We start from the raw sequence: 288,358 nt of genomic DNA on the forward strand, positions 1-288,358 counted from the left end.
TCGTTTGTTTTTTTTTTTTTTTTTAATTGTTGGCACTATCTCCTGATATCACACCAACCGATTACAATATGCCTGTGTTAAGAAAACTGAAGTCTAAGAAACTACTGCTAAAATTCATTCCATCTCCCCCTCTTAAAAGCTTCTCTAAAGGCACCCAATTAATCTTGAAAAAATCTCTAAAGGAAAATCAAGTTTTTCTTCTCTGCAGTGAACTGAAATGGAATCTCATCTATTTTCTTTAGTGTCATTCTGGCCGATTAGCTTCTTTTTTGCACTCAGGTAAGACTTCAGTAGTCGACTGGGAACCCCTCCAAGCCTGCAAATCAAGATGCAGAAAGGAAAGGTGCTTGTCAATCCCTAAAATTACCATCTTAAAAAGCCCTGTGCTTACTTGGTTTCTCCTGTTTACATGAGTTCAGTACACAACACACACATTCCAGAAGGAGAAGCTGGGGCCCAGATGAGTTGAATAATCAAACAAGATCAAATGAGATTGTGGGGTGCTTTCTCAGGTGTTCCCTCATTGCTAGCAAGTTTTCCAGAGAACTCGCAACTCAATCCATCTGAATAAGCCACAACAGAAACGGTTGACTGGAAATCCTGCATCCAAGATTTAATAAAGCCTATACTTTCTCTAGGCCCAAGAAAAATAATCTGCTATTAGTATTTTCATGTTGTTCAATCCAAAAAAAGTAACTTTTTTTTAAGGTAATATTTTTGTCTACTTGAAAGAACTCTTAAGAACTGTGTTCTAAAATAACTTCATCAGCAGCCAGAACAATGACTGTAATGAGGGACTACAGTAAACTAAATTAAACAGGTACAGTAAGCAAAAAGCATTGACAAAGTTTCTTCTCAACAGAAGAGATTCTATTTTGCAAGACATATGGTATTTATTTTTAGACATCAGTCATACAATAATACTACAGATTTTATTTTTCTTGAAAATAGCAGAGTATTTTATGTTGAGGTGCTTTGTTGATATTAATTTTGTACAGCTTGACATTTATTTTTGCTGTTACAAAAGGTTTGGCTATTTTTCAATTCATTAACATACTGTACGTGGAAAGAGGGATTCAATATACATACAGGTATGCAGTGCACCTTTTAAAAAAAGAACAAATCTTCACAAAAAAAGGCAATACTGAATTCAAAAACAGAAGGGAAAAAAATGCCATATGCAAATACATGCCCTGTTTTTTGAGTATCTGTTATCTTTTCAATCAAATCTCCCAAAAAATCTCATTACACAGGAAACAGTAACATATAACTGGCTTTGGATTGTTGTAATGACTGTCAGGCCAGTACAGTGCATGCAAAAAGGCGTAAAATAATATCAGCAACAGATTCCATCTGGATTTCAATATATCCTTGTTGACTTCATCTAAGCAAAAAGCGTTCCAAGACCTTACAATTTTTAATATTCCAATTTTTTTATATGAGAAAACATATGAAGGAACATGTGCCCTACTGATTACTTCCCTCAGATTTCAGTTTATGCGGGTTTTGGTTCAAATCTACACATTACTCTTTCAGTCACTTCAAGGATATTTCAAAGTTTCTTTCTTAGAAATAGTATTAACTCTTAGTTAATGTAACAAATTCTTCAGCTGAGGTTGTTTAAGCATTGTCTAAGTAAATTTATATAATTGATTTTCATGTCTCCACCTTTGTTATTTCCTCTCCCTTTTCCTTAACATACTTTCCAATTAAAGTACTTCAGTGCTCTACTATATGAAAACTTCCATGTAGCATCAAAAATAACCCATAGGACTACATTATTTGTTCCTTTCAGGAAAAAAAAAAAAAAATCTCCACGTAAAAAGCCCTCATCCCGATCCAAAGAAGAAAATCTAACAAAAATTTATGAACCTTGCAGACACAGAAAACTGAGTTTGTTGGTTTGTAAAAGCAGTACTGGCAGGGGTCAGCCCGCTAAGAGAGAGATAACAGAAGCTGGCCAAGGCCTCACCAGTGAAAAAACAGTCCCTACCATGGTAAGCCTGGCATGTGTTTGAAAGAGTAAAACACCGTAATATTATTTTATGGTATTAAGCAGGGATTTGTTTTTCCTTAGGTAAGTGCCTGTACAGTACACTAGGCTGTTTTGTTTGAGTTTATAGGTCATAGAATTGAAAACCAAAACTGTTAAAAAAAAAAAGTATCCACAAATATTTGCGAAACATTAGTAAAACGTTTTAGCATACAATCAAATATTCAATTCTAGCTGCTACTGAGCCATATAAAATTGTCACCAAATCCAGGTCTCCATAGCTGATCACAAATCCCTGTTTCTACCACCTCTACCACTCAGGGCTTAAAGCGCAGTTTTCTAGTTTCAAGTTTTTGCACTAGTTTATTTTATTTGTTTCAAAATATGTACATATTTTTTTTTTAAATTATGGAAGAAATTCCCATACACTTATTAGGCTTTCTTTGAAACTAGACAGTATTTCCAAAAACGTTTGCAACAAACCTACTGTAATTTTTTTTTTAGTCCAGAGGATTTTACACAATGAAGATAGCAGATTTCCCCTCGCCCCCCACCCCCAAAGTTTTGCTCTCCTTTCAGGCCACCATCACAGCAGGCTCAAGGGGACACTCAGGAATAGCTTTGCCATCTGGATCTCACACATTGCCAGATTAATAACGCTCTTTCATATAACGACTCCAAGCAAAGAGACCAAAGCTTTTACAGAATCCTGCCACTGTTTTCTCTTGCCAGATGACAATCCCAGCCTCATGACAAAGACAATTCACCGATTAAGCTACCTAGAATACATGGATCCTCACACACCTCCTCTTAACTTAGGCTAGGTTAACATTTAATATTTCAACAAGAATAAATTCATTCAAGATTGTCTCTAACTCTGTAACAGAAGTGACTAAGTCTCCATTGTATCATTAACAGATTAGCAGCATGACAATTTTTTTAGTAGCATGACAATTGCAATGGTAAAAATCATACCTGTTCAAAAAAAATTGAATGTTTGTGTTCCAGTGCAACACTGATTAGCTTGAACAAAGATTGAGAAAGATTAAAGTACTTTTAAAAAAATCAGTAAATACACTTAGTTTTAACAGCTACAAGTGTGTTTGCCATGTCACATACTTAAATCTGGGTAGATCATTACCCTGTACTGTTTAATTCAATGCCTACAGGTACTAAATATAGATCATTAAGGTATAGTGACAAGGGAAATGGAGCAGGAAAAAGAAAGCATAACAACTGATCAGCATGCCCATAAATCTACACAAGAATACAGAATCACAGAATCAACCAGGTTGGAAGAGACCTTTGGGATCATCGAGTCCAACCATTGCCCTGGCACCACCCTGTCAACTAGACCATGGCACTAAGTGCCATGTCCAGTCTTTTCTTAAACACATCCAGAGATGGTGACTCCACCACCTCCCTGGGCAGCCCGTTCCAATGTCTAATAACCCTTTCTGTAAAGAAATTCTTCCTCATGTCCAACCTGAACCTCCCCTGGCGAAGCTTGAAGCTGTGTCCTCTTGTCCTATTGCTAGCTGCCCGGGAGAAGAGGCCGACTCCCACTTCACTACAACCTCCCTTCAGGGAGTTGTAAACTGCAATAAGGTCACCTCGGAGCCTCCTCTTCTCCAGGCTAAACAACCCCAGCTCCCTCAGCCGTTCCTCGTAGGTCAGACCCTCCAGACCCTTCACCAGCTTGGTCGCCCTCCTCTGGACTCGCTCCAACACCTCAACATCTTTCTTGAAGTGCGGGGCCCAGAACTGGACACAGTATTCAAGGTGCGGCCTCAGCAGTGCTGAGTACAGAGGGACGATCACTTCCCTAGACTGGCTGGCTACACTATTCCTAATAGAGGCCAGGATGCCATTGGCCTTCTTGGCCACCTGGGCACACTGCTGGCTCATGTTTAGCCGGCTGTCGATCAGCACCCCCAGGTCTCTTTCCGCCGGGCCGCTTTCTAACCACTCTTCCCCCAGCCTGTAGAGCTGCATGGGGTTGTGGTGGCCAAAGTGTAAGACCCAGCACTTGTTCTTGTTGAACCTCATGCCGTTGGTCTCGGCCCATCTATCTAACCTGTCCAGATCCCTCTGTAGGGCCTTCCTACCCTCCAGCAGATCGACACTGCCACCCAGCTTGGTGTCATCTGCAAATTTGCTGAGGGTGCACTCAATCCCTACGTCTAGATCTATAAAGATATTGAACAGCACCGGCCCCAGAACTGAGCCCTGGGGAACACCGCTAGTGACCGGCCGCCAGTTGGACTTTGCCCCATTCACCACCACCCTCTGGGCTTGGCCATCCAGCCAGTTGTTAACCCATTGAAGAGTCCACCCATCCAAGCCCCGGGCAGCCCGTTTGTCTAGGAGGATGCAATACATGTCTACAAGGTAACTATCATGAAGATGCAGTATCCATCCCTGCCTTCCTAGTGTAAGGTATAAGAATATTCTACTTTAAGTACTAGAATAATGTTAAGTTCAATATTTGAGACTCATAGGAGGATATAAATACACTGAAGCATTATGAATCATCCTGAGAAAATAGATACGTTTTCTTAAAAACCCTACAGCATTCAAAAAAGTGGAATTTTATTGTTTCTACATTTATGGCGAGTTATTTAAACATTTGAAAAACCTGTATTGGGAACCCCACCCATTCAGTTAAAAAAAAATAGTTACCCTAACAGAGGCAAGATATTATGGAAGAGCCAAATGTCCTGAAAAATCACCTAAGAAAAATTATCTTCTCCCTCCCACTAATTAACCATACCCTCTAATAAACAAAGCAAGCCAGCACAAATAAGCCAGTTACATGGCCAGGAATTTTCTGGAATTAGGTTCAACAAGCTCTAGTACATGACAAGTCAATAAATTTAATTATTTCCAAGTGGACTACATTGAAACTCCATAAAACAAATACTACCAAAAAAAACTGGACAGCATGGAAAAACTCATCTGTCATTCTTCCCTGGGTTCCCATCTTGATAGCTTAAGCAGGTTTTTCCAAGCATGTACAACACTCATGGCTGCAACTAATTTCAAGAAGAGTAAAAACAAAGTACTGAAGCACTAAGCAAAATGCTAAAAGCTAAGATATCTAAAATAAGATACTAAATACTAAAAAATATTTTAAACTTTGTGTCCACTCAAGTCTGGTCAAACGGGAGCACCCACCCTTCCAAGTGTTAACACAGAATCAGAGCATTGTACCAAGTGCTCATGCCATACAGTGATCAAGACACTCAGAGCCTATGAGAAAGCAAACAACTTTGCTTTCCCATCAGTGTTCAAACACTGTAAATACCATTTTCTTTACCATTTTGTTCACTCTGCACAATGTGCAATGCTTATTTAATAATCAGTTATTCAATATTTAATTTTTTAACTCCTATTCAGTGTGGGTATGCAATCATATGATTACTGAAAAGCAAATATAGTAAGGCCACAAATTAAGAAGCTACAGGCACCTTAATTCTTTCATTTCTTAACTGAATACTCTATTTTGCTACTCTAATAGTTTTAACAGTTTGCCTATGTGCACACATGCATACTTCTACGTAGGTTCTCCAGATGGATGCACAAACTTGAAGAGTAGATTAAGTCATTTTGCATGATGCTTATAGATAGTTCACAAGCTAGTCAGAGCCTCTGCCCCAGACGTATCATTGTCATTCAAGCAGTCATTGCTCCCACTGAAAAGTGAGCTTTCACAAGGAGCTTTTCTGTGGTGCCCAGCAGCAGGACCAGAGGCAATGGGCACAAACTGAAACACAGGAGGTGCCACATGAACATCAGGAAACACTTTTTCACTGAGGGTGACTGAGCCCTGGAACAGGTTGTCCAGGGAGGTTGTAGAGTCTCCATCCTCAGAGATATTCAAAAGGTGTCTGGGCAACTGACTCTAGGTGGCCCTGCTTGAGCAGAGGGTTTGGACCAGATCACCTCCAGAGTTCCCTTCCAACCTCAACCAGTCTGTGATTCTGTGAAGAAACAGCTCTAGAAAGGGATAAGAGACATACCTTGCCACCAGACTTCACAGCAGAGGGAGACTGAAGAGACAGCAGGCTCTAATTACTACTTTTTTCTCTCAGTTTTGTTCTCATCTATCCCATTCTTAATAATCTCTCTCTACATTGTCCTCAAATACATTCTTCTCCTGCCTCTCCCCACACACTCATCCTACACCTTAAGCCCTGTCTTCATATCAAGTTAGATCATTTTTCTGCTCTACTCAGGCTTTCCATCTTTGGATCCAGGTAACTACTAAATTCCAAGCAGCAATAAGCACATTCAAACAGGGTTTTTTTATATATATATTTTGTTTAAGTATATGAAACCTGGCCAGGTTTTTACCATTATTTGTGATAACTTGACCAAATGCATAACCATGAAAAGGTGACCCTTCCATTCCTTATTAAATACTGTAAAAGCACTGCAGTTGTTTAAAAGAAACCTTTTAATTTTTTCTTCTGAAGTAGTTTCTTTCTCAACAATTGACTGTTTTGGCTTGAATTAAATAAGAGTAAGAACCAAACCACATGCAAATCTAGAAAATAATCAGGCTGAGGCAGTCATCCAGTATAGGGAGAGTGGAGAGAAGAAAAAAAAATAGTCAGCCCAGACACAGCTGGCAAAAGCTATAAGCAATTTAAAAGCTGGGTCTTAAAGGGGAAGCTTTGGGAACCTTAATTATAGATAGTAATTCCAGACCTGTATAGTGAAAAAAAAAACAACCACCAAAAAAACTCCAAAAAACCTAGGAAGGCTAGATGTTTCAATTTCTTCTGTTTGTGCATTTGGTAAAGAAATATCAATTTTTTTTTAATAAGCTTAGAAACTCCTATATATATCAACATCTATTTTAAACTAATAGATCTCACATTTTATCTCCAAATCTGTATATATCACAGGAGATGAGTACTGTTACAGTACTCAATTAACAAATCTACAAATTTCAGGCTGACAACCATGATATTGATGAAGGCTTTGTTCCATTTAGAGCAGAGATCTGAGACAAAGAGAAAGGGATGGATTTGGTATGATGTATATAGTGTGGAACTGGTGGCAGACACTGCAAGATAAACAAAAGATTGCTTTAAACATATATGCTTTGATCTTTAAAATAAAATAAGTTCTTAAAATGAGCCTAAGGATTGCAAATCATAAAGAGAGCAGCCAGTGGTCTCAAAAAAACAAAGAACTAAAAAAACCCCACACCTTTGCACAAACGTTGACCCAGGATCTGGGTTTTTTGTTTGGGCTTTTTTTGTTGCTGTTTTTTAATTCCTTAAACCGTCTTCTGTTCTGCTGTAAGTCACCCAAGCATTTCTTTCCTGCGTAATACTGCTTCTTCAGAAGTTTCACTTAGTGAAATGAAGGAAAACAGAGGTTAAATCAAAAGAGCAGTTCCTACAAAACCATGGCTACACGAGACTACTACTAGATCTAATAAAGGGGAGAGACCTGCAATCAAGAACAGATGAGTTGCTGCTGGTGAAATAGGAAAGGCTGAAAAAGAACTGTAGCAAAACAAAAGCTCAATCCCATAGAAAAAAAAAAAGGAAAGATAATGGACTACAAAATGAAAAGCAATTACCCTAGGAAAGGGTTTCAAATCATACATAAGGGGTTGGGGAACCACACCCTCCTGAAGTACTGCAATTCATTAGATATTGCATGGGTATAATTTCTTTACCACAAAACTTAGATCAGCGAACTGATACAGACTTAAAATAGATGTGAATGTAATTTAAATTGAAGATTGCCAGTTGCTTACTCAGTAGGAAATTTTCAAGATTACCTGAAGGGAACAGAAGTTTCATTAGTAAAACTGGCATTTTCTACAATGCTAACTGGGATAAAACCCCTCAAACCCTAACCTTTTATATCCATTTTTATCACAGCTTCTTATTACTTGGGCTTTCTAAAATGTTTTACATTAATGTTTTTTTTCTGTCACAATGAGAAAAATAAAACTCTGCAGCTTGAGAAGAAACATATTAAGTGTTTAATACTGTTTTGTACTAAGTAGAGACTCGGCATACTCTCACCAGCGCCTTCAAAACTCATTTCTGGATGATGCTATTTTGTCATTTCACTGCCATGAAAAGCATTAACAAATTCTGCTTCCTGGATTAGTACTGCATATTAATACTGATAATTGGATTTATATATCTACCAAGAAAGTGTGATTCAATGTTCATTCACAATACTTCTTTTAAGGCTTAGCATCACTCACTGTATCTACATGGTCAGTAGGGACCCCATAATAGTATCATGACAGTAAATGAACAAGTTACAAAGAAATGCTTAATTGTGACATATTTTCCTAATAAAATTTAGAAATTCTACTTGTAATTATAAAACTTAAAGTTATCAGATTCAATTTTTTAATCTACCTTTGTGTTCCTGTGAAGAGGAAAATGTTACATAACCAATTAAAGAACGGTATTCAGGACCAGCATCCTCAGCAGTTAAATATTGTTTAAATATAGATCACGGAACCTGTTTTACAGCTTAGTTAAACCAAAACTAGAAATGGAAGCTTTGGAGAAAAACAAAAGACATTTGATCACATACACCAGTTAATTACTGGCAATACTGATTTCCATGAACCCAAATTTTGGCAAAATCCTGAGTTTTGTTTGTATATCAAATTGTACTGCAGTGGTATCTGTCAGTTCCTATCTCCTTGGGCCCCTACAATTTAGTAAGCAAATCAGCGTGCATCAGAGCACACAAGGAAAAGGGCACTAAGCCTGCATTCCACCCAGTTATTAGTTTTTGTAGAAGATCCTTCAGTATTCATATTTTTCTATACCGCTTTACCTTGGGGAAAAAAAGATTTCAGGGATCCCCAATAATCAGCTATCTTCTTCAAAAGAACTACAAATTGTCCCACTCTGTCATGATGTTCACCTTTAAAACTCATTTTATTAGAATAGTCAATCACCTAATTGATTTCAGTACCGTACATATTCATTTTACAGGCCAAACTATAAACTTCTCAGAGAAGACACTAAGATCTCATTAACTTGGATATCATTCATTGTAAGAAACCAAACCACTGTTAAAAAGCTTATGTCTCTAGCACAGGTGCTGAGCTTGTCTATACAGAGCAATTGACTTTATAATACAACAGTTCAATACAAATACTGTTGTGTACCACGTGTTTCACAAAAATCATACCCCCGCAGCAACTCTAGCAAAGCCTCACTTAAGTTCAATTTATTGCTTCTATGTATATTAAGCACTTTTGCTGTATTAAATCCACTTCTGTACGATCCAGTTCCATACATCTTTAACCCCTACTTCAGGGACTACACAGCAGAACATTGCAAGAATAAATGGACATCTAACAGATTCATAATGCAACGTAGCAATCAGATTACTAGGAGGTGCTTCTTTCTGTACCAACAGCAACAACTGATAAACAGAGTATTGTTTTAATCTATATTATCTCACTATAACAGTGATCATTGCAAACACACTGTGGTTTGCAGAGACAAACACAATGCCTTGCAAGTCAGCCTCGGTACCAAGAAGCAAATTGCAACAACAGCGTAAAAATTCTTGGACCAATTGCTGTAGCAATAGGAGGAGAGCATTAAAAAACTTTCAACTGAGCGTGAAGAATTTTTCTCATGTTACATTTATGCTACTTGGTTTGCATGCATTTAGGAGGTACAGTAGAAATGGCTGAGAAAATCAGCTCCTAAAAAAAGACTAGAAACCTCACAATTCCAGCAATGGCTGGAAAGTCCTATGATGAAAGACAAGTCGCTTGCAGAAGGCTACTGAGGTTACCTAGTCACTCAGCCATGCACCACCAGCACCTGCAAACTAAGGATACTCCATAAACTCAAATGCTAGCAAGCATTAGTTAGCCAATGTCACATTGGCAGAATAACAGTAGGGCTACTGTGCTCTGCCCCGTTCAGTTTTAACAACAGTAGAATGGTACCAGCAAGACAGGAAAATTCCTGACAGCTTCAGATTGACGAGGGTTCCCAAATTCCCCTTTTCTCCTAAGCTCATAAATTGAAAAAGGTATTTCTTCACTGTGCTCCACAACCTACCTGATCACCATGGTAATCTCACCAAAAATAACATTGCTTGTTCATGACTAGAATCTTTAGCAACTTACACCTCTAAGATGAAAAATCAGCATGAAGAGCATGCTGCCACGGAATAACCCATTCACTCTCATCATCGTGATCGTATAAAAAAAGATTGTGATGTTCCTCTTGTCATTTTGTTAATTGAGAAGCTTAATCCACAGGAACAGAAAATAAGCAGAGTTTACCAATGAATTAGAGAGGAACTGCTGAAGAGATAATTAACCAGCTGCAGGTTGAACATGTATTCCTGAGACTGAAAAGGATACGGTAGTGTCTTGTGATCAGATTACAAACTGCTGAGCAACATCGTTTAATGGCATAAGCAACATCTGTGAACCTCACTGATGGCTGAGAGAGAAAAAAAAATGCTCAAGACATTCTCCTCAGTCATTCAAAGCACTTTCAGAATACATGCAAAATTATCAGGGTTCATCTCAAGTTGAAGAACAAACTTTTATTCCTTCAAATTTTAAAATCAAATGAAGTATAGCAACCAGTTCAGTGACATATAGATGCAGATAACTTTTCAAGGTCATTTAGAGAGAGTTACGGGTTTTTGTGAAGTATTCATATGTTATTATCATAAATACGATTAAATGAATCTTGAAGTTTCACTTTTGAAAACACCTCTTCTTTGTAGAGATCCATAAACACAATAATGAGATTTTATTTATTTATTATTAAACAAAATTGCTCTAAGAATCAAAAAAAGTCAAAGTTTTGAATCAAAAACCTAAGAGGCAGTATGAATTGCAGCTACACAAGCCCTCAACTGGAGATGGTGGAACAGGAACTCCAGGAATGTTTGAGTCTTTGGGGTGGTTTTATGAGTCAACAGGCATTGCTACTCTCCATACCCTACACCAGGATGCCAAGGACTTTGGACAGGTGACCAGAGAGGGATCTTATCAATGTTTAAATGTCTAACAGGGGGGTGTAAAAAAGATGAAGCCAGATTCTTCTTGGAGGTGTCCCTGAAAGGACAAGCAGCAATGGACATGAACTGACACAAAGGAAGTTCTGTCTGAGCATAAGAAAACACCGTAACAGTGAGGAGGGCTGGACACTGGAGCAGGTTGCTCTGAGAGGTTACAGAGTCTCCATGCTGGATATACTCAAAACATGACTGGACGTAGTCCTTGGGCAACCTCCTCAAGGTGACCTGGCTTGAGAAGGGGATTTGGATTTCCAGAGGTGCCTTCCAGCCTCCACTATTCTGTGATTCTTCGACACTTTTGGAGTTACCTCAAACTACAGTGCATGATGTGTCTGAGGGTATTACATGACAACAGGCAGGCATTTCCCAAATCCAACGGGAGGAATGCAAAACTTCATGTTATCTCTTTCTTTTTCTATAGTGTCCTGGTCTGTGGCTAAATCCTATATTTTAATTTGCTATAATCCTCCTTAGCCTTGAGATATTCTTTTGCTCCTGCCCACACTTCAAGGAAGCTAGCAGTTTTCTAAACATTACATTATCTACGGTCCCTTCAGATGTGTCTAAATTAAGACAGTTCTTAAACTTGGTATCACTAATCTTGGCTGAGATGCCTATACTGCCAAAGGTAAATTGCCTGTTCTTTCAGTGCAAAGTGAAGTGTCTCCTGAATTTTCAGATGATGTCTTTATAGCTTCCTATTAAAAAAAAAAAAAGAAAAAGATATCTTTGCTTCTTTATTCTACATATCTTCCACATTAAATAAACCAATTTGCTATGTTGTGTAGTAGAGGGCAGTTGATACTGCTGTGCATACCACAACAGAAACAGTTACTTTGGTAAACAGAAAATCACAAATGCCTGTGAATTTCAGGGATGGATCAGCAATTGCAACTTTTGTTTTAAAATAGTTTTGATGATCCAGAGCCAAAATGCTAGTAAAACTAAGGCAATAGATTATTCACTTACAATCCCTATCAGAGGCCCCCAGGAATGGAATGATTTCACTGGGCTAACTTCCTATACTGGAAAAAGCAATAGGAGCTGTGCCATCTTCCTTCTGGACCATAAAATAAAACAGAGATATAAGATGAACTTAAACTTCCCTTGAACATGCTACACACAGCTTGAAATGATTCTTCAAGACATTCTGGGGTACCAGAGTTTGCCTCACCAGTGGATTATCCCCTCTTTGTGATTTTATTTGTATAGCAAATAACTTACTAGCTGCTTCAATTCTCTACTTCATATTACAAAGAGAAGACTGTCAAGTCTAAAAAGCCATGACAGAACACTGTGGAGTATAACTCAGAGAATACTATGTTATAATGCTATAAAACCTCAGACCTACAAGCAGGACATTGATCAAACCGTGAACTAAATATGTAAAAATGCATCACCATCTCAGGTTCTCCTTAGGATTTTAGTCTTTTAAATTTGCTGTGGAGATGCAGAACGATGGGGAAAAGTTTACTACTTAGAACACCACAGAGGAGAAAAGGTTTCAGTGAGAAGTTACTGAAAGGGACCAGACTATGTATTTTCATTCTCACAGGAACAACAGGTTTTTGCCTTTCCATTGCTTGCTTAACTCTAAGCGTACTTATGATTTCTCTGGAGTCTACCAGTGCTGACTAGGCAATAGTTGTTAGATTAGAAAGGATAGCCTCCTATAATCAAGGAAGGATAATTGGCTTCTATTCTCTCTCCTACTCGCCACACTGAGTAAGCTGGGAATCCAGAGAAAACTCTTCGCTTACAAGGTCCCGTCTCTCTAATATCCCTCTCCCATTTCACCATAAAGGGACAGACAGCCCGGCACTCGGCAAAAGACACAGCTCTAAGAAAACAGATCTGAAGTTTCATAACTCTGTTTTGAAACTGATGCCTGCACTATTTGCCTTTTACAACTAGACTGCCAAGGCACAATTCAAAGGCTACCAAATCACATCCATGTATCAAAGAACCGCTCAATGTCTCTTCCCCACAGTGGGGCACTAGGGGAAGAAAAAGCCTAAGTAAGCATGTCCATTCACAGACATCATATGCCTATTATAGCATTTAATACTACATCAAACAAAACAATATAAAGCAGGAGAGATACTATTTGTGGTCCTTTTCCCAGGCACATAGTATAACTGGCATTGAAACCACCACCTCTGACCTGCTTAAGGCTCTTTCATGACAATGATTTAATCCATTATAATAGATTAAAAAAATATCTTAGAGTTCCTGAAGTTTCCAGTGGCCTCAAATTCCTCCATCATCTTCATAATAAAATGTGATCCACTGATGACATCTTCTAAATGCTGACAGACAGGACAGCGATTGAGAAATTATTTTAGTGCACCCTGGTCCTGATACAACACAAAAATCATGCAAGAGCAAACAGAGGCACCAACAGAAACCTCCTCACGTGATCATCTGCCCACAATTTATTAATCTGTCCAAAATACATTGCTTTATTCCATGTTATAAATGCAGTTTATGCAGTTACACCTAATGCAAAAAAGCCTCATTCAAGAGCAAATCCACTTCAGTTAGTGAATTCCTTATCTAGAATTGTTTGAGGAATTTTTGTGAAGGCAGATACGCTACTTCACCATTAGAAAATGGAAAATGCCTTGCTATCACACTCAATCATTCAAGTATTTTGAAGATATGGGCACAAACACCCAGACCTTCCCACTTAAACCAGAACTGTCATAAAACCAGTAACTCACACAGTGAACAGCCAGGCATAAGACTCGCAGCTTAAGCAAAGGTTAAGATTGGTTCTTCCAAACATCTTAATGAAAAAATAAAATGCCTATTTACTGCCCACTTTCCAGTTAATGAGCAGGGAAGGATACCATTACATTTTCCTCTTCTATTTGCTTCTAGTACTGGTTCTTCCACCTTCCTTGAGAGTCACTTTCTGTTTTACACAAGTCAAAAGGTTTCCTCACAGTTACCAATTCATATTTTAAATGAAGAAAGTAAAAATCCTATTTGTAACACTAAAAAAGTACCCGCTAAATACAGAATCAGACTAGGGACCCAAGATCCAATCAATACATGTAGGTCACCAAATTTTCAGTATCTTTTAAAAATCCCTCCCCAGCCACTCCAATCCAGAAAGAATACAGGCAGCGTCTTCAAAAAGTGCTATGCATTTTTCATAAGCACAGCATCTGTGCCTTTAAAAGAAGGAGTGGAGGCTACTGAAACTTCTCTAGATATCTTTAGATGCTCCTACAGTTTATCTTTTTTTAAACCAAAAGTAGATCATTAACACTAGTAAGACCTGCAGACCACAATAGTATGAGTCTATATGAAGTATTATCATCTGCCTTAGTAAAGATCCAGTCTTCCAAGAACATTAACATAGATATACTTGTTTAACCACAGGTCTACCAAATCCAGCATCTGGTTTCTGACAACAGACAAAAGGGAATACAGAGTAGAGCATAAGAGCGCTACAAGCGTGTAAAGACAACCCTGAATGTTTACGCAAAGACTCTGCCCCATACAGACATCCCCTCCAAACATCTCATTGTCCTCATTGTGTTCAAGTCAGATAATCTCCTCCTCGGATCTAATTTCAGTACAGTCCTGTTTTGTGCACTTTGACAAAATAATACCTATTTGACAAAATAATACCTATTTAACAACACCACCCAAAAGCTAAAAAGGGCTTCATGCCATATTGACAATAAGACAGTTGTAACAAGAATAATTTAATACAAGAATAATTTACCAAATATGGATTAGCAAGCAAAGACTAGTTTAGCTCAAACTTGATGTTGTCATCCTCACACACAAATTACTGGATGGAGGTTATAAACTGGTTTGTAGCAGCCTAAGACAGTTGATTACAGTAGTTACTCCAGGACTTAAAACCTATTAGCCTTACCTTGTAGTAAAAAGAATTTAGCTGTAAGGAACCAAACTGCCTTTGCTAACCAAGAGTCACAATAGTCAAACCAAAAAGACTGAGTAATAATTCAGCCACATGTTCAAAATATTTTTTTCTAAAAATGTCACATTCATTATCAAAAGGCCACAAAGCACGTAGCTTGTTTGAGGAACCTAAATGGAGTTACACCCAAATGGCAACAAAAACGGTTAGGATCCCAGAGACACTAACAAAGGGCTATAGGATTCTTCACCTACAATAGCTCACATGAAGTGCTGAACAATTAAGAGCATTCCAGCTCTACAATGTCTTCAGATTGTTTTCACTGAATATTGAAAATAGTGCTAAGTGGCATCTGTCTGAAAGAACACAGGAACCTAGAAATTTCAAAAGTGTTTAAGTTATAGCTGTAGTCACAGTTTATCTGTGTTATAACCACATCTAGCCAGAAGTGATTATTCTCATTTTATCAGTCAGTGCCATGAAGTGTAGCAATTCAGCTGTACCAGTGAATTAGAACTTTTACTCCAAACGCGGAGCTGAACAGGGCAGAAGAAGGGAAAATAGCACACTTACTGCACACTTTTGTAGAATTGTGTTTCAAGTCAAAAAGAATTCCTTTTTTTCCTCTCAACTGTTCAAAAATTCAACAGATTTCAATATGGCGAAATTCTCATTCAAGTTTACTAACAGAAACAGAACATCCTTTATCTGCTTTTGCCTTCAAAGAATGCTTTTGCCCCTTTGTTTTTTGCAGATTTGTAATAATCAAACAATAGTAACTATCTTTTGACCTTTGTCCTTTGAAATACACTATTGTTATACTGATCTGACAGCTCTTAAGTGTAATATCCCATTTAAGTAAGGAACCCTGACCACTAACATCAAGTTAGTACACAGCAGCCGTCCTATTTGTTCTTCTTTGCCTCTCGATTTATTTTCTCAGTTTAAATGGAATTAGAATGGATATTGAATAGGGTGTGTTTTCAGTAGTTTTCAAGAAGTTTAGATCACTTGATTTCATTCATCTCTACACTTATTAAGAGTTGTAATAAATTGCTTTAATTTCAATTTTTAGAAACACAGTGTTTTACATTTAGAAAACATAAGCAAAACATATGAAAGTCTTCCTGAAGAGACACTTATTCTTCCTGGTTTAAAAGCAATTCTTTGTTTAACTGACACAAAACCATAGAACAATATGGAGTTATCACACTCAATATTTTCTGATCTCCTTCAATGTATTTCAATTAATTAGCACACAAACATGTGACGTTAACAACAGAATCCTATACTCACCACCAAATAAAATATCTATGCCTTGTAGAAACAGTTGATCCTAAACAATACACACATTTTCTTTACTATGTCTTGTATCTGCCATAAATATGCAGAGTGAACAAGTATTACACAGACCCAGCTGAGAAAAACAGTGATAAAGCACTAATATTGAAGACACTGTCACATAATATTATGCTATAAAGCAAACCCTATAGGCAGTAACAGTGAATTTTTATTCTCAGGCAAGTAATAGAAAGTAAGAGTTCATATGTGTATGAGTTCCAGTTATGAAATACAACTACCCGCATATTTTATAAAGAAGAGATACTCTAACTTAATTTGTTTTATTTTCTCATATACAATAGTACAACTGAACTGCAAAGCTAGAAATGTAGTGTATGTAATCATGACTTAATTACTACCAGGCCTTTAGTCTTCAAGAGAAAATCATCATCAATATCATAGTGGGGTTTTTGTGTCCTGATTAGAACAAAACTGTTAAATATATGACCAAAAAATGCATTATGCGGTTGAACAACTTGTACTAAATAATTGACTTTTTTCCTCCACTTGAATGAATTATATAAAGGATAGCTGAGATTTTGAGGTGCTCACAATAGCCCAAAACTAACCTCTTGCTTCTCACAGGAAACCATGTTAAGCAACTATGTTACTAAACAACACAGAGTCACAAAATTCTTTACCTTTTCAGAAGATGAGAGTATTGTAACCTAACCTCCAGATAAACAAACTTTCAAATGCTATATGGATTCAGGACTCCAATTTTATTTCATTATGGTGCTGGGGTTGTTATTCTCTTTTGCAAACCAGGAGAAGTTGGGTAATAAATCTCTTAATCTCTCTCTGCACAGAGAATTTGGATACAGAAGAGCCATGAGATCCAACTCCTAATGTTTGCTATATTTACTTATTAAACACCCACTGCAAATACAGTTGTTAGAGAAGAACTCCAAGTCCTGTGGTTAATATTCAATAAATATACATTACAATACCAAGGACAAAGTCTTACCAAAAAAATAAACCTTAGCCACATCCTACATGACCTGCTTATTCTCTAGAAAAAGGATTACTACCCACAAATTCCCTTCAGCAGCAATTCATCATAGTCTTAATAATTTCTAGAAGTTAAGGGTTAAGCTACCGGAAAGCACATAAAAATCCATAATGAACAAACCCAGAAAAATGTGGCAAGTAACACCTTCATTCTCACATTAAAATAATTGTTAATAGATAAAAACAATCCCCATGCACCTCCTAAACTTACTCTGTTCAATATCTGCCCTCCATGGCAGCAATCCTAAAATATAACCACGACACAAAAAAGGACAATTTCTACCACTGATCTTCATCATACCTTCTAGAGGTTCACTGGAAGACACATCAAGGTCCTAGAAAGAAGCAAATTTGTTCAAAGAAAACCACAGCATAAAATGGTAATCTTCATTAAAATGCATCACTAAGCAGTTAGCCATTCATAATTTCAGCGATATTTCCCAACATGAAACGACAGCCTGCAAGATTCCATGAAACTGCAACAGAGAACAAAAAAATACAAAACAATTTAAAACATACACTAATCACAAGCAAACCCGCTGAAGTACCATCCTAACGTTTCATCTCTTTAATACAAATGAACAAAACAGTGAAGGAACTTCTAGGGAGAAATTACAATTATCACTGAACAGAAGAGCTCAGCATACATCAGTATTCTATCTCAAAAGCAGTCTACAACCTAGGGAGTCTTTTTTCGTTTGGTTCCTATTCAGTAATCTCAAATGCTGAGCCAAGAACTCTACAATCTCTACAATTCAAAAGAAAATTAAGAAGTTCCAAACAACTTCCTATATACAGAGATAGGAGCAGTGACACTCTGAGGTCTGCTCAGAACACCCCACCTCAAGTCACTGACAAAGCTGCAAAATCTACCTAAAACGCTTTCTCAGTATAGCCACCAGCAAAACTCATTTCCACTTAAGTTCTACCTTCAGGTTTCTTAAGTAGAATAGATGAAAACTTTTGCTGTTCACATCCTCCAGCTCGGATTCAATTAAGTTGTGCCTCAACTGCCAGGAATACAATACAGGGATAGCTTATAGTATTACCATGTAATTAGAGAGTGGGAAATAACGTTTGTTATTTTACAAACGGGCTACTTGATGATTATACTCTTTAACTAGAAGAATCATTATGAATAAGCATCAAAGAAAACACTGACCACTTTTCTACCTTAAAATTGTATAAACAACAGCATACGAATAGCGGTGCATGAAAGAAAAACGTCACCACCCTGAACAGAGCTAAGCAACAAGGGTGAAAACCACACAGCAAGTTCAGATACTGCCCAGGACATTCACAGTTTCTACCAAAGGGCATAAGCATGCTATAGATTTCTGTTTTCTCAGATTCTGCTCCAATTTGTATTTCTCCAACTTGTTTCAAAAATCTCTTAAGACATACAAAACAAGACAATTAAATAGGTCCATTCACAGAACTCGAGATATTGTTTCAGGTCATGTGCAGCACAACTGCACGGATTTTTAAAACCATGTCTGTTTTTCTGCTCTTTCAAAATTTAATACATTTACTCCACTTAATATCTTTGAATAATTGTGTATAGTCATTTATACTATGGCACACAATGCTTTATTACCTAAACTCCTTGAAGGCACGGTGGCAATTTAAAAGCACGTATTTTATGCTTACTTGATGTCCCATAATTTTGGTAGAATTTTAAACAAAAAGCTCAGATTACTTCTTTGCAAAAACCGACTCTCAAAAGTGCTGACAGAAGAGGCACAGCTTTCAACATACAACAAATGCAGGTAAATAATTCTTAATTACCTGGCAATTTAACTAATCTGTTTCACGCTACCCAAGAACCAAGTCCTATTTTCACCTAATCCTCATGTTCTGTAAGGGAAGAGTCATAAGGACATATGTTTAATAGCGTTTAGATTTTAATTCAGGTATGATGTCTTCACAATATTTTAGAAGCACAGTAACTTGAACAAAAATAATTGTTAGCCAATGGCTGCATACTAGAACTCTTACTCATCTGGAATTTAGTCCAGTTGTTACCTTATATTCCTTATATATGTGACTTGTATTCCACTTTTTTTTAGCACTCCAATCACAGCTGTACCCTACATTGCTAGCACTGGCACATGCACAGTATTCTCTCACCCCACTACTGCCATCCTAACTCGAAATCAATCTGGAAACTTATTTTGCATGTTTCTCCTTCAAGAGGATTATATTTCTCTTAGGTACTGCAGTGCAATTGCTCAACACTTGCTTTCACCTTTTTTTAGATTAGTTTGAGCTATGTTTCTCCTCCTTCAATGATTTTTTTTTGCTATTAATTAAATGGCAGTATTATTTTACCCAGGTGGAATTATTAGATAGCATCTTAATGAGTTATAACAACTATAAAACTGACAAGCACAGCATACATTACTTATTATATATTGTTAAGGAACAATGTTCGAAAGAGAATGTCTACTTGTCTTCATTTAATCGGAGAAAATGGAAAAAGACTTATCAAACTGAAGAAGTTGGTAGAAAAAAAATAATATGGTATGCACATATTCCAGCAGAAGACTTCCTTGAAAATGATTGAAAAACACTTCCCTTCATATTGCATTATTCTATATACCTTTTTAGATAATTTCTCTTCAGTTCATGTATTTTGGAGGCATACTTAAAAGACAAAAATTTCAATACAATCTGTGGCCTTTGTACCAGCACTTTCAGTTTTCTAAAAACACAAATCAGCAGAAAATAAGCTGTTAGCATGGTATCATTTTCTCTGTTTCTTAAATATTCCACATCAAAGGCACAAAAGGTATAATCCTGGTATAAAAAAAAAATCCAGTATTTTCCTGATATCAATACATCACCATTGGCAGTCCCACATAAAGTATCATATATGACTAGAGATGTGGTCCATATGAGAATTGGTAGCATGCAATAACATTAGAAACACCAGCAAGACATCCCTAAGAACTACTTTTTCGCCAAGCTAGATTAAGTACAGTATGAAATTAGGCTTTTGTAATTTCAAATCTCATTTTGTAACAAATAATTTAACAGTTTGATTTATAATAAAACTGAAGAGCATTAACGGTACATTTTGTATGTGTTTGTACTCTTAGTACAATCTTAAAGCAAGCATCACAGGAAACTCTCTAGGCTACACACACTTAGGTGCCCAGCATTATTTGGTGTTCTACCACTAGCCCTACAGAACCTAAACATAAGAACATACTATGCTACAGTAATATACTTGTGCTTTTGCTTGCAAAATGTAACTAGACAAAAGTATTTTCATGTTATCACGTTAGAAACAATCTCGGCTTTTGATATTTTGCTTCTAGATTTAAACTCCAAGTTACTGCATACTAGAACGCCACTTCTGCTGTGGTATCATGAGAAAAACCTGTTCTATATAACTACCAGGCATTGGAAGACATTAAGCAGTTCACATCACATTCAAATTTATTTCTGGTTTTCAGCAGAGGAACTTCACCACCACGGTCTGCCATATGTAATGAATATGAAAGCCTACAATTTCTTTTAATCTGTCCCACAGTTTCTCAATAAAATAGTAAAGTCTATCAGACAAGGAAAAGGAAATTAGGGAAAATTCACCATCCATCTCACAAATGTAGTTGATTCTAGAGGTCCATTTTAATCCTCATCTATCATTGCACCTGAAATAAAACCCAATTATTTCAGCTTCACAGGTGGACTCAATTTTCATCTCAAGAGATATGAATGAGCCATGAAATGACAAAAAACACGCACAAATTAACATCGCACAAATATATATGCTACATACAGAGCTGTCAAATCCCACACTTTGAACATTAAACCAAATCCGCAGCTCCAGTTTAAACCTTTAGCGTGACGTATCCTCTCAAACATTAGCAGTGCAGCACAAAAGCTACTGTCCACTGAATAACACCATACTGGGGCAGTACAGCTTGCCCAGGCAGTGTTTTACCTCAAGCTAGAAGGCTCAAGGCTAGCGGGAGCCCTATCCACAGGGGCAACCCCTCACCAAAGCCTTACACGAGACCCTTCTCGATCACAGGGCCCAGCATGAGGCACATAGTCTTCCATCAGACCCAGCGCACAGGTTTCCCGTGTCAGGTCTCCACAGCAGATGAAAATTTGTAAATATGATCAAAAAGAGTCTCATTTTCACCCCTGCTGCCATTTCACTACTGCAACCTAGCTTCCACTATTTAATTCTCAGCATTGTATGCAAAACCAGCTTTAAGGATAGGAAAGATACCATATTTTCCTTTATAAGTATTAGCTACATTCAAAACAGGTGGAAGAAACTGCAAGCGGTCATTTATCCGTACAGCAACTTCCATAAGCACAAATTAGGATGGAGGTCCTATCATATAGCCCCTACCCTCAAGATTCGACAGTATAAAAACACACTCATTTTCATGCGTTACATGCCCTACACCATCACCCTTGTACATTTTATACTACAATTCATTCCCCAAATTCAGGGGTATGGATGTCTGTTGGATGGTAAAGGTGCATGGGGCTTGGCAGCTTGTGGATTTTGATGGGGACCGTTCTGTTGTAACTATTGCTGCACTTTACAAGGTAAAAAGAGATCAAAAATAAAACTAATGATGAAAATCAGGAAGTGAGCAGGAAGTTATATTAAACCCTAAGGAATGTATGAAAAATCCAGAAAATGGTTTGACAGTCACAAAGTGAAAGTTACAACCATTGTTGTTAAATTCTTTAAAAATCTGAGATACTAAAAAAGTGAGATATTAGTATTTAAAAAAAAGCCATTGATTTTAGAGTGGAAAAGTAAATTTACTAGAGTAAAACTGTTTACTCATATTTGCTATAATTGAACAATCTTTTTTCCCCTAGCACTGAAGCTTTATGTAGTCTCATTATTTAAAAGGACAGCATACTTCCTCTTTGTTAATTTCTTTGAAGAAGAGCAAGCTAACAAGCTTGATCTGCCATCCCATTTTCAGTGAAATAGCCAACAATAGCTCAAATGTTATTTTAAGTGAATATAACTGGAACAGTCAAACAAAAGGTCACCCATTTTACTGGTGTGGAAAAATACAGGATAGGCCTCCTAGCCTCCCAGGGCTGTTCGGTACTTTGTATGATCAAAGGCGAGCAGACTTTGGCCTCAATACAAATATCTTCCTATTTCCCCTCATCCATACATATTATTTGCAACACAATTTTAGTCACTGTCTTTTATGGTGACTTGTATAAACAAATCTGATTTATCCCACAAGGAAAAAAAAAAAGCAAACATCTAAACATAATTATCTAAACATAATTAAAACAATCTTAAGTTTCAAATACATTAATTATAAATATACAAGGATTTTTTCTGCAAGTTACATCACATAATTCGAGTCAGCAGTAGCAACTGAAAAACAACTAGGTTAACAGAAATAACGCCATGATTTTTTTCAAATATGCTGTTCACTCATAGAGCTTTAGGCAACTAAAATGTCAATGTGTATAGAATTTACTGAAACAGATTTAATGATCTCCAAATGACAGGAATAGCTATTTGGTTAGGAAAAGCAAAGTCAAGGTTCATCTTCTGAAAATATTGTTTTGTTACTATTACCGTGGGCATCCCACACTGTCACCTTCATATGGAAATCTGTTTTTATTTATAGCAGTAGTACAGTTTTTAAAGACAGTCAAGTAACCCATTTGTTGTGCTGAAGTTGCAGAATTCTTGAAATCCTAAACTGAACACAACATTTCATCCCTCCAAGTTTTTCAATAAATATTTCAGTGATTTTGATTCAGTTTGCTGTGCTACAGCACCTCTTTTCTCTCTAATCCCCCTCTGTTCTACATATGAGGTTCTATGTTTGAAGTTCCTCCTGGTAGGCTGCCACTCTTTTTCTTGCATCAAGTTCATATTTCTGTCACTGACTTTGTAGGATATGCACAACCTCTTACCCACGTACATCAGATGACGTTTCCTATTCCACCTACAATTCTCTCCTTTCTCCTTGCTCTTTATGATAGGTTTAAACTGAGCAGCTTTTCCTCCAATTCCTTTAAAGAGAGGAAATTCTTTAAAAACATAAGTTACACTTCTCCATAACCTACATCAGGCACTGTCAAACAGGTCTCCTACAATAACTCTGGGTCTGTCCACCCATGAAAGTACCCTTACTTCCCTCCTAGAATAACATCCCCAAATTATTGCCCCTGTGATATCCCTCCCATTATGCACAACGCAATAACCTATCAATCACATCAGCTTCATGCCTGTCAGTTTCCATACTACCTTTATTTTGCACACTAGCTTGGCAAAAGGCAGCAAATGCCATGACAGGTATCACTACAGGCTGACCACAGAGACACAGAACGGCATTCCCCCTGTTTCATGCCCAGTCTCTTCTCTAACTACCTGCCTGTTTCTGAAAGACCTGTATGCCTGCAACAGAGCCGGAGAACACTGTCCCTCTGCCAAAGCTGACTAGGAATCGAGCAAGTGGTTGAGAAGTTACTGGCAGGGTGGGAGGACGGGCTAGTGGACAGATGGATGGACAGATGGAACAATTGCATAAGCAACCTTCCCTCAAACCAAAATAAAACTCTGAAGTCCCACCTGTTCCACAAAGCATTTCATCAGCACTAGCCGCTCCTCACTTCAACGTTTTCTGTTTTATAAAAGGCTATACTGCATAAAGCAGTACCTTTAGTCTATAGAATTACCGGATCAACGTATTACTGACTGTACATCACGATGTACAGATACAGCGCTCCATAAATAACTGTCTTTAAACACAAGCTGTACCCAAACAAGATTTCACAGTTAAGTAGAAAAATAATGGTTGCATAAAAACATTATACTGGCATGTAATTTAAAACATCCTTCGGAATAATAATGTCAACAAAAAAAAAGAGAAAGAAAGCACAAGATTTTGGGATGGGGGTTTTCGTGTTGGGTTTTTTGTTGCTTTTTTTTTTTTTTAAAAAAACAAATACAAAAAGATGTAGAGAAGTAAAAATAAAGACTACTACCAATCAAAGGATCTGCAAAGGCGTCTTGCATTGCAACAGCCTAAGATTGTGTGAAGGAATAGAGAAGAAGCTGTGCTAGATGAACAGATGGATCAGGAAAGTGTGAAGAGGTCCATAAGGTAGACACAAGTTTTTAAAGCATGAAACTTCTGAAGCGAGCATAGACTCATTGTAGGTGTTTTCATATAAGGATTAGTTAAGGTGAGGGATTTGGGGGGTTTCTTTTGGGTTTTTTTAAAGCTTATAGAGGTAGGTAGATAACAGCATACTACATGCCCATCTGGAGTGGTGGATTTGGGGATACTGTAACTCCATCCTTGTCTGACAAGCAAAGCAAGGAAGACTGGAAACACTTTTGCAGAGGTTAAGCAAACAACCAGATGGCAACATTGTGGATGAGGCAGATTAAGAGCAGAAACAACAACAACAAAAAAAAAAAAAAAAAAGGGGTGGGGAGATCAGAGTCAAAAGGTGAAAAAACCCCTGCTTGCACCAAAGATCTTTGCTTCCTTTTAGCTGGAATTCTCTTTTCCAGTGCTCAAAAGAAGATAATGTGGCAGTGTCATTAAAATGAGTTGAGCATGGGGTGGGGAAACAAAAATGTGCCCTGGAAAGAGAAGAACAATTTAATTTTACACAATTTCTTCCTCATGACATTTTAGGAATAAATGTATTTTTAGGAAAATACTGCTTTTGAGCAGAAGGTCTAGCCAGACAACCTCCTGAGGTCCCTCTTCCATCCCTGATGTCAATTATCACTTCAAAATACCCTAAGCAATCCTATTAAAGACAGGAGCAGAAAGTTGGGGAGAAGGTAGTCTATATTTATTAATATTCGGGCTCACTTCAGTGAACATCCATCTTGCAATAAAAAAGGATATAATTTTTAAAAAGTGCATGTTCTGAGGTTCACAACTGAAAATTATTAACATCTATTTTCACTGCTATGACAATTGCCTACTCTTTGACTAATAAAGAGCTTTAACTTTTGGATGAGTAGTTCTATACATAAGCCACCCATAAGCAAATTAAACTTTCTTTGATCTCAAATGGTACATAACATAAAAAGCAAACTTGTTCTAAGTTATCGTAAATCTATGCTCATCCCCTATTTTTCATGCCCAAAGTATATTCTAACAACACAGAAAACATGAGCTGCCAGTATGTCTACCAACTATTTTGAACAACATGAATTTGAAATATCAGTTAAGACATGAGATTTAAAAGTTTCATATACTATATGAGGTGCTGTATGTTTTGACAGTTTTAAGATTTCTTCACCTCTGAAGGAGGTCACATAAAAACTAAAATCAGATGGGCCCCAATCCTACATACACTTCTGCATAAACAATACAACTGAAGTTGAACATACGTTTAACTTATTACACGTGCACAAATATTTGTAGAGAGGGCTTAAGTGACTCCAGGGAACAAACAAAACGCTGCCAAGTGTTCAAAATAAAAAACAGAAGAGGAAACTTTTCCTGCAATTTGTTTTCTGCTACTGTAAATTTTTTAGCGAAGACAGCACGTTAACAGGAATTTAGAACAAGCGTAATAGCTCTAACAAGAAGAGCTTTATCAAGAGTTGACTATGACATATCCCCACCTTCCATGCACCTCGGTTTTGCTATTACTATTTCAGATAACAGTCAAAAATGCAATCTATAAAAAACTCCACCATCTTGGAAGATACAGAACAATCAAACTACACTACATTTATTCACTCAAAACTGCTCTGATGAACCAGCAATTAACATGATATGCTGCAGCATACAAGATACTCTTACCAGACATACTGAGATTTGTCATAAGAGTCAGCATAGAGTAATATCCAAACCCTTCCAGCGAGCTTTTGAAGCTTATCCACCACAGGACTCACATCGGAACACAGTTTCCTCTTCATGATCATCTAGGAATGTTGTCCAGATGAAAAGGGAGAGGAGAGAAAAAGAGCAGTGCACATCACCAAGTGTCGCGAGTCTGCGACATTCAGGGCACGCTGGACCTTCTGCTCTACCAACACCAGCATAGCGCTGATGTATGCATAGGCAAACACAGGGAGTTTGAGATGTGAATTACACAAAAAATAAATATGACCTCCTTAAGATTAGGAAATCTAGCAACAAGTAGGAAGCTTATAAACACAAGTTTACTGTGCTCTCAAGTTTAATTCAAAAGTTTCTATGCTTAGATAGAATATAGATAAATATATAAGTACAAAGTCCCGCTTGCTGGTACAAAGCTTAAAAAAGTTACTAGCTGGCAGTTGTTTTGTGACCATGAAATCAGACTGTTCTGACAAGTTAAAATATCACCCAGTCTATCACATACAGGTCAAACAAAGATATACCTTCTCAAGGTCAGAAAGGGATGAGACTGTAAAGCACTGAACTGATGTACATTCAAGTAGCTATGCGGTTACTTCACATGTAAGTGGGACTTCACAACTGAGTAGCTGCTCACTTCATAAGCACTAAGCTCACTCAAAGTAAACCAAACATACTGAAGAACTCCCAAGTGATTCTATGCCAGTTACCCCAAATAATTATCAGTTCAGTAGGAACTTAAAAAAATCCTTTTCAAGATCACAACAACGACTTCCATGAGTTTGAAAATTAAAATTTGTTTCCCCATAAACACAAGGGCTTCACAATTAGTTGTTAGATGAGATCAACTAAAATATAGTTCTAAGGAAGTAAGCTAAATAAGAATTCTCCCCTGCAAATAAATCATTGTAAGTGTTAACCCCTTCTCTGAATGCACTAAGAAATGTAGAGTTCCTACAACACATGATGACTTTTAAACACTGACATCTAATTATGCAGCAGAGTGGAGGAAGGGGTAAAAAAAAAAAAGTTTTGTTTTCATATTCAAGCTCCAAGAATTATTACTTTTTTTAATACTTAATAGATGAATACATATTTGATTCTACTGAACCTTACAGCCACAGCCTCCCTTTCCTTCAGTTGAATGAAGGAGTGTGTTACCATTAACATCTGTACTTCTATAGTCATCTGTAAGAAAAGGTTACCAGAGACAGTGATACAATTCACCAAAATAATGGAGCTCTATGGGGCTGGCATAATGAGGATTCAGTTAAGAGCTGATTCACATTTTGTTTTCTTTCAGAGAATAAATTTGGGTTTTGGTTTGGGGGTTTTCCCACACCTCTTTTTTTTCCTTCAGACGAGAATTTCTCCTCAATGCAAGATTATCTTCTTTTTTCAAAATAAATGTCAGTGTTAAATTAAGTTATCCTGTTGTTAAAAATACACCAACAAAGACATTAACGGGCAATTCCAACACTAGAAGGTTCAACTAGCTTAGATCAGGAATACAAATTTGAAGCCAAACTGGAACACACTACCATCTCTTCTGAAGTAATGTTAGAAAAATAAATCTAACTGCACTAAAGCTAGAACTGAAAGCTGCTGGAGACCCAAACACTTCAGTATCACTGGTAAGTACTACAGAAAGTCCTCATAGATTAACTACAGCTATTTATTCCATACACATTCTCCTCATTTTAAGACACAGCAACAGATTATTTTGACTCCACAGCAATGAAACATAAATTAGGTATCAATCTTCATGCGAACAGAGAAGCAGAACACAACTCTAACTTGAGAGCCCATATGTTCATTCCTGAAAGTTATTTTGCCTAAAAAAACAGGCATGCAAGTTCTCTGAAGGCTAGCCTATTCCTATGAAATCCTCACCGTCACCTCAGAGAAGGGAGAAAAAAAAAAATATACAAAATATTTCTATAGCAACAGAGTTTAAGACATGCAGAACCTTTTAAATTTACTATGTTCTTTCATTGTGATTTCATCAAGATATTTAACATAATTATTTCTGCTATCCTAAAATATCATATTTAACACAGCGACAAAGAAATATATTATCACATCCTAAATAAAAAACCTTATTTTTAAAAGCTGAATACATTAGTATGGTGAACATTCAGAAGTTTAACATTTTTCTTTCATCCATATTTAATACTATGAAACTGCACAGACTTGGCAAGAGGACTGATGTTGTAACAGTGATTTCCTCAGTTTACGTATGTATTGTTTTAATGCTCATTTTAATTTATATAATGAAATTAATTCTTACTGCTTCTGATGCAGAAAGCTGATATTACCATTCACAAAAAAAATCTCCATGTAGGTACTAAAGTATTATAGTTAGAATACAGAATTTGCAACCAGGAAATAAACTCTATTACTCATTATATTACATACATTATTTAGTGACAGCAAGTCACTGATCATTCTCATGCCTTGATGTTCTGATGTAAAAATCTAGAGAAAAATCCAGAGTTGCTAGGTTTAGCTCATGGGTAGTGCTAAAATCCTTTAAAATTCTCAAATAGAAGTTATGACAAGCGTAAGCCATTCTTGTTCCTTTCACTTGAGGAGCACACAGTTCACAACAACTTCATTTATCCTCCATGTCAACAGGGTAGCTCCTTCTCATTACTGTTTCATGACCCGTGTTCATGCTTTGCTCAGAGTAAGCATATAAGCTCAAGAAAATTCTCATAAATAAGAATTCATATCTTATCCAGAGCTTAAATAATACCTAGGAAAACTGCTGGTTGGTTTTTCCTTTCCAGATTTCTACTGCTGAGCATTGTGTGTTTGAGAGAGAGAGAGAGAAAGCTAATGCTTATATGTGAACAGTTTTCAAGAGCATCCATATATAGTCAGTATTATAAATAGCTATTTTTATAACAGCACTGAACTGGCTTTTCGTTATAGATAGAGAGGGGGTGTTTTCTGCATACAGAAATTATTCTCTTATTCCACCTTGTACTTGCAGACCTAGCTCTCCTCCCACTCACATACTCCTGTTCCATACAACAACAGAAATAGCCACTGCTAGTGTCAAACCACACTGGCACTGTAGTTAACTATACCAGTGCTCCAGGAATAATTTCCAACAGACTAGCCCAAACCTCTCTACAAAAAGTAGTTCTCTCTATACTGACCATCCAATTTTTTACATTTTCCTGTAGCTATTTCACTAGTAAAAAAGGCTTACGAAACTGATACTCTCAAGGGTTTTGTTAGGAATATAGGGCTACAGTAAACATCTCAGTATTTGAATCTCAAAGTGTATTTTTTCCTCTTCATTACTAAACTAAACTGAAAGTATCTATGCGAACATTAAAATGGATCTGCAATTCCTTTGTTTCAACACTTCAAGTTTTGAAAACAAAGCCAGAGTAGATCAGCTACAACACTAACAGGTTACAACTCTCATTTTAAAGTCAGACAAAAGGAATCAGAACAAATTTCTAGTTTCAGCTTTCATAAAGTTTAAATATAAAACATAAAAAAAAATTATCAGAAAACAGCAATGGATTATATATCAGATTCATTAAAATCATCAACATTCAATTGAAGTTAAAAATCAGACGTAATGCAAGTATTTTTTACGTGTTTATATTTGAGTGATGATTACTGCTTTCAACTGCAGGTCTAAGCACTGGCTGAAATTAATTCAAAAGATCTAGCTGCAAAACATGGTATAGCACTTGCTCCTTGCAGCCCTTGATAGCTACAGCTTTAGATTTCTCCCCTTTCCTATAAACTATGGTCTTTCACCCATTGTAATATATCATCCAGTTTTTCCGCATGCCAGAAAAATCTAAGGTGCTAAAACATGGCGACAAAGATTTTGATACAAGTTTGATTTAAATCCCTAAATACTACAGTTTTAGGTAAATACTGACAACCAAGGCCATACTCCTGAGAGTTATTCAACGCAGAGGCTTCTTTAGGCAGAGCGCTGTCTCCTTGCAGAACATCTTGCCAGAAGTACAAAGGGGGAGATTTTCCTTCCTATTGCCAAATGAGCAAAATGAGCGAATCTTAAAACACCCACACAACTAGAGGTAGTATTTAAGTCTGTACAACAGAAAAAGCCAATACTTCTATTATTCAATCCACTTATTAAAATGGTGCTTTGTGTTTCTACTACAGGCAGGTATATTTTATAAAAAGCTTTCCTTTATTTTTTTTTTTTTTTTGAACTGCAGATCACCGCTGTTAAGTCAGCACACACACACAAAGACAAAAAAAAAATCTTAAAAGATCATGTTGTTTTAGGGAAACCCAACAGACTATGTGAAATGTTAGATTTGACAACCTTACACTGAGATCTAAGTGTCCTCATAGATAGTAAAATAAAGTTGGAATTGTAGATTGTACTAGCCAAGAAACCATTATCAACTGGCAATACACAACTTGATCACTCATTATACTGCAAGCTGGAGGTGCTCAACATCTCTCTGAAAAACAGCTGAGAGGCAAGAGGACAACAAAAGGAACTAACAGGACAATTTAGAACTTCTCTCCTGCAATACTGCAGAACCTGAAGGCCATTCTTGATCTGCATCTATCAGTATGCCAATAGATTTTCCGAGCCCTTCTCTTCTTTATAGTCTCTCACAGCCTATTTGAGACATTCCAAAGCTTTGCTAAATAATTATGTATTTGTAATAAATAAGAACTCTTCCAGATATGACTGTAGACTAACATATTACCATCTTGACAAAGCTACTGAGTAAAAGTCAGGTAATAGCTTCCCTCACCCAAGGCACAGCACACAGGAATTTGCATGATCACTACTAATTTCACTACGGCAGTTTCACGCTGTTGCTGTTTCAGACAGCTACCTGCCGCAGCAATGGTAGGCAGTACACGATGCAGATGGAAGGAGGATCCCCGAGAACGAGGCTGGAGTAGTTCAGCAACAGCACACAGAGCCCTCACATACACCAAAGAGAATGGAATAAGGAATAAGGAATAGAGCTTCTTGCTCTTCCAGCCCTGGAAGAGGCATTGCTGAAAACACACCAAACCCTGCTTGAAAAAAAAAAATCTTTTTCCCTTCCATACACTCAAGTCCAAGGCCAGCAACCGGGTTCTCCCTGCTCATGGACCAATATAGAAGATGAAACCTGAAGCAGAACCAAGGAATAGCCCAGCAACGGGAATCCCGGCATCCCTCTTCTTCCTAGCGGCTCAGACCGAGGAGCAGCCTTCTCTCCTGGGTGTTGTCCCCTCTGATGCTCTTCATCACCACCTACCTACCTGATAACAACTAGTGTATTTTTTTCACAACTGGCACAGAAAATGCACAAGCCCAGCAATAGTGCGATTGATTTAAAAATAAAAAAAGAAAAAAACACACACAAAAAAAAACAGAGAAATACTCCCTCCCCCAAATCATAATAATCTAAGGAGTATCTGTTTAGAAAAAGGCAGGAGCCCTTCCAGCCAGCCGGAAGAGGGTACCGGGGAGGAAGAGGGGAGAGCCAGACAAGGAACGCAGGCGGAATCCCACAGGCGGACGCCCCCCCCTCACCTCCCGGGGCACCTCGGTGAAACCACGACCAGCGGGGCCGAGGAGCGGCCGCGCCCGCGGGCTCTGCCCCCTCCCGACACCGCGCCGCCGCCAGACCCCGCTAGCCACCGGAGCCTCGCCCTCTCAGTCCCCCGCGGACCGGCCGCACCTGGGCTGCGGAGCGGGGCGCGGCGCGGCGCTGCCCGCCGGCAGGGACACCCACTGGCCCCGCGCCCGCCGCGGCAGCGCCAGGAAAGGGCTCCCGACGGGATGGGGGGCGGCGGCCGCCCAACGGCGGCAGGGGCGCAGGCGGCGGGGGTCGCGCGGCTGGCCGGCGGCGGGGGCGCAGGCGGCGGGGGTCGCGCGGCTGGCCGGCGGCGGGGGCGCAGGCGGCGGGGGTCGCGCGGCTGGCCGGCGGCGGGGGCGCAGGCGGCGGGGGTCGCGCGGCTGGCCGGCGGCGGGGGCGCAGGCGGCGGGGGTCGCGCGGCTGGCCGGCGGCGGGGGCGCAGGCGGCGGGGGTCGCGCGGCTGGCCGGCGGCGGGGGCGCAGGCGGCGGGGGTCGCGCGGCTGGCCGGCGGCGGGGGCGCAGGCGGCGGGGGTCGCGCGGCTGGCCGGCGGCGGGGGCGCAGGCGGCGGGGGTCGCGCGGCTGGCCGGCGGCGGGGGCGCAGGCGGCGGGGGTCGCGCGGCTGGCCGGCGGCGGGGGCGCAGGCGGCGGGGGTCGCGCGGCTGGCCGGCGGCGGGGGCGCAGGCGGCGGGGGTCGCGCGGCTGGCCGGCGGCGGGGGCGCAGGCGGCGGGGGTCGCGCGGCTGGCCGGCGGCGGGGGCGCAGGCGGCGGGGGTCGCGCGGCTGGCCGGCGGCGGGGGGGAAGGGACGGAGCCGAAGGAAGGGGGTGAGGCGTGGGGCTGCCCCGCCGCAGCAGCAGCACGAGCCCGGCGGCCGGGAGGTGACAGGTGAGGGCGGCGGAGGGCAAGGGGCGACCTCCCAGCACCGCGCGGCTGCCCTACCTCCGCTCCGGCGCTGCCGCTGCTCTCCTCACACCCGGCGGCGCGCACTCGCGCCGCCGCCCCCTCACTCCGCTCCCCCGCCCGCCGCGGTCCCTCCTTAGCGCGGCGCTCAACCGACCCCACTAGCCGCCCGGCCCCGCCCTCAAGCCCGCACTGACACCTCCTTCCACCAGTAGCATAGGAGAGAGCTGGCTTCAGGCCCCGCCCACACCCTCCTTGACCAATAGAAGCTATCTATGAGCCTTCCCCTCCGCCCCCCACTGGCACCGCCCCCAGCCTCGGTCCTGCCCGCCGCGGCGGCAGGCTCGGTTGGCTCGCAGATGCTGAGCAACGGGCGCGGGGCTGCGGGCGGCGCCGGGGCCGGGGCCCTGGGGGTCGTGTCGGGGGAGAGGCGGCGGCGGGCGGTAGCCGAGGGGAGGTCGGTCCGCAGGAGAGGCGACAGTAGTTACGAGTGACACCTCCGCTGCTGACAGCGCAGGCAGGTGGAGATGCGGGGGGTCAGCGTCCGGCGGCAGGGCAGGGCAGGGCAGGGCCGGGCCGTGAGGGACGCGGCCCTCCCTGGACAGGGAGCGGGGCAGGTGGCTTCTCGTTAGGGGGGAAATTCGCCTAACGGACGGGCTTTTTTTTTTTTGCTCTTTTTTTTTTTTTTTTTTTTTTGGCATGGGAACAGGTCCCCGCCCCCGGCACGCGGAGCCGTTAGTCACCCGTGTGCGGAACGGGGAGCAGGGAGGGGGGGAGAAGGGCTGTAGGAACTGGTGCTGCTTTTGCTGGGGGGATGGAGGGAAGGGCGGTGGGGATGTTAAAAATCGATACCTCCTTTTCCCTCAGATCAGCTCCTGAAACGGTGGAAATGTCTCCAGCACTCAAAGCATTTCTCCAGCCTTTACAAAACCGTAATCTCGGCTCGCAGATTCTGTTGCTGGCGCCTGTAAGGTTTGCACTTCCCAGCTTTGCTCACACAAATTAAAAATACAGTTAAAATCTGAAGCCACTTTAGCTGCCGCTTTCAGGCAAACGTCGAATATCAGATGCATCATGGCAAAATGCAGTTCTGCACGTTATGGGTGCGTGAACTCAGCTCCCATTTGCTTGGTGTGCTTCAGTGGTTATTTCGATTAGAAAAATGTTATGAAGCCCACTGGACATAATGTGCCGCAGGACATGGCGATGGTTGAGTATTGCTAATCTAACACTGACCAAAAGTATTTCTTTTTTAAGGATGTGAACCTTAAAAATATCTGTGCAGACAGATAACAGAACTTAAGGCATTGCAGTGCATAAAAATCAGGCTCCTCATTTTCATTTGTCATTCCACACAGACTGATTCATGAGCCTTGGGGCACTTAAGTGTTTTAGTTTGGATCAGGGATGCACTTTTGAAGGAAATGCTGTCATCATCTCTGCTTACAGTGCTTTGATTCACAGTGTGGAGTGGTGTTAGAGTGCATGAAGTAGATCCCTTTTGGATGAAGCTAAACTGGCTCCAGGAGTGCACCTAATGCATTCCAGCCACAAATGAGCACTCAGTGGGACTCAAACTGAACTAGTTGAACATTAAGAATCCCTGAAATGTGTATAGCTTGGAGATCAGGCCCTCAGCACCAACTGTTGCACTCTACAGGTCTTCTGTTAGGCCTTGGTGTTTGCCAGTGTAGCCAAAGACTTGGAGCTTTGTAGTTCAGAAGGAAGGTCCCAGAGGATTTCTAATGTGACATCTGAAAGACCTGATTCATGGTTCACAGCAGGCAGTCAAGCCGATCTTCTGAAACTTTGATGCTTAAAAGTCTGCCAAAACTCCTAGTTTGCATATGGATCTTCCCATATTGTGTCAGGATTACATCACGTCATCCATAGCTATAAGGATAACTTGAACTCAAGTTCAAGACGTGACACCGTTGCCTAAATGGTAGAAAATGTGCTACCAGTGTTGCTACTCCAGATGTTGTCAATGGCTTTTGTGGTCCTTATTATCCCCCTATGCCTGTAATGGATTCTAGGATAGAAGGCAGTGGTGCTACAAGTTAAAAATTAAGATAAATGACTGAGTAATGCTTTAGTGCTTAAAAATAACTAAATTAATTTCCAGTGACATATGCTAGCAATTAAAACAATTCTTTTTCTATCAGGGTATCTTGTCATTTTAATATGAGGCCAGATTGTAAGTGATGTAGTACATGTTGAATTTTTGTGAGAAGGCATAGACAGAACCACCGCTGTGGCAAAATCTGAGCAGAGAACTGTGGAATTTTCGTTATAACCTACACAAAATCAATTTCCTTTTCCTACATTGGTTCTCACAAGTAACCAGTTTCACACACTAACATGATGTAGTTACTCTTTTTACTGACATCTGCCTTCTTTTGGATGTTTCTGGTAATATGGTAAGTGATAGAAAAGATAGAACACTTTATAATAAACTTTAATCTTGAGCTGTGCTTCAATAAGGACAGCAGTCCATAATTTTACATGCCTGAAATGAAACATCATAGCTCACTTGTCTTCTGTGTTTCTTCAGTATTCATAATAATATTTTTCTCCCTCATCTTGTGGTTGTAACAGAAATGTTATAGTACAACAGATTTTTTTTTACTGCATCCAAAAGTTTAAGGCTAATTTCACTTGACTAAAAAGATGGAATTTTCTAATGTGAACCCTTGCAAATCAGGCATGGATGTGGACATCCCGGACCCTTTTTTTCGTACATGCACATCATGGTCTATAATAGAGATTTTTTGTTTTGAGAAGCTAGACTAGGCACCACCAAGTCACTAAAATAAAATACAGAAAAAAATATGATATACCAGGTGAAACAAGCATATATGACTCTGAATACAAATAAGCAGCAGGTCTCATTCATAACAAGATACCATTTTTAGACATTTTTCCCATAAAAAGGAGGGGAAACGCCCAAGTTTGGGCCACCTAAGTGTTTTTTTCCACGGTCTCCTAAGGCAGTTGTGGAATGATCCAGACCAGAGACAAACACTTAAAGGCAGCAGCCAGATTGTCTTGGCTTCCTTTTTTGGTCCCACAAACTAGCTGGCTCGGTGTCAGGCTGGCCCTCCAGCGCAGATCAGAGCAGTCTGATCTGTTCTGCTGGAAACGGCGTGAAGTGCCAAGTCCTACACGCGTCTTCTCTAGGAGTGCCTATGAGTCATGGCACCAGCTAGGCGTACAGGCAGCTACTGGTTTGATGGCTAACCAATGTAATACAGTCTCGGTAGGAAAGAGCCGCTTACTCACTGCATCCGTATCAAGACACTAAGAGCCAAGTAACAATAAATTTGATCTAAGAGTCAGTGGAAGTGGATGGCAAGAGGGTACTGAGTAAGCAGCATTATCCATACGGTTTAGGGAGGTATAAGTGTAAACACACGGAACAAGATACTACCACAGCATTTTAGAAGAGCCTTTAAGCAGGCGAAAATCAATGGGACTTTCGGCCAGCTAAAAAGTGCAGAAATTGGCACACGGATAGGAGCATTCATTTATTCTTTCTTGCAGTGACATTTCATTACGTACAGAAGAAACAAAACCCATGAAGAACTGAATAGATATTGTTTCTTTCCTAGGGTCTTGAGAGAAAACAATGCAACAAAAGGGAGTGATGCTGGGTTTATTATTATTCTTTACAAACTGGCTGTTGCTTTCCCAGGAACTCAGATGAGCAAGCAGTAATTTTAAAAGAATTTTACCATGAATTGCCTATACAGCATTGCATATTTAATATGTGCAATAAAGGCCAACAGTCACAATTCTCAGGTGGTAGAGTTTGCTATAACTGCGCTGACATCCTTTTACAAAGCTTTTCTTAAAACGTATATTTTAAAATGTGTAATTTGCAAGTATTGCTCTTGAATGGGATCGTTTCATTTTGAAGACTGGGCTCACGATCAAAGAGTTACGGCTTTATTCCTCCCTGGGCAATCATTTCCATGCAAAGGCTACAAACCCATTTTTTCTTCCTCCATTTGCTGGGTGCTTCAACCATCCTTCACCAAGATGGCAAGTGGTTCACTCCACAAGATTTGCCTGGTACAGGTGTTTGTAGGGATTCAATAGGGATGAGGGTTTTCTGCACATCCCCGCAGCAGAATTGCTAGCTGATCTGCCCAGCACTTCGGAGCCAAAGAGAGCCCTTCCAGGATAGGGGGAAGTAACAGAAGAAACAGTGCTTGGTCTGTAAGAAATAGTTTTACTGTCTTATTTAACAAGACTTGTTTAGGCTATGGAAAGTACCAGTGATCTAGTGCTTACCTACTCTCTGCCTCTTAGTTTAAAAATAGGTTTTCTGTGCTGCTTAGCCACCTGCTGTATTCTCCTCTTGTGCATTACCACTGCCCTTTCTTCTGGCTTTCCAAACATGTGTGGGTAGATTGCAAGATATACGTTCTGCTTTTACAGAGCCAGCACTCAGCCTAATTATAACCTGCAAGATCAGGATGTGACTGTTTTGACTTGCAGAAGCAAAGATGAATAATTGAGCTGTTGACATTTAATTTGTTTGGATATTCTGAACTTGGTCCACTTTTTTACTGTAATTTATTGTGTTTATGACAGTGCTGATACCTGATGAAAACGACTTATGTGTGCAAGCCATCATTCGCATTGTATTTTCCGATGAAGGAAATAATTGACTTTTAGCAAAGTAAAAACACTTTTGTTGTTCTTTTATTATTCTAAAGTCAGTGTGTTTTTATAACTTCTCCATGACAAGAAAATAGTACACAGAATAAAGTTAAATAATATTTCTTTCCAGACTACTGTAATTTAGACAATCTGACAATTCAAAGAACTATACATCTTTATTTCAATAATAATGGCCAGTTATAGTTAATGGATTTCATTCATCCTAATATGTCTTACTGTGTGCAATAGGCACCTTCAGTGTGCATGTAGGTAGCTTTGACCATGAGGTATTTCATCCTTGAGCATAATCCATAGTTTTATGTCCGCATTTGGTTGGAACAAGACAGGGGATAAGATGACATGATTGCAGGGTGGCTTTCTGTTGCAGTAGTCTGTGTCTTAAGCTCTGAGGGCAATTCCTGTATGTCTAGACCCATCAATGCTGCAGTCCTCAGCTCATCTCAGAATAAGGGTACTGACATACATCATTATAGTCTCACAGATCACATTGTCTTCCACCCCTTTTTTCCCCCATGGAGCTCTGGTGTCCCTAGCAATGATGTCAGAATGAAAACAGACTAGATAGCGTAGTTCACGTATTTTTCTGGTGATTATTTTCTTAAAATCGGTTTTGTTTTCAGAGCATTTGTAACTTTCCATAAACAGTTTCCCAAAGCATGCCCCTCTCATTATATTTAAATACTCTATTTTCCTTCTCTGCCTGCCTTCTCCCTCATACTCCTGTCTCTTTTGGTTGCATTTAAACTTTACTTATTTACTATTGTTTTCACCTATACCAGGAGTATCACCCACTTGGGGCTCTTTTGACCTATTTTTTAAGAGAATAGGTTTACATAGGGAGGAAGAATCACCTTTCTCCTCTAGAAGAATTAGAATTTAACTGTCTTACTAAGCCAAACCTAATGGAGAGCCCATGCCGCTACATTTAGCATATGTATACAGAATCCCAAAACTTTATGTATGAAACAGTAATATATGAAATATTGCATCTAGGCTGACATTGTCCCACTAAATGTATTCTTCAATTAAATCAAACACCTAACTTGGTTTTAATGTATTTTTAACAAGGGAAAAGATGTGTATGTTTTTTGTAGCCTAACATACAGAAGATTATGTTCTAAAATATGAATTTAAATATAGCAGAGAAACAGGGGTTGCACAACAATATCAACACAGTTGAGATGTTACAATTTCTATCTATTCTAACGTGTTATCATCACTATTGTACTTAAAGAGTCCTACTCTTGGATAGAATTCTTATTTAGATGGATCAGGTGTCATACAAACACAAAATAAGAAGATGATCCCTGCCCCAAAAACCTTATAATTCAAGAGGTAACAGGTGAGAGAGTATTGGGAAAGGATGAGGTAGTTCACACAGCATGACAGACACTTGGCTAGACTTATCTAAACCTGTAGCATTGTGGAAGAGATGAATATCAAATAGAGGTTTTTAAGGAAAATACTGAAGTGGCTTTGTTGATGTTTATAAGAAATCAGCAAGAGCACATGGGAACAGTATGGGAGATAAAGTGGATGTGCATACCTGGAATTTTAACAAGCAGATGATAACTATCACCCTGGTCAGGCTGGAAGCAAGAGCTTGAGAGATGATATGGCGGGGATAGATTGCAAATGGACTTGAAAATGAAGACCGCATACACTGATGCTGTAAAGATGGGGAGAACAAAGAAAGAATTGTGAGATAGTAAGATTTAGAACTTACCATCTCCCTGAATGATAATGAATTATTAAGGTAGTGCATGGCAAGGGTAAGGAAGCAGATGTTACAGCAATCAACGTGTGGCATGATGAAGATTCAGATGAGTTTTTTTGTATGCAGATGAATGCAAAAAGCCTTATACTAGAAATCTTAGAAGAAAGTCTTGTTAGGATTGAGGCATAATTTGGCTATGAGAAAAAAGATGGAGGTGGAAAGTGCAGATAAGTGGCAGGCTAGATATGATTTGTCATGGTGACTGAAAAGGAGATGCAACTGAAAGTGTTATTTTAAACATACTGTTCTTGGGGTCATGTCCCTGAAGAACAAATCTGAGCCAGATTTTTTCAGACTTTCCTTTGAATAAAAACAGGCAGATATGGAGTGAAGAGATGAATATTCAAAATAATAACTAAATCATCATAGGGTTAGATCATCATAAATGCTGGAGGTGGGTCTTGAAAGAATTCCAAATGGCATGAAGTGGTAATGGACAGACACACAGAGGGAAAACAAACAAAAAAAAGTGTCACGGAAACTTAAGGAGGACAAGGTTTCAATGAGGGATTATTATTTTTCAACTTTGGTTCAGTTCAAACCCAATGAGAGACATAGGTAAGAGCAGATTATGTTGTGTCTAAGGGGAGAAGGCTAGTTTACAGAGGTTCTGGGATGAAACTGGAGAAGAGGTATGTTTAATGAGCTTGGAGATGGGAAAAAGGAGCAGAGCAGTCTGTAGCTGGTGAGAAAAGGGGATCAGAAAAAGAAGGTTTTTGGTGGGAGTGTGAGAACTGAAGGAGGAGCAAACAACAGTTTGCTCAGGATGGAAGGACTGAGGCAAACAGGAGTTGGAAAAGAGAAATTCTTAATATGTGACATGGAAAAAGGAAAGGAGTTACAGAAAAGGAAGTGATGGAAAGCAGATGTCTTCATGTAGAAGACATTGGTGAGATCCCAATATGGAGAGCGAAGGAGATGCAGGAGCACGGTAAGAGGGAGGATGATTCAGGGTAGCAAAAAGCCTACTTGAGATGACAGATGTTCTCCAACTGGAGAATGGAGAATTACTTAACTAGGGAACTGGAAGAAGAATGGATAAAACAAACCTGTAGTTGGGAAAGACAGCTTGACTCAAAGCTAGCTGTTTTGGAGTAGGAGAAAGGCAGAAGAAAAGGGTGAAGAGTAAAGCAGGCAGAAAATGAACAACAATCCTTGAGATAGAAGGAAAAGGAAGGAAAAAATGTGGCAAAAGAGAGAGGAGACAAATACTGGTAAATACTGATGACCTGGAAGTTGTGGAAAGACTGAGTGACAAAGCATGAAGGAGAAGAAGACCTTAAGTATGAAACTGAAAGATACACAATCATTGTTTAAAAGGGAGCAACACAGCAACAGAGATCTGAGATTATGGCTGAGGAAAATCAATGCAAGACAGTAAGCTATGGTATAGGGTGAGCCGAAGGAGGAATGCTGACTGAACATGGAAGGGAGACATGGGACTCTTCAGCAAAGGGATTGGGTGGATCAGCAAAGACTTACATGGGATATGGCAAAAATAAAAGAATGCCTTGAGCTGACATAAAAGAACAAGGCTGAGAAGAACTGTTGCATGGTGAGCAGACAGCAAGAAAATGATAGGGGGAAGTGGAGAAGGGTCGTATTCAATGCTGCTGAAAATGTAGAAAGGGTATAAGGGATTTAGCCAGGGAGGAGCATAGGCAGGGAGAGAGCAGAAGCCCAGTGTGACTACCACAAAACAAAGCTGGGAAGAGAAATGCATGGAAGAGACAAACCTCTGAAAGAGAAGGAAGAGAAACAAAAGGATCCAGGACTTGGTGAGGCTGAAGGGAGTGACACATGAAGAAGTCATGGATGACAGGAGTTTTTGCAGAGACAAAGAGAGTGGGAGGAAAGAAGGGTGTGGGTGTGAAATTTGAAGCTGTGAAACAAGACAGGTAGAAGCAGCAAGAAAGGAAGATGTAGTGTAAGGCAAGACAAAATTTTCAAACATGGATGGTAAAAATAATGGTCCTAAATTCTGTTTATCTATCTCAGTAGAAAGTGGCTTTAAAGCATAGTCCTTCAAGACATTCTTCTCTTTTCTTTCCAGAGATCATCTGCAAATAGTTGCTCGGATGTGTGGGCTTTCCTCTGGGGAGGGCAGAGGGAAATGAATTACTGATTCCTACTCTCTCCTGTTCAATGTGTTCATTAGGCTGGTAGAAAGGTTGATAGAAACCATACTTAATAAAGTAGCAGGTGATTGATTTAGCTGAGAGAAGGCACAGATGTTAAAAGCGCCATTCCTAAATAAAATTAGATCTTTGTTTCATCACATTAGGCAAGTCTGGTTGGATGATATCCATACTAATGCTTAATATGGACTTGAGCTTGAATGCAACCTAAATGGCTGAGACCAAGTTTATTTCAGCAGTCTGCACTGGAGGGCTCTGCCGCTTGATAATGGTGTTGGTTTCTATCTTAGGGACTTTCCTGTTTCTCCAGCTGCTTCTGCAAATTAGCAGCATGCAAACTTCTTTCAGTGTGAGCTCTGCTTGGAAGTGGACACCTTTTTTTTTTCTGGACGTGGGCCTTGCCGCTTCTCTGTGCTTCTGTCAGCTGGAGTTTGGGTTTCTATAGAGAGCACTCCATAAAACCATGCCCAGAGATCAGAAGGGAGCTTCCCCACGTGAGCGTAGAACGCCCACGGGTTGAGTGAGTTCCTCCTAACGTTCCCAGCAGTCAGCCTTGGCTCCTGTGAAATTCAAAGCGTGTGTTTTTACATGCACTACAAAGCTTTGGGACAGGATCCGTCTCGCTCGAATACACTACTTGCTCCTTGTAATAACTCAGCAACTGGGGTTCTCCAGGTGAAGGGGTTCTGCTCTCTCCTATAATACTGGGGAAAGGCCTGTTGATCTCACATCTTGTGTGCTCAACAAGGTGCTCTCAACCAGCATTATTATTTCAGTCATTATGCTACAAAAAAGCCTGAAGCTACAAAGCCTGTTTCCAAGATAAGCTTTCTCCTTCCTGTTTTTGAAAAGGGATTTGGTTGTCAGGCTCGGGGAGCCGCGGCAGACTGCGGTTCTGGTTTGTTTTCTAGGAATGACTAAGAGAGGAGGAGCTTGTACAGTCTGACTAAATTCTGATGACTTTGTTAGCAACTGCATTTCTTTAACTGTACATGAGCTTGCTGAAAGCATGTTTTTAATCTTGTAAAACCCTCCTCAATTTCTGATGTTGCTTCTCACACACATCCTGTTATTTTCCCTTTTTAGCTTCAGTCCTTCCGTATTTGACATACAGGCATTTCAAGGAATATTTTAAAGTGGATTTTTTCAACTTAGTAAACATACTACTTTCAAATATTTTCATTGTTGGCTAACATCTGAAGATTTACTGTTTTAAGTAAAACCCCTCAGCCTGGGTTAAAACCAACATTTTGTTTTACTATATGAGCAGCCAAGCCATCTTAAAAGTTAAATACATTAAATCAGAAAAATGAAAAACTAATCTGGTAGACATTTTGCTTTCAAGTTATAGCAAGAAATGGAGAGAGAAGAGTCCAAATCTTGATCAGAATAATGCATACGTGGGATTAAGGACTTGATTGGAGGCTGCATCAGAAAGAAGGTCGTGATTTGGGTCCTCAGAAACAAAATTAAGTGCACGAAAGCTGTTTTTGGTTCAGAATGATGGTTTCCCCAGATTGGCTTCTCTGATGTGATTTCAACTGCAGCCAACCATGACAGCAAATAGTTTCTTGTGTTTGATGCCAACCAAGAAAAAAAAGCATAAGTAAAAATTTGGATGTGAGGACTGATACTCAGTGCTGCTGAAAATCTGAAGGCATAATGTTTCAGTTCTCCATTGCGGACCACTCCCTGGTGAAACTCATATTATCCTTTTCCCCCAAACTGTGTTGGAACTAGTTCTCCTGTACTGCAGTGACATCTACTGAAGGGAAGCGAAAAATGCCTTAGGAAAGCAGCACTGGCCTCTCTTAAACATAACGCAATCATCAAAGTTTGAATGTGTTTTTAAATACCGAGGGGTTTCATCTTTTTTCCTTTGAATACTTCAGAGCTATTATTATCTGCTTGTTACTCAGCACCCATCATCACAATGTTTCCAGACTTTAAACAGACATATACCTAACTAATGTGTTCTGCGACTTTTGTATGCACATATTTAAGTCCTGAAAGATTGTGCTTTAGTCTTAGTTCGTTCTCCATTTGAAAATTGAAGTGAAAGGATTTTTTCTCACTGAAAGAAGGGAGAGATTAGAATTTGGGGGGCTGGCAAATATACAAGGCATTCAGACAGAGTTGGCTGCGACCTGCGTGCCTCAGCGGGTGGGAAGAGGTAGAAAAGACAAGGAGAATTGTCACTCCTGCTATTAAAGTGAAATGCTTGTATTTGTATTACTTTTGTGATGTAGACCGTATTTGACAGTGTGGTTTCTTTATGCTCTTCTCTTGCCAGCAAGCAAGGGAAATGAAACTGATTATATATTTATATGGGAAATGAAATATATTTATATAGGAAATGAAACTGAGCCCTCGTTTTTATTGGCTAATGACCTGATTGTGTTACAACCAGGACTTTTGTAGGGGAAGGTCTGCTTTGTTTGCTGGTGAAGGTTTGTGGTCTGTAGTTGCCCCGCCTGGATCTTTCATCTCTTTCTTCCAGGGGACTGGATTGTGGGATCTAATCTTCCTGCCACTGGCAGCAGTGGTTGCAGGTCTCTGGATCAGGAAGAAAGTAGGATTCATGCCTGCACCTCCACCCTTCTGAAGCAGGTAGCATCTGTCCTTTTAGTTTCAAGACCCTCCTTCAAGGGATACCTCCAAGCAGAAGAAATTCCATCAGTGTATGCACATGCCAAACTACCAACGAACTAGGAAAAAGCATAATGGAGCTGAAAAATGTCGCTCAACTGAGATTACTGTTGTTTGAAAAAGACCTGAAAATACTAATGGGAAGGTTTTATGGTTCTGCTCTCTTCTGCATTTTTTTCTAGTCTCCCAGCATGCAACACTTACAGCCTATAATTAAAACAGCTTGCTGCTATTTGCATTTTCATGAAAGGAGCCTCTTCTAACATACCACTCTTAAATCTCCTATTTGGTATCAAGGGAAATTTAATTTCAAGGCTTTCTTCATTGCAGATCATTTAACCCTTAATGGCTTTTTAGCCTAAATCTATCTCTGCCTCTGTCTGAGCATGTGTATCTCTCTCCCCCTCTCTCTGTCTCTCTTCCTCATTATTTGTTCACCTTTAAGCCATTCCAAAGCTATTGGAAAGACATATTGCAAAGACAGAAGCCTGAATTTTGCTATTGTCCTCAACAAGGCTGGCATGAGTCCTACACTTTCCTTTAAAAAATATGTCTGTAGCTGAAAATCCAGTGAGGGAAAAATGGGCTTTGGGCTGCTTATTAGTTAAATAGTTCTGTGTGGCACTATCTGCACATGGGAGTCATATTTATGGATTTAGATGAACAGTGGAAGAATAGTGCTTGGCACAATAATCTTTAAAGTGCTGAATTCAAGGACATATATAAAATTAAAATATTGTGCATATGCTAAGTGCTAGGTACTTTGTGCAATACAACTGAGCAAGGCATCCCTTGGAAAAGTAATGGCTAGCAGGAAAGGGTGTCTAGCAAGTGGAATTTTCTGTTGATTCTCTCATTCCTCTTCCTATCTTTCCTTTTCCTGACAGAAACAGATGGAATTTTATTTTCTCACAATTACTATGAACTGAGACTAACAGCGCCTAAATTGGCAGTGAGGAGGTGGAAAGGTGTGGAAAAAAATAAAAACATGCAAACCCTCTGTAACAGTCTGAACAGTGAAATGTGGAAATAAACCTTGTCATATGAATTAACCATGACTGACCTGTGGCTTGTGGATTATACCCAATATATAATGATTCATCAGCTCTTCAAGTAATGTGTGTATATGAAACAATAACACAATTCTGTTTTCCTTCTACTGATGATTAGACCTCCCAAATTGTTATGAAAAAGAGAAGCACTGCCATGTTCTTTACCTAATGTTGAGGCTTGCAAAAGCTTTTTTTCAGCTTTAAAATTGGTATTTAAGCATGGTCTACATGGAAGCCATTGACTTTCTTAGAATATTTCCTTTAGGTTCCTCTTTGCCCAGTTACTTCTTTTCCCAAAATCTGTATTTTTGTTTTGTGACCATTATCTTGTTTTTTTAAATTGTGTTATTTAATCGAGGGGGAGGGCACAATGGTAGGAAACGCACTTTAAAATCTACTCCAGCTAGCATACGGACATCTTCTAAGAAAGGAGGAACTTGACTTTCTTGTAGGTTAGTTCTGGAGATGATAGTCTGGACATGCCCCAGGTACTGCCCATGATGTGATTGTCTGACACACACCTCAGGAGTCACACAAGGACTTTCTGTGCTACAGGTATCCTTAATTTTGAGAAAAAAAAAAGACTTTCTAAATTGAACAGGTTAAATATCTCATCCCCTAAGCAGGCTATATGTAAAGATGCAGAAATTAATATTCAGAGAAGTAGAAGCTGCTGAAATGCCATTTTATAAACCCTAGCTGAGGTGTGTTGGGGGGGAAGGCCTAATTCAACACTCAGTTTTGTTCCTGAGGGAGATCCCAGTGCAGATTTCCCCATTTGCGGGACCTGATCCCACAGCGGGGAATGCACACCGCCCAAGCCAGAGCGAGGGTTCCCCTTCAGCGTCAACAGGGTGAGGATGTCCTCTTGGGCGAAAAGCGGTAAAGGAACATATTTTGTGTGAGGGAGAGAAAACAGAAAATTACACAAAGAAGCATCACAAAAAGGGTCTAAATCTCAATTAATGGCATAGAGAGATCAAACAGCAGAAAGGACTGACTGAGGAAATATAAAGCATGGACTAATTTACCTGGTTATTATGAGAAGCCAAAAGTCACAACAGACTTCTTCCTTTTCCTGGGTTTTATTTGGTCTCTGATGAAGATGTTTTGGATATTCTGGATTTCCTAATTCCAACCCTGGCCTGTTACCACTGTGCCAGTAGGACAAGGCAGTAGTGCCAAGGCTGGTGCCCGCTGTCATGCCTTGTTCAAGGAAGACTGCCACCTTTACTGAAAAAAATGTGATGACCTTGAGGGCAGGGTCCTCACCAACTATCTTTCCCTCTCCACATGCTCATTTTTAGAAGGACTGGGGAGGGGAGGGCTCCTTTGTTCCTGAGGCGAAGCTGACCTCAGCTACAGTTGGGGTATATTTCAAGCTCAGTTTTGGCATTGCTACAGAACTAAGATCATGCTCATGCAGAGTACTGGCTGTGTGTTGCTCTAAGATCAGTAAATTCATTTGGGTATGATGGACTTTGTAATTGATACTGATATTACTGATCATGACCTGTTACTTCAAGAGCTGGAGGTCTCTGCATTCTTGGTAGAGCTTGTATTGATCATAACCCTCTCTAGAACTGATTATCAATGCCAAGCAATCAGGGCTGCTGCCTCTGGTCTGACATATGTGTGTCCCTTCCTCTTTGCACCCACACATGGATGATTCAGGCTATCTGACACTTAGCTTAGCCTGCAGTGTAAAGCAATAGTCCCAGAGGCTGTCAGTGGTTCCTTCTCATCACTGAGGAAGCTGAAATACAGAGGTTGCTGATGGTTACACACCTTAAGCTTAAGTAGAGCTTCCAGGAAGATGACTGTGAAGCATGGGATAAGAGATGTTGAGAACACGAAAATTATTCAGCTACAGATTTTCTGCCAAGCAGACCATGAAAGTTCTGGGAGGAATGCCAGAGTGGTGCTGGTAGATGAATGTTTCTGAGTCATCTTGTCCTTGACTGCAGGAAAACACAAGTATTGTCAGATCAGGATATTTTTTATAAGGCTACCCTCTCTTTGTTTTGCTTTTCTTCATACGGACTCACGTTAAATACTGGGTCAAAAATCTTAAGAGTCATTTTTGATGGTGCCCTTCTCATGGAAAACCATGTGTCAGATTAAGCTTTTAGCTATGCAGTTTGCATAGATCGCACCTTATTTATTTCATGGTTACCTCATACCAGTATCATATGCATCTTCCTGGGTTTTCTGGGTTTCCATTGTTTTGCTGATTCACTGCACACAGCACATTGAAAATGCTTAGTATCCTCGTGAACACAATTAGCTTGATTCACATTCTGCATACTGAGTGCTCATTTCATGGAAGATCCAGCTTCAGTCTGCTTTAAGTGTATGCAGCTGTGAAAGGTTTGGCCCAAGTCATATCTGAAACCTTCTCAAGCATTTGCTCAACAGGATTCTGCAGTATATGGTGTCTTGTATTTTGGACTTTTGCACCTGTGCCTAAAGATAGTGGCTATTGAAATTTGTGCCATGGTGACTCCTTTATGCAGAACTGGCCTCTGAAGTGTGGCTTGTTTTATTCTCCCAGCTATTTTTCTTTACCTAAAAAGTTAAAAATTACTGCCACAGTTGCATTATGATTGTTTGAATTACAATCTTTGTTTCTAGTAATTTTGATGAGGATATTTCTAGATAATGATGTATCTTTGCTAAGCCCTTTTCAGCACCTTAAGTCCCTACTGTTATTATTGTCCTTACTGTTATTACTATTACAGTTCTAGAGCCTTCTTTTCTGTTCAGCACAGCCAATGCAGAGAAATTTTCATTTTATGTCTGCCATTTTTTCCAACATTGTAACAGGATGAATTCTTTCTATTTGACTTCAATATCTTACACTGATCAATGTTTTTTATGCTCTCTTTCATGCCTTACTTCTAATAATTGTAACTACACCTTCAATAAAACACTCGATTCACATTAGCTTTTGCATTCTGGTGGGATTTTGCAGTGATGTAGAAAAATAGTCTAAAAGCTATTAAAGAAAGATTGTCCAAAATAAAAATTTTTAGTTCATTTTTGAAGCATTTTCTAAATTTTGATCCCTGTGAGAACGAAAGTAGCCAAATCAAGTATATGCTAAAATATTAAGCGTTTTTATTCTGTAATATATTGCTATGTGAATAGAGGGAAGAAAGTGTGCAGGAGGTGCTAAACACGTAAGAGTCAGTCGGCCTGTAGTAATAAATGTCCCACTTAATCTGCACAATGCTGGATTCGAAGTCATTATTAAGAATTCTGGGTTATATATTACATTAATAGTTCTAAACAGATGTATCTTTGTCTGGGGTTTGTAAATTTATTTGAATATGCTGGGTATGATGCTCTGAGTTGAAGGAAGCCCATTTCTGTAACAATAGCTTCAGAAATAGAGCTACCACTGAAGGACAGAGCCAAACTCAAGGTACCGTCTTCTGCTGAGACTCTGATGATGGCAGCTGAAAAGCCCGTGTAGAATTAGGGACAGCAAAAGAAACACTGCTATGTGATAGAGCCAGGAAGCTTTATTGGGTTGCTTTTGGGAAAGGAAAGCTTGGAACTGTGGAGGAGACAAGTTTCGTCCTGTTTTACTCCTCCTGTGTTCAGGGCAACAGGGCTGTGCGAAGGGTCTCTGTAAACTGCATCAAAGATAGCACCAAAGAAATACTCATGTAATCAATGACTGATGTAATTAGCAATTTCCCAGTGGAAATACCCCATAAAGTCCCTCATAGTGGCTAGCCATGTGATTTATGGGACAGTAAAATATTTTTTCAACCCTAAGAATGAGTGCAGCCCATCGTTGTACACAGAACATCTAAGGAAACCATGAACTGTCTTGATAAATACAGAAGTGTTGATATATATGAAAATCTACTGTGGCACATAAGCTTCAAATGCAGCTAAAGGAATAAAAACCCCATGTATAAATCTATTTTTTAATGGGTTTGCTTATACTCATACTGAAGGCAGACTGAAGGTGGGGTCACCAGGACCTGTAACATCATTTGTGTCAGGGCTGATATTACGTGGGAGCTGTTCAGAGCAATGTCATTCAGATTCAGTGTTATCTGAGGCCACGTTACCACAGTCCTGACTCACAGGAGAGAGAAAATTAATTTGGGCTGGATCCTATTATTCTCCCTGCGAATGCATCTTTGTTGGAATATGTGCCTCTTTTTGATCAAATTCAGTATCAGATTTTCAATGCAGTCCTAGTTTACTTTTTTTTTTTTTTGAGATGTGCTAGGCTAGAGTGGTGGCTTTCCAAAGTTGCAGAACAAAAGCAGCAATTCCTCTCAATTCTGTTCAGTCTACTGCTTTTTTTCTTCTGCTGAACATTCACCATCTCACAAGAGCTTGTAGCCCAGTCCTCAGGTTCAGTGTTTACTTTTCTGTTTCCTGGGTAACTACTTCAGCTTTTTGGAGCAAGGCAATTTTTATGTCCTCCTACTGTATTTCTCTAGGTCATTGTTTCCTTAAGCTACTGAAGCACTGAAAATGCACACAAAAAGGGTCTTTGATTTCATTAAAGGGCAGTACATGAGTTTAATTGTAAAAGAAGAGAAACACCATCACTTCTTTGTGTCATCTCTGTGCAGCAGTCGTTTCTCCAAATGCCTCAGGCATTTTGGAACATCGATTTATTAAACTTGCCTCAACAAAGCATTCTAGGGCACCATTTTGCAAAGGGTGTTTTATTACTGAGTTGACATCAAGAAACATCGAAAACAAAGGTTCCTGGCTTTGTATATTGAAATAAATTGAGTTTACAGTCTCTTCAGTAGTAAAAACTTTCTGTCTTCAAGAGGAGTTTTCTGTCACCAGGACTGGATGGAGTAGTGATACACGGATGGGGACAGCGCAGTGGCATTACTGTTTTCCCATCCCATGATCCCAGAAGCACTGCTTGGGTGTTACAGCTCTCTCTCTGTCCTTCAACATCTCTTCTTTAGGTATTTACATTGGAGCAGGTGAGAAAAGTCAACCAGATGAATCACAGCTATATGCTATTCTATGGTGGGCTCTTTTCAGCTGGAAGCATGAAAAACCCCCAAAAGTGGGCTCAGGTCCAAAAGAAAAATTTATCCCAGTCCCCATGATTTCTATGGGCTAATCTCCTGGTACACTTCCATTATGTGTGGGATTTTATACATGTATTTAAGGGACAGCTTTCAGCCAAACATTATGAATTAAGAGTGTACTGTAACTCCGCTACTGCTGTGGTGTGTCTGACCAGAGTATCACCACAGCTAGATGGCCATGGCCACAAGAGTGGCAGATGGCATGAATACAGCAACGGTGCCATGAACTGTAATGGTTCACTGTGAACACAAGTCAGAGGCACAGAAGGCCCTATTCCACACATGGAAACACGCCAGTTTCTAAATGAAAAACAAACAAAAGTGTGGGTTTTTTATCTTCAAATTATTAAGATGACCATACGCATTCACTAATTTTCACAGGGCTGGTGGCAGGTGGGTGGGGAGAAGTGGAGAGTTTTGTGAAATCTTTTGGAAATCCAAAATAACTAAATTTTTCATTGTGACAAAGTTGTTGTAAGTAGGACATTAGTACTTTTCTATATGTTTACAGGAGCAGTCTGGTAGAAAGATAATTTTCAGCCCAACTAAAGGAGCAAAAAAAAAAAAACCTCAAACAAAGTCTGTTCATGCAATGGTATGACATTAGCTAAGTAATCCGTATCTTGTCAGTGTATTACCCCAACTTGTTCTTCACTTGTCACAGTTAGTAAAAAAGGTCTTTGTCTTGTGCAAATAAAAAGACATTTGAGTACTTCTAAGTACAACTCAGAGAGAAAAAAATATTTGCTTGAGACAAACAACTGTTTTGTGACAGAACTATTTCAGGTGGAAAGAATGTAAAAATTTAAGCAATGTGTCTCTGGTGTATAAATAAATGCCCTATAATTGCCTTTGCTAAAAGTGGAGGTAATGGTGTTGGAACAATAGACTCCATTGAAAAATGAAATCCTGTAAAGTGATAAATGTGTAAGGTCAGCTGAACTATTTGAAGGCAAATAATTTTTCTTTCCTTAGCTATTGGCATCTTTAATTTCAGAAAGAAGACTTCCAGAAATTAACTCCATGTGTTCCACAGAGGTAGGAAAAGACCTATATCAGGTATAAGATCACACCTGCCACTTCACTTAGTGGGAACCCCTTCAGTATGCTGCCTCTTGACTGGATTAGACAATTCCTAGCACAAAAATGTCCAAACTGTGTTCAGACATGCTCAGCTCCCGCTAAGACAGTTTCACACAGATGGCTGGCAAGACTGATGAGACCGATGCATTTCTGACCAGCTTGTGGCCAAGGGGCTAATACTTCACATTCCTTCTAAGAGGCTGGGGTCCTTTAAACAGGTAATGGGCAAAACTCCCCTCGTATACACAAAGAAATGACAGGTCAGTGGGCCCAAATCCCAGCTGGAGCTCCCATGTGGAGAGAAGAGTGCTGACCAGTATGTAGTTACAGTTTAAGGGTGCTTTGGCTGGCTACTCGTACAGGTCATACAGATTGCCATAACAGACAAAAGTGGCTAACAGCCCCCAATGGGCTGCACACTCCAGGTAACGCCACCAGGAGTGGAGCACAGCTTTAGACCTGCAAAATCATATTGCATCCTATTTCATGTCAGCTTACATGGTCATATGGTGTACTCATGCCATACTTTCTCCATTTCTCACCTTCCAGCCATTCCCAATTCCGATCTCTCTCAGCTCCTGCCAATTTTATATATATTTTACATATATAAAATACTATATGTGTCATACTGTGTATGCATATATCTGATATGTACATATCTATATAGCACTGCTGCTGTCCCAGGCAGCAGCAGTGTCTTATTGTAAAGGATTCTCCACCTAAAAAGCCCGTAAGTCAGTAGCGGAGCTCAAGGATCCTTATTGCATGTATAGAAACACTCCACTTGTGATGGGAACACGAACCTCTGCACCAACAACCAGGTGCAAGTGTAGAGGGCTTCATTTGAAAATGTTTTGGCTCTGTCTCTGTGCTCATATTCTCCTTTACTTTGAACGCAAGAGAATTTTTCCATTAGAGCTTACTTTGTGAAGTTATTTTGGGAATAACTTCATAATCAATTGAACAAGAATAAAGACAGCACAAGAATAAAGACATAGACAGTGAAAGAATAAAGAAAAAGCTGTTAATGACAAGCGTGTAAGAACTCACACTCATGAAAAAGAACTACTGGAAAGAAAAACATTATGTTCTGATAATTCAGATATTTGATATCTTGCTTCTTATGCAACTCATTTTCTTTACATCTCTGGTGTTTCCATTAGAAATATGATTCTCCTTCCCTGCCTCCTGTTCAGCTGGTATTTTGGTCATGAATTTTTTCATCTTCAAGAACAAAGGAATTTTTGTACTTTATAAGATCAGAGGTTCATGCAGTCCCATGACTTTCCTCTGACAATGATAACCCAACTGACTGCAAAAAATAGTACAAGCAATTGTTACAGGCAAAAGAGGAATTTTATTTCTTACCCTCAGCAGCTGTCCACTGCAAAAGAAAAACCTGAAGGGGTGCTCCCTGTTTAAAATTATCCCTATTATTATCGTCATAAGATAGCCAGGCCTATTTTAACCTCTACAGGTCTATTCCTTTGTGATATCCTCTTAGCTCGTGATACCAATGTTATATTGTGGTAAGGGGTTTTATGGATTATTCTATTTTAACTCCTCACATTTCCTGATATTCAAGTTCAGTGTATGTTCTTATATTTGGAATAAAAGACTATATGTGTTTATATTCTTTGTGGTTTCTTTTTCCTTTTTTTTAATATTCATTTATTGCCCCTCATTCATCTCTACATTAAACAGCTCCATGTATATGGTCTCTCCTTGTATAAAAGTCTCGAGAGCATTTCTGATTTGTTTCATCATCTCTTTTTGAAATAATTTTATTTGCATTGTTTTGAGATGGAGAGAATAAAACTAAATACAATAGAAAATATACCTCTGATTTAAATAATGCTTATATGTTGTCAGTGTTATTTTTGATGTTGCTTATAGGCATTTCTTGATAATGATCCTTTTATGCAGACACTTCCAAAGTGCAGCAGGATTTGCCTTAGGGACCATTGGCATCTTTGACCCTTTGTTGTGAAATGTTTGAAAAAAATACCTTAGGCAGAGAAACTTTTTGCTAACAAGTTCCTGAGAAGTATCTCTTTGTTTGGCCTCAGAATGAATGCGCATTATTTTAGCAGTTCCACCATTTATTTCAAAACTCCTTGAATGTACCAGTTAACCCTGGGGACTTGTCCTTCACTTTATCCTGCTATTTCAACACCTCTCCCATTCCTCAATCTTCATCTTTACTACCTTGAGGTAGAACAGAAAAGGGGTAGGGCTGTTCCAACATTTTCTTACTGTTTCTACCCCTCTTCACACCTAAACTTTACTCATATTCTCTTATTTTTAGCAAAGAATATTTCGATAATCTTTTTTTTTAATATGTAACACAAGGGAAAATCTTGTTAAAATTGAAAGCTAGCTAAAATAGTTGAAACACTTCATTTTCTTCACCCAAATGCTGAAAGCTGAAGGCAAGGTGGTATATGTATGAGAACAGAAAAGCACATTATTTTTGTATCTTTGTAAGAAATGCTTTAACTGCCATAACATCATTTCTTATACAAACAAACTAAACTATGTACTGGTTCGAAGTATCTAATAGTAATGTTTTGACACAGAGAAAAGAAAACCCAGTCAGCTCTATGTACTGCTGATTTGGGCTTGTCTAATTAATTCAAACAGTTGCCTTGGGAAAAATAATCCTTACTTATGAATATTAATCAGGTGGCTACATTTGGCACTTTTCTTCTGCTCCACAGCTTGAGACATTCCCTGTCCCTCCCTTGCTTGGTCTCGTCACTGCGCAGATGAGGTGCAGCCCCAAAGGAGGACAGGGACGGGTGGCAGGAGGTGACCACTCTTGCCTTGCAGAAAGGGAAGAAGAAAAATAGAGGTGCTGGCAGCTGTTGCTTGTGTTCCTGGCCCTTGTCCTACCCCCTGTCCCCAGCCACTTGCCCTTTCGCTCTCCCTCCACGCTCTCCAGCAGCAAGGGTACACCCTGGGGTCTTTGCACTTGGAGGGGCTCCATCCCCAGAAAGTTGAGGAAGGCTGTGCCTGTCAGAGACCCCCACACGCCACTGGCACCCATGTCATTCTGAAGGTGGGTGTCAAGCACCCTCGTGGGCAGAAGCATCTATTCCTAATAAAGCTGAATAAACTAAACTATGAATAAATTAAGAAAGAAATGATTGAGAAACTGAATAAATGAAACAGCACTTTATGTATTCTATTTAAACCAATCTATTCTGTTTACAAAGAACAGTCTTTTAAGGAAAGCAGAAGTCACCAGCGTTTGTGAGCTTGCAAGCCGAGAGCTTCAAGCAAACTGCCTCTGTCATCATTTGAAAACACAATGCTGACAGATCTCTAACTTGACGGTAGCACTAGACAGGATTAACCCACTTTGGCATCTCAGATTTCATTGCACTGAAATGGAAATAAGGGCTGTTCGTGTGAAGAATGGCATTTTTCATATTATTCATGCCTGTGGTGGCCTCTCAGGGTGTACGTGGTCGGTCACGTCTTGCCAAACAATGTACGACTTGAAACCAAACTTTCAAGAGTGCTTTAATGGTATTATTATCAGTTAATTCTTTTGAAAGAGATAATTATAATTGAAAGAGGTAATTATAATTGAAAGAGATAATTATAATTGAAAGAGATAGAAACACGGCTCAAACACCCTGATATGCCCAGCTTCAAGAAAAGCACAATTTTGGGTTTATTCTTACGCAGCACATTTATTCAGCGGTTAGCCACTCACCCACCCACGGCACTCCCTACCACCTGCATTTCATCGGGGCATGGTCACCAAGGGGTATAGCATGAGCAGGACTTACACAGCCATAATTCAGAGGCCTGATTCATTTGAGAGTGAATTCAGGATCCCGTCGCCACTGGAGGGGCTCCTGTCCCTGGCTCCCCCAGGTCACAGCTGCCGCCCTGCCCCAAAGGCAGCCCAGGGGGTGGCCAGCTTGTGCTCCTGGCTCTCTCCCCCTCCCCGCTTGCCAGCTGGGCTCCCTCTCATTCCCTCGCCATCTTGGCCCCCTTCTGTGTTCCCCCATGCCAGCAGAGCCAAGGAGCCATGAGAAGCTGCTGGCAGGTGCCAGTGGGGCAATGAGATAAAAGAAAATGTCAGGGAGCTATTGACAGCAACTGGTAAACCCCGTGGCAGAAGTGCTCAGTTCGGTGGCATCACAGAAATCATGCTGGATTTGGAAGCAGTGGGATCATGAGGTCCAAAGGCTGCGTATCAGAGAAATTCACCCCTCACATGTACCTCTATGACTGTGCCAGATATTGCCTAAAAATATTGAGAGACAACAGTGTACTTGCTTAAATTTGTTCATTTTCTCAAAGCTTTCCCACAGCCAGAAGAGCTGGAATTTTATTTTTTGTTAACCATCCAGAGAGCTGTCAAACCTTGCCAGACAGACCTCCCCACCGCATACCTGGGACTGACAGTCCTGGGAGCTGGAAAAGCACGGGCGTTGGGCAGTGATCCCCCCCGGACATCTGGATAAGCCCCGGCAGCAGGGACTGATCCAAGCCAGAAACACGGCAGCGTTAGCACCAACCACTGAATTCAAATGCAGGGATTACTAGCACTTCATCTTGTTTGCTCTCACTCCTAGGGAACCGAGTGCTCTATTTCACTTGAATTTCCTTTTCAATTTTAAAGAGCATCCAAAGGAGAAATGTTAGCATATTAAAGAAACGGAGACTTTGCTTTTGTTTGCCAAAATGCGAACCTGGAGCCAGAATAGTTCTTCTGTGTAACCATTCATTGCCTTCTGTTGGATGACTCTTGCAGTACCCCTTGAAGGGATTCCTACCTAGACAAGCAGAGAAACCCAACTGCATTAAGAGAAAAAAGGGGTAAGTTATGCCACCTTCCATACTGTTTTGTGGAGCGCCTCAACTGAACAATTAATCATGAATTTTAACTGTTGCAAAATTAATCAGAATTTGGGTCAAGTGCATTGCTAAAATATTTGTTGATGCATCAGGACTGGTGACTTAGGATGTGTATTATAGCTTTTGCATTTGCCCCCTAATAAAAATCACTGATCTGGATTATTATGACCCAGAAGTAGAAGGTTCGTTTCCTGGTGCTGCTGCTTGATTTCAAATCCCCTCTTTATATCCATTCCATAAAATGTTTTCTTTCATTTTGTTCATATGTTTTAGACTAGTTGGACAGCTTCCTACTACATTTACACAAGTAGTTCTGCTTCACTGAAATTGTTTCCAGTAAAGGGATGATTTTGCTGCCATTCCTAGATCCAAATAAAAAAAAAAACACAAAGGTTGGATATTTAAATTCTCAAAATAGGATATTTTGAGCTAGAAGTTCTGAAAACATTTGATTCACAACATTTCAATTCAAATACAATGTAATTTATGTGAAAACAAAGAAAGAAAGGGTCAAAATGGGGTATTTAGAAACACTGAAACAAACCATTTCTATTTACTGAAACAGTTTTACTCAGTCAGCTCATGAACATGTTCAGGATTTTGATATTTCAGCTGTGGAAAAAATACCATTGAAATGTAAAATCCATAGGGAAGGAAAAACAATTTTCTGTCCAGCCCTGCATATTATTTATCCAACCAAGACACAGCTTGAAGCTCCAGAGAACTTGACAGATGTCAGAAAAAGAGCCCCCTCATCACTTCAATCTTTATCTTTTTTTTTGGTATTACAAATCTATAACAGGTTTTTGTCCCCAGCATTTTGGGAGTAAGCACTTTTTTCTCCTTTTTGCTTGTCACTGTGCAAGAAGCACGCACCTCAAGTAATACAAAACCAAAGAAAGCAAATTTGTTTTCACTTGCTGGCGCAATTTTAATCACTACCCTTCCAATGGTAAAAGATTACCCATAGCTTAAGTCTATCTTACCTGAAATCAGTTCCTCACTGCTTTTCACCTACAAATCAATAATTTCTAACTAATACAGCAAAATATTTTAACAGTTGTGTGGCCAATATTCTGTTCCCACTTGTTTCTGAGAGCTTCCTCTACCTCAGAGAAGTTATTTTCATGTTTGCAGCCATGCAAATGAAAATAACATAACTCCTTTTCTTTCAGTGTTACCAGTTCCTACTTGCATATCTAAACACCTTATGTATATACTGTAACATTATAGCATTAAAGGAAACTGCTTTAGAATGTCTGAATATTTTTACTTAATATAGTTGCAGTGAATGTTCTTTACACTTGTCATCTGTAATTATTCCTGTGCTTAATCTACACAGTTTAAAAATTGTGAAGGAGGTGATGGCATTGCCTACAAGCAAGCAGAAAAGAAAAAAAAAAAGAAAAAAAAAAAGATTATATTAAAAGAATATGTCATTGTCACACTTCAGGCCTTGAAAGACTTCTGAGGCTGTTCTGGAAAAGGTAAACTTCATTCTTGGGAAAAAATGAAATGTTACCTTGCCGTCAGATAAAAATCTACAATTTCTGTTGAATTCGCATAACCAAGAGTAGAAGGCAGACCTATTTATGTCTAAATTATGTCCCTCTTCAGGTAGCGAAACTGTATATCCTCTCATGAATCTATAATATCTGTATCAAAAGAAGCGTGGCCAGCAGGTCAAGGGAGGTGATTCTGCCCCTCTACTCCACTCTCGTGAGACTCCACCTGAAGTACTGGGTCCAGCTCTGGGGCCCCCAACATAAGAAGGACATGGAGCTGTTGGAGTGAGTCCAGGGGAGGGCCACGAAGATGGTCAGAGGGCTGAAGCACCTCTGCTATGAAGACATGCTGAGAGAGTTGGGGTTGTTCAGCCTGGAGAAGAGAAGGCTTCAGGGAGACCTTCTAGCAGCCTTCCAGTACATGAAGGGGGCCTGCACGAAAGCTGGAGAGGGACTTTTTATGAGGGCATGTAGTGATAGGATGAGGGGGAATGGTTTTAAAATGAAAGAGGGTAGATTTAGATTAGATACTAGGAAGAAATTCTTTCCTGTGAGGGTGATGAGACACTGGAACAGGTTGCCCAGAGAAGCTGTGGATGGCCATTCTCTGGAAGTGTTCAAGGCCAGGTTGGATGGGGCTTTGAGCAACCTGGTCTAGTGGAAAGGCGTCCCTGCCTGTGGCAGGGGATTGGAACTAGATGATCTTTAAGGTCCCTTCCAACCCAAACCATTCTATGATTCTATGATAATATACTTAGTTACATAGGACAATCATATTGTGACAGCTTGAAAGAAGGACTCAGAAAATATGAAGGCAGTTTAAAATTCTTATTGAAACTATTTATTTTTGGAAGCTAGCGGCATGCTTGTTCCAGAAACAATAAAATCCTTTCCCTGAGGAAGCTGATACTTTCCAATGGCTTTAAAGAACGCTTACATTCATTGAATCGTGTTGCTGGCAGGGACCATGGAACGTGATTGAGTCAACCCTCTGCCCGAGGGCCAGTCTACCTGTGCCAGCTCTGACTGATGGTGCCTATCTCTTCTTGAAGAGTCTGAGGTTGGAGGCTGCACAACCACCCAGCCAGTCTTCTTCTCTATTCTTATAATTTTTATTTTCGAATCTTTCTTGCTTTGTTTTAAATATATTCTCTTGACCCATCCACTATGGAACTGGAGAGCAAATTCTTCCTTTTCTCTTTACAGTAGTCTTTCATATATTTGATATACATTCATATCCGTATCTGTATATCCATGTATGTTATTTTTTCTTCTTTTGCTTCCCCCCCTTCAGCTGAATTGCCTGGGTTGTTTTTTTTTTTCCCCAGAATTTCCTTATAGGGCATATTTTATAGATATCTGATCATTCAAATTGTTCTTTTCTGTTCTATTCATGGGCTACATATTTACTGAAGCCAGACAGACCACTGCTACTGAGCTTTTCTAGGGCCGTGTAAGTTAGGCTGTTTCACAACAAGCCTGTGCTTCTCTTTCTGTATTGTTTTAAGTGGTTTGACCTTTTCACTGTAGCTCCCTGACATTGTCACCTTGTGTATAGATCGTGATTCACGTAACCACAGACCTTTTTCTTTTTCACATAATTACTGCTTTTCTTTCCAGCAGAACACCGAGTAGTTCCCTCTTTCCTATTAGTACAGCTGATCCTATCTGTCTCCGCCCAGTAGCGTGCACTTATCCCTGTTGAATAGTACCCTCCTTTTTTTTCAGACACGATCTCCAAAGTGTGAAAATCCTTCTAAATCCTACATCTGTCCTCCAGCATGCTAAAGCCTCCCAGTTTCGTATAATCTGCAGTTAATGTAAACGCATTTTCTGAACCATCACTGAGTTCATTAACATCCTTCTGACAATGAGTCACTGGTACCAGCTCCCTAAATATCTTCATCTACATTGTTTCCCTTGTTTGCTTAAAGAATCTCACATGAAATCATGTCAAAAATCTTACTAAAGAGACATACAATGTTTCTCCTCCACTGTTGATTCCTCTTACTTTGTTGCAAGAGAGATTAGATTTGTTCAACATCTTTTGTTTTTGACAAATCTGGGTTGGATGTTACTTGTGTTATAAGTGCCTAAAAATAGCTTGTTTACTTGCTCAAGTATCTTTTCTGGGTATTGAAATACATTAGAAATAAATATATTGGTATATAGATTAGAAATAAATAGATTTGTGTATAACTTCCTATCTATCTCCTTCTTTCCTTTCAGCAATACTGTTTGTCCTTTTCTGTCCTGTTAATATCCCTCCATGGTAAATTCTCAAAGATAACCACTAGCAAGTGAGATTTCATCAGCCAGTCTGTCTGAATAATTTCTCACTTGGTCCTCTGATAGCCAAGTCTGAAATCCATCTGTTTTCCCAAGTATCAATAATGCCTGATATTTTTTTAATCAAAATTAGGTGCAAAAATATTAAGAAGCTTGGCTTTTTCAGTGTTGTCTGTCAAAAACTTTCCAGTTCTGCTTGATACTGGAGTAATCATTTGCTTGATTCTTTTCTGTTTCTGGTAATGTACTTAAAATGATTTCACGTTGCTCCTGATATCCCTTGCTAGTTAGGTCTCATTTTCTGCCTGCCTTTCTGATTTCATCCCTGCATGATCGCGCTACACTTCTGTAGCTCTCCCAAGTAACCTGACCCAGCTTCTCTTTTCTGGATGCTTCATTCCCGTCTGAGGTTCAGGATGAGCTTGTGAGAGCCAGGCTGATCTTTTACTGTGCCCCTTACCTCTTCTGCATGGATAGTTCACTTACTTCAGTCTTAATGTTATTTCTTTGAGGAACTGTCAGCTCTCTTAAACACTTTTTTCGTCTGCATCAACCTCCCAGAACATCCTATTGATCAGTTGTATGAGTTCATTGGAGTCTGCCTCCATGAAACATCTTGTTTTTATTTTGATGTTGTTGCTTCTTTCTAAAATCACGGAATCTCCCTGTGAAAAACTGTGAAGCCACATATATGTATACACACATATATCTATAAATACAGACATATATATGCATATACATACACACATTTATCTCTCTCTTTGTGAAGAACACCGAGAACTTAAAAATTGCCTGGCTTTTCTGACCCAATAATTCAGTTTAATACCTATGAAAGGAAACGAAAGATGATGGGTGAGTGACCAGAAAACAAGCTCGTAGTTCTGCTGGAAAATGAAACCAGGTAGGACTTCTTAGTCCTTTTCTAGTAATCCTGTAAAGAAATTGTTTGCTTTATATCAGCTACAGCTTATAGGTGCAGGACACATGTGAAGGCATTACGGACCCATTTGGCTCCTGGATTAGAAGAAAGCATTAAAAGTTTTCTTCTATTCTGCTCTTTTTACTGGCGATATATCTGTGATCTTGTAGACATTTATTCTTACGTCTATTGTTTATTCTCAGTTTCACCACATCAGGGGTCTAAGAAGCAGGATTAATGCTGGCCGGGCTTCCTGATTTCAGCCTCCTGGGAAAATTATAAGAGGTAGAGGACTGGACCAGTTCATGTTTGACAGGCTCTGCAACAGCTGTAGAAACCGACAGTATGGTGTCCCACTGGCTCTCAGGGAATGAATTCCTCAGATGTTATCTGTCTCTAGCACTGGCTTGGGTTTAAAGCATATCTTTAAAATATGTTTTCTTTTCCTCCATGTCTCCCAAGGACTTTTCTGTGACACCTGGCACATTTCTATGTTCATCTCTATAATGCACATGATCTCTTGTTTGCTTGCAAAAGTTCAATATGACAGAAAGGGGAAAATATTTCAAATTAAGCAGCATCAATCTGCATTGGTCATAAGCACACCACACTTGGTTATGAAGATTTTCTGTAAGAATATTTCAGTATTTCTTTGTCTTTCTCTTGTATATTTTTAATCACTTGGATTAGCATATTTTTACTCGTTTTTCTTGTCTAAATACTAAATATTTATAATTTATGGCAAGGACTCGTTTTCCTTGTTTCTGAAGAACCATTTACTACTTATGAAAGTACTTAAAATAAATTGTTAGTAGTAACTTGCAAAGTATGCAGGATACTGAAGTGGGGTGTATGAATTTCACTTTCATATAGAAGACTTAGAGGGTTTTGAGTATATATTTGGATTTCCTTTTTCATTTTTTTTCCCCTTAAAAAACCTCCTAGAATCTCACTCTCATGACCTTAGTTTAGTTTTGAATTTAAAATTTCACTTTCAAGCGATGTAGGTAGTGAAGATGAAACTTGCGCATGGAAAGGCCCAATCGTTGGTAGTATTCAAGAGACGATTTCCCACCAGTTCGATATACTTACGCCTTCACAGCTCTTGGCGTATGAACTAAAACACCCAAGGTTCATAAAACGGGAACGTACCCTCCCAAAAAGCGCAGGGCGGACTTTTCAACTATTATGCAGCATTTATAAACGTGGATCTCTAATAACTGTATAATATTTCTCAAGTAGATGTGCACCGATTTTGACATGCGTTATACAGCTGTGACCGCGTGCGGATGCATAACATTATCCAACGCGGCTAATTCGATCCGTGTGGCCGCACCTTTACACTGACGGGGCACGTAGCACCGCCGGCAGGCACAGGGGCGGCTGCAGCGCCTTGCAACGCTTGCTTTACGTTTCCTAGCAGAAAACCTTGCCTTTAACTCCTCAGATGTTTTCCAGACGTTAACTCCTCACTCCGAAGTTTCCTACACAAACACCTGACACGGGGTAACTTTCCGCCCTCACAAGGCGGTCCCGCTCCCCGGGCGCAGGACCGCGGAGCCGCCGCCGACCCCAACCCTTCCCAGCCGCCGGCGCCACCAAGTCTCGCCCCCCCCCGCCGCAGCCAGGGCACGGAGACGTGCCGGTGCGGCGGCCGCTGCCATTCCCACCGAAGCACGCCCCCGGCCGCCGCTCTCCCCGCGCCACGGGAGGGAACGGGCAGCTGGGCAAGGGCTGCCTCCTGCCCTACCACAAGATGGCTCCGGGGCAGGGAGGCGACCCTCAAGGGGACGGCGCCAGGTTTGAACGCGGGCGGACCGCGGGGACGCAGCGGAGGGGAACGGCCAGGGCGACGCCGGCCGTGCCTGCGCTAAGGGCCGCCTCACGGCCCCCCTGGACGGGGCGGCTCGGTCCCTAACGTGCCTGCTCGGGCGGGGCCGCACCCCGCAGGTATGGGCGAGGTGTGGGGATGCCGGCGGCCCTGGGCCCCCCGGCGAGGGGTGCGGGACCCCGGGCCGCGCCTCCTCCTCCGCCGCCGGTTCCCCCGCGGCGGAGCGGAAGGGGGGCAGCGGGGGGCAGGCCCGCGCCCCCGGTGCCGCTGCCGGGCATGCGCGGTGCCCCCGGAACATGGCGGCGGCGTGAGGCGGGCGACGGGAGAAACCGCTTGACAGGAGCGGGAGCCGCCGCGGGACGCTGGGGACGCGCTTCCCGCCCGCCCGGTGAGTGGCAGCGGCGGGCAGGGGCAGGGAGGAGCGGGGAGAGAAAGGGACGCGAGGCGGGGGTCGCGCCCCTACTCCGGGCTCCCACTGCAACCTCTGCCCGCCGTGGCCGCGCCGGGCGCCGCGGGGGAGGTACAGCGGTGGCGGCGGCCCTGTCCCCTCGCCCGTCCCCTTCTGTCCTTTCCAGGGTGTCTCCAGGTGCCGTCCCCCGCCAGCTCCGCCGCGCTGGAGGCGGGAGCAGGTCCGGCCGAGGCAGCCCCGGGCTCGGGCGCCGCGTCCCGGCCTCTTGGAGCTGCCCGCTCCCTTCTGCAGGCTGGGTTCCCAGCGCGGCGGGTCCCGCCGCCCCCCGCCCGCGGGAACCCGCCGGTCGCCGGGGCAGGATCGGAGCTGCGAAGGCGGCGCGGCGGGAGCCGCTCCCCGGGCGGGAGGAGCGGGGCGGCTCTGCCTCCCGGCACCAACAAAGCTCCCCTGGGCGGGGGGCGGGTCGCTGCTCCGGGGCAGCGGGAGCCCCGGTGAGCAAGGGCGTCACGGGAGGTCGCCGTGCTGGGGGGGCGCTGCCCTGAACCGCCGCCCGCCCGCCCCGCCGGTGCCTCTGTGACGGGGCTGCGCCCGCGATGGGCCCCTCTCCCTGCGGCCCGCCGGAGCAGCGGGGCGGGCGGTGTTTGACAGGAGCGCGGGGAGGACACGCCTCCCCTGGCCGGGGCGACCCCGCTGCCTCCGCCGGCGGCGGTAGCTCAGCGCCTGGGCTGACCGCCGCGGCCTCCCGGCCGGGCGGCGGGAGTGTACCGCGGGGCTGCGGCTGCCCCGCTCGTCGCTGCCTGGCGGCCGGTGGGGCTGGCGAGGTCCTGGGAGACGGTTGTTAAGCTGCAAAGCTGGGTGCGCGTTAAAAATTCAGTAGTTCGGAGCGTGCCCTTGTGTTGGGTAAGGGGGCTGGGGGTGCTGCTTGGAGACAGCGCGGCGAAAGGGTGGCTAGTTGGGGGGCACTTGTCGGCTTGCGATGCGCTGCGGCACTGTTTGCGTGTTCTTTACGGTTAAACTGCGTATATGGCATACAGTGATTGCCGACTTAAAGGGGGTATCTTGCGTGGGGAATCGTATTTTCCATAGATGTGGCATGGTCCAAAGAAAGTAGTTAAGGTATGAAAAGTTCTGTTCTTATGTTGTGTGTCATCGCTGTCTTTAGCTGCTGGGACAAGCTGCAAAGCAGATTGCAGTGCTGTTCTAACTAAGTTAATATTCAAGTTAAATTTTACCCTCATTTATGTTATAGGAGTAGAGAGACACGCTAAGTGTTTTTAAAAATCTCTTACTAGTTAATTACTGCAATTTAAAGTTGAAGCCTTTCCCTACAGTTATCTGCTGTTTCTCGCTGATTAATTAGGCTATAGGAGATAGCCAAAAATAATCCTAAAGCATAAAAGGTGTAACGAAGAGGTGAATGCTGATGTCTTAGTGAGTTTTAATAATGTAAACCTCACTTGTGCCTCATGCGTATTCTAACTAATGTAGGCTTGGTGATTAAAACTTCAAAAACCATAGACTTTGTAGATTTGACGGTAGCTTTTCGGAGCGTCTTGTATCTGACTTGTAAACAGCTCTTCGGGTTTGATTGGTTATGAATTTTTTATTATTCACAGTAGCAGTCTGAAACCTTTGGGTTTTTAGAGCTTTCATACCGCACCTCACTCTTCGGAAGTGACAGAGAAAAGCAGTTGGTGAGGCAGTCACTCAGGGTCAGTAACAACTGCAACGCTTGTGCAGATAGGAAGAGTAATGGCAGGAAGGCAGTCACTGTCTTACAGTTATGTTTGAAGCTGTCATATCAACATCAGGTAATAAATAGGGGAGTGAACGCGTTGTGGCGTACCAGTTCTCCACGGGCTGCCATCAAGTGCTGCTCAGACCACAGCACCCCACAGCCCACATGAGCGGGCTCGCTGGCAGTGTGTCCAGGGAAATTACTTGTACAACCAGGCTGCGTGCTTGGGGGCAAGGGGAGATGGTTTTCTCCCTTACGGTATCATAAAAAGTAAGTACTATTTAAGTATGATACTAATTGAATTGAAGTAAATAAAAAGCACATTGAAGTCACTTCTTTGGCTACTTTATTTACGGGAAGTTTTGCAGTAATGCAAGTGGGAGGCAATGGGGAAGAGTATATGGTAAAACTGAAGTTGAGACCTGAAAGTACTTGTATGGGTTTTAAACTTTAACATGGTCTGGTTTTGAATATGAAAGTAATATTTACTGATTTTGTTCGAGACTCAGCTGATGGAGTTGATACTCTAGTTTTCTATTTGGTGTAAATATGTAGTAATATTTGTGTAATAATGTAGTGGTATTTGTGTAATATCTTTCGTGTTGCTTGGTATTATATATTTTCATAGTAATTGTCAGATTCAGAAAACACAAATGCTAGCTTCTGATTATGTGTTATAGTTGCAAGTATAAAGTACTTTCACAGTAATTGGAAGCCATGTAGATGCACAAATGTGACTGTCTCTAATTTGATTGTTCGTGAAATTTGGTCCTTTGTTAAGTGTTGATCTTAATCTAGGCAGGTTCAGGGAAGAAGCAATGACAGTCCTCTAAAATACGTTTCCTTAGACTTTGTATTTTCTTACTTTGAACGTGCAGATGCCTCTTTTTCTTTTCCTTTGCTGCGGCTGTCCTTGCTGTGTCCAGCTACCGTGCTCTCGTAAGGCGGAGGCATTGTTTTCTGGAGTAGCTGCCTCAGTTCGAAAGAGGCGTTGGAGAGTGTCTGCTTTACAAAACCAAGTGTCATTTTGTTTTTGCTAGAGTGAAGTTTGTAGTACTGAGAAAGTATTAATTCCAACATCTATCTACGAGTTGCATGTATAAAACAATGACACGGCTTTACTTAAGAAGAGAGAATGTGAAAAAGCCTGAAGCAAACGTACATAGCTCCTTCAGCCCTTTGTACTCGTCTGTCAGTCTCGTTATTTTGCCTCGTTGTTTTCTTACTATTCCAATGGGATCGAGAGCTGTGAGAGAGCCCTGTTTACTCCCTTTACTGTTGCAGTCGATCCATAATGAAGTGGATGTACAGGGAGAAATGAAGTCCTCAGTAATTATCCCTTGATATTAAATAACATCACTAACCGGAAACGATGTTTGTCATTAACTGTCCAGGACACTGCAGCTGGCTTTCCTGCTCGTCTGGGTACACTACTTCAAACAAGGATGGGTGAAATACAGAGTTATTCTTACATGTTTTAAGATAATCTTTGAAAATACCATTTGACAATCTATTGTAATATTTCTAAGTGTAAATATAGAAACTACAGGTAGAGACTGGGACACTGCTTCAAGGAGTCTGCACGGGGGAGGCTGTTAACCAGCTTCTTGACCTCCGCATCTGTGGGGCATTTAAAGTTCTGTTTGTTCCCATTTGAAAGAAATAGCCCTAGGCACCCAGCCTCACTGCTGATTGCTTCTTCCAGAGATTAAAATCTTAAATGTACAGGACTATGCCGTTTGTGTTCTTCAAAGTGTAAGACATGCAGCATAAATGGTCAAGAACCCCAAGATTTTTCTAGCACGTGGGAAAAGCCAGAAAATCCCATATAAAGTTGTTGAGGCTTAATAGAGCAGTTTGTAAATATGAAGCACAGAAATATTAAACAAAATTATTTGTGCTTGAATGTTACAGGTGTTTTCATTACATGTAGTGGTCCTGGTATTTTTGCAAATACTTCTGATGTGCAGGTTGGCTCAATGTAATTTGAAGTCCCAGAATATTCGTTAACATTCCAGTATGATTTGGTGAATGTTTTTTTTTTGCTGTGATTTGTGTTTTGATATATGACAGTGTTTTACTAATACGATTTGTATGGCTTCTTTGAAGACTTCTTTTAAGGTTCAAGGCTTCTGTAATTTCGTGATATCTTGATGTAGTGGTAGGAATATTAGTTATATGCAGTTAAGTTTATTTTTGCATTGTAGCGATGACTGATAGTGGTGAAGTACGTGCAGTGTGTGTGAACAGCTTTACTTACGATGTCTAAGTGGAGACATGATTCATTTGCTTCAGGTAAAGCCTCTAAAAAGTGAAACAATTAAGTCCTTAAATGAGTTGTAGTTTCTTTTAAGAGTATATTTCTGGCTGAATCCCATTTCATGTCTGTGTGCACTTCACGCACCTGCCAGCTGACTTGACCTGTGTGGGCAACGTGGGCTGAGGGTGTGCAGCCAGCAACTGCTGCCCCTCACTCCGGCAATGGCTGTGGAGCAGCAATGCTGCCTCTTGCTTCCGGGAGCAGCACGAGATGATTTGGTGAGTGACCAGCTCAGTCCACATGTGCACATGTGTGTGTATGTACAAACTCCTCACATTGCCTAAAACTTGTATCCCATATCTGTCGTCTCTTTGGGTATAGCTATTTATTGCCTTGCGGGATGGGCAAGGGGGCTTTGTGCCAGCCGCTGCTGGGGAAAGGGCTTGTGAGACAGCCTGTTCTCATACCAGCCAGCTGAGGCTGCAGCAGTGGAGCGGTGACTTCAGGTATCTGAGCCAACAGTGAGCAGGCTCCCCTTTTATCTGCAACAGGTGTATAGACGAAGAGGAACTGATGCATAAATCGTGATGATGACCCTCAAATGTACTCTTACTTGTTAGTCTTTCTGCTTGGTCAACAAACACATAGATCTAGAGGAAAGTCAGGAGCTGCATCACTGCCATTCAGAAAGCAGCAACTGTCTTTACAAGCTGCCTCATCTCTTTTATTTGGGCTTGTTCTTATACTTGTATACAGTGGGCATCGGGCACAGGTATATACAACTAGACCATTTGTAGTAGAGGGGGTATACTGGCTCCTACCCTTAGCAACTCTCCTTCCAAGATCCCAGTTACAAAAATAACAGCTTTAGTTTCTATGTGTTTGGAATAGGACCAAAAGATCCAGTAGTTTCTTATCTTAGATCTAAATGAATCGAAGTAGTATACACTTCCTTGTGATGGTAAGTTACATGTCTCTTATTGCAGCAGTGTAGAGTCAAGACTGATTCATAGTTCTGGACTTTAACAAAGGCACCTGCTTTATGGGTAGTGGTTGATCATTTTGGATCCAAATTGGTGCAATACTAAGTGTGTGCTTACTGTGCTTCTTCCATGTGCTCTCTTCCCACCTTTCAGAATTACTTGCAGAGTCTAACATCAAAGTCTTTCTGAAATACTGAAACGTGTAACAGAATTTTAGTGCTTTTCCATTTGTTTTAACAAGGGGGTAGCCTTTCTGCTACACAGGGAAGATGCTGTCTGGATATCTTATGTCCAAACTAATCCTAAAATACTTTTTATTTTTTGGATTTGTTAGAATGTTATATGCAGCTTAAGTATGAACAGTGTTTTGGATTGGTTTTTTTTTTTTTTTTTTTTTTACTTGTAAATGGTGTCTTTTCTGTGCAGCTTCCCATTTGTATCTTGTCACCTAAAACCAAACAAGATATTGCATTAAAGGTAGATGTCCTGGTTAAATAATTTGATTCTAGGCCTTCAGCTTCACAAATCAGGTCAAATTCTATTTAAGATACCAAGGGAATTCAGTCTTTCCGTGAACAGTTTGAACTTCTTTGATGGAAATCTAAGTCTGTTGTCTTCTCAAGGTAATACGATATCCCTTTTAGTGTAGGGCAAAGGGAAGGTTGAGCCTTTCATCATCTCTAGCATACATTAGTTCAGGGAGCATCTGAAGTTTATAAAACGTACAAGAGGGTAGCGCCATTTTAATGAGGTGCATACCTAAAATGAAGCATGTACCATTATTTATGTACTGTATGGAATATATCAGAGATTAACGCAGGAGGGTTCAGTGGAAGAAGTGCAATTCTTGGGGCACTTTTAAAAGCCCATTTAAAAAGCACAGTTTGTAAAAGTGAGTCTTGTACATGGAGGAATGTGAAAGGGTATCAGAGCTGCTAAATTTGGTGGAACTCCTTACTGTCACTATCATCTGTCAGGGACTCAGAGATTAAAAGAGCTGTAACATGTTTGATAGCAGTTCTCATACCAAATCTCTTGTATGTGTACCCTGCACTGGAGTGCTATAAAGAGACAGACATTGGTTTTCTGGAAAGGTCAGAAGATGTGGACTGGTTTTAATCACGAAATAAACACTGTTATAATTAGCCGGAAAACTTTGTATGCTGCGTTTAATATTTTTTTTTCAGCTTGTTGTAGGAAAATGCTACCTAGGTCCTTGTCTGAATATTCTCTGGTGCTCAATGGTGTAAGCACTTGGTGGAGGAGGGAGGGAGGATCGCCTCCAGAAAGGTGATCTCCAGAACTAGCAGAAAGGGAGATGCTTTGCCTCTGTCCTGGGCTGGAGCCACACACAAGCAGTGACAGCTGTGCAGCCATGCTGAGGAAGAGGTGGAGGAAGTTGCCCCGTTACACCCTGTTTCACCTCTTTTTTTTTTTTTTTTTTAATAATCAGAATGTTTTCCTGGGAAGTGAAGAAGAGAGATACGGACTTGCTGTGGATGTTCCTGATGCTTTGGGCTTTTCATCTTCTTCCATTTTTGAAGAGTGAGGCAAATACTACAGCTGAGCGTTTGCAGCTGTCTAGTCCTCCCAGCACTGAGGACTTGTCTTTTCTGACCTGTCAGCACTTTGTTAGCTGCAGAAACGTCTAGCAGCACTGAATGGTCATTATGAATGCTTGTCCAAAGAGATGGGCAAATATTTTTGGTGGTATCTGTGAGGAGGGTGATCTCCTTCCTTTGTGGAAGGGGTTTAAAGAAGGATTTTCCTTTTTAATTAGAGAAATAAGAAGCTGGGGAAACAGCACAGCCCTCAGTACCAGCAGCACAGGTGACCCCAGTGCAGGGATGTGGGTGTGCCTGGAGACTGCAAGCAGCTCTCTGGGGTCTTCTCCCTTCAGAAACATCCTCTGGAACGGGGAGATATCAGGAAATTGCTTAAGGGTTTATTTAGTTCTGGTTGGTTTGGTTTTGCGCTCTGATTAGACACCAGTACGTGGGACCAATGTAGTTGTTCCATTACATAAGCCAGGGTACACTGCGGTGTGTTGCAGCAGCAGATAGATGCAGTGAGGCAAGTTCTGTCTTTGTTAAGATACAGTAGCAGGGAGTCCCAGCCAGCTTTATGTTGTTTGGATTCTTAAGTGTGGAGAGTGAAACAGATACTTTAAGACTGGAAGAGGATGGTAGCCCAAGTATGTTGCTGCTGGCATTGAGTGCAAGCAAGGGGAGGCAGGTGTGTTGCCTTGAAACAAGTGGACTCCACCTGGGATGCTGGCAGCAGACTGATCCTATGCAGAAATGTCCCAAGACTGTTCTCCGTGCCTTCAATGAGAAAAATAAATAAATTGTGCCCTCTGTTTGACTTTCATAGATTTCTGCATCAGACTAAAGGTGCTTACGTTTCTCTGGATACTATGTCGGATGAATAAAGAATCTGGACCACAGGGATGAATTTGCTGGCTACGCAGTATGTGGATTGGGCTCTGTTAGATCATATCTGAACTGAGCTTCCACAGTCCTTTTCAAGTTTGGAGGTGGTGTAGATGGGAGGAAGCCAGAGTTGCCTAAGAGGTTGTAAAATCCCTTTTCTACCACCCCTCCTCTACTTGTCTTTCTCCCCCTCGTCCACTTATGTACACATACACTCTCTGACTGCTGCTTTTAAAGCTGGTGCTATTGCTTGTTGTCTGCCAAAGACAACCGCAGAAAAGCTCTATAGGGATCTCTAGCATCTGGACATCTCTTAACTGTGTTTGCAACAGCAATTTCTTTTCTCCCTTACCTGCTGTATTTACACTGCGCTCAAAGTATGCTCAGTGCCTCACAGAACAAATAGTTTGAGAGCTCTCTTCTGCGTCAAGGGAGGCTGAGCTGAAGGCAGAGGAGATGTATCTGGATGTAGAGAGAATTTCATGCAGGTATGTAGCTCTTAGCCAGTGCTAATCATACAAAATTGTTGGGGTTTTTTGGTGCATAATTTAATTAGTTCGCTTTATGGAAGAAATTTGAGTTAGGCATTTGAACAAAGCCAGGTTGAATAATGATGATGAATGTTTTCAGGAAGAGTACCCCAGGCTTGAAGGGGGAAGTGGAAAACAGCACAGAGGTTTCAGTGAGCTGAATTCACCAAAATATTTAAACAATTTGTCAAACTTGTACTACTGTAAATATGTACTAGTAAACTACTAAAACTGGCAGTTTCACTTAAGACAGAAATGTGAGCTCTGCGAGCTATATTTTTGATTTATTTGAATATAACATTAAAATATCCTTTCATGTGGGATGACTGGCATTTTAAGAATATTTAAAGCTGTTAATGGCCAGTCAGATGCTTTGCTGAACTGCTGACTTCACACATACCATTTCCTTTTTCAGGTTTTTACAACCCCACATCTTCTGACTTTTAAAGCAGGATGAGGAGGGGGGAAAGAGGAGAGAAGCTATTTTTATTTTCCATGGGTAGCCATAGGGCAGCTTTAAACTTTAATTTTTAAAATTACTGTCAAATTCACAAATGTTGAACCTACATGACATAAATTGTTTCTGTTGTGTGTTGATACAAGCTATGCTGTTTAATTTGGAGACCTCACTTTTCTGCTGTTCTCATTTATAAGTATTTGTTCCTTGTTTCAGGAACTTTTGGGACAAATCTTTAGTCTAAACCCTTGTTAGTGTTGCTTTTTAAAATACACAATGCCTTGCTCTGTACTGAATAATACACTTAATATGGTTTGAGAGTTTAGGGAGATTTTTGTAGTCTTGAAATGTATGACTTACTGTAATTACAGTTGCTCATATTCTAAAGCAGATCGTAAACTTACCTGGAGAGAGAGCAGAACATTTACAGGCAGTATTTTACTGCTGACAGCTTAAAAGTTTGTTTGTGCTAATCACTTCATAAATAGTGAGCAGTACACTGTTGGTGACTTTCTGAGGAATTCCGCAAGCGCAGAAAATTTCTTGTTGATGTTAAGGAAAGTGACATTACAAAACGATGTTTGTAAAGCACTAAGTACCCACTCTCTTCCTTTAACAATTTCAGAAATATTCAAACTTAGTTGTTGTAATAATACATATGGCTAGGTAATATTTGAATGAAAGCCCGTAAATTTGAGAAAAGCCTATCTCTCCTAGCTCTGCTTTTATCAACTAGAAGAAAAGGTGTTCAGATATATCAGCTCATTAGAAGTTCTGCCATATGAAAACATGGAAGTTTGATTTCCTTTCCTTGAAAGAATCTCACTTTTTTTTTTTTAACAAAAAATGTGAACTAAAAGAGAGTCCAGCCTGGATCAAATTTCTTGTCAGAACACTACCAACTGATTATATATTCGTGTGTATAAATGAAAGAAGGCCTGATCTTTGGGTTTTGTTTTGAAATCATAGAATCATAGAATGGTTTCGGTTGGAATGCTAAATAGTACTGATTTTATAACTACAAAGTTTGTGTTACATTTTGCAATCTTCTGATATATTCATGCAAGTGTAAGGTTTTTTTCTTTTAGCCTTTGAGGTCTTACTTTTCTATAACCATGCCACAGTATGCTCTAGAAGGTTTTCACTGATGCCATCTATTACAGAAATAAGGAAGTAGAAGCTGTTGTGTCTTGAAGTGTACTAAATGAGTCTACGCACTGGGTAACTCACGGGAAAGTAAATTTTCAAGGGGACTTGGAAGTATTGCATGTTACAGAAATACCCCTTTTAAGTCTTACTCTCTTTATTTGCCCCTTTTCAGCCCCTTAAAGACTTGTGAAAATGGTATGAAGTAGGGTTTTCATTTAAGAGATAACAGATGAATAGATGATTAGATTTTAGAAAAAGTATTCCAGATTCATGAAGAATAACTTTGAAGGAATGCCGCTCACTTTCAAAAAAAGTCACGCTTGTTTGGGAAGCAACTGGTGCCTGTAGGTGCACGTTACCTGTGCGTGGAAGCTGGAGTGGGAACCGCGGCTGCCCCGCTGTGTGTCGATCCACGGAGGGGGCTGTGCAGGTCCTTTTCGTGAAGGGCTCTCTCCAGTATTGGCTGTAACAAACAGGAAGAAGGAGGTGGGAAGCGGTAACAGCGATGGGAGTGTGGTGATACTGGCTAGCAGCTGCAACTGGTAACTCATAATTATGTTTCTAAAGCTAACAGCATGTGAATGCTGGTGGTGACAGCAAATGTAGGACTTGCACATACAAAAGACTTGGGGGGGAATACTTCTTTGCTTACATTGCACCTATTCTCTGTCTGTAACTGGTTTTGCTGTTCAAACTACGCGTAATTCTTTTCCCCTTTCGTGTATGGAAATTTGGTCTGGAAGCATTTGTAGAAGAAAAAAAATGAAGAAAGAGAGGGGCAAGTATAACTCCTTGTTCAGATTGAGCCTGAAAAATGTCTGCCTGTATTTCAAGCTAAAATTAAGAAGAACTTAATCGATGCTTCCAAGTGGATGTTTTCTGAGATTCCTCTTCTGTGCTGTGTATCTGTGTAAAAGAATAGCCTCAGTCCTTATCCAGCGGAGGCTGCCCATTGGCGACTGTCCCTTCTTCCCCTGAGGATATCAGTGACTGGGTCTGAGTTACTGCATTTATACCAGTGGGAAGGTCAAAAAGCCAAGTGGCTCTAAAATCGGTGTCTCTGTATTACCTCTGAGCCTGAGATGCAGAGTCACTAACACCAAAACCTTAATCTTTTTGGTGGGTACTAAGGCCACAATCTACTGGTTGCTTAGGCTTCTTTTAGATGTTATATTTATCTCCATAATTCTGTGCTGTGTATTTTTACGAGCGGGCATGCTGTCAAGATAAACTTGCACTGGGAAGCCCTAAATATGCAGGATTTTTTTTCAGGACATTCGGCTTACTTGAGTGCCTGGCTTACAGTGAGAAAGATAATGGATATGTGTAGCAGGCAAAACAGAATGATTTTGACATTTTCTGTAGAATACTAGCTTCTCTGAAATGTCCTTTGCTCTTCTCGCTTTGAGAGAACTCCAGGAATTAGACAGGAATTACAGAATTAGACAGGAAAAGTGTTTTCCATCCCGTTTTCTGATGCCTAGTATTATGTAGTAGCAGCACAGAGAGGGCGAAGGCTTCGGCTTGTCTACTAATATACTGCGTTCTGACAAAGGGCTCGCACAGTGGGAGGTGGCTAGTAGAAGTGATTTGGGGATTAACAATAAAAACTTCAGTAAGGAATTAAAGGCAGATGAATGCTTTCCATCTGATTTTTAAAAAAGTAACTGATGTAAAGGAACCTAATAAGCGAAAGAATAAAACTCAGTTTACAGGATGAATTGAGATGTAAGTGATGTAAATAATACAGTTTGTGAGTGTGGAGATCTTCCATGGCTCTTTAAATTGAAGATATTTTGATGATTAATCCAATGTTATTCCAGGTTCATGGATTTTTTTTTTCTCTTTTTTTTTTTTTTTTTAGTTTCCTTAATTTACAGCAAACAGTTTCTCTTTGGTGTGCGATACGGATTCTGTATTTCCATTCCCTAAATCAGTGGGTTTTGGGTGTTTTCTGTCTGTGACTGACAAGTGCTTAGCTTGGTTTTTGTAACTTTGGTTTTCACTCTGCTGCTTTGTGCATCCTAAAGCCATTACGCTTCAGCCTTGCCTTTGCATTTCTTTGTTTGCTTGTGTATTCCTGACCTTGTTTTGTTTCATTTTTTCCCCCTTCATTTCTAGAAGCTGCTAGATTCATTTCTTAACCCCAGCTTTCTGTATCACTGACTCGGCTTGCTTGCCAAGGTACACATACAAGAATGCCTTGAGCTCTGTCCTTTCTGCATACTTTTGCCAGAATGTCCCAGGAGGTTTCTCCCCTGTATTTGCTGGGGGGTTTCTTCTCTTCTGTGGCGAGTGTGCTGTGGGTTGAATAAGGCTGGCGATGGTGAGTGCAACGTAAGAGGACTCTGTCTTGGTTAGCGAAGGACATAACTGCCTTGCTTACGGTTTGCTGTTTAGTTACACGAAGTGATGGAAAGCTGTTCCAAAGTCTGCCCCTGCAAAAGAAGTTACACTTTGTTTCAGACTGACCTCTCTCTGTTTCGGATATAACTGGTTTTCATTTTGCTGTAATTTAGCAGCATGTAGGGGTTGTTAGACAGAGGCTCAGAAAGACCGTTCTTGAATGTTTTCTGTGACAAACAGCACTATCTACAAGCTAATTTAATAGCGGTTCTTAAATTGAATACTGTAGGTGTGACTGGGTTTGCAGTAGCTCCTCTTTGAAATAATAATATATTGTATACCTGCAGTTGTGTTTGCCCCATTTCAGACAGCACTTTCAGAACTTTCAGTTGTCTTATATTTTTAACAGGCTGGTGGGCATGCTGTAAAATAGCCTATCTGGTACAACACAAGCTAATGAAAAGCTGGAATCCTTTTTATGTTCTGACAGACGCTCCGGTTGTGCTAAACTTGATGACTATCACTGCAGGGTTGGAATCTTTATTACTGCACCAAGTGCAATCTGGTACTTGGAACAAAAAGATAAAAACCATGCACTGTTTTAAAGTAATCTGTAAAAACAGTTACTTTGACTCTGCATCACCTTTCACAATTTATTACTTGCAGCGGAAAAGCTTTGAATTTTTGGGGGAGTCTATGAAAGTATCAAGTATTTCAGATTTATTTGATGGCTTAAAAGGATTTCTGTTCTTAATCCTTATGATCACTTATGCTATGAATGCTATTGTGTAGCAAATCCTGCTTATTTTATGTTAGTATTCAGTTTTATTTATAACTGCTTTCAAGTCTCAATCTTGAGAGTTTTTTGTAATAATTGTCTAGCATGTTCGCACACAGCACACACACTAAATGAATTCTTCAGTCACTGGCATTTTTAAAACCATATGTAATTAGTTTTAGCCATGGGACTTGCACTGTATAAAGTTTTCATCATGCAGTCCATCACCATAGTGTGCAAGTTCCTTGGAATTTCACTGAAATGTCACAGTTTCAGGAAAATACTCAGCTGCATGACACCTCCCTTGTTATATGTCATATGTATGTATAATTTTTATTTTTAGCATGCAAGTATAAGATTCAAGAAATTCCAAGTAGATAACTTGCTCTTCAACTATTATTCCTTTTATGTAACACTGGAAAGTTGTAGCTTCTAAAAATGTTACCTTTGGCAAAATTAATCTTGGAAAAAGTATGCACATATTTAAATTAAAAAAAAAATCTCAAACTTTTGATGATGTCAGCTTTAACCTCATGGGAGTTCCTTGAAAGGAAATAATCAAAGAAGATAATTCAGAAATTTGAATGTATTTTTACCCATTATTACTTGAACAGTTAATGGAAAAGGATAATAAACTTGCTGGCTTTGTTGCTTCAAGGCTAAAAAGCTTCAAATGAGTGTGACTTGAATTGAATACAGTCAAAGTTCAAAAAACTAGGTGCTGGAGTAGAAAATCACAGTAACACAGACAAAAAATCAAGTTTGTTTTTGCTGTTTTACAATAGTTTAACTAATTTGGCCCTTCTAATTTCTAAACTCTACAAGAATGTGGCTCGCTGCTTTTATCTGCAGTTAGTGTTCCCCTAACAGGTTCTTTGTGCTCTGTTACAAGCAGTAGTGGGCAGGGGTATCAGTGAGCACTTGGGCCTTTGTGTAGATTTCTTATATCAGTGTTTTGTTCCCCCTTCCACTGTAGTTGTGCAAGATAATGTGTTTTACCCAAAGGTGTTTAATTGATGATTGTTTAACTGTGCAAGTGAGGCAGGACAAGTAGGTTATGTATAAAAGTCTTTCTTCCATTTTTCAGTAATGCTTGTTGGGGGAAAAGGAAACAAAGCACATTTTATGTCTGTCTTTGTATTAGAAATCCACAGAAAATGCAAATCATTATACAATGAACTGTCTAAAACAATGAAATAAGAGTTTGGGTTCTGTGCCCTTGCAACTTTGATATATCTGTTGTTTACACGCTGTTCTTCTACACATAGTTTGTTGAACATTTGCAAATTAAAACTATCAAGATAATGATACACCAATACAAAAAGAAATCCTCCTTCTCAAAAAAAGAAAACCCAAACCCCAACAACAACCTCCCCCCTAACTTGTTGTATTACTACTCCACAGGAAACTGTTGTGCTGAAAGGAAGAATTAACTGGTCTTTCAACTTCAGCCTTTTTATTGTGAGACAGAAGATCACAGAAGTGTTACCATGGGGAAAACAGCAGCTAAAGGTAAGGCCTGGCAGCTTTTATCCAAGAGGAAAGAAAATAGGGAACCTGCTAAATTCTCTTTTTGAAGGTGGTGGGATATTACTTGACAATTACTTTACTGTTAGGTTAAATAGGACAGTTTATGGTATGTACTGAATACAGGTAAGCTCAAACTTCACATTGTTTTAGAGTAAATATGCTAAATTTAGCTTATACTGGCATTCTGTAAGTGCAACCAAAGCGATTTTGTTCTGTGACAGCCTTGAAGCCATTATACTACTCTAAAATTGAAGAATGTGTCTAGGTGTGACATTAAATAAAATGCAGTGCTTTATTCTGTAACCGCATATAATTTAGCAGGATGATAACTGAGTAGTACAAGGAATCAAATTTTATCACAACGAATGGCATTAGCAGCTGTCTCTTGAAGATAAAATGAAAATTTTTAAAGAAATTCATCCATAGATGCACAGCATACTACGAAGGTGTGATTTTTGGTGTGTCATGTCTGCAGAAGTTAATTGTGAGTTAAGTGCTAAAATAGTGAGACTTAAGAAGAAACAAGGGTGTTTGGGTTGATGAAATAGAGAATGTGAAGAGAGAGAGACCCGCTGTCTGAAACCAGGTTGGTGCTGCTTTTCAAATGGCTAGTCCTCCCTCATAAAAGGCTGCTAACACTTTTGTACTTTTCTTGAGCTCTCCACTTTCAGCCCAAGCTGCTTTATGTTCTTGTGCACTCCCTTGGTAAATAATTGTCTTTTGCTGTAATAGATTTTCTGTAGTGGCAGGAGTCATCCATTTAATTGTTGCACCAAGAGTTTACGGAGGAAGTCTGTCCCCTTCTCTTGTAGGTTTTCTGCATGGGTGTTGTCTAAATATACTAAAAGAGACATCATGTTCCGAGCAGATAAGATAAGAATCCCACTAGGGAAGCACAAAAAGAAGGGAAACGAGACATTTCATATTCACTTTGTCTTGATATCGTCAACTGTGTGCACTGAGGCTTGGTGAAGGGTAGCTAAAAAGTGCTCACAACCCTGTGTGGTAGGGAGTGAAGAAGGCCCCTTCCTGAGCAATGCTAAGTCCTGGGCTTGTCTTAGTAAACTTCATCTGAAGGCAAGTAACTGCGTAGCATGGGAAGAGCAAATGTTTTTGTCACCTAAAAGTGTTTCACGTCTGTCGGGAAGAGACAAGGGATTTCTTTGAGAAAAGGGGTCTCCTGCTGTGTTTTGAACACCTTACAGAGTTTGAAGACGTTAAGGTGGTTAAGAAATAGCTGAAGAAATCTCAAAAGCATGACTGCAAATTACTTTTTCCCCACATTGGACAGCAAGCAAATAGCAAGTCTTAGAAGATGATGCATTGTGCTTCCTCATGTAGCACACCATTCTGTGGTAAAAACTAATACTGTTGACAGAGGTGATGCTTGCTAAGCACGCAGACAAAGCAGTCATCTTGTTTGTTGAAAGGTTAACTCTTCCCAGGGAGAAGTGTTGTGGATTTTTAAAGCATCTTAGACAAGAAGCTGGAGTTCAACTTGGGAGTTTATAAGAGGAACTATACATGGGTCACCAGGATTATCTTTACCAGACCTTATATTCTAAAGGTGCCTTTTCTGATTGTATTTTTTTTTTCTTATGTCGCATTCACAAACCAGTCAAGACAGCTTTGTCTGGTTTCTTCCTTGTCTCTAATTTCTTGCATGATAGATGTGGTTGCTCTTGCCTGTCTTCTGTTGAGTAATCTTATCAGCGGAAGAATTCTGTGATTACCGATATGGTGGGAGTAATGTAAACACATGCAGTTTTGAATCAGTAAGCAGAAAGCACTATGTTAAATAATCTACTCTAATCTTGTTTTGTATCTACTACTTTAGTTTATAAAGTGTGCTGTAGAAAAATTATTAGTTGAACAATAGAATACGCTGCTTTTGTAATTTTAGTATATGCTGTATTCTAATCTTGCTACTTAGAAGAAAGTATTTCACGGGATTTTGAAAAAAGTATTTAGCCTATATGTATTATAGGCTAAATGTGTATATATATTTACACAGTGAATATATAAGCTCTCTATATGCTTATATGTATTACTATATTTTTAGCACTTTCTTTGAAAATAATGTCCCATTCTTTCCTTTTTTTTTTTTTTTAAGGAGCTGAGTAGCATGTGATTAAGTCCACACTAGCAGCATTTCATTTTCATTTGTGTTTTGACAAAATGATCTGAAACATTGTGTTTTACAATGGAAAGTAAACTCAGACTTGTCTTTTTAAAAATGGACTTCATGAAGAGAGGAAGATAGATAATGAATTCAGCTGACCTATTTCTTTTCTTTTGTCACAGTGAGCTTCATTATTCTAGAACTAAGTCTCTTCTGTCTCTAACATAAAAATAAAGTTCCCATTTTCAAGTCCACTTTTCAGTTTTGCGGGAATTAGTCACTGAAGGTGGCTAAGTGAAGGAGATGAAAATAAATTACTTTTTATGCCTGCAGAAGTATTTCCCTCTTTTATAATGTAATTTTTGAGGTTTGTCCTGAAAGTTTGACCAAACTCAGTGTATGTGCTGAGGCAGTCATCTTCCTCAGCCCAGTGATTTGACATAATAGTCTTCCATGCCTTAATTTTGTTTTCAGTGATCATTTGAAACTAAATTTACTAGAATTTAGGATATCAAAATCTCAAGTGTATATTGGTGCACATTAAAAAACAAACAAACAAACAAAACACATACAAAAAACCCCAAACCCACACATGTATTTCATGTTTATAAAATTGGATTTTAATCTTATTTTCTTTAATGTTGCTTTCAAAAATAAAACGTAAATTCTTCTCTACCCTGACTACTGACATTGGAAGAGGCACACCAGACCAAGGCATCATAGCAACTGTGAAGTATGGACTGGGAGAAACTCTTCTGAGGTGGTAGTAGATACAGGGTATCTCATGTGAAAACAGGATAGTAATTCTTACTGCTAGTAGCTTTTCATCTGTTTAAACAAAACAGTCCAGCTTTGTAATAGTCTTCCCAACATGGAGGGCTGGAATGCATAAAAGCAAGGGGAGCCTTTGAAAAACAATCTTTATTTTATTCAGACTTATTTTTTTGGATGCTTCTGCATGCGCTGGATGAGTTTTACTTGGGCATTTTAAAGAACAGATTTCTGGCCATCAAAAACAAGTGATAGTGATGGTGCTTTGGGTTTATTATGAATGAAGATGCCTCCACCTCAAATGAAATAGATATTTAAGCTGCTATTGAGGAATCCATTTCCTCTTATTAATGTTTTTATATCTTCTTTTTCTCATAATTTTCTAATGGCTGATTATAAGAAAAATGTATCACTGAGAGTGCTCTGTTTCAGTGTTCGTATTTGCTGTGATATTTGTGAGATAGGCGCTAAACCTAACTGATACAGGAAATAAATAATTTGGGTCGTGGTTGTCAGCAAGAACTCATCTGGTGTCCAGGCTGTGGTTTTTTGCATTCTTTCACCTGTTCTTGATGTCTGTTATCATTAAAGGCTGTCATCTTGTTTGAAGTCTGGTACTGTTGGGCAGATACTCTTTCATGACTTTGTCCTTTCAAGCTTTGGGTGTTCGCAGGAAGCAGTTATTAGTTCTGTTCTTCAACGAGTCTCTTATGTGGGACTCGGTTGGATTTCCTCTTCGGAACTAAGCGGATTGGGAAGCTACCTACTCTGTAAGCTGTCTGCGCGATGCCTGAGACAGTCCCATGACTGTTTTTGGGAAAGCCTGACTAACTGAGCTTGTAGAACATGACAGAAGGCTCTGCTAGTGATTGCCACCGCCCAATAGAAAACTAGCTGGATTCAGTTCAGTCCCAAAGAGGCTGGATGGAATATACTTTGATCTGTAGGTGGCAGAAGGTGAATATTTTCCTTGTGTCTTTTCATTGTTGCTGTATTAGTTTTACCGCTGTCTCTTCTCAGGTTCACACTGGTAGCTGTTGTCAGGATGTAGGGTGGCCACTTGTGTGGGTTAAAGCCCTACTGCTGAGGAAGTACCGGGGTTAGAGCTCTGTGGGCACCATCCAGAAGCATTTCAGCAGGTCCCTCTGAAGTTGACCTCTGTAAGGACTTTTCTTTGGGAATCTGCCAAGTGCTTTCAGTGATGTAGAAAATATTTCAAAGCAAATTTTTTCCAAAAGGAGTGTGTAAGTCAAGAAAGAAGACGAAGTAAAGGAGTAAGCATAGCATTTTCTTCCCTTTTCAAAGGATCTTGATTACTCCCCATATCTGCTTTAGGAGAAACAGGTGATACATTTGCAGCATATTTAGAGCTGGTATGTAGCTGTAAGTATGTTTTCTGGGACTATGGAGTCTGGGTTATTCTTGGAAGGTGTCTCGGCCCTGGGTGCGCTAATAGGCTTTAATGGCTATGCACAACCTCACCTGGGGCCTCTCCTCACCCTGCCCACAGCCCAGGACCCCACGTCATCCCTCCTGGGCCATCAGCCCCTGCCCCAGCGAGGCCACAGCAGGGCCAGTCTCCAGCTCCCCACAGCCCTGCATGGCCATGGGTCCCGCTGGGCTGGGCCCACCTGTGGGCTCATGTCCCAGCCCGGCCTCAGCCCAGCCCTAGTGGAGTGCCCCGGGGCTGGGGCTGCTCCCAGTGCATCCCTTGTTGCTCCTGGCTGGGGTGGTGGGGTGGCCCTGGCTGGTGAGGCCCTGCTGGGCTGTCCCTGAAGGGTCCCTCACCTGTGCTATGCCCTGACCAATGGAGGACCACATCCTACCCTGTGCAGAGCCAGGTGGATGGCTTGTCCCCTCCTCACTGACCAGTGGAGGATTTGGGGATTGATGACAGAAGATTGTCATGATTCAGCTCCTGCTGTACATGGCAATTCCTCAATAAATAATGAAAGAAGTGAAGCGGAAATTATGAACATCACACATTGCTCGTCAATACTCTGTTTCAAGAAAAGCCTTACTTACAGAAAACACAGACGAGAAACACTATTAGGGCTTAATCTTTGCTGCAGAACAACTTACTGTATCTCAAATGTTTCTGATCACCAAATGCCTCTTGCTGTAGGTTAGGAGTGTTTTTATTTCAAATGCAAGCCAATCAATAGCTAAAGACTTAAGTGCAAGCAGATACAGTAATCGGCTACCAATAGAATCCTTCGGTACAAGTGAACCATCTCTTCACCTGTAACAGTTGAGGCTAACTAGGACGGCCAAAGGTGTGAGCTGAGGCACATGCTTTCCCAGAGGAGTTGCCCCGTTCCTGGTGCTGAGGCATTTGCAAACCAAGAGAGTTATTCAGCCATGCAGAGCTTTTTAAATCTGAAAATGTACTTGCATTTCATTTGCCAGCTTAGTGTCATATTTGAATTGTGCTTGAATTTCAGTCCACTAGTGTCAAAAGCAAGTCACCAAATGAACATATTTTAAAGACTATGCGGAGCAGGTGGAACTGGCTCCCTCTGTCTTCTCCATTCTAGCCTCCTGGTCCCCCTCTGTGCCTCTCATATGTGCAGAAATATGGCAAAAATTAAATATGACAAGCTCCTTTCTGTATGTATGTGGAGATGAATGGTAGAGAAGGTGGATTCTTCTGAATGATTTTTTTTTTTTAAATAACTGAAATGTGCACTGAGATAGCTGCTTGCATTTGATTATTCAAGAATTTAAATATAGAATGAAATCTTTAACTCAGAAATATGCTTCTAGGGTGGGTTGTTTTTTTCTTATTTCTCAGTTCATAATGGTCTAGACGAGATTTAAAAAGATATTCAGTGATCTTGAGGATCTCAAATTGTGTGTAGACTGAGTAAAGCTGTTAAAAATTAGGGCAGAGTTGCTCTTTGTGGAGCTAATACTACATTTTCTGCAACTAGATTTATTCTGATAATGTAATATAAAGTAGTCAAAAGTTCTGCTTTTTCATGCTGTACTCAATATATTTTGAAAGAAGAATAGCGCAGTGATTAAATTTGTGGTACAGATACCTTTGTGATTATGCACTGAAATGAATAAAAGAAAGTCAATCTTTGGAACGAGACATTCTGTATTGTTTGAAAGCATTCTGTGTTATGCTGGACATCGTTATGATGTGAATATTACATTTATTATGTAATGGAATCTTGTCTTTTAGATTCAAAGAATATTAAAAAAGAGAAAGATGGAAAGAATCAGCAGGCAAACAACCCGTCTTTAAAAAGTGGTAGGTATTGCAGCTGTCAGGTTGTTAGTTAAGGTACCCTAAAAGAAAAAGTGTGTATTTGGATTGTACTATCTCCTGAGGCTTTTTTGCAATCTCTTTGGCTATTACTGGTGGGTGGTTAAAAACATACCATTGCTTTTGTCTAACTATGTTGGGAAAGTATCTTTTGGTATAGAAAATGATGGTTGAAACTGCTTGACTCGAGCCTGATAGTTTTACTAGCTAAGACAAGTACTCATTGTATATATAATCAACAATCACAGAATCACAGAATGTTAGGGATTGGAAGGGACCTCGAAAGATCATCTAGTCCAATCCCCCTGCTGGAGCAGGATTACCTAGACCATATCACACAGGAACGCGTCCAGGCGAGTTTTGAATGTCTCCAGAGAAGGAGACTCCACAACCTCTCTGGGCAGCCTGTTCCAGTGTTCAGTCACCCTCACTGTAAAGAAGTTTTTCCTCATATTTATGCGGAACCTCCTGTGTTCCAGCTTGCACCCATTGCCCCTTGTCCTGTCAAGGGATGTCACTGAGAAGAGCCTGGCTCCATCCTCTTGACACTTGCCCTTTACATATTTATAAACATTAATGAGGTCACCCCTCAGTCTCCTCTTCTCTAAGCTAAAGAGACCCAGCTCCCTCAGCCTCTCCTCATAAGGGAGATGTTCCACTCCCTTAATCATCTTTGTGGCTCTGCGCTGGACTCTCTCTAGCAGTTCCCTGTCCTTCTTGAACTGAGGGGCCCAGAACTGGACACAATATTCCAGATGCGGCCTCACCAGGGCAGAGTAGAGGGGGAGGAGAACCTCTCTTGACCTGCTGACCACACCCCTTCTAATACACCCCAGGATGCCATTGGCCTTCTTGGCCACAAGGGCACACTGCTGGCTCATGGTCATCCTGTTGTCCACTAGGACCCCCAAGTCCCTTTCCCCTACGCTGCTCTCCAACAGGTCTGTCCCCAGCTTGTACTCATACATGGGGTTGTTCTTGCCCAGATGCAGGACTCTACACTTGCCCTTGTTATATTTCATTAAATTTCTCCCCGCCCAACTCTCCAGCCTGTCCAGGTCCCTCTGAATGGCTGCGCAGCCTTCCGGCATCTCAGCCACTCCTCCCAGTTTTGTGTCATCAGCGAACTTGCTGACAGTGCACTCTATTCCCTCATCCAAGTCATTAATGAATATATTGAATAGAACTGGTCCCAGTACCGACCCTTGAGGGACTCCGCTAGACACAGGCCTCCAACTGGACTCAGTTCCATTGACCACTACTCTCTGGCTTCTTTCCTTCAGCCAGTTCACAATCCACCTCACTACCCGATCATCCAGACCACACTTCCTCAGTTTAGCTGCGAGGATGCTGTGGGAGACCGTGTCAAACGCTTTACTGAAATCGAGATAGACCACATCCACAGCTTTACCATCATCTATCCACCGGGTTACATCCTCATAAAAGGCTATCAAGTTGGTTAAGCATGACTTCCCCTTGGTGAAGACATGCTGAGTGCCCCTAATGATCCCCTATCCTTGATGTGCCTAGAGACAGCACCAAGAACAAGTTGTTCCATCACCTTTCTGGGGATGGAGGTGAGGCTGACCGGTCTATAGTTACCCGGGTCCTCCTTCTTGCCCTTTTTGAAGACTGGAGTGACATTCGCTTTCCTCCAGTCTTCAGGCACCTCTCCCGTTGCCCACGACTTAGCAAAGATGATGGAGAGTGGCCTAGCAATGACTTCCGCCAGCTCCCTCAGCACCCGCGGGTGCATCCCATCAGGGCCCATGGATTTATGGACGTCCAGGTTGCTTAATTGGTCCCTGACCCAGCCCTCATCAACCAAGACAGATTCCTCCTCTATCCTGACTTCTTCTGGGGCCTCAGGGGTCCGGGGCTCCTCAGGACAGCCTCCAACAGTATAGACAGAGGCAAAGAAGGCATTCAGTAACTCCGCCTTCTTTTTATCCTCTGTCTCCAGGGCCCCCACCTCATTCATCAGTGGGCCTACATTGCCTCTAGTGTTGGTTTTACCTGCAGTGTATTTGAAGAAGCCCTTTCTGATGTCCTTGACCTCTCTTGCAAGGTTTAATTCCAAGGAGGCCTTAGCTTTCCTAGTTGCCTCCCTACATCCTCTGACAACAGACTTATATTCCTCCCAAGTGGCCAGCCCCTCCTTCCATGATCTGTACACCCTCTTCTTCCACTTGAGTTTGCCCAGCAGTTCCCTGTTTAACCATGCAGGTCTCCTGGTACCCTTCCTTGACTTCCTACTTGTTGGGATGCTCTGATCTTGAGCTCGGAAGAAGCAGTCCTTGAATGCTAACCAACTATCTTGGGCCCCCTTACCTTCTAGCTGTGTAAACATTTTTTTTAGATCATTTAGTGATTTGTCTGTTCTTCTAATACCTTTTCTGCCTCATTTATCTTCTCTTAATGTGTTTGCTGGTGCCAAAGAAGGGCTTTTCAGTTTAATAGCCTGAGTTTTTAGTATTGCTAACAGGATTAAATTGCCTGGAATTCTAATTTTACTTTAAAATTAATCTGTTTTCAAATCATTTTTGTGTTTATAATAAACTGAGGAAACTACACACTTGCCAGAAATGATCCAGCTTTTTATCAAACCTCTACTATCCACTAGACAGCCTCTACCATCCTCAACGGGTGCCATAGGGCAGCATATACATGGGTTTGCTGGCAATTTAGCCTTTGTGAGGTGCAGTGAGAGGGCAGCAGCATCCTTATATACACTTAATATGTTCATGTTGTTTGCTTGGATTTGGGGCAGTAAGAAATGTCATGAGTACTGTTGACTGAAGTAGAAAATCTCTTCAGGAGTCCTTAGTTAATTCTCGATAAAATAACACTGGGTTACTTAAACTCTCACTCTGCTTGCATTTCTGTGCCCTCTGACTCCTAATAGATGGTCTGGTTCAGAGCTTTTCTTGGGTACCAGTGGAGGAGTTCCTTACAAGTAGTGTAGGCACTGGGTGAATGTACTGAGATACTAACACGGTAGCTGGGTAGTTGAGGTGATGACTTTGCATACAAGATACAATACTCTGTTATCACCAGCCGTAGTACTGCTTTCTGCTGTTACCTTTGCCAGACTTAATTCTTCCATTTCTTGGGATCCTAGCAGTCATCATTGTTAGTCTTCCCTGTTACTTTGAGACAGGAGAGGAAGTATATTTGTATCTTTTTTCCCTCTTCTGTAGTGTAAGAGGAGCTCCAGTCAAATTGAACTCGGATAGCATGTCTGTGTTTTAAAATAATGTTGTCTGACATGACAGATGGAGCCCCATAAGACACCCCCCACCGGCAAAGTGCTTCTCATATGTGGATAAGATAACCATATTTCATGAGTCACTGGAAAACGTCCCTGCCTCCTTCTGCAGTAGAGAGCAAGGTGTTGAAAAAGCTTTGTGGAGAAGCAGTGCTAAGCAGGCAAGCCTTATTCTGTCATCTGTGTTCTTCCACGTGAGACTATGCTAGTGCCTGAGCACTGAATAGATTTATTCTGATAATGTAATATAAAGTAGTCAAAAGCTCTGCTTTTTCATGCTGTACTTCTCAATATATTTTGAAAGAAAAATAGTGCAGGGATTAAATTTGTAGTACAAATACCTTTTTGATCTAGTGTCTGAGCACTGAATTTACTCACGAAATACAGACTCAGCTCTGTGAAACACTCAGGAGGAGTGCCTTGCTCAGGATCATGCAAGATCTCTGATTTTCTATAGATGAGATGATCATTTTTATCCTGTGTTGTTGGTGTTGTTGTTGGTGGCAAGGAGGAAGAAAGAGCCTCTTGGTACTGGACGAAGAAAGATGCCTTACAATGCTTTGGGCTGACATCCAAGAAATCTCCAGAGTTTTCACGGGGATGTGTGATAGGAAAAATTGAAGAGGAGAGGAGATATAGAAGTGTGAGAAGAACAGGTGAAAAAATAGACTGAAGTAGGTAGGGAAAAACAGGAGGAGGAGAAAAATTCTAATTGAATGATCACAACATATGGAAGGAGGTACGAAGTATAAAGCAGGATATGAAATACCTTACACTTAAACTACTATGTTTGCAAGAGTATGTAAACCAAAATTAAGAAGAAACCTCATCTTTGACAAAGATAGGTGGTGGGATGAAGACTAGAAAATATACATCTCCGTGTCAAAATTCTCGGATGCATGCCAAGGGAACTTAGGGATGAGAAGACATGAGGTGCTCCATCTGCTTAAACAGTATTTAGGCTATGGTGATACTGTATTAAACTAGCCTAAATAAACCAGAACCTTAAACTCTACCCATATACAAGTGACACTTAAATCATAGTTTTAATCTTCAGTTTAAATTTTGTAAAATTTTGACTTAAACTACATTGAAGCATTATGTACAGTAGAAGAAGACCGGGAGCACGTCAACAAACTGGGCAGTCATGTATTCATGGGAGCAGATGGGACACCTCCAAGCGTGCTGAGGTAGTTGACTGGTGTCACTGTGAGGCTTCTTTCTCATTTTGGAGAGGTCATAGTGATTGGGGAAGTTTCATGATGACTGGAAAAAGGCAAACAGTATGCCCAATGTCAAGAAGGACAAGAAGGGAGCAGCTGGGGAATTACAGGCTGGCCTGCCTGACCTCAGTCTTCAGGAAGACTATGGAGAAAATCCTCCTGGAAGCCATTTCCAAGCAAACAAAGGACAAAGATGAGGTTAGGAACAGCTGAGATAGATTTGCTAAGTGTGAACCGTGTGTGACCGATTGCCTTTTTGATAAGTGATTCTGTAAACAAGGGGAGAGCAGTGGATGTTGTTCATCTCAACTTTAGCCAGGCTTTCTGTACGGTTTCTGTAGTGACATAGAATCATAGAATGTTAGGGGTTGGAAGGGACCTCTGGAGATCATCGAGTCCAACCCCCCTGCCAGAGCAGGACCAATCTAGGGCAGGTTACACAGGAACGCATCCAGACGGGTCTTGAAAGTCTCCAGAGAAGGAGACTCCACAGCTTCTCTGGGGAGCCTGTTCCAGTGCTCTGTAACCCTTACGGTAAAGAAGTTCTTCCTCATGTTGAGGTTGAACTTCCTGTCCTCTAGCTTGCATCCATTTCCCCTTGTCCTGTCGCAGGGCACAAGTGAAAAGAGGTTGCCCCTTTCCTCTTGACACCCAGCCCTCATATATTTATACACATTAATCAGATCCCCTCTCAGTCTTCTCTTCTCCAGACTAAAAAGCCCCAGGTCTCTCAACCTTTCCTCATAACGCAGGTGTTCCTGTCCCTTAATCATCCTTGTAGCCCTCCGTTGGACTCTCTCCAGTAGATCTCTGTCCTTCTTGAACTGGGGGGCCCAGAACTGAACGCAGTACTCCAGGTGAGGTCTCACCAGCGTAGAGTAGAGGGGGAGGATGATCTCCCTCGATCTGCTGGACACACTCTTCTTAATGCACCCCAGGATACCATTGGCCTTCTTGGCCACAAGGGCACATTGCTGTCCCATGGATAACTTGTTGTCCACCAGGACTCCAAGGTCCTTCTCCACAGAGCTGCTCTCTAGCAGATTGCCTCCTAACCTGTACTGGTGCATTTTATTACTTCTTCCCAGGTGCAGGACTCTGCACTTGTTCTTGTTGAACCTCATTAGGTTCCTCTTTGCCCAGCTCTCCAGTCTGTCCAAATCATGCTGAATGGCCGCACAGCCTTCAGGTGTATCAGCCAAACCTCCCAGCTTCATATCATCAGCAAACTTGCTGAGAAGACACTCTGTCCCTTCATCAAGGTAGTTGATGAAGATGTTGAACAGGACTGGACCCAGCACTGATCCTTGGGGGACTCCAGTAGTTACAGGTCTCCAGCTGGACTTGGGACCATTGATTACCACTCTTTGGGCTCTATTGTGTAGCCAGTTCTTAATCCATCTCACTGTCTGTTCTTCTACCTCACACTTCCTGAGCTTGCTCACGAGGATGTTATGGGAAACTGTGTCAAACACCTTGCTAAGGTCAAGGTAGACTACATCCGCTGGTCTCCCTGCATCTACCCATTCAGTCACGACATCATAGAATGCTATCAGGTTAGTCAAGCATGATTTCCCCTTGGTAAATCCATGCTGACTACTCCTGATAACCACCTTCTCTTTTATGTGCTTAGAGATGACCTCCAGAATGAGCCGCTCCATCGTTTTTCCAGGGATGGAGGTGAGGCTGACTGGTCTGTAGTTTGCTGGATCTTCCTTCTTGCCCTTTTTGAAGACTGGAGTGACACTGGCTTTCCTCCAGTCCTCAGGCACCTCTCCTGTTTGCCACGATCTTGTGAAAATGATGGAGAGCGGTAGAGCAACAACATCAGCCAGTTCTCTCAACAATCTTGGGTGCATCTCATCAGGGCCCATAGACTTGTGTGTATTCAATTTCCGTAACTGATCACTAACCCAGTCTTCACTGACTAGTGGAGAGTCTTCCCTCCTCCAGGCTTCCTCTCCTACATCCAGGGTCTGAAGATCACAAGGGCTGGTCTTAGGATTAAAGACCGAAGCAAAGAAGGTATTCAGCAACTCTACCTTCTCTGCATCCTCAGTTATCAGGGCTGCTGCCTCATTCAGCAGAGGGCCCACACTTTCCCTGTTCTTCCTTTTGCTACTGATATATTTGAAGAAACCCTTTTTGTTCTCTTTTACTTCCTTTGCCAGTTTTAGTTCTAAGAGAGCTTTGGCCTTTCTTGTTGCCTTCCTACACGTCCTGACAACTTCCCTGTAGTTCTCCCAACTGACAAGACCCTTCTTCCACGAAGTGTAAATTTCTTTCTTCCACGAGATTTCCTTCAGAAGCTCCTTGCTCATCCATGCAGGTCTCATAGCACATCTACCCGATTTTTTACTCAAGGGAACGCACCTATTTTGGGCTTGGAGGAAGTAGTATTTAAAAATTGACCAACTTTTTTGGGCTCCTTTGCCCTCCAGAGTCTTAGCCCATGGGATTCCTGCAAGTAGATCTTTGAAGAGTACAGAGTTGGCCCTGCGAAAGTACAGGGTTGTAATCCTACTTACTGCCCTACTTCTACCTTGTAAAATACTGAACTCCAACATGTTGTGATCACTGTCGCCAAGGCTGTTCCCAACCTTAATGTCCCCAACTAGTCCTTCTTTATGCATTAATACAAGGTCCAGCAGTGCACCTCTTCTCGTTGGTTCCTCCGCTACCTGCATTAAGAAGTTATCATCGATGCACTGCAAGAGCCTTTTTGACTGAACATGTCTAGCTGTGTGGACTTCACAACAAATATCAGGGTGATTGAAGTCACTCATGAGTACCAAGGAGTGTGTTCTAGAGGCTACCTCCAGTTGTCTGTAGAAGGCCGCATCAACATCTTCTTCTTGGTTTGGTGGTCTATAGTAGACCCCCACAACAGTTTCACTCCCCTTTGCATGTCCCTTAGTTCCTACCCACAAGCTTTCAACCTGTTCTACCTCCCCCCCTGGATAGAACTCAATACATTTCAGTTGCTCTTGCACATAAAGAGCAACACCAATGCCTCGCCTGGTTGGTCTGTGTTTCCTAAATAGTACGTAGCCATCCATGACAACATTCCAGTCATGGGAGTTGTCCCACCATTTTTCAGTGATCGCAACTATATCATAGTCATGCAATCTAAGGCAGATCTCCAACTCCTCCTGCTTATTTCCTATACTCCATGCATTGGTATATAAGCATTTCAGGGAGGGAGTGTACTTTCAGCCAGACTGGTGAGCTGTGGTTTGGATAGGTGGATGGAAAATTGACTCAGCTGCCAGGTGACAAGATTTTTGATCAGCAATACAAAGTTCACTTGGCAGCTGGTAGCTAGTGGTATTTCTCAGAGGTCAATACTAGGGCTGGTGCTATTTTATGCATTACTGATAGATGGGGATTGGACAGAACACACTGTCAGTGAGTTTGTGGGCAACATCTAACTAGGAGGAGTAGCTGGTACACTGGAAGGCAGGGCTGCTCTTCAGCTGGACCTTCCCATGCTGGGGAAATGGGCTGACAGGATCAGTGTCAGATTCAAAAGCAAATGGAGAGCCCCGCACCAGGGCAGACTGGAACCCTGCAGCAGCCCAGGCGGGAAGCTGGCTGCCTCGAAAGTGGTTTTGCAGGAAAGGCCCTGGAGTCCTGGCAGGCAGCAAGCTGAACGTGGGCCAGCGGTGTGCTCTTGTGGTGAAAGACGTCAACTGCATACCGAGACATATCAGCAAAAATGTAGGCAGCAGACTGAGAGAAGGAATTTGCTTCTTTTTCGTATTTGTGAGACCATATCTGGAGTGCTGCGTTCAGTTTTGAGCTCCTCAGTACAAGGAAGACACTCTTATACTGGAGTAAGCAAGCTGGCTGCCAGTCCACCAAAAAAATGAAGGTGCTAGAATGCAAGATGTAAGCAGAAAACTGGTACTGAAACCAGAAAAGTGATTTCTTCAGCTGAAATAAGAGAAAGATAATGGGAGATCATCTTGCAGTCTTCAATTACCTGACAGGCAGCTGTAGAGAAGACAGAGCCAGGCTCTTCGCAGAGGTGCAGTGGACAGATGAGAAGGAACAAACAGTGGTTGGAGCACGAGGAATTCCTGCTTGATGGAAGGAAAAAAATCTTCGTGTTGAGGGTGATCAAACTCTGGAAGAGCAGGGGGCTGAACAAGAGACCTCCTGGGGTCCCTTTTAGCTTGAGTCACTTTGTGATTGACAGGTTTGGTCAAGGAGTGATAGGGTATTGATACAGCATTGGAGGGAACATCAGGGGTCATTGACCTGTGGGTCATTGCCTGTAAACCTGTGCTATTTCAGGCAATTACGGCACAAACTGATTTCCTCCATTTTTAAATTAGTCAGACTGTTTGCCAATGCTGATTGTCTTAGATCATTGTTTTAGAGTCTCATTCCTCTGGTGTCTGCAAATTATTTAATTTATTATAAAAGGTGCAGTTATCTTCTCGTGCTGATTTGTTCTTCAGCATAAAAATCCCTTTCTCTCTCTAGTTTTCACCTTGCTGGTGGGTTTAAAAGTTGTGCTTGTTGCATACTAAGTTTTTCTTAAGCTGTTTAATTCAGCGTGCAGGTTTGAGTGGGAAGAGAAATTCATGTTAAATCATTTAGTGTGAGCTAATTTTCTTAAGGATTTCTATTTCTCAGAAGTTACATGTTTTCAAGGGCTTTAGAATTAGAAATACATATAACACAGCTGCTTCTTTACCTGTGCACACTGAGAATACAGAGAAGCTTTTTGTGTAGAGATCTTTTTTCATGTGATTATCTTCCTAGACATGCATCTTACATGTTGCAAACATACATTCATCTCCTCTTTCTATGATTCCAGTAATTAAATGATAATTAGCACCATCTCTGAGAGCTTGGCTTTAATTTAATGCAGTGTATCTTCACAAGTGGAGAGGTTCTGATTTAAACTTCAGATCATTTCTGCTTGATGAAAGAGATTTTGATAGGCAGCATTTAAAGCAAAGAGCCAGGCGATGTTGTTTTCCTCTTGGCTTTATCTGCATCTTGGCTGCTTGTGTTACCTTATGTGTCGTTCTAGTAAATGTTCCCTGGAAAAAAAAAATCCCCGTTTGTTTCCTTCTGTGCTTTTGGGTCATCCCACCAAATTTACATTCCTGTTATAATAATTGAGATCATTTGGGAAATGCTGGTATATGGAGATAATTTTTTTGAAGGAGGTGAACAAGGATTCCTCCTGGTGAAAGGTGCTGTTTCTGAAGTATCTACATTTATATGGTCCTTAACACAGCAAGGCTGTGATTCACCATTACAGCTTTTACATCATGTTAGATCTGAGACAGCTGGGATGTAGCTGACACTTTGTTTTTGCTGGTTTAAATTTTATTGAATTGGGTACTTTAAAAGTTTGCTAAGGTAAACTCTGATTAAAAAACATATTTTTTTTTGGCAACTTTATTATTAGACTCAAAGAAGAATTTTTATAAGATGAAATTTTGCTAGCAGTTCATCACAGTTAATTTTTGCAGCCTACTTGGCCTGTCAATGGAAAGAGCAGTGGATCTGGGGGCTACTTGCTGTGGAAAGCTCTGAAGAGCTTTTTTGTATTCCTGAAATACAAATATCTAACATACATTCAAGTTAATGTACCCTGCCTTTTGTGAGTAATATGAAATCAATGTAACTGTATGAATGTGTGAATAAAATTTTCACTCCAAAGTAGGCAGACTTCCAAGATGTCATATGGAAGTGTCTTTATTATTAGCCTATGTACAGTCCAGACCACCAAATTAACAGCTTCTGGGATTTTACTGGCTTGTTATGTAGAGAACAACCACATGCCCTCTGCAGAGCCGAGGACAAGTCACTCATACGAGTTTGTTATGCCAAAAAAAAAAAAAAAAAAGAAAGGATCTTAGCAGGCCAGGGGGGCAGTTTTCTTCTGCTTGAGGCACTGTGGGGATTGGCCTCTTCTCCCAGGCAACTAGCAACAGGACAAGAGGACACAGCCTCAAGCTGTGCCCGGGGAGGATCAGGTTAGACATTAGGAAAAATTTCTTCACAGAAAGTGTTACTAGGCATTGGAATGGGCTACCCAGGGAGGTGGTGGAGTCACCATCCTGGAAGGTGTTTTAAGAAAAGGCTAGATCTGGCGCTTAGTGCCATGGTCTAGTTGACACAGTGGTGTTAGGTCAAAGGTTGGACTCAAGGATCCCAGAGGTCTCTTCCAACCTGGTTGATTCTGTGATTCTCTATATTTTCAACTAAATGCCATGCCAGTGCAGGCAGGCTCTGGGTTCGAGCCACCACGCATCCTTCAGAGAAGCAGTGTGTGAGTGCTGGAAAATGCTGCATTTGCTGATTGTTTCTTTGCTTCTCCTCTCTCCTGAAAATTGCAGAGATGTTTTTAACTGTGCCCAGTGGCATTTTTGGAAAGATTACTGATAACCCTGATGCGGTCTCTCCATCATGGCCAACGATTCTGCTGTGGGCTGTGGGAACAGCCGTTGCTGAGCCGCTGGGTGGCATCGCTGCATCGTTTTGGGGTTCGTTGGTGCTTTACTCCTCAGGAACATCAGAACGATGCCAACGGCCCAAACAAGAAAAATAAGCAAAAGAGCTCACCCTAGATAATTTAGGAACAAAAATATTAGCTGTGCCATTGTGGTTTTTCTCTTGTGCTTTATCTTAAATTAAGTAACGCTTGCTTATGTCTTTGATGTTAGTACTTCATGCTGTTCCATTAATGCAAAAACTGATAACACTGATTAAATCAAATGCAGAATACACTCACCCATGCACACAAACAATGCCAATGTTAACACTGGAAAAAATACCATGATTCTGTTGCTGAACATTGCCATAATATTTACCCTACAAAGAGAAACCTTTATCAGACTTCAGATTAAAAGAGACACAGATGCAGATGGAAGGCTGTGCTAATCCTTTTGCTTTCTCGTGGACTGGGGATAGTATTCTCAACATACATTTCAACAGAATCTACATGTCTCTGTTTTTCAGCATATATCATCTCAGTACTCTTATGAGGTTATCATGTCAGTCCTGCTGTTAGGTGAACTAAAATACAGAAAGGCTAATGTGATTTGTGCAAGGATGCTTGGGAGATACTTATGCAGAGAATTGAATCTAGATATCCTGGCTTGTGTCTTTGTATGTGAACCACAACAAAAAAAAGAATTTGGGGAAGGTTTATATTGATTTTGCTTATTGTGTGATTGCCCCTATGAATGAATGGTATTCTTAAAGCTACTTCGAGGTAGCTTTTTCTTATGTGTTTTTTCAAAGGTGGAGTTTCTATTTTAGAGTAATTCTGTTCTTGAAAAAAAAATTTCTACAAGATAGTTGTTTTTTTTCCTGTCCCTCTCTTTCCCCACCCTTCCTTTTAATTTAAGTTTCCTTTAAAAACTGTCTGTATCATCTTTATTTTTTATGTCTTCCAGAACAGTTTAATTGGGATGATTATCTGAAAGAGACTGAATCAGTAGCTGCCCCTCTACATTGTTTCAGACAGGTATGCCAGATACTGTTTTGCAAGTGTGTGTGTATGTATACATGTTACAGGGTGATCCTAGAGCAACTTTTATGTTTAGACTGCTTGCAAACTTCCTGTTTTACTTATTTTGATCTCTAGTTATCAGTAGCTTACAGTTTTGGCAGATGCTAGCTGCTGAAATTTTATATTTTTGGTTTCTGCCTCAAGCCAGACTTTGAGGGTTTCATTAAAATTGCAGCTTTGGACTCTGTTTTCATTTGAAAGAAGACTAGTTAATGAAAACAGATAGTCTTATCAGAGTTCAAAAATATTTTCTACTTTTTTCAGTAATCTTAGAGGTACCGTGGTTTTAGTGACAATTAAAATTTGGCTGATCATCAGAGAAGCCCTTCTCCTGCCCCATTTCTGAAAGAATCCTTTCAGTTCTGGCTAGCTATGAGATGTACATGTATGAATTCATTCACCACTTATTTTCTGTGTCTCTCATATATGTTGAATTTTGTCTCTTTCTGAGCAGGGTGATTTTTACTAAGGAGTAACAGATACTGAAGTTAAAAAAAAACAAATCAAGGGGAATATATGGGAATTACAAAGGAAATACTGGATTTATAATGAAGGGTGATTAATGTAGTATTTTATGTTTTAAATTGTGCCCTACAACTTTGATTTCCCCCCTGCCTGATGGTTTGGTATGTATTTGCGGATGCAATTTAAATCTACCGTCTTATGTGAGCTAATGAGCTCCAGCTACTCAGCTGTCTGGGGACTGAGTCGACCTCTGCAGGCATCTTGCTCTCTGTAGATGGAGCTGGGGGCTGGTATTTTCCCAAGATGAGAAGTATCTTAGCTGCGTAAAGTTAAATAGGATGAGTTTTGGTCTGTATGCCTTCACTGTGTTAGGAAGATAGATGCTGAAGGAATTGGATAGTTCAGGTTGGTAATAGGTGTGACAGGTGGTGCATGTCTAGTTTAGTGGATTGGGCATGTTCAGAAACGTATCTTCTAGGGTTTGTTGGTAGTCTGATGGTACTGTAAATGACACTGGCCACCAGTGGGGACCAAACAAAAAGCAACATGAACAGAATAGTCTGAGGAGGAGAGGAACCATCACTCAGTGAATCTGAATTAGTTGCAGGAATGGAGAATAGGGAGAGAGAAAGGCAGGTGGTAGCATTTGCTTGTACTAGATCTTGACTCTCATCTCACTCTTGGGAGATGAGGATAAAGGACAAAGACCTCCTCGCATGCTGCTTTCAATGAGAGATGGCTAAGAATAGCAGTGTCCATACCTCTGCTTAGGTGGAGCTTCAGAAATTAATTCTACAGTGTGTGTTTTTCATAGTGGATGCTAGCTTATGGAAGAGACCTCAAATTCTGCTTGGGCAGTGGCAGAGGGCAGTAGCGTATCCCTTGGTCATTCTGAGGTTAATGCCATACTCATAGACCATAGACCACCATGACCAGAGTGTATGCTCCCAAGAGATGTAGCTACTAAAAGAAGTTGCTCAGAAGCCTTTCCTCATGCCTTTCTTTCCTCTTCCTCTTCCCTACTAATGCTCAGGAGGTCCAAACTGAACAACGGAGCAACACCTTAAATAAAGGCGCTTAAGTGACATGATGCATTGACTAAAATAGATAAATCTGAGTGTCCTGGGTTGCTTAAGGTCTGTGTGGGTTGGAAAGAAGAGCTTTAGTTCCTGTGCATAGCAAATATCAAAACAATTTACATACGCAGACTTTCATTTTTTGTAAGAGGTGACCTTTAAGTATAAAGTGATATGCTATGTTAATTAGCGCAGAGCTAGCTCCTCTCTCTACATAATATTTGCAGATTTTAGCAACTAAAGTGCTTGAGCTTTGTGTAGGACTAATTTGACTTTTATTGGGTTACATGTGAATAGTACGTGTCATTATCACTCTGTGTAATGCAAAGAAATACACTGCTGTGCCCAGCCAGAAAACAAATAGCAGAGAAGCATAATTCAAAAATGATATCCAGAATTTGTGACCTGTGGGAATTCTACAAAGTTTAAATTTTGTAGTAATTAAAAATGAACTGGGGAGCAATAAATTAAAGCCTCTACCATAAATTAAGATACAGGCACAGTCAGCTAATGGAAATTGATTAAAGTATTTGTCTTAATTTAGAAGATACTTTATCTGTTACTGTAATTTGTTTTTAATTACTACTTAAAATTTCAATGCCTTCCACATCACTTTCACCCTGAAACTTTTTTTTCAAGCAGTCAAACATTTTAAATAAAAAAGATCCATTGTGATTTGAACAGAGCTTAAAACAAGGCTGTTACTGAGCTGGTTTTGTTATTTTGCTGTAAGTAAGGACTGGCATGGAGGAGTTACTTTTTTAGTGGAATGCCTTGAGTTGTTGGTATTTAAACAAGCTCACCTTTTCTACAGAAAAAATAACAAACTCCCCAACTTCTCAATTTCGGTTGCTTTTCATGGTTGTAGAAAATAACAGCTTGACAAGCAATATCCTGAAATTGAACTGCCCTTTAAATTTAATATTCTCAGGCTCCCCTTTCAGGCAGCCTGCTGTCTAAATGCAGCATTGGCAGATGCTGCACGCAGCATTGGCTGAATATTGCTCTCCTCTTTGTTTTTTGGGCTCAGGCTCCTCCAGGGCTCCTGCTGTTGATGTAGCGTGTGTTGCAAATAGTGCACCTGAACACCATAGTAAGTGGAGTAAGATGTATTTTAAAAAATTAAATGTGGTGGAGACAAAATATCACTAGCGCTTGTTGCAGCAGCAGATTTCTTCAGCCTTTTTCTGTGTGCCCAGACAGATAAGTGCACCCTTACCTGCGTATTATGGGATCCCCACTTGACCTAGTTGGGTGGGCAGGAGAAGGGATGTAATAAGTCTTGTGAGCATGAGTGCCTATGGATTTGGTTTTTCTACCTGCCTTCTGTATTAGGATTCAGATTGTGTTAGTCTGTGTGGGGTAGCTACTGGGTTTAAATGTTGTAGGGAAGGCTGCCTGCAGTTCTTGGCATCTGTGTTCATCAGCAGCTTTGTACTGGAAGAGTTGCAGAAAAGGGCTTCCAGGGTGATAGGAGAATAGTCATCCTCTCCTGAGAAAACCTCAATGCTTGGCTTATTCAGCTTGTTGAAAGAGTACTGAGAAAGGGTCGAGTTGCCTTCTGTAAATCCACAGTAGATTTTGTTGTTATTTGCAAAGGTGCAAAAAGAACTTAAGTTAAACGATAGTGTTGGCAATAATTTCCATGAATAAGTTTAAGCTGGAAATGAGGAAACATTTAAACAGAATAGAGAGATTCTGCAATAATCTTTCTACATGACTAAGTGAAGCATTCAATCCCAGTTAGTGTTAATACAAAGTTTTGAACATCATTAGATGATGTTGTTGCCTACAGTACTACAGTAGGCAAGTAATCAGACTGTGATCCAGTCGGCCTCTGCTGGTAGCGTGTTGGTACATGAGTAAAAAATATTCTCCTTCTCTCCTGTTCGTCTTTACCTTCTGACAGAAAGCTCAGCTCAAAGATCAAGTTGCATTTGTCACATTTCTTTTCCCTGTGTCAGTGTCTTTTTAAAAAAAATCTGATGTTTGCTAATTAAATTGGCATTTTATTATATGTATATGAATGTGTCTGGTTCTCTACGAATAAGCACAAGCTGCAATTCCTGTCACAGAAGTTTTATGTGACTTTAGGACTGTCTGTTTTCTTTCTGTGAAATGCGGTTAACGCTAATTCCTTTTTCTGTCTTTCTTTGTGTTGTAAACTTCTTTTAATGCAGAAACTCTTTCTTGCCTTGAGCTTTCTTAGTGCCTAGTGCAGTAGGGTCCAAATTTTTTTTGAGTTTTCAAGACATTATTGTGATGAGAATAACTGTTTCTTGAAATTGAAAGCTAATAAATCTTGTGGGGTTTTTTTTTTTGACCTGAATGTCACGTTTCCTGATGTCCTTGTTTTCCCTTCACTTCAAGTATTAATCACTCCTCCCCCATCTTTATGTTCATATTTTCATCATGATTCCTTTGTTACCCTTCTTAGCAGTGCTTGTCTTTTTAGAAAGCAGCCATGTTTATGCAGTAGAAACATCAAGTATCTGAAATGGTGGCTGTTGGGAGGTTACCCAACCTCCTTTGCTCACTCTGCTAAACGCTCAAAGTTCAAAGGCTCCTTTATATTTACCAGTTATATGATAGATTTGAATGAATGAAAGCTGTATATTGAACTCTCTGGTAAATTTAGCAATACTAACAAGAATAAGAAAAAGTCTTTTACGTTTTATTGTAGTCTAGAATTCCACCTACGAACGATTTCAAAGTTGGTATGAAACTGGAAGCTCGTGATCCTCGCAACGTTACCTCGGTTTGTATAGCTACAGTAATCGGAACTACCGGTGCCAGGCTAAGGTTGCGGCTGGATGGAAGTGACAACAAAAATGATTTTTGGAGGCTTGTGGATTCCTCGGACATACAGCCCATTGGGACCTGTGAAAAGAAAGGGGGCATGCTACAGCCTCCGCTTGGTAAGAAACAAAGCTTCTGAACTGATGTGTATGGAGTATTGCTTTCATAAAGTTGTTTTTACCTTTTTGTCTTGGCAAATTCAATGGTACTAATATTTCACTAAATCATTATTTAATTGAAAAAGAGATAAGCAAACTAATTCAGGCTGAGTGAATTGTGGCTTTTTCTTCTTTTTGGGTTCTTTTGACCTAAGAATGAGCAGAATAATTAGTTTGAGTTCTGTTATTTTTTTAAATAGTCCCTTAATATTGAATTGAGAGTGTCTGACAGCTTTCTTAATGATGAGACACACTGTCACGTGCCAATTCTAGAAATGTTCCTCATACACACCCTGCCTTCTGAGTGTGTATGGATGCAATGTTTTCTTGCTTGATGCTGTGCATGGTCCTTTTAGTAAACCTTTGTCAGAGAGGAGCCGTGGGGAAAGCTGGCTTGCCTTTTTCCTTTCTCATTTCAGGAAATGAGAGCAGCCCACTGGAAGGCGCTCGCTGTTAACCCACCCGTGAGATGCTCGGCTGGGCTGCGGGAGGTGCATCAGTTCAGGGCAGTCTGAATGTTTTCTCGGGCACTGAGCAAATTGGTTGTGATCTGGGAAAGGCGGCGTAGTGGGGCTTAATGAAGGTATTGCAGCATTCTGCTCTGAGGCAGGAAAAACAGCACTCCAGGCTTTTAGCAAACTGCAAGCTTGTATTGCATGCGATTCTTATCTCCTCAAATCAACATGTATTGGGAGATGTTTGATCAGTTTGTCATGACTAGTGTGTGAGCATGAAGAATACTCATGAACAAGAGGTAGCTTTCCGGTGCTTAGAAATAGTATGCAGAATGTCTTTTGCCTTCCCTGAACAATGTGGGTGACAACATTATGTGTCTCCCCGAATTGAGAAATAGTGCTTGGCCTTAGTCTTACTGAGGAAGTTTATTAAATGGGGAACTGTACAAAGGAATTCCTTGCTACCCGATGAATAGTCAGAAGTAACTTTGACTGCTGGGGGTAATGTAAGTGTGATATCTTTGCTGTAATTAACCTGTATATTTAAATCTGCATTCTTGTACCATATTTGTCATAGCTTAAACTTCTAGGTGTGGAAATCTTTAAAGAAATACATTTTTCACATTGGTCTGAAAATAGTTCTGCTTTTAAAAAGGAGGAAAAATAATCACCAACATTTATCTCATCCACACCCCCCCAAAAAAAAAAATCAACCTACAACAGCAACACCCCTTTCCCCTTTTATCTTCCATATTTTTCAGAAGGTGCAAGAAATAATGCTCTTAATGTAAGAAATGAACTGTAAGCAGAAATTCGTTACTGCTGGTTTCCCATCTTATGGTTATAAACTACTTCTGCTTTGGTGTCATCAGTAACACTTGCAGATGAGAAGACAGTGGTGCAGTGAAGACAGGGATGCTTACTCTTAGGACCCTCTCAAAAAACTTGTCAACCCAACTTGTTAACAACTTTCAGATCTGTTTGAAAGGTGAAGTGAAAAGTATCGTTTCACTACAGTATGAAAACTGATTTTGCTTGTAGAGGGACAGACAGGTACAGCAGCAGTTGACATAACCATTAAGACACCACATAGGTTATAAGGGTAGATTTCTGTGCTGTTGCGCTGCTTTAGAAACACAAGAAAAGCAATGCAACCAGGGTGCAAGTCTGGAAGAATATTATTTGGGATAGATAGATACAGTTTGAGCCCAGAAGGGCTTTTTTCCTTCTTTCCTGTGGATGTATAGAGGTTTTGAATGAAAGCACTGGAAATTCTTGACACTTGCGGGAAAAATTACTCCATTTAACCTCTCTGAAGTTCTTGGTATAACCTTGTAGAATGAATGCAGTGATACCAGTATGAAACAGGGTTGTAACAGAGAAGAGTTTACCTGTTCCTTCAGCTACACATATGTACAGTGTTAAATAAGTGGCTTCAGGAGCATAGTGCTTTTTTAAATGTGTTTCTAAACTAGCCTGATGAATAAAACAACTCTAGTTATGTATAATGGGGGCAGTCAATCTGTTAAGAAGATAAACTTTCCACGATCGTTGGTAGAAAGGTTGATGCTTTCCCTTCGGATACTGTTTCTCACTCCTATTTGGTCCGGCTGCTTGTAGTGCAGCACCTAACAAGCAGCTGTTTCGCTGCACCCAGGCTCGTAAGTTTACCTGCCCTCCGAACAATTGCAGGTTATTCAGAAAAGAATGCGAGTGCCATTATTTTGTCCCTCCTGCCCTAGATTCTTCTAGAGATAGGCTAAATTCCAGCAATCAAACATTCTGGCATACCTAGATAAATTTTTGAAAAAGCTTTTTTGGCAGTTTTACAGCATCCTGTTCCTGGGCAAAGCTGGGAGCTAATTGGGTGTATAATTACCTCCTGTTAGATATTTAAGCGACTGATTATTTTTTTTTTCCCTCAGTAGTAGGGAACCTTCTGGATACTAATGTTCTGCTTCTCTCATAATAACTAGCGAAAATAGTCCCTCCTACCTGATTTTTACATATGTTTAATTATGCATGTTACTTAAGGGTTTTGAGAAAGTGATTAATGTAGCAAAGAGTTCCTGTTCCAGCCTCAGTTTTTCATAGGTGAGCTTTTTTGTTGTTGAGAACTTAGTGTTCTCAACAAATTACATTGAGGAAAACATTTTCTCTGGTTTTACCAGGACGACTTAAAGGCCAAATGAAGTTAATTGAAACTGTTGTTTAGTTGTCATTCCTCTGTCTTGTATACGTGTCTTTTCTTGGCTAGCTGGTTATGAATATTGTGTTTCAGTAACCACACATGTTTAGGTTGTATAAAGACTCTGGTATGAAACCAGGGCTGATAATCGGCTCAGCAGTCCTCAAATCATGACACCATTTATCAAATATGAGCTTTGTATTCATTTAGGTGTTGCATGGGTAGTTCCAACTTGAGAACTGTTTATTCAACTGAAGATAGCTTAAAGCTACTAGTTGAAGAACCATTATACCATATAATCAAATTTTAGACGACTTAATGATTTAACTGATCAAGAATTGCAAATATTTTCCACCTTTCTAGTTACATTTTTTTAAGAGAATCATCGGGGCTCAGTTATGAGGGAACTCATCAGTTCCTGGCAGATTCTGGTACTATTTGCTTTGTGGAAAATTTTCCAATTTGCTCTATCATGTCTGTTTTTCTGTAGAACTGTGCCAGACATATAACTGCTAAAGACACAGAAAAAATGTCCACTATGTCTGTTATCTTACTTATGACTTTGAAACATCCATTTGGAAAGCACAGAAAGCAAAAGGGATTTTTGTTTGTTTTGTTTTGTTTTTTTAACTGTAAAGTAGTTGATTCTGAGGGAAGATTATCTGGAATGAGAATGTTTTCAGCCAAACCTTTGTTCTGCTTGAATAAGGTAGTTCATCTAAACAAATTTGATTTTTGTTTGTGCTTTTTATTCACTTATTAATGAAGAATATTAAAGTAGAAACATCTTCCATTTTATGTTTTCCAATATGATACATGGATTTATTAAAATAATTATGTTTCTGTTCTTCTCTGTTATGTGTTCTTTGGTTTTAAGGCTATTTATTTATTTATTTTAATGGGGTAGGGAGAAGAAACTGATTGGGTTTTTTTGTCTGTGATCTGGTGAAAGAATTACAAGAGTCTTGAAAATAAAAAGGTATCTCCTCAATAAATGAGAGAAGCTGGAGCAGAGGACATTGTTTTAGAAAGAGAGCAAAAAGCAGCCCTGAAAAGTAAGCTAGGTGCTTGTGCTGGGGATGTTCCACTGGACCAGGGACTGTGTGAGACAACCTGATGATCTCCTGTACTAGAACTTACATGTCGTTAAGTCCTGGATGTTTATCTGTAAAATCACGAATTATGATGAGTGATTCTGCAGGCAACTCACTCAGAATGGGAAGGCATTGCACAGCTTTCTGTACCGACAGCAACCCTGTTTGCTCCTTCTTGGCTACTTTTATTTTGGGCAAGTCCAAAATAGAGGGAATGAGGCATTAGTAAAACAGACTTTATATCCTTCTCCTCCTATTTTATTTTACAAACTGAAAGCAGGGTTATTATATACAGATAACTTATTTGTTACTCAGGGTTCCAGATGAATGCGTCTTCTTGGCCAATGTTTCTCTTAAGAACTCTCAATGGAGCTGAAATGGCACCCGCAGCATTCTTTAAGAAGGTAAGAAGAAAGGGACGGCTAGTAAATGACTTTCTATCAATTGGTCCATGGTTACATTTTTTGATGAGAGTCCCAAGATATTACCCTGTTGTCTGCAGCACAGGAAAGGAAGACTATTATTTAAAATTACTTTGAACTGGATTGGCAAGCTACAAAGCTAGACAGGAAGCGATCTGCTTCTAGTCGAGTGGATGGGCATCTCTTTTCCTGAGTTGAGACTTTAAAATATGGTGTGTTATTTAGAAAAATTGTGTTAGTTAATTTTTTGTGTGTCATGGATTTAAGATACAATGCATATCACATTTCTTAACAGCACCATATTCATGTGATTATGCACATGAATAAAAAAATTTAATGGGGAATAAGAGCCATTGGAATGCAGTGGTGCTTGGAAAGGTTTTGTTAAGCATTTTCGTTGGGCACATACTCATCATTTAAAATGTAGTGAGAAAGTTGAAAATAGCAGAAAACACTGATCAGTTTTTTTAAACATGACTCGAGTAAGTTACTGTGAAACATGAAAAATTATATAAAAACAACAGTAATATTAAAATGACTTGTTGGTTTAATTTTTTGTCAAGGTGGTAAAACCCTGCTGTCACATTGAGTGACTTCATTTTTGATACTGAGTGACATTGACAGGTATGTCAGGAAATCAAACAGCTGAGTTCAGACCTGCAATCACATTGCTTGCGTGTTAACTTTATATAATTATATAACATTTTTATATAAAATCATATAAATTTTCTGAGGTGTGATAAGCCATGTTTCCCTGTACCAGCCTACCAGCACATCTGAGATGGCTTTTGGATAATGAGGTTACTGAGGCTGAGGTGGTAATTCAGGTTGCATCGGGTGACAACTCCTGCTGGGAGGGGGTGCACTTAATGCTGGTCACATTGGCTTGATTTTTGTTTTTCTTTTGTCCACTTGGAATTGGTCTAAGGACAACTGAGTTAACAGAGGCCTATAAATAATGTCCAATGCTAATGAATTTTTCATGGATTAATTGGGAGGTGAAGCTTTTACCAGACAGTTATCAGTCCCCAGAAATATCCATTCCCTGCAAACCTCCTCTTCTTTATTAGCGTGTAATAATTTCATTTTAATGTCTTCGCTGTCTTGCTGCCCAGACATAATGTATTGGGTGCAACCTATTGCTTATGTAAATACTTTTAGCAGGGTCTTTCTGTCATGGAGAATTTTGCTAATTATCCCAGCTTTGTTTGTGGGAACAGAATCTAAATTTTAATAATACAGAAGAGCAAAAAGCAAATTGAAATACAAGTAAGTTTCCTTGAATGTCTACTCTGACTTTTTGAGAGTAGTGACTATAAGAAGTAAGGATGTTAAAGAAAAATAGAGGGTTTTCGCTTTTTTTTATTTTTTAAGAGGCCGTAGAAATACAAATGCTCTACCATGTTTACGTTTGTAGGAACCACCAAAACCTGTGCCAAACTGCTTTAAAGTTGGAATGAAGCTTGAAGCTATAGATAGAAAAAACCCATACTTGATTTGCCCAGCAACCATTGGAGATGTGAAAGGAGACGAAGTTTTTGTTACATTTGATGGCTGGAGAGGAGCATTTGACTATTGGTGCAGATGTGATTCTCGAGATATTTTCCCAGTCGGATGGTGTAGCTTGACAGGAGATGCATTACAACCACCAGGGAACAATGGTAAGATGACTAATAATATTGCTTAATTATTTTTCCCCTCAATTACTGCAGAATTTTAAAAACCAGCTGGCTGTATGCAGATAAGACTGAAGATTTGATTTGTGAGTAGCTGATGAGGATAAAATGTTAAATTTTCTTTATGTGGTTTAAAGCTAATAGGGTAGTTTCTGGGAAACAATTTTTGTCTGTTTATAGTAACTCTGGGAACATGTTTTATTTAATACTGTTAGGAAGGCTTTTGATAATTTTAAATTTTTGTGTGCTTGTGAAGCATCTTGGACTTAAACTAGATTTGCTGTTTGTATTATAGATAGTTAAATGCTCCTGTTTAATGATACTAATGTATTTGACGCAGCAGCACTTTATATTAAGCTAACTGCTAAGAAAGTAAAGTATTTGCTTCTGTGACGATTGAAGGTTTAAACTACACATTCAGCGTTTCTTCCTTCATACTCACAAAATTCTGTCTTGAAGCTGCCTATTCTGAATGCCTTATCATCCTCCTACCTTTAAGGATGTTTGTGCATAGGATTATAGAGTCCCTTTAACTAATACCCACTGTGCTTTCTAATGTACAGCTGTCTACCTTAGAAAGAAAGGAAATGGAGTAGAGAGGGATATGCCTGAATGTAATCCCTCTGCTACTTTGTGGTCCTCTTGTTTCTGTAATGTAAGGCTTTTCTGTCAAACTGTTTGGGCTCTTCTATCCTCACTTTTTGTGACATTTTAGATTGCTGAGTCCAATTACATCTTCTCGAAGGAAGTATTATTAAATTGTTTAGTCTACTCCAGTTTCAGTGCTGGAAAATCAGCAATATTTTGAGATAATTTGGGAATTTTTCTTGCCTGATCAGTGCTTGATAGAGATCAAAGAGTTGTTTAACAATTAGTAAAGTTGATTATGTGTTCCAGTTTTTCAGATAAGAAAACAAACAAAATTCTTGAGTATGTTCAAATTTGCTGAAGGGTTGAAATACCTACCCAGGTATTTTTATGGATTCTGTTGCTTTGTTATGAAAAACAATAACACTTCAGGCATTAATAAAACCTGAAGCAAGGTTCCTACAGGCTTGTAGCCAAAACTGAGAATTTTGAATGTGATAGAAATTGGGGGCAGGGAGGCGCAGGCTGGGGATTTCGTTATTTTTAATTCTAAAAGTGAGCCCAAAGTTAACTGCAGTTTTATTAAAATTGTGTGTGCTCCTTTTTTCCCCTCTTCTGAGCATAAAGAATTTTTCTTTCAATTTTGCTTCATGTGCTTATTTTTGTATGTGGTATTTGTGCATGTTACACGCACTTGTCAAATTTACATCGCTAGATGAAATATTTTTTGCTCTCAGGTTATGTTTTTCACTGTTATTTGATCGCTTTTGAGCCATTAAAGAGCTGTAATGATAGTCCTTTATTAAGATGTAAATAATAGCTTCAAGGAGAGTGTAATCAAGTCATTTCAGTTTAGAAATATGATAATGTTGTCAGGATTCTTCATTAAGTCACATTAACATTGACTACTCCTGTTAAGGAAGAAAGCATGACAGATACTATATTGTAGTGATTCACTTGAAATATTATAGTATTTTTCTGGCCTGGACTTTTTTCCTGCAGGTTAGTTTAGTATTTCTGCCTTGCAATTACTGCATTAGAAATTGAAAATAATTGACTGAGCATGGCTTAGATTCCAGAGTGAGTATAATGGGAAATATTCTTGATTTTTTTTTTAATTACTTTTTTTCTGAAAGCATTTAAATGTCTTAAATCACTAGTTAAAGGACTGAAAAAAAAAAACAACACAGATTTTAGTAACCAGGCAAAACCAGTGTCCTGCAATCTAAGCATGAAAGCGATAAATGATGCTTTAAATTTCATCCATACCTAGGAGAACAATTTCCTGCCATGAGACTTGTATTTTAGCATCTAATTCAGCCCTTTTGAAAGAGAGATGAAATGCAGTAAAGCAGACAATATGAAAATTAGGAAAGATTTTATTTTCGCGGTTTACTGTCTTAGCCATTTAGGATGCTCAGAGAGAATGTAGGATCTCTGTCGTAGGAAGTTTTGAAGAACAGTTTAAACACAGGCTTCTTAGGTATGGGTGAGTTTATTCAGAACAGATTACGTGGTATATTTAGCCTTTATAGCCTTGTCTTCTCTAACTCACATTGGTTTTAGAAAGATAAGCTCAGGAACTAAGACACAATTAATAGAAGATAAAATGGAGAGGGCAGGTGAAAAGTTGTTTTGGACCAACTGTTTTTAACATTCAGGTCCTAATCTTTGTGTTGCTGTTTTGTCTTTAGTCCTTATCAGAAAATGTGAATTAGGTGGACCTGACTGGGTGTTAGGGTATGCATACAGTGGTATGAAATGTAGTGTTCAATATGTATACTAGCAGAAGCTGTGCTTAGCTAATATTGTAGTTTGTTTCCTTAGAAATGTCTCTGATAGTAGTAATTTATGTTATGTAGGGTTTGACAACAGTGCTTGATGTTGGCTTGGTCTGCTGGCCCAAGTTTAATATTTTAAGGGTACAGCAGATTGTTTTCTCTGTGTCTCTTGGTCATTTAAGTGCTTTTAGAGATGACTTGTCGCTCAGGAACAGCTAGTGAAAGAAGTTAGCATGATAGTCTCTATGCTGGATCAATCTGAAGGACCATCTGTTCTACCAGGCTTTCTCCAGCAGTGGCTGAAAGCAGATGTCTGAAGAAAAGCATAAGGCACATAGGAGAGAGGTTTGCAGAAGTATTCTTAATATCTGGCCATCTACAACCCAGCACCTCCCAAGCCCAGAGTAATGCTTTTATGCTGAGTACCTCCTGGAGGAGCTTGATCTGGTTTGCTCAATTATTTTGGAGCCATCTGAACTTTTAGCACCTACAACATCCTGTAGTAAGGAGTTCTTTGCTTGAGTATATGTTCTGTGGAAAAGGAGATACCATTTTTCTTGCTGGTAGTTTCATTTGTTGTCCTTGTATTTTTGTACTGAAATACCTTCTTGTACTTCCACTACTTGTACAGGAAGAGACAGTAAATAGTCATTCCCTAATTGCCTTCTTAATATCTGTCACAATTTTGTGGACCTATATTGTAGCTTCCCTCAGCTACCTGCATTCCAAACTTGTAAAATCCGGTTCTGTTTCATTTTTCCTTGTAATGGGATCAGTTTAATCCCTCTGATCACCCTTGTTCTTCTGTACTGTTTCCATTCCAGCTATGTCATTTTTGAGCCACTGGAACCAGAAGTGCACAAGGTATCTAAGACTTAGTGGCATGGTGGTAGTTTCTGTTTTTTTTTCTGTTCCTTCTATAATTATTCATGAATTGGTATTTGGGATTTTTGAACTACTACCAAGCAATGAACTAATACTGGTGTAGAAATATTTATTTTAATTCTAAGATGTCGTTTTTTGTATAGATCAACTAATAGCCCATCGTTGATCACGGAAGCTAGATTATTTTGAATTCCTTGACACGGAATTTCATCTGTTACTTCCTCTGCTGAGCAACTGCTCAGCTTTACAAGATCTTTTTCTACATCTTTACTGACTCAAATAATTGTTCAGCAGTTGTTGCCATCTCATGCTTTACTCTTGTCCTAGGTCATATGTGAATCAAATGGCACAAGCCCAAGCAGAGATCTCATCAGGATATCTCTAGAGTCCTCTCTTGACTGTGGAAACATGTCTGTTTATTCCTGGCCACTGTTTGGTATTTCCCAAGAAATTCTTTAGAAGGATCACGAGGATCTTCCCTTGTAGTCATTGCCAGCTAAGGATTTTTTTGAGATTGTTGTGTGCAATGTTGTCAAGTGCAAATCCACAGACTACATCAGTTGACTTTCTATTGTCTACTTTCTTACTGACTTCTTAAAAATATTAATAATAGATTTGCGAGGTGTGACTTTTCTCTACAAAAGCTGTGATTGATTCTCCCCTAATACATTGTATTTATCTTTGGGTTCACTGCCTCTGTTATGTACAAGAGTTTTTAGCAACTTGGCCAGTACAAATATCAGGTGTCCTGTCCATACGTTGCTGGCTAGAGTGTTGGCATCACATTAACCACCTTTAAGTCTCTGAACTTGAGGCAGTTTTAAGGACAAACTTGCACAGCATCACCAGTAGGTTGGACATCTGATCTTTTCATTTTCTTGAAACTCCTGAATGCTGTATGTCCTGCCAGCTCTCTACTGTTAGTTTTTGTCTCCATTTCCTGGTACTTCATGTCAGGGAACTTGTTTCCAGTCCCTGTGAAGAGGGGTTCTGATATGGGAGCTAATGTGAGGAGCTTCCTTGGAGTGAGTATGAACACAAAAAAACATTCAGTCTTGTTGCTTTAGTATTATCTTCCACGTTTGCTCATTCTGAAATTTGATCATCTGTTGGGTCCATATAACTTCTTTCAATACGCTTTAAAAAGGCTTTTTAAGTTTGATCTCTTTTGGATATTTTTCTATGAACTCTTTTTCTAAGCCAGACATATAACACTATTCTATTTAACCACCATAGACTGTAATTTTAATTTTACTCAATTGGGTAATAGAAAGCTGTTACTATGCCTAAGAATATTCTTGTATTGCACTGTAGCCAGTTGTATCTGAAGCTTATGATTGAAGTAGTCAGCAGATGACTGGAGATTGTCAGAGCAGTTTTGGTTTGCTGTTTTTATATAAATTCATTTTACTGTTTAGTCATTACATGTAAATGGCAGTTACTGCAGCAACCCACCTTTTTATTTATAATAGAAGTAAAACTTTTTCCGTAAAGAGAGAAAACAAAAGAACAACTGGGGACAAGACATGTGGGAAATGATAAGTAGTTTCACCTGCAAAGTATAAAGTAGTATCTATCATTTAGATGCGAACAGGATCTGGAGAGGTATCAGTTCCTATATATCCCTGATCCCCATAGTCTTATGAAGCCGGATCTTTGACAGATAAAAGTGATGCAAGAACTCGTGAAGGAGGAATTGCTCTCTGCAGTCTACACGAGAGAATTTGGGTGACCAAAGGAAGATGATGTAGTAATCTAAATAAAACCAGCAATATACTGTAGCTTTTCTCCTTAGTTCCCTTCCTTCCTTCCTTCTTTCCTTCTCCTCTGTCTCCCCTCCTTCCACATGGTGTGTCACCTCATTGCTTTTCTCCCAATTCAGTGCATTTATTGTCAGTGAGAGCAATCTTCTGTCATTACGCTAATCAGCCTGTGATGTTAAAGGTCTTCTTCAAAAGCTGTCTGCAGCAATAAGAGTAGTACAGACTCAAGCAGAGATTTAAAAGTATCTTATTTGTCTGTTTTATGATTTCTTAGTTTAGTTTTATTTAATTTTCAGATGTGTTCTCAATGCTTACTTTGTGCAGATTTTTCCAAGCTAGCTGCTGGAGATGCACTTCTCTGTTATTGATGATGAAATTACGTCAAAATAGCTGTGCTGTATTTTCAGCTGAGTTGTACACAAATGTGCAACATCAATATAAACTTAAGTACTACTTTATACTGTTTGCAGATGAAACAAAAGAAGCGTTGAAACTTTAGACAGAGCTACACTTAGACCTGTGAAAAGACTCTGCGTTGTTTAAAGTAGCCAAAAAAAATCAGATAAGCATGGTAATTCTTAAGTTTCATTAAAGAAAGAAACGAGTGCTGCAATGGTACAATTTCATACTGCTGGAGGTTTCATTTTTCTCTCAGTGCAGCCAGCTTCTTTTCATGAGCAGGTCACAGTAGTTAAATCAGGCACATACAGTAAGCAGATTTATGCTGTCTTTGGAACTGTACGTTAAAAACTTCTCAGTGCTTCAGGCTAAAATCTGATTTGCCACATTCTCTCACATGTTAAGCTTTTTTTATTTGGTATTAATGTTTCTTGGCATCTTGCAGCAAGGCCTGGATGGTGCTGCTACAGGGCAGTAATCACTTAAGAAAAAATGAACATTTTACCTTTCCCAAAGCCGTGACCTTACTGTAAGTCTGGTTTCCTTACCACCTTACCATGTTTATTTATAGGGTAGTTGTAATTTTCTTTTAAATTGGCAGTACTCCAACACAGGTATTTTTAACTGTTACATGGAAAATATTTTTTTTATTTGCTCTTGTTCAGGTTTTGTGGATACTAATGTCAACAGTGGTTGTGTTGCCCAACTAGTGGATGGGATTGAGTGGATTTTTTCCAAATCTGCATTAGTACGTATAAGCTATGTTAAGAATATCAGTGCTGTCATTCAGATGTTGAGACAAAACAAATTGTGGCATTGCACTAACCACGCTCTGTGTTTCTTTTTTTCTTCCGCTGAAGCTTGTTGCATTTTGTTGGTTCATTTTGGGCCCACCTTTCATCCTGCTGATGCTATTTGGGGAAAAATAATGGCAAAAACTGGGCAGAATCAGTAACAATGGGGTGAAGAATCAGGATGTTAAAACTCTCTACCAGATGTGTAGAGCTAGGCTTTGCCAGGCTTATTGATAAATTCATCATCAGCACACCTAAACTGTCTTCAGGTAACTCAAGTTTGTGCTTCTTTGATAGTTTATCAGGTATTTACTTGCTCTCTTCCTTCTCAGCTTATCAACAAAATATAGTTGTTTGCTTGTTTTTTTTTTTTTCTTTTGTTATACTGGTAGCAGAAACTAAAATCTAGAAAGAAGAAAATTGCAAGCCATGATGTCCATGTCTTGCCAAGGTGGATGTTGAAGTTTCCAAGTGCAGTGTTGCTTTTTAGATAGCAAACCCATGACTTATAACTCATTTTGTATCATAGCAACATATCAATTAGTATCTTGCAGATACCTCTTAACGAGAAGTAATCCAAACACAGATAGAAAGAGGTGGCATGTGCTACAGATACTTATGCTTTTGTATGGCTCTCTTGTTCAATTGAGATATAAGGACATAAATTTTTATAATCCTTGGCAGTAAGCTGTTTTGAAAAATTGTTAATCTTTTCCACCTCCTTTCCCAGTTGTCAAAACTATCATGATAATAACTTACTGTATTAAAGAAGGTTAATTTTATAGTTAAAATCCTGGGCTAGAACTCAGAGGGTATGTTTCCATTACTTCCGCTGTGAGATGCTCACATGGATTTAGGGTAAATTGCTAAATCTCTTTGCCTTATTTTTTTTATCCATAGATGAGAGAAGGGCCAGGTTCTTATATTCTCAGAAGAGCATTTGGCTTGCGTCTCAGTGGAGGTATAGGAACAATACTGACGTACAAATAGAATCATTTCTGTCTTGAAAGAAATGCTGATTTAAACACTGAATTGCTGTTTTAACTGTCCTAATTGGCACCTTCAGCTAAGGTAGCAATGCTACGTTCACTGAATGTACAGCAAAATGGGCCCCTACCTTGCTTCACGTAGTTTTACTTAAGCTTTTTAAAGTCTTGTCTTGTAATTGCTGCTCTGTGACACTGAATGGTAGATTTCTAATGTTTAAATATTACAAATCTGAACCTATTTTTCCCTTGCTTTCCATAAAAACATAAAGTGAAATCATCACTGTGGATTATCTGAGGGAATTTTACTGATTAGAATTGCATGAGAATTCAGGATTCAGAGCTGTCATCTGCCACATCCCCTTCCCAGGCACTGGAGGTTTCAGTAGCTTCAGATTTCACAGTTGTCTTAATCTGATTTATTCTGGGAAGAGATCTTGGGGATAACATTATGGGGTCAAATTTTGCAGTCCTGTGCGTGTTTGGGCAGTTTTTCTGCTTCTACAAGCAGAATTTGGCCCTCATCTAAAGTCTAATCTTTCATATCCTTCTCATGCAAATGAGCTCAGTTGACTCCAGTCGATCTGTTTGTGTGAATGAGGGCTGAGTCGTGGCAATGCATCTTTTGGGTGTGAGTTCCAAGATCCTGGATTTGGCGTTTCTCATACATACGTTGGATACAAAGTTTATAGGTGTTGGAGTCTCACAGAATGGTTTTGGGGAAAAAATGAGAATGTTTTGAATGAGCAGTAACTGAAAGTATGAAAGATGTTTGTGTGTTGCGTGAAGGTAGTCACCTATAGCCCTCACTAACATGACAGTATAACTAGAACTCTGTGAACTTTGAAAATGACGTTTAGTTGCTAACATTACTATGGTAAAGTATGTTTGTGTAGCATGATCTCTGCCCTTCACTTACTGAGGACATCGGTACAGTTTTTAAGTGTAAATAAGAGACTTGGGAAAGAATGCTGTGAAATGCATCCCACTCCTGAAACAGGAGCAGTGGATATTTGTGTAGAAGAGCAACACCACACAAATGCTTGATTTTGTTTGTGCAAATCAGAAGGCCTTTGTGATGCAAAGCAGAATCCTGAAAAGGCAAATGTGCTTTTTTTGGTTGTAAATATCCCAGCTAAACACTGCAGTAATTGCAAGCAGAGCTTGGCATTTTTCCTCTCTATTCTCTTCATCGTTATATTTTAACAAGTTCTCACGAGACTATTAAAATGTCTTAGTTTTTGGAACATGTGGCCTAGTGGGGATAACTCTGTCTACAGATGCAGTGGGTTGGCAGCTCGATTTTGCATGTCTTTTCATTTCCCTCCAGATCCTGTGACCCAGCATAACCTTTGGTCTCCCTCTGAAGGCCGGGGTGAAGGAAGTATGAGCAGGTGACTGATGATCACTGTCAATACAGCCTGCAGACAATATAGGAATGACTACAGCAGTCTCCCACTCCCTTGCACTCCCCCCATCCTCTCTTAAATCAACAAATGCAAATAGCAGCCTCCTCATTTGCTGCTATCTCCGGGAGGCTGCCCAGGCAGAATGGGCTTTGTTGCGGTCCTGCCTATTGAAAAAAGCAGCTTCAGCCCTAGGCAGAAGGAAGAATACAAAATGGGACCTCACCCTCCCCTTAATGGTTAATGCTGCTAATATTTGGTCCTCTGGCGTATACAGGTAGGAAGATGCTGAGATAAGGGTACTTGATGTGTGTGTTTCAAGAGGGCAGCCTGAAGTGGTTGGAGCTGTTTGCATTGTTACTTTCTGTCCGGTAAATGTCCTTCTGGAAGGGAGTAGGAATTGCCCAGTGTGCTGAAACTCATACCTGTGCTTCTAGAACCTGCTGACTTTGCAGTTAGCTGTGTATTTAACCTTAGCTGTGTTTTTACTCTGTGAGAATAGAAATGCATTTGCTAGATTTCAGCATAGGCAGAGGCACAAAGAATTTGCAATCCAACATTTCTTTATGAGTCCATGATTGTTTTGTTAAACGCATAGTTGTGTGGCACAAATAAATAAAAATACCTGCATTTTACATTGGTGTAAGCATAATACAGGACGCAATACGTAGTACTGTATTTTGTACAGCATACAGTTGATATTGTTTTGCTTTCCAGACATACAGCTTAATGTGAGTTGTCATTCAGCAATTCGGAGACATAAGAGTAATGTTATGCCAGCATTTGGGTAAAATTCTGTTCGTCTTATTTTAAGCTGTCATTGCATATGAAAATAAGTTTTGGCATACATAAATAAAAGGAAAGTGATCACTCTGCGTGTCCAGGTGTTCCTTCTCAGATACCTAGGGATATCATGTCTGTATTTGATATATTAGGATTGCAACCAGCCATAATGAAGAGATTTCTTCTGAACTATCATTTAGGAATACTGGATTAGTAACTGAATCAGACAAATAGAAATGTAGGTAAATGCTCCTACAGCTTTAAAAAATGTGTGTCAGTAGTACTTGTATTTTATAAGAAGTCTGTTTGCAGTGTGTATTTCACCTTACTGTGAGATTTTCTATTACAAACACTTAGTTAACTCCTGAATAAAAACTCAGAGTTAAAGTAACAGTTGTAAAGCTAGGTGCTGGACTCTTAAGGTGAATATCACTCATAGAGCTAGACATTAAAACTGTTACTCAGTCTTTAAGTATGTTCTTTTCTCAAGATCTCATTTCAAATGTATCTTTATTTTGTGTTTTATTTACTTACCAGAAAGCCTCAACATACTAATATTTTAGGAGAAGAAATATTCCAAACTCACAAAAATCCAGGAAATTAACTATTTAGTAGCCACCTGTGCTCCACTTTCAGTCTGCAGTAGCGCTTTGGATCAGGCACTGGTGATTGTTACAGTCAAAGCCCACTTGAACCCTAACTTGCAATACTTCCAAGTTGTGTCACATTAAGGTTAGGGTGAATCATGGAGATTCATCATCAGCGAGATGTGAAAGGCTGTGGTAAAGGCAGTGTGATACTAGAAAGCCATCTAATTTTAGTGTAAAGGCTTCAAATGATTTCAAGTAAGTTGTGTGTTCCTTTCCCACACCTCTCGCAACAAGGGTGGTTTGACGTCACAAAATCTCCGGTTTTCATCTTCTGCTCACCTCTTCTGCAACTTCTGCATCTGTCTGCCTGCTAGCAATCAGGCCAACAAAATAGAATATTTGTTGGACTACTGGACTTAGTAATTGCTTTTTGTTGGCCATAGGTGCTGCTGTAGCATGGTGTGGTACATCTTTTCATTGAGGATATGTCCTTATCCATAGGTTCTGTTTGGCATCCTTCTGGTGTTTTAATCGGTCCGTTGCAAACGGAATTGTTAAAATAAAATCATCTTTATTACTTTAGAGAGGAGTGAGTTGGGTGGAAAAGGTTGCTAATTAGGAAGTTCTATTCAATGAAATCTGATTACATCTTGCAGTTTCACACCAGATTATAATACAGTCACATCATATATATATATATTGGGTCAATTTTGTGTTGGGATGGGAGATTCAACAGAGAACCACTTCAGTGTTAAGAATGAATAAAAATGATACTTTGTGTTTGATTTTTGGAAGTCCATCTTCTAAATAAAATTTTAAGTCTGTATGGCTCCAGGTAGAAAAAACGGCATAGTTACATGAACTTAACTTTCTAAACTGGCATTTCTGACAAATGCTCATTAATGATACTTTTCCTATCATCAGTTTCTCCTCTTCAGTGGGATGGTTTTCTTCACTGCTCAAAAGGTTTGTAGCTCCCCAGAAGTAGTTGGCATGTCTTGTAATTGTGGCAACTGCTCTTAGAGGAGAGCAGATGTATTACAGGCTGTATAATTTGTGAAGTGTTTTGAAGGCCTTCTCGATGAATTGCACTTTACAAATATCTTGTCGTAAAGAAAATTATGGGAAGCATTTGTAAGGTGAGTGGATTCATTATTTTTTATTTTTATTTGAATGTTTTTCTCTTAGGAAAGCCCCTCTAAAATAGTGGATATAGAGAGTTCTCTCTTGGGCTTTAATGAGGTTATATAGTTCATGCCAACCACTTAAGTTCAAAATATCCAAGTATATTTATTTTACAATATAAATTGTGCAGTACATTTTTATTTTTTTTAAGCCTTTGTTAGAAAAGTTGCTTTCCATCGTTCATTTTGAGGTTTTCCTCCCCTCCCCTTTTGTTTTTTGTTTTTCCTCAGTTTCCATTACAAAGAGCAGTGCAAAAATCCAATCTTCCCCTTCCAAAGTGACCCGGCGTTCAATGCAGTCTCCACAGAAATCTGCTCCAGTACCAGCGCAACGGGGCAGGAAACCAGGTCGGGGCAAACCCCCTGGACAGTCTGCAGTTCCCAAGAAGGGCAGGTCTCCTAAAAATATTCCCTTGACAAAAAGCACCTCTCATACTGAAAATCTTAAAACAAGGAAAAAAAGTTTAAAACCTGGAAAAAAGGTTAGTCCTTATCTACTACTTTACTTTATGTTGCAAAATTTTGTAGTGAGACTTTTTTTATTATTATTATTAAATTTTCTGTCTTCTCTTCAGCCTTCAGGGCTTTACTGTTTTCAGCAATTGATTACAATAAAAAGTCTAGAACAGCTATTCTGGAATATTTCAGTATGTTCAGTATGAACATCTATGGATTATTTTATTCCAGAACAAGTTTACAGCTCTTACTTATGGGTGAGTTGTTGGTGTTGAAAAATACTATTCTGGAATACTATTCTGGAATAGCCATTTCCAGTACAATTCCAAGAGCCAGGGGGGCCTATAGGGTTTTTAGTCCGAGTTATTTTGTTACTGAACCATATACATAGTTTGTTTAAATTTTTTAATTATTATTCTTTTGGGGGTTTTGTCTTATATTTAGAAACAAAGGATTAGGAACAGTGAGGGTTTTGGTGCAAAATTTAGGCATCCTAAGCATACAGCTGGATTTGCCAAATGGATCTCTTAGATACCCTCTAACCCTGGAGATATTAGCATGAAGCAGGAAGCTTCTTTCCAGGCAATACATTTCTCCAGGTGTGGGCCTAATTCTGCCCTGATCGGAAACACGTGGTGTCTTCCTGCCTTTCTCCCTTCCAAGCTGAGTCAGACCTGGATGGTTGGCAGCTGCCTCCAACTTCAGCTCCTCTGGAGCTGTTTGACCAGGTGCAAACCAGCACTGCTGAAACCCTCCCCCCTTACCGCTCCCACTGATGCCAACGCTGGTGGGTCCATGATCCCAGAACGAGCTAGGTTAGGGAGTTAAACTGCTAGACAGCTAACCCAGCATCTCTCCCTCTTACTGCCTTCTTTGTCTGCTCCCCCCAAAAAAGGCACAAATGCTGCTGCTGCTGCAAGGAAGGATAGGATCACAGCAGGGCAGATTTAGACAAGTCTTGAATTGGCATGGAAGTACAATCTATTTTCTGAGGCTTGTTCACCCACTGCAGGCTGTCAAAGAGGAGTGGCAATCCTGCAGTCTGTTTCCCCAGACAGTTTGTGTCTGTCCCTGTACTGCTCCCTCCTTTGCATTAGCAGCAATGGGGGAGTGGGGAGACTGTTTTTTCTGCTTTTTTTCTTCCCCTCCCCTGCCCCTAAGTTTCAAAAAGTTGAAGTTTTGGGGTTTTTCTCCTTCAGTCTGGATCACTGTGGGCTATGGGATCTATTGCTAGTGATGTGTGGGAAGGGGTGGAGTAGTGGCACAGGTGGGACGTCTCCCTTCAGTGATAGTGCTGATCAGTGTAAAGTACTAGTGAAGTAACATTATGAGAGCATACCTAGAAGGCTCTAGCACGAAACTGGAACCAGGCACTTTGTTGAAATGATAACAAGGTAAGAAATTATTCTGGGGATGGAAATTGAATTGAAAGCTGAGCACTCTCTCCTCTGCTGCATGCCCCTTCCAGTCAGGCATCCAAACTGGTAGGCTACTGATGCAAGTGGTCTCCAGCTTGATCTCTTTCTTGGTGTATAAAAGTGCACAGAGACACAGATTAAAGAGGAGAAAGGTGCTCCCATCGAGACTCAGTTGGTGGATGGGGTGTTCTCTGTAAGTCTTGGGGGGCTTTAAAGGAGAGCATTGAACTCAGGACTTTCACACCTTAATGACATACTCTGGTATGGCAGGATGCATGCTTTCGTGTAAGAGTTTTGTCCTTCGTGTCTCATGAAAAGGAAATTGAGAAGCTTTGTGTATCCTTTGAAAGGATAGTTGGAGGCATCTTACCCTTAGAGGAGGCTTCTGGGCTCTAAATGCTGGGTGTCTGAAAGTGTCTGCTTAGAGCACTGCATTTGGCACCTGGTCTGTGTGAGGTACTTGGGGGGATTTGCGTGAGGAATGGGGGTTACTGCTGACACTCCTTATCTTGAGGCAGTGAATCTGAGGTACCTCTACATACTCCTGATTTCCTCTGTGGGACCAGGCAACTAAGAGTTAGGTTTTGCAGGATCTAAGTTTGCTATATCTAACTTGGGAGTTTTACTACATTAACTTTTCCATTAAAAATGAGCTCGTTTTGAGAATCCACGGAGGGTTCTGATTGCTTTGGTATGTGGTTAAATTGCCAAGATGTTACATATTTGTGCAAGCTCTTCTTTGGACTGTTACACCTGTTAGCATAAGGGTGAAGAGAGGAAATGGCTTTGTGGGAGTTCTGCGCAAAGAGGGTGTATCTGGCATGGAGTGCTGTACAGCCTGTGTACGTCTCAATACATACGCAAATATAATGCAAGTGATATGTGCCTAGAGAGTTGAAAGTGCTTTTTTTTTTTTCCCCCAAAAAAAAAAAAATAGAGCCAAAAAACCCCTCCAGCTTTTCAAGCTGAGTAATTGTGCTTCAAGTGCAGGCTGGCTGTGTGGTGCTTCAAAACCTGTGTATTTAGGGAGATTGATCTATGCGTGTTGTTTGACTTCCTTTGTCCTTTTAAGTGTGTTATGCTGCAATGTTTATCATGTGCAGTTATTAACATTTATTATACAGCTAGGAATGTTGAGCTGTTGTGTCATTTTTCTCCTTTATATAAAATTTTTCTAAGCCATAAGTATGAGATGCATGTCAGGTTTTGTTTTCCATTTGTCTCCCTCAGTTTGCACTGTACGGTTTTACTCTGTCATAATGAAGAAAAAATCTCTTTACACCTCTTTCATTATTACATCTCTTCCATTATTTTTAAAAGTACACTTTGCTTAGCAATGCGAAGAATTCCTTCCAGAATTTCTTGAGGTAGTGCCTTGCTCTCAGTGTGGATCACAGCCCCAAATTTGACCCCACAAGAAGAGCATTTTTAAGTGTCAGGGTAAAGCCTGTGAAGTTGGCCATGTGGTGTCAGACCATGAGCAGAGCTCTCTGCAAGCAAACGGAGCTGGCGTGCCCTCCCAGCTGGCAGGGGCCAGCCAGCGACACCCTGACCAAGCAAATGTGCTGAGTCCTGCTGGGAGCTTGGCCTGCCTCATGAAACAACATGGCTCTGAGATCGCAGTCTGCTGCTCGTCACTTTGGGGTTGCAAAATGAGAACCTCAGCTGAGCAAACATAATATGCTGTGTTTCCAAAACGCATGCTCTTTCCTCCTTCTGAAGGAGAAGGTAGGAAATGGCTGGCTGGCCTCACCACGCTAATGTGTTAGTGTGGAGGGCGGATAGTTCCTCTGTCTCACAGTTTAGCATTTGTATTTTGTTTTTGTGCCTACATTTCTTCCATTTCCTCCGCTTTCCCCTCAACTTGACCACCCATAATTTGCAGCGTGGTGACAGACAACTGGGCCCCAAAAGAGTCCCTGCTCCAGAGGAGCCTTCAGGAATGTCAGACTTCAGATCAAAAGCTCCAACTTCCCAAGTGCATTTTTGTTCTCTGTATTAAGGATGGCAAGAGACCTTTCTGTCACCCAGTGTTGAGATATGTAGGCAATTCCTGACAAGTAATACATCACTGCTTGGTTCAGTGTCTGACCTGAGCCACCTCGTCTCATTCACAATGCAATGCCAAGCCTTGGCAGTCTATTCCTTATGTTCATGGCGATTCTACCCAGTGCCATACTGTCAAGTAATTTCTCCAGCCAAACCTATCTTCTCTGAACTGTAAGGGGCACTGAACTTTCTTTTAATGTGCCCTGTATTTCAGAAGAAAGTGAATTTATTCTTTGTAGGTGTTATGAAGAAGTTAAGCACTGCTGCTCTTAGGAAGGTGTATGTTTTGATTGCTTTTTACATGATTTTTAGTGTATTATTGGGAAAATGTACTGCTTCTAAAAGTGTAAAGGATGAATACTGCTAAATGCAAGAGGGATTTACCTCCCTTAGCAACTTGACTGAATTTTTGGTTCACTATAGATCAATTTTAGCAGTAAATCCTTACCACATGAGTAGCCAGGTCTCTGCTGCCTTCAGCAGTGTCAAGTCCTTGAGTAATCTCTTATATTCCTAATTTTTTTGGTAGGTAAGAGAATGAGAACATAACCTGTTCTCATGCAAGAATAAATGGTGAAGGGAGAGGTGATGAACTTCTCTCCAATTCATTATTTTTTTCCATGTATCTTCATAGCATGTCAAAGCATATTAGAAATGCCTTCCTTGTGCATGTCTCTTTTCTAAACCCCAGTCCAAACCAAATTACAACAAAGTTCTCCCTCCCTCAATTGGAAGGATGCTGACTAATTTCTAAATCTTTGTACTGTGAACTGTGGTTGTCTGTCATATGATAAGCTGCAAATAAGTTTGGTTTGGGAAAGCAAAAGGTTTTGGCAACCCATGTGACTGGATTGTAGCTACTGGTTTATTTGATACCTTGCGTAAAGCTCCAATTCCTGAAAGTGATTTATTGAGAATTTCAGCCCCTTTGAAACAAGCTGAGGGAAAATCTAGCTGCACTGTAAAGGTGGCACCTCAACGTGACTCAAGTTTTATATGGGTATATATACACAGCCCGAATAACTGATTTGAGTTGTGATAAATTCAGATGATTGGAAGGGTATTGACGGGAAAATAATCCAAAACACCTTACCTGTGCTTCCTCAGATTTAGAAGGGTCATGAATTAGTATATAAAGCTCATTCTCTTCCCACTTTTCAGATAGAGGTGGGTTCCTTCTTAAGTCATTTGTCTTCCATTGCCTTACTTAAGTAGCTGTAAATGCAAACCGACAGTTTCTGGTCTTCCTTTCCTGGGCTTTTATCTTCTCTGCTGTGTGTAGTACTTCTGTAATAAGGAACCACACACATTTGGTAAGATGGTAACTGGTAGCAGAAAGATTTTGCAGACTCCGTAAAACATTAAACATTTTAACTTTGGATTTTTTCTCCAAACAGAAAAAAATCTTGCCAGAACATCTGACTCCTGCATCACCTTCTCCTCATTCTTCTCCTGAGAGGGACAGTGGCACTACGCAGATACTTAAAGATGGAATTAGTTTGTCTGGTGCAACTGCAGCAGTTATATCCACAGGTAAAAGACAAAGAAAAAAAATTAATGACATTTTTAGTGTGAAATGGCTTCCATTTCAAGCAAACTAGTAGTGTCATTTTATGGAAAATGTGTTGCAAACTTATCACTGTAAATCATTATCCGGCTACCTATTTTTTAAAGATATTTCTAGGTGCCAGTGTTACTTTGCAGAACTAGTATTTTGATGCCTGCATTATAGCAAGAAGTCCTGGAGCACAGAGGCTTTTGATAGATTGCTAGACCTGGCAGTTCGTTCCTGTCTGAAGAAGGAAACTATGCAGTTCTTTCATGTCTGTCCTGCTCCTTAATGTATGAAATGGGAGAAGATGTAGCTGAAAACCCATATGATGTTCTGATATCATGCAGGCTGTACTGTAATATAACAAAATGGAGATTTTATCTCTGTAGCCTTATGTGAAAAGAAACAACTCAGACTGTTTAAACCAAGTAAAGGCAATCAGAGGAAATACATTCCTCCTTCCTTTTGTTTGCTTGGTTTTGAAATATAATGAAATGTATCTTGAAAAGGGTTGGCAAAAGGGAAATAAGCTAGTTAATGAGCTAACTAATTGAGGCACTTGTAACCCTTTAGTGAAACAATTTGTATGTTGTCAACTGAAATCTCAGAACTTTCTAAAACCTCCATAAATTATGATAATTTTGTTTGGGTACTTTTTTACATTTAAAAACTGTTCTTACAATAGAAGTTGTCATGCTCTTCTCGCTCCCAACTTCGGTAATGGATGAGGGGAAAATATATGTGTGTTTCCTGGGAAAATAAACCTTTTAGGAGGCAGTTGTTGTTGAGCCCAGACAGAAGTTGCCATGAAAACTATTTTTGCTGATTTTTATCTTTGAATATTTGTACAAATAGGTTTCCTCCAATTTGCAGACATCAGAGAGTGAGCAAGTATGCATGAAGGCATACAATCATTAAAACACTTAGAGAAATATTTCATTTTTAAAAATCCAAGGTTTTAACTAAGCCCAAACTGCTACAGTTCAGAAAATATGGCAGTCTTTTGTATAACAGAACGCTTAAATTGTCTGATTAATCACCACAGAGGCATGTTTTTTCATTAAGCTGTAATAATCTCTTGGGTGCATTCCTGGTCATGGGATAGCCAAGGCCAAAAAGAAAAAAATTCTTCAGTTGCAGGCTTTTCCCCTGTTTTTCTGCCTTGTCATTCCTTTTGAAGGGCAGTTTTGCATAGTCTCCATAAAAAGTAATTTCAAAAGTCCTATTTGATTGTTTTGTGCTAAGCTTTAAACCACCTTACAGTGTTTCTAGAGAAGTTTGTTTATTTTATTTAGCAGAGAAGGCCAAGTTGCAGTGTGGAAATCATCCATGAGTGGTTCAGGGTTTCTGAAGGTACAGACCTTCAGTAGCCATTATACATGCACACGTTAATGTTATATGGTTGTGTCAGAATGAGCATCAATGATAGGTATATACTGTAGGGTTGTCTTTGTAGCAACTTCTCAAATAGGAGAAGAATTAGGGCAGTAACTTGGTAGGGCCAGCTTTTTAGAATTGCCTGTTTGTAGTTCAGAGTATCTGCCAGTAATTCTTACTTTATTGGAACTAGTGTATGAACAGAGATTAGTTAAAATAAAAGATAAGCACAGATGATGACAGGTTTGTTACATTAGTGGGGTAGAGAAGGGCTTTGGAGACCAGAAAGAAGTGGATTTAAAACTCAGTCAGGAGAACCTTGATAGACGATAGAGCGAGCACTTTTTGCATGCTCAGAAAGTATGTATGCATGTTCAGCTTCTTGAGTTGACCAGTACATCTTTTCCTCAAGATTAAAACCAAAAAGAAGGTTTGCAGTTCTAACTTGGAAACATGTCATAGTTCCTCAGCAGTAAATATGGCTTATTCTTTTTCAGTGTGTGTTTATGTCAACAAGCATGGAAATTCTGGGCCTCACCTGGATAAGAAGAAGGTTCAGCAGCTTCCAGATCACTTTGGACCAGGTCCTGTCAACGTAGTGCTTCAACAGGCTGTACAGGCTTGTGTAGATTGTGCCTATCAATCCAAAACAGTCTTTGGATTTCTGAAATCTGGCCATCACGGAGGGGAAGTGATAACTGGTAGGTGAAGGTGCTTTGTTTCTTCCATTTCTTCGCTTGGTTGTGAACTTGAGGTAGGGCAGAAGAACTGAAGTAGCTGCAGTGAGTTTATATCACTTTTTTAACTATTTAAGCACAATCAAGAACATATACTTCTGAACTCTTTTACTAAGAGAGTATTGGTGCTGTGTGATTTATCTCACTGAGTCCAAGATTATTTGAACAATTCTTTAAATTAGAATTTAGCAATAGCAGTGTTAAATTACATATACACAATACAGTTAGATTCTTATACTAGGTAGAGCTCATGCACCTCATTTAGCAGCTGTAGCCAAACATTTGTAAGGTAAACAGTACAAGTGAAATATCAGCTTTATTAATTCAAGTAATTTGCATAATCCTATCCATACATGGTGTTTGTGTTCTTACTGCCTTAACTGAGCAGGTAAAAAGTTTCAAGCCAATCTGTTTAGCTTCCAGGCAAATGATTCCACATGTTAAAGTTGCTGCTTCTTCCCTTCCCCCATTCCCCAGAATTGTAGCAGTATCTTAGGTCAGTGTTCATCCACCTATGTCCCCTATTATGGAATAGGTTTATTTCTGCTACGTATTAATGGCAGGACTACAGATAAATTATCTCCATATCTCAAATGGAATAGCTGCTGCTTGACATTTTTTTCATTCTAGGCTAGGAAATATTCTGTATAGCAGTTAGCACATCGATTCATAATTCCATCACTGGTGATAAAAAGACTTTATGTTACTTTAATCTCCTTATATTAACACCAGATGTGAAAGATGATTAGTGGAATGCAGGTTCAATTAAATCCTCATAAAGATGTTGCTCTCTAACAATATTGAAAAAGCAGCACCCCGACCTGCATATAGCAGAACTTCAGTAAGCCTTGCTTATGCATCCTCATTAGTTTGTTCACAAAATGGATGCTGCTGTGTAGTAAAGGTTTAATGGCATGGTATATGTGTGGTCTAGAAACATGTATTGCTTTATTTTTGCAAGAGATATGAAAGTTTAGCACATTATTAATACCTTGCTGTACCTAACTCAGAGAAGTCAGTTTTGCTTGAACAAAATGCACTGAGGTGGGCATTGCCAGTATTCTGTTTGTGATTATCACAAAGGACTAAATCGTAGGCCAGTGGCATATCTGGGCTGTGACTGAGTAGTTAAAAATAACTATTTCACAAAGGAGAGAGATATTTCAAAATCTTTATGTAGTTCTGGTTTGTTTACGTTCAAAAATTCTGTACGAAAAGGAACTACTGCTCTGCACCTGGCTTCGCCCCAAGGCCTGGATTCAGAGAAGCCAGCTCTGTAGCCCTGAACTTCAGGAGCATGGCAATGTGGACTGCTCCTGAAGCAGAGTCCTGGTTCAGGTGATAGCAAGCCCCAAGACCCCAGTGGGTTTCTGATGTTCTTGAGCTCTTGCCTTCTAATTGGCTTGTCAAACAGGTTGCTGAGAAGTGGGTGAGCAAATACTCCTTGTCATTTTATCAGAAATTTGTATGTGATGTATTTTGAGAAGCACAAAATGTGACTTAAGTTAATGTAGCACATCACAACCAGCTGTGCATGTGAACAGTAAGGAAGAAGAGAAAAGCTACATTAGAATAAAATGAGGAATTACAGAGCGAAATTGTGAGAGTGTTTTCTTGTAGAGCTTTTGTTTGAAAGTGGTTTTGGAGGGTGGTTTGTTTTTCGGGGGTTTGTTTTTTTTTAGACTGGCAAGAAAAAAAAATGTTGCAGCAGAGAATGAGTCAAGAAATCTAAATCTTTTGTGGACTAATAAGCTTTCATAATGAGTATTATACCTGCTGTAGGAGGAAACTGTATGCTGATGAGGATGTGGATAAAATAATCTTGCTAGAATACATGTGAATAATAATTTTCATATGTATTAGCGGGTTCTTCTGGTTCAGCTGCCAAAGAAAATAATTGTTTTGAATGGAATTGAATTTAGGATTTTTCCATCTTTTCATACTCAAACAAAAGCACAAACCATTTTATTTTTTGCTTGATGCATAAGGTTTCAATTCAGGCAAATATAACTGAAAGGAAATTAAAGGCTTGATTAGCAAAGCCTGCTAATGGTGGTGGTGGTGTCAGCCCCTTTTTTCTCCTTGTAGCACAGACTATGGCGTTTGGTGGGATGAAATAGACTGAGGCTCAGATAAATCTTCTCAAGCAGAGAATTAAAATCAGACTCTTGGGTGAGTTTCTTCATTATCAGACAAACACATTTCTCTGATAATTTAGCTCTCAGCCTTTCTCCAGATACCAGATTCTCTACCAGCTGGAATCTGGTATCTAAAACATACTTACACAATGGTAGGTGAAGAAAAGAGAATGACTCTTCATCCCAGGGGCTGAGATGGCACACGCAAGCTCTGGTCCCTGTTTATTTGTCATTAAAGGTTGAGGTTATTGTGCCTCAGAAGTACTGCTTTTTATTTTTTCCCCTAGCATTTATGTGGGAAGTAAGAGGCTTATGTTGTCCCCAAGCAGAGCCAGACAGTTGAGCCTATGGATCTGGATCCCACACCCTTGGTTGGAGTTCCTATGGTTTCCCTCAGGTGTTCAGAGTACAAGGGAGCTGTGTTTGCACTGAGTCTTTTATTTGTGGATTTTTCCCATGGTATGTCTTGCTGGGGCAGTCACATTGACTCAGCTGTTTCTTGCTTTACCCTCCTGACAACTCTAAGATAATATTGTTCTTCTCAATGCTTCTTTTCAAAATGAAAAATTAAGGCGTAGAGAATAAGTGATTTCCCCAAGGTCATATAAGAAGATATGTAAGGCTATTGTAAAGCATTTTAAACTTTTGCTGTAGCTGACTACTACCTTGCAGTAAATTTGTCAGGATATCAGGCTGTGCAAGGTCTCACAGCCCATTTGCTGTCTAGAACTGGTTGAGTTCCAAGCAAAAATTTGCCTTCGGAGACCCCTTCCCCAAACAGGAGGTAGAGGACCTTGTGTCTGAGCCACATGTGGGACTGTGAATCATAAGCATTTCATTCTCTAATCAGAAGCTTCCTTACATCAACAGTGTAAGTAACTGACAATTCTGATTTCCTAAGGAAGCCTAAAATATGCTAAACTTGGGCATTTTCTTTGGTTTTGTGTATATTATCTGTCTCTTTTATAACACAACATGGAAATGTTTCCTTAATTCCGATCTTTGAATAAAGGCTTTCTTGTCATTTCTGGTTTGCTTTTTTTTAAGAAAAAAAAAATGCATCTGCTACCAACGAAATGTTATCCTTTAAAGCTCTACTTATCATTTGGAAACTTATGTTAACAGCAGAAAGCTGCATGACAAGCTGAAAACCAAGAAGACAAATTGATGCATAAACCTGGTGTTTATGCCGCTTCTTTCTAGCCCTAAGTTTAAGTTACACGTTTATTCCTGCTTTGTTGTAATGTCTTTCTAGTCAGAAGTAACTAAAAGTTTCAGCTAATGTAATAGTAATTATTTATCTGTATATTGGTAGTATTGAGTTTTTTCAACATCTTATTAATTTTCACAAAAAAGGAAAATGCCATCAGCTGCAACACTGTTTGGGGGGGCAAGGAAGGAGGTCAACAAGTAAAAGACATAGGCACATGTCCAGGCTCTTTGTAATCACTCAGTTTAAAAGACGCCAGATCCATTTGTGGCTGTTGTGGTATCTCTGCCACCTAGCTCCTGTTGAAATAAATGGGAGCTTGACCACTGTAGTGTTGACAGCAGGATAGATTTCTCTAATGGTAAAACAGCAGATGGCAAAACAGTTTCTGTAGTCAGAATTTCAGTGGTAATAAATGCCAGCACATTACCGCAAGCATGCTCAGTTCAGTTAGAAACTGAGAAATAAAAATCTTAAACTTGTTTCCTGCCATTCTTTTTTTTATTCCTTTTTTTTTTTTTTTTAGCAAGTACTGTAAAGGGTCTTTTCTGTGTTATCTCCTGCAAATAGGTGGAGGAGAGGTTGCTGTTTTATAAGCAAACAATAGAAATAACATGTAAAGTTTTGGTGGTGAGGGAATAGTTGCAAGGTTTTTTTATGCTGGTGTGAATCTGAAGTTATCTTCTTAAAATAAGTTCCTATAGAGCAAATTTAAACTGGCATGGATCCAACAGAAGGTAAAATCAGTCCTTTGGATGTAAATGTGTTAAACTACCAGAATGATTGTTTATTCCTCTCATGTCTTGTGTGGTTTAAATCAAACCTGGATGTCTTCTCCTTTAAGTTAATGATGGTGTTTTACTATATTTCATGATGCTTGGGGGGTGTTTGACATCATCTTCTTATTCACAGCTTCCTTTGATGGGGAGAAACATGCCATCAATCTTCCTTCTGTAAACAGCGCATCGTTTGTCCTACGCTTCTTGGAGAAACTCTGCCACAGCCTGCAGTGTGATAATCTCTTTAGTAGCCAGCCTTTCAGCCCTTACGTGGGATGTGCACATAGTCCTACGGAGTATGATAGGAACAAACCAGGTACTGTTAAACAACTGTTCTTTTCAAGTTCTGATATTTTTGAGAAGTGTGGCAGCTTTACGAAATGTAACTTTTTAATCTATGATGTGAATTGATTGAAATGAATACACTTCAGTTCTTAGTGAATTGGTTCCAGTGCGGTAGTGCTTTGACAGAATGGGGTAGCTCATACCACATGTGCAGAAATCATTTTGTTCAGCAAACTCCTCCTTGTAGCCAAGTCAGGAAACATATGTATGGTACCACTGTGATACTGCTAAAAAGACAAGCTCAAAACTTCACATTTCATTTGTTAAATTTATGTTCAGATCATAAAATAAACTTACAAAAAGATACTTTACTGTCTTATGAGAAGGGGCTTGCTCTGAAAGGAAATTCAGTCTAGCCCTTCCCACATCAGTAAAAGGTCCTTTCTTCCCTCTTTATTCACCTTACTCAGTGGTGGCTCCAAAAATTTTACGTTCTACTATGTACAGTCCAGTCTTCTAGTAGAAAAGGTGGGTTTTGCAGATGGCTGCTTGTGATATTTCGTATGAGGCCAATATCTTTGTCTGCTGCACCAGGAGCATAGAGTGAGGGGGAAATGAAATTACTTGTGCAAGATCTCCCATCATGTTGTTTGTAGGGCCTGATGTTACAAGTCGCAGCCCAAGGATTACCAGGAGCCATAGTTGAGAAAACCTTGACGTCAGGGCAATTTCAGAAGATTCATATTGGATGTGAAACTTCCTCACAGCTGTCTGATAGCTGAGTCTGTCTTCCTGGTGATGCTTTAGAAAATAAAATATTATTCTTTCCCCCCCTGCCTGCTTTCCAATGGAGAAATTATGTTTATAATTGTGTCTGTCATATGACAGTCATTAGTTTTAACTCTTTTCAGAAAGGTAGCCAGGGTCAAGATAATTTGGCAGTATGAACAGTATAAACTTTAGTGAATATGACTAAACATTTAGTGGTGGTGACTTTCCTCTTCACAGCAAAGGAAGAAATGCCTGAAAACAGGAGTGCTAAACGATACTCTCAGGACTCTCCACCATATACTGCTCCTCTTTCCCCTAAGCTTCCCAGAAATGATGCTCATCCATCTGAAGGTAATTACATTATGTCGGTATTATATATGAGGATTATTTATGGTTTCAGTATTTCCAGTCAAAAAGGACCGAGTTCAACGTATGTGTCTGGTTTGTCTCTAGCCTTTGACAGGTAAGGGAGAAAGTATGTTAATTATTGATCACTGGCACAGATTTTGCACTTAAGGAAGGTCTACTGCAAGTTTCAGCAGTCCTTCTCCTAAACCTGTTAGCCTTTTTTGTGAAGGGGCTCAGGCAAATAGGTGACGGATGAAGCCTGCTGCTTCATATATGGCTATTTAGCAGAAAACCAATTGCCTCAAAATGGATTAGGAGATAAATTGGAAGCCCCTCTTAATAACTTTAGGCTGGGGCTGTTAAGTGAGTAAGGGTGTAGCTTGATGACACAATTAAGCTGAGTTTATGGCTAGCTGCCATGGAAAGTTGTGCTGCTCCTGCTTTCCTTACCTCCTTATCCCTGCAGTGGGTCCCAGGCCCCTGGCTGGGTGGTGAGCTGAACCAGTGAGCAAAAGCACAGAAAACATTTTGGTGAAGTAAAGAGTAGTTTGCAGTTTACTTCTCTGGACTGACTCACCATGGACTTGGATGAGCACATGGAAGGGTTCAATAAAATGCAGCCATGGCCAGGGGAGCAGCGAAGCCTCCCTCTGGCAGCTGGCTGTTAGATTGATTTAGCTTACTGATGAATAGCACCTTTTCCTGTGCTGCAGCTCAGCTGCAGTAACTGAGCGCTTGTCCAGTCTTAGTCTGTCTCAGATGTGAAATAAAGCATCTAGGTTTCAACCTCAGTGAGACTTAGGAAAATGTGTTTTTTTTACTCTGCATTTGCTACTTAACTGGTTAAGCCATGGTAACTTGTTGATGTTGACTGGTCCCATCTGATACATACTTTCTCTTGCTGCAAGATACTTGCACAGCATTTCCAAAGGCTTTTTTGAAATATGACAGGGATTAGTTACCTCTTCTTTAATATTATTTCTTTCTCTTCTTTTTGGAGATCCTGGGGTCATTTTCTGTCTATTAGCATCAGTGGGGGCAGAATGATCTCTTTTTCTGTGCAGATTAAAAAGTTATAGGACTACAGTTAAAGCAGAAAAGGATATAAAATTAAAATGTTCAAAATGATAGCTTCTTTAAAATGGTACATCTTATTATTTTGTATATATGTAGCATATTCACTTCTTTGTATGTAATAAGAGCAGCAGGAAATACAGTTCTGCATTGATTATTGATTTCTGCATCTTTCCAAAAGAAGTACTGGCTTAATTTCACAGATATATTGTACACCTAAGTCAGATATTTCTGGTAGGGAACTTAATAAGTGTAGAGCACTTAATTATACTCAAATGAAGTTGTTTCAGCTGGAGCAAAACAAATGTTTGAGTAGATCTGCATTATCTTGTAAGAAATCTTCCTCAAAGTAAACATGCATGCACATATACTGCTTCTTAATCCTTGTTTGCTAATGGATCCCTTTTACAGATGAAGTCAGTATACTCCTTAAAATACACTTTAAGATGAATGGTTCGTTATAAAGTGCAGTTACTTGGGATAAAAAATAATTAAAATAAGTGTTTTGCCATGGTTTCAGAGGTTTGAGTTTGTACTCTGTGCATTTCAAGAGGCAGAGTGTTCTCTAGTGTTGTGTGTTTCCCATTAGGGCAATGTCCTCTGCTCAAAATCTGGAGGTAATTTTATAGCGGTCAGTCATGGATTGGTTAGCAAGAAAGATCTGCCCCCAAAAGTTCTGGTTCCATTGAGACATAGTTGTCTTGAATAGTTGTTTTGAAATATCATTTGAAGGCAAAATGGAATAATTTTGGGAAAGGTTATCAGCTCATTTTCCTTCTGATCTGCTCAGGGATATGTTTTGCAGATTTTGCTGTCTTTCCTGCTTGCTAACAGTTTCTTCTTAAAGTTATGAGAGATAAAGGATGGGGGGGATGGGGAATAACTCAGTCTCCCTTTCCCTGAAAACAGAGTGTTCTTACTACTGCAGCTGATTACATCATTCCCATTATGTATGAGGCAGAACAACTGGCTTCTAATTCCCAGAGGAACTTCAAGAAAACAAAACATCCGATTCCTGCTAAGGCCTTCAGTGTTTAAACAGTCTGTCATCCTTACATTTGTAACATAAGTCCTTTTATTGGCCTTTTATTAATCTACCCAGAGATCAGGCATTCTGCAGTGGAACCTCCCGTCTCTTTCCATACCACTGTTATTCACAACTGCTCAAAATGTCGAGGTAGGAGAAGCATGTCATTTGTTGCTCCACATATTGCAAAGCTCCATTTTGTAGACACTGATTTTGAATCATCTGTCATCCCAGTTGACCACTTTTTCGACAAGATTGCAGCTGCATTTTGTTTGTAGAGAAGCTACATGGATGGAAAGGGAAGTGTATTGGACACTATAGTTGCTGAACAGAAACACCTTCTCTAAAAGATGGGAAATACGCCAGTTTTTTTCACCTAGTGTGTGTGAATTGAGAATTTACAGTAAGGTAAATTCAAATGCTGGTATCTTGGGGAAAAAAAGCAGAGTTGATCTTTCCCAGTCCTATTTACTATTGTTTATTTTAGGATATATAAGATCAGAGAGAAATCTGGGATATAATTGGAATAAATACAATTAAATTCTTCTGTAATACAGTCAATTTTAAAAATCTTTGTGTCTTCTGAAATCTTGACAAGGATTTATGTAGAACAATTATTTTTAAAAAAAACTATATTTGAGACCTCTGCTTCTTTACTATAACTACAAAAAGTTTTTTTCTTAAGACATTACATGCAGTTGGCTGATATATGCTTAAGTGCTCTAGTTGAAGCTTTCTGCTGGCGAGTATTGTCTCCATTGTTTCATCCGACCTTTCAAGACTTCTGAAATCCTAATCTACAGGTTCAGTCAGTTAAACCTTAGGCTCCTTCATACAGCTTTGCTGTAACTATTTAAAGTATCACTTCTGCCTTTTGGTCTTGGACTGAGATTTCTGTTAGTGGTTTCATTCTCTACAGTTCTCATTTTCCCTTGGTTGGCTATCCTTTAATTTTATACTGTGTATCATTGACTGCATTTTCAAGCTGACAAATGTAAAGAAGTTCGTTTTCCTGTTTGTTTGTTTTCTTTGAAAACCTGAGTAGCCGCTTCTTTGCTTTTGTGACTCAAATGTAACAAACTAGAAGCTTTTGCAGTGGTTGTTTTAAGGATTGTATACATGAAAGAGAAGGGCTTGTGTCCATAAAAGCTGCTTTATTCCACGACTATCAGGTTTAGTAAAAGATGTTAGTCTTGCAGGTCTTGCCTGACCAAATTCCCTAAGTAGGGACCTGGCTCTCTGAGTGCCTTTGTTCCCTTTCAAGATTATGCTCTCTGAAAACCAAAATACACTTAACAATTCTTCACTGCACTCCACTTTTAAACGTGTTTCAGCAAAGAACCTTAGACCTCATGAAGCACATTGAAAACATGCTTGAGAAGCTCACTGGGTTTTTTAGGAAAACACTCTTCCTTTAGTTTTAATTGGTTATTTGCCCAAGAAATTCTTGAAAGTTGCCATATAAGAAGAGTACTAAAGAGCTTATTTCAGGAACTTGTTTCGCAGAACATACCAGTTCTTATCCCAAAGAAATATGCTGCTTCACTAGCATATGTTTTGTAACTTCACTAGAGTAATTTTCAAGATGGCAGTGTGGGATTTACGCTTCCATGAACCTGTTAGCATTTGCTTCATACAGATTTGTACATCATGCTTCCAACTTCTTTCTCGGGCTAGATATTGGCCTGATGCAAACAGAGAAAAATATGTATGATTGCTAGAGAAGGGAGTGGTGTTCTCATTGATTTGTTTTTTTTTTTTCCCCTCACATAGAATGTTTCTCCCAGTCAGACCTGGATTCGGTTGACTGAGAGTGGAATTTTCAGTAATCAAGCAACCCTGGTTCCTGTCTCATGGCACAGGGAAAGGGACCCGCTGAACTCTGCTCATCTGGCTTAGAAACTATTGATAGGCTCTAAAAATTCATGGATCTTCTAAGTGGGCGTTGTTTGTGTTTTGCAGAGTAGAAATTAGCTGATAAGTGATAAGAACTAAAAAGAGGAATATTGTTGTACTCCCTGAGACCTGACTTGCTCAGTGGGTTCAGTAATTTACATGTATCTTTAACTTTCCAGAGCCTGTGGTTGTAGACCCTGCCCTGTGCAAAGAACTAACTGTATGTAGATACTGCATTGTGGTCAAAAAGTGTTACGGTAGCGTGCTGTACCTGGCACTCACAGCGTTCCCTGGCTTTGCCTGTAACCTGTTCAATTTTTAATTAAGGCCTCTATGTCTGAACGTATTGGGATCTATAGGTGATAATTGTCCACTTGTTTTGTTTATGAAGTTTGAGACTCCCTCTGCTGTTTAGAACAAATTAAACAATTGCGGTTAACATGAGAATTTTTATTAATATTAAAAATTTCTTGCAAGATAAATGTAACACACTCTTAATGGTTAGCTTTTTGAGAATACGTTTTAAAAAAGATAATGAAAATGCTTGACTAAGATTGTTTGATGTATCAATATTAACATCAGACAATTTTACCCAAAAAAAGTTTCCTCTGTCACTTCCCTGTTCATAATATTTAACAAATACAACTGAAATGGTTTATGGAAGACTGTCTCAAACTTGACATATTAAATCTTCTGCTACAAAAAATGTTTTAAAAATACAGTAAGAGCCCAATGATTACTCAAGGGAAATGGGCAAACATTCAGCAGCAGTGATTGCCTCACAGGAGGTTTGTTAACAGGCTTACAATCTGTCAGTATCTTCAAGAGAACATAGCAAGGAGTTAAATAACAAAGGTATGGTGTCCATCACTTTGAACATATTGATACTTGCTTTTTGTGTAGCAGAAACATTACCGATAGAGGAAAACAGCACTTCCAAAGAACACCGATTTTCTGAGGACTGTATGGATTCTGCACTTAATTCTGTAAATCCTTCAAGCCCGACCCGTCGAAATTCCACGGAATATCGTACTTCAGGGAGTGCAGCATATTACAGAAATTCCCTTCAGCCAGTGACTGCTACCTCAAATTCAGCCCCAGTCCTGCGCAGGCTGTCCTTGAGCTCTGCTGGGAGCAGCGGTTACTATGAAGTTAGTAGGAATCGAATACAGAGGCGGATTGAAGGTATGCTATATGACTAAACTTTCCAAAATATTTAACTGCTTTTATTAACATACTAAGTCAGTGAGTTATGAATAAAGAAGTTCTCTGCCATAGAAAAGCTTGCATATGGAGTGAAATGTTGTGCTGTTGCCAACATGTCAGGCTTGCTAATGTAACTGCAAATGCAGAACTTAAAGCCTGTTAGACCTAATACTGTGGTGCAAGCCAGGGGGATGTTTGCCTGCTGCACTTTCCTCTCACTGCTGTTATGGACCCTGCAGCAAGCCAGACTGGAGAGAGCTAGCTATATGCAGCTCACTTCCTGAGCATCTTATCAACTATTACCATGTTGTTGAGATATGGGGTTAGGGTTTCCTCCTGTCCCTCCCTATGTCCACAGCTTAACTTGCCTTTGCCACATTCCCAATTAATGGCATCTTGGGACGCAAGAGCCAAGTACAAGTCGAACTAATCCCTCTAGGTATGTTGTAGTGCTATGTTTATGCTGCTGTAAATATTCGCAGTTATATCAGGCATTTAAAGACAAATTGAACAATATTACTTGCAATTATTATACATTGCAAAGAATGCATAATAAAAGCTTCATGTTAACATTAAGAATGTCTTATGTAAAATGAAATGTGTTATCCCTGCATAGAATAGTGATACTTATTCCTTTCACAATATTTTTATACTAAAAGCTGCAAGTTCCACAACTGGACCAGATTTGAATTCACTAAAAAGGGAACCTTCAAGAATATTGAATAAGGATCCTTCCACCTGGTCAATAGAGGAAGTAATGCGTTTTGTGAAAGAAGCTGATCCACAGGCACTGGCTCCACATGCAGAACTCTTTAGGAGACATGTATGATGCATATCAATTCTGTTCTACTAGATTGTGTTAATCTCTTAAAACACAGTTTTCACATCTGTCGCTCTGTTTGCAATTGAAGGTAGGATAGACTCTACTCGTATATTAGAGGGAGGCTGAAAATTATTTTTCCACCTGAAAGTCCTCCTGCAGTATATTTTCTCTGTGTTCCAGTCTTGCTAGACTAAAGTAAATACCCACTGCTTTCCAGCTTATATGGAATAACGCCAATACTGTAAGTATCCAAATTCTAAAGGCCAGCATCCATGGTACCCCTGTCATCCCTGGTACCTCTAGAGAAGAAGGCATTCTCATGTACAGTATGGGGCATTTGACCGACACAGATGACACCTCTCTAAGACAGTGTGTTTTGGAGACTTGATTATCCCGACACCTCTCTAAGAGAATCTATTTTGGAGACTTGATTATCCCGAAGTAGAGATGCTGTTATGCTTTTTTAGCTTTACACTTCGTCATTAATACTAAAGTTCATAGAATCAATTGAAATGTTGAATTCATCTGTTTTGCAAAACAATGTGTAGGGTTTCATACAATCTAACTAGGTATTGTGTTTAGAGAGATGAACTGTGTCAGTTTCTCTGTACTGTTTTCGGTCTCCCCTCTTCCTTCTCACTGTGCTTTTCTATGGCAGGTTGCTTAGCAAAGAGCTGCTTTCTTATTTCATTCTATATATAGCCCTCCAAAAAGAGGATGGCTTTCTCTTTAGTAGTATTTAACCCTTGTTCTGCACCAGCTCCTACTAACAGTTAAATCTCAGAGCAAGCTGGATTGGAAGGAAAACTCAAAATAACTTTTTAACGGAGCTTCCTCTCTTATGCTTCATTCTTAGTTGTATAACAAGACTACATGACACTTGTTTTGTCAGGTTTATGTTTAAAAAAAATAAGAGTGGTTTTCTTTATGGTGTTTTAAGGAACTAATTGCCTGTCTACAGTATGTAATGCTACTAAGAGCTTAGGACTGTCACATTTCAGCATCTTCTCAACCAGGCAGTTGAAATCTGACTAAGTTGTCCTTGGTCTTGATCCTAACAATCTGTCTGGTTTAACCTGGATATAGATCTGTCTTATTTCACAGATTTAGATGGTCTGTAACCCCTTCCTCTGTGTGACTGTTTGCATGCGCATGCCAGAATCCTTCCCACAGCTGTGTTCAAGGTTCAGCGCAAGGCCTTAGTGCTTGGATCATTTAATCTCTAACTGCACAGACCTCCCTTTGCAGCTTCTTTTTTTTCCCTTGACCCATTCACTTTTTTTCCCAGCCGGTACCTAATTTTGAGGGCTGTTTGGTCAGTTTCTTTTACTTACTATAATTTTCTTTAACATCTCAAATACCTTAATCATACTTTAAAAAATACTAAAATAAATGCAATTTCAGTGGCCATCTGTAAATATCAAATTATATTAAGTTACTGTTTCATATTTAGTAGATAAATTTTTACTACAGTATAAACAAATATAATGTGCTTTCCAGTTTTACCATGCAGCTCGTTAAAGTAGTTGTATGTTGTTGTGTTTATTCTCTTCCTTCTGCAGGAAATTGATGGGAAGGCACTACTCTTACTGAGGAGCGATATGATAATGAAATATATGGGACTGAAGCTGGGGCCTGCGCTAAAGTTGTGCTACCACATTGAAAGACTTAAACAAGGAAAGTATTAGCCAGTGGGGATACCACAAATGTGTGTGTTCGTATCACACTAAGCTCTCAGGTTCATAGCCATTGCCTTTATTTGAAACTATTTTGCTGATATAAATCATGTTTATTTTTTGAAAGTGCTCTCAAAATGTAAAAAAGACATTCAGGATAAAGAGGGGGAAAAAAAATCAGTAGTACATTCCAGTACTTTGTGAACTATTTCAGAAAGTATGCAGGGAAGGACAGTTGATCATACTGGGGGCGGGCAGGTCGGGTAACAGTGCTTTCCGAATCCTGGAAGGTGCGTTCTCTGTTACAGACTTCAGCCAAACATGTTCATATTCAGAACCAAAACAGCTGAATCCCAAAGGAAAATAATAAAACATACCAGCATCAGGTGTTAATAATTTGTACAGGGGTGGCTGTAAACTTTTATATTGCAAGAAAAATTTAAAATAGAAGATCTCATCTCTGTAGTGAATACTGTGTCTGGTCCACCAGCAGAGTAATACTCTAGTATATTATTCTAGATTATTCCTCCTAGATTTCCATAAAGGGAATAGCCATACGAATTGGTCTTGGGGGATGGAGGTGTGGGGAGGGAAGGATTATGGAGGAGAGGGCTTAATACAAATACAAGCTTTTATAAAGTGTGATTATCAGTCCTTTGGTAAGTTATGAGGACAAATGTACGGTATATTGTCAATTTATGCAGGCAATAAACAGTTCTGCTTCATGGAAGGATATATTGGCTGTATAAACAGCCATTTCTGGGACAGAGTGATTTAACTGGAACAACACATCCACATTTTAAACATTGCATCTTTTTGCTAAGTTTAGCATGGATATGTGTGTTCGTGCTTTTTATATATACACGTGTATGTGTTGGGGAAATACATACTATATATATAAAAATATACATACACACTGTACATATGTATTCAGTTTTTTAATGTGTACTTTGCACTGTGCCAGAAAGAACTGTACAATTTCTTGTTGTTTTTTTTACCAGTAAATTTAGTTGTGTACTACTTTCATATTCATTAGCCCCCATTTAATTTGTTGTCCATTCTTGGAGTCACAAGGTGACAAACAATCAAAGGGTGGCTTTATTCTTACAGGCGAGATCCCTGTACTATGCAATACTCTTGGTTATTCATCCCTTAACTCTGAGCCATATATTCTGTTATATCTCTGGAAAGACGCATTTAGTTCCGATATTTTGGGCTTGTATTTCCTATAAGAAAGTGCTACTAAGTAACCGATAAGCCTTTTTTGGGTAAAATTGGTGCTGTTTGTATAAGCTGCAAGAATGAGTGGTGATAATAAAGCAGTTTGTTGTCACTGCCTATTGTAATATACATCAGGGACAAGAAAATATACTTTCTATGTAGGAAACTGAATGTACTGTATGTAATAGTGCGAGTGGTAAAAACTATTTGCTAGGGATGGTGTAGTCCTAAAATGGTAGGTTTTATTATATTTCTTACTGCCTTTTATATGAAAGCATATAGTATATTTTTTACAAATTCCTTTGCTGAAAATGCCTTGCTTTACCAATAGTCTGATACTCCTCAGGTTTCAGCAGAGATACTGCTGCAAAATAATAAATTTTGTGGCTCACAGGTGTCCGAGTCTTTTGTTAGTTTAAGTGACTGCAATGCAATTTTAATTTAGCAAGTCATTTGGACTTTAAGAATTGTTTTTATTATTACATCATTAGACATTTGACACTAAAGGTTATCTATATTGATTTGTTTTGCATATCTTTTGTGGTGCATGTATGCTTAGATGAATAATACAAGCATGTTCTTCATAGGAAGAAAAGGTCAGAGCATTAATTGGAGAAGCAGAATATTTTCTCTTTGTGTTAGGAAAATACTGACTTGATTGTTGGTGTGACCGTATGAAAGTTAGTTATATAGAGAGGAAAACATCATGCCCCACATGTTTGGTGTATTGTTTATACCTTTACTTCTTCCACTGAAGAACACTGAATTTCAGAGTTCTTTAGCGTAAAAAGATCTCATATGATTTCAGTGGACGTAATTGACTGAAAACAGTTTTCAGTTTTTACATTGCCATTGGCATAAGAAAAACAAAGATGTAAATTTTCTGTTTGGCCTTTCTGGAATGACATTTTTGTACATGTCACTATTATGGGTATAAATATTTGTTCAAGGCTTTCTGTGCACCCTTGTGCCCAGGGATTACTGTGATGTTGCAGTACCAGAATTTCACCGTATGCTATAGCGTGAGATTCAAGCGTTCCAAGTGTTATAGCAGAATATATTTCTTATTCTTTATTTTCAATGGGATGTTCTTATCTATCAGCAAAAATAAAATAGCTTGTTCATTGTTGTAACTGTCCATTTTGTTTGACATTGTGTGAGCACTGTTTGCGTAGGCAAGGGTAGCTATCTTATCTGGCATTTGGCAGTTCTTGACAGTTCATGTAAACGTCTGATGTAAGGAAGCTTTAATCAAAAGAGTAAAATCATTCCAACGCTGTTTATCTGAAGCAATTAATGTTTGAACTTGGATTGGTCTATGCTTTCAAATTAACAACTTAGGAATATATTCAACTGTTTAGTTTTGCATATAACATTTTGCCACTTAGAGCTTACAGAATTCTTCTATAACCACTGAAGGGAAGAGACTGCTAAAACTGTTTGTCCTGGGTTCAGATGAAGACCTGAAGTATTTTAAATCAAAGCAGTTAATGGCAATAGGTTTGAACTTCATATACTTCATGCTTTCTTATTTCTGTGACGCAGAAGTCCGTTGTTCTGGTGGCTGTTTGCAGTGATCAGCCTGTGCTTGAGAAGTAACTTAAATTGGGTTAACAGTAATCTCAAATCCTTTGGAGGCAAATTATGGAACTTGGAAGTTGGTATTAGCAATTTTGCATCTGATCTCTCTCAAAAGATAATGAATATCTTTTTGGTGCATATTTGATATAGAAGACAACATGATTTATTCTCTTTGTTTCTCTGAGTTGCTTTTCTGTCAACAGGGATTCATCTGCTTACCTGGTTCTGTATCTTTCAGTCATCTTGCAAGACAGTGCCATAACTACTCACTACATCTTAAGATCTCTTCTATTTGAAATTGAAATGCTACTGCCTGGAAGGACTAGCAGCTCTCACAATTCTTGTCACAGAAGACCTATACAGTATTGAAATTGAAGAGTGCTGTATGGCAGGGTGATTGCACTTTGTGGTTGACATGACTGCACTTCTAACAAGTTTGATGTGGCTGTAAACGTACTGTAGGGCTCTTTCAGGAATGATAGTGAAAGACAGCAACATCATGTTAACAATGTTGGCTCAAAGGATGGAGCATCTTCCCCTTTTTTGTTGCTTTTAATAAAGGCACACCAGTTTTTACTTCAGCTGGTAGACACAGGGGCAAAGATGTTCATCTGAATACTCACAGTATTTGTAGAATCTCTTCTTCCTTTCCAGTCACTCAGGGCTATAATTTGCTCAAAAGCAATGTTAACCTTCTCTGTAACTCTGATGACAGTTTTATGTGAGTCTGTGGATGTGATTGTCTATGTCCTGAATGTGATACAAAGATTCTACATTTGAGTATCTCAAGTATTCCTGTAAGGCAAAAATGAAGCCCTGAGTAAGGATGACTAAAATCTTGAAGTTTGAACCTGCTCAGATGAAACACCATGGTTTTTTGTGCTTGTCTTTACTTTAATTGGAGGGGAAATTCAGAGAACTGAAACATGGGTGCACTGTTGAATTAATAATCTTCCTGCTGAACTCAGAGGGCTCCAGTCACCTTTTCTTATTCATGTATTATTCCAATGGGCCAAGTTGGGATCATGTTTTCATTTTAATATGAGTAACTAATGAAAGCTTATTCATATATATGTATATGTGAATCTATAATGTAAATAATTCTTAATTTAAATGGCCTGACATCCAGAGCCAAGGAGTTAGAGCAGCCTATGTCCAGCCAACTTGAAGCAGAGGCTGCTAGTCACTCTTTTAAGATAATTTGTGTTATACTATTTATCTATTCTGTTTCCAGTTTGAGCTGATTTTTTTTTTTTTTTCTGTTCTGCATTATCAAAGATTATTTTAAGTCTGCTTGGTGTTCTTGTCTAGACCACTTACAAAGCTTTTATGCATGGTTCTCTGTGCCAGTTACTCTGAAACGATGTAATTTTTAAAAGCTTTTTCTATAATAGACTTAAAATAGTAACTGGAAGTAATGAGTATATAGAAAGCTGTATAGAAAGCAGTGATACAGCGAAAACCAAAAATACTGCTCAGCATAGACATGAGGGTTTTCAAATTAAATATAGCAGGTTTTGTATCTACAGCTTTTTGTGTTTTCTAGGTTTGTCTTGTATCTGCCCCGTTCTAGGTAGGAATTGAGGAGTGTATCACAGAATTGAGGACTAGTTGAGGTTGAAAGGGACCTCTGGAACTCATCTGATCCACCCCCTCTGCTCAAGCAGGGCCACCTAAAGACAGTTGCCCTGGACCATGGCCAGATGGCTTTTGAATATTTCCAAGGATTGAGACTGCACAACCTCCCTGGACAGTCTGTGCCAGGGGTCAATCACCATCACAGTGAAAAAGTGTTTCCTGATGTTCAGAGGGAACCTCCTGTGTTTCAGTTTGTGCCCATTGCCTCTGGTCCTGCCACTGCACAGAGCCTGGCTCTGCCCTCTTTGCACGCTCCCTTCAGGTATTTCTATACATTGATGACATCCCCCTTGGGCCTTCTCTTCTCCAGTCTGAACAGTCCCAGCTCTCTAAATCTTTCCTCATAGGAGAGATACTCCAGTCCCTTCATCATCTTTGTGGCCCTTGATTGGATTCTCTTCAGTATGTCCATGTCTCTCTTGTACTGGAGAGCCCAGAGATGACCATGGCACTCCAGGTGTGGCCTCGCCGGTGCTGAGGGGAGAGGAAGGATCACCTCCCTCAGCCTGCTGGCAACGCTCCTTCTCATGCAGCCCAGGTCACCATTAGCCGCCTTGCGGCAAGGGCACATTGCTGGCTCATGGTCAACTTGGTGTCCACCAGGACATCCCAGGTCCTATTCTGCCAAGGTGCTTTCCAACCGGGCAGCCCCCAGCACGTACTGGTGCCTGGGGTTGTTCTTCCACAGGTGCAGGACTTTGCGCTTCCTCTTGTTGAACTTCATGAGTTTCCTGTCCGTCTATTTCTGCTGCCTGTTGAGGTCACTCTGGATGGCAGCGTGACCCTCTGGTTTATCAGCCATTCCAGCTGGTCATAAGCAAACTTGCTGAGGGTACGCTCTGCCCCATCATCCAGATCACTAATGAAGATATCAGACAGGACTGGACCCAGTATTAACCCCTGGGATACAGCACTGGCCTCCAGCTAGACTTTATGCCACTGATCATTATCCTCTGGGCCTGGCGATTCAGCCAGTTTCCTATGCACCTCACTGCTCATCCAGCCCAGACATCAACAGCTTGTCTGTGAGGATCTTATGGGAGACAGTGTCAAAGGCCTTCAATCAAGACCAGGCCAGTCATTTCATCATGAAGGGTTATCAAACTGGTCAAGCATGACTTCCTCTTGGCGAAGCCACGCTGACTACTCCTGATGATCATCTCGTTCACGTGCCTGGAAATCGTTTCCAGCATTAGCTGCTCCATCACCTTCCCAGGGATTGAGGTGTGGCTGACTGGCTTGTAGTTCCCTGCGTCCTCCTCCTTGCCCTTCTTCAAAATAGGAGTGACATCTGCTTTCCTCCAGTCTTCAGTCACTTCTCCCATTCACCATGATAGATCTAACATTATGGAGAGTGGCCTTGCAATGTCATCTGCCAGCTCCCTTAGACTTATGCATGTCCAGTTTGCTTAAGTATTCCCTGACCTGACCCTTTTCCTCCAAGGGTCCATCTTTCTTGCTCCAGCCTTTTCCCCTGGTCTCTGTGACCTGGGGTTCCTTAAGGGCTGGTCTTGCTGAGGCTGAGGCAAAGCAGATATTCAGTACTTCAGCCTTTTCCACGTCCTGTGTAATGAGGTCCCCCATCTCACTGAGCAGTGGGCCCATGTTTTCTCCATTCTTCCTTTTGTTACCTATAGTGTATACCCTATTTTCATGCAGTATAATGTTACTAAACACATTTTAAAAGTGGGTAGCAGTATTTTTCTTGGATTGGCTAGCTAGTTACATAATAGAGTAAAATGAGCATTTAATTCCGACATTAGATGTGTGAACCTGTTCTAAAAGTTACAGGCATCTTCATCTTTCTGCTGCTGTTTCTGTTGAGTTGAAGCTACATAGAGTGAGGCTGGCTTGGTTTAAAAAAAAAAAAAGGAAAATAAAAAAGCCCCCCTTGAGATCAGTTTCAAAGGTCACATATTCCTCCTCATTTTTTTATTACATGTAAAATGATTGGAGTGAGTAAAAAGTGCTCGTTTGGAAGTGCCTAAGAGTGATGCAGAGAGGCAGAAGCTGATTTCACATCCATTTCTGTGGTGAAATGGTTTCTGCTTTTTTCTTCAGCCTTGATTATAATCTTTCACTCTGTAAAGCTTACTAACTAACCCGTAATCCTGGGTTCTTGTTCCTCAACTGTCAGTGCTCCTGTTGTTTCAAAGGTCACACAGAGCCATTTTGAGACTATCTTCTTAAAATCTGAACTGTCTGTTGTAAACTCGCTGTTTTGAGTCTGCAACTATGAGATTTTATATATTTTTTACATTTTATTTTACAGTGAGAACGTCAGAGTTTTTTTTTTAAAGTAGCAAAATACATATATTTAAAAACTTTCTCCTCTGACTGTTTGTCCTAAATAAATTCTCACTACTGTGGCTGTGTAGATGATGGGAGTCCTATGTGTACTTAAAATATGCAATTATAGTGGTCCAATAGACTTTTAAATCCCTCACTTAGATGAATCATCCATCGCTGTCCTAGCAGATCATTTTGATTAGCTGTAATTTGTCCCATTTGAATCAGAATTAGCTTCCACCAGCTCCAGAATCTCCCAGTCTTGCTGTACAAGCTGAGTCATCCTGCATGAGCTGCTTCTCCTCGTAGCTTTATGGACCACTGCTAGTTTTATTTCAGCTTTCATTGTCTGCAGGGGAACTGCTTAGTGCTGATAGCGAAGGATACACACCCCTACTGCTTTTCTTTTTAAAATACCTGAAGACATTTTCATCCACAGAAATTCACTTTTCAGCCTCTGAAATCAAAGCCCTTCCAGGACAAACAGTATGAGCAAACAGATGCTAGCACAAGAGCAAAGGGAGATCGCATCCCATGTTATGTGAACAGACAAACACGAACAGATGTACAGCTTGAAGCTGGCAGAAACCCTCTCTGCCAATGGTTCCTTTCTAGTTATGACAGCTGGAAGGAAATGAATACGCCACAAAACCACCATGATAATTGCTATTACCCTGCGTTGGCAGTCTCAGCGCTGAGGTCAAGAAATGGAAAGACAAAGACTCCTCTACCCTCCGAGGTGGAAGCTGAGGCAATTGGCAAGACACTGGGAAAAATCTTAATGAATGGTGGCGCACCTTAAAGTCTGGTGTTCAAATGCAAAAGGCCATAATTTTACTAGGCTTCTCCCTTTCTCGTGTTTAGTTTTTTTCAGTACTTGTCAGAGGCACACTCTTGCCCCAAGCAATTGCGCTAATACTGTCCAGATCCCTAAGAGTAGGGTTTTTAAACAGGTCTGAACTCTTCTTCTCTCAACTTCCATCTCTCCAAACCAGTGCTGCCAAGCAGGTCTTCTGCATATTGGAGACCCTCTATTTTGAAGGAAGGGTCTTTGCATGTGCTTTTTACTCATTTGCATGTGCTTACTCCTGCGTGTTTTGAAAAATAAGAAAAGGACTGTGCAGCTTGCTTGCTTGATCTGATGTACGTACTGACTGTTGCTACTGATTTCTCTCCTGGCCTGGGAATGTTAGTGGTACTTGGTTATGAACAGACGCCTCTCACCTGGGTGATGTTACTCAAGGTGTAGTCTACAAAGTGCTTTTCTGTCTGTCAGTCTGTCTCTCTTTTTTTAAGTCCCTGTGCTTGCATGAACAAAATAGTGGGGAGGGAGAAATTAAACAAATGCTCAGTTTTAGTCTGCCCTTGGTTTGTGCTTTTGCTTTAGGGGTGAGGTACTAGATGGGTCATCATAATATACCTGGGACGTATTGCTTATTAGGCTCAATGGGCAATGGTGTGAGGTTGGGGATTTTTTTCGTTGGTGACTTTTAGTTTTGGGGGGTTTTGTTGGGTTTGTTGTGTTTTTTTTTTTTTTTTTTTTTAACTGAATGCTGTTAACCAATCCCCAGCTCAGCCAAAGGGAGCATGTTACTTTCATACATCTTTGCATTCAGTGTAGTTTATTAATTGTAAACTGTCTTTGCCTGGGTGGTGTTTGGCTACAGGAAATGAACAGGTTGGGAAAAGTTTAAATGTTTTGAAAGAAAACAGAAATGGAGGCCTGGGATGAGTGATAGGGTTTGCGTGCAATAAACATGGGAAGGAAAATATATGAAGAATGAAGTAATGGAAAATCAGAAAAGAGAAAACCAGGTCGATACACTAGCTTAAACTTTCAGATTTGGATGTACTGACTGTTGAGTTCTAACTACTATCTTTGCATTGAGCTGAGATTTTAAAGAGGAAAGTTAGAGATGAACATTTTGAGCCACGTCAGGGATGTGAAGTATTTTATCTTGACATGATGTCATCTGAAAACATGGGCTGAGTCCTTGTAATTCCCTACCCAATTCTTGGGGCATCTTCTCTCTGTCCTTAAATTGTTTCTTCCTAACTGAATGAGCTGCTGCTACCAACTGCCTCTTGATGTAATTTCTTTTAAAGCTGGACCAATCGAAGAGCCAAAACCTAGGAATACAGGATTGGATTTAATTTCATATAACTTCATGTCTTTATATCATAGTTGTCTAGACTCTTTCTCATTGTAGTCCATGGAGGTCTAGCTGACTGAGTTGAGGGTATGAGTGATCTGACCAGATACCAACATCTGCTTTACAAAAAGATGAATAGGGCTTTTGATGCTATTGGTTTTATTGACTAGATTTCCAGTATCTATCATGGGAGCCTCGATACCCATCTCACTTAACGCACATGAGCTAATTCCCCACCTGAAGTGTTGTATGTTGCAAGTAAGATGGAACAATCCCCTTACTTGAGTCCTTCATTGAAAGACCTAGTTGGTGTTCAGAAGGAAACGTTCAGGTGCATGCTGTACTAACCAAGAAACGCTGGCCATATCCCATGGTCTACCACACAAGGGGTCTCACTCGAAAGTCCGGATGTCCAGAATATCTAGCCCAAAAAGTCTATCCATAGAGGATATTTCTGCTCTCTTAAATCCTTGTTGTTGCACAGTTAGAGCACTGTTGCATATCTCTTGTTTAAAGTGGCGAAAGGCAGACAAACAGCATTTAAATATTCTGTTGGTCTTTTTTAACCTCACTCTGACCCCCCTGTGCACGAATACAGGTGATGCTAGATGAGTGTGGCATATGCATCATCAGGCTTTAACATCACGTGTGGCAGCTTTGTGACATTGTGGTTGAGCTGTGGAGCATCTCTGAAGGGCAGGCATGCACCCTCTTATGCTGGACACTGCTCTGTAGACCAAGCTTTCAAGATACTTATTTTGAAACATTTGTTTAAAGAATGAAAAATCCACTTGGTACCTTTGTAACTGTGAATGCAGGTAGGGTGTTTTTTTTTCCTCAATAAACATGAAATGACTTGTGTATCAGAAGCCTCAAAAATTAATAGGTTTCCCATGCTTACTGATGGGACTTTTAGGGGTTTTCTTGCAGTATGTAAGCTCCAGAAAGAAGGACCTCTTTGTTTTGTGTCACAGTGATGCACCGTTAGTCTGCAAGATGCCAGACTAGGACAAAATGTTGCCTATCTTTGGTTCTTAAGCAAAGATAGATGGGAACTCCATCAATGAGGATGTGGTGGGAAAGATGATATTGAAATAATGCAGCAAATGTGACCATTTTGAGACAGCTGTGGGCTAAGAAGCGTTAGTAATCCCAGGAGCAAGGGAGAGGCCAGGCACAGGCTGATGTGGGTATGCCATGTGTCTGTTACCAGCACTTCACTGGAAACATGCGCTTCTTAACAGTGAAAACTAACGTTTTACCTGGGAAATAGCACTCCCTTCCAGATATCAGATTAGATTGTACCCTGCTGTTTGCTCTTTTAATTTTCCCCACTTAGTTTGAAAGTATCCTAATAATTTCAGTGCCAGGATATTATGCTATTATTCTAGGAGAGCTTGGGGTATATGGGCACAAAGCAGTGCTAAATATTTTAGTGATTAGTAATTTTTCTCCCCAAACATGAAGAAATGCTTCAGATGGTTCAACAACAGAACGGATTTTCCTAGCAGGGCTGCGATACCAGGATTTTAACAACTGTGGAAAATATGTTTTCCGCACTAAAATTAAGGGATTTGCTTGTGGGTGTAGGACTGCTCCAGAGTACTCTGAATTGCAAACTTCAGCATGAAGAGTACGTGGTATAGTCTAAGAGAAATGCAACTTTAAATAAGAGGAGGAGGAAACATTGGGGAAAAAGGTGAAAGGTGAGTGAAAAAAGCAAATTGCACAAATTAACGTCATTAATGTCACAGTGGCAGGCTGGCTGCATTTGGGAAGGCAGGAACCGATCCCAGCCAGAGGAAAACAAGGTCTTTGACTGAGCCCTTCAGCATGTTTTTATAAACTTGAGCAGAAAAAGAAACTAGAACATCTGGCACCAGGATATTATGCAATGTTGCTTTATGCTATTTGCATTGTCTAAGATTCTTCATGAGGACTCTGTTGAGTCGCTTATTGTTGTCGGATCACTGTGCTGAGGTGCCTCTGTGCAAGGGAAGGGGCATGGACTTCTCCGAATTGCTCCCTTCGGCACTTAGCAGCCACTTCTGTGCCAGCCAGTTTCCCCTGACAGCTTTTGCACGCAAGAAGTGCGTGAAGCTGCTGAGTGAGCCCCTGCGGGCCAAACCTCTGCAGGGATGCGCAAGGTGGTGTCATCATCCCGGTCCTCTGAGGGTCTGAGCAGAAAATGGGTAGAAGTGGTTAAAAAAGAACAGTTTTGCACTGATGGGGAGATGTATTTGCCTATCAATTTTACAGCGGAGAGGAGCGTGGGTGGTAGGAGGGCCTAGGTCATGCGCATTACTTCACGCCTGTGATATGCAGGAACGGATGCCTTTGCTGTCCTCCTTCCCCTCCCCTGCCCGTCGGGCTGGCTTTGCTGCTGCTCAGCCCTGTCACCTGCTGTGTCGGGGCAGAGCAGGAGGGCCACGCTGCCTCGCGTGCTCTGTGTGTGCATGGTTTGATGTACAGCCTCCCCCTGCTCTCGCTTCTCAGCTGCCTTCAGCCCAAGAAAGCCTTACCCTCCCAGCGCTCAGTGCTCACCTTCCTTCCCGCTCTCGCTAAGCCCAGTGGCCCCAGAGCCTTGTCTTTGAAGCTGACACTTTCCTTTTCTCTATCTGTCATCTGCTCATGGCCAAGGGCCACAGCCGTGCTTCTGCTTTTCATTCTCTGGCTGGCCGCTTCCTGACTTTAATAAAGGTGTGATGCTCACAGGCCTGGAGGTGGCTCTTATCTTGGCTTCCACTGCCAGCTTTCCTCTCCCCCTTCACCTTTTTCTTGTGCTCATAATTGACTGCATCTGACCTGACTGCTTGCCTGTTCTCTCAGCCTAAAAACCACCTGGTCCAGGTAAATTCTCTGACTGAGAAGCTGCTCATTCTTCTTTTGGATTCACTTCTATTGCTAACAGCTAACTTGGAGTGCCAAAGCCTTAGCTGTGCACCCCTGGTCCCGGAGCCATGCCTTGGGCAGCGCAGGGGAAGGGGACTGGCTGCCTGCGGGTGCTGAGTGCGGCAGCGGGGCTGCCCCAGCGGAGGAAAGTTCTAGGATGGTGCATCTGAGTTCTCCCACCCTTGAGGCTGCCATGCACCATGGCCTTTGAGACACGCAGCCCTACCCCCCTCCTCCGATTCAGTGTCTGGCTTCCTGTGAAGCCCCTGCCTGATGGGCGGAAGGTAACCCACCGCCCAAAACCCTTTCCCCTCTCATCCTACTCCCTAATAAAAGCCCACACCCCAAGTCCAAGTCAAAGAAAGCTTGGAGCCAACAAGGGTTGCCCTTGAGGGTCCGCACTGCTCCTCTCTCTCTCTACCTTGCGTATACCCATCATTGTAAAACATCTTCCTCCTACCATTATGGCTTAATGACTTTCCCTTCAACTTCACAAGAGGTATTAATGTCTCCATTAACAGCCACCAGAAATGGAAGCTCCATATATCACAAGTGCAGCTCCGCATCCTTCTCCTCATACAGAAGTTTCAGAAGCAGTTAAAATGTAGCCCTGTAGAAAATTAATGGCCCAATATACAAAATCTGTAATTGCTGCTAGTGGCGAGGAGGAGGAGGTGGAAGTGCTCAATCTTGGTGTAATTAAGTACCTTGTCTCGTGGCTGCTTCTCCCCCGTGCCGACGGGATGTAGGACTCGTGCTTCACACGTGAGTGATGGTGGGAGGCAAATGGTCCCTACTTTGTGTCGTTTGCCCAACGGAGTTAAGCATCAGGAGAGGTGCCGGTGCGTGGCTCTGCTTCCTGCGGCACAGCCTTGAGGGCTGGGGTTGCATGGGGTATCAGGGGAGGGAGCGGGAGCTGCCCCAGGTCCTCCCGGAGAAGATGCTGTTCAAAGTATCCCCCCTGCCATTGCATTTTAAGCAATGGAGAAGCCAGGTGGTGGGTGGGTGGGTGAGCCCTGTCTGCTCTGTCCATCCATTCCTAGTGGGGTGGCTCCAGCCTGTGTTGCCTTGTGGGGGACATTGATTGTGACCAGCAGTGCTGTGGAGCTTGGCCCTTCTGGAGACAGACCCGTAAAGCCGGGGGGGTGGTGGTCCTGGGGGGGCAGAGGGGGACACTAGGACACGTGGAGCCTGCTCTGGTTTTCCTCAGCCCTGTCTCAGAGAGAGGAGGTTGCAGCTACTCTTGTCACGGCCTGAGGGAAGATGCATCTGTGTGGCTGCTGGTCTGGTCTGCCTTTACAACCGGTACCAGTTGGCTTTAAACTGAATTAGTCACCCGTAGGCATCAGGCGTTTTGACAGTGCTTGCAGGGGTTTATAATGGCATAAAGCTGATTTAGCCTCATTTGTTGGCAGGGTTTCTGGGGCTTGTGGTCTAAATTCAGTTAAACCAGACCACTGTGTGCAGAGTGGGCCGGCAGGCAGTCTGGGCATTGAAGTTAAGCGGGGAGCACCAACAGCTGCCAGTAAAGGCCTGCGAAGGAGAGGAGGGAAAACCTCAGCACCTGCAGCTGGTGCCGCTGCCGGGTGCTGCTCTGCCTGTCGCAGGTGCCCCGTGGCCGGCCGGAGGGGTGCGCACTGGGTGGGTGCCCTCTGGCCCCCAGCTGAGGATGCTGTGGGGGATGACGCTCACACAAGCACAGTGGGGATCTGGGCGGGTGGTGCAGTAGATGTAACCACCAGTGTGAGAAACGCATACTTTTAAAAAAAAAATTAAAAAAAAAAATCCCACAAACTTCTTTTGAACTTGCTTCTGTCAACTGCGAAATAAAAATGACAGCAGCTAATGCTGTGATCTCCTTCTTTTTAAATAATCTGGTGTAGCCCTGGGGAAAACTACTTTTTCAGAAGATCTTTTGATGTTCTGGAGCGGGCCTAGCTGAAACAGAGCGCGGCAGTGACAACTGGGACAACCGTCCCAAGGGATGTCGAAATCCTGAGCCTCTGCACTGCAATAACTAGAGGACGACACATTTCATCAGCACAGTTTCTTGGAAGGAGCAAAACAAAGTAGCAGACTATTTTCAATTAAGAAAAAAAAATTTAAAAAAATACAGTCCAATGACTAAACGTTAATGAATCCATCAACACTTTACACTTTTCTGAACATTGTCAGTTCTGCCAGCTTGGAGAAAAATAAAAGGCTTTAAAAATACTTAAAAAGCAAGAGTTTGACAGAATTTGATGCTATGCTTATGTGAAAGTCCCCGATTTTCATATTAGGCAAGAGGGTAGCGATCCTTCAACCCAGTAAAAGAGCAGCAGCATGCCTTTCCTAACCTCCTAATGCATTTTCTTAATAGCAAATGGGTGTCTGCTGGCATCAAAAGTTTCAACAGATTTTGGCATGACACCGGTGCCTAAGGATGGGGTTAGACTTCTAACCCTAAAGCCACTGCTTTGGGCAACTTCTAATTGCATGAACGACTGCAAAAACCTTCCCAAAATTGTCCAAGAAAAGTCTTGGAAGTAGCTTGGCTGCAGCTAGGTAAAGGAAGGCACAGTTAGCGTGTGACTGCTTCCAGCTGCTGGGTTACAATGGCTTTTTTTATTTAGACTATGGGAATGTGTCATTTGAAGTAATAAAATATAGTTTTTCTGCTTAATGGGTATAGCCACAAAAAGGCAATGCCCACCGAAAATTGTTCTCTCGCTCTCACATTCGTCCTTCCGTCAGGATGGGTTTTTACAAGCGAGCTGTGTGAACTTAAAAGCCAACAGACAATAATGCATCTCCAGCTCATTTCCATACACAAGTGCAAAACTGTACCCTACCAGAACTTTTATTTTCATCGTACATTCATATTTCTCCATTGACGTGGGTGGCTTGTACACTGCCAAAGTTACACAGTTCTGCTCTTTCATGTGCATTGATTTCAGCCATCAAAGAAATTTATAAAACTAACAATACGCAACTTTACCATGTATCTGTAGTCAGGCTGGGAAAAATTATGTGACTTTTCCTTCCCCTTCTGCCCCCTGGCAACTGAATTCCCCTGACTTTTAGGCTTTTCTCTTTTAAATGAGTGCTAATACTACTTAATATTTTAAGATGGTTTCCTATGGGTCTCTCATAATGAAGCTGGTGTTAGGCTGTACCGCTCGCTCGCTCTTGCTCCTCCGGAAGCTCGTTTGGGCGCATCGTTAGTGGCTGTTGTGACGTGCTCTCCGACAGTGCTGCGGGACAATATAATTTTTCTTAGCCTGTTATTTTTTCTTAACATTTTAGGCTCACCAGAATTCAGTTGCGGTGCTTTACAGTTTACAGACTTTTTGCCAAACCTTCTCCGTACACTGAAAGCAATTCAGAAATGACAAAAAATGCCGCCACCAATTAGCACGTACAAACATTTATTTTGAAATTTCCATTCTGACAGTTATGAAGAATTACATCATCAAAGCACTTTATGGCAGTGAAAATAGCTCTTACCCCTCAGACTCATCCATTACTCCATTAAAGCTGCAAAATGTGCAATCTGCTTGAAAAATAGGTTGCTTTTTATTCAGTTTCCTGAAAAGTCAAAATTCGATAACAAAAAAAAAAACGAAAGAAAAACCCAGCTTATAAGGACTCTACATCCGATCCTCTCCCCCTTCCCCCAAAAATAACTTACAAAGATAGTTTAAAGTTTTAAATGAGTTTAAAACCAAGTGCATCTTCTTTATTATTTTCTTCTTCTTCTTCTCATAATAATCTTAAAATTCTAAAAAGCCATAATTTACTTTCTTGGAAAAAAGGCAGCGAGCCGTTGCTTCTTGATTGGAAGAATATGTATCTCCGGCGAGTTCATTTTCTTTAGCTTTACACTCCTGTTTTTGACGGGTTTCCTGAGGGCCTCGGCGCTGTCCCGGGGCTCGGGCGGGCTCTTCACGTCGTAGCACTGCAGCACCGAGTCCTGGGGCAGGTCCCTTTTGAAGGAAAAGTTTTTGGTGGAGACACCCGACAGGCCCTTGATCTTGCCGCAGAAGATGGTGGGCACGGCGTCCTTGACGGAGACTATGACTTTGGCTGTCTGCGAGGTGCTGACGATCTCGATGTTGTTGCCGGCCTTAGGCTCGCAGCCCGCCCTGCCCGCCTGCTCCACCAGCCACTTCTGCGGCTGCCGCAGCAGCTCGGCCGGCCCGCTGCCCACCCCCCTGCCCTCCACCTTGCCCAATGCCTCCTGGGGCTTGCAGGGGCCGAAGGGGGCAGCCAGGCCGGGGAGCTTGTCCGGCGCAGGGTGAACACCAGCCTCGGTGGGGCCAGTGCCGGCTGTCTCCCCGTGGGTCCCCCCTGGCTTGCGGCAGGAGGTGAGGGACAGGTCCAGGGCCCCGTCCTCGGGTGGCGGTAGTGGCGGTGGGGCGGCCTCGCTGGCCCGGGGCGCAGGTGGCCCTTTCATGGAGAGGTCCAGCGCCTCGTTCTCACCGCCCATCTTGATGACGGTGTGGCGGCTCAGCTGGGGAAACTCCCGTGGGTGGAGGAGGTCAAAGGGCTTTGTCTCCTCCTTCTCCAAGGGGGTCTGGGTCCCCTTGCAAGAGTGGGGGGTGAAGATTGGCGGCTTGGGTGGGTCGGGGGCCACCTTGGCCTCGGCACCGTGGGGCACGGGGATGGGGACGGGGATGGGGATGGGGACAGGGACAGGCAGGGGCACGATAACAGGGTAGGGCACCAGCAGCGTGGCAGGGGGCACCAGTGGGGAGAGGGGCGAGCTGAAGGCCTGGGGTGGGAGGGCAGCATAGTCAGGTGGAGGCTGGCAGGGGGTAGAGCCCAGGGCACCCTGCGAGGGAAACAGGTCTTGAAGGACGGCGGCGAACCCCGGTGTCTGAAAGACGGGGGGCAGGACAGGCTCCTGGGCTTGGTTGGAGGGCTTGGGGTCCAGGAGCTGGGGCTGCCCGACGGAGGCAGTGGCGCCGGGGAAGAGGCCGGCATGCAGGGGGCTGGCGGGGCAGGTGGCCCCCGGGGGCAGCACCAGGGGCGAGTTCAGGTGCTGGAAGACGTGCTGCTCCAGGAGGACGGGCAGCGGGACGGGGCCTTGGGTGGTCATGACGTAGGGGGTGGCAGCGTTGGTGGCCGACATCTGTGGGGCAGCGCTGCCAGCGACCTGCAGGTGGATGGGCAGGACGACGGGGCTGTCCCCCAGGCAGATGGGCTGCAGCACAGTGGCCGCCACCTTCAGGGCCACCCCACTCTGCGACTCGGCTGGTGGCGTCAGGATGGAGGGTGCGGGGACGGTCACCAGCGGGGACAGGGCCTTCTTCATCAGGTCGGCTGAGTTGATGTTCCAGGCCTCCGCTGTGATCAGCTGGGCCACCCCGTTCTCCAGCTTGTTGTTGGCCATGGCCGAGGGTGAGCTGGTGACGTCCATGGGCAGGTTTGGAGCGTCCTTGTACAGCTCCTCCATGTCGCAGGGCTTCTCGGGCTCTGCCGGCGCCGCTTCTACATCGCCATCAGCAGGACCCGCATCAGCTCCGGGCTGCCAGGAGCATTGGCACGAACATAATTTGGCCTGCAAACCAGAAACATATTTTAGGCACCGCATAAATCTCCTCCTTAAAATAATATTTGCAATTGCCTTTAAAGACCCCATTGCCAAAGAGAAGCTGTTAAACATTTCCACGCTTCAGGCTAATGGCTCCATAATACAGCGTAGTATATATACAGAGATGCTGGATATACATACATCCGCGAGTGTTGTACGAAGAGTTTTGAGGAACTTATATTTAGCCGTAAACACAGATAATTTAAAAGACCTCGAGGGCTGCCTGCAGCCACCCCCCCTAGTACGCAGCCTGACACAAGGACTGGATCCATCCGCCCCTTTCACGTTTTTAAACAAAGCTTCACATAATGACAGCGCACGGCAGAGACAAGCGACAGCGTGCTGTTTTAACTCAACAAAAGTCCCAAAACAAAACATTTCTAAAAATATTGTGTCTAAGAAATGTTCCGCCACAGGCAAAGGGTCCTCGCTTCCCCTAAAAATACTCGTCCCTTTTTCATCCCAGTGGGATTTACTAAAGGCAAGCAGGCAAGTGCCGCACGCTGCGTACAGCACCTCCGAAACTGCCGTGTGCAGAGTAAGAAAGGAGCAAATACAAACCAAACTCCGATGATCACCCTGCAACAAAGCTAGATAGAGATGGTCATGGGAACCAGGCACCCAAGTCATAAAAGACACAAAGAATTAAAAAAAAAAATCAAAGCAACTTCAAATTTGTTTTGACAGCACAACCCTTTTATTAACCAAGCACATGGCAATTTAAAAAAGGGCAGAGGCATTTTCCATGCATGATCCCAGTGAAATTCACAGCCTGTTTCCTAAAAAGATTAACTCCCCCTTCCCCTGAAAAGAAAAGCAGCAAACTAATGGCACTGCGCATCCATTTATTCCGAAGGTTAAATAATTTCCGTCCCGCGAGCTGCCGCTGGCAGACTTTGGCTGGGGGCTGGCCGCTCTGGCTGGCACTGCCCGTGCCTCTCCTGAGGTGCATGGTGCATCCTGCCGTAGTAATAATCACCATGGAAACTTGTCCGGTTTCAACTCCTTTACCATGGGAAAGCACCGGCGCACCCCAAATTTACATTTTTCACCTGCACGTGGCCGAGTCCTGCTCCCTACGAACTAAATGTGTGCCACCGCTGCCGCCTGGCTGGCCGGGCCGGTGGGAGCAAGACCCTTCCTCGCGTCCTGCAGGCACGCTGGCGTTGGGGTGATAGGGAAGGCAGCACCACTCCGAAATTGGATGGTTGAGGAATCCCAGCCTGGGGATGCATCTGTGTCTGAGAGCCCACGAATTGCTCCGCCGGCTCTGGTGCTTACAGAAATTATGTGCTCGCGTAGGTGTTTGTAAGGCTGGCAAACCTGCAAACTAAGAGGGGAGAGTGAAAAGGGAGAGGAGGGGAAGCAAACCCCACGAACAAAGGCTAAAAAATGGCCGAGGCAGGGAAGTGGGAAATCTCCCAAGCCTCTCCTGAGACCTGTAAATCCTTGGGTTTGGCAGCAAGATGCCACGGCGAGCACAAGACTACTGAAATGTCGGGAGTTAATAGTGGAGGCTGGTTGGGTAAAATGCTAATAATTTATCAGGCGTGTTTGAGTTCTTAAAAAGGATTTAAAAAGTAAACAGATGAGTCATTTCTTTTCCTCTCCTGCTGTTGGCTTAAGGAGAATAATTCCGGATTTTTCTCATCTTATGAAATGTTCTGCAGAAAACATTCTCAAATACAGGGTTGAGGATTTTGTTTGTTTGTTTGTTTCCTTTTCCAGCCTCGGCTGAGACAGATTATAGGCAGGCAGAGATGCCCAAGCACTGAAAAACAGGAGCAAAAATCAAATCCCTTGTTCAGAAAGTGACAAGTATCAGTACCAAAAAAAATTGGGCCAGTCTTGTTTTGGGAAAAAAAAAAAAAAAAAGAAGAGCAACCGTTTCTAAAATTAAAGACAATGAGGAGACTGCTCCGCAGATTCAAGCTGGAAAAAAATAGACATTGTTGTTTCTGTTCAGGAATTAAAAAGCCATTTTCTACTGCTCTTATATAATCTCTCCCTCCCTCTTTTTAAAATGACCGTTTTAAAACCCTGTGGTCTCTGCAGTGTACACCAGCATCTTTGCTCCTCCAGCTGCTGCAGCACAGCCTAGTATTTTGCACATGACGCTGGCTCTTCCGGATGTTTCTGTTTGCTTGAGAAGCATGAGATCGCGATGTTTTCACAGGGAATTAATGACCTGGCAGGGAGAGGAAATGACCCCGTTCCCCTGGCAAACCCATTTAACGTGGAGAAACAAAAAAATTAAGATTAAAATTATGCTGCATAAGAGACTTGAGGGACTAGCGTGCTGCATGGACCCATGGAGAGAGAGACAGATCACCACCGAAGATGAAAGTATAAAATATAATAAAATCCCCCCATTGGTGCTTTAAAAGGTGACAGGGCTGGAGGCAGAGGAAGTATCTATATGGGGGGAAGAACAGCTCATCTATCACCATCAGACACCTTGAAGAAATGCCTGTGGGGTTCGTTGGGGTTTTTCAAATGCATAGTCAAATACTGTTTTCCACACTGCATCCTATACATCTCTGGGATCTATAAATATATAGTGTTGAAAGGACTACCAGCACTGCTCGCAGTCCCACACTGACACCGGGAGAAGGAGAGAAAGGTGAGGTGCAGCCCTTGACCCAGGTTTATGGGTTTGGGGTGAGGTTTTTCCCCCTCGCCCTCACCTTTCCTAGGTGGAAGCGTGCCTTTCTGTACTTCCAGTGCACCTGCTTCTTGAGCATGTGAACACTACAGGGGAAAATAAAAAAATAATATATACAGACACTTAAAAATATTTCACAATCCTGCCTGCAGTCTGCAGCTTGGCAGTAGCTGGCTGCCAGGCACAGCCGAGTCACAGCGCAACTGCCCACTGCACCCTGTAAAGCAATTTTCGGTTTCACCCAGGGGCGATCCCAGGGCTGCTAAACATGTATTACACTAAACACCTATTATCAAGGTCAGTAAGCAGACAGAGTGCAAAGGATCCAAGTCCCCAAGCCTCAAAAGAGGAAACGTTTGAAGATCTGGGATCAAGAGACAGTTGGAAGTTGTCCAAAGAGGTGTTTTGTAGTTCCTGGTCTCCTTTTTATACTACATACACCGAGTACATGGTACAAAACCGTAAGTCAACATGGAGATGACTTAAACTAAAGTAAATTTTCAATGTTGGTATTAACAGCGATAGCTATATTGTATTTCTCCTGTAATAAAAATCAACCTGAAGTATGTGCTGGGTTTGGGTTTGCTTTTTTTTTTTTTAAAGATTGCTGCTTCACTGCACATAAAGTATTCAGAGTTACCCAGTTTTTAAAACAAGTTTCATGTACCAATTATACACAAATGAAGCTAATATAATTCAGTGAAATTGCTTAAGTTTCCTCTGTCTACCACACCTCCGTGCCGGAAAATCAATTAATTTCACTTACCCTACTTATCTATTTAATATTTAATTTGCTGTTTGTTTTAATTGAAAAGAAGCTTGCAGCACTGAAAAGGGCCCTATTGTAAATAACCCAGGCTTTCCCACCGGGGTGCTGATAAGAGTTAAGTTCATGGCACTATGCAATGATGTGTGTAACTGCACAGGAAATGGTATGTTAGCTATACAGAGCTGCCATGAAAGGGGTGCTGATAACTCTAGCTTATTTTTTTTATCTCCTGCTGATGGCTACGCAACAGACTTTTCTCAGGGCTGTGGCATGCCTTCCTGTGGGACCGCAGCACGGCACCGTACACAGCCATCCCCGCGCTCCGCTTGCTCGTCCATACCACGGCTCGTACCTCGCTGTATACACAGAATTCAAATTATACCATGCAAATTATGGGAAGAGTCCCAGATGCTCCCTTTGTGGGATGCCCTGCTTAGTATCTCCTGGAAAAATTGGGTTTCCTTTCAGTATAAATACACTATCAAAACCAAAACAAAATTGGAAATCTTGACTTAATGGAACAGCTTGGGGACAAAATTATGGATGGATTTGGACTTCAGTGTTTTGCCAAAATTCGCTACTTACTGTCACTGATCCTCCTGCCAGAAGCAACATGTTTGATTTTTGCTCTGCAGAAGCCCAGTAACAAGGGTGGTGGCAGCAGCACCCCCAGTGGGGTCGCCCCACCACCCTTTGGGTGGGGGGCAGGCCTGCCAAGCACCCTGGGCAGCACGCACCCAACCTGAGCACCACACCAGGTCCTGCACACCCCGGTCCCCATTGGGCTGGTCTTGCCACTGCATGGCAGCACGCCCCACGGCCCTTCATGCACCACGAAACCACGCACCCAACCTGCGCCCGACTGAGACGTGGGTTTCTGAAGAAGCTCAGGGTTGGGCCTGCCTGTCCTCAGCAGCCGAAGCCCGATCCACCTTTCTGCATCCTTCTGCAGCAAACACGCAATTGGGCAACAAGTACACATACTGACACAGACCAACAAACTATAAATCATCTTCCATCCTGCAACTTTTGTTTTGTATAGTTCGAGCCATGCACAGATAAAAGCTTTACCGTATTGTTATTGGTGTCTTGTTGCTAGAATAGAAAAAATGTATTTGAATAAAGTGAGCTTTCATATACCAAATACATGGAGCTATTAATACACAAATAACATCCAGGTTGGCTCTCCCATACATGCAAACCAGAGATTATTTCAGCAGTATTTGCCTCGCACATTTCTCACTGATTGACATATTCAGGCACTGGGGACTGACAATCCTGGCCATCCCAATTACCCTCTTAGTAGTGTAATCCCCAGGCACTGAAGGGCAAAGGAGTAACCAGCTCACAGCTAATGGTGAACTAGCCTTCTCCTCTGTGTTTCACCATTCATGGTGCTGCGTTTGATACCACCCCCCCACACACACACCCCTCAGCTGGGTGCAGAGGCACCAGGAGGGCCGTTGGGACCTGTCCCCTCTCTGCTCGCAGGAGAGGTGACAGTGAACCCCTCTGAGGTATGGGGCAGGCAGAGCAGAGGAGACCCACAGGACATCTGTTTAGAGAACCAGCCCTTCACCCTCCTGTCAGCTCACAGACAGACCCCAAACGCAGTCCCATCACCTCCTGAAAGGGGGCTCGATGCCCCCTTAGTGATCACCAAAGGGGAACTGCTGGGGATGCACTTCTCTGTCCCCTCCGAGGGGCACCAAGGAAGCATCCTGGTTTAGCTCTGCCCTCTCCCCCCTCACTCCCTTGGCTCAAATACCCAGCAACTCCCTGTTAAGGTTTAGGAGGCACCATTCAAAAGTGACCGAGGGCAAGGCGAGAAAAATATTGGAAAGACAGGCAGGATTCACTCTGGTACCAGCCAGAGAGAGGAGGGAAGGCTACACTGGGGTATCTCCACCGGTATGAAAGCTACAACCCGCAGCCTTTGCTCTCCATCCCTCTGCACAACGTCCCCAGCTCACCACGCACCCACGCGCTGCCCCGCATTACTTCTCACTCTATGGGAGCTATGTCATGGAGGATGAGCTGGACGCTGCTGAGGAGCAGTTAAAATAAGGGCATCTCATCAGACAACTTCAGAAGACGCCAGAGGAATAATAAGGCTCTGACGTAGCTCATGCAACAGGTACTCTTTTAGTTTCCACTGCTGCATTATGGATCCTTCTGGGAGGCGAACCTATTTGTGTCAAGGCTCCCATCCAGGCTGTTAAGCCCTGGGGGAACGAGAGGGAAAGGAAATCATTACAGCAGCGCAAAATGGCACGTTATAGATGGGACAGTGACAATACATATACACTGCTTCGGCACACAGCACGATCATTCGCAAAGGCAGCGGCTTGACGGGGTGATCATACTTCGGTCTTTTAAATAGTTCAGCTGAGAAATACCACGGCTGTCTGCCTATTGCACCAGCTCATCGCCTGCAAAGAGCCGCGTTAGGGTCATATATTTGCTAACTATATTGCTGTTGTCAACAGCCTGTAGTTAGCAATCCATTCCGGGAAGGGGAGAACTCACTTTCTGCTCATTTAAAAACAAATCAGACCAATTGAAAAAAAAAATCCTGTCACAGACCTGAAACCAGCGTCTTTACTCCCAAGGGCAATATATACAAGAGAGACAATAAATGCTGTGGGAGGAATAGAGCACTTGCCTGACAAATTTCAACCTGTAGTGAATTTTTATATCCAATTTGAAAGCCTCACCAAAAAACTCTATGTTTGCAGAGGAAACTGTGACATACCCCAAGCGTAAGGGAGACAGCGCATGCTGCTGTACTGCCAGATGCCTTTTCCGTTCCTCTGCTCCATTCACAACCTGTTCTGATAACTGGATATAACACTTAAGTGAAGGTCTCCTACTTTCAAAAGGACGACCGCTCGTGCAGTATATAGTATTGCATATAAGCAGGCACTATAAAAAGAGGGCTACTTTGAAATTATGAGATTGATCTTGCTATTCCCAAATGCTCAAGTTTCTCACACCCGCAGCACATCCCAGTTCCTGGCGTCTCTGAACAGTCACACTTGGAGGAACCTTGCAGCAAGTTTCTGAAAATAAAACCTTTCCAACAGTGGTTTATTTTTTTCCCTTGGCATACTACAGAAATGCCTAAACAGTGGCAGCTTGCGTAGCCTGCAGTAAGCTGAACATGCACTCCAAGGCAGAGACAGTGCACGGAAAACTGATGTATTAAACCTGACATGCGAAGGACAAATATAAATTTGCCAGCCATAATTACTGCTGAGTCTCGTGCCGCCCAGTTTGGTGACGTCCCTTTGACGCAGCAGGCTCTTCCGACTTGTTGCAGCTTCTGTGATCCAAATTTCTCTTCAAACAGGGAACATGAGTTACCATTTTTGCGACTGCAGAAGTATCTGTTTAAATCAGCTTTCCCTCGATGCTGCCAGCAGCATGTAGACGTCTCCTCCCGGAGCATGATGCAAGCCCTTGGGATGGGGATGTTGGTGGCTGCAGCGGTGTGTTGGGATAAGTGTGTTGTTGGGGACCCAGTAATCACACCCCTGCCTCAACCGCCTGCAGTGGGGAGGTGCTGCCTGCATGGCCCGGGGGAAGCATCCTCTCACTGGCAGCTCCCCAAAAGCCAAACTCAAGGGGTGCTTGCTCCTGGGAAAGTCCTGTTGTACTCCCATCCCTGCCTATCAGCCCCATCGTGCACCTCTGGTTGTTCTGAATCACTGAATCACAGACGGGTTCAGGTTGGAAGGGACCTCTGGAGGTCATGTGGTCCAACCGCCCTGCTCAAGCAAGGCCACCTAGGGCAGGTTGCCCAGGACCATGGCCAGACACCTTTTGAATATCTCCGAGGATGGAGGCTCTACAACCTCCTTGGACAACCTGTGCCAGGGCTCCGTCACTCTCACAGTGAAAAAGTGTTTCCTGATGTTCAGAGGGAACCTCCTGTGTTTCAGTTTGTGCCCATTGCCTCTGGTCCTATCACTGGGCATCACTGAAAAGAGCTTGGCTCTGCCCTCTTTGCACCCTCCCTTCAGGTATTTCTACACATCAGTGAGACCCCCCATCTTCTCCAGGCTGAACAATCCCAGCTCTCTCTGCCTGTCCTCACAGTAGAGATGCTCTAGTCCATCATCTTTGTGGCCCTTGATTGGACTCTCTTCAGTATGTCCATGTCTCGCTTGTACTGAGGAACCCAGAGCTGAACACAGCACTCCAGGTGTGGTCTCACCTCCCTCAGCCTGCTGGCAACATTCCTTCTCATGCAGCCCAGGGCACCATTAGCCTTCTTGCGGCAAGGGCACATTGCTGGCTCACGGTCAACTTGGTGTCCACCAGGACATCCCAGGTCCTTTTCTGCCAAGATGCTTTCCAGCAGGGCGGCCTCCAGCACGTACTGGTGGCTGGGGTTGTCTCCGGGTGCAGGACTTTGCACTTCTCATTCCTGAACTTCATGAGTTTTGGGTCCACCCATTTCTCCTGCCTGTTGAGGTCACTCTGGATGGCAGCATGACCCTTTGGTTTATCAGCCACTCCTGCTGGCCATAAGCAAACTTGCTAAGGGTACACTCTGCCCCATCATCCAGATCACTAATGAAGATATTAAACAGGACCGGACCCAGTATTGACTCCTGGGGTACACCACCAGTCACTGGGCTCCAACTAGACTTTATGCCACTGATCATCATCCTCTGGGCCTGGCCATTCAGCCAGTTTCCTAGGCATCTCACTGTCTGCTCATCCAGTCCACACTTCAACAGGTTGCCTGTGAGGAGCTTACAGGAGACACTGTCAAAGGCCTTCGTCAAGTCCAGGTAGACAATATCCACTGCTCTCCCCTCGTCTACCATGCTTGCTCCTCATACAGTAGGTCAGCTTCCCACAGGGGAGGTAAACCAGCAGTGGAGTGAGAGTCTAAGAAGGTCTAAATTAAAATGGTAAGTCCAGGAAAAACTGGAATTACTCTAGAGTTACCTCTTGCATCGGAGCTCCTGAGATTTACTGTATCTTGACCTCCTTGGTTTTCACACACGCAGTGCACCACATGCTTACTTTTGGGAGTGAAATTGTAGGAAGAATGCAGACTCACGCTAGCAATAAAAGACATCTTAGGCTTGAAAAGTGCATGACTTTCCTATGGGAAAAAAATATTTTAAACGATTTTTCCTGTCATTAAATATCCCATTTAACTGATTATTTAGTATCATTTTCAATCAAAACATTATACTTGCCAGCAAAGCAAAGAAAAATGAGCTGTTTTGAGAACACGGAGCTAAACAAAACAAACAAGAGAGCAGTTACTTTACAGTAAATTTTAAAAACCATGCATTTTATTTTCCCAGCAATTGATACACCAATGATAACAAGAGGAAAAGGATACCAATTAAATGTAATTGCCAGCCCCGCTCCCCCCAAAACCCAAAACAAAAAGCACTCAGTGTCAGCCTGATAAAATATTTGCTCCTTTCCCAGTCAAGTGCTTTATTAAACAGTCTTTAAAGCATCTCAGTTCTTACAAAGGATTTCCAAGTTTGATGTCAGTGAAACGTCTTCAAAGCCTCATTAGTTCCCCGGCAGAGGTTTGTTCTCTGCTCAGAGACACTCATCTCACTATTTCAGCCTGACTCTCTCCACCGATCCCAGGCTCAGATATTTTTACTACATTCATTTGACCTTTTCTGATATCCAGATGAGAACTGGTATCGGTGTAGCAAAGGCCACCATCCATTGCCCATCTCCTCTTGCTTATGTGAATCTGTGTCACTCCTGGCTACGAAGGATGGAGTCCCCTCATGAACCAGCTATCAAGTCTCAGCTGTCAGGTTAGCGAGGTAAAGTTAAAAATCAGTTTTTAAGCTGCTACGGCACTTTTGCAGGCAAAACATCTGACTTTGCCCCCTTGCACCAACACGGTTTTGAGCGCTTTGGCTGTCTCCCAACTAGCCACACAAGCAAAGCATGCCAAAGGACCCCTTGAGGTGTAAACCAGCTTCACCAGCTCAAAACCCATAAATGAAGTGAGGTGCCACCAGCACTACACATGCCCTGAAAGCGCCAGCCCCTCAGACGTGCTGCAGTTTCCCATCCCCTCCTTACAGCACACCAGCTCCGGTTAGAATCCACTTTTTTCTTGGTGCAGACAAGGCCAGAATAGGGCTAACCTTAGCACTGTTGAGGGGACTCCTCTTAAGCTTGTCTCGCTTCTAGACCTTCTTGAGACAGAGAGGAAGAAGAAGTAGAAGCCAGTCTGAATGTCTTCTAAAGCCATGGGGGTTAGAATAGCAAATCGTGACACTGCTGTAACTCATCTCAAATCAACTGAAAGCCAAAATTTCACATAACCTCTCATCGTCCTAATACACAGTATGGCTTAAGTAAATAAATAAGTAGAAGAAAAGCAAAACCAAGTTAAAAAAATGAACCTTCCAGCTTGCAGGTCCTTTATGGTGAGGTATGAATGCTCCTATCTAAGACCACAGGTAAGGACGTGTAGGTGATTAACTACACGCACTCGTGCCACTCAGCTTGCCATGGTGGGCCGAAAGGGCAAACCCCATCCCTCGCCTGTAGCTCTAATGGCTCTCAGTGGCACAGGTATTGTCCCAAATGACAAGATTTAGGGATGGGCAAAGACCTGGAGACCTAAAATGGGACAAGCAGCTTCTCTTCTCTTGTGGGACAGGGTCTCACATGAGACCACAAGCATATAAGAAGGCGCAGGAGTATTGGGGTGCTGCTTGGGGAGCAAAAGGGTAGAGGAGTCTTCCCTCCCCGGTGCAAAATGAGGATATTTCATACTTCATCCTTCCCCACTGGCATGAGTAACAAAATGGTCCTTCAGTTTGCCACTTCAAGATCAAGTTTTATGTTCATAGCTTCAGATTTATTAGACTGACTCTCCCTCTCCTCCACCCCATCACTTTGATAAACCAAGCCCAACATTTCATCAGCTATATGATGGTGCTAATCCTCAGCAGATTTCAAACTTGCTCTACTCTTGCACCACCCTATCTAAAAATGTGTGGATGGAAAAACTTTCAAGCAAAAATAGCCCCTTATTTTCATCCTTGCGAAATTTGTAAGCAACTGCAAGGATTTTGTTTAAAAGAGACAGAAAAATGTAGGACTCCTATGATGTGAGGAAAACTGCAGCATTTTTTCTTTGAATTTCACATCCTTTTACACACTCGCTTTCACCCCAGTGTCTGCACCATTTCCCGGTCTGACTTTGAGAGGCAGAGAAATGACCTCTTCTCTCCGTCATGCCATGATGCACAAGATGTCAGCCTCCTGACTGAATTCAAGATAACACCAGTGTGAGATGCAGCACCACGGTGCTGACAGATATAACCAGAACACCTCACAACCTTTCAATGTGTTTTCACCCTCAAAGACCAGTTCAGCCCTCCTAGAAGCCCCTGTGCTGAACTGTGTAACATAGATGCCTCTGACCACAAATAATATGTAAATAACAGAAAATGCTGAAAATCTGTCTTGTTGCATCTCAGTGCCACTGAAATTACTGCTGTTCAGTGAACCGGTCCAGGTTACCTGTAACACCTACAAACGCCCTGCATGCACATGCATACATGCAAGTACTTCTTCTCTAGTACATTTTGCCTCATCCATTTGACTGTGAGGTCTTCTGGGCAGAGATCGTTTTGGCACATGATTAGCACAAAGCACAGACCTCAGCTTGGATTCCAGTTATCACTGCAATCCAGATTATCCATTGCTCATGGGGACAGGTGGGCACGCACACATGCACACACTCACCGAGGTGGCACGGGGCTGCCTTCCCTCTCAGTCTAGCTGCTGGCCACTACTTGCGATTGTGTTCATGCAGCATGCCTTCTCTTCCCATTTCATCAAGGTCTACCACGTTTCTCTGCTGCTGGAGCACCTACAGTCTGCCTAAGTGTGAATGTTAACGTCCAAAATCTACTAATTGGATGCTATATGAACAGAGACCTTCCAGCCAGTTCAAAGGAGTCTTCTCCAGCCGGGTATTCCAGCTCTGACTGACACACTGCTCATACCTCACGGAGGTGAGACTATTCCAAACTGTGCCCAGACTACACAAAAAAAGTAATAAATGCTCTTTGTCATCAGGGATCCAGACTCCAATCACTCAGAAAAAAAGGGCAATAGCTCAGGAAATGCAAGCAGGGCAACTAGCGCTGTAAAAATAGCACTGCTATTGCAGGTAAAAGTAAATATAATTTTCCTGATACTATGAATCAGTCAACATGAACATATTTCGCAGACATGTATTGCAAGAGGAAACAAGGTTGGTCCTGCCCATACCTTTCCATCAAACCTTTGGACAGCACGTACATCATGATGAATGCAGTATACCAAATTTTGTTATTATCACCTCCCCTACCTTAACGAAGGTCGTGTGATTCCAGAAGAGAAGTGCACTGTCGTAGGATATAGAGCCCCTGACATATTTACTGCAGCATTTTTCACCAGCAATTTCTGCTGTGATGTGTGCTATTACATGTTCAGAAAAACTTAGGGAAACTGCAGGATGCAGAACAACAATTACATCTTTCCCAGATGAGACTACTACGATAATGGATAGGCATCATCCATCACCATAGATCGTAAGTCCTCTGGGGAACGTCACCAGGCCACTCCAATAAATCTGACCAGGAGATTTCGTATTTGGCTGTTCAGCTCAGCCCCAGGAAACTGTTTAGCAACATGCTCTGCAGCGTGACTATGGCTCAGCTCTCCCGGTGATGTGACGTTGCTCTATGGCCAGGAAGCTCTGGATGTAGGAGGTCCTGCACGCCAGTGTGGAAGGGCACACAGGGCTGCAGCCTGGCATTAATTCCTCACATGGTCAGTTCTTCAAAGAACTGAATTTCGGTACGCAGACCGTAGACTGTGAAGGAAGAAAGCTGACTGCGCAGCTTCGTTCCTTCACCAACATCAACAAACAGAAGGAAATAAAAAATAAAGAAGAACACAAAAAAAAATACCTGCCAGCAGACCAGTGCAGCGCTGAAGTAAATTTTTTTGCTGTCAGTCTTCTTGATTCTTCAGGCTACCTCAGCAGGCGGAGCAGACTGTCTGCCGTGAAAATGTAAGGTGATGCTCTATTAGGGAAGAACATACTTCTCACAGGCTCTTCCTTCGGGAAAGCCAAACAAATAACCCACAAATAAAAACCTCCATGGCTGTACCATGTCCTAGCTTATCCTTGTAATAACAGGAGAACAGGACCTGAGGCTGTCTCCCCTTGTCTCCCGTGCTAATGCAAATACAGGAGCAGTGTAAGAGCAGGCTGATGAGAAGGTCAGCCCCATCCAAGCCCTTTTGGGAGGCAGCTCTGAGCAAGGGGGTCCGAGGACACTTTTGTCTCTCCTGCTTTGTGTATATTCTGTTTCAGGCAACGATATATTTTCCTGACACGCTGCTCATGTAGCTGGAGTTAAGCATTTCCTCATACAGTACTGGGGGTGGGGATCTGCCACGGCATCGATGCTCCCAGGCTTAACCATTTCCAGTCCTCTCTTCCCTTAGGCACCAGCTTTCACCACCCACCCCACCCCGCTCCTGCTCCAACAGGCGATGCATGTGGTTCTTCTCCCACGTGCCCGCATTGCCCACAGGTGATACATGTGGTTCTTCTCCCTCACCCCTGGGTATCCAATGCAAGGGCTCTGTTCCCACTAATGCCTGTTCCCACTAGCATGGGGCCACCACCAGGCGTGCTCCCCAAAATGGGGACAATCTCAGGGTGCTGCCTGTGCCTGTCCAACCCTTCCCATCCCCACACTCCAGCCCTTAAACTCCTCATCCACGGGGTGGTCAAACCCCTCCCACTGGCTCCATATGGGTGCACCGGGTTTGGCCCAGAGAAGCAGGGATGGGGACAGACAGCTTGAACTACTGCAGCTCCTGCGGCAGTGAGTACCTGACGGTAACCAGAAGGGAGCACAACAGAGTTTGGGAGATGAGCAAAACAAGGAGGAAGTAGTTTTAACTACATAATAATTTCAGGGAATAAAAACTGCCTATAGCCTGTATAAGTCGTGACAAATGGCACATGCTCGTCTTGCCTCAGGCAAATCCATATGTTGGTAGACAAGCTCAGCCACAAAAAATATACCCTTTCTTGCAGATAGAAACAGCAAGAGCACCCAAGAAGTACAAAATATTCAGTATTTTCTTGGCAGGGTATTACAGAAAACAACCATGCTCATTTAAGAACTTGCTGTTGGCAAAGAGGGAGGGCAGATGCCCCAGCCCTTGCCTCCTGCACAAGCTCTCCACCATCCCCCTCGGTGGGGCAGTCACCATCAGGTCTCCGTGCTTGCCCCCTGCTCAGGGGGCTAAGCTGCTGCTGATTGGAGGGGCTGCTGCATCTTTTGGCTCCTCCTGTGTGCAAATTGTGTGTCTGCCCCACACCACCCCAAAACACTCCACAGCGCCAGCTGGGCTGCCCTGGCCAGGCACCCCACGTGTAGGGATGGGCAGCCTGCAAGATGCCAAAGCAGCATGTGCCAGGCCACTGAGCTCCTGGGGGCCACTTCTAGCCAGTCATTGCCCAGGATGGTGGCTGAGGGAAATCAGAAGAGTCTGCAGTATGAGCGGCACAGCAGGAACAAGCCGCACTGCAACAGGGGTTGCAAAAGAAGCCCAGAGAGCTAGCTCTCTGGCAATCAAAAAAAACCCTCTGGTTTTACAGCATGTTGGTGGACACGCTCATGTGCCAAACCACTGTCCGAGCTGGGTAAACATCTAAACAGCACAAACCAAACCAGAAGAGACAGCTGTCCCCTGGCGAGCACAAACCCTTTGCGACACCAACTGAATCTTCCCAAAAAAGGTGTCGTGACCCTTAGTTTGAGAAACCAAGTAGACAGCTGCTGGTCACAGCTGCACTAGGAAGGGGTGGCCATCAGGGCAGGTGTGAGTGACCACAAACCAGGAGCCAAGCTCTCTGCCTAGACGTGCCCCACACCGAGAGGCCACCGGAGCCGCCCAAAACTCAGCATCCACAATTTTGCAATGGAGAAGACAGGCTGGGCTGCAACGACCAACCTGCATTTCCTTGGCTGCCTCGCACAACTAATAGGGCCACCTCCCCGTGGTGCCTTTCCCAGAAAACACTTCATGCAGGTTAACTCCAGTAATCTCAAGGGATGGCAGCTAGCTGCCGGCTGCTGGGTGCAGCACTTGCCTCCGTTTGGGCAAGGGCCCTTGGCCGCACCCTGCTGGCAAAGTCAGTGCTGTTGCCCTCGGCTTCATGGGGCACACGGCTGACGGGAGCGGGGCCCCAGCACACACCCATCTTGCCACCCCCAGGTGTCCTCCACGTCCAGAGGATATGCTCCTGCAGCACGCCGCAAAAGCATGAAAAATCAATAGGCTCCATTGACTTTTTGTCTGACATTAGCAATTTTATAGCTTAATGCTAACCAGAGTAAGTAGGAGAACACGCTGCAACCAAAAATTAATTAAAGAAGGGTTGGATCGCCAAAGATCCCAAATTCACCCACTACGATGAACGTCTGGTGAACCCTGCCCTGTCCTTACAGTGATTAAGGACAATTTGGCCCCCGCTCTGGGACGAAGCTTTCGCCAGGGCCCAGTCGCCAGCAGGGGCTGGCAGAGGCCGAGAGGCGGAAAGGGGAGCAGCCAGGGTCAGCGGGCGCCCACCACCCCTCATGGCAGGCGGCACCAGAGCCACCCACGCAGCAGCAGCAGCAGCACGGGGCACAGTGCTGCGGGGCGCCGGAGGCCGGCTGTTTGTGTTTAGCTGTCTAAACAGGCACTGAGGGATGAGGTCCCTTTGCGTCTTCGGTGCTAATTAAAGGTTGTTTATTACTCGATTGTTCCCGATAGCGTATATTTCTTCTTTATGTAAACACAGCCGATGCCGACGCCTAAAAAACTCGCAAAACCAAAAGGAGTGGAAAGATCCATATTTGAGCAAGTTATGGGGTGCGAGGGACACTCCACAGCCCATCCCGCCAGCGCCCAACTCTCGCCGGCCAGCAGCCACAGCCATGCGCGCTCGTGGCTGCTTGATGACGGGACGAGAGCTGACTCCGGCCATTTCTTCCGCGCTGGCCGTGACTTGGGCAATAGTTACCAGGAAGAGAAGCTTTGGCCAAAGCATTCGCTCTCAGAGCAGCAGTAGTTACGTGTAATCAGAGCTTAACGAGGTAGCTGGGGTGAGCACGCTCCGACAGCAGAGCAAACTTATTACCTGAGCATCCCGGGCATTGCTTGTACACACAAAGACACCCAACGTGTGCACCTGGAACAACAGGCAGCATCCCCTTAACCATGATTTTTGGGGCCCCAGAAAGGGTTTACCTAAATATAGCGAAACAAGGCCCTTCTTCGGCAACGTCTGCGTCCTTGATAACAGCCAGTGGAGAAGGACGGGTGTCTCCTCCTGGCCTTGGCTTTAGGTGGGCCCTGGGCACTGAGTGGGTTTGGCTGGGACTAGAGACCAGCCTTTACATTAAAAAGCGACCAAAACGGCAAACTCAGGCACCAAGGAGAACAGAAATGCAACCTTCTCCTGGTTGTCTATATGCTCCTGACTCTGCATGGCTGCATTACAATGTGTTCTTAAATGCACAGTTATCCCTTCTTTTTCAAAAAGCCTTGTTATGCTGCAAAAGGACATATGCAAAAGGAAAAAGTAATTTTTTTCATAGGCCTCTCCGTAACTTTCAAGCATCTGACTCCAAACTAAGTAACACTTTTTTCACGCAGATTTGTACATGTAATCTAAAAAAAATAAATTGGTCTATGAATCTGCTTTTAATGATACAATGCTATGTGCTACCCTTGTAAATGTATAGAATTATTTTAGTCTTTCTCTTGCTGCGTCTTGCAAAGGCAACATACTGTAGTTTCAGTAGCTGGATTTTTAAACATATTTATCTGGGTCACTGCTACTTACAGCGTAAGAAGATTTAGTGAAGCCAGTTTAGCATCAGTCTAGTGCAAAGGAAAAAAATTTTTAATTAAAATCAAAATAATTATATTGTTTGGTGGGTAAAAATCAAATTATCAAATTAAAGTCTTTGGACTGATTCAAGATGAAAATAGACCTCTGGGCAATTTCATTCAAAAGGCGCTTGGGGTTTTTGGGTTTGTTTTTTTTTTTTTTGCTTGTCACAAATTGTTTTATGTAATTGGCAATGTCAGGTACAGAAAAGAGAACTGAGAGCATTACAACATCAGGATGAAATTTTCTTAAATGGTATGATGTAAAATCACGAATGACAGAACGTAATTCCAGATGAAGCCAGTCTATCTGATGCACATGGAGCAGCGCCGGTGTGCACACCAGCTTGTTCAGAGAGACTGCACTTTGTTGCCATGTAGTGCCCATCACGGAAGATGGGTGAGAAGGCAACCTGTTTTGATGGCACTGCTCCCAGATCCTTCCACTACGATACAAATAATCTGCAGACAGAAGAAAGCATGGGTGGACATTTAGAAGGAGAGGCACCTAATGTAGTTTCTGTGCGTTTCTACTGGTCCTAGCTTGCCTTTCCACTGTCTTGGAAAATGACAGAAGAAAGGAAGACGTTGTTCAGGAAAAGAGAAGCTGCCACTCACACGGGAAATGACGTGGGAGGCTGAATGGCTACCACGAGATGAAAGTCTAAGCGCGCCTGTGTGATGCGAGAACAACATCCCTCGGCACCACGCTGCCCATTGGGTGACAGGGAAGTGACTCAGAAGACAACCACACTTCAAAGGTTTGTGGAATACTGGTTTATTTTAGCTGAAGCCTGTCTGCGGCAGAGCAGGGAGGACTGCAAGCACAAAGCATCCGCTCTGCATCCTGCAGCCGCTGCCGGAGTGGTTCATTCCCCAGAAACAAAAGTCTTCCTCCTCATTTCTCTTTCTTCTGGTCAATGGAGGAGGGCAGGTGGGGAAATAGCTGTCATTGCTGCTGCCAAACCGCAGCCAGCGGAGGCCTGACGCCACAGTGGAGTGGGATGAGATGCTCAGTGCCCGCCCCGATGTGCCCCACAGTCTCTATGACAGGAAGCTCAACTGTCCACCCATCAGTAGGGTATCAGTGTGACGGAAACATTAGGTTACAGCAGCCGCATCACCGTGATCCGCAGTTAATTATTCCCCAGTTCCAAACAGCAGCAACATGGGGAGGAAAGGGACAAGTGTGTAGTCAGTAGTTTGATCCTGTTATTGATTGGATGCTAACAGAGGGAAATAACTAACTATAAAATATTTCCTGTCTCAGAAACAGGGAGGAAGGATGATGGGTTTTCTTCAGATTTTTGGAGGCAAGAAAAAGAAAGTCATAAATTCCCAAAGCTTCACAGTTTTTGCTTAGTTTTTTCAAACATAGCAGATTTTTTCCAGGGTTTTTTGGGTTGCTTTTTGTTTTTTTTTCAGTTCCCTCAATCTATTCCTTGCTGACAGACAGCGGACCAGCTGTTCACTCGATATGGTGATCTACAGCTTCAGTCTTTGGCATTCCCATTTGATTGTAAGAGGGCAGCTTCTGGAACTCCCAGTCCTGCTGCAGCAGAAGTCATCTCACAGTCAGTGGGGCCAGCTACAGATCAAGACCCTGAAGGAGTAAAAGGCTCAGTATCTGGCTCCTTAGTTAGAGAGAACTTAGTTTATCATACTGTTTTCAGAGATTTATCACTTCCTTTACCTTCCTCCATATGCACAGTGAAGAAAATCTGTTATAAACATGTGACAGGCACGGTTTCCATTAGAAAGTAAATTTTGGGCATAAATAAAGAAAAAAATGAGTTATTTTTAAGCCAGAAATGATTACCATGCTGATGAATGAGCACGAGTGTCTGAACACAAGTGTTGTTCAGCATATTTACAAGATCAGGTTGCCACATCATTTTTCAGGTCGTCTGAGATCACTGGAACCCCTTTCCTTAAAAATACAGCTATAAGAAGCAATTAAATGTCAGCTTGGGGTTTGTGCATGTAGGCATGACTGCTTGCTCCTCAAGCGCCTTTGAAGTCTGCCGCTGGTCCTTACAGAAAAATGCATTTAGCCCTAATATTAGGTCCCGAAGGTTGTGAAGCCCTGCATTCAACTTGGTGGGATTTTGGTGCAACAGCTTCAGAGAGCTGTATTGGATCAATGTCAGTAATGCAGATACCTCTGCAAGCAGCTCAGACTCCAATCCTATAGAGACCAGGAGCACACCCCAAAAAACTGAAGCAAGGGGCAAAAAGAGAGGGAAGGAGGGTAAGATGAAGAGCTCCTGACATCTGTACCACAGAACTGCAAAGACCTCTAGGTTGTCTCCAGATCAAAGAACCACTTGATAGCAGTCACCAAACACCTTCTAACAGAACACCACCATTCATCTCATCCTTTGCACATCCTCTCAAGAGGGGCCACTACGTTGAGAAGCTTCATGATTTATTTCCAGGAGTAGCTGCAATGGAAGGAAGTGACAGCACATGGAGATCTGGCACCGGCAGAGAGACTGGGAGATCCAGTTCTGGGGACACACATGGTACTGCTGTGAAAAGTGGAGATGGTGCAGGGTAGAAGACACAGAGAGCTCTGGGCATTTAAAAAAAAAAAATATCACTGCTGTAGGGAAGATGAAGAGGGAAATAAAGGAGAAAATCCTTGAGCTGCTGACACAAGGGGTAAGATGAAAGAAGCTGCAGAGAACACCTGAAATAGAAGGGGTGGAAAACTGAGTTTCTTAGGAAAGACACAGAAAACAGTGACAAATAAAAAGCTGCTGTGCAGTGCCCTTAGCTTGCAAAAATAAGACTCGTTGAGGGATGTCTACTGTCTTTCTAAAATACTTCCCAAAGACGGACAAAAAATTCGTCTGACCACAACGGAGGAAGTGATCTATTTCCCTAACTTTGAAAGCTGGAGAAGAATTGGGGTGTCTTGATCATACTGCAGAAAGCCAGGTCATGCACAAACAGGTGTCCTTGGGCAGACCCATACTTTCTTTTACAGACCTCCATGGGCTCCCCACGGTCCGGGTGTGAAGGTCTGATCTGGATGGAAGGCCCAAAGGAAGTGGCCGGCCAGCAGTGGAGTCCCAGGGCACCTCCACAGTATGATCTGCAAAACTGTTCTCAGCTAAAATTGCAGGAGCTGAGATTGCGCGGAGTGAAAATACATTGAGGACAATGTTTAAGGCTCTTGAAGAAAAATATTCTACTTTCTGTCTGCAGTCACTCCCATGTACAAATCCCCTTGCACTTTGTCTTCTAGAAGGAAAGAATATTACACTGAAGCCATTCTTAAGCAATAACATGAGATGACAGAAAACCAACTTTAAATGCATGTTGTCATTTACTAAGCCGTTAAGAAATTTCTTATCATTGCCTTGAAGCCACAAATTCTTGTGGCCTGCTTAGACCTACTTTGCGCTTCAAATTCTCAAATCAGCACAATAGCAAAGATGATTAGAAAATGTGTGTGTTAAGCTGCAGCCAGTAAACACCAAGGAGAACGTCCCAAGCTTTACAACAAAAGGTTACCGCAATTTAACAGACGGCCTCCTCTCTGAGAAATAAAGTAACTAAAGTAAATAAAATGGAGTCTGAAAACCAAACAAAATACATTCTCAGGCCAAAATGTAAAGGAACCTGAAAGAGCCAAAGAAGGGTCAATACAGATTTTCAATTTTACTACTTTGATTTAATAAAATTCTTTGGATACTGTTGCTTGCTCATTAGAACCATAGAAATTGGAATGGCAAATACTGTACTGTGATTTATGGATTGAAAGGTTGTCTGATTTCATTATGCTGGTAAATATAACAGTGCAGACACCTTCTCTTGGAAAGCGATTTCTAAATTGCTACATCAATATTCAGTTAATCAAAATTGATATTTACCTTCTACAGGAACCGCATATGTGTGTATGTCCACGTCCACACACAAACACACACACACTCTCTTATATTCTTAATATTTTGTCATCTTTCGGATCACAGAGAATACACGCTACTGGAACTGCTGCTTCATCCCAAACCAAGACCTATGCAGTTGCAAGGTGCCTAGCCCTTCACGTAGGACATTTCTGCTAATTGTACCCTCCTCTCTCACTGAAATAAATTCAAGAAGAACAGAGGCTCAGTTCAACCATTTGTTATTCCAGATCTATGCAGGTGTAACTTCACCTTCAGTTTACAATGACATAATTGATGGATAAATCATTGAAGCCCTAAAACTTGCAGTCCAGCACTGTTAACATGTTAACTCTATTTATATTTTTCAGTCAGAGTAGAGCACGGTAAATCATTTTTTAACTAAACTTTGATTTTCACTCACAGTTTTGGAACAGAAGTACAAGGCAGGGCGTGCGTTAAGGCAGACCTCAGGAACGAGAGATTCCTGAGGTGCCGCTACCTACAGCATCCATGGGGCAGAAGGCTGACAGGGATGCAAAGGATGCGAGATGCCACCAGCAAAGGAGAGAGATGCAGAAGTGAGGAGGCAACATGGCTAGAGAGGGGCGAGGAAGTCCCTCTGCAAGGTGGAGCCTGGTGTCTCTGCTGACCCCCTCTTGCACACCTTCAGCCACACATCCCTCCTGGCCGTCCCCAAAAGTCCTGCCCTGGTCATGCTTCCTTTCTTCCCCACAGCACTGAGGTTAGACTTCAGGGTGGCCACTTTAGGGGACCAAGAGAGTCAAGATCCCAGAGCAGGCATTTCACATGCTCTGCAGTGCCGGGGGAGCTGGGATCAAAGGGGACAGCCCTGCAGCATGCAGACCCACAAAGCCGGTGGGTGCTGCAGCCTGGGCGGCCACCAGCACTCCTCCATGGCACAGACTCGGCGTCGGGCTGGCCTGCGAGCCATGCCCCCGCAGCACATCCTCCACAGCCGGCTCACACAACCCATGACCCCCAAACCCTTGGGGCAGCGAGCCTCTGGGGGGATGTCTGAAAAGGGTCAGGAGAGGATTATGGAGATGGCAACAGAAGCTCCAAGGACATGCACCCATTCTCTGCGGCAGCCAGAAGAGCGAGGGCACGTCTGGCCATGATAAATAAACCAGGCCACATCCCCATTTCTGCACGCCGCCGCAGGAGCCCACAGGGTGATCCTTTGCCTCGTCCCCCTCGATCATTGTCGCTAGGAACAACAACCGGCTCTTATCACCAGAGACGTCTCTGGGAAGGAGTGACTTCAGGACACAGTGTCCTTCCCCGGTCCCTTGAACCCCCGAGACAATTTACAATGCTGTCACTTGTACACACTCCCGCCTCAGGTGCACAGTTTTTGCCTCTGAATTTAACATTTTGATTTCTAAATAAATGTCCTTTAGAGCGCTTACAAGACCTTGATGATAAGCCATTTTAAGGATATTCCGGATCACTTTTCAAAATATTTGCAGAGTATTGGATAAATAGTGTTTGCTTTTATCCCTTCTTCGGGAGATAACAGTTCAGTAACTACGTTGCCCAGATGAAAATTTATTGGTTAGCATTGGGGAAAGCAGATTCTTTCCAAAAATTAGCCTTTGACCCAGTTAGTCTTTCCTAAACAAGCAATGATTTAAAAAATCCTCAGCGGATGAGAGATGTCTGCAGTCCCAGCATCGACTTGCACGAAGTGTTAGAAGGTGTAAGGATAACAAAGCTACATCACTCATATTTCACAGCATCAAGACCAGGGATGAAAAACTACGGAAAACTTCCCTAATGAAATGTCAAAGCGAACTAGCTTCACTACAGCTAATCCACAAATCTTGATGACAGTGCAGATTACCCAGCCTGCTAAACTGGCACGTGCCCAAGGAAGCTCATCTCCCAGGGATTACACCTCCAGTTAAGTTTGCCTTCCTCTGAATTATTTGGAAGGGCCCCGGAGGAAACAAGTTTCAGCTCATCTGTTTCCTTCTCAGGGCATTCAGTATGCCACCCAGTCTTAAAGCATCAAGCAACAACAGCGCACATACACACACAGAGAGAGACAGAGCCCCAAATATTGACATTACTGTGCAATAGGCCAGTCACCCGCAGATACCATGCGGAAAGCTGCTGATGGATGCTGCAATAGAAACCTCCTACGAACCTTCAGGTTCAGCAAAGAAATCCCCTGTTCTCCATCTACGCTGCCCTGACACTTGGATCTGAAACACGCCCGAAATGAGAGATTATTTTTTTCTCACACTGGCTATCTATAGAAGGTCCTTTTTATAAGTCTCTGTTGTGCAGCTCCTGAATGTCAGGCCCAGCAAATCAAAACATTTTATTGTAATTTCATATTGTTTACTTTTGCAAGGCAGGATCTTGGCAGAGACAAGCGTTTCCTCCAGGGACGAGGAGGATGGGGCTGGCAGGGGGGAAGGATGGAGGGATGGAAGGAAGCATTTTCATGCAGACTTCCTCATTGTCTGCTTTAATGGGGTCCCTGGCTGAAATACAAAGGAAGAAGTAGCTAAAATGACCTTTGCTACAAATTCAGAGACGCCAGAGAATGGGTGTGAGGGTGCACCAGGGCCAGCCTATGCTGGCAGCAACAACAGATGAGGGATGCGGCACAGGAGCAGGAAGATGCCAGCAACCCTTGCCAGCCCCGCCCCAGCCCACCCGCCGCTGCCTCCCCAGCAGGTCAGCGAGGATCCTGGGGTCCTCTCTGGGCGGGTGCAGACCAAATGGCCGCGGCCAAGAAGGCGTGGGGAAGGACAGGACAGCCTTGTCCTGGCTGCTCCCACCATGCCCCTGCAGAGCCAACATGTCCTTCCCATCTGGGGATGCTCCTGGCTCCTTCCCCAGACCCTCCTCCTCCCTCCCCAGCCCCAAACCACGGGCCAGTTGCCCTCCGAGGAGGATGGCACCACCAGAGCATTTCTTTCCCCATCAGGACCCTCTCGCTGTCTTCCCCCAAAAGGCCCGTCTCCTGCAGCTCTCTTGCTGAGTGCCCATCGCATCTCTCCCAGAAAGGAGAAAGGGAGGGTCCTCTCATCCCGCCGGCTGGGAACTTGGGAAGGCACCAGTGATCCCACAGGCATCTATTTTTCACTGCATGCTTCCAGGGAGATCTGACTCACAACGTTCAAATGTTTGGGTGAGCAATATTTAAGCTGATGAAAGCATTTAAGAGCTCTAGGTTGGGGGGAATAAGGCATTTGTACTTCATCATGTCACATTCACACCCCTCACATGTACATGGTGTCTCTTTGAACTGGAGGCACCCTCCCTGCCTGCTGCTGAAGCCACGGTCCTCCGAGGAGCCTGCAGGAGACGGACGATGCCAGGACAGCAGTAGGGTCGAAAGGGATATTCTTGACTTTGTTTTGTCCCCAACGGTCCGTACCAGAGACCGAGACCTTCTCACCTTCTTTAATCCCAGCTTCCTTGGACTGCTTCGCATGAAGTAAAGACCTGGGCCCAGACAGGCAAAAGGAACATGATGCCTTGAAGCCATGACTTGCCCCACCTCTGGGACTGTCCGTGGTCGCAGGCAGACAGGCAGAGGCAGGAGACAGCCCCCCGCTCCCACGCACTGCCTGGCAAACCTTGGCAGAGCCCAGCTGCTGGCTCTTTGCCGGGCATAACAAATCTCCCTGTCCTTCAGCATAATCTCTTTCTCCTTCTCAAACTGTGTTTGGGTAGAGAAAGTGCTTCACAAAGACTTTTGCACAAACCCACCCCAACAACAACTGCCTGACTATGTAAAATGATTCACTGGTGTTTAAAAATCCCACAAACAAGAGCCCCTCGTCGACTTTATGACCGACTTCCCACAAAGGCACTGAGGCCGGCAATCGCTAATGCTCCGTCTGGCATCAACTCCCCGTGAATATCTCTCAGCAATAACAACTGATAGCAGAGCTCGGAGCCTACACATCATCCTCCTGTTTGTACATAAATTCCCTTTAAAAGGATTTCGGCATCCTCACACTGCTTCTTCCCAAGCTTTCAGGCTCTTAAAGCCAAGTCAGCCAGACAGAATGGTGCCACGCAACTACAAACAACACGGGACAATTTTTTATTACAATACACGGCACTATTATTTCTTAAAGCACTGACAGTAATATGCAGCATGTAAAAATATGCATTCATCATAAAGAGGTTAGATACTAATTCCTGCAGCTTAATTTTTTCTTAAGGGCACCAGCCCATTTTTCAATTAAGGCAGGATAATATTATTAATCATAAAAAATTGCTGATGTGTAAAATCATTTCCTTTCTAGCTAGCATTGCCTGAGAAACATCAGACACGCTGCCTCTGAATTACTCTTAACTTCGTGGTAGTACGGAAGCTGTATCATCCTTTTCAGTGAGGATTCGCATCGCTCCCAGCCTTGGCCGTGGGGAAAGGCGCTTCTCCCTGGGAAGCACGTGGAGACAGACCCAGCTCCTGCAGGAGCAAGGCAGCTCGCCCCGCACCTCTGCTGCGCCGGGTGCAGGCTGGCAGCAAGGAGACTATGGATATAGATTCCCAGGAAGGAGCAAGCACCATCTGCCGTGGGGCAAAACGGCCGGCATCACAGGGCAGCCCCATGCCAGGAGCGTGTTTTAATGGTCTGTGTTGACTGAGCATTGCCAGGGTGCTGTGTTTCAGCACCCACTGAAGAGAGAGACAGGGTTTCTGTCCCTTCCCTTGATTTTTAGTGCTAAGTTTGGCACTATGGGACTCTGGTGAGGTTGTCAGTGCTTTCTCTTTAATGGTTTTTCCCCCTTCCTCTGCTGCTGCATGGGTTTGCCTAATTCCTGCCAAAATAACTGGGCATCTTGCCTTGAGACTAGGCCACGAAAAGCAGCATGAAGGAAAGAGAAGAATTAAAAGAACAACCCAAACCCTATAAAATAGTACGTTAGTAATAACAAAACCTCTCCTTGCCCTGTAGTAAGCAAGGGAGACACCTGGACTGTGGCTTAGCAGGCCCTGAGAAGATGCTGCAGAGGTGCGGGCACTTGAGCATCCTCTGGAAGGAAGGCAGCTCCCTGCTGCAGTACTCCCTGGTACTCAGCTCCTCACCCTGCCCAAACTGGGAACCTCTTGGATCAGGGGACCGGCACATGCCCTGGTCTTGCTCCCACAGGCAGCTGGCTGTGCCTGCCAAGGAGCCCTCCAAGGGACACAGGCAGAAGCACCCAAGCAAGGAGCAGGGCTGCCCCCAGCCCCTCTGCGCCGGGGCCGGGAGATGACCCTCCAGCAGGTTTGCTGGAGATGATGGAGCTGGAGGGAGGCAGACTGGCTCCTGGCTCCACAAGTGCCTGACGTGTACTTCAGTGGCACAGATCCAAACAAAACGCCTTGTCTCCAGCCATGTGTCCAACCCTCTTCCCATCTATGGGCACTTTCCCTCCCACACATCACTAAGTCATATATACCCTGACTTCTGTTGAGATTTTGCACTCCCTCACTACAGGACCTCCCACGAGCAGCTCATGGCAGTTATCTCCTTTGCAGCTCAACCTTTGTCCATCGTCTGGAAAACTTTCAGCATCACTCTCAACTTGCGTGCCCCCACCGTTTATCTCCTCCCACCTTGGTCTCGCTTCTCCCGTTCTGGGAACTGCATCCTCCCTATTTTTTTCCCCATAGTGACCAGCTGCAGAATCCCCCTCCTGTTTTTCTCCCACATGATCAGCTCAACACTATTCCCAGTTACCCGCAGCCTTGTGCCATTAGTTTTCTGACATCACCAAATACTTTCTTATCTGAAACTGATTTTATTTATATATACATATATATAAAAGGCCATCTTCCACCATCTTACTAATTGCTGACCAAGAATAAACCACATAAAGAGAAAAGGCCAAATGCTGAGACCACCTTGGGGGATGCCCCACCCCACGGTTGTTGCCTCTTGGCAAATACTACCAAGCGGAACCCTTCACTCTCAAGTCTGCAGAAGCAAATCAAATAAATAGAAATTGTGAGTTTCAGCCAAAAAAATCCTTTCTGACAAGGGTTGCTCCTATTCATATGACTAGTCTCATTAAGATCAATGAGAACTGGAAAAAGCTGCAGGACGGAGTTTGCGTGTGTCTCCTGGCTGAGATGTTCAGCTGTATTTTTCCTTGTGAAAAGAAAAACTAACCTTGTACCACCAAAGCAATAACCATAGTGGGATTACTGGTCAGCAACACGCCAGATACCATTTCCAACAGTGCTATAGCTAATAACTTACTCACTGACAGTAATTGTTACAAACAACTGAATTACGAGAGAGAGATTTTCATATTATCTATACACATATACATATACAAAAATACCACTTTGTACAAATCCAAAGTATGTGAGGTTAAAGCTAATGGGCTAGCTTTGTTGAGCATCTCAAAAATCAAATTATCTGCAATCAAATTCATGGTACAACTCAGGGTTCATTTCATTACTATCAGAAAATTCAATCCCTGAAATCTTACAATATTAAGCTAAAGCAATGAGCGTTCTGTTACAGTTCTTTCTTTTTTCATTTTAAGGTGAGAAAAAGCTAGCGGGCCCGGGGAAGGTGGGGGTGGGGATTCCCGATGGATACTACTGAAAGCTTGCAAACATTCAATCATTTACTCTTATATAAAGGAATGAAAAAAGAAAGCATCCTTTCAAGTACATTCTAAAATACATTTTGCAGTATAAATTCTACCTCTTGCATCTATTTCTACATCATTACTTTTCTCGCAAAGATTAAGTATATACACACATGCACATATATAGGCATATACATCTTTAAATTCAAAATACAAATCCATTAGGGAGCTATTTAAATCTGCTCATTGCTGCAATAACTAATCATCTTATCTATGTGCTGTCCTGTATGTGGGACAGTCAGAAGTTCATGGCATTAAACGCAGGCATTCTCCTTGTTGTGATGAAGCTGCCTTTTTGGTTTCTTTTACAATAAGCACTCTTTAACCTTACTGCAAGACCTAGCTGTAGAATACTCACTGCAATTTCAGCCTCCTTTTTTTATCCCTTGTCTTCAAGGTTCCCAGCTAGGTTTCTCTGCGGGAGTCAAGTGTGGTTTTAATAAGGCAGATGAGGCAGGGCTTCTCAACTGCTTTTGATAGAGGTGAGGTGGTCAGCTCTTTATTGACTTTCTGCAGTGCTGCGGCTACGGACCTTACAGACAATCTTGCTTTACGAGCATGCACCAGGCAGGAAATGGGCCTGGAAATTTCCAGCCGGCGGTGTTTGATGCAGTGTTCAAAAAGCTGCACGATGTGCATATAAAGGAAATGAAGGAGAGCCTTTTTTTGTTGTTCTTGCTCTTGTTGCTAACCCATCAGGCTGCAGTCACTACACGTACCTAGGAATGCCTGCTCAGGAGCCATTTTAAGAATTAGCATGTCTCAGCAAAAGGAAGAAAAACAACATCGGTTATTTTGTGCACATGAGAGAGTACTGTGTATCAAAGATCCTTTTATAAACACTTGAAAAAATCACACGGGAGGTAACTAGCTGCTAAACGATTTTACTGTCCCTTTCTTATGTAAGCAGCCACAGCGCATATCCACTGTAAACAGTGCACAGCTGCACCGATATACACGCATCCTCACAAGGGGATATGGAAAAAAGGAAGCAAGCACAGGCTGGTATCAGGTACTATTAAGATTTTATTGATACCAGCACGGAGCAACAGCATCACTAATTAATGGATGCTCACAAGCTACACACATTCTTCCAAGCACGTGGCAATAAAACCAGGGAGCCTTCTTCACCCTCATGTGTATATTACTTCAGCTATTTACCCTCCTCCTTGTTTTTTTGGACTTCTGCACACCCCCACTCCCCTCGCCACCCCACACCTACACTAGCAAGGTACATTCCTCTCTTCCACGATCAGGGAGATGCATACTCATGTCCCCGCTCACAAGCTTCCCACGTGAGGCAGAGCGAGCCACTCTGAGCCAGGTTTGTAACGGCAGACAGGGTCCAAACTACACAGACAGGAGGTTTGGAAATCCTCCCCCCCAGAGATGTCTCAGCATATGTGGACATAAAAAACAACTTCTAAAATCAGGCTTCCCATCTCTCTCTGCCTCTTCTTACTCCCTGCCCAAGGGGGATAATATCCCCCCACCCCAGAGGAGCGCAGTGACAGTGAGCAAATCAAAGACAGCAGGATGGTTCAGCCACTTTGGTGACAGCAGCCCTACAAAACCTAGAACGGACTTTTAGTTACTACGAAAATGCCACACACGCACGTACCCACACCCGGCTGATGCTGACTGCACAGCGACTGTGGATGCAAACTCCAGCTCGCACCCGGCTGCGGCAGCATCAGCTGCAGAGCTGCTCCTGTCAAGGACCGGCTGAGGAAGCCAGCTCCCACCTCCTGCCAAAGCGCCGCACCTGAGTAGCCAGAGCTGCATGGTATTTATCACGATTTCACTGCTTTCGGCTAATTGCAAAGCTCTCGGGGACTCTGAAAATAAAGCCATACACACACACAGGGGTACAAAAATCTGACAGCTATAGTGTTACCATCAGAGCATATGCCCCCACTGCATGTAAGATTTAACTATTTGCTTAAATTCTACTGACTTTAGTGGGACATAAGGATTTGCTTAACTTTCATTATGTGCTTAAATGTTTTTTCTCAATAGATATGCTTTCCTGCACAAGAACTTTAATGTATACTAGTCATTTGTTTTACAGTTACCTGGATAATATGTCTTGCATTGCCAAGTACAGCACTGGGCTACTTCCACTGTAGGGTGTTATTTGTTACACGTAAATGGAAGAGCAGGTAGAAATTGGGGCAGGATGGATTTTTAGTTAGCCACTAAAAAACACGGACAAGGATGAGCAGACGGTATTGCTGCACACTGCAATGTTATCTGAGTGCTCCCAAATTTTTGCCTGCTAGATAAGCATCAGTGGACAGCTATTCCATAGTCCTTACAGGAAGGTGAGGAAAGGACAATAACCATAGCACAGAACATTTTCACACTGTGTTCTGCATTTATATTTAAAATGCAGCTACAGGGAGCAGGCGTCCTGTGAAATAACAGATGTTAGACTCTCAACACACATACACTGCTTTAATTCAGATGACCTTGCTGAATTAGGAAGCTAAACACAAGATAAATGTCCACTCTCTCTCCTGAACACCTGCCTTGAGCAGACCTGTTTTTTGCTGTTGTTTGCCTGATCTGTATTTCCTCCCAGTTCCCCATCTGCAGTTCCCCAAAGCGTGTTCTTACAGCAGTTCGGCTTGTTTTTCCAAATTAGATGCTGCTTATATTGTGAATCTCACAAATTTTCTTTGCTGACAGGAATTAGCGACTGCTTCACTTTAACCCTCCAACTTGGCAGAAGCTGGAGACTGGCCTGGACTTGCTGCCAGTTTGTGCTCTGGGTCTACTCCCAGTAGGCAATAGATGCTCAGGGCTTCTGGAGAGTCATATGCAATACATTGATTTCATCAAGATTACATACAAGTTTCACTCTTTAAAGCAGAACTTAAACAGTCAAGCGATTAATGATTTCTTTAATTCTTAAGGTCTTTTTTTCTGCACGTGTTTAAAATACTCTAAGAGAAGAAAGAGACTGGCATTGTCTTTTGGTCTTCTGCTGGTGGCAAAGCAGATTATTTCCATCATATTCTGCAGGGGTGCTGTCAAATGCTGTTCCAGGCCATGGGCCAAAAGCTACCCCCAGTCCATGTGCTCAGTTCCCACTGGCATCAATGATATCTCCACCACGGACTGACAGTAGTAAATGGGCAGAGATGTTCTGGCTGCTCAAATAGCACGATCTATGTGCTGAATAATTCATTTTAAACTGTTGCACAGATGTCAAAATGTTATTGCTGATTTCTAGCCAGCAGAATGGGCGTTTCTTCTCCCGATACGAGTGTGTCACTGCCTGTAATGCTAGAGAAGATCTGGGGGATGTCTCAGCAAGACAGCAAAGCCCATACATGGCATGCTTGAGAACATACAATTAAAATGCTCATTATAGGCCACCTTTCACTCTCCTTATTAGGATTCTCCTGTGGATGCACTCACCCACTGCCTCTAAAAAATTTCAGAAAATCAGGTTAAAACATGCAGTTAGTTAGTTACATAGGTTTGAGTGTATGGTCTCCAACAATCACTTCAGCCCTTTGGATTTTCTGTGAAGTCCCACAGAAAACATTGAAGTACAAACAACTTAAGAGTCACAGCCAAGTTTGGATAACAAAACAAACCCAAACAAACAAAAAAAAACCCCGCCCCTGTAAATGAGAATAAGTAGATCTATCCTACCGAGTTTGTCAGCTTGGCCACGACAAGAGCCCCATGGTAGAAGTCAAAGATCTCCCTGCCCTCCAAAAGAAAGGAATAGAAAAGGAGTTTCCCTGTGTTTCCCATTTCACTAAACCTGGAGAAGCCAATCTTTTTACTTGGGCTTAGCACCAAGATCGTCCAGGACCTGGGTTACCCAGCCAGCCACCCAGGTGGACTCCAGCTGCTGATGGCCAGCAGCCACCTCCAAGAGCGAGGTGGGACTCCCACATGCACGCAGGCTTGGGTAGCATCACCATGGGTGGCCGAGTGTGACACGAGAGATGGAAGAAAAATGGGAAAGATGCAAGAAAGCCACAGGTTTTGAATTGAGATCAGAGACCGGGGATCTCTGACACAAACCAAAAGAGCAAATGCACCCCGTGCCAGCCCAGGCGCATCTCTACTAGGGACGTATCAGCTAAGAAGTGTGATTTTCCATGCTCATAGATGGGCTTTTTCATGTCAGCTGGTCTGTGTGGAAACAGACCTAGGCTTAATGAGGTCTAATTTGTTTTAAATCCATAGGTTTCTCTTTAATAATTAACAGTCCTCATCGCTCAGCAAAGCCATTCCTTACCCCTGACTACTTGCTATTAGGAATGAACTTACTGTGAAATACTGCTAAAAGGTGAAAAGCAAGTGATATATTTCAAGTTTTAATTAAAAAAAATATATATATCACACAAAGCAAGAGCCGTACAAGGAATCATAACCGAATAAGCAAAAAAAACCCCAACCCAACCCAATGCCTACTCTCCCCAATTACCCACTTCATTCTTTTTACGCTATTTGAATTCTTGTAATTGGTTTCTCTTACTGGATGCCCTGTGCCTAGACCGTATGTAAGGTTTTCTCTCTGTGATTCCAGGAACTAGAGAACATGTCAGCATCACTACGGTGAACATTACACACACTCACACGTGAGGGTCCAGGAACTACAATTAACACATTAAGAAATAACAACTGCCAAGGGAGCAACGAAAGATAAACAGCATGGAGCTGATGTTGCAAGAATTCTGCTTGGAAAAGGGCTGTCTCTTGGGTAATGGGCAAGGGAGAGAAATCGAAGCACTGTGCAGCGCTGCCCCTTTAGCAAAGAAATCCCTAAAACCGGTTGAACAACTGTTTATACATTAATTTCTTGAAATTTAATTTCACTAAAAGTATCGCTGGCTTTAAACTAGATTTCAAAGGAATACGAAGGCTCGTGTTTACAAAGAAATAATAATTGTGTCCCATTCGAAAGTTTAAACTTGACATGGTTTTTGCTATTTGAAAAATTGTCCTGAAGTGCTGTGGGTTTGTTGTTTTCTTGTTTTTTTAATAGAAACCAGAAATATTTATTTCTTTTATATATGTATTCATATATATATATAAAATATATTAAAACAACGCGAAAAGACTTGATTTTCCTGATGATATCCATTTTGCTGATTGCCACTTCTTTGTTTTCTTTTTTTAAATGAAATTGAAAGAATTAAATTATTTTCAAAATTTTCCCAAGGATTTTTAATGAAAAAAAATTCTTTAGGTTCCAGAGTCTTTTATTTAAAGCTTCCAGACTGAAAAAGTTTCGTGTAAATAGTCCTGCAGAAGCTGCCTAACAAAAGCCTGCAAGAGCATGCCCACCACTTGGATATATATTTTCACCACTGTAACCAATGGAAATCATGGACCACGCTGGTCCTTTTGGATACCAGTCTTGACTTTTGCTATTGCTTGCAGCTGGACCAGCCAAAGGCCTTAATACTTTATTTTTCACTGAGATTAGAAGCTAAAGGAATATGATGGCACAGGCGAGGCTTATGAAATGCTTTGTCTTGCATCTCTCCCACCTTGCGGCTGCGCAGCCACAGAAAACACAACAAAAATATTGCCATTATAACCCCTTTCCTACATTCACTCAAATCCCTCTGGGGGAAAAGGGGGGCAGAAGAGGCGCAGACACGAGGGTAGGATTAGCACCCATGCTCAAACCCACCTTTTGGGGAGGGCAGGGCGAGTCCCTCTCAAGTTGGGGCGATGCCTGTTACCCATCTGGGGACTCTGGCGCAGGGTTTCTGTGACAGGCGTGATCCCCCATGCTGCCCCCAAGCATCGCTCATCCGTCAAGTAAGACATTTCAGCAAATCACATGGCACTTTGTAAAAACATAATTGTTTTTATTTTCCAATTTCCCATGTTTTGTGTAGAGTGCTGCTGTGTTCAAGTAAAGTGAATAAAAGCATAAACAGTAAGCACCATCTGGAGAACATTCTTCCAGCACGCTGAGAAATAGCAGCCGCCTGTGCACTACCTGCTATAAATAAATGTCATTAAAAAATGTCCAAAAATTTGTTTGTTCCTATTTGATGGAACTGCAGCCAGAGAGCACTTTCCTTAACCCTGCCTTCGGGTACCTGCCATCTTCACAACAGAAAAATAAAGCTGTAGATGTTTGCTTCTCAATCATTTATGCTAATATCAGTATCGCTAACAGAATATCAACCTTACACATTATACTTATAAAAGCATCAGAGGTTGCAACTTAAGAGTAACACGTGAACAAGATATTCAAAATACAAATGCTTTTTAAACTGTACCAGGTTCACAATATAGTGATGTCCCTCAGCCTGCGAGCAAGAAAATGGGTAAAATTGCTCTTGCTCTAAACTGACAGTGTAACAGTTTGGGAGGAAAAAAAAAGTAAGTCGATAATTTCTTTTCACTCCAGCACAAAGCTGCTCTGATCTCCCTCTCTGCTGACAAAATACAGACCAAGTTGGCCATGGGGTTGCGATGAGGCTCTGTGAAGGGTCGGCGTTTGCTATGTTTGTTTAATCACTGCAATTAGAGCTATGCAAATAATGCAATTGTTTGCTATGGTGGCCAGGCTGGGAAAAAAAAAATGAAAAGATATGTTTGGGTTGAGCAATTTAAGAATTACTTTTTCTTTTTTGGTAATACGAAAAAAAATAAAACTGTTTTGTTTGTTCCATTCAGAAGGCAGCGAAGCCTTGAAAGAATCCATTCAGTTTGAAATGAAAAATACATTTTCACACTGGAACAAAGAGTTTGAGCATTTGAAAATTTTTCCCTTCTTCTTTTGTCAGACAAACATTTTCAGCACCCAGAAAGGGATGCTCAGGGGAGCTTACTGCTTCCTGGGGGAGGGAGGAAAGGATTTGCCCAGCCCTTATCCTAACCTCAGACACATCGCAGGCCTTCACGCAGGGGCAGGGTTGACCACTGCCTGTTTCTCCCTCGAGGAAGCCACCACCATCAGCCCTTGGCTTCCCTGCCGTGGTGCTCCACTCCGGGCAGCCCCCCAGCTCGGGGAGCCCAAGGGGGATCTTCCTGCTCTGCCCTGGGGCGCGGGGCTGGCACGCTGCCTGCCACAGCGTGCTGGGTGGGTACGGCGACGGAACAGCAGCACTGCCTTTTCTCGGTTACCGGTGGCCCAGCCGCGGCTTACACACCTAAGTAACCTCACTGATAGCAGGCCAGAACTTCACCCCAGTTATATCCATGCCATTTTGAACCAGCAGCTAATGAGGTTGGTATCTGGTCCCTGGTTTTGGTAGGAGACGTTTCTGATCTCATCAAAGTTACTTGAAAAATAAAAAAGCCAACAAGAATGAAAGGACCAAATCCACAGCGATGAGGCTGCAGAAGGAAAGGGTTGGTGAAGCCTCAGGGGAAATGTGACCCAGTACCCTGGGCACCACAAGATGCACACTCCTCTCTGGGAGGCAGCGCTGCCTCTGCCCCTGCCAGAGAGGGTTCAGCTGGCGGCACCGAAACATCTTCCTCTCCCAGTGCTTCAGGGAACACTTCAGTCGGGTTTCGTGTGGGAGGGAGGTGCACGCGTGCCTCAAGGAGGAGGCTGAAGCTGCCCACGGACCTGGGGAACTGGGTACCCCCGCACCGAGCACTCAGGTCTGGATGAAGCGACCAGCTTGAATCTTCCACAGTCATAACAATTGACAATTGTCTATTAAAAAACCAACAACGACCTAAGGTCAGAACGGCCCCTGGCACAGTGTGGCTCTTCCCCGGGCGGCACAGCCCCTGCAGTCTGCACGAGGTCGGGATGTCCTCTGTGGTACGGTACAGGGCTGAGGCAGCCAGAGGCTGATGCAGGAGGCAGCCCGGATCCTTGCTGATGAACCACCAGCCACCAGCAGGAAGGATTTGAAGAAATTTTAAGGTTTTTCCCCTTTTTTTAAAAAAAAGCCCCCTTGGATTAGTAAGTGTCATGAAGCGATGGGAGCGACTCTGTCTTGTGAAACAGCATCCACAAAGACAGGCTCTGGGTCCCTCGAAGGAGAGAGCGGCTGTGATTCCCGAGGCATGGGGCGCATTGCCAGCCTAGTTCCCCATCATCATTTCAGGGCAAGAGTGGAAATGATGGACATAAATCAGATTCGGTCCTTCCCTCGAACTATACTGCTTTCCCCAAAACCCAAAGTTGTTGTGCACTGAGTGGCTTCCCTAAAGCCTTGCTTTCAGCTGGGACTGGCCACCATTCCCACTGGAAGCAAAGGCATCATTCCCACTGTATGTTATTTTCTGTTTTCAGAAGGACTCAGTGTGCCAGGAACCGCATGAATAGGGATGAGGGTACAGTCCCTTCCCTGATGAAATCATCATCTCAAACCCAGCAAAGGCAGGAAATGATAACGTGCTTATGGTTCCCATTAGCCATGTTTTCCTAACATAAATATTTTAGCTACTTTTATTTACGGAGTCCACTCACACTAGTTAAATGAGTTACTTTGCAAAGGGATACTTAAGCTGTCTGGAAATGAAGACACTGGGCTGCTGATTTTGTTAGGATGATGATTTACCAAGATGAATAAGGTTCTCCTGGACCAGGTGTGCAGGGAGGGCAGGTGGTGGGAGCGTGTCTGTCTGTCTGTGCATGCACACGTGCATGCGTGCGTGTGTGTATGGGGGGGAGGGTTGGTCTTTGTTTTGTTTTTGCCTTTGGTCAAATTCAAACAATGTGCAGTAACAAGAAGAAAATGTCATTTTCCTCCCATCCATCTTAATTTAGCATCCATTTTAAAGCTTACCTTTGACCTTTTAAAATGTTAATACACTTAAGCAGATATAAAAACCACAAAGCTCCTGGAAAAATTAATCATAGCCATATCACGATGCTAGTCTAAAAATGTAACATCAGTTGTTTTCCTCTTGAATTTTAAGAAACGTTTGTCCGATGCAGCAGCAGTAACTATGCTACAATTAGCTATTATTTCCTTTTCAAAAAAATATCCACGTTAAACACTATAGCAAAACCCTATCAGCACAACCAGCACAACCTACTAGGAATTGCTGGGTAAGTGCCTTGAACCACAGAAAAGGTCCTGAAAAGGACCTTCAGAAGTCGCCTAACCCATACTTCTGCCCCAGGCAGGACCAGCTATATCTAAACCATTCCTGACAGGAAACCTTATTTAGTCTCCCTTAAAAGCAACAGCCTTAAATAAAACTGGAAAAAAATGCACAAATCAAAATATATAATATAAATATGAAAATAATTTGTATATGTGCGCTATGTATACAAATATGAAAAAACAAAGAGACAACCGTGACCCAAATGATACTCTTCCACTTCTGACCACTTCATACCCTTTAACCAAAGAGTTCAAAACAGGAAACTCTTAATAAAAACAGCTCCTTCCTTTTTAAATATAAAAGGCTGCTAGCTTGAGAACCTCAGCTCCTTGGAAATGCAGTGGCACCTCTTCTCAAGAAAAGTGGTTTCAGAAGCACTAGGTCCCAAAACATTTGGGCCTTTACGCTTCAAAGCAAATTGCTCTTCAGTTCCACTAGAAAGCAAATAGGAAGCGAGAGTGTTGTTTGACCAAAGCAAATCTAAGACGTCTGAAGCCTGTTCATGATCAATGGCACCCATATCTTCTTTTGACTTAACCGTTTCAGGCGGGAGGCTGTACTGGGTCCCTCAGGGACAGCCATAGCACAGCTCTGTGGTTACATGCTATGAACGTGGGGATCCATGACACACAGCCATATGCTGCTTTTGCTTTCTTCTCTGCAGCATCTGATGGCATCCAGGGCTAGGCCCATCAATTTAATAACCCCCTTTAGAAGACAGAAAGCTATGGTGTCAGTCAGAATGTATCCTAAAAGACAATTGATGGTTTCATGGCTAAACACATATGGGGAGGACCTACAGCTGCTACCTGAGCATGCAAAAAAAAAAAATCACCCAAGGACCTAAATGGCAAACCCAAACCAAAGGCAGATGCATTCCCTCAATGACTGGGGAAATACAGCTCCTTGCAACTGCTTTCTTCCATCTACCAACATTACATCGGTTCCAGCACAACTGGAGCTCAGCCAAGCAGTCTGCTGCACACTGAACAGCCACTTTGGTACAACAGCGGGGGTAGACGTGAGATACCAAGTTCAGCACTGCGAGCCCCATGAGAGCACAACACCCTTTCACATACCATGCACGCACAACACAGAAGAGCTGTAATGTAGAGCTCAGTTTCTTCCATCAAGGAAGCCTAGTGAATTCACCCTAACCATACATAGATCCTCCTGTAGCAAAACAGCAAGAAGTAACTCCATTGGGCCCCCAGAGACCAGAGATGAATTAACAGTATATCATGGCTACAACAGCAAGGCTCTTCCCTGCGTTCCTTCTTCTGGGACATGCTTGGTCAAGTACACATGCACATGCCTGTGTGTGTATATATTTATTTATATCTACACACTACATGCTGTCCCTGGTAAAGAGCATCCTGTGCCAAAGGGTCTCTGCTGCCACACCAGGAGACCCTCAAGGGCTGCGGACCCATGCTTCCACTGATCTTCTGGGTAAAGCCCTCTGATCCAACTGCTCTCCCATGGGGCTTGTGGAAAACTCTCCCCCAAGGCCAGGCATCTTATCTAGTGGGTTCAACGGGCTTGGCACCTGCAATAACTGTCTCTGAAGACCCCCAAGACAGTAACACAGACAAAATTCTTCCAAACAAGGAATGATCCTTCTCATTTTCTTCCCTGGGAAGTACACAACACTTTTTGGGGAAAAAAAAAGTACAATAATACATATCTGTACATACGTTCCTACTTCCTTCTGGCACCCCCTCAGCATCCCATAGCCTGGAAAGCAAGGCTCAGCCATGCGAGCAGTCCTCTTCCTCCACCTTTCTGCAGGGCAGACCTCCTGGTCAAGAGCTGCCTCCTGATCCCCAGCCCCATCACCAAGGCCAGAGATGAGGGCATATATTATTCAGACAGTGATGCTTGACTGCTCGGTTAGGAAAATCCTGATTAAAAAACAACACGTTGCCCTTCCTGTTTGCTTTGCAGTGGCCTTGTGTGGATCCAGCTCTACGGCAAGCAATCCATCACCAATAGCCAGAAAGATGCGTATCGTACACACACAAAAATACTTCACGTTTTACTTACTTTTCCACATCTTCCATTCTCGTTGCCCTTTATCATCTAGTTCAATACTCCTACATATCTTTTCTTTAACCAAAGGACTACCTAATTATTTTCTTAAACCAAGGGCCATTTTGTGCAGTATCGTCACATAAGCTTTCAAAGACAATCAAATTAAAAGAAAAATTTACAAAAAATTAACCACAATGAATACATATTTCTCACTTCACCACTCCTGACCCTATATTTTGGGTTTTTTGCTTACATGCAACAGAATGCACAATGTACCATTGTTACACTGCTTGCCACTGGTTTACTCACCATCTTCTGATATTCCTGGACTGCAAGTGAAGTAACACTCCTCTAGCTAATTAGTTGATTCACTAAGCACAGATGAATAACTGATGAGCTACAAAAAGTCGCTATTGTCTGAGACAGTCACCAAGTAACTAACTTGGCCATTCAACCAAGGAGAAGTTTTCTTCTCTGAAAGGTGACAAGTAGCTATGTAATGGCTTCTATTATTTTCTCAATAAACTCAGAGAAAATAGGACATTGCAGCTAGAAAAACACCGAAAGAGAAATTAGCTGCTACTGTCATTAAGGATTCAGAAGCTGAAAAAGAACAGTTGGTGCATTGCAGCTGGAGAGGCTCTTTGGAGTAAAGTGATTATTCTCTGGCCATTAACGAATTATTTTTTGCTGGAATGCAAGACCTGCACTCCTCCAAATAACCTGGCTTTGCTGTGAGGAGCACGCCATCTGCCTGGGCAGGTGAGAGCCGTTGTCCTCTTGGCCCTCCTGGTGGCTACCGCAGTTCTCCCACCTCTTTTGTTTCCATGCCACAATAAAAGCAGAGAAATAATTAAAAGGTTGAAGCACATACAGACATTGGAGGAGACATTGCTCTTCACAACTAGCCTGACCAACTGAACTTAGAGCTACAGCCTAGGATGTTCAAGGGGGGTGTCTGCCCACAGTAGCCCCACAGAAACTCAGCGAGGTGTCATGGCAAACTTCCTTTGCCTCTCTTGCCCGTCAGAGCTCACCCCAAATCACTGGCTCAAAGATAACAAGGTAATAAGACATTTACGGACATGGTCAGTCCTGGGGCTTGTTCTGAGATCTTTGTGCCTGCCATTGGGGAGGCACAGGGGAACCCAAACCCAAGCCCAGCTTGCCCTTCAAGTCAACAGCAGCCACCTTCCTTCTGCTTTAGTGGCTGCTCTCTAGCCACTTTAAGGGCAGTGTAAACAATACAGGGACCTGGAAGCCACTAAGCTGAAGGATTCTTTTTTCTGAGGAGGGTGAAGGGGACAGGAGACCTGTCCCAGACTCTTTGGTTAATTCCTGAGAACATTTAGCCCCACATGTGATGCCACGGAGAAGCATTTTCCAAGCAACTACATACCCTATTAACTAGCAAAAATAAAAGGGTACTGGAAACATGTCCAGCTCAGAGGGTTCCAGTCACTCGCCACCCAAAGCCAGCACTTGAGCGTGGAGCGGCAGCTGCTGCAGGAGTCCCCCAGGACACCCAGCTACCCACGAGACTGGCAAAATCCCACAGATGCGACCCTGTAAACTCACCCCCCACACACGTTACACCACTGCTCTGCACATTAAAGGATAGCGTGGATAGACCTGTTTGGGGAAAAAAAAAAAGGGAAACCAGAACTAACAAGCAACATTAAATCACCTGGCAGAGCAGCTCCTCCACAGTGGCCTATTTACAGAGTTGCTCGATGCCCCGGGAAGGATGGGCAATATTGCAAACCCAGGAATGGAAATTCTGGAGGAAAACTGAGACAGGTTAATAATGATTGTCTGCAGCCCAGGACCTCTCACACAGCCACTGCCTTTTTGAAATCTGGAGTCTGCTGGGAGAATTTAGGCCTGGGGCTTTGAACAAAAAATAAGGAAAACTTTTTCTTCCTGAAGACAGCCTATGAAACCCAAGCAATGCTGAAAAGTGTTTTACTGTATTGTTATTCTGTAGATGCCATTTCTGGAGGCGTGACCCAGCGCAGCAGGATCTCAAAACAAAGCAATCCATGGCTAGCACCCCACATCGCCAACTGACTCCTTCTGCTCAAAATAAAATAAAATAAAATTAAAAAAAAGGCAAGTGCCTCCATAAATCATTCATTCATCCCAGTTTCATAACGAGAATATTTGTCAGCTCCCATTTTGCTTCCCTTTCTCCAGCTGCCTGCTCTACAAAGCCACCATTTCAGCTGCCTGTGCATACAGACCGGCGGGCACGCTGCGACGCAACAGCTCCTGCATCCCCGTCCTCCTGCCGGCGGAGAGGATGGCCACCCCTCTCCCCCAAACCCTCACCCACACTGCCAGAGAATTTTCATATGATTTTTCTTTTAAAATATATATTTTTTTTATCATCCGTAGCTCTGGGGCACCCATCAGATGTACTCAGCTCCTGTAACAATCACGTGATTTATGTAGAAGTAATTGGGGTTAAACTATCTGCCACATCAAACTCTTCACATTTGGCCCCATCTCTAGGACCTAGAAACATCTGAAATAAATAAAGCCATGTGTCATTTAACAGGGTCTGGGCTTAATTAGGATCATTCTGGATTTTATGGGAGGAATCTTGTACTGCCAGCTTTCTGCAGCTAGTCCATCACTTGCAAGGTTATCGGATTTTTTTTTTCCTTTAGTACCTACATCAAAATATTTCTATTTCCACACAGCTTTGCTTTTTTTTTTTTTTTTTTTTAAAAAAAATCCTCCAACCAGCCGATGACAACCACTCCTTATCTTTGGCTGTCTTCCATGCTAAAATAAGCATGCCGTTGTTATGCCAAGGGAGCTGCACCCTTCCACCTCCGTTCCCTCCCGACGTGCACACAGCCGGCTGCGCAGGAATGCCCGAGGTGCCATTTTCTGGCCATTTTTCTGCGATGTTGTTGCAATTTACCCTCTAGCTACAATTTGTATTTCTAAATCACACCGGGCCTCACTCGTGCCACCGATTTCACAAACCTCAAGTGACAGACGCTCTCTGTCCTGAAGAGCTGGTGATACCCAGCCCATCTTCGCTGCCGCAGCTTCCCTGCCTTGACGTAGGCTAGCTGACACGAGGGCGAGCACGCAGCCAAACACCGCTCAAGTGATGTCGGGCGATTTGATTAGCAGCAGAGAATGACTGGATTAGAAGAGGGATAGGATTAGAGATTGATGAATCATTGTAAGGCTGCTACGTCTGTATTACTGGCTCCAGCAGCAGCATTTGAACGTCAAACTGCATCCCCTCGGAGCAGCTAGGTACCACCTATCGCGCGCTCCAGACTGCTGTGCACGAGGCAGCTGGGGAAGGTAAAGGGTTTGAGTGAGGGTCTGAACTGACAGCCTGGTATAGGCAAGCCCTCAGCGGGTCACGGGCAAAGACGAGGAGAGGGGAGGCAGGGAAACGTTAAATGATTTGCCCAAAGCTACATCGGCAATTTGTGGCAGAGGCAGAAACGGGAACCAGATTTTCTAAAAAAATGAGTTCTTCACGCAGGAGATGAGCCAGCCACCTTCGTTACATGCATTTTTCCCCTGTAATTCACACCGCTGCAGGCTCTGCACAGCAAACGCCAGCTTCCTGAAGTTGTAGCGTGTTCGGCACAACCTGCTCATCTCACTTGTCATGCCCGCTACATGACTGGCTCCGTCCTCCAGCCCGTGCTTGCAACACGATCCGCACGTGTTGCAAAAGCTTATCACTTGCACTTTTGGCAGGAAGCGAACAGGACCCTGCAAAATCCATCACTGGGGTGATTCTGGTCTGACCCAGATAGCTCTGGCTACTGGAGCACCTCCAGAATTTAACGTACACATGGAAATTCAGCATCACTCTCCAGTTAATTCCAGCAGTTATCCCCTCTTCAAATTTGGCTTCATTCATCTCTCAAGGTGAAAGAGATTTCAGTGTCCCCACGAGAGTCCCATTGGAGCTTCTCACAGAAATATAAGAATAATAAGATTCATCAGAGACGGCAAGGACAAAATAGTGAGGATGCATTAATTGAACAGGCTGCTCTAGCAGAGCTGTGCAGGAAAACGTGCAGGCTGGCGGCAGCCTCCTGGACTAGTTACTGTAGTCACGTCTGATTAACCAGGGCCACTCGCGGAGTCATGAAAAGGAAGGAAAGGCTTCTCCAAATTTACATATTGAAAAAATGAAAGTGCGCTGATTTTCTGTCCTATGCTAGCGTTACGCCTGAAACACTCCGATCAGGAGCATATTTGTGAGGAAATCTTTACTTTGAACGTTAAGCCAATTTGCTGGTGATAAATGATATGAAAGGTTACTTAAAAAAAGATATTTCCTCATCAAGTTTAAATGGGAAATACCTGAGGAATTAATGGGCAACCAGATACTCTTTCATCTTTAACCATACATCCCCATTAGAAAATATATATATTTTTTGAATCCTGCATTTTAAGCATTATTTTAGAAAAAGACTTCTGATGGCGAATGGCATGCGAGAAAACTCACATCAACAACAGCGACTAAATCAAAGCCAAACCAACCTCTTTAAAAAGAGGAAAAACACCGAGGCAAGGCAAACAACTGCCCTGCCACCCCTGCGCCGGGCTCTTGCACCCTGCGGCACCTCCCCAGAGGGATGATGCAGAACTTCTCTGGCACGACACCCCACCGAGGCACCCACCGCCACGCCGGCGCAGATGACCCACGCCCCGTGACAGCCTCGTGCAGAAAGAGCCACGAAGGGGGAGGCAGGTGACAGTTCATCCTCCTGGCAGCCTTGGCTGAGAAGCCGGGTGACAGCGGGAGGGGAATTTCTGCCCCAACTTCGGAAGGGTAAATCCTCCTCCTCCTCCTCCTTTTCCTTGTGACCGGCTATGAGAGGGACCCAAATCATCCCGTTACCGCCCATCTTGAAGCACACCCTACATTTTCAATCTCCTTCCTCCAGAGCGCGGATCCGGGCGCTTAAAGCCGCTGTCACCCGCCGTGTTTTGTTCGCCGTGGGAGAGGGGCAGGACCCACGAGCCGTGGGGTGAGCCGGGGCGGGGGGGGGCGCGATGCCTCGCCGCCGCACGCACCCACGGGCGTGATTTTTGGAGAAGTTGCGCAGGCAGGAGAAGGAGGAGAAGGAGGAGGAGGAGGAAGGGGCGGGGGGGTGGCTCTGCCCGTGTGGTCACGGTCTCGCCCCGTCCCTCTCCCCGCCTCGGTCCTCCGCGACACCCCCCCCCCGCGCCCACCGCCGCAGCCCCACTGCCCGGACAACCCGCACAAAGCCGCCGCTGTCGCTGCCACCGCCGGGGTCTCGAAACCAGAAACAATAGTCACGGGCCGGAGCGGGGACCGTGGAACCGCCGCCGCCCTCCCCACGGTACCGCAGAGCCCGGCGGCCGGTTGGGAAGGGGCGAGGAGAGGCGGGGGGGGCGGATTCCCGCAAAAACGCCGCCGCCCCGGCCAACCTGTCACCGCTCCTCCCGCCCGCCCGGGATTGCCGGCGCGCAGCACCTACCTCCGGTGGAGGGTACGGCAGCCCCTAACCGGGCTCCATAGGGGCCGCAGCCGCCGCCCGCCTCTGTCAAGCCCGGCCGCCGCCGGGGACGCACCGCCCTGCCCTGCCCGGTACCGTGTCCCGCTCCCCCCCCCGGGTCCCCTCCCCGCGCCGGGCGGGGCGGGGGCGGGGCGAGCGGCGGTGGGCGGGGCTGTCCCACACTGGACCCCGCCCACCAGCTATCGCTCCGCCCTCCCGCCCGCGCGTCCTCCCCCCCCCGCGCCCCCACGGTTCCGTGGAGGGTGGGGGGAGGACGCGCCGGCGAGGGATGCGTGGGGTAGGGACCACTGAGGGTCCTTTTTGGGAGCAACCCCGACGCCCAGGAGGATGCTGCAGCAGGCAGCGTCATCTTTGTGAACAAATCACATGGATTTTTTGCTCTCTGCTTGCTTCAAGTTTTGCCCTTGTCTCTGCTGCTGCTATCGCAGATTGAGCACGTTTCTAATTTCCTATCTTTTTTTATCCCCCCCCCCCTTCCCCTTATTTTTAAATTTTTTTCCCAGTCTTTTCCACCCTTGATCTCCCTTGTCCCCATTTCCCCATAAGACTCTGAATATCCCAAGTCCCTCGACTGCAGGCTCTGGACTTGTAAAATGGTTTTGTGGAGGGCAAAAAAGAGTTTTTTCAGAGGTTTCAAATCGCTGTTAGCGCGGCCAGCAGCAGCTTATTGGAAGGTGCGGTGCATTAAACTAAATCCGTGGCTAGTATTACATAATATCCCCTCGAATGTACATAAAAGATGATTGTAATTCCATCTGGATTTCTGTTGATATTAGCAAACCGCTCGAGATTTCCTCTTGCGGTTTAATGGGCGTTTCAAAACCTTTGGCTGGTGCTGGATCAAACAGATTATGATTTAAGAAAGGGTAAAGCACGCGCACTCATGACATCGCAGGAATTAGTGAAAGAAGAACAAAAAAATACTTAGTAGGTCATCTGCCTAATCCATCTTCCGAAAGAGAGTAGGAATGTCCCCCATAGGATAATTTATGGGCAGTTGTCTAGTTTTCTTTCAAATGCTCCAAATATGTGGCTTCCTCATCACCCATAGGAATTTAGGTCAAGCTGCCTGAAAGCGAATTTCGTAGCATCTCGGGATTTAACATCCACTACTGTTATTCCAAGTTCTTTTTTTTTTTTTCCCAAACAGCAAAACTGTGCAGTTGCAGTCGGTCATTTCTTTCTTGCCCATCAGCACGGAAAGATTTTGGCCATCTCTTTCCCCAGGTTGAGAGCCCAGGGACATGCACAGCTAGGAAAATGTCAGCTCTGTGCTTGGTGTGGCCAAAAGAGTGAGTCAAATGTCAGTACTTGTTAGGAAAGCAACGGAGAAGAAAACAGATTTTACATTGGTCTGCAAATCCCTGGTGCACCTGCATCCTGAATACTGCCAGAGCTCTGGTCTCACCATCTCAAAAAGGGCACGGTAGAGCCTGGAAAAGGTTCAGAGGAGGCTGGCAGTGATGATCTATGGCTCGAAATGGCTTTCCAGTGAGGTGTATGCAGCCTGGCAAGAGGCACCTGAGAGAAGATGTGACAGAGGTTCCTCAACTCACAAGCGGCATGGCGAGAGTGAGCAGAGACTACCAGCCGTGACTTCCAGCACAAGAAGAAGAGGCCATTAAATGAAGGCAGCAAGCAGCCACTTTGCCTGACCATAGGGAGGTGATTCTTCATGCAAACACAACTGCAGACTCCCTTGCTGTTTGAGTATCTGACAGCGGGCAGTTGATGTAGTTTTGAGGGGAGAATGGATGAGCTTATGGAAGAAAAATCCACGGAGGGCAGCCAAATCACAGCTGGAGCAGAAAAGCCCCTCCACCACAAATGGTTCACGGCTGGGCTTGCTCTGTGCTTACACTCTCCCTTACATGTCCATTGATAGCCACCGTTCACCTGCCAGGAGTTAATACACCTCTCAGGTTTAATGTCACATCTGGGTTAACTCTGCGCTGCCCACAGCTTTCCTAATGCCCGTATTGCGTACAATTGTTTCCTAAAAGGGATGAGTGGCTTTCGGGAAAGTATCAGGACAGTAAGGTGGAGCTGTCCTATAAACAAGCTGGGAATCACAGAATCATAGAATGGTTTCAGTTGGAAGGGACCTTAAAGATCATCTAGTTCCAACCCTGCTGCTGACAGCCAAGTGGGCAGCTTGGGACAGTGGTCGGGAACGTGAGGAGGAGGTGGTCACTCAAATGTGCCATAGCAGAACTGTCTTTAACAGTCGTATTTGAGAGTGGAAAAAGATTCCAGTTTGGAAGAATGGAGGGGTTAGTGTTTCAGGACTGTCAGCTGTCAAACGAGTACTTGGATTACGTTACAATCTTTCCGCCAAGAACTGGAAAGGATGCTGTCACACGTATTCATGAAGGCGTATGTGGACTGTGTGACATCACACATGGAATGGAATATGCACAGGTACGAAATCATGAGCCTGCTGGTTTATGCTCTTGGGAAAGGGTGGAGAGGATGATGTTGGTGCTCATGTCATAAACTCTTAATAGTGTAAACCTGTTATTCGAAATTCAGTTCTTGACAAAGGTGCCTACTCCTTTCAGTGGGAGGGTGGCAATGCTGTACTGATGCACGGCACATCGTGGAAGTTGGAAGCATCAAAGCCCGCTGGAAAAAACATTGGTACGCATTGAGTCACTGAAGAGATGGTTGCAAACAAGTTTCTGTCACCCTCCTAAATTGTGACAGAAGTAATCAAATCTAGCTGTAGCCTGGGGACAGTGACCTTAATTTAAAATCAATCGAAAATCCCTCTGTCAATGGCAGCTGATCGCCCTGTTCACATCTCAGAGTGATCCTCTCCCAGGCCTGCCATCGTCAGTGCTATTACACAAGTGGGTAAACATTACATCGTCTTCTTGTCTCCCCTCTTCCTTCATGTCTTTGAAGTTGAGCTAGCACGGCCTCAAGCACTTCTCTGTGTTTCTGACAGAGGAATTGTTTCTATGCATGAGTTTATAAAGCTGTACAGGTATGCCTCAGCATGGCCGCTTTATCCATGCGGTTTCTCCTGAATGTGCCTGTTCAATAGTTAGTATATCTCGATACAATGCTGGCAGAAAAACTTGCTCTGGTGAGGTGGATTCACACGCAGGAGGCAAACTACAGGAGGAATGCAAGCGAAGGAGCCCAAGCTATATATGTGAGTGACCTTTGTCAAGTGACTCATGGACATAATCCTTTATGGGACTGATCCCATTTACTGTTTTCAGAGTGTTCAGGCAGGAAAACCTATTCAGGTAGATCAGGATAGTCACCATTTGCCTATCAGGTTCCTCCACCTCCACCTAAATCTCAACATGAATTCAGGCACGCGGCCCTTCTGAACTCCTGTAAAAGCTTTGTTGTGTAGTCGGGTGGCTAAGGTAACTATCTAGAGAGGATGTATGTATTGCCCGTGCTGATAAGCGTACCCGCAGGCTGTTACTCTTTACTTCTGCAAGGTATGTAAAACAGCCGGCAGTATCATGCATCTTGCCCTAATACTTGATCTCGTAGAAACACTTTGATCCCGTGACAATGCTATACAGCAGCAAAATTAATGCTGCCAGGTGTGATTATTAACATAGCAATCCAGGATGCATTGCAAGCTTTAAATTGGAATCGCAAATTCTATATAAGCACCCACACTAAAAATGCTGGGGGGGGAGAACTGACAGACGGGTGCACGCACACTATCTGTTGCGAACATTTGGAGCGTGGCAAGAGCGCTCACCGCACCTAAAATGGGAGTTCTGACCAGGTGCAAGATTCATAGGGATGGAAGTAATTTTTATTTTTTCCTCTAATAATATACAGGCAGTTGGAAGCCCATGGCAAGTCTGAATTGAGTACTAAGCCGCTTTAAAATTGTTTAAGTCATTATCTGTTATAAGGAAGTTTATAAAGCTCCATCTCCATTATTTCAGTTTTCACGAGGTCATAATCCACTTGACCCTCGTGGTTTATTTCATCGCTATTGTCCCTCAAAGGAATTATAACCTTTACCATTACCACTTGCTAAATATATCAAGAGGTTTTAGTGACATTATCATAAATCACCAAGCTCAGCTTTGTCGCTTGTAATGTGACTATAGTACCTACCGATTTTTGATGTAGTGTCAGCCTGATCTAGTTGTATTCTTTTAAATTACTTTATAATAAGAGTACATGCTAACAGATATGAACTATATTTGACTTTTCTTTTAAATTTAAAAATTGCCTTTTTCTGAGTTCATCTGAACTTGAAGTGCTGGCTTTTTGGGCAATGTTTCTGGGATCAAAAATGAAAAATATAAACTCAAGGATATTGAAATCAAGCACAGTGACTTCAGATAACACCATTCTCACAATTATTTCTCTTTTCTATGCAATGTATAAGCATTCATTAGAAATTGTATTGTCATTTGATTATCCTGAAAGCAATTATTGAGAAGAGCAAAGGTATCACAGGTAAGCCAGGTACATTATTACTATGTGGGTTTTTAAAAGGATAAGGCATAGGGAAGCTAATGAGAAGTGAGAATTTTGGATAAAAGTAATACATATAATTCTGTTGCTTTTTACATTTCGATCTGTTTTCCAGATCAGTCCCCCAAGGGATCTTAAAGAGAATTTGCCACGTAAAAGATGCACTACTGAAGCCAGTTTGCAGTCGCACTTAAAGATCAGCTAGGATCAGAAGTTGGCCTGAAATCCATTTCGACAAAACATACCTCATAAAACAATAACTGGGATCCAGTCAAGCTGCTTCTGGCTCCAAGAAGGCTTCAACAGTGCTGTAAATCAGGCTTGCTTGCTGGAACTGCAGGGATTCAAAACTGTGCGAGATCCTTCTTTGTAGCAGCACCTGCAAAATCGGCTTATCTGTCTGACATGATACTGTGGGGCAGGTCTGGGCGTACAGTACCATTTCAGCTGATGTAGGGCAAAACACCTTGAACCAAAAAGAAATCACATCTGTTGAAAACCTGGAAATCTGTCTTTGGGGAAGAGGAGGAGTTATCTGTCTTTATTCTGCAGACCTTTTCACTGTGGTGGACAGGGGTACAGAGGTGCACTTTAGCATCCCCCTCATCAGCCCACAGGCTTGCATGTCTACAGTGTATTAATTTACATCTCAGCTAGGGACTCTTCAACCTTTATGGTCAGCGGAGAGAAATAGGCACTTTTAGGATGCAATTCATTTGACCTTTCTTAGACATGTACTTTAGGAATAGATAAATCACTCCCTGAAGTGTCTGTTTTTCTTTGTTGACCACAAAAGGACCAGAGAGTGATCAGTTCAGAGGCAGGTGGCTATACTGCAGGCTGTCTACATGTAATTAGGCAAGTCCCAAACCGATTTTTCTGCAATGCTGCTCTCACAATGGCTGTTGAAATGCTTTACAAATATTTTTATTTCTATATCATGCGTATACAAAATATCATATTTTCCTCCTTCTTTTACAGTCTTTATTTTTGAGAAGCATTATGTTAGCAGGACCTGCATGTTGTGTCGGAGTTGACCATGTTTGTGTTCTGTTCAGAACTGTTTTCAGCTACCTACTGAGAAATTGGCAGGTTTTGCACTATTTCACCCTGTGACTTCTGCCAGATACTTGTCTGATTGAATTTAAAGGTGGGGGAAGGGCATATTTTACACTAAGGAAATGATACAGCATTAGAAACATCTCTTGTCACCATATATGACTAGAAAGCAAAGTTGAATACACATATATTTTTGGTTTTATTTGATCCCAGAGCAAGATTTTAAATACTATTAGTAATGAAAATCTATGGCCGTCAGAGGCACTCTACTGCCATAAGTCCACTGAACCTGTGTACAATTGCATCTCAGAAAAGGCCCAAGGCTCAGATGTCTACCTCTATATTCTTGTATTCCCAACAAGCAGTGAATAATCACAGAATCACAGAATCACAGATTGTTAGGGATTGGAAGGGACCTCGAAAGATCATCTAGTCCAATCCCCCTGCTGGAGCAGGATTGCCTAGACCATATCACACAGGAATGCGTCCAGGTGGGTTTTGAATGCCTCCAGAGAAGGAGACTCCACAACCTCTCTGGGCAGCCTGTTCCAGTGTTCGGTCACCCTCACCGTAAAGAAGTTTTTCCTCATATTTAAGTGGAACCTCCTGTGTTCCAGCTTGCACCCATTGCCCCTTGTCCTGTCAAGGGATGTCACTGAGAAGAGCCTGGCTCCATCCTCATGACACTTGCCCTTTACATATTTATAAACATTAATGAGGTCACCCCTCAATCTCCTCTTCTCCAAGCTAAAGAGACCCAGCTCCCTCAGCCTCTCCTCATAAGGGAGATGTTCCACCCCCTTAATCATCTTCATGGCTCTGCGCTGGACTCTCTCTAGCAGTTCCCTGTACTTCTTGAACTGAAGGGCCCAGAACTGGACACAATATTCCAGATGCGGCCTCACCAGGGCAGAGTAGAGGGGGAGGAGAACCTCTCGTGACCTGCTGACCACACCCCTTCTAATACACCCCAGGATGCCATTGGCCTTCTTGGCCACAAGGGCACACTGCTGGCTCATGGTCATCCTGCTGTCCACTAGGACCCCCAGGTCCCTTTCCCCTACGCTGCTCTCCAACAGGTCTGCCCCCAACTTGTACTCATACATGGGGTTATTCTTGCCCAGATGCAGGACTCTACACTTGCCCTTGTTATATTTCATTAAGTTTCTCCCCGCCCAACTCTCCAGCCTGTCTAGGTCTCTCTGAATGGCTGCGCAGCCTTCCGGCGCATCAGCCACTCCTCCCAGTTTGGTGTCATCAGCGAACTTGCTGACAGTGCACTCTAATCCCTCATCCAAGTCATTAATGAATATATTGAATAGAACTGGTCCCAGTACCGACCCTTGAGGGACTCCACTAGACACAGGCCTCCAACTGGACTCTGTCCCATTGACCACCACTCTCCGGCTTCTTTCCTTCAGCCAGTTCACAATCCACCTCACTACCCGATCATCCAGACCACACTTCCTCAGTTTAGCTGCAAGGATGCTGTGGGAGACCGTGTCAAACGCTTTACTGAAATCGAGATAGACCACATCCACAGCTTTACCATCATCTATCCACCGGGTTACATCCTCATAAAAGGCTATCAAGTTGGTTGAGCATGACTTCCCCTTGGTGAATCCATGCTGAGTGCCCCTAATGATCCCCCTCTCCTTGATGTGCCTAGGGACAGCATCAAGAACAAGTTGTTCCATCACCTTTCCGGGGATGGAGGTGAGGCTGACCGGTCTATAGTTACCCGGGTCCTCCTTCTTGCCCTTTTTGAAGACTGGAGTGACATTCGCTTTCCTCCAGTCCTCAGGCACCTCTCCCGTTGCCCACGACTTAGCAAAGATGATGGAGAGTGGCCTAGCAATGACTTCCGCCAGCTCCCTCAGCACCCGCTGGTGCATCCCATCAGGGCCCATGGATTTATGGACGTCCAGATTGCTTAATTGGTCCCTGACCCAGCCCTCATCAACCAAGACAGATTCCTCCTCTATCCTGACTTCTTCTGGGGCCTCAGGGGTCCGGGGCTCCTCAGGACAGCCTCCAGCAGTATAGACAGAGGCAAAGAAGGCATTCAGTAACTCCGCCGCCTTTTTATCCTCTGTCTCCAGGGCCCCCACCTCATTCATCAGTGGGCCTACATTGCCTCTAGTGTTGGTTTTACCTGCAGTGTATTTGAAGAAGCCCTTTCTGTTGTCCTTGATCTCTCTTGCAAGGTTTAATTCCAAGGAGGCCTTATCTTTCCTAATTGCCTCCCTACATCCTCTGACAACAGACTTATATTCCTCCCAAGTGGCCAGCCCCTCCTTCCATGATCTGTACACCCTCTTCTTCCACTTGAGTTTGCCCAGCAGTTCCCTGTTTAACCATGCAGGTCTCCTGGTACCCTTCCTTGACTTCCTACTTGTTGGGATGCTCTGATCTTGAGCTCGGAAGAAGCAGTCCTTGAATGCTAACCAACTATCTTGGGCCCCCTTACCTTCTAGTACCCTGTCCCATGGGATTTCCCCTAGCAATTGCTTGAAAAGGCCAAAGTTGGCCCTCCTGAAGTCCAGGGATGCAATTCTGCTAGCTATTCTGTTCCTGCCACACGAGATCCTGAACTCTACCATCTCATGGTCACTACAACCAAGGCTGCCCTCAACCTTCACCTCTTCAACCAGACCCTCCTTGTTAGTTAGGATAAGATCCAGCAGCGCTCCTCTCCTAGTTGGCTCATCCACCATTTGCATCAGAAAGTTATCATCAATGCACTGGAGGAACCTCCTGGACTGAGGATGGCTGGCTGAGTAGGCCTCCCAGCAAATATCAGGGTAGTTGAAATCCCCCATGACAACCAGGCCCTGTAATTGCGAGACTGCTCTCAGCTGCCTGTAGAAGGCCTCATCACCCTCCTCATCCTGATCCGGTGGCCTGTAATAGACACCCACAACAGTATCACCCCTGCCAGCCTGCCCCTTAATTCGCACCCACAAACTCTCAACTCGCTCCTGATCCGCCCCTGGACAGAACTCAATACATTCTAGCTGCTCACTCACATAAAGAGCAACTCCACCACCTCTCCTTAGCGGCCTGTCTTTCCTGAACAAGACATAGCCATCCATGACCACATTCCAGTCATGCGAGGCGTCCCACCAAGTCTCTGTAATTGCCACTAGATCATAGCCCCCCGACCGAACACGGATTTCTAACTCCTCTTGTTTATTCCCCATGCTGCCTGCATTGGTGTACAGGCATTTCAGGGAGCGAGCTGAGCACACCGATTTCACCCCAGGGGGATGGGAGGCCTCCTGGTCTACCTCAACACTAGAGCGTTGCCCCAGTGGTGCAAGCCCAGCTACTACTCCATCCCCCTTCGAATCTAGTTTAAAGCTAGTTTAAAATAACGCATTAGTTTTGCTTCAAGCATCCTATTTTGAATATGCTTTAGCCAGAATTATTAGCTTTCATGTAGTATATATTTTTAACGGAGGTCATGCTATATGCCCATCTAGTGCTGTCCCCAGAAGTGCCCTGGTACAGCACACAGAAAGATTTCACTAGAAATTCTCCTTATTGATTGTCACCATGGAGTCCTCCAAGATTTCCATATTACAGGGCCAGATCCATCTGGAGTCAGTAGAAATGTCCCTGCGAAAGCCACGGGTCTTCGGCTCAAGTCCAAAATATTTAACAAAGCAGGAGGAGGGAACCTTTTATATTACACTGACCTGGGAGGACTCCTACTTTCTGTCCTCATACTGCTCTGTGGAGATCAGCCCTGAGACCATCTGTCCCTTCGCCCAGACACCCTGATATGCTTGTGTTGAGCTGCGTTGAGAACTTCTGAAGCCGTCTAATAGTGAGTAACCCACTGGAGCTGTCCTGCAGTTGGCCAAGGTAAGGATAGCCTGAAGAGAGCCTTTTTTAAACCTTCAGGTCTTGATGAGGGCCACCAGCACCCCAGTACTGATGATGGCCCTAGTCAGCTGCTGAGCCGGAATTTGTCTGAGAAAGGAGTTGCACAGCTGAGTTCTGGGGTGAGACCATGCTCTTGGCTGCTGTAAAGCTGTACTGCTCTCTCCTCCGGCAGCCGTGGTTGTCTAAAAAGAGAAATAGGTTGCAAAGAGTTACAAAGAGAGCATTATTTAAGATAAAGGGTATCATTTGCGAAAGAGTAGGTGTCTACACAAGCACACGTGTACACACACATGTACGCACGCACACATCCCTTATTTAAGTTTCCACAGCTACCCTTGGTGCAGCGCAGCCAGCTGTTAAATCCGAAATAGCAATGAGTGCACATCATACGCCCTCTGTATTACCATTTGAAAGGGACAGTTCCTTGGGAGGATGGGAATTTGACAGGATATGAATATGTCTGAGACTCTATTAGGCACTAATTCAGCAGGACTGGCTGAATGAGATGAAGAAGCAATGAGGAGGAGAGAATCTCTTCAAATTTGAGCTGATTGGTAATTTTGATGAAAGCCCTTTAGTCTCATTCAGTGACTGTTAATTACCTCTGGAAATCAACATTTATTTTTCTCTTCAGGAAATGTTGTTCGCCTGCCAATAGGGAAAGATTAATTAAATTCTTCCATGGATGAAAGTGAAAGTAGGGTCCTTGTGGTCAGTGCACATTTTGGCTGTGGAGGCAGGGATATCATGACAAATTCCTTTTTGAAAAGAGCAGTCCAGCTCTTCCCTGTTGTGTTTTTGCAGGAAAATAAGTGTGTCCTTGTCCTTCTAGGGTGATGTTGGCCTGTCAGGTGCTTTCAGCGGGGAAGTCTGAGTGTGGGAGAACTGTGAAAGAGGAGAGGGAAAGGACAGCGATGACTACAGTTAAACAGCTTGAAAGTAAATTAGGGGAAGCCTCTCGCTCCACCCAAGAAGAAATAGTTAATAATTTGGGACGAATGTATCTCTGCTTAAATCAAAGGGAAACGCTCAGCTTAGACCCATCTATAGAGAGTATTATCACAAAAGATTATTGATTTTAAAAAGTGATATCTTGAACCTCAGATTCATAATCTGTTCATAAACAAGACGGCTTCTCCTAACAGTTCTCATTTATTTGATCTTGGCTCAGCCTCAAAAGCTGCTTTTGTCAGTGCTAATGATGGCCCTTCCACTGCTCAAGAGTTTATTTCCCATATCCACTATTATGCCATTCCCTCCTGCTGTACAGAAGAAAAAAAAGGAAAGAAAGAGAGAGCAATGTCCCAGGGAAACTCCTGTATGTGGTTGGTACGGGCATTTGATTGAGTTCCTGATTTATAGCTGTCAAACAAATATCTGGGCATAGTTGCTAAAAAGCAGGCAACATCATAAAAGGAAAGGAATGCCCTGTTTCTCGATTTTTTTTCTGAAAGGAAGCCCTTGCATTAAGTTTTAATGATAGACTAAATAGATGGAAAGTCACTTGGAAGCCCAACGGGCAGAGAGATTTCAGGCTGCCTCTGTTGTTCTTGAAGGGAGGAAATGAGGCAGCTGAGGAGAAGCTCAGCATCAGGAAGGAGGCAGACAGGTCAAACGGACAGGCTTTCCAGAAGCAACCTTGCTGAGAGCAACAAGCAGCTGCAGTCAATCAAAGCCAGCAGGACAGCCAGCTCCAGAGCTTACTTCTGGTTTGCAGCGCACACCAAACTGCCCTGTGGGGAACCACTCTTGCGCTCCCACCTTCCATGCAGCACTGGGGCAGCAAGCTGGCATTGCCAAGAAATCTTGCCAGGGGTGTGACAGCTGGACTGGGAGAAGGATGCCAGCCTGTATGCCAGCCGTCCTGCCTGCAAAAGCCCCTCCTCCGCCTCCACCAGGTAGCCCCTGGCAGGGCTCATCTGGGTGCTGGACTGAGGACCTCAGAAAGGGGGTCTCCAGGAAAGCCAAGAATCATAGAATCATAGAATGGTTTGGGTTGGAAGGGACCTTAAAGATCAACTAGTTCCAACCCCCCCTGCCATGGGCAGGGACACCTTTCCGCTAGACAAGGTTGCTCAAAGCCCCATCCAGCCTGGCCTTGAACACTGCCAGGGAGGGGGCATCCACAACTTCCCTGGGTAACCTGTGCCAGTGTCTCACTACCCTCACTGTAAATAATTTCTTCCTAATATCTAATCTAAATCTACCCTCTTTCTGTTTAAAACCATTACCCCTCATCCTATTGCTACACGCCCTTATAAAAAGTCCCTCTCCAGCTTTCTTGTAGCCCCCTTCAGGTACTGGAAGGCTGCTAGAAGGTCTCCCTAGAGCCTTCTCTTCTCCAGGCTGAACAGCCCCAACTCTCTCAGCCTGTCTTCATAAGGGAGGTGCTCCAGCCCTCTGATCATCTTCATGGTCCTCCTCTGGACTCGCTCCAACAGCTCCATGTCCTTCTTATGTTGGGCTGCCCAGAATCTGAGGTCTGATCCTGGTCTCAGGCTTCAATATTCTTCACACATTTGACAGGATCAGCAACAGGCCAACACAGCAAAGGAAAAGGCAACCCTTGCTGACTTGACTTGCTTTGACCAAAGGGAATCCAGCCTGACAGAGGTGTGGGATACTATCCTGTAGGTTTAGCCAGTAGCAACATTGAAGTGTTGAAGGGTTACACTTTGAAGGGCCTGTTATGCCTGAAAGACTGTAGTCCTTTTTGGCTCTTCACTGTTCCCTATACATAGTGAAGAGGAAATAATACCTTGGCCCATTGGCAAATCTCACACAGGTCACATATTTTACCTCTAGTCTACTTTACATTGTGTTTTGAGATCAATACGGGAAAGCACAGCAAGCCACCAGTGTTCGCTCTATTTCGCATAAGCTATAACATAAGAGGTTTCTGCCAGCTAATGGTGGCATCTTTTCCTTGCAGTAAATTTGGAGATTAGTAATTTAGAATCTGTTCAGCTGAATCTGTGCCAGCGAGGAGTGTTGGAAATTATGAAGACAGGCAGCAAGAAGCAAGCAAAAGTGATATGAACACAGAAGATGGGATGGAAAAGAATAAGAAACTCACATAGCATATGTCTGTTCAGTGGCCAGCCTGGAAAACTGAAGAAAAAGAAAAGATTTTTCTACGGGGTCTAACCAGCCTGGACCCCTTTTTGTAGCTTTTAAATAATGTCACACGTGGAACAAATATATTATTTCCAAAGAAAAACATGGAAAGTCTCAGTTATGTTCTTACAAATGTTTTCTATTTCTTTCCCAGCTAAATTTGTTTACCAAGTTGGACTCGATTCTGCAAGTTGCTTCTTCAAAACTGCATTTTTTGACAAATTCATTATTTGCCAAAAACATTCTCCCAGCTTTAATAAAAGAAAAAAAAACCAACAAAATTCAATGGACTGGAAAGAGTCCAGTAGGCTCTGGTTCAGGCCTTGTAAAGCAGCAAATAAACATTTTCTGCATGCTTTAGGAGAGCATATGACTCTTCGGTCCTCCACAGTCTCTATGTAGAAGAAGGGAGCTAAACATGTGGAGAAATACCTAGTCAGATTTATTTCATGTTCAGTTAAGCAGGCAAGCTAGATCTCCTTCAGCTTCTGGCACTGATGTCAGGCTATCATGATTATAGTCACAAAACCTTTTTTTTTTCTTATATGGTACACAACTCCAAGTGTCCCAAAGTACATTAAAAGGTAAGTAAATAATTCCATGAGTGAAAGAAATGAATGCACATAAGTGAAATAGAGAATACTGAGACTACCTGAAATAATTCTGTCTTATTTGGACTTGCTTTTATCTTGTCTGCCTTCAACTAATCGTATTATAGCAAATAGGAACATCAAGGTGCTATGATAACTGCTCGCATGGCGAACGTGGTTTTCAGGCTGATGAAGCTAAAATACAGTGTTTGAAGTCTAATGGCAAGCACGAGTGAAAACATCTATTAGACATGTTATTAGCAGTGTATCCCATTCCTAAAAAATATTGGCTTGAATGCTGTCTTCTGCGACAGAAGGAAAGATACAGAGATATACACATATATGCACGCAACAGAAAGAAAGATCTATAGATTGCACATATGTATATATGTATGTCAATGCTAGCACTGAAGAAATGGTTCAGAACAGAGTCAGAGATGCACATGCACATGTTTTTATATGTGCTTCTTGCTGCAACTTTCTTTCCACTGTCCAGAAGAGTTCACCATCTTGTTTGCCCACTACATTTGCAGTATTACCTGCTCTTATTAAAACAGCTGCCATACCGTCTTCCTACAAAGCTCAGAGAGCATTGGGTCTCTCCGTCTGGTGGGATTTTGTGACAGCTCCTACAAGAACAGCCAGTGCATGGGTAATATTCAGAGCCTGGCACCCCATGTCATTGAGATTCCACGAGACATTATTTTATGATGCAAATGCACTCTGACCTCCATAGCATGCAATATATCAAACGTGTAACATATGCAAAAATGATCCAAACAAGGGAGGAGGTGAATAAATTTGTTATGATTTTAATGATACGCAATTTAAATGTCACTTTTGTGAGCAATTAGGGTCTGAAGAGAGTAACCTTTGCACAGTGCCCAAATTGTCCTCAGGCATGGTGCTTCTCCATGCATTTACTACTGCCTTACATGATAAAGCGTAGCCAGTATGATCTAAGTCCATCATTTGTGGTAGGGACCTTCCTGCCCGAGAGACACAACAGAAGCAAGGCAGTGCAAACATTTTGCCACAGGAACGCTGTGTGAGAAGCAAGGGGTATTATTTATTGAAACGCGCTGGCCCAGTTGAGCAGAGACAAATACATGGCCACCCAACAACCACTCGCAATTGAAACGCTTTGCTTGTAAGCACGGTGCTTCCCACTGCGCTCCATGTCGGGGGAATCCAGTTGCCACTGGGAGGAATCAGTTTTGCAGCTCCTCCTGCCCACTTTACTCAGCAGGCTGCAAAGGGCTGGGCCTGCGACTCCAGTGCGCACGTGTGCCCTCCAAACGTGCACATGCAGAGACATGTGCTGAAGATCTCTGCCTGGACAGCTGAGGAGAAAGGGGACCAAACCCTCTGGCCATAGCATGGCATACTGCCCTTCCCCTTGCTCCTACAGCTTCCCAGGTGAGCAGCATGGTCTCTAGCCAAGCCAGGGGAGATGGGCCATATTGTCCGTCCAGGCATGGGAACATAGTCGTCTTCTTACCCATCTCCAGTGCTGGATTGTGCTGTTAGCCCAATGGTTTCCAGAGAGTGCAGAACACCATCTATTCTCAGACGTACCCACCCTCTGCATCAGGTTGAAGATATTTTATCTATTTAGTCAAACCAAGAAGAGAGGTTTTAACTAGTCAGATGTGGCCCCACCAGTCTCTCATTACTGGCTGCTGCAATTATACAGCAGTTTCAAAGGCAGTCTGTTAGGCAGAGAAGTGACCCACACAATAAGACAGTCCTTCTGCTGTAGCTGGTGGCAAAGGGGAAGCAAAGCCACAGGCAGCCACCTTCCACCTCCTGTGCATCTGCTGGTGGTGCTGACAGTTCGAGTATGGGAACTACCTACACCTCAGGTCTAAGCCTATAAAGTATTATCTTTACAGCTGAGGCATTTTAGTATGTGGTAAAATACAACTGCAAGTAGGAAATATTAAAACACAGGACTCTGTTTTGGCAAAGAACAACATTGCAATAATGTAGTAACGGGCAAGCTCTATCTTCCAACTGCACTTTTGCAAGTGCTGCCATAAATACTAGACATTGTGTGGCATCTGTTAGTTCATAAACACTGCAATGTATCACCAGAAAGAGCAATGGCTTATACAGAGCCATTTTTCCCTCTTCAATTTTTTTCTTTCAATATTTGTAACAGGTCAGTGTTCACAAAAGCTGAGTCTCTGGTGGAGACTGCTAGAGTTGCCTGCCGGTCTGACAGCAAGTGGGAAGGGTGGCAAGAAGACTTGATGGCTCTGCTTCATCAAGGAAGCCCCTCTCCAAGCTGGAAGGCCATCCCTAGCAAGGGAGATTCAGACAACCTCCGTATCTAATCTGTTCTTGGTTTTATTGCTAGCAAGGCTATCAAGCATTGGGCAGATGGCGAATATTTTCTCTCACTATCAGTCTCCTTTGGATTCAGACCAATGACGTAAATATAAACTGCTCTGGCTCTCGGTCACCAAAGCCTCCTGCCATCAGCCCTCCCAGAGAGGTGTTATTTAAATGAACTAGGGAAGTGGGCATCAGTTAGTAAAACGAATCAATTTGCCACACAAACTGGAGAATGATGTCTTGAACCGAGTACCCGGTTTTGCCGTCGCTAGCTCACATCCGAGGGGAATTCAGTTCTGTATTTACTACATGCCTGGTGTTTGATGGCTTTGCAGGGTGGGAGAGGTGTTGGAGTATTTAGGACAGTGTGTGTTTTAGGCCATCTGGCATGTTTGAGCCACATATGGAGCAACAGTGAAACACTGAATGATTGAAGCCCAGACCTGGTGGTCTGCCCAGGTCTAGCTGTATTTCTGCAGTGTGAGTCCGTCTCTGGGGCTGATTCCAGTGAAAATTCAAATAATCGATTAACAGCTTAATAGTGCTTTGTGCCACTTCTGTCCAATATGCTCATATGTGTGATTTACTGCCACCAGTTCTGCCTTGTCCTTGCATTCCCAGGCTCTGGTGCATTCAGCATTAAAGCCCCGTACAGCCAGCTAAGGGTAAATGTATGAAGGTACTTAACACTGCCTCCCCATGAGGAAGAGTCGTTCATGTGAAACTACCATTCATGTCCTCTTTACCTGACCTGCCCATGTTGTGTTAGGAGGAGAGGGACCGGTCTCACCACTGATGCAAACCCATCACAGAGCAGCAGTCATGACCCTGCACCAGCTGAGGAACTGATCCTAGCAGGACAATGTCCCCTGCCATCACCCCATCCTGGGCACAGTGTATCCATCCCCCCTCTTGGCACCTCGCCTCCTTCATCATGTGCTCCTCCACATCCTCATGGCTGATCTTTTCTGAGCAGCAGCATCACCAGTAGCAAGCTTGACTCTCTTCGCTCTGCTCTTGCTATGGCGATGAAAATACCATTGGGGTCCACAAGACATTGTGAGTCTATGTCAGGAACCCCGCTGGGTTTTTTCCACTCACAGAGCAGAAAAGGGGAATATAACAGAGTAGAGGAGGAATAGTTTAGGTTCAAAAATGGTACTTTCCAGGCTTAACTGTTTAAAACCTCAGCTTTTGGAAAATGTCCTGTTCCAGAGTGGACGGACCCCATGGCATCATCATTCCCAGCTGCGAGGGAGACCTTAAACCAGAGAATTATGTAGTATGAATAGGAGAAATAGCCCCTCTAATCTTCAGCAGCATGTTCCAACTTGGGACCATTTGCAGGTAAGCAGCAGTATCATTGGAGAGGTATTTAATTTTAACATCTTTCAAAAACATTTTTGCTTGTTTGTTTAGAAAGTCATGCATATCAGGTCTTTCCTTTTGGGTTGGTCAGTTCGCTGTACCAAATGGTGGTGCGTAGGGATGGAACGTTGATGGCCTTATTCTGGCTATTAACTGCATCTAAAGCCGGTGTGTACCTGTTGTAGAGCAGTGGCTGAAGATGCAGGGCGGGGAGCGGGTGGTGGTTGTGGTGGGAAGAAATAATCTACAGATTTCTGGATCATGCATTAAAAATGATTCTGAAATCTTACCATGGATCAATTTAATGCTGCCATAGACAGACTGTGTTTCAATGATCACTGAAAAAGGAAAGGAATAGTTCATAGGATGTAAACGAACAGGGAGACTGCTAAAACAGAAAGCGTGTAAATTATAGGGAGAGATATTTAATACTCTCTTTTAAAATACTGAGACTAGAAAGGGAGTCTAGTCTGGACGGGGGGGTATGTTCTCATGCAGTTCTGCAGGGATACCCGTATTTTACATTTACAGTGTTCCGGGGAATATCTGGAATTCAGCCTATGCTGCCTTTCTGAGGTAAAATAAATAGAGGCAAAATAAAAGAGGGAATACAATTAAACAAGGTTAACTTGTATCTAGACTTCTGAGAGCCTGGTATTTTCTTCATTTTTTTAATCAGAAATTTCTAAAAGCATAGGCTTTTTTAAAAAAAGCCAGACAGCGAATCCTTCTTCCCCCCTCTGGTGATTTTTCTCAACCATTTGCACTTTCTCTGTGCTGCTGGAGTAGCTGGGAGACAATTGGAGGTTATTTTTAGACTGACTCACTCTGTAAAGCTGACATTTGTAGGTTAGGCGTACTAGTTGCCGACTGCTTCTTCTTCTGCATCTTCCTTAAATATTCCCCTTCTAAACAGTCGGACATTCCCCTCCTCCTTCTCCAGTCTTTCCCTATAAGTATCAAAGTACTAAATCCAGGTTGTGTCTGCCAACATTTTCAGTGGAGCTGAGTTAAAAGCATCATTTAAGAGGCATCGTCAGTTCATGTCCTCTCATGCAGCTGGAAAAACCCAACGTGATGTGCTTCTGCACCTCAGATCTGCTCCTAATGGAGCACAATGCACTCAGCACCCCTTTAAAGCACACAGGAGACCCAGCCCATGGGCCGTGCTGCTGGGTCGGGTTCACGTACCGAGGGTCCCCATGAGGTCCACACCAGCAAGTCTCCTTCTCTGCTTACTGTCCTCTCTGAGAAAATGGGCACCAAGAGGAATTTGGCTGCCCGCAGCCTGTGTCCCCCCAGAGAAGGGGGTGCCCAGGAGCACCATGCAATGTAGCCTGCATTTCTAGGGCTTGCCTTTTGACATCCTTGTCCACTGAAGATGAAGAAAACGAGCTATGTTTAAAAGTAAAATTGCTGATGTGTCCTGCCTCCGGGGAGATATCTGAGTGCAGGCATGCAGGCACTCCTGGTGAGCACCTTTGGAAAAGCAGCAGGAACGTATGGCACCCCATGGGCAGCAGCTCACGGGGACCGGGGTGCAAATCCCTGGGATGGATTTCGTCCCTGCTCAGGGAGCTGGAGAAGTCCTGGTGTATGACAGACTCCGCACTGCCGTTATTCACTGCTCTTAAGCCTTAGCGCTTAGCAGCATGGCGAATTTAAATCACTGAGCTTTCAACTCTGAAGTCCCTCAATCTGCTGGAGTTTGTGAAAACACAAAGACCTTCTAAGCCCGAAGAGCAAAGATGATTGCTAAAATCAGAATTCAACTGCAGATTAGATTATGAAACTGCCATTAACCTACTCTGTATTATAATCTCAAATCCTTCTAATATATTTGGCATGCAGCAGTACAAACATTATTTTCCACTTTAAATTAAGGCTGAACAGAAATCCTTTTTCCAGTTAACCTCTTTCTTTTCCTGGTGCTTTTGGGGGACTAATTTTAAAATTAGTATCTTCATGCAAATTGCAGCCTAAATAAATCCAGGCACATAATCTTTTAGGGCAAAATCCATTTTTTCCAGTAAAGACCACATGTGGGCCCCATGCCAGGTAAAATCTAGTGTGCAGTCTAGTGAAATCCATCCTCAGCCACCCCATGAAGACAGAGATCTTCTGTACTGCTCAGTGCAAAGCTCTTGCAGAGGTTTGTGAGCATAGAGGTGACCACGGACCTCCACAACGCTCATGCCAAGTTACCAGGACCATATCACCCTTTTCTGCTCTGATAACACATATTCCCACCACGGTCCATTTAGGACAACCCCGACATCTCCTTCCAAAAAGCTGAGCGGCGAGAGATAAAACACATTGCTGCTGGACACACACCTTCTTCCATGTAGCCCAACTGCATGAAATGGCTGGGAAACACTTGGTTGATCCTTTACACGAGCATCACCCGTATGTAACCCAGAACTGGATTGCTTTACCAGAAACAAGTGCTATTCTCATCCCACCAAAGAGGGAAGTTGGAACGTGGCCAAAGCCAGTGCGGCTTGAGGTAGGGCTGCTGGGAGACCAGAACAGCTCAGGCAAGGAGACGTTGAGGCTTAAGTAGTCTTTGGAGGGAGGCATTACTGATCAGTGTGACCAAACAGAGGAACAGACAACAGCCTAAAGCAAAACAAAAAAAACCCACCAGTTCTTCTTTTCTTAGCTCTGTACCTTCTGCTGCAATGAGGTCAAATGAAATGTTGTTAGCCTCTCTCTGTTTTAATGAGATTTCCATAGTCCCAGCAATGCAGTGGTGTTGGTTGACATAGGAGAGCATACTGTGAGGGAAGCAGTGCATCACCCAGGTCAGTTGGTGTGTCTTGGTTCATGCTCGTACATGGCCAAAGTTGTTGTATCTCTGCCATTTTGGAAATATTCAGGCTCAGGAAGCAGCGTTATGCTGAAGTCCAGGAGCATCTCCTGCTCTTGTGTGCACTAGAGGGGAAACCTGAGCCCAGTGGTGGGAGGTGTGCCCTCTCCGTTCATTTCTCTGGCAGTAAGCAAGATTATGCCTGTGTTTAATAAACGCACACCTGTTATTTTATCTCCCAGAAGTGTTTACTGTGGTGCTAGAGACCCCATGAGGGCACAAAATCATTCTCTCCCTACAATAGCAAAATAATATCACAAAGGTTGTGTTGGTAGGGCCCCTCTCACCCATCACTACCTCCAGTTGCCCAGAAACAAACTTCCCAAAAATTCAGATCCTAAAAGCAGCTAAATGAAAATCAAAAGCAGACATTAAGAAGGAAGGAAATGTGTTAACCAGTTAATTAACTGATTGATGTTACTTTGTTGGTTCTCATCCCACAGTCAGCATCAGTTCAGCAAAATGTGCTTTCAAGAGAAGTGATGCTAATGAAATACATGACTGAGCAGCCAGGTAATAATTAGCAAGGGACAAAGTGACCATTCATTGGGAATTTTTTTTGTCAGGCCTGCAACTGATTTGTATAGTTGTTTGTCTGCTTGAACCTTGGACTACCTAAAAAGATCTTCACTAAATGTAACACCCAGATCCTCCCGGTTTAAAAAGCAGCAGAAACCTGAGACACAACCAGCATTCATTTTCTATTATGCAAATATAACTTCACAGTATGACACATCTGTAAGGCTTCATTTGGTTCCCCCCTGGCACAGTAAGCATCTGCAGATTTAATGCCTTTGATATACTGTTTTTGATTAGATTAAAGATGATATTTATAGTAATTTCGGTAATGTCATTAGCTGTCACTGGAGTATCCTCCAATATTTTGTTTCCTCCATATGTTTTGCAGAAGGGATAATGAAATTTGACTGTCCTGCAGCTTGGGTCTAATAGCCTTGTTTGAGAGCAGGGTTACATAGGATCAGTTGCTACTCGTCAAGTGAAAATCATGATGACGTGGTGGGCTCTGTAAGCTATGAATGCCAAGCCTGCCCTCTGCGCCACCACCGTGCCCTTCCTTCCCCATCCCTCCAGAGACAAGTTCATCTTCCCTGTAAGTTGGCTGAAAATGTGTTACTTGTCTGTGGGGTCAGGTCAGGAGGGAGGGATGGAAGGATGGACAGACGGGAGGGTAAGACTTGCGAAGAGTGACTACAGATCACCAGTATATTTTGCAGGGAGAGGAAAATCCTGGGGAATATGATGACAAGCAATAAATACCTTCAGTTTAACAGTTTAAACAAAGGTGGGGAATTATTTATGGTAGGACAGCGAGTGTTGGCCAAAGGTCAAGGAAAGAAAAACTTAGTTTAGACTTTTGGTGGGAGAAAGTACCTGGTATGTAGCATAGTTGCCAAGACCAGAGGCCAAGGCACACCTCTGCGGCCATGCAAGATGAGAAAGACCACAGGTTGGGGTTACATGGCAACAGCCCTGAGAGTTGGAGAGGAAAGCTGGGCACACAACCAAGAGATTTTCTCTTCTCTTTCTGATCCCAAGTCTTATCCTGCAGAGCACAGACACTTGCAGGTCTCCGAAGGCACTTCTGCCTGGCTCTGTGTAGTTACTTGTGGGCTTAAACACTCCAATTTTGGGATTGTTCTAGCTTCACTCTCTTAAAGTCCCAAATACACCATGTTACTTGAAAGAATATCTGTATTGTTGGCATTTCTGGTGGGCAGTAGGCACTTTGGAGTTAAATTATTACTGCAGAATTCAATGTATAAATATTCGCTCCCCAAGATGTGGGGAGTGAAAGTATATGTATGAGTGACTTTGTTTAAGTAAAAGAAAGAAGATTGCTTGACTTTGCATTAATCTTTCAGATTCATTTTGCAGGAAAAAAAATTAAAACCCTCACAAATATCCCCCAAGAACATTTAGAGGGACAAAAAAAAAAAGAGAACATGAAAAATGTGTAGATAATTTGGAGCATTGCTCTTAATGGTGCATTCCCAAGTCACATGTGCTGAAGATGTGACCCACTGTAACACAGCTGTATGCAGGCAGCAGATCCAGCCCCAGTGGGGAAGGCTGGGGGGAAGTGAGGGAGAGAGGTCCCTGCGCCAGCCTCGGGAGCATCCCTGCACCAGGCACTAGGAGCAGCAGGGGCACGCACTGCCTGGGGGCCTTCCCTCATAGGGGTTAGAGATGATGGACGCGTCAGACTGACAACGAGCACAGGGGATCTGGGCATGGCCCCCTGAGCCTTCCTAGGGTGGAGCTGCCTTCAGCAGTTTAGCACCAAAAAAAAAGAGTCAGTATTATCAGAAACTTGCTGTGCCCCACTATTTAAGGCGAGTTTTGCCCCTAACACAAGCTGATGAAATCACTGCTGGTTTAAATGGGCATGGAGTGAGAACATCACAAGCTGATATCAACCACATTTGCAGATCTGGCTCTTGAATTCAGCCAAGGTGCTGCTCTGAACTAAGAGCAATATTCTGGTCATAATAACTTTGTTTTGGTCTTTTTTACTCCAGGAAGAGAAGCTTGCCAGGTGACCGTAACACAGGTCCTTCAAGCCAATTGACTTTCTCTGACTTTATACTAGATTAAGCTGAGAGCAAATGATCGTCTGATCAGCCTAATCACAGCTAGTGAGTCCTTTCAAGCAGCAGTTCCCTTGGGAACAACATATATTTTGCAATCAAATCGTATTCCACCACTAGATCTTTATACAAAGGTAAATAGGGCAACCAGCCCCTTTTTTTTTCCAAATGCATTTTGCAATTATGAAAATTAAAATGTCATTTGGAAATGCAAAATTGAAATCTTGCTTAGAAACTGTCAAATAATGTTGTTTACTTTTCTGAAAATTTCTCCTTCCTTCCAAATTCTGGTTCAAAAGATATGCAAACCATGCTTATATATTTCCATATATAGTCATATACATATGAAATATATTCATATCAGTATATTTGAAGATATACTCATATTTTGCATATAGCTATTACATTAACTTTGTGAATACTTTCATTTATCACCAAACTTAATTTGTAGGAACTATAGTAATCCATCTATTATTATAGATGTGGTCTATCTATCTCAATTTCAGTAAAGCATTTGACACGGTCTCCCACAGCATCCTTGCAGCTAAACTGAGGAAGTGTGGTCTGGATGATCGGGTAGTGAGGTGGATTGTGAACTGGCTGAAGGAAAGAAGCCAGAGTGTGGTGGTCAACGGGACAGAGTCCAGCTGGAGGCCTGTGTCTAGTGGAGTCCCTCAAGGGTCAGTACTGGGACCAGTTCTATTCAATATATTCATTAATGACTTGGATGAGGGAATAGAGTGCACTGTCAGCAAGTTCGCTGATGACACCAAACTGGGAGGAGTGGCTGACACAATGGAAGGCTGCGCAGCCATTCAGAGAGACCTGGACAGGCTGGAGAGTTGGGCGGGGAGAAATTTAATGAAATATAATAAGGGCAAGTGTAGAGTCCTGCATCTGGGCAAGAACAACCCCAGGTACCAGTACAAGTTGGGGGCAGACCTGTTGGAGAGCAGCGTAGGGGAAAGGGACCTGGGGGTCCTAGTGGACAGCAGGATGACCATGAGCCAGCAGTGTGCCCTTGTGGCCAAGAAGGCCAATGGCATCCTGGGGTGTATTAGAAGGGGTGTGGTTAGTAGGTCAAGAGAGGTTCTCCTCCCCCTCTACTCTGCCCTGGTGAGGCCGCATCTGGAATATTGTGTCCAGTTCTGGGCCCCTCAGTTCAAGAAGGACAGGGAACTGCTAGAGAGAGTCCAGTGCAGAGCCACGAAGATGATTAAGGGGGTGGAACATCTCCCTTATGAGGAGAGGCTGAGAGAGCTGGGTCTCTTTAGCTTAGAGAAGAGGAGACTGAGGGGTGACCTCATTAATGTTTATAAATATGTAAAGGGCAAGTGTCATGAGGATGGAGCCAGGCTCTTCTCAGTGACATCCATTGACAGGAGAAGGGGCAATGGGTGCAAGCTGGAACACAGGAGGTTCCACATAAATATGAGAAAAAACTTCTTTACAGTGAGGGTGACTGAACACTGGAACAGGCTGCCCAGAGAGGTTGTGGAGTCTCCTTCTCTGGAGACATTCAAAACCCGCCTGGATGCTTTCCTGTGTGAGATGGTCTAGGTGGTCCTGCTCCAGCAGGGGGATTGGACTAGATGATCTTTCGAGGTCCCTTCCAATCCCTAACATTCTGTGATTCTGTGATCTATTTATCTAAGCTGCATGTATACCTCCACAGCTCTCTCTCCTTTGCTGCTGGCTTCCCCCTTGCATTTATTCTTTTAAACATCCCAGGCACTTTCTACTCCCTCTTTTATTCATTTTTACCACCGAAACCCCTGTCCCAGGCTTGTTCAGGTCTGGTTTGCCCTAGTTCAGAAGTTCATTTCACTGGCTCCCACACCCCTACCCCAAGTAAGCCCCTTCCTGCAGCTGGCTCAGCCTGGGCGGCGCAGGGCTCTCAGCTCAGGGCCTGCTCAACACACCTCAGAAGATGCACCCACCTCTGATCAGCCCACGGCCACCCTAGATCCTCCTGCATTCCCACCACACAGGGATACCACAAACTCCTCACGCTGAATGTTAGGGGTTTGAAAGGAGAAATGTTGATTGTTTTCACATCCTTCAGTTCTCTGTCCTGATTAACGTCTCATATGGAAGAAGTTTATGTAAAGCTGATGTTCACAGACTCTGCAATATGCAATATCATTCTCCACCAAACAATTCTTGTCAACACCTATAGTCTGTTTCTTTGTTGGACTCTCGCTGAAAATTGTTGGAGCTCATGTTTTAATGTTCCCGCTTCCATTATTTATAATACACTGAGTTACAAGTGACAACTAACCAAAACATAGCTGCAGTTCTTGGTAGATCTTTTAATTTTCTGTGTACTTTGAGCATGAAGTTTGCTTTTTTAAAAGCACAGGATGCTTAGCCTAACAATCTCAAAATGTAATTAAAACATAAAATAGGAACATTTTATAGCTGTCCTCCAGATGTCCTGAAGATTTCCTCTCAGGAAAGAAGATGTAATCTGTTTTCGACATCCTCACGGCTTTCTGCAACATTTACCCTTTCGAGCTGACAGAATATACTGTCTGCTGAAGGTAGATATTTTTTGGGAGAATATGGAGATGATCCTTTTAACCTCATCTGTTACAGCCAACAGAGGCTACAAGCCGCTTTCCCGGCCGTACCAGACATTCCCAGCAGCATCAGCTTTGTCTGCTATCAGTCACCCTCAGCTTCTCACCTCTCATCATGTTCCTCATTAGCTCGTGTCATGGGCTGATTTATGACCATCCCCTTCAGCAAGGATACCCTGCGTCTCTCCGCCCCGTTGGGGAGCCCACAGTGCATGAGGAGTACACAGGCTGATCCCTCTGGAACAGTCCTGTCACCTGCCATCAGCTCACGTCTCCATTTGAGATGGCACTGTCCTTCCTTCCCAGCCCTTTGAGCAGTGGGGCAGACTCACTGGAGGGTCACGATTTCAGGGTTATGCTTTATTCCCCCATAACAGGGTAAAACTGAGCCTTTTAGGCGGAATCAGTTGCTAACCCCAGCATGGGGTCTCATGCTCCCACCCTAACCCATGTGCCACAGAAGAAGTCGAAGGCTCCAGCTCTGCTCCCACAGTGCAGCAGAGGACTTTTATAGCCCGTGAGTCATAATGAGAAAACTAGCCATGGCCAACCTCAACCCCAGCTGGTGCACGCTCCCATCGTCTCACACGTTATCTCCAGCAGAGCTGCTCAGGAACCAGGATTTTGCTGTTCAGGAATTTGCAACGCAGCGGGAGGGAGCAGCACGGAGCCCTAGCAGGGAGCGCCGCGTCCTGCAGTGCCCCAGAAAATCCAGTTCTCCTCCAAAACAAATTGCAGAGCTGCCAAGACATCATGTTTTGGTGTGTTTAATTTCCTTTTTGTTTTCGCTCACACACCAAAGTGTATTTGTGTATGAAAACACCAACACTAAAAACATCAAAATCACCTGAGCTGGAATTGAGTCTACGTGGAAGGTTAAAATATTTTCTCATCTGACAACACTGATATCAACATTACCCGACAAAATATTTAGCTGAAACTGCATTCTGCCAGAGAACTGTTTGGTCTAAATAGTATTTTGTATGTTTTTTCCCCTAATCGTTAGTTTACTTTTGCTTTTTCCCAAGTCCCAAAGAGCATGTATGTGTTTGGGATTATAATAATTTTGGGAGGAGCTTCTCATCTGGGCACCAGCTGGCAGATGAGCAACTCAGTTTGCACCTCGTGGTCTACACACGATGCCGCTGTGACAGGACCGGCAGGATGCTCCATGTGCCTCTGGTTCGGAGCGCCCTGACTGAACCTGCAGCCTCTGAGCCCCATTCTGGAATGTCACCTCCAAATCCCCCACCCTGCAAAAGCTCAGGGGACCTACGGGCTTCCCTGGTAATCTCCCGATCACCCAAAACCACACTTTGGGGGGTACTTGCAGCAAGCCATGTGTGCCTGCACAGGCTTTGGCTAGTTCTGGAGTTAATCTCTTTGCTTGGACATCCTCATCTGCAAATTGAGGAGTAACAACACACTTCAGAGGGGCGGTAGGGTAAGGATTAACTGCGATCCTTACCCTTTGAAGTGCTATATACATGCCAAATATTATAGTCATCCTAAATGCGAGGCCAGGACAATCCATGTATTTTTGCAACCCCCAGAATCCTATTTGATCTCATCTGTTTTAATAAACAAATTTAATTTTGTATTATTAGGGAAAACAAGGATAAAAAAAAATGGAGCCTGCGTATGCTTTATTACAAATTATTGTTATCAGCTGCCCCGCAGGACTCCAGTCGGCACTAAATATGAACAATGGTTAAATTACAGGGGTCAGGGAATGAGCACAATCAAAATGCAAACACTTTTCTTCTATGTGAGATGGGTAGGGGAAAAAAAAAGAGGAAGAATCCTTGGAACCTCCTTGGAGCCACTAGGGCTGCGGAGAAGCGTACCAAGTAAACTGTAAAACTGATTACTGGGCTCAAAAAGGCTAACATGCAATTTGTGTTCTTTTTATGTAGATTAAATGCATTCACTGCAGCTCATAGAGCTTAGATACTCAGCAGGGATTCAGAGGGCTGGGTATCAGTCAACCACAGCCAGCCACTAAACCACAGGGCAAAATCTGCTATTGAACATTAGAATAGTCACTTAATCTATCTTAATGGGTGAAAAACCCACGGGACAAATGTATATTAAAACCAGAAAGTTAGTTGTAATGCTTAAGGAAAGCTGTAAATATTTTTTTTTTGAGATAACACTGTAAAACATTATTAATGAATCTGAAATCCTCTTGAATACCTTTACGTTTAGCTCTTGAAAATGCAGCTGCCCAGCAGCCCAGGTCTATTGATCGGGAGGAAACCCAAAGGCATGAGGTGCTTGCCATAAGGCTGCACCCGGAATAAACCGGGGAGGAATCAAGCAGGATTTCCTTTGGCCGGCCAAAGGAAATGGTGTCTGATGGGCTTCTGCTGCGCACATGAAATGTGATGAACGCGAAAAGCTGCAGACACAGCCACCAGGATATGGGTGCTGGCAACGATGGTAGAGCCACCTTTCAGAAAATTACTCTGATAAAAGTAATTTATTATTTTTTTGTTTGGCAGGGGCTACTGCGACACCATTCCCTGTCTGTGGCAGAGCAGAGAAAGCCCAGCCTTCTACCTGCCTTCTTTACAGGATTCTGAGAAACTGAGAAGCGATAACACGACCAAATCCTCCGCTTGAAAATACTCATTTGTTTTGTGTGCATCTGGCCTGTCCTCGGCCTCTTCTAGCTTAGATTCCCCCGACAGAAGGTTTTCTCCCTGCCGCTACTTATATCCGGTTTAGAGCTAATTGGGACTGCCTGCCATCATGGCTCAGAAATAATTACTTTGCCATGATTAGTCTTAAATCAGGATTTTTATACCTGTGCTGAGGGTGGCTGACCAAAACACTGGCATTCCCACACACGGACCTTGAAATGGTGCCATAGACAAGGACCCCTACCTCTCTGCACAGCACATGTGGGTACAGATGAAGCAGGGAGATGCCCTGTCAGCCGTCCATCAACATTATTTTGGAAAAGACTTGGAAAAGACAAAGCCTCCTGAAGCCTACAAAGCCTGTTTCACCTCAACTGAACATAGGATGGGGTTTTCATCAGCCATGTCCGCTGCCTGCTCGCCAGCTCCACATTGATGCTGCTGGAGGAGAGCCCTTTTGGGGCAGAAAACTGCCTTTTGGGGAAACCCGTGCTCCAGAAGTGCAATCTGAGTCAGTTGCTCTGTGGGCTAGAAGTGACACTGTGGGGCTGAGGGGACACCATGGGAATCGATGTTGTTTCCAGATGGATGCTGTTAATCAAACATTCACAGCAGTCTCCAAAAAATATATTCCCATTGACAGGAATGAGCACCCTGGTTTGGGTGAAGCGTTTGACCACACAGGAAAACTGGGTGACCTTGAAAGCCAGAGTACTAGAAAGCAAATGAAATTCAATAGTACTGAATGCCAGGTCTTGCTCTCAGGGACTGGACAAGCACTGCTGACATAAGCTGGAGGCTCCCGTGCCAGAAATCACACATAGGACAGAAAAGTGTGGGAGGGTTCATCACGCACAGGATGGCTGCGCATCGCTGGTATGAAGTGCTAATGCTGTTCCAAGAGGAGGGAGGAAAGGTGTTTCCAGTGGAGCTGGGGAAATAACAACGCTGCTGTCCCATGTGTAGGTGAGACATCGTCCAGGTGATGCTGCATAGTTCTGGTTACCTTCCTATGGGGAAAGTTTTTTTAGCTCTGGGCTAACTTCTGCATGAGTTCTCCTATGAAATCTGTATGTGTCAGATAGGAGCACACAGCACAGAAATCTGTTCTCTTCACTCAGTGTGGAGCTCTGCCCCCCCACACTCTTCAAGGCATCTCTAGGTGGGATGGTGGGACTAGGGACTGAAGCACCCCAGGCCACTTGCACTGTATGGACAACGGGCATCTTCACACGGATTTTCAAAGTTCTCCCCTGTGGTTCAGGTACCTGACACCAATAAGCTGATGCACAGGTCAGTCTGCTGGGGCACGTAGGGCCAGCCAGGACAGGTCAAGAGCGAGGGCAGATGCCAGCACAGGACCAGTCAGGACATGTATCGCCCTACTGCAAGCAGGGAGACTGGCTTCTGGTAGCAAAGACAAGCACTGCCTGCAGCTCTGGCACCTAACCGGATGGGATGGTGGGAAGGAAATGGGGTCTGGCCGGCTGTGTTGGGAGATGTGGAGGACTGAGTCCCCTTCATGCTCTGCAGCCAAGCAAACATTGCACTCCTGCCACTTCACCATGATTTGCATGGCAGATTGGAGGGACAGATTTCTTCTTGGATGATTTATGCACTTATAGATCATGAAGTGCATTTCATAAGGTAAAGGATTTTTTGGTGCCTCAGCAACCTCCCTTGCGAGTCTGCCCAAACGCAGGATGCCCAGGGTACCTCCTGGGTCCTGCTGGTTGGCCTTACCTTCACCCACTGTGCCTCTGCATATCTGGTTGCCCTCCAGGACATGCGGATGTGGCTGAGATCGTCAGTCCCTGGGATGATTTTTCTTGTCTCTGAGAGAAGACCAATATGCCATGTACTTTTCTGCTAAGGCTGGCTTAACTCTGTGTTTTCTTTAGGTGAAATACAAATGCAGACCTGCTGTGCTCCTTGTTTTCTGTGATGGCCTGTTCCCTACACACCATGTGAAAAGCAGGTTTCTGTTTCAATAATTACCCATTACCTATAGATTGCATGGCAGGAACTACATGTTTCTTTCATTCAGACTGCCCTGTTTTCAATATAACCTCCCAATCTTTTTCACCTGTTGGTCTTAACCTTCCGCAAACAACGAACAGACCACGAACAGTTGTGAAGTCTGATTTCCTCCCTGCTTCCATAAGGTCACTGAATCGCATATATCACGTATCGACTGCGTCTGCTCTGCCATTTAATTTTGTTCAATAGCTATATCACACATGGAGGTAAAGTATGAACATCTGCTTCAGTACAAGAACCTGAAGACCAGTCAAAGTCATTATTATAGTTCGACCTCAGAAACTTGTAAAGTCCGCATCCTCCATTCTACTGGGAAATCGGCATTACTGTAGTCTATGTTTAATAACCCCCTGCTTAACCCATTGCTGCACACCGATGTGTCATGAAAAATATACTGGGATTCTCAGACTACAATAACTTTGCTCCCTATGATGCTGAAGAAGGGAAAGATCTGAAACTCATAAAAGCTTAGGTGGTTTTCAAAATCTCATCCATTTTGCAGGAGGTACTGAGTTTTTAAGTCCATTTTTGGAAATATAATAAAACTGGCCTTTCTATTGCACCATTCAAGTATTAAATATATTTTACGTGAGGGATTTTTTTCATATGTGAAATTTTTCTTCCAGACATCACTTCTTTTGGTACTGTAACTGGAAGATGAAATGATAAAAGACCCTAAATTACACAGTCTGAGATATTCTGGCTAATGTCTCTGTTTTAAAAGCCAATATACACAGTGGTATTTACAACTCTCGCCTGGAGAATGGCTTATCATAATTTTCTTTTATTAAAGATGTTTGAAGTAAATCTCACCCCTTCTCCAAGGACACAGAAGTCCCCAGCGCTAAGGAAATTGCATGGCTCCGGTCCTCTTTGGTCCATACCAGTGAGGACAACTCCAAATACCCATCCCTGTGCCAGCCCAACCTCCAAGACTTCAGGGTACACCAACCTTCATGACTTCAGGTCACAGCCATTGTCATGCTTGCACAGGCCTCCCAGAGCTTCGAGCTCCTGCTCAGCAGACTTTGAGCAGCTCATCAATCTCTCTGTTGAATTATGCTCCATCCCTTGGCTGTGATTGTCAAAGGCCCTTTTGGACTATGTTTATGTGCAACATGGAAAGAAATAATTGACAACAGCTTGGGTGCATGGTCACTAGTAAGGGGTGACGTAAGCTGCAATGGGTTCATGCAACGCATGATTCGCATTATAGCTCACTGCTGCTGGTTCTTGGGATTAATAGTGATACATACTTAAATGCTATGATATTTATATATATTGCTACAAATTCAATTCTACCTGTTTCTTCATGGTCATTGCTAAATGGTACATCATGGCCAGTGAGTCTTTCTGATCCTGAGAGCAGTGGGCTCTAACACGGGAGGTAAAAGTGAATTAGCTCTTAGCAAGAGAATCAAAAGCACAAAATTGAATCGATTTGACTTTATCCAAGTAAATTATATAGGCTGTGCTACATTAATGTAAATAAAATGTGTATACACCAGGTGATGGTGATGCTGCATAGATCAAACGTACTAGGGAAAAACAAGCAAATGTGGATTTGGAAAGTTTTAAAACTACTGTGACAGCTTCTGTATCCTTTTGCTGGTAAAGGACACAAAAGGACTTGTCACGAATCCAGTTATCTGTGCCCACAGAAAAACATAAAACCCCTCTTGAAATGAGCCAAAATTGTGTTTTCAAAAACAAAGGTCTCTCATACTTAAAGTCCTTTCTGGGAGCTCTTCCAGATCTAAATAGAGTGTCACTAGGAAACAGGAAAGCTCTCTTTCCCAGTGCCATGGCCCTTTCATTTCTCTCCTCGAAAGATTAAATTTGAACATTGCACGGTCTGATTCTCTGCTTTCCCATCTTGTGTCACGCTTGTGCTGAAAGGCTGCCACGTCCAAACAGCAGGACTTTGCTCCCTGTTTCATTGCTCTGTATGGCTGCAGGATAAAAGCCTTAGAGTCACGGTCATGTTATGTATAAAGAAGCTGCTAACCAGTCCAGGGCTACATCTTTCTTATCTCATCCCCTGGCCAGGTTGTGTTGTGAGGAAATTCTTGTGTCTGGAAGAAGGAAAAAAAACCCTCTAGCAGGTGGTTGGGTTGTGTGGTGGTTTTTTTGTGTGATGGTGGGCTTTCTGGATTAGTTTTCTGTTTTTAAATGGGGGCTGTTCAGAGGAATGTTAGAGTAAATCTTGAGAGATGGGATAAAAGTCAGAGGGCAGGGGAAGCTGTTGGGGGTGCAATACAAATTCATGTAGCACATTGCTCTGCAATTTATCACATAGGTCTCACCTCCACATATGTGGTGTGTGCTACGTTTTTAGGGACAGGGATGAGACGCAGTGAGAAAATGGCTTACCATTTACATTATAAAACAAGCCAGTTTTATAAACTATAATTTATTTACTGGCACACAGTATGTCTGTCAGAGACATCTAAAACTGTTTCAACCCATAGATTTTCATTGAAATAGGGTTAAGTGGCAGGAGTTGTGCCTACCTCAGAACAACATCCAAAATGGGCTGCCCCGTGGCAGCCCGCTTGGGCTTGCTTCAGTGCTCAAATTTTGCCTTTTCCATGAAGCACCTAGTGTTGTGCAAATAACGATCGGAGCACAAAGCAGTGTTTGTGAGCAGCATAAGAGGGACTGAACTTTGCAAAAAGCTGGATATTTAACTGTTTGATTGCTGAGAGCTTGCCTGCGGAAGGTGAAGGTGCACAGCATGCAGGCACTGGCAGAGTGTGGACAGCAAGGTCACTCGCTTTGGTTCCATAACTGGAGCAACATAGTAATATGCTGTGCAAATTCCCAGCCAGCTCCCTCTCGGTAACTCCAGCCAGAGGACCTGATAGCTAAGGCTCCGTGCTGGGCATATTGCAGGTGGGTTGCAAAATGGAGAGCCCCCTCACCATGAGATCTGCACGTCAGCAGGGTGCAAGGGGTGGGCAAAATTGGCTTAGAACTGGGTTGGGAAAGTAGGGGAGCAATAAAAGGTAGACAGTTTGCAGAAAACCAGAAGTCACAGCTCGTATTTGCCTAACCAGCCCCAGATGGGAGAGATTTGTAGGTATTGTGGCTGAGGAATGTTTTCAAGAGAAATGTAAAGAAAAGGGAAAGATGGGTGCTTTGTGAAACCTGAAGGATTTTCCCATGCATGGGGGGATGTGTGGAAGTGGCTGAGGGGGAAACAGACAAGCCAGGAAAAAAAAAGGTGGACTTAAGACAGAAGAAAGAAGCTTCAAAAGCTAAAAGACAGTGAAGACAACAGTCCATGTTTTCATATGAGGAACAGCCACACCGTCTGCTCTGAGCCGCACCTGGCTGCAGCATCGAGAAGGAGCGATGGACGGCTCGCTGGTGGTCGTTGGGGACAGCACCTTCTTCCCTCCTTCTTTCTTAAATCTGTGCTCTTGATAGAAAACAAACAAACAATCAAAAGCTTCCCGTTCTCTCATATGTAAAGCTTTGTTAAGATGCTGGCTCAGAATCAGAGTCTTTTACTGAACAAAACTTTGTCCACTGAACTCTGTTTCATTTCCATTTCAATGGGAAATGTTATCAGTTCCTTCACTGAAAATTCAGAACTAACTGCCTTTAGAACATGGCCGGTTTTCTGGATTACTGAATGTCCTATGGTTTGTGGTATTGTGCTTAAATCCGTCTGTAGCTGTATTTATTGCAATTCCTTTTTTTCAGCTTGCTTGAACTCTGAAAGGAGGAAGGTCAACTGATGCAACCTCATAAAATCCCAGTGCAAATGTAGGGACTGTCAGGAAATTTCATATGTTTAGGATTTCTGACATTTCAAAAAGAAATATTGATTGTCCTTTTCCCATTTGCCTGGAGCAGGTGAATGAAGAAACTTCTGAAGCAATAATTTATTTTATCTTTACCAATTCACTGAAGCATTTATGAATATAGCCCAAAGTCTCTTGACATTAGCCGCTTGATATGTTATCACACTATTTCATACAGAAACCCGAAGAGCAAACTTGGCTTTCTGTTCAAAGTCATAAACACTAGACAGCCCCCTTGCACGATGAAACAGGCTACCAGGTGGTGCATCCAGGGAGGCTTTAAGCTCTTCTTTAACCCATCTCTGACCCACACTGCTCCAGTCTGTTGCATCTGTGGGACATGCATTGGCACCTGCCCTTCCTGAGGGATGCTCTGCTCCAAAGCAATGGATGTACGTAAGTGAGGGAGGAGATGAGGACAGGCTGGGCACACCTTCTGCATGACCTGAGAAGGATGGGGGAGGCAGCACTCACAGGAGGCTGAGGTGCACCCTGAGTTTCGCTCTGAAGACGTGTTGATCATCAGTCAAACTGAGGTTGCAAATTGGTATCTGCAGCTGACAAGGCAAAGGAGGAAATTCCTTTAATTACGCTGAGAAGACCATAATTAAAGGAGGTGAGAGGGGTAGGGGTGCAGGGTGAGGCACAGAGGGAGACTCATTTCTGTCACGTCTGGGAGCAATTCTACCGTGACACAGTAGCGGCACGCCTGTCTATCAGCCTTGCTTCTGCATGACTTTAATTAAATACAACAGTTAAGTAATTATGGTATTTAAGTTTTCAAATTTTGGGGAAGGTGATTCTGGGACCTCGAGGCTATAAAGTGCCGGGTATCTCCTGCAATGGAAATCAATGAGACTCACAGTGCAGGATCAAGCCTGTTGTGCGCTAAGGTCAAATACATGTTGGACGTGACTCTGCTGTCTTCCTCCTTGCAGTGACATTCACCTTTGACCGTGGTGTGGGGATGGAAAGTAAAATACACATAGTCATTCCTCGATAATGAAACAGTTTAATTTATTCATACTACAGAGAAGCCTAGGAAATTCGACACTTAGCAATAGCATGAAACTTCAGAACTTGCATCCTAAAATCCAGAACCCACTTTTAATGCTAATGATGCCCATTCCAAAACCAAATTAGTTCAGTCAGAGTGCAGTCAGGTTCAAGATGGCAGCACTGAAAGTGCAGTGCTAAATGTCAGGCTGATTTGGTAATGTGTGTGTGCCCACGATGAACTGGTGCAAATCACCCGGAAAAGTATAAAGCAAAGGCTAAGCTGGCCCACGGGATGTAAATGTTTTGTGCTCGTTCACACCAAAAAAATGTTGGAAGAGCCCAGAATGAAACCTAGATCCATGTCTGAACTTCAGCAGGGATGCCTTCCCTCTACATAGCATATATGGGTCTGAAATCCAAGCCTGTGGTTATTCATAATCTGTAACTATTTAAAATCTATAAACCTAAGTAGCTTGTACCCAAGAGTAACATAAAAACGAGTGGAGAAGTCCTCTGAACTGAATCTTTAAGCCCTGGCAAAATCTCCAAAAGATGGGAATGGGAGAAAGGAATAAAAAGCAAATGAGTAGGAGACCAGGAGGGCCCTAAAAGCAAGTGCTGGGCCAGTGTTTTAGAAAGCCAAGGGAATGATGCAGGAGACACTGAATCAGTCATCTTGGCATTGATCCCAGACATAGTTGAGGGAAAGGCTGATAGGGGATGTAATCCATAAAAAATAAAAAGATGAGAGCATAAGTAATGCCAATCAACATCACTTTATGGAAAACAGGTTTTGTCAAATATACTTGATAGCATGTTTTTCATGAAAACACAACTATGCAGGATACAAAAGATGATATTTCCATAAAGTACCTACATTTTTGTGTTTTGGGAAAAAAGAGCACAAAACAAAACCAATGCAACTCCAATTGAAAGAATGATAAACTAGTGAACTGAGAGACTGAAAAAAATTGTAAGTAGGGAAGGGCAATCTCATACAGAGTGGCTGTAAGTGGAGTCCGATGGGAGCCTATTCTTGATCTAATGCTATTTAATATAGCTTTTATAACCTGGAAAAGAAGATCTGCATCTCTGGTGATGACAACTGATATAAACCACATGCATTTTCATATAGGCATAGATGCGATTATGAATTTAGAAATAAACGGAGCAGATCAGGAGTGTAAGATAGGGGGTTGTATTCTGGAAACCAGTGACCCTAAAAAGGGCCTGGAAGTCATTTGAGTTAAATTACTGAATATATTGCTTCCAGTGTAATGATTTAGCCAGAGGAACAAGCAGGTTTCAAAAGCATCTGAGCAAATAGAAATAGATAAATGGTATCATCCCTGCATACAATGAAATTACCTTTCTGTGAGAGCATTACTGTAACACTGCATCCAGACCTCAGCAGGGGTCAGGAGGAGTTGGAAAGGTCCAGGAATGAGCCACGTGCTTTCCCAGTGCAGGCTGCAGCAATGCAAGCTGGTTAATGTACACACGAGAGGTTTAAGATAAGGCTGAGTAACAGCCTTTACGTCCTGTTTAAGAAGAGCTTTCTGACGACAGTGAGCTCCTTAAGACGACAGAAAAGCACGAGGAGCTCCACTGCTTCATCTGTATTAGAGAACTGGATGGGACTGAAAAAAGTGGGAAGAAAGTAAGGTGGATAAATTTTTTTTTTTCTCCGTAGCCATCTTAGGATAAATAGGCAAGCGGTTGTGTAAATTCCAGGTAACTCTGAAATGGGCGTTTCCCATGATGGAGCCAAAAGGCTTGGAAACAATAAAAAGAGGTGAGTTCTGCCCCTCCACCCTCCCACCCACACATATACATTCAAAGTAAAAGCCACTCTGTAAAACAGTGTTTGAGATAGATGGCCACATTTCCATGACTCTCAATAGATAAGCTGTGCTGCCTTGAAAGAAGTTCACCACGAAGTGTGGCACTTGTGCTACACAAAATGTTTTTACTCAGTTTGTAATATGCTGATGTAATGCCAATACACCTGGGGATGTACAAAACATGCTCTGGTTCTGAAGAAACATGCTCCAAAATTTCTCATGACATGGCCCAGCAAAACATTGCTAGCATGGCCTTAATGGGATCCATACCAGAAGGGCTCATTTCATAGCATCAGTGGTTTGCAGAGCTGCTTCTTGAATGACTAGTTAGTTGCTTTTTACAAAATAAAAATTCTTGGTTCTACGAGTTATTGCCTTATACAAATGCAATAGAAGAATGGCAAGAATTATGCTGCAGAAAGTAACAGCAAACAGACGTGGTGCCACGTGAGACACCCAGCTCATTTTAAACACCCTGGTCTTAAAGTGCATCAGTTCTTTTTAATGATTGTTTTGGTGCACAAAGGATGAAGCCATAGAAATTTGTTTTCTTTGGAAAAAAAAAAAGTCCCCTAAAAACTCTTGTTGAGAGTCCGGGCTCCTCACTTGGCAGCCATGGCCATTGGGAGGGACACACTGGACTCGCTATAGCGAAACAATCAAGGTACTGACCTCAGCAAAGACTGGCAGCCCCCAAGCCCTTCAAGGGGCTGGTGTCCCAAGCACACGCAAACCCATGGGTTACACTAAGTAGCCAGGATTTTCCCTCTGCTGCTAGTAAAATAGGGAAATGGTGATTCCTCTGGGCTAATTTCTGTTGATTCGAAAGCTGTAGAAACACGTAACACTGGAGTGGACAGAGAGGAGAACAGATATGATTGCAACCAAATAGCATCTCCACACAACCAGTCCCCATCAAACTGGAGCTAACAGCTTCTGTATTTTAAAAACAACTGGTTTTTTTTCTGCAAATGTATTGTGTCAGATGATAATCAAATATAGGTGTAAACAAGCCTACATTGTCTTAATGTCCGTAAATAAATACACAATAAGTTCAAAGTAGGGCTGGATTCATAAAGCAACACTCTGCTAATCTGTATTCGGGTCTCAAGCGTATTATCTGTAATTTACAACCAATTTAAATGGCATTAACAGCCTTCCCCTTATGGGAATTTAAATTTGCATCCTACCATTGAATTAAACACTGATTGCATATTTTCTATAGGGGACGTAATGCTCTTTGAAGCTTGTTTTGAATAATAAAGCATCTATTCATGCACATGGTGCAATGTGCTTCTTTGTCCTGAATGTAATTGAAGTAAAATGTGAGTTAAAGGGATTTTTCCTCTAGCCACAGGTTTGTTGATTACCATCTATTTTCATCTATTCAAGGTTTTAAAAAGGAAAAGAAAAATACAGTAATCTCTTCCTGCATTTGGAACCTCATTTACCACTCAGAGCTTTCCTTAGAGTGTCTGGGATGAACAATCAAGAGGTCAAGTTTCAGCCCATTTTTGGAGGAGGAGAAGAGGACAAAGGAATAAAACAGTCCTCTACCCTTCTGAAAAGGAAAAAAAAATAAATACCACAAACAAAAAGCAGAGGGAAGCAGACAACACCACATCTAACTTCCAGGAGAAAGATCTTGGCTACCTGTCAGGTAGCTGTTCTGCATGCTGCCAGTCATTGCAGGCCAGGAAAGCCGTGGCGAGGATGCCTTCAATGTTAAGGAAGCAAATAGGGTGAAAGAACATTGTTGACCTTTTTTGCTTGATTTATAAGGGAGGAATAACTGAAATAAATAATAAACGCTACTTACTCCTTCCTGGATGTGAAAAACAAGCACAAGGGCAGCCTGAAGAAAAGGATGTTGGCTGGTGGTTGTGTGGTTCGCAGGCACCATGGCTGGCTTCTCCAGCCGCAGCAGCCTCACCGGGGAAAGGCAGCCCGGGGGGACCTTGCCAGGGGTGGTGGCCTGATGCCGCTCACCCTGCACCCAGCTCTGGCACGGGGAGCCAGCCACAACAGGAGCGGTGGAAATGTCCCCCAGAGTGGCCATCGCTGCCACCTTCACCTGTACCACCCCGCACGGTGCCCGCGCGCTCAGCCGGGAGGGCTGCAGAGCTCTGCTCGCTTACGGTGCTCTGTACGCTGAGCAAAGCATCTAGAGAAATCAACTGCTCCGCTAATTCTCCTGTACCAGGGCGCAGCTGCAACCATGGTAGGGGGAAAAACCTCTCCGGTGGATTTGAAGAGATTCTTTTTTTTTTCTTTTTCCCTAAAGATGATGTTCATTTTCAGAAGCAGGCAGGCCTGCGTCTAACAAAGCTGTAGCGGCGTTAATAGCTCTGATATTCATGATGCTGGCGTTTATCCAGAAATGACAGAGAAGACAAAACATAGTTGATATATTTGGCATTATGCAGTGATATAAGTAATGGTTTAGAGTGATGGTTTTTATTTTTCAGCATTGTCTGGTTTCTACATTCTTGAAAAAGCACGGACTGCTTCTGCTGAAACCCTCGTTTTCCTTCAATTCTTAGGATTTTTGGAAGGCTTTAAAAAATACAGAAACTACTGTAAACCAGAACTGCGTGATGATTTGTGTCTTTCCCCTTCTTAAAAGGTGTTTTTATAGGTCCTTAAGGAACAAACACTGCTTAAAAACCGCCAACTACCTTTTAGGAAGAGGCAGGGAGGATCGTGGACCATGGCCTTGATCCCATTAGGACGAAATATCAGGCAGCAACGGTAACTGTATCTCTAGACTTAAACAGTTGCGCAAGATTTCTTTACAGGGTATCTTGAATTACTGCAGTTAATATTGTATTGGTGCTATAAAAGCAAGCACTGCCAATACCGCTGTTCCACATGTAACAAACATCATAGATCTTCATGGCCGTGCTGCCTGGAGATAGCGAGGAGGTGTAGAGATAGAGGGGGACATAAATACTCCTTTTTTTTTTTTTTTTCTTTCCAGAACAGTTTTATCGTGTCGTGTGCACACGAGAGACAGCGGATGGTCCCTGGGAACTTTGAGGGTAATTGCCATGTTGTTCAATTTGCCTCAAACGAATGGCTCAGGAGTGATAAACACTCCTTCATAATAAGCTGGGTACTGCTGGTACATAGTACCGGTATGATACCCTGGATCCTGACCCTCTGCGCCAAAAAGTCATCCCCCCCCTTATATTCGCAGAGGCAAGGAATCGCTGGAGGGAAGGAGGTCTGTCAGAGTCAGGCACATATCCATCTGTGGGCTGCAGCCCCAAGGGCACCTTGTGTTAGCTCCATGCCCTCGCTGTTATCTGCTCTGATAGCGTGACACAGAGAGCCAGAGCAAGAAATGATGCCGATGGGAAGGTCCCGTGGTGGGGAAGCCTACACAGTTCAGAAGAAAACACTGGCACAAAACAAAGCTTAAAGTGAATTAGAGTTTCATGACTTCTAACCCCAGCTCAGGGAGAGCACAGGCGATGCTGGTTGCTCCCCTAGAGCTATTCACCCTCCTGCCGCTGGAGGCTAATTGCAGCCCGCAGCTGCCCTGGAGCTGTGTGGCTGCAGGCTGGCACAGCCACCCAGCCCGAAACCCGTGGATGAAAGCCCCTCTCCTTCTGCCTGCAACGGGAACCGGGGTCTTTCCTTCCCTCAAAATAGGGCTGGTTTATAATTTTTCAGGGCGCAGGCTCATGTGGTTTTTGGAAGGCCTGGGTGGATATGCCGTATTCCTTCTTCAAAGGCCAAGCTCTGGTTTGCTTCCCTTGCCACACATGCTGCCCCGGCCCCGGAGGAGGGAGGTTTGTGTGCCAGGCACTTGGGGCAGCTGAGCAGTCCACCGTAACCATTTCTCCCTATTTTTTCTCTAGAAAACAAACAATAAGTCAGGCCTCATTTGCTTCACACTTATGGTATGTCCAGGCTGGGAACGATGGAGTGTTGTCCATCCACCAGCAGTCAAGGACAGCGTGCAGTAACTCCACTAGAGATTCACATTTTAAAATAGCTTAAACTCAGCAATCCTAAAAGAGCTGGCTGAGGAGCCTGTGCCTTGATACACTTTGCCATACTGGGAAAGTGCCAGCATAGAGTGACAAGGTGGGAGAAATAAGATGTATCCTCAGGTGCAGGAGTTGTTGCTGAAGCTTCGTAGAGACCCACACACAGCCGCTCCCCAGCATCTTCATTAGTGATGTGGAAATAAATAGAAATCACTACTGATAAAATACCCGAAGAAATGTGGGAGTGCAAATAAAGCTGAAGTGCTGGCTGAATCACACGGCCAGCTGCACCCAGACAAGCAAAATGTGCTTTAGTGCAGGCAAATTGGAAGAAAAAGCATGGTCCCAAGGGTGATACCTGGGGACAAGGGAAGGTGGCAGGAAACGGGGCGACCTTGAAAAAATGCTGGAGGTCACAGTGGAGCTGATAAAAATTTGGTCGACTTTTTCTCTTTCTAAAGCATGGAGATTTTCTAAAACCTTAGATGAAACTGTGCAGGACAATGATGGACTGATAGTAACAGGTGTCTTCTAATTAAGACGAGATGCTTTGTGGTATTTCCTAACCAGGATCTCTGGACTGCTATCCAGGGATAACTCAGTGACATTGATATGGGAGATTGGCTTCAGCAGATCTGATGAGCTCTGCTAGCTTTAAAATTTATTCATCTACGAAATTGCCACACTGCTTTATAATCTATTATAAATAAATAAACAAGAGACAGGGCTGAGCTCCTGTAGAAAAACCTCCACCTGCTTTTCAGGCCTCTGCAGCATGAATTTGTGTTTAAAAAAACATAGCAGGACAAAGGTGACAAAGCAGACTCAAACATCGCCATTACCATAGCAACACTGGCAATAGCCTGACACAGCAGCACAAACCAAAATACACCCTTGCACAGAATATCATGCAAGTTAGGAAATTGCTAGCCCTATACGGCATGCAACATAAACAACCAAAATATAAATGGCCTTAGATTGCTCAATAAAATGACTGCTATTTAAAAATAGGTTTTCTGCAAATAAATAGTATCTCAATAATCTGTAAAATCAATTTCCCTTGACACTAACAGCAGAAGAATAAACAATCGCAAGTTGTGTATATACCAAGAGTATGGAATAGCATCTTTGCCTGGAACCAGAAACTATTAGGGCAGCAATATTGTATGGGTTCTCCAACTGCCCTTTCACCACGGCTATTGCCAGCAGTGCATTCGGCGACATGACTAACATCTGTCACATGTGGTTTGCTCTTTCTCTCATCTGCTCTCCAGGGAAGAACTATGTGTGCAGGGGAGTATTTTGCATTGGGCTTTTTTTTTTTTTTTGCTTTTAGTATACACTGCGTTCAAATGAGGAAAGTTCAGGCCAAAGAAATACACTGTGTGCATGAAGACAAAAAAGATTTCTTAGTCCCCTGTGGGATTTGGTAATGCAATCTCAGACACAAAAGGACAGAGGAAAGTCTCTCTCTTGCCCAAATGAATTTAGAAGAGACAGCTCGCTCAGCCCTGCTGAGTGCATCATGTTTGACAGCTGTCCTTATCTTGGTGCTTTAAGGGTGGGTTGAAATGATGGGGGACAGGAGTGCCCCCCTCAGCCACAGGGCTTCTGTGGCAAGGGGGGGTGCAAAGCCAGGCGGCCAAGCCCTGGTGTCTGCACTGAAGGGCAGCGGCTCCTCCTCTACTTGGGGACATCAGGGGACCCACATTGGCAGGTGCTGTTCCCACACAGCCGCAGTGCTGTTTTGGGTACGCTGGGCCAAGGTGCTAGAGATAAGTACAGAGACCTTGAGACTGACTGTTTTGTCTTTGGGATGCCAGGACAGAGGGCAGAGGAGAGAGTCTGATGGGCTTGCAGCAGGCTGGTTTCTGAGGTGATGCCGAGCTGCAGCCCACTCTGCCTAGAGAGCTTCCTGCAACACATTGCCACGTCCTGCTGGGAGCTGCATGTACAGGATGGGCCCTTAGAGAGAAAAAGGGAAAAAAAAACCACAATCCAGTGTAAACCAGTGTGAAATAATATGATTTTCCACCACCTCTTCTGGAGGCTGGAGGCAGACACTGGGGGTTGCTGTAGGAGTCCCGGGGATGCAGTTCCCTCGTCGCGATAGGCAAGCCAAGGCCACTGCTATCACTCGGTGCTGGCAGGATGACCCAGAGCAGCTCCCGTGAGCCCACAGTGCAGCCTGGCCTCCTGCCTGCATTTCCCCTGCCTGCATTCCCTCCCTGGCTGACCACACCTGAGCCCAGGCACTGCCCGTGCTGGTGCAACCCAACGGCTTTCCGCAGTGGAGGCTGTGCCAGGAGGATGCGGTGAGTGTACTGCGAGAGAGATGGGTCCTATCTCCCTGTACCATCAAGTAAGTCCGGATCTGGAGCAGCTAGACACTCAAAAAGCAGCAGTCCCACCAATAAAACAAAAGGAAAAGCGGCAGTAAAGGCGTTTTTTTTCCCATTTCAAATTGTAAAACTGTCAGCTGTTTCTAGGTGCTATTAATCAATCAGTGCACACCTGAGACGCTTTCAAGTACGGTGGAATAGCGGTGACTTGGCCTGCAGCACAGCCAGCCACCCAGCCGGAGCTCCCTGGGGGAAAAGGGCTCTCCTAATTACTTTAAAGGGATGAATAACGCTTGTGCTGGTCCCAAACTGCTGAAATCCAGACCTCACCGGTGAGGCACAGGATAGACAACTCTATCACCTTCACTAGGATAATGCAGACAATACTTGGATAAATCCCGATGGGAAGAGGAGATGTTTTGCAGCTGTATCTGGCTATTATGCATCCTTTTTCACTGGATCTTTTTTTCCTGTGTTATGCACGTGCATATTTAAGTCAGTTACAAAACAACAAATGTTCTTTCATTTTATTTAAGTTTGGCTTCGTAACTAGAGATCATTCCACTTCATGTGTTTGACAGAGACGGATCAAATGGGAGTCAGCCCGCACAGGCAGGGATTTATGCTGCCAGAAAGCAATGCTGAGAACAAGCCTGGCAGTGTCTGATGGAGGTAATGCACACAACTTCTGCAAAAGGACAATAAATTCATAACATATAAATCCCAAAGACATTTTTCTGAGATAGCTATAGCTTCCGTATACATATAGGATCTTTTTTTAAAGTGTTAGCTTGACACATACGTTTATTGTAATGAGATTGCAACATAACACTTTTATTTGCAGTTACATCCCAACGTTGGTCAGATGCTCTTAGAAGCCAGCAGCAAAATGAAGAAAAGCAGGTCATGAAAGTTGACTTGTAATATTCTCAGTAAGCTCCCATTGGTCACCAAACCTAATATCTTCAATACTTTAAACAATTTCCATAATCAATTAATTCTGTGAAATGACTTTTTTAAAAAAAGTAGATAAACCAGAGGCATCGTCCCTCGAGGGATATAAATTCTTTCAAAGACCCAGCGCTGCCCAGGGGCTTACTGCAGAGTGCGGCCTGCCCAGGGAGACAAATACCATGTCCTCTTCAAAGTTACATGAAGATAATTTCAACTCTCGGTCAGGGAATTAGGAATCAGGCCATCATAGATATTTAAGCTGCTTCCATCTCCTTTAAGAAACATCTGTTTCTCAAGCAGATTACCACAGCTGGTGGAAATGCTATTTTATTTTAATCATCTAGATTAAAAAAGGAACAGGATCTGCCGGGGAAGGGAAGACGGTTGCTCTTCCCTTCTGCATGGAGCACAGAAATGCCTGGAAGGGCTGGTCGGGAAAAGGCAGACAGCCTTTCCCAGAAGAGCAAGGTCTGCTCCACAGGGATGTGGCTGCAGCACAAGCTACCCTGTCAGCCAGGGCTGGCCAGAGCCACTTGGAAGAGGAAAGATTTCCAAATGGAGAGTTATTTAAGTCCCTTACAATTGCCCATTTCCTCCTTTTTTCTCCTCTGTCATGTCAGACGCCCACTTGTGCTCATCTGAATTGCCCTTTAGTAGCTGCAGAGAGCACCACGGTTGGTGCTGCAGGCAGGCAGATGGGGAAGGAACCAGGGTAAGGCTTGCCTGGGGGAGTAGATAATTTTCACCAGCAGCTGGTTAATGCCAAGCACCTCCTTGAGTCCCACAAGCCAAGGTCACTTTTGTTTCAGTTGGCAGTTCAGCCATGGATGTAGGAGCTTCCGCATCACCTTTCCAATTACCAGGTCAGAAAAGTGACCAGAAAACCAAGGTTTAATTGACTTCCCTGTTTGTGGATCTGAGGGTTGGCTGGTCTAGCAAAGCTGATCCTATCATGGCAGTTTTGGGGCTACAGCTTTGAGCCCTCCAGGCTGTGAGTGTGGAGATGTGCGCAAGGTGGGGGTGGATGAGAAACGTCATATTTTGGTATTGCTGTGGCTGTTTCCAACCAAGTCTGTGAAAAGCAGAGCCCCCATCGAGGTGCTTCTGTCGGGGCAGCGAAGAGGAGCCATAACAGGAGTACCTCCCAGCCCTGTGCCCTGGCATGCCTTCGGGGACCCTGGACATCACTGGAGTGGAGGAAAGATGCTCATTTCCCATTCAAGCCTTGGGAAACCCTTTCCCCAGACATCTCAAATCTAAACCAAACCAGTACCTTACCTAAAAACCGGGAGCACAAAGGAAGCTGGGCCCACTGCTCTCCACCTTCATACTCATGATACAGGAGTTCAAAATCACCTCTGATGTGTGAGTTTAGATTAGGATGCAGAAATCCACATAAAGGACTTTCTTCTGGTATTGCATTTTACTCCTACCCTAGGAATAGTTTATTCGGTGCTAAAATCAGCTTTTTTACTGGTAAGGGGAATGGAAGGTATTGAGCTCCAGACAGCGAAATGCAGGGGTTTGACACGCTGGATATACAGCAATGGTGTAGTACCCAGCCTGCCCTGCAAAGAAATAGGTGAAGAATTTTCTAAATATTCCTGGTTTCTTGTTCTTCTGCCAGAAATGATAAAAAAAAAGGAATCAGATACATAGTTTATCCTTTATATACTTTTCCTTGGGGTTTCCCTTAGCTTATTATTTTTGAACATTTTTGCATTAACGTGCTCAGAACGTGAGGGGAATTTGTCGCAGAGTTTATTTTCCAATTATTTTCTCCTATATTGTGGTTATTCACAGCTTTTTAAACATATAACACATTGAAAGGGTGCATAGCCCTGTAGAAAGGTGGCTGAGAAAGGAAGGGACAAGAGGACATTCCCTCTTACCCACAAACTACCCCTATGGGGTGAAACACCTTTCCTTTCCACTCTGCTTCTTTATGGAGAACAGAGACAGGGGAGCATTACTCCCCCTTTTTTCCCCACAGCTCTCCTTGAGGAAGGTCTTTTTTCCGATGGCATGACAGCAAAGAAGCTGGCAGGGCTCAGCTGTGCGCCACGCCACAGCAGCTCCTCACCCCAGCCAAGCAGGCACACTAGCCTGCCTACAGGCATCTTTTGATGCACAGTACTACACCGCTGCCTCCCCATCCCCAGCTTGGGATATACGGAGGCAGGGACCAAACCAATGTTGAGAGATGAGCGGCACCCAACCCCTTGATGCTATTACCACCTTGAAACTGCAGCAAGTGGCCTGCTTGGTGTCTGGATCCCAGTTAAACCCAGTGTTTTGTTTCTCATAGGGTCATGGGTTAATTATTCGGGCTGGCAGGACCCCAGGAGGTCTCTACGCCAATGCCAGACCAGCTCTGGGGTCAGACCAGGCTGCTCAGGTCTTCAAAACCTCCAAGGATGGAACAAGCACATCCTTGTGGGTCAACCTGCTCCACTGTCCTCATGGGGGGAAGGTTTCTCCTTAGACCCAGCCTGATGCTCCTGTTTCAACTCTCGCCCTCCTACCATGCACTACCAGAGAGAGCCCAGCTCCATCCTGATGACCTTCCTGTAGTTACTGGGGAGGTGTTGAGTCCTCCCAAATCCATATCTTCTCCAGGCTGTACAAACCTAGCTTCCTCAGCCTTGACTCAGAACATGCAGGGATGCAAAATACCAGCAAAACCAAAATCCAGCCTATTTACAGAAACTGAACTGTTACCCTCTGGCATCTCCATCAGTGTTTTCCTAAAGTATCACAGTTACAGGTATAGTTAAACAAATACTTTTCAGTCTTCCTTGACCCAAAATCCTATACTCCATCTTTGGATCTGTATCACCCACCTCCAACCCTCCCACCCAGCTGAGAACCGCCTGCCTGTGAGGCTGTACAGCAAAGGGAGAGCACTCCTGACTCTATTGCCTGCCAGACCCCGCAGGGTAAGAGGGTGTCATATAATGCAACGCCTTAACAATTTACATTTTACATTCAGCAAAAGTGTCTCAAAACTCAATTTTAGCCTGGGAATTACCAAGGCAGCCTTAAATGGTTTGCTTTTTGAACACATGAAATGACAATCAATCTGTTCTCAACCCAGTCAATATAATCTCATAGAGATAAGGAGAATAACACATGTAAGGAGGATGGAATAAAGAAAGTATATTGGAAATAATCTTTAATTAAAAAAAACAACCAACAACAACTGGAGTCATGTCAAGTGAACCTTTGGAAATGTAGGCAAATAGATGAAAGAAGGAAAATGAAACACAGCTCTAGTAAGTGAATGAAGGAAAGTCTTTAAATGGCTTAATAATAGGAACACGTTGGGAAGCAGTGAGGTTAATACAGAAATGACATAAAGCAGTGGGGGTCTTGGACTAGATTTATTGTGCATACTAATTGGAGGACACTGAATACCAGATAATAGCTGAAGGATGGGGCTGCGGCTCTGTCAACATCCTCTTGTTCACAAAGGATGATCCAGCAGAATTTAATAGCTTCACAATATCGCTGAGAGTGACACTTTAATAGGTAACAAAACACTGTATTTCAGCACCGTGCAGGAAGAAACCACAAGAAGGAGAGAGTGGAAGGGGATGTCACTGGAGGCCTAGCTGACAGCCTCCAGATCTGAAAGCAGCACAATTTCCCCAGCCTCTCAGCCTAAAAAAAGAGCTCAAGCGTTTATCTGAGGCGATATTGAAGCAAGCTTTAAAATAACAGCACCAACAATTGAAACCACAAATGTCTTGCAAGTCTTTTAAGCCTCATAACCTTGTGCTGACTGATCTCAAGAATTAGCTCATTAAAACCTGAAAGTTAATTGCAACAGGAAAAGCAAGCAACCCTTACCAGTCCTTACTGCCCAAGCTGAGGTAAGTGCAGAAATTACCCAGACAGCAAATAGATTTGCTTTTTCTGTGCTAGCACTTTATTAACAATTCACACAAAAGAATCATGTTGCAATCAGTGATGTAGGAGAAGTCACGGTGTGCGAGTGTGAGCCTCAGCTTTGCAATACTCGAGCTCTGAGTTACAAGGCAGACTGCTGAGTAAGGAAACAATTTGCTAAGAAAGGCACCTCATGAATATTTTTTCATGTAGCTTATGATATGCTAACACAGGAATACTGCTTATAGAGGTCAGGTGGCAGCCTCTGAACAGCACCTTGATAGTCTTATGAAATCGCATTCCTTAAAATCAGAGTGTGGCAGCTGAGGCAACGTTTGCACGGCTGAGGTCAGGCATGGAGGGCAGGAGGCAGGGTGTGCAGGGGAGCGGCTGCCCCACTGGTGCCACTGGGGATGCTTGGTGGCTCTGCTGGGCTGGCAGCTGTGCCACAGTGTCTGGGGACAGCGGAGCCCATGAGGACTTGGTGGGACATCCCGCTGCAGCTCCAATCGCTCCAGGTGCCTGCAGACAGGCAACAGACCATCACTGACCCCAGAGGCTTGTGCAGAAGCACCTACATTTTATCATCTGAATACATCGCTGGGCTTCACAGTGGTATCCACTAGATGTACGCTGACTGCCACGGGAGCTTAAACTTCAGGGTCACCCATAGCCACCCACACCGTGAACAACTTCTGGGCATCTAAGTCGGAAACCGAATCCCATCTTATCCTCCTCTCCTTGGCACCTTCGTTACACTGTCACTGAATTAATTCAATAGATACACTTCCTGCCACAGCTCCCACTTCAGTGTCAAAGAACAAGGTATGCTGTTTGCCGTGGGGTGTTTATTTTTTTAAGGCGCAATGCAGAGAGGCATGAGCATGCGTGCCTGTTGGCCTGACCTCAACAGAGCTCGGAGGTGTGCAGGGTGAGGTGCTGTGCAAGACACCATAAATAAAGAGAAGGCACCAGCCAGCACCTGTCTTAAGAGGCCAAAGCACTTGCATTTCTCCCCATCTGCCTAAGAGGGAAAATAATCTTTTAAGTGATTTTTCCAGGCAGCTGCACACAGTGGGTCAGAGGGAGGAAGGCAACTCAGATGGCTTGGCACCACAAGTCCCTGGCCCCTTGCTCATGCGACCTCCTCTGCACAGCATCGCACTCGAATCTCTGTTACCCACTGATTTTTAGGCATGCCTTGTTCAGCAGGTGCACAGTGGTTTACTCCTGGGGGGAATCACTGAGACAGATGCGCTCAGGGCAACAAAGAGGAATGCTAATAAAAAGTAAATTTACTGGTGAAGTATGTGTCAGGATCATGTAAAACACACTTGGTAAGGTACTTTGCCATGCAACTAGAAACCATCCAGCTAAAGAAGATCAGATATTTATCTGCCAAGGTACATTACTAGGATAAGCTGAGCATGTAATCTAAGCAGATGACCCCACACGGTACTTGATTAACCAGCTCCGTTTGTGTGAAAGTACCAGAGTCAGATAATAAAAGAAATGTTTCCTCTCATCTGGGATACAATTCCCTTGACATTCATAGCACACCACCAAAATTGGTCTCCTCTCAGGTTTCTGACTGAGCATCAACTTTTCTTAGGTAACTGCAGCTGTGCCCAGACCTGTAAACACAAGCGGGGAGAAATGTTCTTGAGGACATGGAAGGAACAAAACAAACACTAGAGGAGCAGATCAAATGAAACCCAAGCCCTCAGCTGGACCCCACAGCCTGAGGCTGGTTCAGCTAGGAGCATCACTGGGGGTGTGTAGCACCCACGCAGCCGAGGGACTTGAGGCAAGTGGGCACTGGGTGCCCTCTGCCAGTGACACAAGTTTTGTTCCTCAGATCTGAGTTCTGTGGCTTCACCAGGATCTTCGGGTTTGATGTAAATTTTGTGGGTGCAGTAGCTGACAACCTACAGGAAGCCAGACTGGATGATTTAACAGTTCCTTCAAGCCTTCTACACCACACAACTGGAACGCATCCCACAAAATCCTTATCACAGGCTTGTCATGAGCTGGTACATTTATTGCTTATTATGGAAATGGCAGTGCTGATAAAATGCACTAGCTTTGGCGTCTGAAGCCATCTTCTATCTGTGGCAAGATCTCATTTGTAGTTTCTGTAGCTGGGATCCATCCCAAGGGCTAAGCCCTGGGAGCCAAGAGCAATACAGGGAGGGAACTGGGCCCAAAGTTTGGCTTTCCCCCCCTCAGTCTGAGATGCTGACGCGTGCCCTTTGCAAGGTGCCCAACATTCTTCTGTCTCAGTCAGCCCAGCTGCCAAACTGTGTAATAGCAGGATCTCACCGAGAGCCATATGTTGCTGCCAGGCTGTTGGGGGAAAAATTAAATTAAAACAACCCACACGAGCTGTTTTAATGCCATTTCTTGTTTACTCGAAGTCTTGGTCCCCAGTTACCATTACACCATAGGAAGGTACAAGCCTATGGTTTCTAGTAACTTGAGGGACATCCTGGACACTCAGGAACTGCTCCTGATGGGCAGCACAAAGACTCCCAGCCCTGTGAGAGCTCTCGAGAGGGAAATTGGAACAAGGAAGAAAAATTCAGGAAGAATAGTGACTTTACTCACTTCAAAATTCAGCTAAAAGCAAAATTTGCAATGTATTATGGTACCATAGATCTTCTCTTTCTCCGGAAAAACATCTTCAAGTTGGTGGTTAACTTCCTTCCACAGATTTTTTTTACTTCCTTCCTCCTGCTCCCAACCTTTCTCTGCATGTGCAGTTATCATGATAGGGGAGCGTTCAGTCTACAAGACTAAGGCTTACCCTCAGAAATCCTAATGCACAGTTTATCACTGCTGTAGGACACAGAGAGTTGTCAGATTAGGGATTGAATTGAAAGCACAGACCAAAATTCCCATGGAGGAATTGGTTTCTCTTCATAACAAGAAAGTGGGCAGAGCTCTGGGGTGTTTGTCAGCTCAAGCCATGGTGTGGACGAGGCGCCCGAAGTGCCCTGTACTGCCACTGCCAGCAGCCTCGACCCCCCGATCCTGCACTTGCCACAGGCGAGGGGGACTGGCACGCTCAGTCCTTTGCTGAGTTAAGGTTCGAGAGCAACTAACACACAAAAATATGTTTAAGGCAAAAGGAGAGAAAACATGTTTGTTTGTTTTATGGAGACTGTGAGAAATAGGCTTTTATTTCCTGATAAATTTGGGGAATCTATTGAGTACAAAGCTCTTGCCAGACTGGGCAAGAGACCTTCACTTTAAAAACAAACCCTAATATCATAGCGCTGCCTCACAAATACACACATTTTCTGCCCATGTTTTCACACTGAATAATCAAGAGTGATGACGGGAAGAACCCTACGGCACGCGCAGAAGCAGCTAACATCTCCAGAGCGATCCCTTAACGCTGTTTTATGTACAACATCAGTCATTTGTTTGAAGCCATTAGTGTTAAGTTCTCATTTGTATGACACTGTTTTATCTCCTCCCTTTTATTAGCACTGAAGCTGGATTTCTAAGCAAAAGCATTCTCCTCTCTCATTATTCTTGCAAGGCCCAATAATGATGGTGCTTTATGTGGTGGCAGAGGCACAGGGCTCCAGCGGCAGCCATGTGGGTCCCATGTGGAGCAGAGCAGAGCTGATGGTGCCCCAGACAAAACGGCTTCTGCTCCAGAGGCGACCTAAATCTGTGTGGGTGGGTGTGCTGATTTGCAGACACTCATCTGGGGCTGCTCTGAGGCGTAGGCGTGGGAAGGGCCCACAGCAGCCTGGACCTCCTTGGTTCAATGGAGGACAGTGGGCACAACTCCAGTGCATCTCGGGGTGCTGGTGGGGCTTGCTGGGCTCCTCACCTCCCTCCTGCCAGGCTGCAGGCTGGGAGTGCCGGGGCTCCAAGGGGGTCCCCCTAAGCTCCCCTCTCAGGCTTCCCACAGGTGAAGAGATGCTGCTTATGCTTGGGTCATGTTTTGTTAGAATCTGGGAAGGTTAGAAAGGTCATTCTTTTTTTTTTTTTTCCTTTTTTTTGCCCCCAAGATTTCATCCCCTCCAGAATCTTGAGGCCAGGGAGGAGACACCTCTACATGTCTAGTTCGGAGGCCCTTTGCCTCGGAGCTGCTTTCTCAACAGTGCTCCGAAAAGGGCAGCCTTTGTCCGTGCTGGGATAAAGGCACTTCCCTAATTAAGTTAGCTTAACCACCACTCGGGAAATACAATGTTCACTAAACTCATCCACAGCCAGGCAGTGACGAGGATCGCAGCTATTCTGTGGGAATGGAGCACACGTCAATTATCCCAGAATTTCAAAGCTGCAAAAAGCAACAGTTTCCTTGGCAAAATCTGCCAGGCATGACATGACTGCTACTTGTGCTCTGCACATTTCCTCATGCAAAGGATTGGACAACCTCAAATACCATTTCCAAGAATAGCAAGGGCAAATCAACTGCAAATTACTAAATTGCTTTTATTGCTGGGAGCTACAAAGTAATTTAAATTAGTTTCAGTCTAAAGTGAACTGTGGGGAAAGCTGGGAAAATAAAATAAATGCTGACATTTTAGGGGCACCTTTTATGATCATTTAAAGAAAATATTTCATCTCACACCAAGGTATTTAGTAGTCTTAGGAAAGATACGTTTGTAAAAGCTCACTGCTTTGTGTATGTGTATACACATAGTGCATTTAAATGCACATGTATGCACGCATGTATGCATTAACATGTAATATAAACTGAGTATGTTTCATTCGCTTAGCACCTAGCCTTTGTGGAGAAAGGGATGGCAACTGAACCTGAGCAAGCACATGTTTTTACAGAAAACCACTATTAACATTAGGCTTTTATTACATAATGCTTTTTTCTTCATTCCTAAATTCTTGTCTGTAGATGGGTTTACTGAGCGCATAGGTAAAATAATGATCTTGTACAGTCTTCTAACAGTTTCCTGCTTCAGGAACTGCTTTTGGATCCCTGCTGTGGTTTTGATTAATGTCCTACCTGTGACTTGTGCAGATCTGAGCTGGTTTGCTTCTGCAGGCAAAGGAAGGAGAGGGGAACAAGCTACAGCACCTGGCACCATATCTTTGCAGCTGGAGTGGAGAAGTCATAAAATGCTCTGCCTTTTAATGAAATAGGATAGAGGGACCTTCCTGCAGCATCACTGTGAAAATAACTCAGTCACGCCAAGTGACGTTAGCTGCACAAGCTTTGCAGGTCACAGCTAGAGCAGACGGATAACACCATCAATAAGAATAGTAATAATAAAAATAATAGAAAATAAGAAAATGGTTGGAAATCTTTCATGCCACCAGGTTTTCTTTCAGTGATGGGAGGTTAAATCTTCAGCCACCCAAAAAGCAAAGGATGGGATTTGTCCCCTTTACAAATAATGGCTCAGCGGTCACGAACACTGGATGCAATATGCAGTTGCAGAAAGCTTTCAGTCAAGTGGAGATAACTTCTTCATGGTACAAAGCACTTTCTGTGACCTCAATGTCCTAATGTAAAGCAATACAGTGCTAGCGTCACAGAAATCAGACTGCTGCAGGGTGAACGGGTGAAGGGAGCAAGGATGTAATTTCAAAGAGGAACGTTTGGGGCAACCGAGGTGGCCAAGACGAGACTGTGCTTTGTTGGCAGGTTTTGTGTGTGTGTGCTTTCTTTCCTTTCACTGTTCCTGGAGTTTTAAACTGTGCCATTTCTGTGCTGCTTCTCCTGGTGCAACTCACATGTTCACCCTCTCTGGTACCTGTACTGGCAGGTTAAGATGGAGATGGCTGGGAGGAGGTGGACCAGTGCCTCCAGGGACCCCTCCTGGGAGGGGAACTGGCACAATATCCCGCTCTGGAAGCAAATTTGAAGTAGATATAAGGAGGGAAATGTTAGCACCTGGGTAAGGCACAGGGTGACCTCCATGGCTGTCTAGGGGGCAATGGTGGGGATGTGAGGCAGCTTGTCCTAGGCCATCTCTTCTGAGAGGTTAGACAGAGATCTGGATCATGACGTTAGGGGACATCCTAGCACAGAAGGTCACGACTTTGGCTCCTGCCACAGGCCTGGGGCTGCTGAGCATCCAGAGGAGCTACTGACAAGCAGCTTCCTTCCAGCTAGTCCTTAAAGCCCAAGGGGACCAAAGAAAGCCCTGCAGATCTCAACGGCCCAGGAGGAGGGTCTGAAGCTCTTGAAAACCATCTTCCCACCACAGGTACATTCCTGACAGATGGAGGTGCAAAGGGAGAACAACAGCACGTGCAACAGCCCGACCACATTCCCTTTGCCTGACCTCCTGTGGGTTGTTCTCACTCCCAGCCACAGCACCAAATCTCACACCCTGCCTCTTCTCTGCCTGTGTCAGCCGGTTGGGAGATTATTTATTGCTTCATGGGCCTGAAGAAGCCTTGCTATTAGCCCACAAGCACATCATCAGTGCTTCAGATGGGCAGGCCATTGGTGGAAAATGAATGGAGTCAGGAACTGGGGATCATAAAATATACAGCCGGAGAGCACAGAGGACAGCATCCCCCTCCGGCTGAGGAGCACGCTGGGAGGATTAAGGGGGCACAGTGACCCCTCAGGTGGGGTGTTTTTCCTCTAACACCTCCAGGTGTGACTGACCCTACAAACACAGCAGCCATTGATGGCTACAGAGAGACCATGAGGGAGAGCTCCTATGTTTTCTCTGCTTTCCTTGGCTAGTGCCCAGTGACAGGCCAGGTGTTGTCAAAACGGGACATTTCGGGAAGAGGTAAGATTAGAAGAGCACAGGCTGTGTAGCGACCTTCTGGCCAGGCAGGAGACAGTTTGCTTTCGTGTGCTTTCGTGTAATGCCACACAATGCATGAGGCAACCTGGACATTTTCAGCTGTGAACTATGAGCCCCACTCTGCATGGCTCTTTGACCTCCTTGCTTTGGGTATGGGGACAGCACAGGAGGCAACCTCGCAGCTGACACCACCAGATATTTCAATGAAGAAGCCTGGACAAAAGCTTAAGGAATTGTGAGGAGCAACAAAACCAGAAGCTTTCCGAATTAAGACCAAACAAAGGAAGACATCAGAGGGCAATATGCTCTGGACCCATCATCAGGAGGCAGAGGGGACCTTGGCTCATCATATTGTTACATTTCATAGTAATAATAATAATAATAATAATAATAATAATAATAATAATAATAATAATAATAGTACACAGAGGGTCAGAGCCTCAACTTTTGCTCAGGCATGTGTCTTGAGTGAGAAGTTCATGAGGAAGCCCAGCCCAAGAGGTGAAAGACCTATGGGACAGATGAATGGGGAGACTGGGAGAAAGGTATGAGGAACCAGGAAACCCATGTGAAGAGGGAGAGTCACTGAAATTAATTTTAGGAAAAGGAGCCTAATTTTATTTTAGATGGAAAAGAAAATAGGGGGTGTTTGGATAGGAGTACAATTTTTTCAAGTATACAGCAGTCTTGCGCACCAATTGCTATAGAGCTGGGGTGAGAGGGATAGAAAAACAATATAAGAGACCTTTTCCTTATCTCTGAATGGGCCTGGTGCGCATGCAGAACATTATCTGAGCTACCTGTACCATAAGGGGTAATGTTAACCCAGCTGAGTTACAAGCAGTCTTCATGTACCACTGCTGCAATAAGAGATATGCAAGAAAAACAGAAAAGAAATGTATTGGGATGTCCTCAGGACACAGCATGTGTCCCAAACCTGCCCTAACCTCCACCCTGACTCCAGAGTCACCGTGCCCGATGCTGTACTTGAGCAATACTCTCCTTGCAAGTTTGCAAAGAAGCACTTTATTCTGCTCATTTAAGGCTGACAGGGACACAGGAAGGAGAGAAGAAGATTATGTGTATTTTGTCTCCAAAAAATTACCAATAGATATATTGCATAGATCAAAGTCCTTCTGATTTCTTACCAGATGAGCAGAAATACCAAATTCTTTAGGTTTTTCTGCCAGCCCTGGCCAGAAACACAAAGACTTTGAGCTCCCCCAGAACTGACTGCCCAGACAATCTTGCCTCTAAAGGAGTCAAATTGCACTTTACTAAAGCTTGGACTGAGCTCAATAACCTGTGAAAAACTGGGCTGATAGGAGGGAGCTATTTCATCAAGCAGCCAGTTTTTGCTAACTGCAAGTTGAATTTGTGGTAATGACGGCAGAGCTGGAAAATGCCACATTACAACTTCGACGTCCAGATCTATCTCTCTGCTGCACATTAGATGATTTGAATTTAGGCAGCTGTTCTCTTTTTAAAACCTGAGGGTACAAGTTTGCTTTGGGAGTGTCCGCGCACAATGCCCCTGATTTAAATTCTAGTACCAAAAGTCGGTCAAGAGATACGGTGGAATGATGGTGTGTTTAGTGCTGAAGAAAACTATTCTGCAGAAGGTAAATCCAGCTGCACATCAGGAGAGGATGCAATCAGGGAGAGCCACTTCCAGCTGAAACAGACCCTTTGGAATTGAGAAGAGTGGGTGGCTGGCAATGAATAATTTGTCTGATGGATTGAGTCTCCCGTTACTACCCATGGATAGTGAGAGAGTGGACTGCAGTTCCTTCAAACATACTTGATTATCTGAATAGCATTGCAAATCTTAAATTCAGAGGGTTGATTGATTCCAAACACTGTTCTGCAGGTGTTTGATATTTGAAAGCTTCAAGCTGCTCGTGATTAGGCAGAGATGGTAGGACACCGTTTCTGATCCCCTGATTCCTGCCATGTTGATATTTCAGCGGGAATTGTCCTTCCAGCAATGTAAGCTTCATTTTTCACTCCTCCTCAGGCACATTTTTGAAATTCGGTTTCCACAAATGTCCGTGCCAAAAAAAAATCTGCTGTATGAATATGCAACAGGGCAAACACAAGAGAAACCATGACTTCTGTGATCCTGTCTGAAGCACTCAGGGTGTCATTCCTAGAAATTATTTTCATAGTATGTACAACATTTCACATTAAAACACTTCGGTTATATTCGTGCAGTGTTACGCTGTGTTACAGTTGTGTAGTAATGCTTATGCACTGTGGACAGGTAATTTTGGAAGCAAGAGAGTAAGGGAAAGTCAAATAGCCTGGAAAGAGTTAATGAATTAATAAGAGATTCCATTATTGCCATTGTACTTGATAGGAATGCTCCTTGCTTGCTTGCTTCCCATAACTGTCATGGTGCACTTGTACCTGTTTGGGTTATTGCACCTGCAGTCCAGGTAGAGGCAGATATTTGTAGTGCAGCTCGGTGATGTGAGCAGTGCTCCAGACTAATTTGGGAGGCCAAGTCTTTTGTCAGTTGCCTCTTTTGATAAAATGTAATTCTTCCTATCGAGGTTTTTTATATTCATGTTCACTCTGCCCCCATGGAGGACACAGATCAGGGCGGGGGAGTCCACGTGCCTGTTCCTGCGGGTGGGAGGGGTAGTGGGGAGGGAGACGCTTGGCCGGCCAGGCTGGGCTGTGGTGCCCAGCACCGGGGCACAGCCATGGTCTGGTTGGGCTGCCATGCATGCCTTGGTGGGATTAGCTCGTATTAGACAAAACCAAGAGGTAGCAGTGAAAGGGCAGTCTCGAAAGATTGAAAATGGAGGCCTCTCAGTCAGTGCTGCCCTCCTGAGCTCCTGTGCTCTGCTTCTGAATTTGAATGTCATGATAAGATAAAAGCAAAAGCAGGTTTGTATTAGGCTGAGCAAACAAAAAGAGAGCCAGACTTTTCCATTTAAAATCCCAGCCAATGCAAAGTGTCTAATTTCTCCTACCCTTTTCAGGCTGCAGCACAAACCAAGCTATCTCAGCACGGTTGTTGACACCTACTGAAATAAAAATGCATGAAGTAATCTTTGTGAAGGTCACAGTGACCTCAGTGCTTAGCACAAAATTCTCACTTAAGCTGGGGTTTCTGGCACATCCTTGTTTGTAGCTAGGGAACGGGGCATTTTGCTCGATAGAGACATGATCTTCCATTGGCTTTGCTCATTCCCAGCCTGACTTGGCTGTGCCAGAAGTACAGTTGGGCTGGAAAATGGCTGCTGATCAGACAAAGTGAATTCAAGGACACGGCTCAATGTGAACACTGAGAAACTGCTGCATCACTTTCGAATGAGGGGAACCAACTCGCGCTTTCCTCTTTGCCAAATTAAATAGGGAGCAGTTGCAAAGAAATGAATGAAGCACATTTTTGCTAGAGTGAAGAAAGTGGGGCAGCAAATAAAGGGTGATTTCTAAAAGAGTCTGGAGATTTTGAATCTCAGAGAGACTCCGGGAACCTAACCTCATTGCAGGTCGTTTCAAAAACTTCATTGTAATATGTTCCTCCAACTGTGCTAGAAGTGGGAACAGCTACAAAATTTGACAACTGAAAAGTTGGCTTCAGCATGGATTTTCCTTTAAAAATAAAGATTCATTTTGAATGGAGTGCAATAACTCCAATATTAGCATTACCACTACACTCAGGGCTAGTTTGAAATATAAAGTATTACGTGACAAGGATTGAAGTGGGTCTCTCCACCGACATGTTTTTCTACTCTTCTGAATATTGTGCTGCCGTTAATACTAAGACCCAACACTACCAGAAAAGCTCCAAACTTACTTTGCAGCACTGGAAAAAGTCTGTGCTTTAGGGCAACAGGGAAGGAGGCCTGTGCTCATGTGTGTTCTACGAAACTGCCCTTTGCTGCCTCCCACCTGCATCCCTGCCCTCAGTTGCCCAAGCGCAGGGTGCTCAGGGACAAGGGGTGAAGGAAAGTAAAAGACATGCACAGCCTTTCTCGCATCCCAAACAAGAGGAGCTGAGAAGTGAGGGAGGGGTTTTCTATTGGATTTTAACCCTTTAAAAGTAGATTAAGTATTACAAAAAATGCCTGCAACACCTTCTTCAAACTGGGGGCAGGGGAGGGTTAACTTATTTTAAAAATATTATGTGGAAATTAGAAACAACTACCCACAAAAAAATCTCCATCTCTCTTGATACATGCTGTGAATAATGAGCCCTGAGTCATGTCTGCAGCTCTTCACCTTAGAAAGGAAGCGTATAAGAAAGTCACATACAAAATATAGGATATTGTGTGGTGTTACTGACTGTGATAAAATCCCGTTAGAGTGACAAGCCAATATAATGTAACTGGAGGGTGTACGGTTACTTAACACAGCCAAATAACACTGAAGCCAAAGCAAAACAAGCTTACAAAAGGGAACGTGGCATGAACGAACACAAACAATAAATGCAGTGATGAAAGCCGCACATGGACCTTCATAAAAAGGCATCTCTTCCCCAGGTGCAGCGTAGCGTGGAGGGGGCAGAACTGCTGTGCTGCAGGAGCAAGTCAAGAGCCACCTCACGGCCATGCCTCCTGAGGGTCTGAGCCAGCCTTGGCTGCACTGTTTCTACCATGGCCCTGGGTCAAGGCAGGAGGGCCATGTCTGGCAACCCGGCCAAAATATTGATTCTGCTAATCAAAATGTTATTTTCCAAATCACCAGTGTCAGTGCACAGATGTCTGCAGCCCATGGGTGCAACTAGCACCTTGTGATCTTCTTCATCAGGATAAAACAAACACCTTCTCAGACCAGGCAAGGTTTTTCATGGAGTTTGAGGAGCTCTAGTTAAGATATGAACATCCAGGGGGGAAAAAAAAAGCCATATACACTAATTACAAGGAGTGGCCAAGAAACAAAAACCCAGTCATTTTCAGAATGCATCACCTGGTGCTGAAGTGCTCAAAAGACCTGACTTTTTTTCAGTGTGTGAATTATTTCATCAAACTGCTTGTCAGAGCGATTCATTGACCAACGCCATTGCTTCTGGTGAATGTAGAGCCATACCACTGAGGTAAACTGTTAAGATGACATTGTTTTCACAGAAAAAGGAGACTTTCCACAATTAGAGCCAAAACCTATATTGGAAGGGAGCTGAGGCACCTTGTCAGCAAAATTCTCCTTTTTTTTTTTGTTTAAAAAAAAAAATCTTACCAACTACACTAATTAACATGCAATGAAACTCAAAAGGCTGCCAAAGCATCTACAGTAGCACAGTGAACAGTCAGAAAACTCAGACAAGAACTTAGTGTTCTTGCCTCGTCATGCTTCTTTCCTCCAAGTAGGTGGACAGGCTGAAATGGGCTGTGTGACCTCCTTCTGTCAGAAACTGTTATTCATGTTATGCCACTAATGCCCCTGGCTGGCTTGTCTGCCAAATCTTACATTTAAAAAAAAATATAAAAATTCGTCCAAGTCCCTTTAATCTCTCAGGACTGGCCACTGCCACAGGTCCTGCCAAGGCTGAGATAAACCCTGTGCTTGGTGATGGGCCAGTGGGCCCAGCCCTGAGGTCCTGCTGGGGCTTGCAGTGGGAATCACACTGGGAATTGCAAAGGGAATCGCAGGGGAAATTTTACTGGGAATTGCAAAGGGAATTGCAATGTGAATCACAATGGGAATTGCCCAGCTGCAGCAGGGGTATGGGGATCCTGCCAGCACAGCTGTAGCTGCTGGTCCATCGTGCCAACAAGGGTGGGCAGGCATGGATGCACCACTGCATCCCCCTGGGCCCCTCCATACTGCCTCTTGCCAGTGTGTTCCCACCTTGTGTGTCTCACCCTCTCGTGTGCTTGCACTGCCGGTGCAGTGCTGTCTCTTCTAACACACCTGCAGTAAGTCAGGGCAGTCAAGTATGGAGAGAGAGGGCCTCAGGAGGGCATTTTGGCTCGATGGCGAGCTGAGGGATTTGGGTGATTTAATCATTCTTCAGGAACCTCTGGGGAGCCATAAAATTAGTTAGCGTGGCTCTGAGCCTTTGCCTCCTCAGGGAAAGGGGTAGCATATGACTTAATGTAGTATCTTTGGTTCTGAGTTGGTGAAATCGTAGGGTCTGCAGGCACCACGATGAGCACCCGTCATTGCCAGAGCAGGGAAGGCAGTGGGGCAGCTTCCCTCTGAGCAGGGACCCCGCAGGAGCTGGAGGGCAGGCAGTGTTGCCCAGCAGCTGGGCCACCCCAGGGAGGTGGGGGAGCCCTCTTGCTCCGGGGCTGGCAGCCCTCGGCAGGACGATGCTCACAGCCAGCCCTGCACACACAACCCCACTTTAGCTACTGTCTGACCATCTGATCATCTGGGTCGGGGCAAGCCCTCCCTGGCAGTGTTCAAGGCCAGGCTGGATGGAGCTTTGAGCAACCTGGTCTAGTGGAAGGAGTCCCTGCCTGTGGCAGGGGAGTTGAAACTAGATGATCTTTAAGGTCCCTTCCAAACCAAACCATTCTATGATTCTATGATAAGTGATAATAAATCATTTAACATCTAGGCTGGATACAGTTAAGCCTCCCATTAAGCACCCTATGTGTGGGAAGTGGGGTCAGGGCAGCCTTTTAAAAGGTGATTGGGCTGGTTATGTTGTCCCTCGGTGAAGGTACGTATCCTGAACAGGAGTTAAAAGCAGATTTTGCTCAATAGTGAGGCAGTTTATGGTCTGCTATGGCATTATGTGAATTGAAATAGAGGTCTGCGTGCACGGAAGAGATAACTTCAGGTGTCAGAGCTGTCTAGGCTAGCAGAGGACTCCCACTTTGAGAGGTTAGCTCGCTCCCAGTGTTTCCAGTAAGGACACGTTTATCTTGTTTTCCTTTGGGCTCTGAGTCAGGAAGGTAATAAAAAAATAACTCTTCTGAGTGTTCTTGCACTTTGTGTGTGTTTTTACAGGAATTTTCAGACACCTGAAAAGGATATTTGCAAAATGACCTATGATCCTTAACCTGCGGTACACACAATAAATCTGCCACCCTAACCATTGCCAGCCTTTTTGAATGAATGGCTGCATTATAACAGCACGTGTGTATGGCTACGGGGCTGTATATCTTATTGGACCTCATACTCCAATCAACATTTAAAAATAAAAGAAAACCTATATGCAACTATCTACACATAAATTGTCTCACAGTGATTTTGCTCTCCATTCTCCCTCACGCCTTTCCACCCTGACTGATGGCTTTATTATACAAAGGACAGTAATAAACATCCTGGCTAAGCCAATGAACTTCTCTCACATGTAAATACCTCCTTGGAGGATACGAGGTATGACCAACAGAAGAGTAATGACTTTTTTTCCCCAGTTATTCAGTGTTAATGAAATAACTGGTCATCAAAATGTAGACTGGGATGTGATAGATTCCCAGTTTGTATCTGGACAGCAAAACAGGCTTTCAGTAGGAGAAGAAACCAGTTATCATCTTTAAAGGGAAGGATGTTGCTAACCACTTTGGGCTTAGAGTAGCACTATATGAGTAACTGCCTTTTGGTTCATCAGATGACCTGAAGAATCATCTAAAAATAAGGTCAGATCAACCTAATTTAATTTTTACTTGTTTTTCCTTACCAGAGTAAAACCAAGAAAAGGTAATTTTCAATTTTGGTCAAACAACCCAAAATGTAACATGCTGATTTTTGTTCACATCATAAAAGGCAAGGGAATGAAGGCTGGATTCACAAAACTGCCTGCAAAATTTCCTTGTGCCTAGTCCAGCTCAGGGAGCAGCCAACATATATTAGAAACTCAGCCTCACATCCACCTTTTTCCTGAGAGTGTTCAACCCAACTCCTAGGACCACGATCCAACCATGGGGCCCAAGGGTGCTCCAGGATGAGCTCAGCCTTTTCTGCTAAAGTAGTTTTTTATTGGTGACATAAATATCCATTAATCCAGAAAACAAGGAACTTCCTAACTCATTGGTTAGGCCCCTCTGAGAAGCAGGAGACCTTAGTAGGTTGGCCAGGAAGCAGGTCCTCCATTAATAATAATAGATGTGCTGATGGGACTGTTATTGACTTTCACTGTCTTAGTCAATACATTTATTTCTTCCAATTATTCAATAAAATGAGCAATACAGTGTGCCTACGCTTCCTTTGGCTGAGTTGAGGTCCCTATCATAAACTCTCATTTCCCAAATTCGGCTATAGATCTGATGCAATAACACGCACACACAGCTATGCCCATACTCTTCTCACATGTATGCAGTGATACGCTGGATGCCCTCAAATCAAGTGCTGTAAAACTACAGTGAAGAAAATAAAGAGGCAAAGAGAAGCTCCCCACCATGTGATTTTGTTTGACCTCACTGGGCTATTACACTGACATTTTTTTATTCAAGCACGATTTTGACATAACATTTTAATTTTAAAAACTACTAAGCCGATTAATATTTTAAATAGCCTATAGAATTTCTTGAAACATTCAAACCATTTTCCTTGGAGACCACTGATGATTTTGTTTTGACTATCTAAATATTTTGCATATTTTAGTATTAAAAATAATCACCTTGTCGGGGGAGGCTTCAGCACAGTGAAAGGACTAACAACTGATTACAGACTGTTGCAGTTTTTCAAAACACAATGTCTCAACATCTCCCTATCAAAAAACTTGGTGGCAATAGTCAATGTTTCCCACGAAACAGTCTGCTTTAGACAAAATCTGCATGTTGTGCCAAGAAACCACGCAACCAAATTTTTCAGCCAGCTGTCAAGGTCAGGCAGACTCTTCCCCAGCAAAGTATGCGAAGGAAGAATTAAAAAAAAAACAAGTGTACAAACAAATGCTGCCCATATTGAGCTGCACCTTCAGAAGGTTTGGCCATAGGTCTGAAGAGACATCCTTATGCCCTGTCTGGGCTTCTGGTGTGGCAAAGGGCTTGCTGGCCTATCAGTACACGCTGAAAAAATTCAAGGGGTTACTGTGATTTGTGCTGTCACGTGGAGGTGAAAGCTGACAGCTGCCCTGCCTAGTGTCAGGGCACTGCCTCAAGGTCCCTGTGCAGAGGGGGTCCCAGGGAACAAGGCACCCATCTCACCTCCAGCCTTTGCCCACCGTGCACAGCTCTTGCCCTGGCATTTGCCATAGTGCACAATTGCATGCAAGGGTGGGTGCAGTGCAAAAACCCCCCAGTCTTGAATCTGAGATGTACACCTCGAGATGGGACAGCTTTTGTGCCAGCCCTCCTTCCACATAGGGTCGTGAGGAGATCCCCTTTCCATCACAGATCAGAAATTAAACTCTATTTTAAAGACATTCTCTCTGAACTTTAGGGGGGTGACAAAGGAGAAAGTGGGGAGGGGATGGGTGGTCCTGCAGTGCTCGCTGGGGGGCTGCAGGGATGCTCCCAGCCTTCGACAGTGCCTTGCTCACTGTCCCGCTTTGTCAAGAGAAGAGAAGCGGCTGAAAAAATGTTTGCTGGAAAATAAGACAGAGGAAGATATTTCCAGTCTCCTCCCAGCTTCCCTGCAGGGTGAGACCCTGAACATGGGGCCAGCAAGGCCAGCAGTGTGTGTGGGGGCTGCGGGCGTGCGGCCCCTGGGGAGGGAGCACTTCTGGGCTGGGTTTTCCCGCATGCACTGCCCAGATGTGCTGCATCGGGCACGTCAGGATGGGGCTGATTTACTGCATCTGTACAGGCCATCCGTAGGGTAGGAGAGTGCCTGTGTGATAAGCATCCTGGCCACGCTGGGCTCACTGCACGAGCACTGCAGAGAGGGTTTATCTGCAGGCGGTGGCCCTTTGTCCAGCATTGCTGGATGTCCAGCAGAGACATAATGCCAGTTGGGCTGCTGGAAAAATATCCAAACTCCTCAATCCTATCTACATGACGTTTCCAGGCAGAAAAATAGCCATGTGCATGGAAAGCCACTGCAGTACTCTGTCACTGCTGGGACCTGCTCTGGCAGCTCCTGCTTGCATAAATGTCTTGCCGAAACCACTGAGGAACCTCAATGGAGTCCCTGACTGTGGGCTTTACATCCCGTGTGTTTTTTCTTTGCCGGCTCAAGGTAAGCATAACTCACTAGTGAACATGGCTTGACAACGGCAGACAGAAGAAACAGCTATCAGCCAGCTGTTATTTGGCAGGGCCTCTGCTTCCCTCCCTAATTGGGATGAGGCAACACTCCAAGGTAACGAAGCAGTGCGGGGGAGCTGTAGCAGGCGGCTGTGCAGATCCCGCATCCCGCCAGCAGCACTGAAAGGCTTTTTAAAGCAAGTGTTTTAAAATGCTGCAGGGTCCCAGCTCTGAGTGGCTGAGGATGTATTGCAATTTATAAACATCAGGCAGATGATTCACGGCTTCGCACTTACACCATTAAAGGTAGCATTAGCGCTGGGACCCTTTATGCAGCAATATTAGCGAAGGCTGAAAAACACTCCTCTGAAAGGGCTTCGTCACCTTCCCTTGATCGTGAAATGGTCTCTTACACCAACCCCGTACTTTTCAATTACCGTACGCCGGCGTTTCTACCTCTTTCCCCAACTCGTAAAAATCACAGCCAATAAACACAAATCACCACCTGAAGGAGTCAGTGCTTTCCTCCCGCTTTAATATACTCGCCCATACTTCAAAGAAACCCAGAGAGATTCTCATATCGGCAGTGCCCAGGCTGCTTAGTCCTAGGCAAGGATTAGCCACGTGTGCGCTCGGAACAATCTGCTCTTAGTTTGCTTTAACATGGTTTTTATCCCTCTAAATCATGCTCAGCCGTTTGACCTGACAGCAGGCTAATACATGACCTGTTTCATGGGCGGAGGGTGGGGAAGGGCAGGAGATTTTGCTCTTTTCTTGTTCAAAACAGAAAAACCCTGACTGAATCTTGCCAGGAGAGGTGTTGGGGTTTTTTTTGTGGGCAAATTGTCTTTGTATTTGCTCCGTTCTTTCCTAATGGTAGCTATATTTTAAGATGCCAAGATAAAGACTTTAAGGCTCCATAACGAGAAGCTTTAGTGGGAACTATCAGAGGAGAGGCAGAAGCCGCAGAAAACACATGTAACCCTGCAAAACAGAGGGAAGGTAACTGGCAGGCACTAGTAACAGTAGAGGGAATGTAAATATCTCAGTGCTAGACCTATCTTCAGCCTCCCCTTGTTTTTCAGGGGGCTCTGGCAGGGCTTCCTAGGCATTGATGCAGCATTGATTTCACCTGCCCACTGCCCCGGCAGCTGGGGAGAGCCAGCAGGCAGGAGGAAGGGGCACCTCACAGCAGCGCGGGCTCCCAGGCTGGGTTTATCCCCCCATCCCAGTGTGTTCCCGCTGGAGAACTGGGATTTGGGCAATGCCAGTGCTGTGGAGCAGGAAAACAAAAGTAGCTTTTCATTCCGGGCTCTTGTGCAAAGCGGTGGCACTTTAAAACTTACCAAGTGTTGCACGGGAGTTTAGCATGTGACTCCCATTAAAGTCAGTGTGAGTCATGTGGCAAACTACCCCCCCAAACACTTTGAAGATATACTGCAATTTAATTTTTTCTGATCCCTGCTTAAAAAAAAAAAAAAAAGGAAAACTATTGTAGACCGGGACTTCAAGGACAGCTTTTCAAGAGCAGTTCTCTTTCCTTGTTTGCTCCTAGACATAAATCACGGCAGGAGGGAGGGCAATCAGTTAGGCTGTTAGTTGGTGATGGCACAGCAATGACTGGCCAAGGGAAAAAAAAAAGGGTGTGATAAAGAAGTGTTAGTGAAAACTATGTATTACTTAAGCCTTGCACAAAAGTACTGACCACAAAGAAACCCGGGTGGATTTCAGTGCAATTTAAAAGCTTTCTGTGGAAAAGCTAAGTGTTTTAAAAGAAACTAGGGGGAAGCTGTGCTCCTGGGTCTGTGTCAGTGCCAAACCTCCCCAGGGAGAAGGGAGATCGGGGAGCCAAAGGTGTGTGTGTCTTGCTGCCCCCTTCCTGGGCAATCTGATCTAGCAGGGCCAATTAGCTCCGGTGCCGTGTTTGGGACTGGTGCTACCCACTGCCTGTGCATCCCCCCGGTGGGGATGAAAACCAGCCTGGCTCGTAGGCTACCTGAGAGCTCCTCTTTCCAGAAGTCCAGGCTTGAGGTTTAACGTGAAATTGGCAGGAACTATTTCCCCCTCTTGCAAGGAAGAGCCCTCCCCCAGACTTGTGCCCAAAGCCTACCAGTGAAGAGAGCAACCAAAAGACAAAGCCTCCTGAAGCTGTGGTTTAGGTCTCCAGCTGCTTTTCCCAGGGACCCAGATTTTTAAGTGACCAGCTGTAATGCTTACCAAAACATTTTCTCTATTACAGGAAATGTCAGTGTTCCAGCACAGACCATATTTCTTAAAATATTCCGCAACCAAAAGAACCTAACAAAAAATTCCCCTTCATTTCAGCAACAAGGGCATCCAGCTGCATACAGGTCCCCAGCCCAGCAGAAGCTCTGTGACCCTTGGCCCAGCATCCTCAGGCCCTTATTCGAAAATGGGGTCCAGGATCTTTCACAGCTCTCCTGTTGGATTGCACAGGGCCCCAGAAACCTTTCCCAGAGAAAATGGTCCAGATCCAGTCACTACCTTGAAAAGAGAAATAAAACAGCATCTTCCAGCAGGAATAAAACATGATCAGAAGTTGTTCTGTTTTTTTAGATACGATCACTGAAACAGTCCCACAAACTCTCATTGTGACAGTGAAAATCCCTCCAAGGATGAGCTCTTCATCACAAACTTTCTCTAACTGTCTCTGTTTTCCCTGTGTTTCAACGCTCCTGACAACCACTGAAAGCCACATTTTTGAGGGGAAAACTTTCAGTGCCATACTGTACAGCCTGTGCCATAGCAAACAGGACACTGGACCTGAGCATCCCTGAAAATCAAGCCTGGTCACATCCACCCATCAGATTTCAGACACTAAGGCCAAGATCACCCGTACCCCTGCTCCTGTGGCTGTGACTCAGGGTCCCCTCAGGCCGTTCCTCCCCACTGCCTGCTGTCACCAGTGGGCCTAGGGATGATGCCTCAGCCAGAAGAGTGCCTGGGACATCATCTCCACATGTCCCACGCTGCAAAACCCTCTCCAGTGCCATAAAACCTGCCCCCTAGCCCCACCATTGCCGGGTGCCAGGAGAGGCAGGCAGACGATGCTGCCGGTCCCCCCAGTGATGCCGTGACAAGGTCACCGCTATTGATCAGCGCTTCCAGGTGAACATCACCTAAGGGACCTCAGCCTCCACATCTTGGCACCCCTCAAGAAGTTCACCTCGTAGTGCTCCTCAAAAAAAAATGTTTTTGCATCTCGCTAGCCCCTAAGGAGCCACCATAAAAGGGGATGAAAGATTTATCACTGCAGCGGCAGAACAGCAGCTCGGTGAGTATTAAATAACTACAATAGAAGTAGACAGGATTTGTTTTGATGAATAGTAAGTAGAACAAATGAAAAATTCAGTTCCAGTGAGAACTATGCATTGACTGGAGTTAGATTAAATAGATAAATGGAGAAAAATGGAGGAGTGAGAAGTTTTTGATATTTCCTTTACATTTTGTTTTGACAGTTTCAGAGTAAATTGTTTCAACACATTATTTTGAGAGGATGTTTCTATTCTAAAAATCACCTGAATTAAGAAATACTGAAACAACACATCATATATTATCCTGAACCAAAGTGTGATTTTTTTTTTCCTTTTTTAAAATTTAGTTACTGAACTATTGAAAAAATCATCTATTCAGGTAAGGTTGAACAAAATCAAGGCTGATAAGGGGCCTGATAATGCGATTGCCATCCACCCATGTCCCTTGCTGGCATATAAAATGTTTTCAGGAAATTAAAACCTCCATAATAGCCTAAGTGGAATATGCTTCTCTGCACTCACCTCCTCCAATGTTTATTCTTCATTTTATCTCTGCTTGTCCTTGTCTCACTTTTCTTCTTGTGTGAGATTTATTATAAAATGTATTTTATTCCCAGGACAGAAAACACAGCACTTTAATGATCAGCAGGTGAAAGATGACATCCAAGAGAAAATGCAGTGGATTCATGGGGATGCCTGGGATTATGTTGGATGTGGGGTTTTTGGCTAGTGAAAAGCATCTATCCAGAAAGTAAATGCATCTCCCTCAGGCTTTGGTGTAGCCTCCACCTTTATTTCCAGGTTAGAAAATTACAAGAGCAAAAATCAAGTGGAGCCCACTTGTATTTTCCCATCCCAGTTACGTACCTTTGCACATTAAACTTCCCAACTATTTCCATGACAACAGATTATAGACTGACACTTTTTTCCTCCGTTGGCAGTGAATTTAAACCAGGGATTTATGAAGTATCATTGTTAAGAGATGCATCAGGATAAGACAGACTTGCCACGCATTTCTGAAATAACTCACACTGGCTGTCGGGAGGGTTGGGGCGCTTTGTGAAACACCGTGCTTAACATTCACACCACCGCCGCTGCCTCACTAAATATTGCCCGCTCGTGCTGGAGCCCTGGTAAGTGGTGAGCAGATACGGCACGCTGTAAATCACTCGCCGTGTCCTCGCTTTTATGCTTCTATAGTTTTATTGCTTTACTTAGCCGCTAGCTGTTGTAACCGATTCAATTAAAAGTTTACTTAGCATGTATCACCCTTGGGTAGGGAACATGTGGGTACTCCCCTCCCTCCCCAGTGCTGGGATGCGGGGCCGGCTGTGGGGACCATCTTCTGGCCCCATCCTGGCAGCGAGGCTGACAGCATCCTCACCTGTGGCTCTCCCACCAAGGCATTGGGCTGGCACTTGGGGTCTTCAGAGCTACCCTGGGATATGAATTTAGGCTGGAGCCCCTTTCTAGCTCCTGCCACTGAAAGTGAAGCAAGTGAAAAAGGAGCAGCAGCTGGAAATCAGCCCCAAAGACCTCCGGCGAGCAGGGTCACGGCCCTGATAGCGAAGCCCCATTGTAGCACGGGGGAGCCCCAGGATGTGGGGAGCCCAGGGATGGAGGGACTAAAGCTCTGTTAGCCTGGTGTTTCTCCACAAGTCACCTTGGTCCCAGTTCGTCTTCACAAACACTTAAAATCACAAAGGGAGGGTACAACAGACATTGGGAGGAGAAGGGCCTCCTTTAAAAGCCCTGGTTTGATTTGTAGTTCAGCAAGTTCACGAGAATGATTGCTCAAAGCAGAAGGAAAGGTTAATGTGCGAATGCTTCACCCCTGAAAACGCAGGTACCGCTCCTGATTATGTCACAAGTAAAAAATTAGATTTTTTCCAATACGCAGAAAAATTAATAAGACCTTTAATGAGTCCATAAAAACATTAGGATAGCTTTAGTCACTTTCTTTTTAGTAACTATTAGGCTTGTACATATTCTTAATGGAAGTGCAGAACAAGAAAAGTGCTTCCTCATGAAGAAAAACGAGGAAATGGCTGCTAAATGTGGAATAGTCAAGGATGTGAAAAAGTTGCTGGCTCCTCCATCCATGTGCAGAAATGGGAGGGAGAGTCAGGGGAGAGTGAACTGCCAGGCAAAGAAGACTACAGCTGAGACACGTACAGGACACTTTGGGGGGATTACTGGGTGTTTCTGTATTACAGCTTTTCCTTTGAGAACCAGCAAGAACTAACTAACATAAGGAAAAAACATTTTTGCAGGATTTTCTCTTACCGATGAACAAATGCTTATTAGCTTCGCTAGGTTTATTTCTGGCTGGTTACATTAATGATAGTAATGCAGATTCTCTCTTCAGAATGAATTGAGGGATGGAGGTAACAATCTTACTGCTAAAATCAAAGGGTTTTCTTAATAACGTAACAGCCTCCCTTGGAAAGAGTGCCTTAAGTCCAGAAATACCACACTAAGGGAGAGCTTTTAAACTGCTTTTTGCATGGTTTTTTTTTCCCCTTCCCTTTTATATTATTTTTTAAAGTACATTCAACAATGCTGACTAATAACTTAGGATGCAGTTCCTAGTGGTGGCACACCACTCATCTGTACTGCTTGCCACCCTCTGCCTCCTGCTTTCCTTGCTATCTACTCACCTATGGGGCAGCAAGTCTCCAAGAAGCATTTCCAGCCCTGTTGTGGGCAGCTCAACCCCCCCGAGGCTTATCCACTCTGCAGCAGGGCAGCCCTTACAACTCACTCCCTGTGCAAAGAGGGGCACTGGCAGGCGAGGGCTGGCTGCCACTGAAGCCAGGGACAGAGCACTGCGCTCCTGGGACAGTTCAGGTGGCAGCAGAGGGTAGCCAGGCTGTCCAGATCCCCTGGATGTCCAGCTGGGAGGCCAACAGGAGGAGTGACATGACCTAGGGGCAAACCACCAGCTTCACTAGCAGTTCAACAACACGGGAGGAGAAAACATAATCAGGTCTCTTCCTTCCTCATGCCTTAGGAAAGGCGCTGACAGCATTTCACAGTGCTCTGGGGACATGGTGACATTTCCAGATCTGCTATTCAGTTGTCACCCGAGCCCCCTTAGATGCCCTCCAGAGGCATTGCCATAGGGTCCCTCCAGAGGTATTTTCATGGGGTCTCAGGTGCTTTTGCTGGGCATTGTTGTCGGGTCTGAACTACACATCCACAGCAGAGATGCCTGCCCCTTTCCAGGGCATTTTCCCAGCCCAAAGCTTCCCAGTGGCCCAGTGAAACAAGGGGAGCTGCACAGTGCCCAGGGAGCAGAGCACACCCCGTGGTGGCCATCCTGGGGCTATGCTCTCCATGGTCAGGGCTGGAGGGCTGTTCATGGGAGATAGGGAGGGATCAGGGACTCTTAAGAAAGCACAAAAAGAAGGAGAGGCAGAAGTAGCCAAGGCCACCAGGTAGGCCAGAAACAGGCAGAGGGCTTAATGGTCCCTGCTGCCCCCCAGCATAGCCATCCCTGCTCTCTGGGATCCCTAGTTCAGCTGCTCCTGGCCACGGGTCCCAGGGCCCTCTAGCTCAGCCTGCCAGAGGGGTAGGAATAGGGCCGGACGGGGCCCCAGGGACACGTTGCATGAGAGAAGTGACTATGCCCAGGGCAAAAGAAGGGGGTCATTTTTGGGGGACAAGGTGAAATGTTTCCCCTGAGTGCACGGGCACTTTCTGGGGTCAGTTGCACCAGGCATGAGTACGTGCGCTGGCAAGCACTGCATTGTCGGACACTAACCGTGGCAGCTGGCTTGCCAGCCCCAGGTGCAGGAGCCCGCGGCACACAGCAGCAGCCAGGGCACCTTACGTGCCTGCAGAGCTCTCACTCCATGTGCGCGTCTCCTAGAGAAATCTCCAGCTTCACTGGCCAGGCTGACCTGTCTCTCCCTCCAAAATTCCATCCATTACAGGAGTTATTTAAGCAGCAGGAGCCCTAGTGCAGACATTCAGCCCCGCACAACAGCCCAGCAGATCCTGCAGCACTACATGTGGCCCAGGCTACATGTGGAAGCTGAGTTTCTGCATCAAACCTTGTTCTCTCCACATACCCAGGAATAAGGGACATGACATCCCTACGTGCATTTATGGGGCACCCCTGTCCTCACACCCAGTCCCCGGGAATTACCAGAATGGGCTGTCTAAAGAGCTGGGTACAACATTTCACCATTGCTTTAGCCCATGGCTTTCATCTCCAGAGCTTGCTGACTGCATCCTGCCCAGTCCAACAGAAGTGGGTGGGTGACCAGGAAGGTCCATCAGCAAACACCAGCTCCACCAGCACTTTGCAGAGGTCCTGCCTTTACAGAGACGGCAAAGCCTGGTACTACCAACAGCTCTCAGTTTGGATGTCCCAGTCTCTGTGCACCGAACCCACCCTTACTTCTTCACATTTGCCTTGCAGAGGTCACATTAGCCCATAAGGCCCTGTTGCATTCAAGATCCTGGACATCAGAGCCTGCTTCCCCATGCAGCATCCTTTACCCCCTCAAGACAAGCAGCCCCCCACCACCGCCCCGTGCCGAGGACACCGGGCAGCAAGCTGCTCCAGCCTTGCAAAGCACAGCACCTGCAAATCTTTTAAACTTTGGCCCCGGGTCCTTTCACTCCTGCAGAGAGGTGGGATAAGCTCAGCACGCCGCAAACAGTTACAAGGAGGTGGAGGAGAGACAAGCATCGCTTGGCTCTGTAGCAGTCAGCAAGCAGATGGCTCACTCAGCTTGCTTTGAAACCGAGTTCCAAGGCGCAGAGGAAGGCCAAAACTCATCCGCTTTCCTAGGGGCTGGGCTTTAAAAACCTGTGCTTTAGGCACTACTGTAGTATAAATCTTAGACTTGCTCACTTTCCTGCTTCCAGGCCACGACCCCCGAGCCGAGCCGAGGCAGCCCCCTGCACCTCCCCCGGTACACAGAGCCCGGCTAACACGTCCCATCTGCCGCAATGAATCAGCAAAATCCATCAGTATTTCCCGGCAGGATTTTGGCACCTGCTCACAGAGTGAGTCGACAGCCGAACCTGTTATTCCCTGCTGCAAGAATAATAAGCTTGCGTTTTTCACAATGCTTTTCAGTGGAAAGTTTCCCAAAGCATTTGACAAACAGCACGAAGCATAGAAAAAGAGGCTGCTCCTGCCAAAACCTGAGGCGCAGCCGTTCTGTTCTGGAAAACAGCAACTGCTAAATAATGAAGAGAAACAACACAGAGCTTTTTAGGAAGCAAAAACAAATGGCTGGAGGAGTGTGGAAAGACATCCTGGAAACTTAGCTAGAATTAATTTGGAAAAAAAAGCTGTGGATATGTAACTGCATTGGCTTTAATTTTCATTTCAAAAGGCTTCCTTTTGTTATTTGTGTGCCAGTCATAACCAGGCTCCTGCTTCTTCAGAAGACAATCAGCGAAGCAGTTTCTGCCTTTATTAAAAAAAACAATGCTGAAGAACATTTAGATCACTTAGATGTCCTCCAGTCAGCAGAGCAGCAGGGTCTGACGAGTGCTGCTCGAGGTACAGAAGGGAGTTGCTGGGGTAATCTCAGACACGATAGTGATTATCTTTGAGCGCGCACACAGGAACAGGGAGATTTCAGAGACACGGCTGGGATTCAGGTCCAGGTTAAGGTCTCTGACAGTAGGTCTCCACATCAGAGCTGGGTGCCTAAATTTCCATTTTCATCAGTGGAGACCCAGTCAATAGAGGGTAGGGAGCAACATGCCTCATCCCAAAGGAGACACTGATGGACAGCTCAGCTGAATTCCTCTCCAGATTATATGCTAGCATTTAAACTTGGATACATTGTGCCACTTGGGACTCCCTGGGGTGTCCAGAGTGTTCATATGGGGCTGATATATGAGACATGGCCAAAGGTGCCTTTCTGGAGTGGCAGCTGGAGGCCAGGGCTGGACCTCAGGCATCTCAGGGGGCAAAGGACAGCCACGTTTACCAAACTCCCTCCCACCCTGGATCCCCCCCACCTGCAACGGGAGTGCGGAAACCTCATGCCCAAACAGACACCAAGGTGTGTGCACCTACAATTCACTGCCTTCAGCTCCAGCTGCATTCTGTTCCTCAACACTGTTAAAGCAAGAACCAGAAGGACCTCAGAGGATTTTAAATGAAAGGGTCTACAAGCAGGAAAGGGCAAGGAGTGTCTGAACTTCAAATGCTCACGTGTGCTTGCCGGCTTGAGCTCCAAGTAGGTAGTTGCAATGGTCTGACACTCACACACTTGGTGCCTAGGGAACAGAGGCACCAATGAGACATGATGGAACAGCGATTACTGAAAATATTGCTGGGTTTGCAAGCGGTCCCTTCAATTCCAGTAGAAAGTATTCAATCACTCTATCATGATAAACTTTCCAGTGAATTTAATATCAATAATATCACATTGCACCTTGTTGGGGTTTTAGATTTTTTTTTCAGCAAGACTGTTGCTGCTGGATCTGTAACACTCCAGGAACAGTCATGTAAGAACACATATTGAATGCATTTTGCATTTTCTAGAGATTATCTGATTATGGTTATCAAATCACAGGTTATGATTTAATTACTTTTCATTATCTGAGCTGTGGAATTCTTGAACCCTTCAAAAACTAAACAAAAATAAATTGTTAAAAAATAGTATCCTCTGCAACCATTTCTATAAATCCTTCTGGAAAAAATCCCCTGCACAACCCCAAGGCTACAAAAGAAAAGAGTTTTACTGTTCAAGAAGAAACAACATATCTTTTTGAAATAAATTTCCGAGTTCCGTTCTGAGGCAGGAGCTTTATCCTGAAATGCAGTGGGTTTCCATATGTCCGTGTAAATTTTTCTTATTTCAACAAGACGTTGCCTTTAATACTGCCATAGACAAAGTACCTGGGAAAAGCTGTTTAATAACTGACAAAATGTCAAAGTATGTTTCTGCAAAACAAAGAGATTTATAACGAAATGTGTGTTCTAGCTTTTGTTTCAAATTCTTTATTAACGTGTTCAAATATTTAAAATAATCCCAGGGAAGAAGGTGAACAGAGATTAGATGCCAAATTAATTGATTGGCTTAAAACAAAGACTACACTGAAAAAAAAAAATCCCTGTCACGTGCTGCTTTGTGTGTCTGCTTAACTTGTGTAAATAATTGCAGATGCAACTAATTAGCCTAAAATATACTAACCAATAGCAACAGTGGAATAGCAGGCATCTTCAGAGGTACTGGTTTGAGATGATGTCTCTTTTAGAAACTGCCTGGTTTTGATTTTCTAGAATCATACAAATGTAGGCTTAGGTTAAACCTTAGGAGGTTAGCTAATTTTAATCCATCCTCCTGTCCTCAGGCAGGAGTGAAAAGACATTACTGAGAGATGTGGCCTTGTGTAGCCCTAAAACACTCCACGGTAAGTCACAGTAGCCCATGCCAATTCTTAACAAGCATTACATTTAGGTTAAATCTCTCATGTTGCAATTTAAGCTGATAATTTCTTGTCTTGCCTTTGGTCACGATGAAGAAATGAGCAGCATCCTACTTGTAGCAAGTTTATACACATTTTAAGACACTCTTGAGATCCCTGTCTTCCCTTCAGTATTCCTTTCAGGAAACAAACAACTCAATCCCTCCCTCCCATCTTTCCTCCCTCCTTCATTGCCTCCCTCCCTCCCATCCACCTACCCACCCATGCTGTATTTCCCACATCGCACAACTTTCTTTTTGTGTCCTTTGTGTTCTCTGTAATGTATCTGTATTTTTCTTTACCTGAAGCTACCATCCCTGGGGACAGATTTGAAGTTTGCTACGCAGATATGTATCACCTTTTCAAGGGCTCCATTTAGCCCATGTCTCCCTAGTATTCTTACGAGTGTAGATGCTCCCACGTTTAGGGCTCTGGGCTATTTTGGAGGGGAGGCTCCCTGCTGTTTTTCTTCAGAGGCAAATGGCCTGATCCAGCGTGCACACCTAATTCCACACCAACAGAAAGGTCAGGGCTGAGCAAGGCACAGTGTAGTCACCCATCTTCCCTGTCTGAGGCAAACACGTGTGCTGGCTGGAGGAAACAATTTTTACTTTGTGTTCAGTGCATGTCTGGCTGCCCACTCCGTAGCTCTGAAGTGTTTCTCTTTAGGATCCTTTGCTCACCATTCTCCTTGCAGAAAGAGTCCAGTACCTGGTTTGTGGCTGAAGGATGACATTAGGTGCCCACAGGTTAGTATCTAGATGCCTGGGGTACTTTATGATACTACAGGACTCTGCAAAACACAAACTTGACAGTCTTGTCGGACCCATTTCAAATGCTTGAAGAAATTAGTGCTGGAAATACAAGAGCATGAAAAACTTAACCAGGAGACATGGGAATACAATGACCCCTTGGCAAAGAATCACACAAGCACATCTGGGGAAAAGCAAAGTCCTAAGGAAGATCAATAGTGGTGGATTGTGTACCTACTGTAATTTCTAATTGTTTACAACATTTTGACTCAGGTGGCTTTTTCTTAAAGAGATGCATTTAGAAAATGATTCCTGAGCAGAGTCTGCTGGCTTATCTAGGCCAGTTTCTGATGAGTTCGGAAACCTTAGACTTTATGAGAATATCAAAAGTTGGGGGTGTGTGGATCTGAGATGGGAGCTACAGTGAACATCAGGACATGTGTTTACATCTTTTGGGAAGTGTGTAAGTGACAAAATGAGTCTTTAGTGCATTCGTTGGTCTAAGGAAAAGTGTAATTCCTTTATCACCTTCTCAAGGTCAGTGTAACCCCCAGAGTATTCAGCTTGACCCATTTAATTTCAAATTAATCTTTCTTTGTTTTGGATTTTACAATCCGTTCTGTTAGGAAGAAGACCTTCACCGAGTACTCTAAAACAGAGACAGCTCTGAAGTACAGTTTTGTATCGCAGTCTTGTAGGACTCAAACCTGTCTCCTATTAAAGTCAAGCGAGCAGTAAGCTTAATGACAATTGAATCCTGATCATCAAAATAAGGATCGTGAAGTGAGGGCTGTTCAGTGTTGCCAAGCAGTTTGGCTTTAGCAGGCTCAAGGGCAGACTTCCCTTGCACTGTGGCGGTGAGGCATTAGATGGAAAAGCCACGGGCTTGCTGCTATAGCAGGGCAGGGAATTAGCTTACCCAGCCCATTAGATATGAGATGTCTGTTTCAAATGAAATTTCCCATCACCTGCCTTCTTCCCCTCCCCTGAAATAGATAGCCATTTAAGCATAAAAAATAATGTAAGGGAGAGAGAAACATTATGATTTAACTGCTGGAGGCACTTATCTTCCCATATGGTATAAAATGCCTTGACAGTCACTTACACTAGACATCCACTAAAATCAGGTGACGTGAATCCTACCCTTTGTGCTTTCTTTTGCATTTCCGATTAATAACCTGATAGAATTCCACAGCCGGATAAATTTTAATGGATCCTTTCCACTGACTCCAGAGGCTCGAGACAGACCGACCCATCCCAGTGAGATGACACACAACACCTCGGCCTGGAGCCACCGGACAGCTGTTCACTGCAGAAGTGGCCAGCGGGGTTTAGGATCATACCCTCTGAGTGCTACAGGTGACTTCCCTCTCCAAAGAGCCTGCAGAGGCAATGATGTGAGAGCACAGGTACTGCTGGCGATAAGAGAGCCCAAAGTTTAGGGCCTTGCTTCATTTGGTTCAAACAAGAGTCTTGAAACAAAGGACACATCTATTCTGTGCCACAGAATGCGGGGCAGAGAGCCCCAGCCCAACAGGATTGACCTCGCTGCCAGAACAGGTGGGTTTTACAGCTGTGTCAATAGAAAGCTGCACCTGAACTGCTGGCCCCGCTGGGCGGCGGGGCTTGCCAAGAGAGGCACATCAAACGGGCTTGTGTTTGAGAGGAACATGTGCCCGTGGCGACGTTTCAGACCGAGGTGGTCTAACTTCAAGCATCCTCATCAAAGCGTCTAAAAGGCAGCAAAAAGTCTCCACTCTAATCTATACATTAGTGTTTATTATCAGCTGAGATGCCATAGGGATAGCAGGACCCCAGCTGGCGGTCTGGAAGGGCACAGGTCACCCACAGATGTGTTGCCACGTCTGCCAGTCTCATGTGGATGTCTCAGACAACCGCTGATATCGCAAATGGCTTTAGACACCCATGGTTAGGCAACTGTACCAAGCCCTGGATCAACATTGATTGCAAATGGGAGCTTAAATATCTGGCTCACATAGGTCTATGTGACAATTTCAAACCAAATCACACCTCCTGTCTCTACAGGTACTCTGGATTAGCCAGTTTAGGTTGGCTTTGGCACAGTCTGTAGCTCACTCCATCGTACCAGCTAGAAATGACCTTAATCTCACAGGCCATTGACCCTCCATGGTTTGGGCAGAAATTCCATCCCAGAAGAGGCAGATTTCACCTCCAGATCTCTTGTTTCAGCAAAGCAACATTTCCTAACAAAAATTTCTATGTTGGAAAACTACCATCTGGGTTTCCTTGGAGATGCTTGAGAACGGCACTGATCTTTTAATGCAAACACTATTTTAGCTGTTGCCTTTTTAATTTGGGGTATAGAGGCTTGTTTTTTTTGTAGCTTTCAGAGGTTACTGCCCATGTTGAGATTGCCGTCAGGAACAGTGCTCCATCCCTGAATTGCTCCCTTCACTGTGTTGTTTCAGAGGGACACGAGCTGGCCACAGACCCTGGTCTAATCTTTCCAACAGCCCCTCGGCATTCCCCATGGGGGTAGGAGTGGGGGAGAAGAGGCAGAAGCACTGGCTGCTTCAGTGAGCAGGGCCTTTCTGGAGGACGGGGGGGAGGGCGTGGCTTGAACAGAGGACACAGCCAAGAGACTTGTTTGAACAAGAGCTGCTCAGAAGGGATGACGCTCATACTGCCATCCTTGCTGAAACACCCAAGAAGTTTGCTTTTTCCTTTCAGGTGTAACCTGAGTGTTAACGTAGTTGTCTGCTAATGAACTGTATCTTTTTTTATCTTGCAGATGCCCGGAGATGTAAAGTTTCTCCTTAAACTGCTCCCGGATGAATAGTTGGTAAGTGGTTACTTCCTTAGCACTTTACATTCCTCAGAAACCAATTATTTTTGTTTCAGAAGCTGTGAATCCTAGAAAGCCTGTTCCTAGCTCAGAAATGTAGCTGAAAGCATCAGTACTCTAAATTAGGAGCATGATCTAATTGATTAGTTCTACAAAAATATGAGTTCCAAATTGAAGTAGAGTGGAAGATTTCATTGCCTTGACTGCTTTAAAGCATGGATGTTTCCTTTTTAACATTGCTTCTTAATAAATATTCTTTTCAATAAATTCCAGCCATGTCTTGTGCATTGCTGTATTTTTATCAGATACGCTGATACATTTTTGTTTTTCTCCTCGAGAGGCTTGCATGGGTGTTCAAGGTATTTGATCTTTGGGAAGGGTGATTTGGGAGGCCATCTGATCTAATGGGCTGGGCACTAGACTGGGACCGTGAAGACCCAGGTGCTAATCTCCATTCTGTGACCTTGGGCAAATCATTTCATCTTCCTGCATTTCTCTCCTACCTTTTATCTTTCTTTAACACTCTTAATTAAGCCAGAGTGCTACGGATAATACAGATAATAACCAGTTCTTCCCTTTCATGAATTAGACATGCTCCTCTTAAAATGCCACAGAGGTTGGACTGTGGTGAATGTGTGCAATTACTTTTAGTAAAGACAGTGGTTGTTGCACACAACCTCCCTGCATTCGTATGAGCATCTGGATTAATTATATCCTGTCTTCAGTAATCCTCTGGAGAATGAAAATAATGAAGGGTAAATACCTTTTATTAATACAATTATGGGGTGTAATACGAAAAAAGCTGAGTGCATCATACATTTCAGTAACTACTTAATGGAACAGGAGGACACAACTAGAACAAACGCCCTTTCCTCAGACGCGCTCCCCACTGGGTTTCAGCCAATGAGCCTTCTTACAGGGAGGCAAAGCTGCCAAGCTTCCCACACCACCCGCAGCTCATCACCAAACCCTGCAGGTTTCGATGCGGAGACATGACTGGGTAGCAATCGGTGGGCCCGGTGATACTGAGGATGTGCAGTGAGGAGCTTGAGCGGCGTGCCAAGAGAGGTTATCTCTTGCCTGCCACGATGCTTCAGACGGGGGGAGGACTGGGGTCTGCGGGCATCCCAGAGGACCATGAAGTCTCCATGAGCAGCCATGGCAGCCTGCATATTTCAGAGGGACGGAGGCAACTGCCAAGCTGCTGAGCCACGATACAGTGGCTGAGGATGTGTCTGTGAAAGTCACTCAGCCATGATTAGGAAAGTAAAACTTTCAGCAGAAAATAATACCCTGGTTAAGCACTCTTAGTGCCTAAAGTAAACAGTGACATCTTTGTATTGAAAAAAAATCAGTGGGAGAAATCTAACCTGTGAAATCCATCTGGATGCACACAGTGGAAAATGGATCATGACAGTCTGAGTGCAAGAGGATGTGATGAAAGGTATATTTTGCATTCAAACAGATAAGGTAGATGAAATGTAAAAAATCCAGAGCCCTATTAATGCAGCACTAGCATGTTTTGTTTAAGGTCACAGCAGTCGGCATTCAAGCACTCTGAGCCCCGCAGCGATGTCCATGCAGCCTCCTTGCAGAGCCACACCACCATTGGTCAGGGTGGTCTTTCCTCAGTGCCAGCTCTGACAGGCAATGTACAATGCATGGTTATTACTTGAGAATAGCTGTAGCAGCACCTTAAGGAGACACTTATGTAGCACATTATTATCCAGGAGAGAACTGAAAAACAGAGACAGTGTCTGTATAAAAGGCTCTGGAGCAGAGAGACAGTTGTGCCTCCTGTCTTCAGCGCGGCGCTGCTCTGACCTTTCATTCACCGAATACGATTTGCTGCATACAGTTCACTAGGAATACATACGGTTTACAATATTTTAAGGAATGGCTAGAATTTCACCCTCAGAGGAATCTTTAGGACATAATAAGTTTTTCAGATTACAAAACGGGCTCTGGTAGAAAGAGAGGAAAATTAATGTATTTTGCAAATTGGAGGGGGGTGTCTTTCTTTTCTCCCTCTAAGCTCATATATTGCTAGAGCTTAAAGCCCTGCAAGGTGAGAAATACACACCTAGCATTGAAAAAGCCATTTGAACAAGAGGGCTGGGCTAGACAAGCTCCAGAGGTGATGTCAAACCTCAACTATCCCATGATCCTGTGAAGAAGTGCACAGGCTTGCTGCCAAATATGTCCTACAGCTTTGCTACCCAAATGCCACTATTCCCATGTCAGAGAAGCACATCAGATCCCTAGTCTAGTAATCTCTGGGGGAAATACGGTGCAACTCTACTACAGAACCTGTTGTGCTGTTCTTTGCTTATTTTTTTGGCTTCCTATTATCTGAGCAGCAATTAAGGGAAAAGGAATTAGCTTCAAGTCAGAATTGGCTTAAATACTTTATAAGGGAATCAAACAGACCTTCAAAGTCATGCTGACATGTCTAGCTCCAGCCACTGCAATGCATGCCGATATTGTACACCCTGAGTACTGGGTGTAGCAACAGGACTGTTGGCTTTTATTCTTTTAAGACGCACATGTCCCCCCATCTCCACATTGATACAAACCCTCCACGTCCATGTAATTTTTATTTTCTGCTCAGTTAAGTAAAATGTAGTCCCTGGTGAAATATTCAGAGTGTTTGGACTGATAACTCCTTACAGAGGCAATCATGGCCTTCTGAAGATGGGGGAGGAAGGGTGTTTCCCCACGTGCTTCACCCCTCCCTGCAGCAGACAGGTCTGCCTAGTGCTAGTCCTCAACTGTCTGCTTCCCAGCTCACGTCTAGGCATCCAGCCCCTTCCAGTTGTCCCTCCTGGTCTCTGTAGCCCTCCACCGTGAAATTTCCAGGTATCACTCTCTAAATGCCTAAGGCCGATGTGACCCTCAGGGGCAAATTATTTCCCTGCCAGGAGGGTAATGCATGTTCTCACACTATCATTTCCTTCCTTAGCCTATGCTGCTATGCTCGTCAGACACACACAAACACACACACACACACACGAAGCTTTTAAAAGCAAAGTCAAGAATGAACCCTGCATTCACATCAAAGAATATAAAATACCCCAGGTTTAACAAGCTATCAAAATTAGCATTATACTGAACTGAATATGTGTCAAGGAACAGCTAAGGTACCCAAATAATCCTAATTCTTATCCTGCTGAGAAGCCAGCCATCTGCCATCTCTGGTTTTGTGGGCAGACTGCTGAAAATACACACCACAAAACACTAGATTTGTTTTTGTTTACATATATATATATACACACATGCATATACATATATATGTCTAGTCTACAGTACTACATGTAGTGCTTTGTCGTCATGCCAACCTTTGTATTTTTCATGTAAGTACTATAATTTTATGATCTGGGCCCATGTGATCAGCATATAGGAAAGCAGAGCTGGCGATGCGTCTAATGGCACTGGGTAATTCCCAGGAACAGGCCAGGTGCTTGGCAGCCCGGAGAAGCAGGCGAAGAGGAAGGGAAAATGGCACCTGTCTCCTGAGGGACGGTGAGGCTTTAAGCCACTGGCTGGCCTCATGAAGAATAAATGCCATGAGTCCATGCTCCCTCATAATGTTTCTGAATTCTCCAACAACCTCCACCTTTTCGATCAGACCAACCGGAGCACTGCGAACTGCACATATGGCTTCAATGAAGCTGTATCTGAAATGTTTTTCAGAGTCGAGGTGGCAGTGCCAGAGAGGAAAGATCCAGAATGACAGACAGAGGAGGTAAAGAAAAGGAATCTGAAGGATAAGGATGAGGCAACAGTGTATCAGAGACTCAGGCTCAAACCCTTGTCCTCCACATGTCTACAATCATCTGCACCTGTGCCTGAGAGCCATGCCTGAGGCCAAGTGCACCTCCCATCTTCATTGCTAACCTGCACAAAGACTTTTTTGGCCTTGTCCTCTGGTGAGGAAGCCCCACTGCACCTGTGCTGCAGAGTGTAAGAAAGAGGGCTGTGCCCCGAGGGCCAGGTCCTTGGACCCCCATGTTGTAAAGGTCTTCTACCAGCATGCAGCAGGTCTGACATCAGATACACCTCACTGCCTGTGCAAACTCACATAGCTGGTGTGAAAGCACACAGAGAAACTTCACACCAAAGGCACAAGAAGAGCAGACTTGCCGCATGTCCCCCAGAAGGCTGCTCTGTGCATTGCAGCAGTGCCTGAGGGCCTCCACCGCTGGTAAGGAAGCCCTGCAGGCACACACCTGATGACTGCATGGACAGGCTCTGGACTCTCCAGTGACCATTTCTTACCCACGCTTGCCTTGCTGAAGAAAGACCAAAACCTCCCTCTCCTCTTCCCTAGCTCATCACCAACCGAGCTGTGCTCACCCCACCTCCAAACCCAACTCCTAGAGCAGATGAAGCCTTCACTAACTTTTCTGCTTGGCCGCACATGCCATTAAAGCTCCTGTGTGCTCACGTTGCCCAGCTGGGCTTCCTTCTGTGACTCTAGGTTCACATGTTTTGTCTGCCAAGAAAAATGAAAAGGCTTTTCTGACAACATGCACCCTGTGGGAAGTGCTGGGGTATCAGAGAGGGCCTGGCCTGAGGCTTGTCCATATCTTGGTGTTCCCAGGAGGCTGCAACCACCCTTTCACATGCAGGAGACCAGTGTTCTTATAGTGCTCCCTGAGTGGCACATGCCGTCACATGAGGAAATTCACAGTCCACAGTGGACAAATGGACTGAACATTGTTCACGCTGCTATCTGCTGCCCCGAGCTTGCATCTCTCTGCAGCATTGCTGTAGGACTCTGAGACAGCTACTCCCACAGCTTAACACCAGGGACTGGTCAGCAGTGAAGCACAACACCCTCACACAATTCATACAGGGGCGAGCATCAGCTTGCAGCAGACCCCCATCTCAGCTGGGAAGCTGGGAGGTACTAATAAACCATGTTGGACACGTGTGTGACAGCCCTCACTGTATGTCCTGAGGCCATTTCCCTGCTGACTACCAGTTCTGTGACATCCTGGACAGGGTTCAGAGAGCTGCCAGTGGGTGTGAGCCCTGCTGCAAACTGACAGGAGCAAATTTTCTCAACCACAATCCACTTGGCCATCTGGGTTAGCTACTTCAGTGAAACAGGGTTACATGGGACACGGTTAAGAGGAGTCACAGGTTCTTGCTGGATTTCATCGCACTGCTCAGCCTCTGCTGTAACGGCCTTCCACACAGCCCCTCAGAGGTTCTCTTTGGCAGATGACACCCTTACTTGGCCTCTTGGTGAATGGAAGGCTACTGTGACTGTCAGAAACACCATTATCATTGAAAAGTTTGGTAAGCGGCACCTTCAGGCAAGTGCAACAGAACAGCGATGAGTGTCTTCCGTACTCAGATCCCCTCTGCTTCTCAAAAACTACACATGATGCTCAAACAACAGGGCCTAAAACATGCCCCATGGTCAGAGCATCTGTGGTGAACTCTGATATTTTGGAGTCACTGGGAAGTAGAGAGTCACACCACAGTAAGTAAGGTAGGTGATTAAGCTAACACCCCCACCTTCAAAATAACTGTGAACTCTAGGCTGATGCTGTTCCAGACACACAAAGCCAGTCAAGCATCAACTGTCCTCAGCAAAATATGAAACTCACTCACTCTTCTGCTATGCCCAGTGCATTGCCATATACCTTCCATGAATTTTCCACACCCCATCTAGTCAAGTAAAATCTGTGCCAGCTTCAAAGCCACTCCAAAGTCACCCTTGTGACTTGCGTTCAACCTGGTTGTCATAAACTTGGCCCCTGTCACATGACAAGCCACTCATAGAGAAAGTGGTGCATTCAGGATATGTCTGGTGAGAGAGGAATGGCCTTTGTTAGTAGGAAAAAAGAAATATGTGATGTCGAGCCTATTGTTTGTCCCCCAAATTCCAGTCTACTCTGCTTCATATTGCTTTTGCTGAGCAGACTCTGGACCACCTGAGGCCAATGCTGGTAGCCCCCACGGAGAAAAAGAGCCAGAAAGAGCCACCTAAATACGTAGCCAAATGCAGATGCTGACACTTGTCATCAGTAAATCATTTCCATCCAGGCCCCGGAGGCCTGAAGACACCCAACACAGCGAATGTGCAAGCCGCTCTCTTGCTCAGTGAAATTCATGTCTGCTGGAAAAGGAGGCCTCAGCAGTCAGCATAAATCGCAGCAGCCTGCGCAGCCTGCCTCAGCTCACACCAGGGAATAAGACCAAAGCATCTCGGCGTAAATCTTCCCCGAGATACGCTCCATTGCTTTTCACTTGCCAACAAGGACGAGGGCAGAGCCATTTTGTTATCTGTCATTATCTGTTTCTGTGTTCTCACAAACAAATGGGTAATATTCCCCCAGCAGGTAGCACTCTCCAAGGCTGGCCCCTGGGAATTGATGAATGCATTCATTGCGGGGACCTGTGCATTGAAACTGAACCCGGCTGCTCTCTGTGGCGCAGGGCTCTAAAGACAGGCTAACAAACACAAAAGGGGTCAGTGAAGTTATGCCAAAACGTACTCTGTGTAATTGATTTCCAGATTTGGTTCACTATCTGTATTACCAAAGAACAAAGGAGGAGAAAGACTTAAAATATGATGCAAGACACAAATATTTCTCAATGGGATGTTTTTAAAAGTTTTCTGTAAGGCATCATCTGCTCTTTAAGCCTTGACTATTATTCCATTTTCAGAATTTATAGCACAAATAATAACCACATTTTCTTTCTTTTAGAAGTATCCATGCAGGATTTCAAATAGTTGGCGATCAATCTGAGGAATGAACAACTTAGAGATGGCTCTCCCAGCCAAGGCCTCAAGAGATAAGAGGATAATAACACTATGCGTTAGCCCTAAGCATTCCTGAAAGCCACGATCCTCCCGCAGACCCAGTTACTTCCCAGCACAGGGTTAGTTTCTTGGTAGTTGGCAAAGTTGTCTCCAGCAACTCGCGCAGCATTTCCTGCTGTCCCCTTCCCACTTTCTCAAGAAAACCGGGATGGAACAAAATAGCTTTTGAGGCCAGAGTCGATTGCCATCCCCAGATGCTTTACATTCAACGTGCCATCTGTGTTTTGTTTTCTTGTTAAGAGGGTTTTGTAACAGTTTTTATTATCTACTGTCACTAGAAACAACAGCAGGAAATTGTGTAGTGCAAAGCAAGTATAGCGAGTGATTTGGCTTCACAATCACCGGCCATCAACCCTCCACTTGAAACCTTTCCATGGTGAGCCTTTTCCATCCTTGCTTGCACATGTTTATATGAGAGACAGAGGGTGCAAGTGTGGGGCAAAAGCATGCATTTGGCAGAAAGGCAAGAAATGGGTAAAAAGACCCCCCAAAAACTATGCATAGCAGGGTTTAATGCTGTTGCGAACTGGTATCATTTGCACACAGCGTGCAAAGTAGTTAGCTCATTGCTCATTTTTCTGAGGGGAATGCAAACTTTTCTGCATCTTTGGTCAGCCCAAGAGATTATCTGACTGTCCAATTTACGTGGTCCTGTGCTTTCAGCAATTTGATTAACAGCTTCATTGATTAATAGTGATTAGTTTAACCAACGGAGTTAACCTCAGAATTAATGCGTGGTCAGTAATTTAAGTGACTTGTAAAAAAAACCATCCTGATTGCTCTCTTGCAGACCTATTTCCCGTTAAATCTTTCTTTTCATTTGTAACCTTCTGCTTTCTGTACAAACCCATCATCTCACAGAAACGCCAGTTTCAGTGTTTGTAGTCCTCTGTATACACCAAGTGGAGGAAAAAGGAGGAAGCAACATGGATTATGATATCCTAGTATAGAGTTATTGTAAAATTGCACTTGCTGCATACCGGGGAATAGGAAATTTCATTTTCAAGGACTCCCTGGGGGGCTGAGATAAACTACAAAAAGTCACAACTTGTCATAATTAAACACTCATGCCCATTACACACAAAGGAAATTATGCACATTTATCTAGGTCATTGAAACATTCATATGGCAATACTATACATGAATGTCCATTAATATCCTGTGAGAATTTAGTGAAAGTGTTCTCCCAGAAGTGATGCAAGGCTGTCTCGGATGAAGGTGCTGTAATAGCATGGAGGAGAGAAGGGGGGAGGGATGGCAATGGTTATTATATTTCCAGCAGGAATGCAAAAGTGCTTAGATGGGTATACCCCACCATTCCCTCTCTGCCAAGTAAAGCATAAATATGTTAATTGGATAAGCTTTTCATAGCATTATTCTACAAGGTTATCAAGCAACAGTAATGGTAGTGGTTTAAAAACTGATAAACAGCAAGTGTTGTGCCATTTGGAAGTTGGCTTGGTTCATCTAATGAAATTTGGTTTATTGGAAGTTGGTAGCTCTGAAAATACCCCCCACCTCTTCTCTCAGATTTGTATTTTGAATATCTGCTTGCTGTGGGAATGTGTGTGGGGGCTGACAAATAAGAAAATATTTTCCTATAGACACCATTGTAGTCATCCATATTCCCTTTATTCTCGTCATCTCCTCAATAGTAAACCGTAGTAATCTCACCTGCCCTCTGGTACTTTCCAAAAGCAAAAAAAATATATTTTTCCCCATTAAAAAAGCAGCAAGGATTGTTAGAAACAGTCCTGATGAGTTTGGCACTAGCATCTCCTGGGGAATTAATGGCCAGGTGTCGCTAATGGCTCTCAGCTTTGCGTCAACACTCCAAGTCACTCCTAATCTCCAGGACGGGCTCTGCTCCTTATTGCTTAATTAGAACACAAACAGCTCTATGAAAATAACACTGATGGTCTGCCTCAAACCCACAAAAGAAGATAAAATGCAGGAGTTAAGGGTTAAAAAAAGTAAAATAAAACCCCAGAAGGGCTAACACACAGCCATCTGTGTAAGTAGGTTTTGTTTTACAGCAAACACTGCTAATAGAAATGGCTGAAAATATATTTTTTCAGAATCTGATCTGGAGATGTTTTGCAGCTAAAAGAGTTGCTTTTATTCCTAGATTATGTTTTATGCCATTTGGACCACTGCCAAGTATGTGACAACCCTTGTGTGGGAAAGTGGCATGAATTTTAAGAATGAATGAGTAGTCCTCCAAATGTTTGTGTCAGAAGAACCTCATTCACTAGTGGTGTTTGTTTTTTTCTTATATAAGACGTTTCATTCATCCAATCAGAAAAAAAAAATCTTACCATATGACCCATGAAATTTGTGCAAGACAAAGAGTCATCAGGTAAACGAACCCACAGTTTCGATATTCCATCAAAATATTCGGTAAAACTCTCAGCCAATAAACATGTTCACAGGAAATCAGTAGTAAGTCATGAACAATTTTTTAATCCAAAAGGAAGAGAGTTTGTGATAGTGTTTGAAGCGATTCCACTTTCCTTTGATTTCAAAATGTTTTTCAAACTCTGACATGTACAATAGTTTGATGTTTGAAGCAGTGTCCCATCCCCAGCTCTCGAGGTAGAAAGGTCTGCCTAAAGAAGGGGGCTCCTAGGAAGCCAGATCAAATTAGTCATGTGAGTTTATTCTTCTAGATTCAAACTTTATTGTCAGAATGATACAAGGGTCATGTTTGTGAATAACTATAATTTTTTTCTGTATGGACAAAGCAATCCAAATTAATCCCAGTGTTCTGTTTAAAGTACAGGGCTTGCAATGTACTTCTTACTGTAGGAGAAATTTCCAGACCTGTACTAGTAAGATCCATGTCTGGATGTAGATTCAAACACATGATTTTGCTTAAGACACTTTGTTAAAGCTGCCAAAGAAAGAATTTTTATTCTTTAGCTATTTGTGGATCTGGATATACACCAGATACAGTCCTACAGTAAGTAGGAACATGACCTTTAGACTTTTATAGAAAACCAATGCTAAACCACAATACAAACGACTGTTTTACAATGCATTAAAACAACCTTTCTCTCCCAAATTAGCAGATAACTCTACACTAAGTCACATTTCCTTTAAGAGGATATTAGTGAAAATTAATTGCCTGGATGGTCGCATTCAAAGTTACTGTCAACGGCTCAATGTCCAAGTGGACACCAGTGACAAGTGGCGTTCCTCAGGGGTCGGTATCGGGACCAATCCTGTTTAACATCTTTGTCGGTGAGGACAGTGGGATTGAGTGCACCCTCAGCAAGTTTGCTGACGACACCAAGCTGTGTGGTGCGGTTGACACGCTGGAGGGAAGGGATGCCATCCAGAGGGACCTTGACAGGCTTGAGAGCTGGGCCTGTGCGAACCGCATGAAGTTCAACAAGGCCAAGTGCAAGGTCCTGCACGTGGGTCGGGGCAATCCCAAGCACAAATACAGGCTGGGTGGAGAATGGATTGAGAGCAGCCCTGAGGAGAAGGACTTGGGGGTGATGGTTGACGAGAAGCTCAACATGAGCCAGCAATGTGCGCTTGCAGACCAGAAGGCCAGCTGTGTCCTGGGCTGCGTCAAAAGCAGCGTGGCCAGCAGGCCGAGGGAGGTGATTCTGCCCCTCTGCTCTGCTCTCGTGAGACCCCACCTAGAGTACTGCGTCCAGCTCTGGGGCCCCCAACATAAGAAGGACATGGAGCTGTTGGAGCAAGTCCAGAGGAGGGCCACAAAGATCATGAGAGGGCTGGAGGACCTCCCCTATGAAGACAGGCTGAGAGAGTTGGGGCTGTTCAGCCTGGAGAAGAGAAGGCTCTGGGGAGACGTTATAGCAGCCTTCCAGTACCTGAAGGGGGCCTACAGGAAAGCGGGAGAGGGACTTTTTACAAGGGCATGTAGTGACAGGATGAGGGGGAACGGTTTTAAACTGAAAGAGGGTAGATTTAGACTAGATATTAGGAAGAAATTCTTTACTGTGAGGGTGGTGAGACACTGGAACAGGTTGCCCAGAGAAGCTGTGGATGCCCCCTCCCTGGCAGTGTTCAAGGCCAGATTGGATGGGGCTTTGAGCAACCTGGTCTAGTGGAAGGTGTCCCTGCCCATGGAAAGGGGGTTTGGAACTAGATGATCTTTCAGGTCCCTTCCAACACAAACCATTCTATGATTCTATGATTAAGTATTATTTTATATCTTTCATTGGTGTTTGTCCCTTGAAAAAAAAAAAAGAGATGCAGCCATCAGTATTTTGAATGCATTTGGAAGATGTGCCATACTTATTAGAGTGCTATTATCCCTGTCGGTAGTGCTGCTGTGCTACAGCTAAGCTGCCTCAGAAGGCTCACATACATACAATGCATCCTGTTTCCTCTAAAAAAAAATCACTCAAGCTGACTTCTGCTAATCCCCCTGGCCACACAGC

General features: G+C 43.3%; 2 protein-coding genes across 2 annotated transcripts; one reads left to right on the forward strand and one right to left on the reverse strand.

Moving 5' to 3' along the window:
- Nucleotides 1–77,090: 77,090 nt before the first annotated feature.
- Nucleotides 77,091–137,906, forward strand: SCML2 (Scm polycomb group protein like 2). Its single transcript, XM_068425148.1, has 14 exons — nucleotides 77,091–77,127; nucleotides 83,229–83,297; nucleotides 95,231–95,301; nucleotides 99,571–99,805; nucleotides 103,897–103,985; nucleotides 105,421–105,664; nucleotides 117,070–117,320; nucleotides 122,159–122,294; nucleotides 124,188–124,391; nucleotides 128,688–128,870; nucleotides 129,848–129,961; nucleotides 134,859–135,140; nucleotides 135,821–135,984; nucleotides 137,547–137,906. The coding sequence occupies exons 1-14, from the start codon at nucleotides 77,106–77,108 to the stop codon at nucleotides 137,670–137,672; spliced, it is 2,190 nt and encodes a 729-aa protein (XP_068281249.1). The 5' UTR covers nucleotides 77,091–77,105; the 3' UTR covers nucleotides 137,673–137,906.
- Nucleotides 137,907–152,836: 14,930 nt separating this feature from the next.
- Nucleotides 152,837–198,635, reverse strand: RAI2 (retinoic acid induced 2). Its single transcript, XM_068425454.1, has 2 exons — nucleotides 198,558–198,635; nucleotides 152,837–154,979 (listed from the first exon to the last, which is right to left on the reverse strand). The coding sequence occupies exon 2, from the start codon at nucleotides 154,872–154,874 to the stop codon at nucleotides 153,213–153,215; it is 1,662 nt and encodes a 553-aa protein (XP_068281555.1). The 5' UTR covers nucleotides 154,875–154,979; nucleotides 198,558–198,635; the 3' UTR covers nucleotides 152,837–153,212.
- Between the last annotated feature and the right edge of the window lie 89,723 nt (nucleotides 198,636–288,358).

The sequence above is a fragment of the Nyctibius grandis genome, chromosome 2 (assembly GCF_013368605.1).
Source record: "Nyctibius grandis isolate bNycGra1 chromosome 2, bNycGra1.pri, whole genome shotgun sequence".
Lineage (NCBI taxonomy): Eukaryota > Metazoa > Chordata > Aves > Nyctibiiformes > Nyctibiidae > Nyctibius > Nyctibius grandis.

Excerpts from the sequence above, each read along its gene's own strand:
- SCML2 (XM_068425148.1), top strand. The coding sequence starts at position 77,106 with ATGGGGAAAACAGCAGCTAAAG. Across the intron at positions 124,392-128,687 it reads CGGAGGGGAAGTGATAACTG|CTTCCTTTGATGGGGAGAAA; the intron begins GTAGGTGAAGGT and ends TCTTATTCACAG. Across the intron at positions 135,141-135,820 it reads AATACAGAGGCGGATTGAAG|CTGCAAGTTCCACAACTGGA; the intron begins GTATGCTATATG and ends TTATACTAAAAG.
- RAI2 (XM_068425454.1), bottom strand. The coding sequence starts at position 154,874 with ATGGAGGAGCTGTACAAGGACGCTCCAAACCTGCCCATGGACGTCACC.